The following is a 288,358-nucleotide window of genomic DNA, read 5'->3' on the forward strand; positions in this document are numbered from 1 at the left end:
TACTACTGTTTATCTCTTCTCATATTCCCTCCTCTACCTTATCCTCACAACTCTCACCTCATTTAACCCTTCCTATTCCATTATCCACTCCTTTTTTCTCTTTTACAGGGCCTCACCTTCTTTATTTTCTGGACTTCCCTTGGGTACTTTAGTTATAAGCAAGTATTGGCACAGGAGAGAGAACTCACGACATTTGTATTTCTCAGTTTGCGTTACCTCACTCAGAATGGCTATTTTCAACTCCATCAATGGACCTATGACTTTCATAATTTTATTTTTCTTTACAACTGAATAGTACACCACCGTGTGTGTGTGTCTGTGTGTGTGTGTGAGTGTGTGTGTGTGTCTGTGTGTGTGTGTGTGTGTACCAAATCTTCATTATCCACTCCTCAGTAGATAGGAATATATGATGTTTCCATTTCCTAGCTATTGTGGACTGAGTAGCAATGAACATATAGAGCAGGTATCTCTATAGCAAAACAGACAAGTCCTCTGGGTTTATGCCCCATCGTATGACTGGACCAGTAGTAGGTCTATGTCTAGAGTTTTGTAGAACCTTCACACTGATTTCCAGACTGGTTTCACTGGCTTGTATTCCTACCAGGAGCAAATAAGTTGTTTTGTTTTGTTTCCCTTTTTTTTTTTTTTTTTTTTTTTTTTTGTTTTAATTTTACATCTGAGCCATTGTGACTGGGATAAGACAAAATATCAAAGTGGTTTTATTTTGCATTTTCCTTATGAATAAGGATGTTGGTCAGCTTCAAAAATATTTCTCAGTCACTTGTATTTCTTCTTTGAGAACTCTGTTTAGTTCCATGACCCAATTTTGAGTTTTTTTGGGTTTTGTTTTTTGTTTATTTGTTTGTTTTATTTTGTTTTCTTCTTTACCTTTTTTTGCATTATTTATATTTATTTATTCATTTCATTTTTTTTCAAGACATGGTTTCTCTGTGTAGCTCTGTAGACCAGACAGACTGCAAACTCCCAGAGATCTACTTCCTCTACCTCCTGAGTGCTGGGATTAAAGACATGAGCCCCCATATACTCCAGATTCAAATCTTCTTTTACAAGTATAAGGAAATGTTCCCATTCTTGAAGGCTACTTCATCGCTTAAATGATGGTGTCTTTTGCCTTACTTAGGTTTTTGGTTTGGTTTTTTTTTTTGTTGTTGTTGTTGTTTGTTTGTTTGTTTTTTGTGGGGCCTTCATGTGTCTATTGTCAGTCTTAATGCCCATGCTACTGTGGGTGCACATAAAGATGGCTGCACTCCATCTTTGCACAAGGACAGAGAGTTCAAAGCTGCCATCATCAAGTCATAAGACCTAAAGGTCAAAAGTGTGGCTACAGTAGGATGTTTGGCTGTCTTAATCCAAATAACAACAGACGAGAATCTGAGTGTGGCTACTCCTGACTCTCAAGGCTAGAGTAACTAGAAGTAGGAGCTAAGGTGTGGTTACTGAACCCTTAGAATAAGTGAGGAAGAGAAGTCTGTTTGTTCCGTATACACGATACTGTGTTCCCCCTTTTTGGATAAGTATATATGAGTGGTGAAAAATAAACTCGTGGCATTTCAGTATTGACTGATCTGCCCTCCTGACCTTTATCCTGTCTCTCTGTCTTTTCTTTATCATCTATAGCTAGCCTTCCCCTTATCCATACTCCCCGACAAAGACGGCCCCACAAAGACGGCCCTGACATGCTACTGGGGTCCTTTTCAGAGTGTTTTTTCTTATGCATGTAAGTTGAAGTGTATTCCATACTTTCTCCTGATCCATGGTATCAGGTCTCATGTTGATGCCCTTCACCTACTTTGTGTTAAGTTGTATGCAGAGTGAAAGATAAGGGTCTAGTTCAATCTTCTGTATGTCGGTATCCAGTTTGACAAGCATTATTTGTCAAAGATAGGGTCTTTGCTCCAATGTGTTTCCATTGGACTCTGAAAAACTTGGTGACTATATGAACATGTGCTTACATCTGGGTCCTTGGTTCTGTCACATTCATCAATATGTATTTTTTTTGACAGTAAAATGCTATTTTATTATTTTTGTTCTGTAATATAAGTAGAAAGCAGGAATGGTGACAGCTTCAGCAATGATTTTATTAGTCCGGACTTTTTAGTTATTCTTTATCTTTTGTGTTTCCATTGAATTTTTTTCTATTTCTGTGAAGAATTTCATTGGAATTTTGTTGGGAATTACATTGAGCATTGGGTATCTTTTGGAAGTATGGATATTTTCACATTATGAATCCTACGTAACAATTAGCAAGGGATGGCTTCCCATCTTCTGGTAACTTCTTCAGTTTCTCTTTTCAGTGTATTGTAGTTTTCATGGTAGATGCCTGCATGGTTATATTTATTCCAAGCTATTTGTGAGGCTATTGTGAATGGTTTTGTTTCTCATTTCTTTCTCAAGATAGGCGTTGCTGTTATATAGAAAGGATACTTGTTTTACGTGTTGATTTTGAATTCTAGTACTTTGCTGAAGGGGTTTATTCATCCTAAGTGATTTATGGTAGTGTTTAGAATCTTTTATGTGTGGAATCATACCATTGCAAAAAAAGATACTTCACCTAATTCCTTGCCGATTTATATCCTCTTTATCGCCTTCTCTTGTCTTTCCTCTAGCTAAACTTTAAGCATAATATTGTATTAAGGAAATGAAAATTTTGTCCTTTAAAGAGATTAACAAGATTTTAAATCTTCTAGCTAAAATAACTAAAAGAAAGTGACTAGAGAGCCAAATTAATAAAATCAGGGATGGAAAAAGTGAGGCATCGCAACAGTCACTGAGGAAACTGGAATCCAATAGGACATCCATTTCAATGTTATGTCCCACCAAATTGGAAATATAAAAGAAATGGATGCATTTCCAGATGTATATAAGTGTCAAAGTAAAGTCAAGATGAAACAAATAATTTAAAAGGACCCAAAGCCACCAACATAGAAGTAACTATCTAAAATGCCCTGACTATAAAATCCCAGGAGCAGGTAGAGTTCATGTGCAATCTATCAGTCCTCCAAAGGAGGACTAACACCACCTCTTCTCAAATTAGTTCATAAAATAGAAAAGGAAAGGAAATTTCCATATGATTTTTATGAAGCCAATAGTATCCCAATACCAACAACATCAGACTAAGAATAAAGAAAATGGTAGATTTGTGTGATAAAATTTCTGATCTATGTAAATGTATTAATGCTCAATAAAATCCTAACCAATTGAATCCTAGAATACATGAAGTCATGTTCATTTCAGAGATGCAGAGCTGGTACATATGCCTAAATCAATAACTGTACTCAACCACACAGACTCAAAGACAGAAACCATACTATATCATTCCACTAAATGCAGGAAAGGCCTTTAACAAAATCCCACAGGGCTTCCCGATAAAAGTCCTGGAGTATCTAAGGATATAGGAGATACAGATCAACATTATAAAGTTAATGTGCAACAAGCCCACAGCCAACACCACTGTAAATGAATGAAAGCTTGAAACATGTTCACAGAAATAAAAAAAAAAAAAAAAAATCCACGTTTAGGTCTTAGAAGCTCTCTGTAAACCGTGGGTGTTGTCATTACAGTGCCAGCCTTAGTCTGTTTAGGAGTGCGGTTTCCACGAACCTCTTCTTGCTGCTTCGAACACAGGAAGTATGAAATCCGTTCCACAAATAGTGACATGGCAACCAGGAATGGCTGGTCAAGAGCAGACATGAGTTACCAAATGTTTATACTTAATAATTTAAAATGAATTACTGTTTGCACTCAGTAGTTGGAAACAGAGACCGGCGATCATCATCCTACAGAGAGTGAACACAGAAATTTCAGGGTAAGCTTATAATCTCAAATATATGTAGTTTTTTTTTTTTAAAAAAAAAAAAAGGTGAAAGAAAAAGTGTAGTTAGACTTCCCTTGAACCACCAGCTCCCCCCCCCCAAAAAAAATGATACAGAGACTTCTTATTAGGTATGAAAGCTTGGCCTTAGCCTAAGCTTGTTCCCAACTGGCTCTCAACACTTAAATTAACCCATAAATAAATAAATGTTAATCTGGGTTCTGACATGTGGCCTCTCTCCCATACCGTACATCCGACTTACTCTGCATCCCACAGTCCTGTGTGAGGTCATTATTTGTACCAGGTGCTGAACCTCTGTCTGCCTTCTCAGAACCTGTCAGTTAAATTAACACTGTGGCTTGGTTTTTAAACGGGGTTAATGTAATCAAACTAACACAATGTGTTCTCTCTACTAAATGGAAGTTGTGCTCTTCTTCCCGATGAGGCAAAGAACTGCATGAAGGGTTACACCGCGGTGCTCACAGACTGCAACAACCACTGTGAGGTCCTTACACTGTGTGAGCTGCCTGACAGTGTGTCAGGTGTGGTCTTCTCGGGGCTGCAGTCGGAGCCAGCCGAGCGGCCCCAAGTCCTTACCTGAGTGGGGGTGTGTGTGGATGAGGGAAAGGCTAGCTATAGACAATAAAGACAGACAGACAGAATAAAGGTCAGGAGGGCAGATCAGTCAATACTGAAATGCCACGAGTTTATTTTTCACCACTGTTATATACCTTATCCTAAAAGGAGGAACAGGGTATCAAGTATACAGAACAAACAGACTTTTCTTCCTCACTTATTCTAAGGGTTCAGTAACCACACCTTAGCTCCGACTTATTGTTCCCTAGCCTTGAGGATGCAGGTCTGTTGTTTTGAACTCTCTGCCCTTGTGCCAAGATGGAGTGCAGCCATCTTTATGGGCACCCACAGTAGCGACAGGAAGTGAACTGGGAAATGCATGAACTGGGAGGGCCTTTGCCTTCACAGCAACCAGCTTGTGCTGTGTGGGTTACAACACCTGATGCTTTGAAGATCCAAACTCAGGTGTGAATTCCAGGACATTTTTCACCTAAGTAAATATTAATCAACTGCTATCAGCATTTTTGTACCAATGAATCCCTGTTGGAAGGTTTTGGTTTTTGCTAACTGTGGAGGCTGTAGTCTCCTATGGCCTGGCAGCTTATCTGAATAGATACAGAACCTCCCTACCTCCCCAGAAGAGCTTCTTCCCTCTACCTGCCCTTATCTGGAGAATGTCTCTGGGCCTGCAGGACTGACCTTATCTGAAAGCAGTTTCTAAACCACATGCCTGATTCATCTTTAGCTTGACCCTTAGCATAGATCCCTGCTAAGAATACTTGCACTGCTATAGGACCCTACGGTCACATACAAAGCCTTGTGATAGGAGTGTGCCACTCAATATAAATCAGGGTTTGTCCCCAGGCTCCCCAATCATTATACTCCTTATACTGGAATAAAGTTGAGATGTTTCACTAAAAGCTGTCTCCCAGATGACTGTCTCCATTCCTGCTCATGGGCTCCATACAAAGCTTTGTGTTGCCATTCCTGCCCATGTGATGGCCAACCAACCAAAGAGGGGAAAGGGGACCCTCACAAATCACCTAACAATCCCAAACTTCCATTTTTTTTTAAAGTACAGAATTAGATCTCCATAGTTAGATCACACCTTGTTCTATTTCATTGCATTGTCTCTGAGCTACGAGTCCTGGTATTTTGAGCCCATCAGCATTGTTCACACACTGTACTGTAATCACGGCAAAGTCACGTAAATGATCAAGTCTGTGGCCATAGGGCAGCAGTAACACCTGGACAACTCATTGCCATCCTCTCATGCAAGAGCAGTGACACACACCATGCTGCAACAGGCTGCTGCTAAATCATTTCCATATTATTTACTGGTAGTTATCCTCTAGCACTCCAAATGAATACGCTAAACTTATCATAGGTATATAGGTAAGGAAAAAATAGGTCTAGTTCTCCTTCAGACCTCTCAGGCCTCGGTGTCAGGGTACAGAGGAGAAGGGAGTCATTGACAGCCAGGCAGGGTGGGCTGACTTGGCTAGGGTTGTGCAGGGCCTTGTGAAGAAAGCATGTGAGGGCTGACAGTCCCGCACAAGTTCTAAAGCAAGTGCTTAAAGCTCTCCAACAAGTGAGTGCTTGCCTTCCATGCCCAACTTAATAATGGCCTGGAAGATCTGGCATACAATTCTGCACCCCTGGGTGTTGGAAGCTGTGTTCTCTTTCACCTGATCTACACCCAGTCTTATGAAATCCTTGATCTTGTACGTGTCCCAACCACACCCATAGACCCGGGGTAAACATACCAAAGCGATTTCGAGGTCTGAACAAAAAGTAATAAGCAGTGACTCCATCTCACTAACCTCCTACGGGCATTCACGAACTCCACCTGACCAGACATAAGAAAATGGCCTTGGACAACGTTCTGGCAGGGCTCGTCTTAAGGTTGTCTGGTAGATTTTTGTTATACAGAGAGCATGGTTGCACTCTATGCTGTTCTCCACGAGAATAACACCCATCCACCTTCTAGAACTGCATCCTTAGTTTGTGCTAGAGAACCCAAGTCCATACTTTTGGCTTAGTGAAATCTGCTTTCCTTAAAAGAGGCTGCTGGTCCCTCCCATCCTGCCTCTCCATCTGGCAACCACACCTAATATTCTAACATTTAAGGAAAGATTTCAGAGACCCCAGTAGACAAGTGAGACACATACAGTGTTGTCTAGACTCTCCAGAGTCCTCAGACACAAGAAGGGGTGGGGTGGGCGTCTTGCAAAATGACGCTAGATTTCCTTAGAAGTGAGAAAGATCATGCCTTGCTTTTTCTTGTCTGTGAAAATGATGGTGTCCTTGACAAATCCCCATGAGAAATTATCCTCCTGATTTATACTCCGCAAACCACAGATTAAATGGCCCCTCTCAACCAGGACTGTCAACTCATGATGAAAATGAGGTGGCTGCATCAGGAAGGCCCTAGGCACAGTGGCAGGAGGGAGAAGCATGTGGCCCCTGGGCCTCTTCTGCTCTTTCTTTGGTCTGGAATCCTTCCCCACCTGCTGTCTATTGAAAAGCGAGAATATATGTCCAGTTGTGCAATCACCAAGCATCGATATCATAGAGGCTGAGCCGGTTTCTTGGATCAAATATTATTTCAGAAATACCATTTGAGTAGAGAAGTCACTGAGAAGATGCCCACAAGTGCCTTCATCCTCTATAGCAATAATTTATGAACCTGATTGTATTACATCTTAGATAAACAATCCAGAATTCTCTAAAGGGTAATATACGAAACCATGCTTCCTTTCCTTGGCTACCTCAGCATTTTGTAATATACCTATTGTGTAAGTCTATAGATAAGAACATACCATCAACCAATAAAAATTCCTTGACTGGAATACTACAAACTTTTGAGAGGAAGATATTTACACTTGAATGTTTCACCCTGCAAATGCTGGAGCACGAGGCATGAGGTTAGTAATATGGGAGGTGTTCACAGGTAGTCACTAAATGCAGTTCCTGTGGTTCCTGGGGAGTTGGGAAGCCAGTGACATTGCTATGAAGTATAGGTGTCAGAAATGGGATGGAGTCTGAAAGGTGCTGGAATGAGGATCCCGTTCATTTATATTCCTCCATTAACTAAAACTCTACACTTTTATTTAGCTACAAAAGTCTAGCTATGGCTGCTAGAGTTTCGCTTGTAGTTAGGAAACCTGGGAACTTTGCTTCAGATCCAGAACAGAAGATTACACTGACAGTGTTGGCCTCAGACTAGGTTGCTGATTACGTGTTTCCCAGAGGGCAAACTGGAAGTGTTTTGGAGGTGAACTTGCAACCACAGCCACCACCAAGTAATCCAGGAACAGGGACACACCCTACAGCCTCAGCAGCAAAGCTCTTCTGCTCATCAACCTTGCCTACTGGCAGTGCCTAAACTGTGCTGTAAGTCAGCTCCAGTCCAAGACGTGGTCCTGGTTTAATTCTGTTCAGACATCCACAGACTAATGCAGTCTCAGGGCCGGCCCAGAGAGATAGCCATCCAAAGGAGACCAATGCAATCTTGGGCCTGCCCAGGCTGACAACCAAAGGAGACTCGTGCACATCTCAATGACTGGGATCTACTAATCCATCCAATCCTCTTTGAAGGTCTCACCAATCTCTATCCCATGGCAGATCCAGAAGGAATGCAGCCTTGGCTCCATCCTTTTTCAGTTAGAGAACTTTGCCACACACGCAGGAATTATTTGGTAGATGTGCATCCATCTGGTTCAATAAGTTCAACTCTCCAACTTCAGTTGGACCCACTCAGCTGGGGGCATTTCTGAGAGATGTGTCTGTATTGTCACCAGAAAGGACATCATGACTCATGTCATGGCTGGAACACCCACACAAGTCAGCACCTCCTTAGGTGCTATTACCATCCAGAAAGGGGCTCCCCTCTGATCATAGAACCATAGCAAAACTCTGGTGTTTGCATAGACTGCAATGGCTACAGTGGCCACAGCTTAGAGAACAAAATAGTCCATTATCTTATAATGTCTGGAAATTCAAGTGGATAAATTGAGCTCATACACACACTAATTAGTTAATCGTTTAAATTCCTTCACTACACTATGAAGTCTGGAAGAAGCACCCAGTTGTTCCCTACACAAACAGTGCTGCTTGTGTACAGACAGCAAGCGCATTCATCCCCTGAGCTATGACCTCATCAATCAGAGTGAATACAGTGCTAGTTATGAATCCTGAAGCATTGGTGATATGTGACTTCTCAGACTGAGTGAATAGAAGGTGTCTTAAAGAAAACATAGAGAAAAAAACAAAAAAAAAAAATACAAGGAAAACTTGGATATGGAACTAAAAATAAATTGTAAAACAAGCTTGTTTCAAATTTAAATTATAAAAAAAAAGAAAAAAAGAAAAGCTCAAGAGATCATTATTCACTAAAAAGCATGTATATGTCAGTCAGAATATTCAATATAGGGTCATACTGTATAGAATATATACTTACAAATTAAGACTGGAGAAATAGCTCATCAGGCAAACTACTTGCTACATGAACGTGAGACTTTGAGTTCGGGTCCCTAGTCCCCATATCAAATATCAAGATTTATCTGTAATCCCAGTGTAGAAGAACCCTGGGGCTTGCTAGCATGCCAGTCTTGCCAAACCAGTGACTTCTGGGTTCAGTGATAGATCCAGTCTCTCCAAAATCTTTGGATAAATATTTGGAAAATACTTCAAACAAACCCTAACAAACCACAGATGACGTCCCAGACTACTATACCCACCAAAACTTTCAATCACAATAGGTGGAGAAAAACAATTCCACTATAAAACCAAACTCAAGTAGTATCTATCTACAAATCTAGCCTACAGAAGATGCTAAAAAGAAAAAAAATTGACCTGAAGAGATTACCCACACCCAAGAAAACACAAGGAATAATAAATAATCCCAGACTGGCAAAAACACATCTCATTGATGACTTTCAACATCACTTGTAGACGGAAGTGTTGTCCCATCTGGTCCCACAGAAGTTTAGCCCCAAATAAACACACAGAGATTTATTTTAAATTATAAACTGTTTGGCCAGTGGCTCAGGCTTCTTGTTGGCTAGCTCTCTCTCAGTTATTAACCTATAACTATTAAACTGTGTGTTTCTACATGGCCTTATCTTACCAGAGAATGTCCAGACCTGTTACTCCTTTAGCAGCCACATTGCATCTCCTCTCCCCAGTGTTCTCCTTGACTGATAGCCCTGCCTATACTTCCTGCCTGGCTACTGGACGATCGGTGTTTTATTCATCAACCAATAAGAGAAGTATATATACAGAAGGACGTCCTCCATCATTCTCCTTTTTTTCTGTCTCAATAAAAAGAAGTGTTTTATCTTTAACATAGTAAAATTATAAGTAACAAAAATGAACAAGTATGAACTATAGTTAAGGATATTTAGTCCATTAACATCTGACAAAATTTAAAGAAAATATCCTATCATCTATCCTATCTTTGTGAGTCTAAAGTTTTATGTGTGAATTATTTTTTATTATTACTATGGAAAACCATAACTATAACTGTCTTCAACTCTATCAAAGACCTCAGAAGGATAATATGTAAACTCTAGAACTGGCAGAGACATATTACTGCCTGGACAGTCACCCAAAGTTTCCTTGTAATGTTGGGGCATCCATCTTCAGCCTTTGGGCCTAGACTGTCTAGCAGACTTCTCAGCAAAGCAGGGAATTTGAAACTGTCCACCTATATTGGCAGTTTGTCAGTCATTTTCCTCTGTGTTCTGCAGAATGTCTGGCAGACTCTTCCGTGAAGCAGGAACACTGCAGGACTTGTCCCATCTTGTTTTCACAAGTTCAGCATATTCTGTAGGTCTTTGAAAGGTTTGAGACTTTCTATACATTTGAAATATATATCTGTGTATCTAGAAAATCTAACTAACATAACTGTAAGTTTTGGCTATTATGGTTGACTATAATCTGTATTTAATTATATATTATATTTTAGAATAGCTACATATACACAATATCTAAACAGGAATAAAAATATACTTATAACAAACTTGACCTCAAATTTGTATCAGTAAACCAAAATCCATATGAATGCAGAGTATTCATTTCTATTTATATTCCTTTCTTTGTCTTTAGAAAGAAATTGACTGTGATCACTAACCTTTTATAACCATCCATGTTTAAATGAAAACAAACATTTATAAACAATATTTGGGAATTTGGGCATTGTTCTCTCCAAATTGCTTCCTGTTATTTGGAGTGTTGTCGATACCATGGAATCCTGAGAAAACCCAGAAACCTGACCAAATCCTGGCTGTAGTAGTTGAGGCTGCATCAGTTCAGCTGTTTTGGATGATGGATCACCTGGGCAACTGCTTCAGGAGGTCCTACTTGATCAAACCATATTAGTCTAGAAGGAACCCATAGCTTTTCATCTTCTGTGGAAACAAAGGCAGAACCTCTTTTCCAAAGTAACATGTCCCTAGACATAAATTTTGAAGTCAAAGCATTTTCAAAATATATATGTTGGATTAATTCAGCATTTATACACAAATGTCTGTTAGCAGCTGTTGCTCCTTTCTCGGCAGTTAAAGAATTCAAAGACAACACAGAAACATACAGTGTCCATACTCTCTATGTATTTTCCATATTTACATGACTTCTTAAAATTATTACTCTATTTCTTTTATTTTTATTTCTTTTGATTTTTGAGATAGAGTTTCTCTGTGTATTTTTAACTGCCCTGGAATTCACTCCATAGACCAGGCTGGCCTTGAAATCACAGAGATCCTCTGCCTCTTGAGTGCTGGGATTAAAGGTGTGTACCACCACACCTAGCTACTCTTATTTATTTTGTTTTTTTTTTTAAGGACTACTTCTACTTTTTTTCTTTTCTCTCCCAAGCCTATGTATATTTTTAAACAAACTGTAAATCCTTTAGAGGTTTTCCTCCATCTGAATCAGTCGTTACAGACCACATGAGTCATATCTGCTAAACAGCATAGCTAAAATTAAAGTGGTAGCTGGACCCAATCAGATGTAATGACAGTATCAGCCTCCTGCTGCATCCAGGATTAATATCAAGGATAGTTATCACCTAAAGGTAAAAAGATTAAAAAAAATATTTTTAGCAAATGTGCCTAAAAATCAAGCCAGTGCAGCCATTTTAACACCTGACAAAATAGACTTCAAACAAACACTAGTAAAAGTGTTATAGAAGAACACTAAATACTCATCAAAGGAAAAAAATCCACCAAGAGTACATTGCAATTGTTAACATCTATACATCAAACACAAGGGTACTCAAGTCAGGAAAAAAAAAATCAACTACTACAGCTTAAATCATATGTTGACCCTATTGCCCTGCATATATTAATAGTGGTTGACTTCAATACCCAACCCTTGTCGATAGAGACGTCATCCACACAAAACTTAACAAAGAAATTCTGGAATTAACTAACTTCATAAACAAATGGAGCAGATATTTACAGCACGTGTCACCCAAACACAAAAGAATACACTTTTTCTCAACATCTCATGAAACTTTCTCCAAAGTTTACCACATACTCAGACACAAAGCAAGTCCCAAAAAAATGCAAGTAAATTGAAATTTAAAAAACTGAAAAAAAAACTGAAAACACAATATGCCCAAGCATATGGGACAGGAAGGTGTTTCTAAGAGATCAGTTCATAGAATTAGTGCCTATTAAAAAAAAATTGAAGACATCTCATACTAGTAAACTAATAGCACAATTGAAGGCTCCAGATCAAAAATAATAAATAATGCTCTAAAGGAGTAGATAGCAAGAAATAATCAAACTTAGGGCTAAAATCCACAAAATTAAAAACAACAAAAAATAGCACAGAGAGTCAATGAAGCAGAGAATTGGCTCTTTGAGAAAAATCAGTGAGTTTGGTAAACTCTTATTCAAATTAACCAAACAGTCAAGGAATAAGATCCAAGTTTGCAACATTAGAGATGAAAAGTGGGTACATGACAACAGACACTGGGGAAATCCAGGGAATCATAATTTAAAAAAACATGTACTCAACCAAATTGTAAAATCTAAAAGAAATGGATAATTTTCTTAATATATACCACCTACCAAAGCTAAATGAACATCAGATTAGCAATTTAAACAGACATATAACTCCAATGAAGGTCTGAAGATATCGTTAAGATATGGTTAAGACGATATGGTTAAGATATGGCTGCTGCTCTACCAGAGAATCCAAGTTGTATTCCCAGACCCACAACCATCCAGTCCCAGGGAACCTGATGCCCTCTTCAAGCCTCTGCAGGCACACATTATTCAAACAGACACACTCAAACAGACCAATCCATTTTATGAGGCCACTGTAGCAATTATATCTGAACTAAATAAAGACCCAACAAAGAACGAGAATTACAGAATAGTTTCTCTTTTGGACATAGGTGCAAAAAAATTCCCAGTAAAGTACTTGCAAATCAAATCCAAGAACACACAAAATGAATTATACCCCATTATCAATATCAACATAAATGAAGAGAAACTCAAAACTCAAAACAATTCCAGAACAGGAACAGTACAAGGTTGTCCACTCTGAACGTCTTAGCTAAAACAATAAGACAACTGAAGAAGACCAAAAGGATACAAATTGGAAAGTAAGAGGTCAAGGTATCTTTGCAGACAATATGATAGTATACATAAGTGACCAAAGAAACTCCTACATCAGGCAGGTAGTGGTGACACATGTCTTTAATTCTCAGGAGGCAGAGGCCAGTGGATCTCTACAAGTTCAAGCCCAACCTGGTATATAGAGCAAGTTTCAGGACAGTTAGGGCTATTACACAGAGAAACCCTGCCTTTAAATAAACAGAGAGAGAGAGAGAGAGAGAGAGAGGGGAATATACTTACACGTGGTAAACAGGTTCAGTAAAAGTATCTTGATGTGAAATCAGTAATCCTCCTATCCAGAAATGAAAAAATGTCTGAGAAAGATAGGAGGGAGACAACACCTTTCACAATAGTCTCAAATATTATAAAGTATCTTGAGATAACTCTAACCAAGCAAGTGAAATACTTGTATGATTAAAAAATTCCAGTCTTTGAAGAAAGAAATTGAAGAAAATATTAGAAGATGGAAATATCTCTCATGCACATGGATTGGTTAGCATAGTAAAAATGGCCATCTTACCAAAATCAATCTGCAGGTACAATATAATCCCCACCCCCCCAAAAAATACAGGATAGCTAAAAAATTATCCTGAATAATAAAATAACTACTGGAGGTATTACCAATTACCATTCCCAACTTCAAATTGAACTGCAAAAACTGTAATAATGAAAAACTTTTTGGTATTGGCACAAAAACACATTAATCAGTAGAACAGACTTAAAGCACCAGATATGAATTTATATACCTATGAACAAATAACTTTTTTTAAAGAAGCCAGAAGTACATATTGTAAATAAAAACAGAATCTTCAACGAATAGTGTGGGTCAAACTGGATGTAAAAGAATCCAAATAGATCCATACTTATCACATTAAACAAAGGCCAACAAAATTTAACTCCAAATGGATCAAAGATCTCAACACAGATTCAGATACAATGAACCTGATAGAAGAGAGAGTGGAGAATAGTCTTGAACTCATTTGTACAGGGGGAAAAAACTTTCTGAACACCATTATTGCAGACGCTAAGATCAACAATTAATATATGGGACTGAGAAGCTGCTGTATGGAAAAGGACACTGTCATTCAGGCAAAGCAACAGCTTACAGAATGAAAAATAATATTTAATAAATACATCTGATGCATGGCTAATATCCAAAATATATAAAGAACTCAAAATACATATATCAAGGAAACAAACAACCCAATTAAAAATTATCTAAACTCAAATAGGTGAGAAACACTTTAAGAAATGACAAATATCCTTCAGGGAAATGCAAGTCAAAACTGAGATTTCATCTTACATCTGCCAGAATGGCTGAGATCAACAAAATGAGAGACAAGCTGTTCCTGGAAAGGATGTGAAGTAAGAGGAACATTCATAAATTGCTTGTGGGAGTGCAAACTTGTATATCCACTATGGAAATGAATGTGGCAGTTCCTCAGAAAAGTGGGAATATACCTCAACATGCAGCTATTCCACTCTTGGGCATAAATCCCAAGGATGCCTCATCCTACCACACAGACTTACTCAACGCTCAACCATGTTCACTGTTACTCTATTCATAATAGCCAGAAGTTAAAAACAACATAGATGTTCCTCAACTGATGAGTAGATAAAGAAAATGTGGTGCATTTACACAGTGCAGTATTCTTCAGATGTTTTGTTTTGTTTTTAAAAGACATAATGAAATTTGTTGACAAATGGACAGAACTAGAAAAAAAAAATCATCCTGAGTGAAGTATTCAAGACACAAAACGTATGCATGTGCTTATGTGTGGATGTTAGCTGTTAGGTCAATGACAAACAACCTACAATCCATAGAACCACAGAAAGTAAGTATAGAGTAACTAGAAGGAAAATAAATTGAAAAAAAGGTATCAGAAGATGGGAAGATCTCACCTGCTCATGGACTGGTAAGAGTAGCATAGCAAAAATGGCCATCTTGTCAAAAGCAATCTACAGAGTCAATGCAATCCCCATCAAAATTCCAACACAATTCCTCATGAATATTAGAAGGTCAATGTTCAGCTTTGTATAGAAACAAAAACAAACAAGCAAGCAAAAACATGATAGCTAAAACAATCCTGCATTGTATTACAAGTCTCCTAGTTAGGAAAGGAAAATAGAATAAATATTTGTGGGTGGATGGGAGTGTCTGAAATGCGAGACTCAAATGGAGAGGGAGAGAGGGTATAGGGAGAGACAGCTAAAATTAAGGGCCACTTGAAGAGTAGTATAGAAATTTAATGTGGTAGAAACCTCCTATATGAAGGCAATCTATATGAAATCGACAAATAAGGAGGGAGACAGAGTTCCAAATGAAAATCATGTGTCTCTGAATGAAGCATCCAGTACCAGGATTGAGTTACATCTCATTGAGTTGTTGTCCAAAGGGGCCCCACGGGAATCCCCACATGACCCAGGAGGTTGCCAAGGCTATAGGTTGCTCTCCACAGACTGACAGTAAGGCCTCGTTGCTGAAAACAACACCTACACAAATCACTGAACATGGAGAGGTCAAGTTGGCGACCGAATTGAGCCTTCACCTCTGTGTTCTGGAATCCGTGATAGAGAAAGGTACTCCGCATGCTGTCAAAAGAGAAACAAAAACACTAACCTAGTCACAGGCACTTTATCTACAATGGTATACTACATGCAAGATGTCCTATGGTATTGGTAGCACAACGTGTGTGGGAATAACCAACCAATAACTGGTCCAACTTAAGGCCCATTCCATAAGAAGGAACCTTTATCCAATACTGCTTGGGTGACTAAGAACTTGAGACTAAATATCTCAGGGACTTAGGGCAAAACCAAGTAATACTGGTCAAAAGAACGGGAAAAGATATCACCAACTGATCCGGAACCTGCCCTCCTCTCAGCCCTGGCCCTCCGGTGCCCTCTGCTTGAGGCGAGTGTTTGGCCAGCTCGGGCCCAGCACCCCCACCCTCTCCTTGGAGCTTACTGGGCTGGCTCTGCACACGATGGTCCATCCTGCCACACAGGACCATCCAGAGCCTGCCTTCACTTCATTCTTGAGCACCCTAAGCCCTCTGCTTGGGTGGTCCCACCCTGGCACATTGGACCATCGGAGCCTGCCCTCCTCTGAGCCCTGGCCCTTCTGTGCACTGTACTTGAGGTGAGTGTTTGGTCAGATCAGGTCCAAAACTCTCCACCCTCTCCATGGGTGGGGTCAGTTCTACGCATAGTGAACCCACACTGCCACAGGGAACTATCCAGAGCCTGCCCTCACCTCAACCTTGACACCTCTATGCCCTCTGCTTGAGGTGAGTCTGGGGCCAGCTCAGGCCCAACTCTCCCAATCCTTTCCTTGGAACTTCCTGGGTTGTCTCTGCATCTTGCCCCCCTCCCCTCCAGGCCCTCTGCTTGAGTGGTTCCACCCTGGCAAGCCAGACCATCTGGAGCCTGCACTACACCCTCTTCTTGAGACCTCCAGGAGAGCTTGGACCATCCAGAGTTACTGACATTGAAGTCCTGACCCACCTACACCCACCAGGAGAGGAGAGTAGAGAGACAGACCCTACCTGCATGCAATGGAAGAAGGAATGAGAAGACAGCAGTACAAGAACATATTCAGCAATAAAAAGACCAATATGACACCACCAGAATCTAGGGGCTCTATGCCAACAAGACCTGAACACACCAAAGCAGATGAAGCAGAAGAGAATGACCTTAAAAACAACTTCATGAAAATGATAGAGGCCCTCAAAGAGGATATGAGAAAATCCCTTAAAGAAATGAAAGGAAAAACAAAAATTGGAAGAGACAGAGGAAAAGAAGAACCAAAAAAAAAAAAAAAAAAATGCAAGAAATCAACAAATCTCTTAAAGAAATCAAGGAAAGCCAATTTAAAAAAAAAAAAAACAATCAAACTGATGATGGAAACAATTCAAACAGTTCAAGACCTAAAAACTGAAATAGAGACAATAAAGAAAATACAAACTAAGGTAATGCTGGAAATAGAAAAGCTGGGTATATGATCAGGAACTATGTATGCAAGCATAATGAACAGAATACAAGAGATGGAAAAGAGAATCTCAGGCTCTGAAGATAAACTAGGGGAAATAGATTCATTGACCAAAGAAAATCTTAAGTCCGACAAATTCTTAACACAAACTATCCAGGAAATTTGAGACACTGTGAAAAGACCAAACCTAAGAATAATAGGTATAGAAGAAGGGGAAGAAGTCCAGCTTAAAGGTACAGAAAACATATTTAACAAAATCATAGAAAAAAACTTTCCCAACCTGAAGACAGATATGCCAATGAAAGTACAAGCTTACTGAACACCAAATAGACTGAACACAAAAAAGAAGTTCCTTTGTCATATAACAATCAAAACACCAAACATATATAATAAAGAAAGAATATTAAGAGCAGCAAAGGAAAAGGAAAAGTAACATATAAAGACAGACCTATCAGAATTATACCTGACTTCTCCATGGAAACTCTGAAAGCCAGAAGGTCCGAGACCATGGATGTCAGCCCAGACTACTATATCCAGCAAAACACTCAATCACTATAGTTGGAGAAAACAAGATATCCCATGACAAAACCAGATTTATACAATACATATCCACAAATCCAGTCAGACAGAAAGTTCAGGAAGGAAAGCTCCAACCCAAGAAAGTCAACTATAAGCACAAAAACACAGGCAGTAGATAAACCCACTTTACCAACAACCAAAAGAAAAAGGCAGGGTAAATCTATTCACAAAACCAACAATAACAACAAATCCAAAACAAACAAAAACTAACCATCAATGGTCATTAATTTCCCTCAATATCAATGGTCTTAACTCACCAATATAAAGACACTGGTTAACAGAATGGATATGAAGACAAAACCCATCCTTCTGCTGCATACAGAAAACACACCTCAGCTTCAAAGACAGACATTACCTCAGGGTAAAAGGGTTGGGAAAAAAATTTCCAATCAAATGGACCCAAGAAATAAGCAGGTATAACTATCCTAATATCTAACAAATTAGACTTCAAACTAAAATCAATCAAAAGAGATGAAGAGGGTCATTTCATATTCATCACAGAAAAAAAATCATCAAAGATGAAGTCTCAGTTCTGAACATCTATGTCCCAAATACAAAGACACACACATTTGTAAACAAAACATTACTAAAACTCAAATCTCACATAAAACTTCACACACTTATAGTGGAGATTTCAACCCCCCACTCTCAACACTAGACAGAAACTCAGAAACTTAACAAAGAAATAAAAGAATTGACAGAAGTTTTGTGCCAATTGTGTTTAACAGACATCTATAGAACATTCCACCCAAGCACAAAAGACTATTCCTTCTTCTCAGCTCCACATGGAACCTTCTCTAAAATCGAGCACATACTCACCAACATAGCAAATTTTAACATATACAAAAAAAATTGGAATACCCCCTATATCTTATCATACCACCATGCTTAAAAGTTAGAAATTCAACAGCAACACAAATTACAAAAACCCTACAAACTCATAGAAACTGAACAACGTGCAATTGCACCATTCCCGAGTCAAGGAAGAAATCAAAAAGAAATTAAAGACTTCCTAGAATTCAACAAGATTAAAGATATAACATACCTCAAATTATGGGACACTCTGAATGCAGTACTAAGAAGAAAGTTCATAACACCAAGTGCCCACATGAAGAAAATAGAGAATAGTCACATTAGAGAATTAATAGCACAACTGAAAGCTCTAAAACAAAAAGAAGCAAACTCACTCCAGAGGAGCAGACACCAGGAAATAAAAAAATGGAGGGCTGAAATCAGTAAAGTAGAAACAAAACAATACAACGAATCATTATATCAAAGAGTTGGTACTTCCAGAAAATCAACAAGATAGACAAACCTTTATCCAAAAAGTCAGAGAGAGAACATGCAAATTAGCAAAATCAGAAATGAAAAAGGGGTGCATAACATGGACACTGAGGAAATCCACAGACTCTTCAGGTCATGCTTTGAAAACCTGTACTCTGCAAAATTCAAAAATTCAAAGGAAATGGACAAATTCCTGGATAGATGTTGCCGGGCATAGATGGCACATGCCTTTATTCCCAGCCCTCAGGAGGCAGAGGCAGGCAGATCTCTATGAGTTCAAAGCCAACCTGGTCTACAGAGCTAGTTCCAGGACAGACTCCAAAACAATACATACCAAAATTAAATCAAGAACAGATAAGAGACCTATAACCACTAATGAAATAGAAGCAGTCATCAAAAGTCTCCCAACTGAAAAAAGGCCAGGGCAAGATGGCTTCAGTGCAGAATTCTACCAGAAATTCAGAGAAGAGCTAATGCCAATACTCCTCAAATTGTTCTACACAATAGAAACAGAAGGTTTATTGCCAAACTTTTTTTTTTAACCAGGCTACAATTATCTTGGTACCCAAGCCACAAAAAGACACAGCTAAGAAAGAAAACTACAGAACAATAACCTTCATGAACATTGATGGAAAATACTCAACAAAATCCTGGCAAATCAGAGATATAATCCACCATGACCAAGTAGGCTTCATGCCAGGGATACAGGAATGGTTCAACATACAAAAAAAAAAAAAAAAATCTGTCAATGTAATCCACCATATAAACACACTGAAAAAGAAAAACCACATGATCATCTCACTAGATTCTGAAAAAGCCTTTGAAAAAAATCCAACACCCCTTCATGATAAAGGTTTTGGAGAGATCAGGGATAACAGGAACATACCTAAACATAATAAAAGCAATATACAGTAAACCAACAGCCAACATCAAACTGAATGGAAAGAAATTCAATGTGATTTCTCTAAAATCAGAAATAAGACAAGGAAGGCTGCCCACTCTCTCCATACCTCTTCAATATTGTACTTGCCATTCTAGCTAGAGCAATAAGACAACAAAAGGAGATCAAGGGGATACAAATTGAAAAGTAAGAAGTCAAACTCTCGCTATTTGCAGATAATAAGATAGTTTACATAAGTGACTCAAAAAACTCTATGAGGGAATTCCTACAGCTGATAAAAACCTTCAGCAAAGTGGCAGGATACAAGATTAAATTTTAAAAAATCAGTATCCCTGCTATATATAGATGATAAATGGGCTGAGAAAGAAATCAGAATAACATCACCCTTTACAATAGCCACAAACAACATAAAATATCTTGGAGTAACACTAATCAAACAAGTGAAAGATCTATGTAATATGAACTTTGAGTCTTTAAAGAAAGAAATTAATACCAGAAAATGGAAAGATCTCCTTTACAAATAGATAGGCAGGATCAACATAGTAAAAATGTCAATCTTCCCAAAAGCAATCTACAAATTCAATGCAATCCCCATCAAAATCCCCACACAATTCTTCCCAGAGCTTGAAAGGAAAACACTCAATTTTATTAAAAAAAAAATAAGACCCAGGGTAGCCAAAACAACCCTGTACAATAAAGGAACTCCTGGGGGCATCATTATCCCTGACTTCAAACTCTATTATAGTGCTATAGTCCTGAAAACATCTTAGTATTGGCACAAAAATAGATAGGTAGACCAGTGAAATCAAATTGAAAACCCTGATATTAACCCACACACCTATGAACATCTGATTTTTGACAAACAGCTAAAATTATACATTGGAAAAAAGAAAGCATCTTGAACAAATGGCACTGGCATAACTGGATGCTGACCTGTAGAAGACTGCAGATAGATCCATATCTATCACCATGAACAAAACTCAAGTCCAAATGGATCAAAGACCTCAACATAAATTCAGCCACACTGAACCTCTTAGAAGAGAAAGTGGGAGGTACTCTTGAAAGAATTGGTTTCAGGAGACCACTTCCTGAACATAACACCAGTAGCACAGACACTGAAATCAACATTTAATAAATGGGACCACCTGAAACTGAGAAGCTTCTGTAAGGCAAACGACACAGTCAACAAGACAAAATGGCAGACCACAGAGTGGGAAAAGATTTTCACCAAGCCCACATCTGACAGATGGTTGATCTCCAAAATAAAAAGAACTCAAGAAGCTAGTCACCAAAACACTAAATAATCCAATTAAAAAGTGGGGTACAGAACTAAATAGAGAATTCTCAATAGAGGGATCTAAAATGGCTGAAAGACACTTAAGAAAGTACTCAACATCCTTAGCCATCAGGGAAATGCAAATCAAAACAACTTACTCCTGTCAGAACGGCTAAAAATCAAGAACACCAATGACGGTTTATACTGGACAGATTGTGAAGAAAGGGGAACACTCTTTCTCTGCTGGTGGGAGTGCAAACTTGTACAGCCACTTGGGAAATCAGTATGGTGGTTTCTCAGGAAAATGAGAATCAGTCTACCACAAGATCCAGCAATTCCACTCTTAGGCATATACCCAAAATGTGCACATTCATGCAACAAAAACATCTGTTCAACTACATTCATAGCAGCATTATTTGTAATAGCCAGAACCTAGAATCAACCTAAATGCCCCTCACCTGAAGAATGGATAAAGAAAATGTGGTACAGGTGATCCTACATTCAAAACAGCTGGACAAAGCAGCCTTGCAGACCACAGCCAGGATTTCTGCATCTTCTTAGAATCCCGCATGACAGCGCTCCTTACCAGCAGGAAGTAGTTTGGAAAGAACGACGCCCAAATTCCCAAATATTGTCTATAAATGTTTGTTTTCATTTAAATGGACTTGGTTATATAAAATAAATAAATAAATGTGGCACATTTACACAATGGAATACTACTCAGTGAAGGGGGGGGGGACCAATGGAATCTTGAAATTCTCAGCAAATGGATGGAACTTGAAGAAACCATCCTGAGTGAGGTAACCCAGTCACAAACGATGATCATGGTATGTACTCACTCATATACAGTTTTCAGATATAGAGTAAAGGATTATCAGCCTACAATACACACCAACAAAAAAGCTAGGAAACAAGGAGGACCCTAAGAGAGACACAAAAGGGGAAAGGGACAAGATCTCCTAAGTGAATGGAGAGGGAGTTAGGAGAAAGAGAAGGGGAGAAGAGGAGGGGAGAGGAGAACATGAGGGAGCAGGAAGATTGAGTCAAGGGAAGAATAGAAAAGAACAAGAAAAGAGATACATTAATTAGAGGGAGACATTATATGTTTAAAGAGAAATCTCACACTAGGGAAATGTTCAGAGACCTACAAAAATGACCCCAACTATCAATCTGAGCAACAGTGGAGAGGCTACCTTAAATGCCCTTCCCTGATAATGAGATTGATGACTACTTGTATGCCAACCTAGAGCCTTCATCCAGTAGGTGATGGAAGCAGAAGCAGACACCCACAGCTAAACACTGAGTCAAACTCCTGGAATCCAGTTGCAGAGAAGGAGAAGTGATGAGCAAAGGGGTCAAGACCAAGCTGGAGAGACCCACAGAGACAGCTGACCTGAACAAGGGGGAGGCAATGGACCCCAGACTGATAGCTGGGAAACCAGAATAAGACCAACCCAGACCCCCTGAATGTGGGTTTCAGTTAGGAGGCCTGGGCAGTCGATGGGACGTCTCACAATGGAACCAAGAAGTATCCCTAGTGCAGGAACAGATGTCAGGAGCACATTCCCCATGGAGGGATACTCCCTTAGCCTAGAGACTCGGGGGAGGGCCTAGGCCCTAATCCAAATTATTTGACAGACATTGATTATCCCTGTTGGAAGGCCTTACCCTCCCTGGGGAGTGAATGGGAGATGGGATGGGGGAATTTGTGGGGGGCATGGGAGGATGGGAGGGAACTGGGATCGATATGTAAAATAAGAAAAAAGATATTAAAGAAAAAAATATTATCACCACCAACATATCTGACAGGAGGCTAATATCCAAATTTTATTAGGAACTCAAAACCTAACATTAAGGAAACAAATAACCTAAAGAGAAATCTCAGTAAAGGGAACTCAAATGGCTGAGAAACACTTTTTCTGACTGCTCCAGAAGATCTGGGTTCAATTCCCAGCACCCACATGGCCACTGAAGACACTAGAACCACTTAGCCTTCGTGTCCTCACGGGCTTAGTTTCTAAGGACCAGAGCAGAACCACCAGCAGCTTTTCCAAACAATAGCACAATTGGCTGGGGGATGGAGAGATGGCTCAGCGGTTAAGAGCACTGGCTTCCCTTCCAAAGATCCCTAGTTCGATTCCCAGCAGCCACATGGTGGCTGACAACCATGTATAATGGGATATTTTTACCCAATTCCCTCTTTTTCCTTCCCTTCCTTCTTCCTTTCCTCCCTCCCTCCCTTCCACTCTCTCTCCCTCCCTTTCTCATACCCTCTCTCCCTCCCATCCATCCCCCCCACACACACACTCCTCAGGAAGGGTCAACAAAATCTGTGAAGTCATTTGGAGTAGGGACTATGCCCTCCCTCCTGTCTCTAGGTTAAGGGAGAATCCCTCCATGGGGAATGTGCTCCCAAAGGCCTTTCATGCACCAGGGATACATCCTGGTTCCACTGTCTGAGGTCCCTTAGACTGCCCAGGCCTTCTAACTGAGACCCGTGTTCAGGGGGGCCTGAGTCAGTCCCATGCTGGATTCCCAGCTATCAGTCTGGGGGCTCATTAGCTCCTCCTTGTTCAGGTCAGCTGTCTCTATGTGTTTCTGCAACCTGGTCTTGTCCTCCTTCTCTGTATGTGGATTCCAGTTCAGCTCAGTGTGTAGCTGTGGGTGTCTGCTTCTTTTTCCATCAGCTGCTAGATGATGGGATTTGATGCCCTCTTCTGTCATGCAGGCATTTATGCAAGTGGAGAACTCACATACGTAAGATACACAAACAATCTTTAAGAAAGAAAGGAAGAAATGTCTGAAGCACAACTCTGCATCAGGCGAGACCCTAGAGCTGAAAGAATGGACACAAGCCCCCCAACCCTGGCCCAGAAGCTATCTCCAATGATGACCACTCACAAGTGAATACTTAGATTTCTCAAGGGAAGTCTCACTGGGCAACACACTGCATGCCCAGCAGAAGATGAACTCGACAGCATCTCTGGGGGCTCCTTGTCTCATAATGTCACGGCAGGGCTTTCCCTTTTAATTATATCTTTTTCAAATTATTATATATTTTTATTTTGAGACTTTTTCTGTGTAAGCCTAGCTATCCTGGGACTCACTTTGTGGAGCAGGCTAGGATCAAAGGTGTGTAATACCACCATCTGGCTATTTGTTTCAATATTTTAAAATTTTATTTTATTATTGATTGATTGATTACCCCATGGGTCCTTTGCGTATATATGATAGCTCCTAGTTTTGTGTTTTTATAGGATGCCTGAGTGTGTGAATGAGAGAGTCTCTGCATCTATATATGTTTCTTGTACCTTTTCTTGAGCATATTTCCTTCTGTTTATTTTTTCCTACTCCATTGTGTTTGTTTTAACACAATATATATTATGTGTTAGATGCCTGTTTGTTTTCTAATGAGAGACAGAAAAGGGGTGGATCTGGTTGGGAGGGACTTGGAGGAGTAGGGGGAGGGGAAACTGAAATCTGAATGTATTATATGAAAAAAATATATTTTCAATAAAAGAAAAAACATGGAAACACAAAAAGTTAATGTATCGACCAAGAAAATTGCAGCTGTATCATAATATACACAACCCCTGATCCAAAGTGTATTCAGCTCTATCTCATACAAGATAAAAAATATGTATTTATGAAGCAAAAATTAAATTATATCAAAACACAGATTAATGTCTGCCTTGTTCCTTTCTTCTGTGTGCATATGTCAGGTCCAGATCCTTTCGATGTTGTAAGTTTGTCCTGTTGTTTATATCCATTCTTTTGATGGTCCTGCTCGATTCCTTACACTGAAGATTGGGTTGACTCTGATGGATATTTGATGATGGCAGCATGTGAATTTTGTTATTGTGAGTCTCTCTTTTTGTTTCATTTTCAGTTTTGAGAGTGTTCTTGATATTTTTTAGGAGAATTACATTGAGTCTGTAGATCCTTTAGATACTATATTTTAATAATATTAATTCTTCCAGACCATGGGCATAGTCTATCTGTCCAGTGTTTGTGTTTTATGTTGCTTCATCAATGTTTTTTCATTTTCTTGCTTTACTATTCATGGTCTCCTAGAGAAAGAAAACAGAGAGCAGAGAGAATGAATATATACATTCATTATATATATATATATTCATTTTATATATATGTATATAATATATATATGTATACATACATACATACATATTAGATTGGCTTACATGATCGTCTGGGGAGTCCATCAATAGCTGTCTCATACCAGAAGGCTGAGAATCCAGTGATCGCTCAGCCCATTAGGCTGACATCTCAGTAGTTCCAATCCGGCACCGAAAGCCTGGAGCATTTCTAGAGACCTGCCAATCTTCAGTCTGTGCTGTAAGTCCCACAAAAGACTGGTTCCAACACCAGCTAAGCCATGCAGCCACAACGGGACCGAGGGATTTGCCAGCAAGAACTAAAGCAAGCAAGGGAACTAAAAGTCAAGTTTCCTTCTCTCTTCCTTTCACCTCTGTTGCCACTGTGAGGCGCTGTGTCCCTGGGACTTGGTGTCCCTGGGAATCTGCAGCAGCTCCCATTCAGATGACTCCAGATCGTCACACTGACGGTCATAATTAGCTATCATGCTTACTTAAATTGTCTTGCTTGTTTTTGCTTTCCATTTGTGTGAATGTTTCCTAGCCCTTCACTTCCAGTCTTTACAGCTGTTTTCATGTGTGAGGCGAGTTCCTGTTTTTTGAGTCCTATTAATTATTCCTTTGCACACTCAATATCTTTGGACTGCTCATTTTAATTCTCTTACACTGGTAGGTAATATTTATTCCTGCTGTGCTATTGTTCTCCAAACACTTTGTGTACTTTTTGCCTCTTCTTTTTACCTTATTTGGAGTAAAACTATATAGCAACTAGTCTGCTTTGTTACTGCCATCAATTTTCATTGCATGTTATTGCATATGGTACCATGTGCATGCATTAAAGACATTCACTATGAACACTCCTACCCCAGGCCTCTCTTCCCTCTTCTCCTCGTCCACTTTCTTACCTAAGATAACTTCATTCACTTTCATGGAACATATGCATACACAACTTCGTGTATCTGTTTAAAACTGGGGAAGAATAAATTAAAGAAACAAAGCTATATTATCTTTCTGACACTACAGTTCATAAAAGCTAGCGTCAGAATGACAATCACCATTCAGTTGTATCGATTTTCCTACAGATAATGACTTCATTTTTATTGCTAAAAGAATCCCTTCGTGCATATACCCTGCATTGTCTTTATCTGGTAATGGACAACTCCTGTGGATCCATAATTTAGCTACTGATAACAGCACTGCCATGAAGACTGGTGTGAAAATTTCTCTGCGATGCTGCCTTGAATCCTTCGTAGTTTAGTTACGTCCATACTAACTTCTATAATAACCGAACTAGTTTCTAGTGCTATCCATAGTAATTTGTGCACACTGTCAGGAGAATTTGTTATGTCTACCAGATTTGTGCCTGTTTTTGTTTTTATTTTGAGCCTGGTAGAATCACCATTTGGCACACGCCTAAAGGCAATGATGACTGTGTCTCCCCCAAAACTCACCATGTGCCAGGAATTCAGCAATGAGTAGTAGACCCCCATGACTCCATCCTGGCTGTTGATGGCTTCTGTCTTATGCAGGCCCCGTGCAGGCAGCCACGGCTGCTGTGAGGTCACATTTGCCATGGTGGTGTCATGCCCTAGAGGCATTTCACACCTCTTCTCCTTCAGTGCTAGCATTCTTTCTGATCCCTTTTTTTTACAGGGTTCTATGAGCCTCAGAGGAAAGTCAAAGGATTATCATAGGGTGTGACCACGTGTGGAATTGAACTCCATATAGCCATAAAAAAGCGTGAGGGATGAGCTTGATGAAGCAACCACACATCACAGAGATTACAGCTAATAACATGTTGTGTAGGAGAGAGTTGGTAAGAGAACAGAATGTGCACGTACGAGTACCAGAAGCTAACTAGTCAGATGGTGCTTGTGCAAATCATCTAATTTAGTTGCTTGACGATGCGCACACACAGACACCATGAGTGTATGCAAATTGTAACTGCAAAGACTTGTAATTGTAACAGGAGCTATAGGTACTTATGTAAAATGCAATAAAAAACATTTTATATTACTGAGCAAAGAATAAACGTTACATAGAGCATCATTTGGTACCAATGGACAAAAGGAATTAAGGGTCAGGGAGATTCACGCTTTCTTCCCTCAGACAGAAGGAACATGTACAGAAGACTGACGACCACCTTGGGGAGTGATGGGGTCCCGAGTGACTTCTTTGCTGTTCCAGATGACATTTGGCATTCAGCATCATTTCACCTAAGGTAAGAACACAGTCATCTTCCCTCCTTCAGAAATACTGAGAAGAGAGACCGGGAGAAAATGCTGTTTGCCATTCTGTCAGGTTCTTAGTCAGACATCGGCACACACTGTGCCCTGGACTCCACCCATCCCAGGCTGTGTCCATCACCACCATTAGGGCGGTGTCTGTTTCTTGAGGGCTTGCCCATTCCAGTGCTGAGGCTTTCAGGCACAGGTAGGATTTAGGACTCTGAAGAAAAAGAACAGAGGTCAGGAGGATGGCCCTAGCTTCCCACACTGGCAAGGTGACTGCATCCTGGACCCTGCACATGCTGCTCTAGTTGGCTTACCTCATGTACATGACAATGAGACTGTGGAGCCCAAGTCCATTCCATGATTATCACAAGGAGGATCTGCCCAACACATGGTAGCCAGTAACTGTCAGGTACCATGAGAGGCATTTCCTCACTCAGTTAATGCACCAGGGTAGATTCCAGTGGCCGGGGGTGGGGGGACGACTTGTGCTCTGGAAAACCAAAGCTCATTTCCCTTAGAGAAAACAATCTTTTCAGGACCCCACAAACGCCTGAGAGGACTCCACAATTCCCATAGCACAACAGCCAGGAGAGGTCACCCCTGGAAACAGCATCCATCCTGAACTAGGGCCTCCCCTGAGACAAGGGGTCCACATCCCAACCCCACAGGTCCTCTTCACACAACACTCATTTGCCCTTTATTAAAAGATAGTTTATCAAATCCTCATTGCTTTCCCTCGTCCTCCTACACAACCTCCTCCTCTGCCGCCTCGTCTCCCTCCTCCTCCTCAATTCTTTCTATTCTACAATCCTGAGTCCCCAGGACCAGTATCTGAGGGACTTTCCCAGACCCTCCACCTTCCATTAACAACTCTCCACTTTGCACATCCGAGGTCAGTTTTTAGATTCCACACATAGGTGTGATTGTATGGTGTTTATCTTTCCATACCTTAACGTAGTAGTGTTCTCCTGGCCTGTTGATGATACTGGTGATGACCAGGTTTATTCTTTTAAAGAAAAAAAATTGTATTTCATGGTGTAGATATAACACATTTTCTTTAATTGACAGATAGGTAGATGCAGTCTGTGTTTTCAGCACTGTAAAGAATGCTGCAGTGAACTGGAGAGGGCAGATACTTCATAACTGCGTAGTTTTCACTGAGTTCTTAAGCTTTCCAGAACACAGCTGCACCCCTGTCTCCCAGGTTAGATGTTGAATATTTTATGTTTACCCTTTTCTTTTAAATTTGCAGGTGAAACTGTATGCATCTTCCATGAAAAGGGTGATAGTCTGCAATGTTTTTCAAGATGGAATAATAAATCAAGATAATTATTGCACACAAGATCAACTGCTCTTTTGTTTTGTTTTGTATTTTGAGACTGGGTTTCTCTGTGTAGCTTTGGAGGCTGTCCTAGAACTTGCTATGTAGAACAAGGCTGGCCTCAAACTCACAGAGAGCCACCTGCCTCTGCCTCTTGAGTGCTGGGATTAAAGGCGTGTGCCACCACTGCCTGGCCTCAATCACTCGTTTTTAATTAGCACTGCATTCTTGTACAAAGGGATTTCATTATGGCATTGCTGTGCATGCTTAGAATGGCCATGTCCGCCTCTTTTGTTTCCTCTTTCTTACACTTCTTCTTCCAAATATATAGTAATCCTCCTCCTACTCTTGATTCTTCCACACCCGAGTTCTATATCAGAAAGAATACATGTGACCTCCGTCTTTATGGCTGGGCACACCAGGGTGTGCGTGTAGCACACTTTCTGATCATTTTTCCTGTTCCTGGCACCTGTGACTGATTCTGCAGTAGGCTATTGTGAGTCACACCATAACAAACCATTAACACTACTGCAGGCTGACTTAAACTCTTTTGGGTCCACACTAAAAAATGATATAGGTAGGATATATGATAGTTACTTTTCCTTTTTTTAAGGGCCGTAACACTGACTTCCATGGTGCCCACACTGTTTGTAATCCCAAAAACAACAGAAGAGGGACCCTTTCTTTCTGGACCTCTGATAGCAATTGTTATAGTTATTTGTATACGTGCATGTGTGTCTGTATGTGGTGTGTGTGCACGCATGTGTGTCTCTATATGTGTTTGTATGTATGTATATATGTATATATGGTGTATATGTCTGTATGTGTGTATGTGTTTGTATACATGGTGTGTGTGAGTGTGTGCGTGTGTGTGAGAGACCCTGAAACTAGGCAGACTCACAATAAAATGGAAGACTTTCTGATTCTGAGCATCTCCAGTTGCAGGGAACAACGGCTCTACTGAGCAGGTAAGATGCTTCTTGCCAAGGGCTTTGGTTGTGCTACAGTGAACAAGCAGTAAGCTTGGGTATTGCACCTCATGGTGAAACTACTCAACGATTTGCAGTATAGGGGTGGAGGCCACTGGATGAGCACCATCCTCCAAGTGAGGGTACAAAGGAACAGCGTGGCGATGACTGAAGACTGATTTAAGGGTCCCCTGATAACCTTGGGCTAAGTGTATTTTGGAGGTGTTGACTCAGCAGGATGGGGCCAGTCAAACCAGGCTTCCTTTTGTCTTAACTGTCTTCCTTACGAGCTCAGGGTTGCCCTCTCAGTGTGCCAGAATCTTGGATCATAGGGTCATTCATAATAGAAAACATCCCATGGATAATTCCAAACTGCCAGCCACCCTATGCCAACAACTCATATGAACTTCTCTACGGTGGCTGCAGGTGCCCTGTGTCTACATGACCTGTATTTCTGCATGGCCCACAATTCTCTTGGGATGGGAGTAAGTGGTAGATATTTGGGGCAAGAAAATCGGTCTTTGGGTTAGGAAGATAACAAGACTAAAGGCTGACTCCAGCCACTGTGGAAGACTGGATTCAGCGAGGAGACAAAGAGAAGTGGGAACCCTCTGTGAGTCTGTTGGCACAAGTTCGGGTATGCTCACACTTGCGTGCATGCATGCTTGTAGGGTGTGTGTCTGTGCGCGTGCACGTATAAGTGTGTGCATGTTCATGCCTGTGCAACCTGTACGTGTAGGCTGAAGTTCGAGAGGTTGGGTCTCCTCCTCAGTTGCTCTCTGTTTTCTGAAGTAGTGTGCCTCACTGGACCTACAGCTGGCTACCTCAGCTAGTACAGCTGGCCAGAAGGTGCAAGTAATTCATTCCCTGTCTCTCCTCTGATTCCTAGATCCATTGTTACGGGCCTGTGACACCACACCAGATGCTGTGAATACAGTGACTGGAGATCAGGTCCTCATGCCTGAACCACAAGCAACTTATGGCATGATCATGCTGCCTAGAAAATGCACACATTCCAGGGGGGAGAAAGGGTATCGCAGGGAGAGTTGACTGTACTGGGTTGGAGGATGGGACCTTAAATCTGGAGAATTGGTATAAGGGTAGGTAGTTATTCTTTCACTACAGTGACTTAAAATGGATTCTTTTTTACTTCTTATTTATATCAGAATGCAGGTTAGAAGCTCAGATGTGGGTGGGATGCTCAGTGGTTAAAAGCACTGGCTGCTCTTCCAGAGGATCCTGGGTCAACTCCCAGTAACCACATGGCAGCTCATAAACTTTTGTAACTCCAGTTCTAGGGTATCTAGTGTTCTCACACAGACATACATGCAGGTAAAACACCAACACATAGACATTTTTTAAAATAAATCTTTTTTATTTTTATTTTTTGTTACTATTATTTTTTCTTAATTTTACATATCGATTCCTGTTCACTCTCCCTCCCTCCCATGCCCCCTGACCACCCTCCCATCCCATCCCTTTCCCCCCGACTTCACGGGGAGGGTGATACCTTCCAGGAGGGGTCAACAATATCTGTCAACTCATTTGGAGTAGGCACTAGGCCCTCCCTCCTGTCTCTAGGCTAAGGGAGTATCCCTCAATGGGAAATGTGTTCCCAAAGTCCTTTTGTGCACCAGAGATGTATCCTGGTTCCACTGTCAGAGGTCCCTTAGACTGCCCAGGCCTTCTAACTGAGACTCGAGTTCAGGGAGTCTGAGTTGGTCCAATGCTGGTTTCCAGCTATCAGTCTGGGGTCCATTAGCTCCCCCTTGTTTAGGTCAGCTGCCTCTGTGGGTTTCTGCAGCCTGGTCTTGTCCTCCCTCTCTGCATCTGGATTCCAGTTCTGCTCAGTGTGTAGATGTGGGTGTCTGCTTCTGTTTCCATCAGATACTACATAGGGCTCTAGATGGTGGATGAGTTAGTCATCAATCTCATTATCAGGGAAGGGCATTTAAGGTAACCTTTCCACCATTGCTCAAATTGTTAGTTGGGGTCAGTCTTGTAGGTCTCTGGACATTTCTCTAGAGTCAGTATTCTCTTCAAATCTATAATGGCCCCCTCTTTTATGGTCTCTCTCTCTCTCTCTCTCTCTCTCTCTCTCTCTCTCTCTTTCTCCTTTCTCTCGTCTATTCCTCCCCTAACTCAATCTTCCTAGTCCCGCGTGCTTTCCTCTCCTCCCCTTCTCTTTCTCCTAGCTCTCTCTCCACTCACTGCCCCCCCACTCCCCATGTGCTCAGGAGATCTTGTCCCTTCCCCCTTCTGTGAGGGACCTTGTATGAATCTCTTAGGTTTCTCCTTGTATCCTAGTTTCTCTGGCGGTGTGAATTGTAGGCTGGTGATCCTTTGCTCTATGTCTAAAATCCATATATGAGTACATACCATGTTCCTCTTTTTGTGACTGGGTTACCTCATTCAGGATGGTTTCTTCACGTTCCATCCATTTGCCTGTGAATTCCAAAATTCCATTGTTTGTTTGTTTGTTTTTTCATTATAAAAATTAGCTCAGATGCTATCTTCTTTTTACTATGATGCTAAGCTGGACACAGGTCCACCCCCTCAAAAATGTACAACAGAAGTTTAGGCTGTAAGTTCCTGTTTGCTTGCTTATTTTATATATTTTAATTTTTTTTCTTTTTTAATTTTGAGACAGAGTCTCACTATGTAGCCCTGGCAGGCCTAGAACTCATTATATTACCCAGTTTGGAAGTCACAGAGATGCTCCAGCATCTGCTCCCCGGGGGCTGATATTAAATGTCCACATCTCACCATACCCTACTGGTTTTATATTTATCTCGGATTTCGTTGTTTTGGGTTTTTTTGTTTGTTTGCTTGCTTTTTCCTTTCGTCTCCTTTGCCAATAACATTGGCTCTAGTTGGCCGGCTGATTTTCACTATCTGGTTCAGGCGTCTGATCTACGCTTCATCCTTATTGGCTTTTCTCAATTACATGGCAGCAGTCTGAGTGACGCCCGAACCGAAAGAATCCGCTGTGTCCAAGACATGCAGGGTCCGCCGGCATCACTGGTTTCCCAAGGCCAACTCTTAACAGCCTTTAGGCTCCGACTAAAACAATGACTGACAGCAAGAGTGTTCTCTGTCATGTCAGGTGTCGCGTGTCTTCTCGGCGAAGCAACGGGTCGTGACCACTGTGCTTGAGTTGTCACTGGTCTATGACAGGGACCATTTGGCAAAGTCTCATCTTGGACATTCTCAGTTAGTGTTTGCAATAGCACTGTGCCTAGGATGACACTTGGTACCTGAAGAAGATAAGGAATAAAAAAGAATTTGGCACAGTTCCTCACACCAGCTCAGAGTCTGCACCTGAACACGTAGCAAAACCACCTGCAACTCCAGGACACACTGGGACACGGTGGAAACATTTCGTTGTCACAATGGGGCTTCTTTGTAGGTGATAAAAAAAAAAAAAAGACCCAAACAGAAACACTTCCCAGTGCCCCCCTCTATGCCTGTCATCAGACGCCAAAATTAAGGGGCTTATTTGGACACATAACCAAATTTTCAGAAACTTCTTATACGGCCATTGGCCAGATACTAGCCATGCTTAGAACTTAGGGAATTACCATAGTGTAGAAAAGATTCCACATATTGGAAGATTTTGGAAATCTGAATGTCCCAGGAAGGAATTCTAGAACAAACACACTGCAGGAATTATCTTAGAGAGGTGATTTTGTGATGGGTTTTAGTTAATGTGCCTAGAGATCACAAATGGAAATTGAAGTCAAATCAAGGCCATTTTCTCCCACGGCCACCATCCTGCATCCACACTGCCCCTTGCCCGTTGGAACCTCCTTCTTCCTATCATTTCTCACAAGAGAAAGGCAGAAGAGAAGGAAGACGTGAATGACGAGATCCTGATGACCACTGATGACAAGCCAGAATGTGGCTGAGGTGCACACACAAGCTTTCTACAGAGCCATCACTGACACCCCAGTGTGCACACAGTTCCTGTGCTGAGTGTCCTGCCTGCCACTGTTTCAAAAGCAACACTGGGTTCCTCCAGAGAACATGCCTCCAGACCAAACTTGTCTTCTCAAGGCATCTTGGCATCTTCCCAACATGCAGGCACAAAAGTCACCATACAAAAAACCCACCAAACTCTGGGAAACTACATAGTGCCTTCACTCATTGTTGAGGATTTCATACAGCAGGACTGTTTCTACATATTTCCAATCCTCTCTCTTCCCCTTCAATACCTCTCATGACCTCCCTGTTCGGGGATTGCCTTCACCTAAATATTTTTAGTAACCCAGGTGCCATCCTCCCTGACTCTGGGAAAATGATCCCAGAGTCTTTAAGAACCAGGAGACCCTCCTTAGAAACACCACTGGCTAGACTATAACTAAATGCTCATGGACACCACTGACAAGGATTTTATCAAAATCTCTACTGCTAATAGAAGATAGGATTTGTTGGAAATCCACACACAGAGCCCAGCCTGCTGTGAGAGAGAACACTTCTTCAGCAATTGTCACTAGATTCACACTCTAATTTCCTGAAGCATGGACCCATGGCTCCTTTCCCAGGAAGCCCACACCCAATGCCCCAGGACAGGGTGGACATCAGTATCAGTAAGTGCCTATAGTTCCACAGCCTGGAGGTCCAGTTCCATGGCCACCTGGTCATGCAGGGAGTGGTAACTGGGCAGGAACTCTGTCCTGGAGCCACAGATGTGGGTTTAAAGCCTGGATCCACATGCAGCTGAGACAGAGCCTGGGATCTCAACAGCCTCTGAAGACCTGAGACTGGGAAGAACACCTGCCCAGCTGTGGACATCGCAGGTGAGACCCTGAGCTCTGCCCAGACAGACTGGGAACTGTCCTGGAGGAGGGCATTGGAGAGACGCCTGCAGCACCAGGCAGCCCCCTCAGGAAACAGTGTTGGTATGCAGAGTAGGGTGAATGGTGTTCCCAATTGTCAACCAAACGTTTCAGTGGCTTGTGTTGTTCTGTGTCCAAGTCAGTTGGAATTCTAGGTCAGAGCACAGTTAGTACCTTCTTGTCTCCTAACTCTGGCTGGCATGGGCATAACTCAAGTGGCAACAGAGAACATCAATAGGCATATTATAGCCAAGACAAACCCAATGGTCTACTATGGCAGATTGAGAGGCGAGCATATGGCGTGTCTTTTATCAGTTGAACTATCTCACCTGTTTCATCAAAAACTTGTAAGAACTGAGCCTTCAGTCTAATATAAACAAAGGGCTGGGCTGACCAATGACTTAGTCTTGTGACCAGTCCTCATTGAGACGATGAGATGGGATTCTAAAGGTGCATCCCAGTTATGAGGAACACATATTCCTACCTCTTGTCCTTCTAAGATGTCCCAGAGACTACATGACAGAAAAATTTAAGAGGGGGAGAAGCCAAGGCATGGTGGCTCTGTATATGTTCACTGATCAAGAGAAATGGGGTCTGGTACCCTCAAACCTGCACATCTCTGTGTATGTGCTATGGATCACACTGTGAATCGGTCTTGTTTAATTTACCTGGGCTCAATGAAAAATGGCACAAAACCTGAGGCAAATATGTTGTAAAAAACTAACCATTCCTTTAAACTTATTGAAGCAGTAGGTGTGTTTCCATTGGTGAGCTAAGTGTACAGGACACACACACACACACACTCCTGGAGCTCTGAGGAATTGCTCATTTTTTTGTAATTTTTACTGATGAAATCCTTCTATGTCTGCGCTCGGAAACAAATGCATGCTTGGTCTTTTCACCAATATTAGGGTAAATCGTGGATAGAAGGGTTTAAGGAGTTGCATTCCATGGGGCAACCTGAGTTTCTGAGGTGGAAATGGGGTTTATATTGAGGAACTAATGTCATCAGAATCTCCTTTTTTCTCCATCTCTAGGTTCTGGAAACATGATTCCTACTTTATTCCTGGCCACTCTATGCTTGGGGGTGGTCTCAGCTGCTCCATTGCATGATTCCAGTTTGGATGATGAATGGCATGAATGGAAGACAAGACATGGGAAAACATACATGATGGTTGGTGCCATGGAAACTACCCAGCGGCAGCACAGAGGCAATGGCCCATGCTGTGGAAAATTTATATAGAGCTCACATTATGGAATCCAGTTCCTCCCTTGCTTGATCACCATACATGGGCACTGATGGGAAATGGCCCTGCTGACATGGGGTCTGGGTTGTGGCTTCCGGGGGTTACAGACTCACTGGCTTCTCACCAGCAGGTTCACTAAGGGAGTGAGGGTGGGGCTTTAAGTGGAGAAAGAGCACACACTGTGTTTGTTCCAGAACGAAGAAGGGCAGAAGAGGGCGGTGTGGGAGAACAACAGGAAGATGATCGAGCTGCACAACGAGGACTATGCTAAGGGGAAGCATGGCTTCAGCTTGGAGATGAACGCTTTTGGTGACTTGGTGAGTGTGACAGGGATGACAGGGAAGGATTCTCAGATCTCTGTGAGTGGTCTCTCCCTCTGCAAACATTGGGTTACTTTTTCTTGAAGACAAATACAGAATTCAAGGAAGTGATGACTGGCTTTCGAGGCATGAGCACCACTGAGATGAGCCTATTCCAGGAGCCTCTGCTGGGGGATGTCCCCAAGTCCGTGGATTGGAGAAAGCATGGCTATGTGACGCCTGTGAAACACCAGGTAAGACACTTCACACACTCAGGTGTCACTGTCCACTAGGAAACTTGGAAGGAAATGCCATCCGTGTCTTACTAACTGTGGCTTGGCACAAACTTCTAAGTATAATTATTATATCATGAAAATTGCTATCAAATGTCTCTTGTAATTTTGTAGATGACAGCTCTTTGTTTCTTTTTTAGGGTAAATGTGGTGCTTGTTGGGCATTTAGTGCCGTTGGTTCCTTAGTAGGACAAATGTTCCGGAAAACAGGGAAGCTGGTCCCTCTGAGTGAACAGAACTTAGTGGACTGCTCCTGGTCATATGGAAACAAAGGCTGTGATGGGGGCTGGATGGATGCTGCCTTCCAGTATGTGAAGGACAATGGAGGTTTGGACACCAGTGAGTCCTATCCTTATGAAGCACGGGTAAGTAGGAATCCTTAGTTGTCACTCCAGCTCAGATCGTAAGAAACAGAACAATTGTACAGACAATACCCTGTTGTCAGAATTAATCTTTCCATGATAGACTCCATCCTATTAAATCCTCACTGATGCCAATAAAGCGTCAGCCTCTGCATGCCGGTCTGATTCCATGGTTTCCGTGAAGCTGACCTTGCTTGTGTTCACTTGGAATATATGCAAACTATTCCACAAATAGCACAGGTTTCTCCACTGTGAAAAATTATTATCAGTAAGAATATCCATGGGGTATCATGGAAAATACATTAGATAATTTCTACCAGCTTGCCAGGACTTGTGAAATTTTATGAACACATGCACTTGGAGATCCTCAGCAAAGATGCTATGTCGCCTATGGTTCTTACTCATGGTCCTCAGGACGTAGATGGCAACAAGCATGATATTTGTTTTACCTTTGTCTTCCTAGAATACAACCTGCAGGTACAATCCTAAGTATTCTGCAGCTAATGTCACGGGCTTTGTGAGAATTCCACCAAGCGAGCATTTGCTAATGAAGGCCGTGGCTACCGTGGGGCCAATCTCTGTTGCAATTGATTCTAAGCACCCTTCCTTCCAGTTCTACAGGGGTGGTAAGTGAGCTTCTTCTCAGTAATCTCAAGAAAGGTGGGGCCTCCACTCCGCCTCACCCACTTCATGATTAATTTTGAGGTTAACATCTTGAGTTGTAAATATTAATTCAACAGGAACAATACTGATCTCTTTTGTTTGTGCTTGACATCCATTAAGAACAATCCCATGAACTTGTGTCTAGCATTGTTTCTTTCATTAGCAAGCTCAAGTTTTATGTCACTTAATGTTACTGGATTTTTTTTTTTACAGTTCCTTAATCTTTAGGGTTCTAAGTAGATATTCCCCTTCTGTAGGTCAGTCTAGGGGGTGCTACTCAATTCCTATATTTTGTATTTCATGTGGTTTCCATGAACTAGCACATTTAGCCAGAAATCAAGGTTCTTTATATCGATGCTAACCTTTTTTGTGATTATTCTCCATATATGCTTATGTCCCAAGCCTTGCTAACACACAATCACTCCTGTCTGTCTGTCCTTGCACCAAAATTAGAAATGTTTGCATTATTGCTGGAGACAGCAGTCACTGTGGGGTCACTGCAGCCTCTCATTCGGCTTTGATTTCATCCACCAGGCATGTATTACGAGGCAAACTGTAGCAACGACTTAATTTTCCTGGATCACGCTGTCCTGCTGGTTGGCTATGGTGAAGAATCAGATGGCAAAAAGTACTGGCTGGTCAAGAACAGGTAAAACTAACCCCAAACATTCACATTTGAAACACTCAATGAGAAGTAACATTTGCAGACAGTATTAGGGTTCAGTTCTCAGCAATTAACCCCACAAACTGTGAGTGAAGAAGTTTTACAGTGATTATAATGATTAGACTGCCATGGTTTGGAGAGTGATAAGATGGAATAAGAACCACTGAGTTTCTAGGTATCAGCCATTGTAGGTGGGAGACACCCTATCCTTTCTCTGCTGAGATTCACAGTGGTGTATCATGCAACAGCTGGTATCCAAGAGGTGATTTCTGTCATCTCTCACGTTGTCAATTATGTCTGACTTCTGTGTCTGTGTCTCAATGGGGGTGTTGATGTAATGAAGCCTTCTACTCGGTGTTCTTCCTACTGATGGTGAATACACTCTTCTTCCAGCTGGGGTGAAAACTGGGGAGTGAATGGCTACATAAAAATGGCTCGAGACCAGAACAACAACTGTGGAATTGCTACATATGCGCTCTACCCTACTGTGTGAGCCCATGGACAGCAACAAGAAGAGGGAACGGTGTCCACAGAGAAGGGCTTCCCTCTTCACGGACCAGCTGAGTCACTGAAGGTCTATGCTATGCTATGAAACTCTGGGACATTTTACTGAGTCCAAACTTACTGCCACTCTGCTGCTATGTATTAATGACTTCTGATTTTTCAGTTTTTGTAAGATGTACATGATTTTATAAAAGTAGAAAAGACTGTATAAAAATTTGTAAAAGACGGACGGTGCTTCCTTGTGATTTGTTGACAGTGGCTTCTCTTAGTCACACGTGCAAGGGAGTGTGAAGACATAGTGAAGGTGGCTACCATGTTAGTGGAAGGGAAAGGGGACTCTGTCATCGGGTCAACATTGCAGCCATAATCATATTTTGAGGTTCTCATCATCCACAAGGGTCTGAAAACATGTGAAACTTAAACTTTTATTTCACACATTTCTAAATTTTAAATTATATGCCATTCTGTGTAGTGGGATGACACTTTGGGCTGTTCCACTGAGCTGGGTTGGGCCTTAATCTCCTTTGGAGACATCAGTCCCGTGTTCTGACTGCCCTGTCACCCAGCAGAAGCCGCTGGTAGCCAGGTCCACAGTCACTGGAGGCTGGCATGCTCAATGGACACTTTCATAACCCTACAGGGCCGCGTAACGCAGAAGCATGCACACACCTGTTCTTTCAGTTTCTACATGCTCACCATTGCTATCTCTGAGCATGTGTAACAGATATGCGTGGGCTCAGACATCTCTGAATTGGAGAAGAAACCAAGTTTATCCTGTCCCCAGGCATTTGAGGGTTGCAAATGGAAAAAAAAATGCATGCAGATTTAAAAAAAACCCAGCTTATCTAAGGGGTACAGAAACATCCTCATTCTGCCCTTAAAGAACACTTCTCCAACTTTCCCATCATTAGCTACTAAACAAAAAGCTTTGAAGTTCATAATATCTCTTCTCTCTTGAGCTCTGGTGAATGAGTGACTGTGTCCTGTGCCCTAACCACCATGTGACTAAAGTTGGGACAGAACCTCTCTGATATTAAACATATCCTGCTGATTTTGGTCATATAAACCTTATTTTGTTTATTCCTAAAAACATAATCCTTTCCCATTCTTATGTAAGGTCAATATGGAGCATAGCTGGATAGGATCAAACATCTGGGCTCTTCACAGAAAGGACTGCTCCCCGTGCTGTGCACGCTCTACCCTGCCTTCAGTAGTGTAGTGTGAGATTCAGTTTCAGATGTGACATGTTACCTTCCCACTGGTGAAGAGTCACCTGGGTGGAGATATAGGATCTGTTACCCAAAGGTCAGGAAGCATCCAGTCATCAGAAGGGAAGAGCAGGCTCAATGGGTCCCAGGAAGTGACTGCTAACCTCCTCAATGGGACAGAAATACAGAATGGTGACTGTACCCAGTCCCAGTGCTTGGGGACAGAGGTACAGGTGGTGAGGGCATCAGGGTGTCCTGGGAGACCTTAGCTCACAGGTGATGGAGTGGGGAGTTTATGTTGACCCAGGCCTATGAGGCAGGTAGGTGTGAAGGCAGACTGCCTAGGGTCAGAACTCCCTCTGACTCTCCAGATTCAGTGTCATGGTTCTGGGGAAGCTAGAGCATCACTTGCAGGAGTCACTGACAATGAGGCCAGATGTGCAGATGCTTTCCGGGGGTCCTGCCTCTCTCACCCCGGCCTTCGGGCTCTAACTGTAACATACATGAGAGAGATAGGAGGAAGGATATCATTGCCCCAGGAGTTTCTCAGGTTCTGGTGAGGTTAATGCTGTGCAAACACTCTACTTCAGGCTCTTCAAGCTCACGGCTCCTCTGCTTGTGGCCAACCATCAACACAATTATCTCAGACACTTTGAGTTAGATTTTCACAGCACCTATGGTGGGGATGACACTGCATGTGGTGATTCATTCTTTACGCTTTCTTAAAGCTCCTGGAGATCAAAGTAGCAAAGCAGCCCCTCCTAGTTAGCCATCGAAGCCAGGTACACACCGTTACTGCCAGCACTAGAGAGAAATAAAATACAGGAGCAGGGTCTCCAGCAGTCAGTCTCGGGCGTCTCCAGCCTTGCTGAGGGGAGCACAGCAGTGTGAGTGATTCTGAGGAGCAGTGGATTCAGGCGGAGAATAAAGATCACACCTTTGGTCTGAGCTGAGGTAGAAGAAGAGCTAGCAGGTGGCTGCTTTGCTTCTCTGACCTTCAGCTTGAAGCTTGGACCTAACGTCAGTCCCTGTGTCTTTATTGATTGCGTAACAGCTGCAGTGGTGCTTGACAAGAGATAAAAGAGAAACACAACCCATGATAAAGTGCTGTGTTGTAGTCTGTACCGAGCAAGGCACATCTGGGTTGGCATAAGTCACACATTGTACAGTAAATTCATTGTCACTAACAGTGAAGATTCCAAACTGGTAAAACGAAGGCCCAAAAAGAATACCTCTCATCAGAGACCATATTTAAAAGGCTTATATGCATGCAACCTAATTATGATGCCTCTGATACATAAGGCCTGGGAAAGGGTTGCTGAATGTGGTATTCTAGCATGTTCCCTAAAAGGCACATGGTGGTGACTGGGAACTTCATAACACAAGTGTTTCCATTGCAGATGTGTAGTCTGAGTGAAGCAGTCTGCAGCTCTGAGTGTTACACCAGTGGAAGTCCAGAGGACAAATGGGGTTACACCTTCCAATAAGGGGAAAAGATTTTCCAGTGTTCAGACCAGCAGAGATGAGAAAAACAACCAAGCTATTGAGTCTTCTCCTGGGTTTCTCCTCCCAGCCTTGATCTCTTGTTTTGCAGGTTCAGCTCTGGAAGCCTGAGGACACCAGGAGATGTGGGATCTAGATACCAAGGCCCTAGGAGATAAATAACCAGGGCTCCCAAAATCTTTGCCTCATGTGATGAGGGTGCCCTGTCTTATGATAAAACACCAGAATAAAAAAAAAGTGTGAGTGTGTGTGTGTGTGTGTGTGTGTGTGTGTGTAAGACAGAGAAAGAGAGAGAGAGTTAGAGATACATAGAGAGAGAGAGTTGAGACAGAGACAGGCAGAGAGAGAAAGAGAGATTGTGGAACAATGATAATATAAAAGAAATTAAAATGAATCATAAATTTGAAATGAGGTAGAAAGCAGAGATGTTTGAGGAGGGAGGGGAGGACTTGATGTGAATTCAGAATAGAAAACTAAATGTGAACTTTAACTAAATGGGTGAATAAATGACAGGCGGGGTACAGTGCTCATGGCACTCCACAGCACAGCATGGAAGACTCCATCATGGTCCATGACTACATCATGGTCCATGACTACACTCCCAGCTGCCACAGTGATGAGGCCCAAAGCGAGGGACCATCTGAGGCCACACCCCAGCAGAAGGGAAGATGGCCTTGTACCAAGGAGCCCAGGAGAACTCAGCAGTGAAAATACCAGGGAGAGGTCTCAGAAGTGAGGGTGAGCTGCTGAGCACACCAGCAGAATGTCCCTGCACACAGGCCAGCATGCGAGGATGCTGTCTGGGGCACCTGTTCAGAGGGGAGTGTGGCCAGACAGGGCTGGGGAGGCGAGTCCTGCTGCAGTGGCATTCTGTCATGACCAAAGCTGGATGGGACAAGGAAGTGCACGGTGACACAGCTTGAGCCTCGAATCTGATGTGACTTGGGACCAGCATCATTTCAGAAAGTGTGTGTGGACACTTGTTTTGAATGACTGATTGGAACGATCATACCTTCAGCTCTCTTGCTGAAATTCCCTTCCCTACTTCTCCAAACTTAGTTTCCTGGTATAATTTTAACCTCGGGCGCCTTTGGGCATGCTGCAGGCAGGTGTCATAGCTTTCTCCTCTGGTGTAGGGTCACTGTTGACACTGACTTGGGTTATAATGTTGTTTGGTAAGATTTTTGTTGCTTTAGCTTCTGATGCTATGAGACGAAACAATCCCACAGCAAAGCCCTGGTCACTGGCTCTTACCATGTTCATCCTCCCTTTCCCACATGCTCCCTGGGTCTTAGGTGCATGTATCTACTGGGACCTCACCCCACAAATCCACGTTTTGATTGGTTTTGGTTTTCTGGAATATATGTATATAGGCAAAGGCATAAATGCCTATAAAAACAATTTATGATAAAAGAGTCCACAGAGTGGAAGAACAGGGAGGGGGTATATGTAAGGGTTTGAAGGAGGGGGGAAATGTAACTAAATTACAATCTCAAAAATAAAAGTAAGAGGAAAGAAAAAAGAAGGAAGGGATGAAGGAAAAAGGAAGGGGGAAGGAAGGAAGGAAGGAAGCAAGAAAAGAATGAAGAGAGGAAGAAGGAAAGAAAGGGAGACTAAACTATGAAAGGCACAATACTTCTCTTTGTTTAGGCAAATTTGCATGCTGTGTGGAACTTCAGGATGCAAATGTCCAGGGAACCCTAGGCCAGGCCCGAGCTTAGCTTCAAGGATTAATCCAGGGCTGTGCTGCAATGTGACTTCCCTAAAGCTTCTCATTCCACTGGGAAATTTCAGCAAGATGTGTCAGTTCAGTTCTCCTGGTGGCTCTGCAGGATTCCTCCTTCCAGTGAAGGTCCCTGTGCTGCTCCCTGACAGCCTAGCTCACAGAAGCCCTGCAGAGGGGGCCCAGGCAACAAATGCTGGAGCCCAGAAGAATCAGGATAGCAAAAGAAATATGAATTTGAAACTCCTAAAACTGACCAAAGCTACAAAATAAATGAACTAGACTGCCCCGTGAGGAAGACACCCGTGATCACTGACACAATTAAAAGATTCTGCACAGCACTGATCTTGGGAAACGTGGCTCACAACAACTTCACGCTGTGGGGGGAAGACAACTTCAGAAAGGGAAACCGAGGCCACACCTGTGTCTGACATCAGCTCCCTTGTTCATGGCTACAGGTAACGTCCAGGGGTGCCTGCTCTGGGGCGACAAGGAGGAAACCCAGCAGCTGCAATCTCAATGTGCACCCAGAAGGATCATCAGGAGATGCTGGAGATACATTTGTCACCTATGGGAACAGCAGTGTTACTAGCCAGAAGCAGATGTAGAGGCAGCCAAAGGTCTATCAAGGGCTGGGCAGATAAACAAAGAGTGAGATCTTCATATGGAGGAGCAACCTCAGAACCATGAGACTGACACACGTGTGCTCATGTTGGAGGGCTCTCATGCCTTTACACAGTTAGATTAGTGATTTACTTTCAACATGGCTGGTGTTAGATGGGGTACAAACTTCATCACATAGCAGTCCTCAGACTCGCACACAAAACTGAGGGGTGGATTCAGGGCTTGTGAGAGGAGAGACACTTTCAGAGAACAGAATTTCAGGTTAGGAATACAGAATAATAAACTCTGCAGACCTGTGGTGATAACAGTTGCCGGACAATGTGTGTGCCCCTAATTCCCCCGATGCGCTGCTGAAAGGTCACATTTCCTGTTAGCCTATGGTGGCAATGAAGACAGTACAGGTCTGAGATTGTCTGTAAACGGATTATACCGCCTCAAATAGAGAAACAAAGTATTCAAAAGAATGTCGTATGACTCCATGTTTTCTTCAAGAACTTAGAACATGCTTAATCAACATTGTTCAAAATAGGTGACAGCAATACTCAGTAAACATTATTTTCTACGTTGTACTCCAGGAGAGTGATGAGGGTTGACATAGTTATGGTTTGTTTTCCTTAACTGGTCAAAGGCAGGAGCTTCTACCTACACATTGTAGATTTACAGTTGTCTCCTTGCTTAAAAGCTGTCCAAACTCCAGCTCCCTTCCAGCATTAAGTTCCCTGACAGTAAATCCCGTAAATTCAATCTCGGGCAGAGACTGAGGGAACACAATCAGAGGTGTCAATCAAAGCAGACTCCAAAATACTGGTCAGTTCCATGTTGTTCACCTGTGTTTGTACCAAGACCTTTTAGCGTAGCTGCAGATGTGAGACTAGAAAGTCAGCCGAGAGAGCTGATGAAGGAGATGAATACAAGTGCTCTGAGTCCCAGGAAACCCCTGCCCTCACTGCACTCCATTCTCTTGTTGGCTGGGAACATCTCCTCCCTGTTTGGGGATTGCCTTCTCCTAAAGATGCTCACTAATCCAGTTTCCATCCTTCCTGACACTGGAAGAAAGATCCCAGTGTCTGTAAGCACCAGGAGACCCACCTTAGCTGTGGAGTAAAGAGGAACACTCAGCTACAATATAGGTAACTACTCACAGACACCACTGACAACGGTTTAATCAAAATCTCTACTTGTCATACAAGAGCAGAGTTTGTTGGAAATCCACATACAGTTAGCTAGAACCTTCTTCCCTGAGTCAAGTGCCTAGCTATCTGTGAGAAAGAACACTTTCTCAGCAATTGTCACTAGATTGACACTCTAATTTCCTGAAGCATGGACCCAAGGCTCCTTTCCCCACTGTCCACCAGGAAGCCCACACCCAATGCCCCAGGACAGGGTGGACACCAGTGTCAGTATCAGTAAGTGCCTATAGTTCCACAGCCTGGAGGTCCAGTTCCATGGCCACCTGGTCATGCAGGGAGGGGTAACTGGGCAGGAACTCTGTCCTGGAGCCACAGATTTGGGTTTAAAGCCTGGATCCACATGCAGCTGGGACAGAGCCTGGGATCTCAACAGCCTCTGAAGACCTGAGACTGGGAAGAACACCTGCCCAGCTGTGGACATCGCAGGTGAGCTCCTGAGCTCTGCCCAGGCAGACTGGGAACTGTCCTGGAGGAGGGCATTGGAGAGACGCCTGCAGCACCAGGCAGACTCCTCAGGAATGATCGTATCAGCCCTAGATTTAGTAGACCTTGTGTGAGGATGCAAAGGAAGTCTGTTAGAGATTCCAGGAGGCCACCAGAATTCTCAAGATGCCAATATTAGTCAGTGTCCAAAAAGTTATTTTTAAGTCTAGGAACAGACAATATGTGTTTGTGCCTTAAACTCAAGTTGTCATAGGCATAACTCAGTGACAACAGGAAGCAGTATTATGCTCTCAACTGACTTGTGAAATCCATTGGTCTGCCCAGGCAGGTGCAAATGGTGTATCATGTGGCAAGCCTCCTGTAAAATGCACTGAGTATTGCACCAAAACCTTAGACTTGAGCCTGGAATTGTGGGCTAGTCTGTCCTTCAATCCCACATATATAAGTGACTGTCTTTGTGACCCATTCTCATTGAGTCAGTGAGGTGGGGTTGGGAAGGCACATCCCAGTTATGGGCAGACAGATTCCTAACTGTTATTAGGAGTATAATCTTCCAAGATATTCTAAAGAGACAGTCACAGGAAGTTTTCAGAAGGGAAGGCATCAAGGTATATTCACTCCCCTGGTGTATACACCGTTCAATGAAAATAGTATCTGGTCAATCCTATTCTTGCCAAATTTTTGTATGTATCACACTGTGTACAAGTCATGTTTACTTTGGGTGAGCTCAATACCAAAAGGCACGAAACCTGAGCCAGCTACCTCTTCATAAATTAGTTACTTCTTTAAACTTCTTATACACAGAGTGCACCAGAGCCTGTAGTGGGCTAAGTATACAGTGCACACACGCTCCAATACCTGGAAACCTGGGCAGTTGTTTATTGTTTTGGTAGACTGTCCGAATGCTTCCATGTGTCTATAGCAAGTCAAGCCTATCCTTATCCCTTTCCACACTGCTTGGGAAAGAACTGAAACAATGATTCAGATAATTCATACCACAACAGTGGCCTGGATTTCTGAAGTAGAAATGTGGTTTTCATTGAAGCCTGATGTCATCAGAATCTCATTTCTTTTCCATCCCTAGGTCTGGAAGCATGATTCCTATTTTCTTCCTGGCTACAGTTTTCTTCGGGGTGGTATCAGCTGCTCCAACACATGATCCCAGTTTGAATGCAGAATGGCAGAGATGGAAGACAAAATACAGAAAAACGTACATCAATGTGGGTACCATGGAAAATCTCAAGGGACCCCAGTGAGCAGGCTCTTTCATAGAGGGATCTTGGGCCTGAACTTACACTGTGGAAGCTTAAATTTCCTCCATTTTACCTGATGGCATGCATTAGAAGCACTGATGGCAAAGCATTCTGCTGCAGCTGCTTCTAGATAATCATTTCCAAGGGTGTCCAGCCTCCCTTGCTTCCCTTCTTCTACAACAATACATGCACTGAGGGGAACTAGGGCTGGGCTTAGGAGAAGGACTGTGCACTGTATTTATTTCCAGAATGAAGAAGTAGAGAGGAGAGCCTTGTGGGAGGAGAACATGAAAATAATTCAGCTGCACAATAAGGACTACTATCAGGGGAAGCACACCTTCACTATGGCAATGAATGTCTTCGGTGACTTGGTGAGTGTGGCGTGGATTGGATGGCATGGTGTTTCCCTGCTCTTCAACCCTTTCTAAGTCATCTCTCCCTTTGCAATGAATTGTTTACTCTTTCTTTAAGAGACCAACAGAATTGGCCCAAACACTGACTGCCTTCCAAAGCCAGGAGGCCAAGGAGACAAACATATTCCAGGAACCTCTGCTAGGTGATGTCCCCAAGTATGTGGATTGGCGAAAGCATGGCTATGTGACTTCTGTGAAAGATCAGGTAGGACACATCACACTCTCAGGTGTCACTGTCCACCGACATGTCGCTGGCTGCAGCATCACACAGGGCACTGCTTGTGCAATAGTGTGTGATTACGTGAATTTCTGCCAAACACCTTTATCAATTTTGTGGATGACAGCTTTTTCTTCACGCTAGGGTAATTGTGGTGCTTCTTGGGCATTTAGTGCCGTTGGTTCCCTAGAAGGACAAATGTTCCGGAAAACAGGGAAGCTGGTTCCTCTGAGTGAACAGAACCTCATGGACTGCTCCAGGTCTCAGCACAACAATGGCTGCCATGGTGGCTTGTTTACCAGTGCCTTCCAGTACATAAAGGACAATGGAGGCTTGGATACCAGTGAGTCCTATCCTTATGAAGCAAAAGTAAGTGGGAATCCTCTGTTGGCATTCCTCTGTCGGGTTTTACAAAGTAGAACGAGAGTGCAGTTGATGCTCTGTCCTGACAACTCTTTTCGTGATAAAAAATTCCTAACCACCATCAGTGCAGCCATTAAGGTGTCAGCCTTTGCATGCTGGTCTGATTTCATGGTTCCCATGTAGCTGCCCCTGCTTCTGCTCACCTGGATATTTTGCAAAACATTCCACAGATAGTGCAGATTTCTCCATGGTGGCCATTATTAATAGGAATACCTATGGGCGTGTCATTGAAGACATGAGAGCTAGCTTCTACCAGCCATTGAAATCTACCAGCTTGTCAGGTCATGTGACATTTCATAAACACACACACACACACACACACACACACACACACACACACACACACACACACACAGGGAAAGATCAGCAGGGGCAAATATCAAGCCACTGTGTGGATGACAAATCAGTTGATTGCACTCCTGACTCACCTTCCCCAGCAGGTGAATGGAAACAACCATGATATTTTGTTTGTTCCTTCCCCTTTTTCTTTCAAAGAATGGACCATGCAGGTATGATCCTAAGTTCTCTGCTGCTAATGTCACCAGCTTTGTGGTAGTCCCGTCTAACGAGGATGCCCTTATGAAGGCTGTAGCCACCGTGGGGCCCATCTCCATTGGAATTAGTAGTCGGCTTCGTTCCCTCCTATTCTATAAGAGTGGTAAGAGCATTTCAATCCAATAATTGATGAGGAAAATTTCTACCTCCACCAACAGCAGTCAATTATGTGATTTCTTTTGGATATAAGGTTTGATGTAAATATTTGGAGTTCTAGAATTTTCATACAGTGGAATAACATATTTAATATATTATTCCTACTTTGCATTAATTAAATCCCATGAACATGCATCCACATTCATTTTTAAAATTGGCAACACTATGCATTCGCTTATTTAATTTACTTGAACTGTTCCAGTAGTAGTAGCTTCAAGATTTTAAATAGCTTTTCACTTCTGTAGCTAGATCCTCTTGGAACCTCTTCATCTGGATAATGTTGCCTTTTGTGTGGTTTTCTTGGACTGAATCTCTGTAAACAGATACGATCTCTCACATTCATTCAAGCAAGCATTTCACTGAAGGATTGATGATAAACTTTATTCCTGCTATGTTGGTATGAGATCTTAGCTACCTAGCCTTGCTGACAGAAATTCTACTGTTAAGGCTTATCACTGGAGTTTGTCACTGCACTGAAATGGGAAATGTTTCTGTTACTGTTTATGACAGTCCTTGCTAGGAGTTGGTTGAAGCCTCTTACCTGACTTTGTTCTTACTACCCAGGCTTGTATTATGATCCAGATTGTTATAATCATTTCCCAAACCACTCTGTCCTGTTGGTTGGCTATGGTGAAGAATCAAATGGTCAGAAATACTGGCTGGTCAAAAGCAGGTATGAAGAGTCCAAGTATTTACATTTGAAATTCAAAAAGGTACTACTGTCTGCGGGCAGTGTTTGGATGCAGGTGCAAGCAATTTATCTCACAGATTTGAGCACCAAAATTTCAGAATGTGATTATCACTCTGAATGTGAGAATATGTCACAGTTTTGGGGTGTTAAGATGGAATTTTCACCACTGGGTGTCTATTTCTGAGCCATGTGAGGGTGGGAAGGTATAATATCCTCTACCTGATGTGATTTCCATAGTTCTATGTTAAGTACTACTAGTATTCAGGAGTTTGATCCTCTGTCTTAAATGAATCTATCAGTTAAGGGTGGCCTTGGTATTTAAATTGGGTTACTGTAATAAAACTACTATGCTGTGTTCTTTCTACTAAATGGTGAACCTGCTCTCCTTCTAGCTGGGGTGAAGAATGGGGCATGGATGGCTACATAAAGATGGCCAAAGATAGGAACAACCACTGTTCAATCGCTACAATAGCCGCTTACCCTATTGTGTGAGCTTCTGGACAGCAAGAAGGATGGAGCAGACTGGGGACGGCATGGCCAAAGGACAGCACATGACTGAAGCTCACACTCAAGCTTTCTACAGAGCCGTCACTGACACCCCAGTATGCACACAGCTCCTGTGCTGAGTGCTCTGCCTGCCACTGTTTCAAAAGCAACACTGGGTTCCTCCAGAGACCATGCCCCAAGACGAAGCTTTACATTTATTTCCTTCCTTCTTTCCTTCCTTCCTTTCTTCTCTTTCATTCATTCATTCTTTCTTTCTTTCTTTCTCTCTTTCTTTCTTTCTTCCTTCTAGCCAGAATTTTACTACATAGATGTAGCTGAACTGAAAACACATTGCATACAACCAAGCAGTCCTTGAGTCTAGATTGCCTCTGTCACCTAAGTGCTGAGATTGAATGGCTGCATGCCAAGGTGATTGCATTTTTCTTTTCAGCTGAATAAAATTTCATTATAAATATGTATTGCATTTTGAATATCCAATAAGAAATTTTGGGTGTTTAAATTCTTTCACTTTGCTATTTATCACGTAAAGAGCATGTCAGAGTATGTGTGTACAGTTGAGGACGTGGTTTCCTTCAGGCTTATGCCAAGAAGTGTACCTAGATTGTGTAGTAGATTATTCTTCACCATTTTAAGAATTCTCCACTCTGGCTTCCACAGTGACCTCACCAGTTTGTGCTCCTATAGGCAGTAAATGAGTCTTTCCTTTTCCCAACATCCACACCAAATTTATTTTCATTTTATTTCTTTTTTTTTTTTCAATTATTTTTTGTAATCAGTCATACAAGATGAGTTAGGAGAAAATCTAAAAGCAGCTTAATTTGAATTTCCTTAAATGATCTTGATATTAACAGTTTTTAAGTACTTTGAAAACATGTTTATTTCTTCTTTTTTTAGGACTCTCTAATCACATTGACTGATCCCTCCCCCACCCCCTTTTTCTCCTTCTGACCCTTGGCTTCCTGAAGTCTGTTGGAGTTCTTGGGATATCTGGATAGAAAGCCTAATGGAGCCTCTGAGTGTGGCCAAGATTGTTCTTCCCTTGGGGGCTTCTCTTTCGATCCTTTGATTGTTCCCAATGCAGCACCCAAGTTTTGTAGATTAGCTAACTCACCTTTTTCAGTTGCTGGATTCACAGCCTGCGATGATGGAGCCCCTTTCAGAAAGTCTATACCTGCACCTTCAGGGGAAGTTGCTGTCTGTGATTCCTTCCAGAGTCTCAGCTCTGCTACCCCTCTGAGCACTTGGAAGTGATTTTGTACATCATGAGAGATGTGTTTTAATGTGAGCACCAAGATTCACCAGACCCTGTACAGATGAAGTGAAGTTTATTCGGGGAGAATGCACTTGGACAGGAAAAAGGTGACTGCAGCCCATTCCTGCTCCAAGGAGGCCAACTCCGTCACCGGGATACTCTCTGCAACCTGAGTAGGAAGCAAGAGAGAGAGAGAGAGCTCCTAGCCTCAAACCTAATCCTTATCACCTGTCATGTCCACACTTGTGACCACTCCCAAAAGGGTGTGGTCAGTGCTACAGGTGTGGAGGTGAATATCACTACAATTCCCCTTGTAGTCTAAAGAAGATTTAGGCTTGATACAAAACTATACACTGTAGGGAGTAGGCTTTTCCGCCCACTGCTGATCTTGTCCAACCCCACACCAACCCCAAATAACACACCGAGAGACTCTGTGTTGGATATAATTCTGTTGGCCAGTTACTTGTTTCTTATCGGCTAGCTCTGTCTTAATTATTAACCCATTTCTATTAATCTCCATGCGGTCTTATCTTACCGGAGAGAGAGGCCACCAGCGTTCTACTTTCTCTCTCTTCCATCTTGACTTCTCCTTACTTTTCCTCTTTTCTCCTTGTTTCCTAGTCCCTCCTATCTTCCCTTCCTATTGGCCAACAGTGCTTTATTCATTAACCAGTATGAGAAACATATATACAGAATGGCATTCCCATCAATACACAATGATAGCAAATATCAAGTATGCTTTAGGAGAAGAAAGGGTAAAAACATGAACAATTTGAGACCCACTACCAGTGCAGCAACATCGAGCAATTGGCATGAACTACAGACATGGGTCTAATTTCTTTCCCTTGTGTGGACACCAAGGACTCCCACATCTTTGTGGCATTCTACAGCTATGTGTGCACAGACACAGCTCCTTGAATACTGAGACAAGGGCAGAGGTACCAGTGATAGAGCCAAGTGTCAGATTGTGAGAACTTGGCTTGTGCAGAAACCTTGCAACCAACATGGCATGTGCCCCAACCATGAGGAAAGCCAAGGGGGACCCTTAGTTGAATATCTTAGGAAACAAAAATGAGAAAAACAAGAACATTTACCTAATGACATTCACGATGTTGTTTCTTTTTGCTGATGAAACCTGGAAGGACAGACTAAACTTCATTTATGGAGAATCTGTCTACTGTTAACATGGTAAGACTACACAGAGAGACTTCATTGTCCAAGGACTCTGAAAGGAGGGAAATAGCATTCTTACAGACCCATGGAGAAGTCAGGAATTACAAAGCCTACCTTTAATTCCATGGGATGACAATGCCCCCATATCTCAGTTTGACTGTGGGTCCCTTTAGTACAAGGACTGCACAGGAGTTTAGACTGTGTTGATTCTTGTTCACGGAGTATGGCAGGAAAGAAAGTCAAGAAGAGAACAGGGAAAAATTACAGGAGCCTTCATTTCCTCCATGAAGCTGCAGCAGTTTCTCTCCCGTTAGACCCCTCCCATCACAAGCCACTGTTTTTCCTTTTCCTAGGCAAGGTTTCACTATGTAGCCTTCATGCTCCTGGAAATGGCTATTTTGGCTACAGGGCCAAGCTGGCCTCAAATGCATAGAAATCCCCCTAAGTGCTAAGGTTAAAATGTGCACAGCTACGCTGGGCCCAACCACTGAGCCAAACCATTTCCTTAGGAGTATTTTAGAGAAACACCACACAGGAAATGGTGGCAAGTCTGTCCCAGAGACTGGCCCCAAGAGTTGAAGGAAAAGTTGAAGATTCACTATTGGTGCCACTATGGACTCAGGCCTGTTCCCTTAGCTGGCAGATTTTACAATTTCTCACCCTTTGGGGGGGAACCTCAAGTTCATTCATAGAGTCAAAGTAACTCCTCAGATCGAAGAGCTTCCTGGACACAGGTGCCAATGTAAGGAAGATTACAGAGCTCCTGCTGGTGAGGGGGACAAACTCTAACAAACAGTTCATGGTTACTGAGAGTGGTCCACGAGTTCACAAGTCAGGGCAAGTTCAACACACTCTAGTGTCGTACAATGGGATTACACACATGTACCGATGGCCAAAGCTCCAACCATGTACAGGGAAGTTTCCCAGAGTAACTCATGGTCAGTGAGGTTGGCCTTTGGACACCATTCAATTATCAAGACAGAAAATTCTGGATACGACTGCCTATATCAAAATGTAATATTCAATTTTTCTCTAAATTTCCTTTTATATTTTGATTCATTATTTGATGTGGATGAATGTTTTGACTACATGTATGTCTGTGTACTATGTGCATACTCAATCTTATACAGTTGGTGCAGTTGCTATAACTTTCAGAGAATAAAACTGAGGGCTATTCATATCTGCCATTCAGCCTTTGTGTCTCCTCAAGCTTGGGATGGAGTTGTCAAGGCTCGAGAGCTGCTGCAGGTGATGAGTAAGCAACACATGGGGTATCCTGAGACCATTCCTGCACATGGCTCCTCATTCATGCTTTACCCTTTCTTTTCAATACAGACATTGCTGGCATAATGTTTCAGAAGGGAGCTATGTTGTTCTGCATAATTAAAGTTATCAAGATTCAGGAATTTCAGGAAAATATTTTTATTTATGAAGTCCATACACCTGCTTTTGCAGAGAGCAAAGTGTAGATGGAAAGGTCATACAAAACTAGAGCTCCTCTAGAGGGTGTCTTGATGTCTCCCATCATGCTGCTGAGGGTTTGTCCTCAAAAAGATGAGCATATATCTATACTCTAATATTTTTGCCCAAGAGGAAAGGCAATGTGTGTTCAAAGAAAATCTTGTGCACAGATGTACTAGGACAATTATATTATTCAAAAATTACAGGAAGAGACAAATACTCCTTCACGGGAATGGATTAACAAAGACAGTATTATATAAAGGATCGTTTTTGGTCATGAATCCATAGGAAGTACTGACACACGTCACAGTGTGGATGGATGATGAAATCTTCATCTTGAATAACCCAGACACAATAGATGGCATAAAGATGAATACTTTTTAGACATAGAGAAAGGGGGTGATTTATGTAAATGTAGAGAAGGGGAATTTCAGACTGAATATGATCAATACACGTGGCACGATTTTTAAGGTGGTGAAAGTGTGCTGTATCCAGACGACAGTGATGGATACATAACATAGTGAAACCATTGATTCACAGCATATTCATATTGAGAAGGTAAATTCTATGATATGTGCAGTATCCCACAAAGTAATGACGTACATTGTATGTAATATTTTATACATAGCACATACATAGGCAAGATTAATCCCTGTGCCATCACAGCCCATGGAGAGGAGAGTAAAGCTCCTCTGAAGAGACAGCCAGGTGCACACATCCCTAAGCTGGGTGTTCCAGGGGAGGACAGCCCCACCTCTGAGGACCAGTTACTCCTGGCAGGGAACACTCTGCTAGAGGAGATGCTGCTGTGGTGGTGCTGATGCAGACGATGTCACCACTGAGCAATGCTGAGGCTCCAGGCACAGCCTGAGCTCCTCACACCTGCCCCACATGTCATTCTCACAGATCCACTGGGAGAGTGCTTCATGGATGGAATCACATGGAAGGCCCAGGAGCAAAGAGATTACTGATCTTATGATGCCTCTGATACACAAAGCCTGGGAAAGGGTTGCTGAATGTTGTGTTCTAGCACATTCCCTAAAATGCACACTGTGGTCACTAGATTCACACTCTAATTTTCTGAAGCATGGACCCAAGGCTCCTTTCCCCACTGTCCACCAGGAAGCCCACACCCAATGCCCCAGGACAGGGTGGACACCAGTGTCAGTATCAGTAAGTGCCTATAGTTCCACAGCCTGGAGGTCCAGTTCCATGGCCACCTGGTCATGCAGGGAGTGGTAACTGGGCAGGAACTCTGTCCTGGAGACACAGATGTGGGTTTAAAGCCTGGATCCACATGCAGCTGGGACAGAGCCTGGGATCTCAACAGCCTCTGAAGACCTGAGACTGGGAAGAACACCTGCCCAGCTGTGGACATCGCAGGTGAGCTCCTGAGCACTGCCCAGGCAGACTGGGAACTGTCCTGGAGGAGGGCATTGGAGAGACGCCTGCAGCACCAGGAAGACCCCTCAGGAATGATCGTATCAGCCCTAGCTTTAGTAGACCTTGTGTGAGGATGCAAAGGAAGTCTGTTAGACATCCCAGGAGGTCACCAGACTTTTCAGGAGACCAGGTGTGGGCAAAGTCTCCAAAGTGTCAAGTCAGGCAATGCTTCCTCTGTAATTTAGCAGAGTCTATTTGATTGCTGCTCGTTACATGGGTACATGAATTATCAGTGTTCCTGTGTACAAGCTGCCATCTCCGTCACTCCATATGCCAATTCTCATATAAACGTGAAGGTTGAGGACAATCCTCTGGTCATATGTGGCATGTGCCCAAGGAGTAGCATGTTGGTCCTGCCCTTTCAGGAGTACCCCATGCAAAACCTTGTAAAGCCTAAATCTGGCATTAGCTTAACCTCCCCTTCTCCCTCCCTGCCCCCAAATTGGAGGCTATGGTACAGTTAGGAAGAATTCTGAGTCCTCCTCCCAGAATGGGACAGACAGATTCCTACCCGCTGTCCTTTCAAGATACTCTAGAGAAGAAATTCCATCAAGATTTCAAAAATGAAATGGCCAAGAGGTCGTCTGTCTCCTGTGCACACTGGCCAAGAAAAGATGGCCTGTGATCCCACCCAAGTCTTGCAAATCTCCTTGTATGTAATGGGGGGTCCCATTGTACTTCAGTTACCATTAGCTTGGGAGACTTTGGTTTCACTGGAATAAAACCTGGGCCAACTATGTCCTAAGAGGTTAGTTGCTTTGACCCTCAGTTGCATCCAGCTTCTGAGTTGATCTAAATGCACAGTACACACACTCCAAAACCTGGAGCCCTGGGCAGCTGCGCTCATTTTGTTTGACTCATGAAAATGTTTCGCTTATGTGGGCTTACAGCCTTCTTCATTCTTATCTGTGTCAATAATCACTGAAATGTGGTTAAAATAGTGTTATTTCACCATAGTGGCCTTAACATCTTATGTAGAAATAACAATTCGTTGAAGAATTTCTACGATGATAGTCTCAATTCTTCACCATATCCAGGTTCTGGAAACATGATTCCTACTTTATTCCTGGCCACTCTATGCTTGGGGGTGGTCTCAGCTGCTCCATTGCATGATTCCAGTTTGGATGCTGAATGGCATGAATGGAAGACAAGACATGGGAAAACATACATGATGGTTGGTGCCATGGAAACTACCCAGCGGCAGCACAGAGGCAATGGCCCATGCTGTGGAAAATTTATATAGAGCTCACATTATGGAATCCAGTTCCTCCCTTGCTTGATCACCATACATGGGCACTGATGGGAAATGGCCCTGCTGACATGGGGTCTGGGTTGTGGCTTCCGGGGGTTACAGACTCACTGGCTTCTCACCAGCAGGTTCACTGAGGGAGTGAGGGTGGGGCTTTAAGTGGAGAAAGAGCACACACTGTGTTTGTTCCAGAACGAAGAAGGGCAGAAGAGGGCGGTGTGGGAGAACAACAGGAAGATGATCGAGCTGCACAACGAGGACTATGCTAAGGGGAAGCATGGCTTCAGCTTGGAGATGAACGCTTTCGGTGACTTGGTGAGTGTGACAGGGATGACAGGGAAGGATTCTCAGATCTCTGTGAGTGGTCTCTCCCTCTGCAAACATTGGGTTACTTTTTCTCGAAGACAAATACAGAATTCAAGGAAGTGATGACTGGCTTTCGAGGCATGAGCACCACTGAGATGAGCCTATTCCAGGAGCCTCTGCTGGGGGATGTCCCCAAGTCCGTGGATTGGAGAAAGCATGGCTATGTGACGCCTGTGAAACACCAGGTAAGACACTTCACACACTCAGGTGTCACTGTCCACTAGGAAACTTGGAAGGAAATGACATCCATGTCTTACTAACTGTGGCTTGGCACAAACTTCCAAGTGTAATTATTAAATCTGAAATTTGCTATCAAATGTCTCTTGTAATTTTGTAGATGACAGCTCTTTGTTTCTTTTTAGGGTAAATGTGGTGCTTGTTGGGCATTTAGTGCCGTTGGTTCCTTAGTAGGACAAATGTTCCGGAAAACAGGGAAGCTGGTCCCTCTGAGTGAACAGAACTTAGTGGACTGCTCCTGGTCATATGGAAACAAAGGCTGTGATGGGGGCTGGATGGATGCTGCCTTCCAGTATGTGAAGGACAATGGAGGTTTGGACACCAGTGAGTCCTATCCTTATGAAGCACGGGTAAGTAGGAATCCTTAGTTGTCACTCCAGCTCAGATCGTAAGAAACAGAACAATTGTACAGACAATACCCTGTTGTCAGAATTAATCTTTCCATGATAGACTCCATCCTATTAAATCCTCACTGATGCCAATAAAGCGTCAGCCTCTGCATGCCGGTCTGATTCCATGGTTTCCGTGAAGCTGACCTTGCTTGTGTTCACTTGGAATATATGCAAACTATTCCACAAATAGCACAGGTTTCTCCACTGTGAAAAATTATTATCAGTAAGAATATCCATGGGGTATCATGGAAAATACATTAGATAATTTCTACCAGCTTGCCAGGACTTGTGAAATTTTATGAACACATGCACTTGGAGATCCTCAGCAAAGATGCTATGTCGCCTATGGTTCTTACTCATGGTCCTCAGGACGTAGATGGCAACAAGCATGATATTTGTTTTACCTTTGTCTTCCTAGAATACAACCTGCAGGTACAATCCTAAGTATTCTGCAGCTAATGTCACGGGCTTTGTGAGAATTCCACCAAGCGAGCATTTGCTAATGAAGGCCGTGGCTACCGTGGGGCCAATCTCTGTTGCAATTGATTCTAAGCACCCTTCCTTCCAGTTCTACAGGGGTGGTAAGTGAGCTTCTTCTCAGTAATCTCAAGAAAGGTGGGGCCTCCACTCCGCCTCACCCACTTCATGATTAATTTTGAGGTTAACATCTTGAGTTGTAAATATTAATTCAACAGGAACAATACTGATCTCTTTTGTTTGTGCTTGACATCCATTAAGAACAATCCCATGAACTTGTGTCTAGCATTGTTTCTTTCATTAGCAAGCTCAAGTTTTATGTCACTTAATGTTACTGGATTTTTTTTTTTACAGTTCCTTAATCTTTAGGGTTCTAAGTAGATATTCCCCTTCTGTAGGTCAGTCTAGGGGGTGCTACTCAATTCCTATATTTTGTATTTCATGTGGTTTCCATGAACTAGCACATTTAGCCAGAAATCAAGGTTCTTTATATCGATGCTAACCTTTTTTTGTGATTATTCTCCATATATGCTTATGTCCCAAGCCTTGCTAACACACAATCACTCCTGTCTGTCTGTCCGTGCACCAAAATTAGAAATGTTTGCATTATTGCTGGAGACAGCAGTCACTGTGGGGTCACTGCAGCCTCTCATTCGGCTTTGATTTCATCCACCAGGCATGTATTACGAGGCAAACTGTAGCAACGACTTAATTTTCCTGGATCACGCTGTCCTGCTGGTTGGCTATGGTGAAGAATCAGATGGCAAAAAGTACTGGCTGGTCAAGAACAGGTAAAACTAACCCCAAACATTCACATTTGAAACACTCAATGAGAAGTAACATTTGCAGACAGTATTAGGGTTCAGTTCTCAGCAATTAACCCCACAAACTGTGAGTGAAGAAGTTTTACAGTGATTATAATGATTAGACTGCCATGGTTTGGAGAGTGATAAGATGGAATAAGAACCACTGAGTTTCTAGGTATCAGCCATTGTAGGTGGGAGACGCCCTGTCCTTTCTCTGCTGAGATTCACAGTGGTGTATCATGCAACAGCTGGTATCCAAGAGGTGATTTCTGCCATCTCTCACGCTGTCAATTACGTGTGACCTCTGTGTCTGTGTCTCAATGGGGGTGTTGATGTAATGAAGCTTCTACTCAGTGTTCTTCCTACTGATGGTGAATACATTCTTCTTCCAGCTGGGGTGAAAACTGGGGAGTGAATGGCTACATAAAGATGGCTCGAGACCAGAACAACAACTGTGGAATTGCTACATATGCGCTCTACCCTACTGTGTGAGCCCATGGACAGCAACAAGAAGAGGGAACGGTGTCCACCGAGAAGGGCTTCCCTCTTCACGGACCAGCTGAGTCACTGAATGTCTATGCTATGCTATGAAACTCTGGGACATTTTACTGAGTCCAAACTTACTGCCACTCTGCTGCTATGTATTAATGACTTCTGATTTTTCAGTTTTTGTAAGATGTACATGATTTTATAAAAGTAGAAAAGACTGTATAAAAATTTGTAAAAGACGGACGGTGCTTCCTTGTGATTTGTTGACAGTGGCTTCTCTTAGTCACATGTGCAAGGGAGTGTGAAGACACAGTGAGGTGGCTAAGGTGTTTAAAGGGGAAGGGAAAGGCGACTGTGTCATCAGGTCAATTTTCCAGCCATCATCAGGGTTCTATCCAGACTTTTATATACTCTTCATGAACCAGGGAGCAAGGAATAATCAAAAAATCTAAATGAAATTTCTTGAAATTTTAATTTTTAATCCCACGCAAATTTCGAAAGTTTAAATCGTTTGCCATTTCGTGTAGTGAGATGGCACCGTGGGCAGTTGCACCGAATTGTGCCTGAACCTTAGCCCCGTTTTGAGAACATCAGAACAAAACCATTGCTTCCCTTCATTCAGTGATTTCATCTACACTTTTATTGTTTGAAAATTTTTACCATATATATTTCTTCACCTCTCGAATTGGGGGAAGTGTTGGGCCTGAAGGGGAGGATACTACAGTCCCAGAGAGGTTATTTGTCTCCTGCCTCAGAGAGGGAAATGGAATGTTAAACCGGATAAAAAGCGTGGTGTTGCCTTACAGAGCACAAGAGTGTCTCTCTGTATACAGTCCCTTTCCAAATACACGTGTACAAGGAGATGCCTTCATTAATTCACTTAACTCTGGGGAGGTGGTGGGAGGAAGTTGGCAGTGCGCTGGTCTGGTGTCTGAGATGGAAGTCGATTTTCCTGCCACTGCCCCTGTCCTGTCAAAGTGTTGGACTAGATGGCTTTGTTCATCATTTGTTTTGTTACTGCAGCAATTTTTTCACTAGAACACTTCAAATAACACCGAACAACAAAAATGACATAATAGTAAACGCTAGCATCTCCAACCCAGCGTCCGCATCCTCCAACTGCCAGTGTCACCCTTAATAATTCCCCCATACATTCTCCTTTTTTATTCTTCAAGACAAAGGTTTCTCTGTGTAACAGCTTTGGCCCTCCCGGAACTCACTTTATTGACAAGGCTGCCCTCAAACTCACACAGATCCACCTGCCTCTGCTTTCTGGGTTCTGGGATTAAAGGCGTGTGCACCACCACCTCTTTCAACCTTCCTTGTTTTCCTTATGAATTAACACACAGCTGATGGGGGATGTCATTCTGTAAATACCTTTCTCTTATTGGTTAATGAATAAAGCACTGTTGGCCAATAGGAAAGTAAGATAGACTAGGAGATGAGGAGGATTTTGGGAGAGGTAGTGGGAGATTCAAGTTGTAAGGTCTCCGGTAAGCCAAGACTTAATATTTGAGACAGAGCTAGCCAATAAGAATTTTGTTTAATTTAAATTTTGTTTATGTGACACATATTGTTCTGGGATTTCACTTTTGTACTCAGTGGTCAGTGCTGGACCCCTTCGGAGTCTGTAAACTTAGAGCAACATTTAATATCGACAGATACACACACCCATAAGATTGGGGTGCAACCATGAGGTTACATATACATGTTACATGAGATTGCACACGACAATGCAGGTATAGGGGACACAGCAAGCTGCTTTAGCACAAGTGAACTTTAGCACAAGTTTCCAGGGTCCATGTCCCGCAGGCCTTGCCTAAACAAGATTAAGCTCCATAAGAGCCATAGGCCAAGAAATTATAACTAATATTAAGCCTCTAAACAATTAGCTTATAAGTGGCTGAGGGTGCTAGTGGGCAGGAGAGAAACAGGCCCAGTGGGAGGGACCTGAGGAGACAAAGAAAAGCTCCTGGCTACAGTCCCCATTTATACGGGATGAAGTCAAGCCTTGAAGTCAGCGAATCATATGCCTCAAAGCTATGCCTAGCAGATGTGGACCTGAGCTGCCTGCATTCCAAACCCAGAATAAGGAGTAACGAGTTGAGTCAAGGCATACTGACATCAATCAGTACATGTTTTATGTGTCACATTGCCAGTCATTCTTCTGATGCGTATGTATAAGTGGAAATATTTCTAGACAGGAGCTTTAGAATAGTCTGTGTTTAAGGTGTGAGTTTAGTATCCGTAGGACCAATTTGTATTTATTAAGTCTATAACTTTCCTCAGTCAAAGAACTAATAAGAAAGAAACAGGTGATTGTTCATTAGTATCCAAAGCGGAAATCTAACCCGTGGGTAGAAATGAAGACTCAGAAAACCCGCAGTCTTGTTTATTAAAAGTGTAAGGGAAGGGGCTGGGGATGCTCGGTACTTAGGAACACTGCCTGTTCTTACAGAAGACCTGGCTTGGTTCCCAGCACACACACGACTGCTCTTCTCAAGGACCCCACATCCTCTCCTGGCTCTGTGGGAACCGTACACACATGGCAAACCGGCATACGCACCAGAAAGACACACATGAATGGAGAATGCAGATAAATGTTTGTAAGAAGGGAAGTCTCACAGCCACTATGGGACAGCCTGGGAAATGTCAGAATGGTATGTCTCCCACCCATGCACTGCATAAGAGACATAGAGATGGACACTATGCCAAAACAGTGTGCAACTCAGAGCCACTCCAAGGGTAAGCAGTCCACCGTCCACCCGCTGGAGGGTGGATAAAGAAAATGCAGCGTATTTGTAGAACAACAACAAAAATAGGTTCTGATAAGTGCCACACCCGGATTAGTATTGAAAGCATTCTGCTAAGTTCTAAAAGGCAACAAAGAGGACTTGTGTGTCTTACGGTCCTTTATATGGAATATACAAAAATGTCCACTCTGCATGCTGGATGTCTGTGGAATGATGTCACACATGCAGAGGAAGGGGCCCCTGCCGCGGTGCTCCACAAGAATAGGGAATTACTCCAGAGAAGGGGCCTTTCAGTGTGGGCCCAGCGGCCCTTTCTAATGAAGCGGAACACCCAGCTCCAGGCACTGTTGTGAACATTTGCACGTGCTTCTCCATCAACGCCTTAGGGTCTCAGATTCCAGCCTCCATCAAAACGGTTCAAAGAAGGTGGGGCATGATGGGGCACACCTTCAATCCCAGCGCAGAGGAGGCAAAGAGGCAGCAGATAGACCTCTGTGAGTTCAAGGGCAGCCTGGGCTACACAGTGAGACCTTCATTCAAAAACGAAAACAAACATCCTGTCTGCATGGCTCAGGAAAGTATATTGTTATCTCTGGAGGCTACATCAGGCACAGTTCCTAAGGGACAGGTGTCTGCACTGGTGCCCACGGTATAGATACATGAGTGTGACCACATCAGTGAAGGGTGCAGAATTACACAAGAGTGGCCTCAGTAGCCCTGTAAAGGGAAGATGTAACCAAGACGACCCAGCCTTTCAGTAAGCAGCACTCAGCTGAGCTCGGGGTCCTGGCTTTCACCCTTCCCTTGTACTCATCCCCCATTGCCCGCATCAATTTGATTTCCTAAAAGGAATCTCAGACTGAGAGTATTTGGAGAAGTGGAACAAACTTCAGCCCAGTGATCATCAGAAATTGAAAGTCCAAGGATTCCCCAGAGCCCTTATCTCTGCTTGCATTCCAGGTCATGCGCTGTCACGACAGAATCATGGAGAACAGAATAAGGGCTACTAAGGACAAGAGTTACCAATGGCCTTCAACCATAATGAGATATCTCAAGGATCAGTAAGACAGGCAGAGCACCATTGTAGGGGGGGGGGGGGGTTGGCTGGGGAAGAAGATAGGCTTAACTCAGAATACAGCACAGTCATGGCTGTGCCCTACAGAGCAGGAACGGAGTGCAACATCAGCAGGATTCTGGCCAGGCAGCCCTAACAGGATTCTTGCTGCAAGCAGACCAGATCCAGCAGCTGTCAAACCGGAACATGGTAGGGACAGGGCAGGAACCTGATCAAGTATGAAGTACAAACAGGTATTCAGAATACCGGTTTTGCTTAACTGACTTCAAAGAACTCTTTGCTAAGTGTGGTGCACAGGTGAAGCCAATAGAAACCTTTGGAGCCTGGTCCAGCTGACCCAAATGGAACCTTTGAAGGCAGCCTGGCTGGGCAGGGCTGGGGTCCCACATCTACCCGGCACCACCAGCATCTGAGACAGCATGTGTCCCTACACCTCATGGGAGTGTCCTCCATTGACCATTTAGAGCAAACAAAAGTCTGTCCCTTCCCAGGATCTATGCATTGTGAGGCTTTTAAGCCCAGACATAAAAACCCTTAATTGAAACAGTGGAGTTCATTTGTCCATCAACTTCCCCCACGTGCCCTGACCCTCTTCCCACCTGCTCAAATCATAGGCTTCTGCTTCCTGCTCTTGATAGAACTGTCCCTAAATCAGACCTGGAGCGCGGGTTCCAGGCGCCTCAACTCTATAGGGTCCCAGGAGAAAGAAACCAGTACCTACTGCATAGAACTAACACGCGGAAGCTGGCTGTCCTTCCAGCCCATTGCTCAACTGCCCAAAGCACCTACAAGTTCAGGGTGGGTTACACAGGCCCTAGACAAGGAGGGGACAGCCACTTCTCCAAGTGTGCTTTACACACACATGGCATCTCTGCTGGTATGATGTCCTCTTCTGTAGGAGAAGTCAGAGGGTGGCAAGAGGCACAGAGAAAGAGAAACCTTGAGACCTGGAAGAGGGTTTGGGGGCTACTAACCTCAGAATTAACCCCCACACATTGGCTCCTTTCCATTGCCTGAACCAGGATGCTGAGCAATAATCTGACTTAAACGTTTGTTTCATTATCTATGTCCCCGGCAATGAAAGTGGATTAGTGTGGTTGTCTATGGCCCAACGTGGAATAACCGAGGTTCAAAGAAAGGTAAACATGGGTGGGTTTAAAAGAAATATTCATGCCACATCTGCTGATAATTAGCAGCCATCAAAGCCATTTTTCTGCAAGACAGTTATAGAAGAGCAAGGAAGGCCAAACAAGCACCATGGCCTTTCCAGGGTACATCAGTGCATTTTGTGTCTGCAGATGTTTGGATGGCCTGGCACAAGCGTGTCTTCTACTCTCACTGAAATCGTCTCCTCCTTCTTCCTCCTACATTTAGACATTTCTTTGTCAAGATTCACCCAGTAGAAAAGAGTTGATGGATTCTCCAATGCATTTTCATCCCTTTCCAACAATGAGACCTCTGTTCAGTGTAGCAACTTCCACACAGACTCTGCCTGGTTCAGGGGGTGGTTCTAAGCCAGTAACAAAGCTCCCACCATTTAGGAAGCTGAAGCCAAGCGCAAAGCCAAAACTTGTGTTGATGAATGGTTTACACGAAACTCTGCTGCCTTTCCAGAGACATGCAGGACCATTTGGAAACCCCTGAGATCCAGGCACTGGATGTGGGGGGAGAAGTTTCTTTACCTTCAGTATCTTAAGGCCATGTTTATATAAACTGTTTTTTAAAAGTCTTCTGGTTGCACGGATGTGAATCCTTTGGGTATATGCCTAAGAGGGGGATTGCCGGGTCCTGTGGTAAACTAATTCCCATTTTCCTGAGGAACTGACATACTGATCTCCAAAATGGCTGTATGAGTTTGCACTCCTACCAGCAGAGGAGGAGTGTTCCCATTTCTCCACATCATCTCCAACATGAGTCATCGTTGGTGTTTCTAATTTTAGCCATTCTGGCAGGAGTAAGATGGTATCTCAAAGTTGTTTTGATTTGCACTTCCCTGATAGCTAAGGATGTGGAGCATTTTCTTAAGTGTCTTTCAGCCTTTTTGATCTCCTCTATTGAGAATTCTTTCTTCAGTTCTGTACCCCATTTTTTAATAGGGTTATTTGGTGTTTTGTTGACTAGTTCTTGAGTATTTTGGAGATCAACCCTTTGTCGGATATAGGATTGGTGAAAATCATTTCCCAGTCTGTGGGCTGCTGTTTGGTCTTGTCCACAGTGTCATTTGCCTTACAGAAGCTTCTAAGTTTGAAGAGGTCCCATTTATTAATTGTTTCTCTCAGTGTCTGTGCCCCTGGAGTTATGTTCAGGAAGCGGTCTCCTATACCAATTTGTTCAAGGGTACCTCCTACTTTCTCTTCTAAGAGGTTCAATGTGGCTGGATTGATGTTCAACTATGTTCATAGCATCACTATTTGTACTAGCAAGATCCTGGAAGCACCCTAGATGCCCCTCAATTGAAGAATGGTTAATGAAGATGTGGCACATCTACACAATGGAATACTACTCTGCAGAAAAAAAAAATAATGGTATCTTGAAATTCGCAAGGCAAGTGGATGGCACTTGAAGAAACCATCCTGAATGAGGTAACCCAGTCAAAAAAAGAGGAACACAGCATGTACTCACTCATGTATGGATTTTAGACCTAGATCAAAGGATCACCAGCCTATAATTCACACCACCAGAGGAACTAGGATACAAGGTGTATTCTAAGAGATTCATATGAAGTCCCTCACAGAACCAGGGAGGGACAAGTCCCCCAGAGCTCAGGGGAAGTGGGGGGGCAGCGAATGGAGAGAGAAGTAGGAGAAAATGAGGGGGAGGAAAGGAAAACATGTGCAACCAGGAAGATTGAGCCTGGTTAGGAATAGAAGACAGGAAAGAGAGAGAGAGAGAAAAAGGGAGAGAGAGAGAACATAAAAGAGGGAGCCAATATTGGTTTGAAGATAAAATTGAACACAAAGAAAGGTCTAGAGAACTACAAGACTGCTGCCAACTAACAATTTGAGCTTCCGTGGAAAGGCTACCATAAATGCCCTTCCCGGAGAGTGAGATCAACAACTAACTTATCCATGGAGCCCTCAACTAATGCCTGTTAGAAACAGGAGCAAACACCCATACATAAACACTGAGTCGAAGTAGAACCCAGATGCAGATGGAGAGGACAAGACCAAGCGGCAGAAACACATAGAGACAGCTTACCTTAACAAGGAGGAGCTAACGGGCCCCCAGACTGACAGCTGGGAATCCAGCATGGGACTGACTCAGGCCCCCCTGAATATGGGTCTCAGCCAGAAGGACTGAGCAGTCCTAAGGGACCTCAGACAGTGGAACCAGGATGTATCCCTGGTGCACAAAAGGACCTTGCAAACACATCCCCCATGGAGGGATAACTGCCTTAACCTAGAGACAGGAGAGAAGCCCTAGTCCCTATTTCACATGACCTGTCACATCTACATGACTCCAACTGGATGGCATTCCCCTACATATGGAATTGGGGTGGGGGGATGGGATGGGAGGATGGTTAGAGTGCAGGTGAGAGGGCAGAGAAGGAGGGAGGGATGGAGGGAAGAAGGGAGGGAGGGAGGGAGGGAAAGGGAACTGGGATCCACATGTAAAATAATAAATTAAATTAAAAAAATGCTTTGACTCCAAAATTTAAGTTCAAGGACAAGTTACTGGGGAAAAGGATTTCTATTTTTATTTCCACAGAAAATGAAAAGATGTGGATTCCTTCCAGACTAATGTGGTTTGATTAAGCCAGACCACCTGAAACAGAGTACTAGGTGATCCTACATTCAAAACAGCTGGACAAAGCAGCCTTACACACTAGAGCCAGGATTTCTGCATCTTCTTCGAATCCCCCATGACAGCGCCCCTTACTAGCAGGAAGTAGTTTGGAAAGAACGACGCCCCAATTCCCAAATATTGTCTATAAATGTTTGCTTTCATTTAAAGGGACTTGGTTATATAAAATAAATAAATAAAAAATAAATAAATTTTTAAAAAAAGTCTTCCAGTGTTAACAAGGTTATTTCCTGGGGAAAGTACATTGTTGCCACCAATGGAACCAGGAAATCCATTTTTCCACAAGTAAGGAATGGAGTTCACCACTGGCTGATGATGTATACTGATTTTATTTTAATGGTCCAACACCTATACCTAAGAGATAGAACTGTACTGGGGGGGGGGCGCGTTAACACTCCTTTCATCCTAGCGAGGCTGAAACAGGAGGATCTCTGTGAGTTCATGGCTAGCCTGGTCTACAGAGCGAGTTCCAGGACAGGTGCCAAAGCTACACAGAGAAGCCCTGTCGTGGGGAGAGAGAGAGAGAGAGAGAGAGCCACAATGGGCTGGAGTGAGTCAGCTAGGTGGATAATCACCTACCTGAATGAAAACACTTTGGGACAAACTGGGACCAAGAAACACCACACCCAGAGCTCACAGGCCACACCCATCAGCTGTGAGAGCAAATTGGAGTACAGGAGACAGGGAGGGATAGGCTGACCAGCAAATCTGTGATTTTAAAGCCGGAGGCGAAGAAACAGAGTCAGAGGATTTCAAGATTGCAATCTTTGAAGAGCTGAATTTGAGACGTGTACCTGTGCAGCTGTATCACCAGGGTAAGTTTTTTCCGATGGTGTCATTTTTGTATATATCTACCACATTCCAGGGCAAGCCCCGGGCCCAGGTGTAGCTGGCCAATACAGAATGAACTGAATGGACTGCTGTGAACATTTTATTTTGATTTAGTTTGCTCTGACTTTTTTTTTTCCTTACTGGTCTTCTTCCTATCGGTTTTTGTGGGGGAGGGGTGGGGAGGGGAGGGTTTCTTCTTGCTTTGGTTTTGTTTATTATTTCTTTTTTAAGAGGGGAGAGCAAAGAGAACAAACTTGGGTGGGATAAGTTCTGGCTTTTGTGGGGTTTTTTTTTTTTTTTTTTTGTTGCTGCTGCTGCTGGAGTTGTTTTCTTCTGAGACTAAAGGCTTTTATATTTTTTCTTTTATTTTTGAGATGATATAATTAGTCATTTGTTCTTTCCATTTTCTCCCCCCAAACCCTCCCATATATAACTCTCCTTTCTCCCTTTCAAATTCAGGGTCTCTTTCTTCATTGCTGTTACATACATATATATGTATGTGAATGTTTACATGTATATGTATGAATGTGTGTATATGTACACGCACACACACACATATATATGTATATATATACATATATACCAAAATACAACAGGCTTAGTCTGTATAATGTTACTTGTATATTTCTTTTCAGGGTATGAAATAGTCAACGGGTGTGATCTTCCCTAGGAATGACTACTCCCCCCACTCTCCATGTTCCCCTGTTGCCTGTAGTTCTTCATGTATGGTTGAGACCTCATGAACGTTCCCATCCTCATTAGCATAGCCCCGATGTCTTGGCTAGGTATAAAATATTTATTAGAAGCGTTGGCCTGGTCAGGCCCTCACTCCTCTCCCGTCTACAGATTGTTAAGACATGGGTCCTGCTCTCCGCTTGACTATCCTCTGCTTGGGTGTGGCCTCAGCTGCTCCAATATTTGACTCCAGTTTTGATGCTCAATGGCACAAGTGGAAGATGAAACACGGAAGTACAGTCCGGTTGGTGACATGGAAACCGTCCAGAGGGACCCGAGTGAAAAGCCTCCTTGCTGTGGGGAGCTCATGGCCACAGTACAGGTTCCCAGTTCTGGATCTTTCCAAGGCATAGCCTAATTGAGCATAGTGTATACACACACACACATCCCTATTGCTTCTAGTCTTCAGAATGGCTTCCAAAAGTATATAGCCATCCCTGGCCATGAGTCTTCTTTATCCATGGCAACAGGACCACTTGGTGAAATTAGCCTGGGTTTTAAGGGGAGATCATCCCTGCTGGTTTTATGATTCTAGAGTGAAGAAGAACAGGGGAGAGCCATTTGGGAGATGAATATGAAAACGATCCATCTGCACAGCGGGGAACTCCTTGAGGGGAAGCATGGCTTCACCATGGAGATGAACACCTCTGGAGACATGGCGAGTGTGATGTGGATGCCTCAATGCTGTCCTTTCTCCTTAGCTTTCTTTATACAAAATAAATACTCCCTTAATGACTTTTCTTTTCTTTTCCTTGAAGAACACTGAAGAATTAAGTGTGCTGAAGAATGGATTTCAAAAACAGGGATGAGTATTCCAGGAACATCAACAGAAAGAGGTCCCCAGATCTGTAGGTGGGTGAGAGAACGGCTATGGGACCCCCGGGAAAGACTGGGTATGATTGTCACATTCCCACTCTCAGTCACCCACGGGGATGCCAAGAGGGAGCTTTGTGTCATCCCTGCTTTGTGGAGGGACACACGGCTTCCTGCGTTCCTTTAATGAACTCAGACACTGACCTGCTTGCTGCTGACGTGTTGCTGTTAGTTCTCTGGACCTTGCTACTCCTTCTTCGGGGTCTGTGTAATGCTTGTTGGGATATTAGAGCTGCTGGGACCCTAGAAGGACAGATGTCTGGGAAAGCTGGTTTCACTGAGTGAGCAGAGCCTAGTCTTGTCTACCTCAACACAATGAGGGGTGTGCAACGGGCACGCCTTCCAGTGTTGAAGAGAGTTGGCTGCTAGAACACAGAGAGCTCCTACCTGTACAAAGCGAGGGTAAATGCCATTGCTGTCCCTGCTCTGGTCTTAGAAATGGGGGTGGACACTATAGAGACAACACATCTGTCTGTCTCAGAACTGACACTTCAGATGTTAGAAGCTGTGTCTGCAAACTGTCAGTTCTGTGGTTAGGAAGGACTATCTGTAATGGAAGCTCAGCAGAGGCGTGGCCCTATTGTTACTTTCCAGGGGTCAAATACACACTGTTCCACAGCTAACACGTTCTGCCACAGTAAAAGGTTTTCTTGTGATAGAAAGTGTCATTGAAGATGAAAGCTGATTTTTCAGCTTAGATCAATTGGTAACACTGAATATCCTGGGATGAGCTGTGAGCCCTCAGACTACAGATGATCAGCTGCAAGGTGTGGAGAACTGTGGTTCTGGCTTGATATATGGATAAATAAAAGACTCAGAGACTGATATTGTGGTTCAAACTTCAAGCTTAGTATCAGAAAAGCAAAGCAGCTGGCCACTAGCTCTCACCTCTAGCTCAGGCTGAAAGGGCTGATCCACACATGAGCCTCTTCACCAAGTCTCAACCTGCTGACTCTCCTCAGCATGGCTGGAGAATGAGACCTTGCTTCTGTCTTATGTATTTCCCTAATGTTGGGATTAAAGGTGTAAGCTATAATTCTCTTATAGACTGCTTCACTCATGTGTAGATCTGGGTGGCCCTGGACTCACAGAGATCTGTCTACTTCTTAATCCTGAGTCCTGAGATTAAAGGTGTGTACCACCACCTTCTAGCTTCTGGCTGCTGGAATTAAAGGTATGTACCTGGCTTCTATGGCTTGTAGCTGACGTTGCCTTCTGGATCTTCAGGCAGGCTGTAATAAATCATACATAATATATTACTACATGGACTCTTACTCCATAGAAGGTGGCTGGAAGTAACTGAGTCTCTTCCCCCTCTACCTTTAAAAGGAGGGGCCCAGCATGATGCACGGCCATTGGTGTTCTCTGCTGCCAATTGCACGGGGTATGTGCTCATCCCAGGGAATGAGGATGCTTCTAAGAGAGCTGTGTGGCAATGGAGGGGCTCATCTCTGATGCTTTTGATGGACTACGGGGTTCCTGCTGGTTCCATAAGAGAGGTGAGCAGGCCTTGGGTGAAAGAAAGCTCAGGCAGGAAGGCTGTAAAATGTTGCAGGACTTTCCATCATGAATGGTCCTTTGATAAGCAAGAGTGAATGAAAGCAGCTTGGTCCATGGGTTCCATACAGCTGTTTCTTCTGGGAACAACCAGTTTCACATGGTGCTCCCACTTTTAAGCACACCCCATTTCACAAGTCCTTAAATAACTTCGCTCTTAAATATACAGCTTCATTATTTATGTTGTTAATTTGTCCCCAAAGAGATTTTTACCTTACTTTTAAATCTTTTGATCAACAAATGTTGTGTTCTGTGCTATCCTCCAAAAAAATGAACACATATAAGTAGAATTACAGGGTATCAGAGAGTATTCTTGAAGTTGGGCATGGCTCAACTCCAAACTTGACCCAGGAGTCTATACCCATCCTGGGTAGAACAGTGGAACCTATCTGTGCCAATAGACAAGCGCTCAAGCATCGCCATCTATGGCTCTCACCAAGCCCTTTGCTATTGATGGTTTCAAATGAGAGCCAAAATCTTGAGCTTTCGTTTTTTTAACAAATGGATTTTACTCTTAGGTCTCTTATGGTACTGATGTCATTTCCCTGATTTAGAGATGGGTGGCACAGTGTGTCGCTGCCAAGCACAGGGATCCATGTGGCTGAACTTTGGCTTTAATTTTCAGGCAATTATTATGATCCAAATTGCAACAAAACCCTGACTCACACTGTTCTTGTGATCAGCCATGGCTGTGAAGGAACAGAATCTGACAAGAAGAAATACTGGCTGGTCAAGAACAGGTGGAAACTGCCAAGCATATCTACAACTGAACATCAAAATCGATTTCCTGCTTGCAGGTCTCCAAAGGCTGTATGCTCTTACACTGAACAGAGAACCATTCACACGAGGCCATATTACGATGATGTCACAGGTCTCCCAGGGGTATTCATGCCGCGTTGGTATTTTTACAACTAGATTCCAAAGTTTTTTCTTAATTCTGAAACACACCTGCCCACTTCTCCAGCACAGTGCCTACACACACTAGTGAAGACAGTGTGCTTTCGTCATCACATAAAGCACAAACTTGCTGAGCTTTCATCTTGGGTACAACACGGAGCATGGACGGCCATGGAAAGATCGCCAGAGACCTGAATAGCAACTGTGGGATTGCATCAGTGGCCATGGATTCCTTGGTATGAGATGTTACGCTGTGACAAAGGAGGGCTGGATTAAGGACATGCCCGCATGAGGGACTTCACCTTCGCTCTAACTGGCCACTGGTGTGTGGGATACAGCACAGGAATCACTGAAGATACAAGCTGTGCCGACATTTCTTTTGACACAAGTGACATGCATTGAGTCACCTAAACAACGTATTTAATTATGAATAAAGTTTATAGATTTTGAAAAGCTGAGAAACACTTCGTTTTAACATAGTGACTTTATGTATCACCAAACATGTCATTACTGTCCAAAGGCAAAGCAGGATGTGCCAGGGGTACACTAGAAGAAGACTGGGTAACCTCAGAGTCTTCTATAAGCGGATCTGTGTCATCTGCCCTGGGGCCATATTTGATCCAATCCACAGGTGAAGCAACCATAAGGACAAAGGATGAGGAAGACCTCCCTCCTTAGATGAGCAGACATGGAAGCACATGGAGGAGAGTTCTCATTTCCCCCAAGGTAGGTATAACATAGTGAAGGTGGGGTGAGGTTCACACCAGCCTCACCAGCAGCCTTGCTTTGGAAGACCCCATGGTCAGTTTGTAACCGAGTGAGGACGGACGGGATCCCAAGGCTTGACTGCCCTGGGATCCACAAAGATTAGGGTACAAACCCCTAGGTTTGAGGCTAAGTTTTGAAAAGATGCCAGGCCTCAGATGTGGAAGACAGGTGTGCATCCAGATGGAGGTACCCTGCTGCATCAGCTCTCCAACGTGAAGGACGTATAAAGACGTACATGTTTGGCTCATGGTTTCAGAAATCGCAGTTCACGGTAGTTGGCTAAATACCTTTGAGCCCAGGAGGAAGCCACATGACATGGACTGGACGTGTGATACAACAAAGCTGCTCACCTCACAGCAGCCAGAAGGCACCTGAGTCTGACGGAAAGGTTGTGATTTCAGTACCTGCTTCCATGGCTTGTGTCCAGTGAACTCCCATCCTTCCCCTGGACCCACTTTCCCAGTATCATGGCAGTCTGGGGACCCAGCCTCCCACACACGGACCGAGAGAACACTTTAGCTCTAAGCTACATCACAAGTTCTTGATTAATAAAAACCTTTCTGTATGCCCATGTACAAGATAATACCCGTGTACACAACCTTATGAGCCCACACAGGAAACTCTAAAGAAATGCACGTTCTTAGTGATTAGAATTCTGCCCTCTTGGGAAAGGTAGGAGGAAGACACGCCGGGGTGCCTGCCCACAGAGCTTCCAATGGTTGCTGTGTGAGCCCATCCATACCAGACCACTTGCGATGCTAGACTGCCTTCTGGCTTTCCCTTGTAGTTTCTAACATTTTTATTTTTGATTAAGCATGATGTGTGTTTCATCTGGACTGAAGAAATTCTTCAGTGTTAGTGTAGGCAGTGTTAGTGTAGGATGTTTGAGAGCCCCAAGCCATGTCCCCCACCCCCACCCCTTACATAATCCTGCAGAGTGTTGCCACTGCACCTTTGAACAGCAACCTTTCTGCCTCTTAGAGGAGTGGCTCTCAACCTGGGGATCACAACCCATTTGTGGGTGCAGCAGCCTTTCCACAGGGGTCACCTAAGTGCATCGAAAAACACAGATATTTACAATAGGATTCGTAACAGTAGCAGAACTACAGTTATGGAGTAGCAACGAAAATAATTTTATGGTTGGGGGTCACTGCAAAATGAGGAACTGTATTAAAGGGTCACAGCATCAGGAAAACTGAGAACCTTTGGCTTAGAGAATGAATGATACACAGGAGAAACCCTGGGCTCTTTGTGTCTTAGCCTGGGATTTTCAGAATTGGAAGGACGAGGTGCTTGTGTGTGAGCAGGGCGGACAGGTCTGATTTCCAGGAATTGACTTATGCCTGGCCAAGTCCCAATCTGTGGTTGGGCTGACAGAGCAGTTACACCACAGAAAGATAAGGCATGCTCAAAGGCTGTCAGTAAAAACTGGACATGATAGAACTTGCATGTAGTTCCAGCCCTGGAGGGTAAGATAGTTGCAAATTCAAGAAGAGCCTGGGCCAAACCATGTCTCAGAATTCAAAACAATAGCAGACTCAGAGCTCTGACAACCAGAGAAAGCAGAGCTCATGAAGTCTGTCTGCTGAAGTCTTACTCTCACGGGAAGGACTCCATCCTTCATTTCATTCTTGCTTTTGACTGAAGAGTAAGTAAGGCTCACCTGTGTAATGAGAGGCGATCCAGGGTGTACAAAGTGCACTTACTTACCTGTCGATTTCATCTAGAAACCCTGTAACAGAAATACCCCAGCATTTGACCACAGCTGTGCTCTAAGGCCTGGTAAAGATGATTTGCAAGTTTCCCCACCATCTCAAGTGCCCTGTGCATCCTGTATGCATTCTCCTAGGTTTGTTGTGGTTTCTGGCAGAACAGGACATGCATGCCTTTTGGAAGTCTCTGATGGACTGTCTGTATTGAAGATGAACCCATAGGGAAATTGTCAAACTTAGTTTGAGTATTCAAGAATTCAAGACACTAACACCAGTCAACATGCCCCTTCTTAAATATTGTCTCATTTAAGAACGATGGTGATCACTGACCATTAAAAATAGCATACAATGCTATCCAACCAACTATCCATTTGCAACATGACTTTCTACCTTTCAATGTTAGACAGCCATCTCCATGCCTAACAATTAATACTCATATGCAATCACTTAAATAATTTAGGACCAGCAGCAAGATGTCTCCAGAGATAGAGGTGCTGTGCAAGCTTGAAAATCTGAGTTTGACCCCCAGAAGGTGAAGGGAGACAACTGACATCACAGGGACGCTCTCTGACATCCACTTTCACACGCACACACGCACATGCACACGCACACATATACACAGGCACGCGCACACACACACACACGCACATATACACACACACAAACACACGCGCACACACGTGCACACACACGCACACACATGCACGCACACACACACATGCACGCACATGCACACGCACACACACGTGTGTGCCCCCCCACATATGCCCCCACATGCCACATATATATGCCAAGTAAATAATGTCTGCCTAAATAATACATGGACCATGACAACACCAGCTGGCATCCCAATGTGAATGGAGAAATCCCACTATGTTTCACCCCTAAATGAAGAGGTACAGGCAGATAATGGCTTCTGAGAGAGGGAGAATCTGTCTTCTTCAGGCCCCTGATAAGTTATCCAGTCCCAAATGGCAGCAACTTAGCAAGCTGTACTTATAAATGTACTGTGTGTGTGTGTGTGTGTAAGGAACAAGAGACCATGAGTTTGAGGAGGAGTGTGGGTGTACAGGAGAAATTACAGAGAGGAGGATGATGGGAGAAATAATGTACATACAGTACTCATCAAACATAAATAAAGTCAGTCACTGGACAAGCGAAATTGAAATGTCAGCAGATACAGTTTATATATGAGAAAAAAGCCCAAAACTTTAGTAGTCCCCTAAAATTCCACGTAGCATCATAAATAAGTGAGTCTTGAAGGTAGAAGCTCTTCGAGCCACAGAAGCTGAGGATTGACTGGCTTAAGTCTCCGTGACAGTGGGGACACCGAATTTCCTTTCTCATCTTGCTAAGGGGTAATACCACAAAATCCATTATAGCAAAAAGGGGTTAGTCAAAGAGAATTATAAAGTGTTAGCTGTGAAGCACTGATAAAACAAGGTTTTGCTTGGGGAAGCAGAGTATAATACACTTTTATTGTTGTTGATGATTGGCAGAAATACTTCCTCTCCTTAGATCTTAATTATTATGTGTCAGAAGGCAAAACAAAAACCATATGTATGTTAAAATATGTTAAAGGACTGAGGGTGTTGGGCAGGTGAGCACTTGTTAGTATACACAAGGCCTAGATTTCACCTCTAGAACCACAAAAGAAAAAAAAAGCATGGAAAATAAAAATGTACCTAAAGACGATTGTGGAAGCTGTGTTCATAACGGTAGGGAATGCCCTCATGTTTCACAGCAGGTGTCATGTAAGTGATGGTGTGATACACAAAAATACTCTGCAGCCATCAGAACTAATGTTTCTAAAAAGCTCCTAATGCCACTGAAACCAGCTATGCCACGACAATAGGTTTTAAAACATCTGTATTAAAATCACATAAAAATATGACAAAAAGTGAAAAAAAAAAAAAAAAAAACCGGCTGAGAAACAGCAGCAACTTGTCATTGCACGAGATGCCCTGGCAGACAGCCATAGGGCCCACCCCTGTCCACTCCAGGCAGGCCTAGCACTGGGCTCGCTGTCTGCCTCTGGTGCTGCCTCAGGCACAGGGCTGCAGCTGCACCGCCCACCACCCCCATCCTCACCCCCAGGCCAGCTCTTATCTTTCTTCTGCCTAGTGGGCATTGATCACAAAACTATTCAATTTAGAGAGAAGCATCCTTTATGGCTCCAGGGTGGCTCCTCTCATGGGAGACAGCGATGTCATTGGTTGACAATGCTCTGACAAAGCCCCAGGGCTCAGCAGAAGCCCTGGGGCTCTCGCTGGGGCCAGAGCCTCAAAGCCAACAGGGGAAAGTTCTCTTCACTCACAGTGAGATGTAGGCATGCACAGCTGAATCAGCCAGATTCCTGGGTCATGACCTGAGCACATCTTCAGGATCTGAGAATTCTTTTCTACATGCGTGTGCACAAATGCAACCACAAACACATGTACACATAGACATACACATACACCCACCCACATGTAAAACTTAGCACACACAGGTGGTTACATGCATATGCATATGACTTAGAGGCATGTTTTTGAACATATATGCAAACGTATAAATGGGCACACTTAACATGTGTGAACACATTTAAAGGATTGACGTGAAAATAGAATAGACTTTAGGGATGCACTGGGTACAGGCGAGACAAGACCAGGCAGGGAGGGGGAAGGGAATCGGGGAGAGACAGCTGCAATTAAGGGGTATCTGAGGGATGACATGGAAACCCAGTGTGCATCGGAAACTTCCTAAAATATTTGAGGGTTATCCTAGTGAGGTCTCCTAATAATGGGGAAAACAGGTACCAACTGGCCATCTCTTGTCACTAAACAAGTCTTTCAGTACCAGAATTTGGTTGCATTCAATTGAGTTGTTGGCCAAGGGGATCCTGTGGAAATCCCAAAAGCCCAAGTTGTTGCCGAGACAAAGTGTTGCCCTCTATAAACGACAACATTCTCATAACTCACCGAACATGGAAAAGTTAACCTTCACCCTTACGTTGTTGTGTCTTTGGAAAGGGAAGGCGCTCTGAAGGCTACCAAAAGAGAAACAGAAACACCAATCCAGCCACAGAACTTTTGACCTACGTTTTTTTCCTGCTTACAAACTGTGCAAGGGCAATGGTGGAACAGAACTTGTGGATGTAGCCAACCGTGAGATGGAAGGTATTTGACACTGCTTTGGAAGCCAAAAGCCAGAGACTAGATAGCCCAGAGATCTAGGATAAAAACAAACACTACTCATCTTTAAAAAAAAAAAAAGTATTAATAAAATGACTCCTAATGATATTCTGCTATACTTATAATATTATACATATGTATATATACATTCATACACACACACACACACACACACACATATATATATATATATATATATATATATATATATATATAATAAAATATCATGAAGTATGCACTATGCCTTATTCAGTCATCACCAGAAAAGCTTCTTCCAGCAGCCATCAGGAAATGATGTAGAGATTCACAGCCAAACATTACATGGAGAAAAAGCCTAAATGCCATGTATGCACCAAATCCCCCCCCCCAGCTCAAGGAGCCCCACAGAGGAGGAGAGGGAAAGAGCTTAAGGGCCGAAGCAGATGGAGGACACCAGGAGAACAAGGCACTCTGGATCAACCGAGCAAGGTGAATATGAGCTCACAGAGACTGATGCCACCATGGGCCAACACAGGGCTGTACCATGTAGCTTTTAGCGTAGTATCTTTTGGGACTCCTGTGTGTATAAACTAGTGTGTCTCTGATTCTTGTATCTGCTTTTGGGACTCTTTTCCTGCTGTTGGATTGTCTCGTCCAACCTTTGGTATGAAAGATTCTCCTTTATCCTATTATATTAGTCACACTTGGTTGTTATCTCTTAGAAGCCTGTTATTTTTTAATGAGATAGAGTGGAATTGGAAGGGAGAGGAGGTGGGGAGGAACTGGGAGGGGAAACTATAATCAGGATATATTATATAAGAAAAGAGTCTATTTTCAATAAAAGGAAAAAAATGATAAAAACAATATGAAGTATCACTGAGAGGCAGAGCCATGTAAAACACCACCTGTGGTAGTATGACCTGACCTAAGTCAAAGTCAAGATCGACTCTAGTGTGCTGCTTTGTCTAATTCTCCCCATGACTCCCAGACCCTGAAGAGTGTGTCGGAAATAGTTCATCTCTAAGTTGACTTGACTTGTAAATTCTGTGGTTTCCATGGAACAAGATGGCCTCTTCTGAAAAGACAGCCTGGGTTCCCACCCTGTACTCCTTATGACAGGACTGTGGTCTGCCACTGAAACCTGAGTGCCTGGCAGAGTCCCCTCACCCTGGGTCAACACTTGAGAGGGACTGGGCAGGGTGGGCCAGGGCCCAAGCTGCACTGTGTTTATGTGGTTTCGCTCCTGTCCTCTCCACACCCATGCGTGGTCTCACTCCCCACTGATGGAGAATTGGGGGCACAGGGTCACCAGCAAGCAACCATTGGGACAAATGGGGGTGGGGGATGGCTAAGTCCTTTACTAGGGGTATTCCTGGAGTTTCCCGGGACCCCTCCTGCTTGTGAAGGTGTGTCAGAGAGTTTTCTGTTACCATAACAAATAACAAAGGTTTATTTGGGGGGTCCAGAAGTTTGTGTTCATGGGGGGTTGGCTCCAGTGCTTTGGACTTACACTAAGAAGGAGGATGATAATGGGTACATGTAGAGGACACTCGTCTCTGACCCCCAGTGCCGGGGTTAGCTTTTGAAGAGGGTGACTAGAGATTCTCACTCTGGTCTTCACGCTTGTGGGACAAGCTCTTACTCACTCGACTATCTCCCTAGGCCCTCCTCCGACTTGTTTGAGGAAGGATCTCGTGTTGCCCAAGTTGGCATGAAACTCATTATGTATCCAGGGTAACCTTGAACTTCTTTTTTTTTTAAGCCAATCAGAATTCTTTATTAGCCAGACACCACACTGGTTGCTTGGGATCCCAGTATAGCCAAGCCTTTCTCAGGCTGAGGGTTTAAGCATAAAACCCATGTTGTGGGCTGACATAATTCAGTGAACGGTTAGCTAGAAGCAGAACTACAGAAGCTAAAAAGCAAAGTTAGCACATTTAGAGACTTTCCCAGAACTAAGGACTTTGCTGGATCAGGCCTTTGTTTTAGTTTTTGCAGGTGGTGCTGTCTGTGTGCTGAGTTTTACAGCCTGAATGGTACTTCCACCACGGAGTCGGTTGTGCTAAGGTCTGGTGCCAGAAGCCTACTAAGATTTAGGCCTGTTACAGGCAGACCATGAAAAGTCCACCTTTTAAAATGTGATTTCTTACAGGAAGTACATCAAAAGTCTACCCTTTTGCAGAATTAGCATATTCTGGCTTAGTCTGTTCCTGGACATAGAGAAAAGTATTACCCAACAGGAACCGTGAACACTGTAATTTTAGCCTAGCTTCTAAAAATATCCTTGAGAGAAAAGTGAGTGGCATTCTTTGTTTTTAGTTTTCTCTAATCTGAAAACTGCAGTTAGGGCCTACTTTGCAAGATCCAGAAACAAGTATACCAGCTTCATTCTTGGGACAGTCAAAAACCCACAGAAAGTAAACAGTTCAAAAGGAACCAAGCAAGACTCCCTCTTCTACTTTTGGCTTACAGAAGCACACAAATATGGTGTGTGTTAGGCTTATAACTAAAGCATGTTGTTACATTTTTCTTTCTTTTTTTTTTAACTTTTTAAAAATTTTTATTTATTTATTTATTATTTTACATGTCGATCCCAGTTCCCTCTCCATCCCTCCCTCTTACCCTCTGCCCCGTCACATGCACCCTGACCACCCTCCCCTCCCATCCCCCCACCCCAATTTCACATATAGGGCAATGCCATCCAGGAGGGGTCATCTAAATCTATCAAGTCATTTGAAGTAGGGACTGGGACTTCTCTCCTGTCTCTAGGTTAAGGCAGTTATCCCTTCATGGGGGATGTGCCCGCAAGGCCCTTTTGTGCACCAGGGATACATCCTGGTTCCACTGTCTGAGGTCCCTAGACTGCTCAAGCCTTCTAGCTGAGACCCATATTCAGGGGGTCTGAGTCAGTCCCATGCTGAATTCTCAGCTATCAGTCTGGGGGCCCGTTAGCTCCTCCTTGTTCAGGTCAGCTGTCTCTATGTGTTTCTGCAACCTAGAAACACCAATGACAACTTATGCTGGAGAGGATGTGGAGAAAGGGGAACACTCCTCCACTGCTGGTGGGAGTGCAAACTCGTACAGCCATTTTGGAGATCAGTATGGCGTTTCCTCAGGAAAATGGGAATTAGTTTATCACAGGACCCGGCAATCCCCCTTAGGCATATACCCAAATAATCCACATCCATGCAACAAAGACATCTGCTCAACTATGTTCATAGCAGCATTATTTGTAATAGCAAGAACCTGAAAGCAACCTAGATGCCCCTCAACTGAAGAATGGATAAAGAAAATGTGGCACATCTACACAATGGAATGCAGAAAAAAAAATGGAATCTTGAAATTTGCAGACAAGTGGATGGAACTTGAAGAAACCATCCTGAATGAGGTAACCCAGTCACAAAAAGAGGAACACAGTATGTACTCACTCATATATGGATTTTAGTCCTAGATCAAAGGATCACCAGCCTATAATTCATACCACCAGAGGAACTTGGATACAAGGTGTATTCTAAGAGATTCATATAAAGTCTCTCACAGAAGGGGAAAGGGACAAGTCCCCCAGAGTGGGGGGGCAGCAAATGGAGAGAGAAGTAGGAGAAAGAGAAGGGGAGGAGAGGAAAACATGTGTGAGTCAGGGTAGGAATAGAAGACAGAACAGAGAGAGAGAGAGAGTGTGTGTGTGTGTGTGTGTGTGTGTGTGAGAGAGAGAGAGAGAGAGAGTGAGTGAGTGAGAGAGAGAACAAACATAAAAGATGGAGCCATTATTGGTTTGAAGAGAAAACTGAATCTAAAGGAAGGTCTAGAGACCTACAAGACTGCCGTCAACTAACAATTTGAGCAACCGTGGAAAGGCTACCATAAATGCCCTTCCTGGATAGTGAGATCAACAACTAATTTATCCACCATCATGGAGCTCTCATCTAGTGCCTGTTGGAAACAGAAGCAAACACCCATAACTAAACACTGAGTTGAACTAGAATCTAGATGCAGAGGAAGAGGACAAGACCTTGAACTTCTGACCTTCCTTAATTCTGTACCCCTTAATTGGTAAGCATGAACTTACACATGTGGTTAGGCATAGTATAAAGGCTCTGTTGTCTTCCAATACTACCACAATGGACCTCTGGGGAAACATGTCAGATGCCAACTACTGAAAAGGGTGAGGATTTCTCTGTAACATCCATTTTCAGGGCATCTTTCTGGTTCCGTCTCTGGCCAGAGGATTCACTGAAGACAAGGACCTCCTTCCTAATTGGGAGCCATGCCATGTAATTTTATGAGTAAAGAAGCACCTAGACAAAGAGTAGTGCTTTTCCAGTGCTGGAAATCAGCTTAAAGATTATCCGGATTCTAGACTGGCTAATATTGTGACGCATAACAGAGAGAACAACTTTCGAATCAAGGACTAACCAATCAAATGCAATACGCAACAGTTTATTTATAAAATGAAAGAAAAAAAAAACAAACTTAATTCTTTTACGACGTCTTATAGATTAAGTAAAAATACCAGTATTAATATATATGTATGTACATAGTGCATATATATATGTACAGATGACACAGTAACACATTACATGCTTCTCAGGACAGAATTAAAACATGTCCCCTCATGTCGATTCAAAATTCCATCACAATCTCAATCACCCCAAGAAAACTCTGTTTTCCTCTGTTTTCTCTCTTTCAGACTTCAAGTACAGGAAGTGACCAAACCAGGATCTAAACGGAGAATCCATCTGTTATGCACCGACGACAATGGACTACCACAGGTTATGAGTTGGGGGGAGTCTTCAGAATTCTTTACACGGGTCTCCATGACCCTACACTGCGTCAACCTTCTACCTGAGATGGAGGGCGTGATGAGGCATGACAGTCTGTGGGTTTCATGTACGTGTTCACACGGATGCTTTGACAAAAGCAACTAAGGGAAAATGTCTTCGTACAGCAACACTGGCCATGAACACTCTGGGGGGAAGGGCTCTTCCTCTTTCCTTGCCAAACGGAACACAGAGCCCCCGCCCTGGAAGAAGAAAAAAAATACCAAAGCCAAACCAACAACTCAGAGTGAAGCACCTCTGGCGATGATCAGCACACAGCAAGGGACAGAGAGGTAGCGTTTCCGTGGTAACAGCTCCGGGCTGACTCAGATGATTTCAACACACCCTCTTCTGCAAAAGGCACTCACATATTGCCTGTTTATAAATCATACAGTGGGGTCCAAGCATGGGAGTCTCTCCTACAAATATAAAAGAGATAAGCTAAGGAGCTGGTTCCGCAGAGAAAGAGTAACAAATACACATTATGGATAAATGTGTGTTCCTTTCCTCTTTTTTTTTTTTTTTTTAAGGATAATCAATAAGGGACTTTAATTTTTTTTTTTTTTTCATTGAAGTTTGGGATTCCAATAAAATTACCAGTAAGAAGCAAGGTGTTAAGTGGGATGGAGTCCAACATACTGACGGGAGGGGCACTAGCCTCCCAAGTGGTCCAGGGGCTGGGACAGAGGGAGGGAAATGGAGGCTGGGAAGCAAGGGACAGGATGCAGGACGATGTCTTCGGGAGCAGAAGGAATGCATGGGGATCTGCACTCAGAAGGATGGGCTGCCCCCTCCCCACTGCCCTTGACTCTCAGTCCATAACGACCCTGCCCAAGCCAAGGCTGCCCTCACCGGGACACCACTGAGCTAATGGAATTGTAGGATGTGCCACTGTTACAGCTTGAGGCATAGGCCTCCTGGCCATTGCCATCAAGGTTGATCTTGAACACGGAGGAGGCCTTCAGTAAGAAGTCCGCGGCATCACGGCGCCCCAGCTCCCGGAGTTTGGCTATGAGGATGCCCACGGTACTCTCGGGATAGGAGGTCCACTCCTGCAGCAAGGCATGCACTGGGCTGGGGAGGACATCCCTAGCAGCCCTGGTGCTGATGTTATGCTTGGCCACCATGTCTGGGAGGCCCAAGTTCATGGCCAGAAGGCACCAGTCCTTCCCCATGGGGTCGGGTGGGTCAAGCAGGCGGCTCAGTTTCCTCCGGGTCAGTAGACTCAGGTCCGACGCGTGGATGTCCATGCCGAGACTGGCCTGTGAGTAGACGTCGTGACACCCAAAGCACGTGATGCTACTGAAACTCTCCTTGTAGCCTCCCATGGTGTTGGTCAGGGAGCTCTCCTTCAGGGCCTGAGCACGGAAGAAGTCCCGGGGCTGGTAGACCATGACTGGCTCATGGTGTTCCCGCAGCTGCTGGGGGCTCAGGTAGTGTTTCACCGTCAACAACCCCGGCAAGGTGGTAGCCATGACATTTTCGATGGTGCTGCACACCGAGTCCAGCAGCAGGCAGCACTTAATCTTCTCTGTCTCCAGCCCACGCACCTGAACTTCGATGCCCTGGCCATGATTGACTAGCAGCACCAGCAACTCCGCCCCGCGGTTGGCGATGCGGCAGCCGCTCACCCACAGGCGGATGTCTGCGTCACCCTCCGCACTCTGCTGGTGGACCCACCGGCACAGGTTAACCTGAACTTTGTGAAAGATGCCGCAGGGGAAGGGAGTGACGTGCTCCACGGGGACGATGCGCACTCCGCCGTACACCATCACCTCATCCTCCTCGTCGGCCCAGGAGCGCTGCAGACTGTCTGTTTTGATCAGAGCAGGGACGTCCACCATAGTCCCACTACTCAGGTCCCGGGCGCAGATGTCCATGGCATCCAGAATCTGGAGCAGCTCCTCCACATCACTGTCAGGGACCAGGCGTTGGATGTCTTCCACGGTGTAGCGACCCCGATAATGGTGGAGGGCCCGCGGCGTCTCCACGGAGAGCAGCTTGCCCAGGACGTTGGTGCAGAGCCACCGAGGGTCCAGCAGGAGCACATCCTGAACCGTCTCACTCTGCATGACGTTGATCTGCCAGAGACGACAGCTCAATGACCAGAGGGGAAGGACACCCATGTTTGTCCCTATGACAACTCTTCAGCTGATAGAGGGGTCAAGAATGAAACCAGTTGTTGACCAGTGTGCCTATTTCTTTAAAAACCCAAATGCTGGAGAGAAAAAAAATGTGGGGTGGGGGGAGAAAAAAAAAAAAACCCAAGCTGGAAATCACCTTTTCCTTCTGGGCCCTTTAAAGGATAGTCTATGAAAATAGCCTTTCGCTGCAGGAGCCTCTAGCTCCACCTGCTGGCCATGGGACCCCACTGCCCTACTGGAGCTTCACCTTGAGCCGGATGTCAGCAGGGCGTGGAGAAGACCCCCACTCCGCTGCCATTTCATTCTAACTAACTATTGATATGTCCCTAGGGTGGAGAAAATAAAGCTTGGCCCGTGGAGGAGGAAGCTAAGGAGCTAACAGTTCGTATCCACTTAAGAACTGGCCATGCCCCTGAGCTTCCTTTCCTTTACCCTCTGTCTCATTCCCTAAAATCTCAAGCTCAGGGGAGAGGGGATGCGATATGAAACTAAGGGCATCCTACACCATGACTTAGAAAACTTCTGGTCAAACAGTAGGAAGTAAGCGAATCCTGTCAAAGGAGAAAGTTCATTTTTATGGGGGGGGGAAATGCCGTTTATTTCTAAATAACTTTGCTGTCTCCTTCCTTGCATTTAGTTACTTTACAGTATGGCAAATCAGCCAGCCAATCATCTGGCAGTTTACTGGGCGTTCAAAGGCTGACATTACTGTCTGAGGGCCTTCTGGGCAACTAGCTCCAGATTCAGTATTATTAGTTTCAAAAGTACACAACTCAGACAAACGCAAGTCGTGACGAGGCACACAAAACCAATGAATGAAGAAGCTATGTCTTCAATGTTCTCAGATGTTTCTAATTGATAATAATCACAGTGTTGTTCTTGACCCAGCCTGGCACATGTGGCCACCCCATTTCATAGGAGGGAGGAGGTAAAGGCTATGCCATGCTCTGGAGACAGACATACGGGACTCAGAGCAGCTTCCATACTGAGTTAAGTGTCACACAGTCAAGAGTTGATTTCTGTCCTTTCTGGTGGGCGCCGCTTGCTGGGGGGGGGGGGATTGAAGGGTCTTTAAGTGTGGTCCTGACTTGGGGACACTGCACACCAGAGTGTCTTCTTGTTCACAGACACTCACGGGCTTTTCTCAGTATCTGTCACCCCAGGACCATTTCCAGAGACAGAGCTTCTCAGTTCCCTCAGAGCAACCAGCCTATGGCTGCCAGGAAGAGCAGGGAAAGAGTAACTAGCTGATGGGTACTAGAAGGCATTAGCAACCCTGAAAACACACCAGCTGTTGATAGTGGGGGGGGGGGAATAGTTGCTTCCACCTGATATGACCTTTGAACACACCTGGCTTCTAATAATGCAACTGTGATCCTGAGACTCTTTCCTGAAGCCCTATGCTCACACATCATACTCCCAACAATGCACCTAGCAGCCTGTTAACATCCTAGGACCCCAATCTCCATGAAGCTACACACACGCATGCACGCACGCACGCCACACTGAACAATGGAGTAAGTTTCTCCTTTTAACAACCAGCATTTAACACAGGTTATTCAATCTAGTCATGCCAGTGTATATCAGTAGGAGAGCCACATCCAGCCTGAACTGGTCTTGGTGCAGCTATAATAAGGAAAATAAATGTGCTCCGCAAATAAACTTTCGGGGGGGGGGGAAACTTGTTTATCATGTTATGCCTATGCATAACTGGACCTGCGTATGACAAAAATCAATGCATCATGGGAAGGGACATTCACATTGAGCAAATGCTTACATAACCCTATCCTGTCAATTAAAACAGAGAACCTCCCAAACTCTGCCCCTCATAACTAAACTTAGCCTCTTTTAGGCCTCGTAAAGCAATCCCAGGCTCTTGAACGCCCTCGCCTATGTGACTCGTATCTGTCTGTCACTCTGGACAGTGTATTTCTCTCTGATCTGCATTTTTGCTTCGCTTTGAAAAAAAAAATAGTATGCTTGCAATTTGTGTAAGCCAGGCTAGCCTTTAGTTCAAGTCCTTCTATAAGAGGCTCAAACCCCAGAAACAACCAGGCCCAGACCCCAACCCCTGGTAACAGTAAGGTAAAGGATAAGCAGAGAGCAGAAATCCTGTGTAGCTTCATGGTGTGGTGAGATGTTACAAGGTATCAGCGTCACAGCTCCTCTACCAGCTGGAGCTCACTGAGCAGCAGCCCTCACCTCGCCTGTGCTGTGCAGCTGCTGTGCAATGCGCCTGAGGTCTTCCTCAGAGGCCAGGGGGTTCAGCTGGTCCTGCACATCATACACGAACTGCTGCAGAGACATCAGCTGGTTGGGCCCGTTGAGTTTCCGCCAGGAGGGCAGCGTCGAGATGATCTTCTCACACAGGTGGGTCATGGGAGGGCAGCCCTAGACCGGCAGGTGGGACAGGTTAGACACTACACCCATCAGCACTTTTACCAGCTCGGTAACGGGGCCCGTTACTAACCTAGTGTTGTCTTTAGGCTTAACCTAATAATCAAACACAACGGGTTTGATAGTACCTTTGCGTGTAAGAGATGATGAGTCCTTACAATCATATTTTAGGAACTATGAGCTCAACTACTGTTCACCAGAGCCTAAGGGTTCACGCACACCTACCCCTGCCCGTAGCTTCTAGCTCTACCCTCTACCTCGCTCGCTAGTTAGGTAGCCATCTCAGGCAGAATCCTTAAGGCTAGACACAGAGTGGGACAGAAAATGAGAATTGTATCAGCATCAGAGTGGATTCACGGGGTCTGCTAATGGGACACCATTAGACCAATAGTTAGCAATTGGCTTGAAATTGTTTTGTTTTCCTACCAGGGAGATAAAGCAAACCAAGCTATCTGCTTCACAATCATAGAATCCCACGACATCCTAATTGGAAGCCACACACATCAAAGGTGTTATATTATTAGTTACATAAGATCACATCTAATGTCATCTAAATTCTACTCCTTCATTAAAAAAGCGAAACTGGGGGCTGGAGAGGGGTTCAGAGCATTTGCTGCTCTTGCAGAGAGCCAGGATCCATTCCTAGCATCAACACGGTAACTCACAACCATCCACAACTCCAGTTCCAGGGGACCTGACATCTTCTTCTGACCTTTGTGAACACAAACATGCACACAGGCAAAACATTCATGCACATAAAATAGGGGGGAAATGAAAACAATTTAAAAAGGAGAAAAAAAAAAAAAAAAAACAAAAAGCAAATCCGGCAAGGATGGAGACTGTTCATTTACGGTATCACCCGTCTGACCTCTTAGATGGGGGTTGGTCTGCAGAGTCGCTGGCGATGCCACAGTCAAGCCCAGAGAATTCAAAGACTCCCTGTCACATGAGGGAGGACAGGCACCTTGATCCAGATGTGGGAGGAGACCCTGGCTTCTTCACTGAGTATTTGTCCCCAGATCACAACTTGCTGACCTGTGGGACCAGGTCCGCTAGACCACCCCCGTATGGCAACTGAGACATACAGCCACCACCAGCCAGCAAGGGTCTGTGTGGCACAGGGCTGGCGTGCTTGCTAGGCGAGGGTCTCCTGGGGATCGTGAAAGCACACCGGGAATGAGAGCCGGGTGGCGGAGGCGGGAGTGGTGGAAAAGGACACAGGGCACAGGGCGGCCCCCTGGGACACTGAGAGCAAAGGGCGTCTCCCTGAGGGTAATCAGCCTTTTCCATCACGGTGCTCTTAACCGCTTTAGCAGTCTTTCTCTGGGGAATCCTCCATCTGTCACAGGCACTGACATCTGCCCTCATCTCCGTCACTTTCTACCGCAACACATTTTTCTCATGAGGAAAAAAATACTTGTTTTCAAATGGGTATGGTCCCTTCGAAAACTTTTAGGAGGAATCCTCAGTCCTGAGTTATTTCAAACGCTCATCCTCCAATGTTCCCACCCATGATACTCACTGTTCTACATCTGTGCACTAAGAAGCTTGGATTCATCCACTGTGGGGCTATGCCCTGAGTTGGTCCAATTTATTTCATTCCAAGGAAATACCCAGTTGTGCTAGTTTCTTAAGTAATCGCTCTCCATATTAAGCTGAAATAACACCTTTCCTCCCTCCCTCCTTTTCTTGATAGGTTTATGTGTTTTTGTGTGTGTGTGCACGCAATGCATGTGCACATGTGTGTGCCTACATGCAGAAGTCAAAGGTCCATGCCTACTGTTCTCCTCCATCGATCTCCACCTTATTTTTGACACAGGGTTTCTCACCGAACCTGGGACTCACTGATTGATTGTCCAGCAAACTTTTTAGATCCTCCTGTCTCTACCCTGCTCCCACCCACCCCCCCAAAGCTGGGACTACAGTGTGCCCCTACACGCTTAGCGTTTGTGAGAGTGCTAGGGATCCAGACTCAGGCCTTCGAGTCGTGTTTGTGCATGGAGCACTGACAGACTCAGGTATCTCTTCAGTCCAGCTTCTTCGTTTGCTAGTGAACGTGGACACTGATCTCTGGCGATGGCCTCTGAGCTGCTCTTAAATGATTTAATTATAAAACCTGTGAAACATGTTTTCTTCATCCATTCCCATTTCAAGATGAAAATCCCAGTGCCCTTCATCCCATGCAGACTCTGGGTAGGACTGTATTACATTCATGTTTTACCTGCAATGCGAACAGTTTCATCTCATACCGTCTCATCTCTTAGCATACATCCTTCGGCTAATTTTATTGGTGGCTATTTTTCTTTTCTGAATTTGTTACACATGCTAAAATAAAGCCGATTAGAATTGCTGGTGCAATTCATTCATAGGAAGAAACGTTATGTCAAAAGAAGCCAGGAAACACTGTAAGAATTTGATACACTCTGAGGTGGCACGCTCTTGCCCATTACAACTCTCCACCTCTGACCTTGTTTGTTTCTATCTTCCTGCCTCCCTCGGAGTAACAGGGAAGCATCGCTAGCAAACAGACCTTAGTCCTGGATCATACTGTCAACTTATGCTCTAGAAACCAAACCAGAGCAAGGCCAGCACAGTGGGGTCAGCTCCTTGGTCAACGCTGGCATCTTCATGGGGTCCCTCCATCTGTACTCACCGAGACAATCTGACTCCGTATTTCTTGCAGGTGATTCCGAAGAACCTTAATGTCCTTAGACCCAGACGCCCCTGCATCCAGCACAAACAGCTTATTTGAGACATGAAGGTCATTCCCGAACCTATGGCAAAAGCAGGAGCCACTTCAGCTCTGGTTCAACCTTAGGTTTTCCCATACAGGGGCATAGTTCCTACTAGCCCCAGAGGCTGACCAGAGGAAAGGGAGAGAGGATCCTAGTGACCCTGAAGAAACTCTCTGTCTCTGCTGCTGGGTGCTGGCCCCTCTGGATGCAGTGTGTGGGAAGTCAGTGCACTCTTCAGATCATATAAGCAGGAGTGTGGGATTTTAGCACAGGTAGAGGGAACAAATCTAGAAGAGCTGCAAGTGTCCTTAACTGCTGAGCCACCTCACCAGCCCCCGAATGCAAACCTGTCGATGTGGAGCCTTGGAACAGGCTAGAGTTCAGACGAGGTCTGTCCTCCAGGGGTTCCTTGTTGTAGAGGCTCTGTCCCCAGAGAGGTGATGTGTGTGTATGGGGTCTTTAAGAAGTTTGGCTTAACTGAAGGTTGCAAGTCTCAGAGGTGCGGCCTTGCCAAGAGATTATTTATTGTAGCTTCCATGGGGTCTGTGCAGTCTCAAGAGAGTCTAATCCCAAATCCCTCCCTGAATCAACCCCATCCTTTCATGCTCTCCACCACGATGCCACCCACCATGAAGTGATGAGCGGCGAAGGGAAGGGGACCACGCAAGGAATGATGAAAAGCGTCTAGACTTCCGGACTCCTAAGCCCTTAGCAAAGTGCATCATTGTATTAGCCACCCAACTTCAAGTATACCATAGCAGCGATGGACATCGCTGACAGATTCTACGTCAGAAGTTACATTTACCTCCAGTCCTCTATAAGAGAAACAAAGGTCTTATATGATAATTCTAGACAGAAAAGCACTCATCTGATCTTTTCTATTCTGCTCTGTTCCATTCCATCCCACTCTAACCCATTATGGACCTGCATGTTAATCTGAGTAATTTTATAACCCAGCGGGCGTCTGCTATTTATACGTTGGGAAATACTGATCGGTGTGCTAACCGTGTAGATCCCAAAGCCTGAGAACAGAGGCCACCTCCATGTGGAGATGCACGGTGAGAAGGCGAGAGTCGACAGCAGGCTCTCGCTGTGTTCTCTTGGTGTCTAGCAAGGTGTGTTGCACGTGTGCTCGTTTACGGTGGCATCTTGCCTTGTCAGTGAATGTGTAGTAGTGGTCACACCTGTAAGGAGTACGGTTTTTCCGCCTGCCGCCTCTGGTCTTGTCCCGCCGCCGCGCCAGCCCCAAATAATGCACAGAGACTCTGTATTTGATATTATACTGTTGGCCAGTTACTACTTTCTTATTGGCTAGCTCTGTCTTAAGTATTAACCCATTTGTGTTAATCTATGTATTTCCACATGGTCTTCTTACCCGGAGCCGGCTACAGCGTACTGCTCTCTCCAGACTCTCCATCTTGGCTCCTCCTTACTACTTCCTATTTCCTCCTTGTCTCCTAGTCCCTCCTATCCTCCTTTCCTATTGGCCAACAGTGCTTTATTTATTAACCAGTATGAGAAACATATTTACAGAATGACATCTCCCATCACACACCCTTTGGGCTTTCCCTGTTCTCTTACTTTTGTAAATCTTACTCTTATTCTATGGATTATTGTGTGGTTGTGTGGCTATGTAGCTGTGTGGCCGGGTGGCGGGCCACCTCCTCCTCTCCTTGTTGCTTATTTGCTAGCTTGTCAGTAATAGTAACACTCATTGCTTTGACGAACATGAACAATTCAACAAAGGATCTATCAAAGATGAAAGTTCCTTCGTCCACTCCACCCTACTCATCCCCAGCATGCCACACATCCTCTGCTGAATCCGCTCACCTGACCCGGTTCCCCAGTCCAGTCCACACACTCACCCCATCCCACCAGTGGGCCGCCCTCACCTGTTCCTGATCTCCTTCAGCAAGGCTATATCCTTATTGTATCCAAACTCGCCTCCAGCAGGCCGAGGGATGTTCATGATGTCAGCATGTGTGGCCACCAGGACAACTCGGAGCGGGTTCTTCAGCTTGCCTCCAAACGCTGAGGGAGAAAGTGTACCCTTTGAGAGTCTGATCTCCCTGGCTGATTCTCCTGCCCCGGAGGGAATGTGCTGGCCTCAAGGCTAGACCGCCTGTGCAGGTGACGTGCACCCTGCCATAGACCCAATGTGAGTGGTGCTATCCTGACCCTCCACTGGTTCTCAGCAGACACCAGGACAGACTGCAACACAGGAAGCAGCTCTTGGAGGCTCCCTTAAAGATGTGACACATGAGAGGGACATCTACAACCAGGGACGGCTCTCGCGGGAAACAAAGAAAGCCTTTTGAATGCAACCATACACAGGAGAAAGCCCAAAGACAAACAGTCTCCAACTCACACAGGCAGGGCCTCTCCCCATAGGAGTGTTATTCCGCACCATCTCCTCTAGCCAATGTGCTAAGGCATGCTACCTGGGCCTTCCCACCAGGGCTGTGTGGAGCTGCAGAAGCAAAGACAACCCCTTCTGCTGATGAATGCCCCAGTACTTTCCAGAAGGGAACACGAGCCATAGCCAGAGGACCTCACTGTGAGCTCAGCAATGGCGACCTTGGTGATGAAGTGCGTCAGGGTTGAGAAGTGGCTATCAGGGATGGCTCAGGACTGGGAGTCCCACTCTGTAGGGTCTTAGTGTGGCCAGCATGAGGACTCCAACAGACATATCTATCACAGGAGCAAAGAAGGAAGGGCCTTGCTCACCTATGGGCTCTTCAACTGGGACCAGAGACTTCAAGAAACTGAGCCAGAAAATCACTTGGTTCAACTGGATCTCATAGGGTTCTTCTAGACTGAACACGATGACATGGATGGACGTGGGATCGTTGGCAGCGAAGTAGTCATAGCAACAAAAGTACACAGGGTTTCCGGAGAACTCCCATACACTGAAATCACCAACTCCTTCAGAAAGAAAACAATGGCTACAATCAGGAAACAGTAGCTCCGGCTGCCGTTGGCACTCTAGGGACTCTGCACAGGGCGTGTGTCTGCTGGGGTGGCATGTGTCTGTGTGGGTGCACAATGACTCATGCACAGGTCTGTGTCCAGAGCTCTATGCCCATCTCTCTCCCATCTGTGTCTACATGATGCTCTCCTAAAGGCTTCTGTTAAGACAGCCTTGGCTAGATCTATAGCGTGTTTGCTCTAAACTCCCCACAGATATATCTGTGTGTTACGGGTGTGTGGGACCAGATGCCGATGTGGAAGTTGTTTGCGTATACAGGCAAACTTTGATATTTCCCCCTTTCATATATTATTATATAAGGAGGAAGAGATCCAATCCGGAAAGGAAGAGATTGGTCCCATCAGATTCCAGAGAATGTGTCAAACACCCAGTGTCACATGATTTTAGACACACACACACACACACACACACACACACAGACACACACACACACACCCTATAATTGGAGGCTCAACATAGTGCAGAAAGTTCCCAGGACAGAAACAGGAGGACTTGCAGTACCAGACACCTGGGTTGCGGTGGTGATTTCTAGAGCGAGCCCCAAATACAAGCTCTTCCTTTCTGTATGTCTGTCCTGGGAAGCTGGGAAGAAACACAGCTTGAAATGGAGGAAGTAGACATGAGATTAAATCCTGATTATTGGGACCAGGGTCTCTCAAACCTGGTCCCCTCTGGGGAAGTCCTGGGGGACCCAGTAGTCTATGCCGTTATAGGACCTCCCAGCTAATTCCTAAGCAGGCTGGTGTTAAAAAAGAAATCACCACTTCAGGTGATGTGGTGTTTGTCCCTAGGTACAGGATAATCACCGGGCCTCACCAGTGTGTCTAACTCATGGCCTGTGGGCCGCATTCAAGCTTGGAATGTGGTTCAACACACCTACATTAAATGATGGCTGTTGTCACATCACAGCATTAAATGGTTGGGCACACCTGGACATGACATGGTGATCCTGCCATCTCCTGTAAGTCTCCCATGGCAGACAGGACGGTAGCTCTTCAACGCACATCCCTCCCGATGCCCTCTGGGCATTCCCATCACTGCATCATTGCATCATTGTCTATGCGGAGGATTTGTGATCTACTTTCCACAAAGGGGCCCTCACCAGAGACGGAGCTGACGGGACCACCTGATGTTGGCCTTTCAGCTTGCCTCTTTCCTTCGTAAAGTGCTCACCATCAACTATTCGAATGACAGGAGCAGAAAATGAAGTGGTAGGGTATTGACACCCAGAAGGGAGCTCACTATCGTAACCATACCTGAAAACAGAGTCGGCTTTGGAACTGGGGAATGGACAGAACTGGAGAGAGTTTTGAGCCATAGGCTGCCCACCCGCCACCTCCATCACAGGCCCAGGGACTCAGGAGGGCGGGCTCATTTGACAGAATGGAACTCCTGAGCTCACTGCCCAGCCACCTCAGGATTCTGATTCCTGCTTCATGTTGAGATACTGTGGGTATCCAGTCATGGCACAGGAGAACTCAGACTGGGAGCAGATACATACGTATCCAAATGGTTCTGATTCTGCTCAAGGGCTATGGGTCATGGCAGCAATCACTAAAATCTCAAAGAAAAGCCTGGGAAACCAGGCAGGGGCTGCCACAATGCTCACCTGTGGAACTCTACTATAATGCCTAGTGAGTTCATGACGTGGGCTGCAGCTGGGGTTAAGGGGAGGCAGAGCTGCTAACACCATGCACTAATGGTTGGGAAAGCTTCGGGCATGTGCTGCTGGACTCGGAGACTAAGGTTTGATGTCTGCTTTGATGGAGTTACTTCCACCTTGGGCCAGCTAGCCTTTCTTCTTCCTTTTGGACCCAGAAAGTTGGTCTTACCCCACCCCCCAAACCACCACCATAACACACACACACACACACACACACACACACACAAACACACACACACCACTGTGGCTTGGGAAAGCAGTCTACTCGTTTATGGACTCACGTAAGTTCTTAGCTGCAAGGAGGTGATGTCTGAGCTGAGGCCTGGATGGAATTTTTTCTTGTGTTTCTGAGACAGGGCATCACTCTCTAGCTCAGGCTGGCTTTGACCCTGTGGTGATCTTACCCCCTCATCGTGGGTGCTGGGGGTATCGGCATGTGCTGCAATGCCTGGTTTGGACTTGGGCTCTGAGGTAGGATTTGGGGAGTTAAATGAACAGAATAACTGCACTACGGGGGCAGGAACCTCAGTGGCCAGAAGAGCATACTGGAGCCTGGGTGGGTCATGCAGGAGAGCCCTGCTCTACGATGTGGGGTGGTAGGAGGTGGGGTGGGCTTGCTGAAATGTGGCGCTAGAGGAAGGGTAGTCAAGTCACTGGGGCGCCACACCAAAACACACCTAGGTTCCATGAAAGTCCTTGTCTCATAAGCAAACAAACAACAACAAAACATCCAGAGAATCCCTGTGTCTGCACCACAGCATCAGGCATGACTGTCAGCGTGTTAAACATCACCTTTCTGAACTTGCTTCATCAAACTATGATGGTCTGTATGCGTCATTAGATCCCAACCTAAATAGGCATTCAGTTCTACTTTTTAAAAGGCACTAATCACCCAGTCAGTCACTTATTAAGCACCTACTGGGAGCTAGATGTTTTTGCTGGGTGCTGATAGCTCCCTACAATGTAGTTTTGCTTCTGGTATGTGAGCCAGCCAGCCGCGGCTCAGGACCGAGGCAGCCCCATCTTTAGTCTGCCATGGCTTTCTTTGGATGTAGCAGGTACTGCTTAGATAAAGCTGCCTTTGGGTAATGACCTGAAGAAAAACCCGAGTTCCTTCCTGCAGGGTAGGTGGGCGTACCATTCAGATAGGCGTTCTGGATGTCAATGGCCTTGGTGGACTGGTCATCGGCTGAGCAGTGTAGGTGGGGGGATGGGGCCACAAATACTTCCAGCATCCCCTTGGTGAGGCCCGGCTCGAACATCATGCTGCGGCTTCTCACGCTCACGTTCTCACAGCCCGGGTACAGGTTGTTGATGCTCACTGAAACTGGAGGCAGAAGGCTTGGGACTCGGGACACAGCGTGGGAATCCCAAAGCGACGGGGCGGAGAAAGGTGGGTGAAGGGTAGGGGGTGCTGGGATTAGATGCATGTGTGTTCCAGTGTGTCTTTCCATAGACCCCAAGCCTCACAGAGTACTGGAGATCCCCAGGAATGTCTCATGCCCAGCATCCGTATCCGGGGTAACCCCGAGAGGAGTGAACATGCTTAGCTGGCCATGGACACAAGCCGGCAGAAGAGGCAGGTGAGGTGGGCAGGAGACCCTTCCTTCCTACACCTCAGTGCTAAGTGTGTTCATGTCATGGATAAAGGGCCGGGGCAGGCTTGTTTATAGCAGGATATAAGTAACAGTTTATGAAATCACAGGAAAAAAAATGCTGACTACTGCCCTCTAGAGGCGACGACAGGAGGCAGATTTAAAGGTAGAGGCTAATTTGGTCTGAGGGTCATTAGCAACTTCTTAACTAGGCAGGCTGTCGAGAGTTCTTCCTGCCAGACTGAAGGTCTCTGCTATTCTGCACAGACACAGCAGAACAGCTGCATCCCCTGACGGAGGCCACGAAACAGTGAGGCACGTGGCAGCCAGTGACAAGTGTGTGTAAGTTTCCTTGGAAGGTCAAGGCCCCACCAGCCTGAGTCACCCCAGTGTGTGAACTCAGCAGCTCCTCCCCACAATGCTCCTTAGTCTCACTTCAGGAGCATTTCCCAAATGGCAGCGGAGGACTGGAAACATTTGGGCTGGGCTGGGAGGGCAGCCTTTGCCTCCTCGTCCCTAGAGAATGCAACACCCAGCAACTTCAGGAGGTATGGCTACCCCTGGAGCTCATACCTGTTGGTTTAGTGGCCAGCGGTGATGGCGGGAAGCGGGTGGAGTTGGTGGAGGAGAGCCTGGGCCTGCGCCTTCTGAAGAAACTCCTTAACAGCCCACACTTTAGAGACTCCACCAGCGTGGATTTCCCAGATCCCGAGTGACCGAACAGCTTGAGCTTGATTCTTGGCTGGAGATTCTGCGTGGGTCGGAGTTGCTGGATGAAGAGTCCTCTGTGTGCATCCTGATAGGGGAATGACAACCACCCCCCAACCTTAGTCAGGGGAAGATCTGAACAGCCTGCACACCATGGGCCTTGGGCTTTTGGGTCCTGGGTCTGTCTGCATGCACTTCCTACATTGGGGATACATTTCTTTGCTGTTTCCACAGAAATGGTTTTAAAGTCAGGAAAACACACGGCATGTTCTGAAGTGTGTTACCATCTCTGTCCCCTTTTTCATTCCTTTCCCAGGAGTCCCAGCCCCTTAGCAGTCACTACCCTAGCCATCTGTTCAGCCCCTGGCAGCCCTCTGCCCTCTGTCTCTGGATCTGCCTGTTTCCATGGGCATCTGAACCCTAACAAACTGGGTGGACAAAACCTGTGAAGCAGCATCAACTTAGACATGAAATAAGATGACCCCATCTTACAAGCTAGGGGCCTGTGCCTCGGTGTGGAGGGTCTGAGGTATTGGTGGTATTGTCAAGGCATAAGAAGGTAGAGCCTGGCCCTCTCTGGGCTGTGAGGTGGCCACTGTCACGGTACGTGACATCGTGTGAACATTCTTTCACATGAGAGTCCGAGCCTGCTCTGGTGTATCTGAAAGGTGTGGTTCCTTCACGGCCACACCAGCAGAGCCTGGGGAGGCCACGTGTTGTGTGAAGGACAGCAGAGCGCTCTTGCTCTACCTGAGGGAGAAGTGTGAGTCTCCCCAGCAGGGAACAATTCTCACTCACTCACTCACTCATCCATAAACATGGTGGTCTCCAGGTGTTAAGCTCAGTGCTGAGAACTAGGGAATTCGGGCCCTCGGGTCCGCAGACTTGGAGAGATAAAGCCATATGCACAAACTGACCTCGGGTGTGCCATCCTGTCCTGGATGGGATGTTCTTGGCACATCATCCTGAGGGAACGTCATCTCAAGTCTGTGTCCCCAGTCTTCACGCTACAGGTCTCATTCTGCCCTCAACACCTGCCTCCCTCTTATCGTCTCCTGCTGTTTCCCTAATAAGGACCTGTGTGAAGCTGTCGCATGCAGTTACCGCCTGCCTCCTCCATCAGACCCAGGAGTTTCCCCTGCATTGTAGCCCAACCACAAAATTCATTTTGCCTTTCATCTCCCCCTGCAACCTCCATTTCCAGCAGGCTTGACCCATGTGTGGCTTCTCCGTTGTGACCCCAACAGAATGAGTTCTAGCCTCTAGACCAGGAGCCAAGTGAAAGGCAGAGCTGGCATCCCAGCCCTGGCACACATCAAATGATTGACAGCCGGTACAGAAGACACCCACAACAGGGCATCTCACCGAGACACACACCTAGCTGGGTTCTAAGTTCTGCGATGCTCATTCCTCTGCTGACCTCTCCCCTCTGAGTTACCACTGCTTTCCCTGCTAAACAGCTTGTGGTTTACAAGGGCATACAACTCCTGGAAACACTGGAACCAGCCCTTTCTCTGCAGTGGTGACACTGCCCCCTAGCGGCCAGTATAGGGAGACAGATGGATTTTAGAGATGTGCCTCTCTTTATCTCCTACAGTGAGGAATATTCTGGGTCCCAGGGACTTCTGAGTTTACACATGAGAGTAATCTCTCAGCTTAGGACTTAAGCAGAATTTTGCACATAACCTGGGGATGGGGATAGGGTATTGGATCACAGAGTTTTCCAAGACTAGTATCTTATAAATCGGTGGCTGGCTCACACAGTGTTTGTTCATTTATTTATTTATCTTGTGCGCAGGCTGGGGGGCATGTGCAGAAGTCAGAGGGCAGCCTGTAAGGGACGTATCTCTCCCCGCACCATGTGGGTCCTCAGTCTTGATGGCATACACCCTTATTTCCTAAGCCATCTTCCTGGACCTAGCTAAATTTCCGTTTGCCTTTATGCATGGACGCTGTTGGGTACCTTGCTCAACCCTGAGCAAGTCTGAGTTGCCATGCCAACAGTCCAATGGGCACCTGTGGTGAATGTTCTCAGTAACTCCCGGGCAGTGGCAGGCTCTCCCTAGATCACTGTCATGGGCTCGGTGTGCCAGCATGTTCACGCTGAGACATATCATTTCTTCCTAGTCCGTCAACTTCCTGTTGGTGAGATGCTACTGAGAAGTATCTGCGTAGATGCTCTTTGGTAGGATGGCATTCCAAGAGGAGTGCTGTGAACTCTCGGGTGACCACCACAGAAGCTGTCCCCAAACTGCTGCCCAGGGGCATGGAATAAAGCAGAATCTACCACCAGACCCTCCGCCCTTCCTGAAGTGTGGAAGGGAGGTGAACAGAGGGGGGAAGCAGACCACGACGCACATGTGGAACACGATCTGGGTGTGAGCTGCAGGCTCAAACACAGATGACGGCACAAGCCCATCTCACTGAAGACACAGCCCCACTGGGTCACAGTCTCAAACACACAGTAGCTGTGGGGGCTTCCAGACATTAGCAAGAGTTATAAAACATCACTAGAAACGTGTGCAAAAGAAAGAGAAAGGGCCCTCCCTACTTACATTTCCACAGGGTGTGCCATGTCATTTTTGCACCTCGTTGCGGTTTTGTTTCAGAGGCAAAGCCATTCACCGCTGGCGGCAGTGGAGCCTGGTCACCTGCCTCTCAAGAGATGTCACTCATCTCTGAATCACATGTCAACCAGCTAATTAACAACTGACTTCAACATATCCCGTTTTATAGAAGAAGACAGTGCTTTGCTAAGCCTACACCTTGACTTTTATGAGGCTCTGAACTCTGGGGTAACCAAGCAAGCAAACACATGTTTCCACCTTTAAAGTGAGAGCCCAGGGACATCAGAGAGGAGTGGATTTCCACGGAAGGAACCCAACATCACCCCCTCCTGCCGATGCTCAGGTCCCTTTCATGGCTTTCTTTCTGTCCACTGAGAGGTGGCAACCTTGGGCTCCAGAAGCAGTGGTCCTCAACTTCCTAAGCCTGGCCTTTAACACAGTTCTTCATGTGTCGTGACCCCCCAAACATAAAATTACTTTCATTGTAACTTCGTAACGAACTATAGAAATGATCCCTGAAAGTATAGTCTTCTTCATTGCTACTTTGTAACTGTGATTTTGCTTCTGTTATGAATCATAATGCAAACATCTATGTTTTTCAATGGTCTTACACGACCCCTCTGAAAGGGTCATTTGACGCCCCCCCCCCCAGGTTGAGAACCGCTGTTCTGTTAGACCGTAAGCCAGAAATACTTTCTCACGGAGGTGAGCGGAGTACAGCACAGTCTTGAAAAGCAAGAAAAAGCAAAGAATCCTCACACTCTCATGTCTGAGGGACTCTAACCTCATCCTGCAGGATGATCCCTCTTGCTCCTCACTTCCAACCCTGGAGGATCTAAACCCAAGGATTGACACAACTCCCCCTTGACAGAAGTCCCTATAGCTCTCCATAGGCGGTCGGAGCACTTTCACTTCTGGCCACTAGATGGCGCAGCAGGGACAAGCTGAGGAGACCCAAGGGGTCTCCCTGGAAGGCAATTTTCAACAACCCAGTGAACTGTTTTCCTACCCTAAGGAATAGCTCCAGACCAGTTCTAGAAAGTGCTACGTATGCTAATTGGTTTGGAGGGAAGCATGATCCTAGGCCATCACAGTGAATACTTAACTGAAGCTCTGAGTCTAGACCTGGCCTCAAACCCAGCCTGGCCAGGCCCTTGGTAGCTGGGCCAGGAAGAAGTTCATTCACCCAGCACTCACGGGGAGTAATCAAGCTGGGGTAGAGTGATGCTCCATTCTTTCTCAGGTCCTATGATGCTCTCCAGTGTGTGTCCCTGGGATCTGTGGGTGTGACTGGGTCAGGGTTTGGGCTAGTTCTCCCTGTGCAGGCTGGACACCATTTGGTAAGAGAACACACCTTCCAACACTAGGGAATGCGGGTTTATGACCTGAACCCCTCCAAGTGGTTATGAAGGGAGGTTTGTAAGACGGGTTACACTCGCCACTCATGGATGACCTCCCATCGCTTGCTCTGACCAAGTACTTGCTTGGGTAGTTATTCATTTGTTTTCTTACCCAACGCTCACAGAGCAGCTGGCCTGCACAGCCCCAGCCAAGCCCAGCAACACATTGGCTGTCAATGGTTTCCACCAGCAGAGTTCCAGATTCTGGCAGGCCTGGGGGCTTGTGGTTTTCTTTCTGCGGCACTTATTCCCTGGCAAATTGGTTTTCACTTCCCCACCAGGAAAGGAGACTGAACAAACCCACAGGCTGAAAAGGAAGCAACCAGCAATCTGGAGAAGCCGGATAAGAGCCCAGAGAAGAGCAGAGGCTTCGAACACACCGGGAAGTGATGAGGCCCAAATGGAAGGAGTCGGAACCCTGACTACGCCAGTGTCCTTCACTCCTGGTGAGCTTGAATTCTGGGCAACTCCCTACAGTGTCCATTTTCCAGAACATTCCCCAGCACTTCTGCATAAAAGCCAGCATTTTTAATATCAGTTTATGGGAAATCTGACGGATGTGACAACCAAGTAAGGTCCCCAAATCCCTGATAAACATGGAGCTTTGCAGGGACAAAGGTGACGGACGGACGGACGTGCACTTCAAGGCCAAGTCGAGAGCAGCCCACTCCCTGTGGCCATATCAACCACCCCCTTCCTTGAATCTTGATGAGGAGACTAGGTCCGGCTAGGCAGCACAGTGCAGGTAGGTGTGTGGGTGGAGGGACTACTGAGCTGTTTCCTGGCAGGAATCTGTGTGTGTGGTAGAAGGGACACCTTCCCCCTGTTAGTTCCTCTGGCAAGGAGCAGCCAGCGGGCAGCTGTAGGGCTTCCAGAGCCCACCAAACCACAATGTGCTGGGAACTAGCTCCACACATGTATTCACCCGAGAGACCGCGGGTCCTTATGGCGTAAGCATAACAGTCACGTCACGGAGCTGGGAGGACACAGGCATGGCTGGCTGGCTCTCAGAGATAGAACCGAATGTTCCACACCCTCCACACTGAACTGGACCAGTGCATCCACACAGCTTGATCCTACCTTGTCATGCTCTTACTTATAGTGTAATGCTGTCCTTGACCCGCGTCCCTAGTGGTCCCAGCCAGTCCAGGAGGGATGTTCCTGAGGCCCCCTGAATGCAAGGCTCCCTGGTCCTGTGTCAACCCCCCTCTCTGCTCAGTGATGAGCGTGGGCTCTCATGTTGGCTGCCACTGGTGGCGGTGGCTTCAGCTCCATCTATTTCCACAGGCCAATCTCCTTATCCCATTCAAAACTATACTCCTAGGAGGTGAACACATGCGGGGGGGGGGGGGCGCACAGCCTTGGGTAACTGCAGAGAACACAAGGAATGTCCCCAAGTGAGGAAGGCCAAGGCCCACTTCTCCCTTGAGTGCCTCTAAGACAGGCAGGGACACAGCATGGTGTGTAGAGGTTAACTTTTGCTTTTCACAAAGTAAGAGAGAAAAAAGGCCCCTGTAACAGGAGCCTGGAAGCCAGGTACAAAAACACTCTGCAAAGACAGGCCTTCGCAGCCACCTGTAATGCCAGGTGACAGCCCCTGGGGAATATGTCAGAGAAGGCAGGGGAGCACTGTGCACGCTCTGTGGCCTCCCCCTTCCCCCCATGCACTCTTTCGAACAGTCTCTCCTCCTGGTGACCCAAATAAGAATTCCAAATAAATGTAGCACACTGACATTTTCCTGCAGGGACTGGCTTCTGCAGCAAGCCGCTGCCCTCGCCCCTCTGTCCCTTATGCTGTGGGGAACTCATTCAGCCAATAGTTACCTGAGACACCTTCCCCCCCCCACGTTGGGCACCAAGTGAAGGTGGATTAAGGAAGCACACAAACACCCAAGTAAAAGAATAACAAATATTTATTTGGGGAGCACTCATTTATCTGGGGAGCACTCACACAAATGAAAGTAAAGAGCCACCAAGATCTTCTGCCCTTGGGCACTGGAAGCTGCTATCTGCATCTTCCAACAGAGCCAGCTTGCTCCCATCTACATGCAGTGCCTGAGACACTGCCAAGAAGGAGCTGGTACCTCAAAGACTATTGGCTGAATGAGTTCCCACAATATCCCTAAGGCTGATGCTTTGACTTCTGAACCCAAACCTCCTAATCGGGTGTTTCCAAGTGCTGATGAGTTGTTTAGTTCAGGACTCTGAATGGATTAGCAGGGCCCTGCCTCACACTGGGAGGCTGAAGTCTAGAGACAAGGGCAGTGAAGGCAAGTGTAGCTCTATGGAACATCTAGTAGCTGTTGGAAACAGAAGGAAACACCCACAGCTACACACTGAGCTGAATTGGAATCCAGATGCAGAGAGAGGACAAGACCAGGCTACAGAAACCCAGAGACGGCTAAACTGAACAAGGAGGAGCTAACGCCCCCCCCCCCAGACTGACAGCTGGGAATCCAGCATGGGATTGACTAAGACCCCCAGAACATGGGTCTCAGCTAGAAGGCCTGGGCAGTCTAAGGGACCTCAGACAGTGGAACCAGGATGTGTCCCTGATGCACGAAAGGACTTTGGGAGCACATTCCCCATGGAGGGATACTCCCTCAACCTAGAGGCAGGAGGGAGGGCATAATCCCTACTTCAAATGACTTGATAGATTTTGTTGACCCCTCCTGGAAGGCATTACCCTCCCTGTGGAACGAGGGGGGGGTGTGGGTTGGGAGGGTGGTTGGGGGGCATGGGAGGGAGAGAGAAATGGGATTGATATGTAAAACAAGAAAAAAAAAAAAAGAATTTTGTAAAACCTCACCTGATGGTCAGAAACCTCAGCTCATGACACTGGGGAGTACTCTGGCCTGCTCCAAGGCAGGGTGACTCAGTACAGACTCACTGCAATGCCCCCATACTCACTGGGAATACACACTGCATGCGCCCTGTGCCCACAGAGAGACCACTGCGCAAGAAGGAACTCGGCTTTGCGCTAACCCCTCTCGATCTCCCTGAGGCCAGGTTTGCCGCAGGAACCCCAGGGTTGTAAAACGACAGTGCCAGCCACAGGACTGGCATCCCAGGATGCCTTTATCTCACCTCTGGGCCCTCATTACCATCCTCTGAGGTGGCCTCTCTTCCAAGGGGTCAAATGCAGATGCTGAGGCACAAACTTGGCGAGCAATGGGCTGGTTCATCCAGCAAGAGCTTCCTTCATGGGCCTGCGTCTGGAATCCAGGCCACTTGTGCTAGTTAGAGTCCCTCCAGCCCCCAAATTCGTCTTTTACAGCCAACTGTGGAGTAAAACCTACAGGTGCTTTTGCATGGGTGCTAACCGACGGGGCAAGGTGAGATGGTCTTCCTAAACCTAAGTCCAATGCTTCCTCCTAAATGTTCACAAGGGAAACACCAAGAGCGCCCCACGAAGAATGAAGTGGGGAACTTCGGATGACGGCTCACCTTGCGCAGTCTTGCCAGGAGCCCCGCTACATGCTCATGCTGTTCCGACCTGGCGAGGTCCTCAGCCGTCTTGCCGTCCTATGGGAGACAGATGATGAGCGCTTTCCCCCTGCAGAACAGAGCTGCATGTGACCCCAACACGCTAGCTCGAGGAAGAAACAGGCACAGCGGGGTTAGAAGAAAGACAGGTAAACGATCACATCCTGGCATGCTTCCCCGGTGGGGGAACCCAGGAAAGAGAGATGTCTGAGCAGGGAAGGCAGAAGTGTCCTGTGCTAACAACAGAAGGGTGCTCAGCCCGCAGCTTCAGCGCACACTTATCCTCCGGCTGATTGTTTCCTTCCCTGGGGCCCGTCTCTACCCCAGAAGTCAAGAGTGTCTGCTTCGGTGTAAGTCCTTGTCTTTTGGTTCTAAAGCATACAAACCTGGCCCTCAGACAATGCCGTGGCTGGTAACCACTGTGCCTTGCAAAGAACACTTAGTCTGGCACAGTTTGGTTTAAGGCTGCCGACAAACACTGAGCAGAGAGCTAAGGGCCCACCGCGCTTTGACACTCGCTGTTTAATAAGAGACTTTTCAGGAAGCCATGGTTTCATATGAAGGGGTTTATTCTATACCGTGGGCACAAAAATCTTATGAGTACTTTCTGGTTCACAGTGAAGCACACGAGTGACCTCACAGTCCCCCAAGGGGACAGGAGCTGTGGCTGCACCCGATCCACGCCAAGGGAGATGGACACAGCTGTTCAATTGAGTTTTATTCAGCCCTAAAAAAGCAATTTTCAAATAAATGAAGACACCTTTTCAGTAGAAGCAAAATAAGTTTATGGCTTCATTATCAGCATTTTCAGGCTTGGGACACCTGAAGTCTGTCTACCTGACAACCTACCAGCTCTTCAGTTCAAGATGCTCTTGAGATACACATGGGTTCTCTCTAGACCAATGATTCTTAATCTCAGCTCTACTGGACTGTGTAATTCTCTGCTGTGAACAGCCATGCTCTGCCTTATACGGTGGTTAATAACAGTCTTCAATCTAACAAGGTGCCAATAACAATCCTCCACCTCTCGCCTGAAAAGCAACCGTGTCTCCAGATAATTCCAGGTGTCCCCTGGGGACAAAACTGCCAGCCTGAGAATGAATGTTCGCCGCAGGCTGAAGGAACAGCTCAGGTGTGTATTGCACAGACGGGTGCTGCAAAGTCAGTCACCTCGTTCTTACTGTGTCCCTAACATCCTGAGATGGATCCAACAGGCAGGCCAGGCCTTCTCCTCTGTTCTGAGCTGAACTGGACTCCTTATTGGACACTGCACCTCCAACCAGGAGTCCCCATCAAACTGTCTATTTGCATGGGATGCCTTTATAAGGATAAGCATCTGAGGAAGAGGAGCAGGGTGTGGGCTGCCTTGCACTTTCCAGGGTGACATCCGGAGGCTGAGATCTGAGGACATGCAGGTCCACAGACATGGGGTGGGCCTGGGTGTTCAAGTGAAGTTGCAGGCCTGGGTCCCAGAGAGAGGACAAGAGAGGCTGGGCAGCTGGTGTCCAGCAAGGGACGGCAGAAAGAGATACAGGCGGGCGGAGGCGGAGAAGTCAGTGCAGGGAGGCAGAGGCATATCGGGACTAAGAAGCAGGATTAACAGGAGCCACTGGTACTTGCTGAGCTGGAGGAGAAGGCAGTGTGAGGAAGAAACCCAGTCAGAGGGGGTTACATCCAGAGAGAGAAGAGGCATATGGAGTCAACCAACTAGCTCCGGGGGTGGATCTACAAAAGTCCTATAAATGACTAACCACACTTTAATCATTTTGATCACACACTGTTTCATTTCACTTTTGAGACAGGGTGTTACTACATAGATCGATCTGGCTGGCCTGGAACTTTCTATGAAGATTAGGCTGGCTTTGGATGCAAAGATTTGCCTTCCTCTACTTCCCAAGTCCTGGTATCAACGATGGGCACCATCAAACCCGGTAACTTCTTTTGTAATCCCCAGTGAGGACTGGGATCTCTGTTGAGTCAGTGGCCGAGGAAGACAAGCGAGTGGTAAGTGGGAGGCAGGAAGTATAGAGATCATTCCCGGTCCAGATCAGACTAGGAAATAAAAGTGACACTAGAAGTTGCTGTGGAGTCAAGTGTTCCTTGTACAGCCAGGAAAAAAGTTACAGCTTTGGCTGTCCCACGGAGCAGCAGCCCCAGCCCCAGGTCAGAAATGTGGCTCAGACCAAAAAAAAAAAAAAAAGGCAAATAACTTATGTCAGCGCAGAACACATAAGGCACTAAAATCTTGATACAGGTGAGAGAATATGAAAGATATTAATAATCTCAAAAGCCTCCCGTTGAAATGATACTTTGCATTTTTACTACTGAAATTTGGTGCATCTGTCTCTTTAACGTAGCTGCTTGAAAATCTGAAGTGATAGACGACGTAGTCTGGGCTTTGCCTTTTGGCGATGTTCTCAGCACATGGTCAAGCCACCCTTCTCAGAGAGCCGTCACTGCTCTAAGAGACCTGCCTTTCCCTGGCTAGAGTGCCAGGTGCCATGGGGGGGTGGTTCTCCAGTATGGTCCCTGGGATTCTTACTGGGGCAGGTGGCCACCACGCTCAAGCCTCTGTATTTGGTGCTTTTCCTAAGCCTCTGATGACTTCTGGACAACTCAGTGTCCATACTCCATGTACAAGCTTCTGCAGAGAAAGATCCACCACTCTCCCAGGACTCGATTCTCACCCATCATCACCCAGTGAATCCAGATGGACTATTAAGACTCTTTTATCAGCACCCCTCTCTCATTTTCTAGAAGTTTCCCTGCATCTGATATGTCTAAGTAAATGGTGAGGGTAAGTAAGGAGCTATACGATGTGGACAGAAAACCCTGAAGAGCCCTTCTAGAAGCTGGAAGAGGCAGAGATGAGACAGAGAAATAAATTTCCTCTCAAAAATGCATGTGATTCTTTACTCCGGGAAAGCTGCCCTGTGGGTAAAGACTCGGTAAGTAGGTGGGCGAGGGAACCTCGGCCTAGCAGGTCCTTGTACCCTGAGACGTGTAGCCATTCCATGCTGAGCACTGTTAACATCTGTGCCTGCAGAGAGCCCAGCGCTGCACAGAACAGACTGTTACGCCTTGAGAGCTGGATGCCACCAAAAGGACCTACACACAGACCAGCCCACAGGCCCTCTGGGGATTGATCGTGCCAGGTGTCTGGGATTCTGTAGCATGTACAGCCAGGGACAACAGGTAAGTGTAGGCGAGTGGCCGTGCCACAGGGAAACTTCATTTACAAAAGCAAGCAGCAGGCTGGGTTTGGCTCTGTGGGTTAAGACCTTGAAGATCTCCTAGAACCAAAGCTGTACTTCCTGCTTCAGAGCCTGGGGTTGGTGGGCTGCCCCATCAAATGCCACATGATCACCTTCACAACTGACTCTCCTGACCCCTCCCCCCCCCACACACACACAAGCAATCAACCCACGGTTGGGCCAGCAACAACTCAAGCAATATTTCATGGCCACAACGGAACTGCAACCTCATCTTGTTGGCCAAACTCTTATCTCTGGTTATTTTATAAAATGTGAAGCAAAGGGCCTCTTCTGCTGTTGGGGTACTAAGCCTCGGTGAGAGGAATGGATTGCATCTTACTTAAAAGTAATTTTCAGGCCCAGCAAGAAAGGCAGATGCTAAGCAATAGACACCAGCCCTTTCATGACCCCCCCCCCCTCCCTACACAGCCACATGGTGTGTGTGTGTGTGGGGGGGGATCAGCTCCTCCCACAGGGCACTGGGCGGCCTGAGCCCTGGGGCCAACGGGAAACACTTATGAAAGAGAAATCGGTACGTGGAACACAGAGCTAAGCGGCACTGTTGTGTAACACGGTAAACAAAAGGCCAGTGCGAACTGGCGGGTCACAGGAGGAGCGAGGTAAAACAAGGGTGAAACATTAACTAGATATTAAACTGGCTGGGTCTGTGTGGGCAAATGTTTATGTGACTGCAGAGGAGGGTTAAAGCTTAAGCAGCCCTGTCTGCTTCAGAATGCAGTTGCCAGGCAATACCTCTCTCCCCGTGCCCTTGAGGCATGAGAAGTTTCCATGGTTCTCCGCAGCCAAACACCAGCACCTGCCCGGTACTCACCGAGGTCAGGGCCTCCACACTGGCGCCCATCAGACAGAGGTAGCGGACCACATCCAGGATCCCGTTGTTGGCTGCAAGGTGGAGCGGAGTACGTCCATACTGGGAAGAGAGAAAAAAAATACCAAAGGTGTTCTCATAGCTGTTCTGTAAAAGTTCACGGTTCACAGCCACTGTTGCTGGAGGGGGGGGGGGGGGGAGACAGCATTATGTAAGGGGCCTGTGTTCACCAGAACTAAAGAGGAGGTTCTGGCTCCCCCTGAGACAAGCTTGCCAGGCAGAACTTTGAAGTTGAAAGACTAGCTTCAAATACACCTTCAAAAGATGAACGAGGAGGCCAGCCACAGGATACTCAAGTGTCCTGCTGTGCTGACAGAGAGCAAGGCAAGAGGCAGGAACATGAATGCCCAGACACCCATGTGTACCTGCACCCACGTAGTTCCGATTCAGAGGGCTGTGGAGGGCACGCGGCTTTGAGGCCATGCCTACTATGGTTTTTATGCCTGTGGTCCTCAAACTGTGTGTCACGCACCTTGGGGTACTGCAGTGAAGCCCCAGGGATAATGAAGGCTATCTTAAGGTTTGAAGGATATAGGGTGACTATCTCCCCAAGTAGCTCAGAGTCAGGGTCTCAGATGGTCCAGCTTTCTCCTCAGTGACTTGTCCTTGCAGGTCTCTCTCCTCTTAGGAGTTGGTGGCCTCTACACTAAGAAGCAAAGGTCTTGAAAATAGGGACTGTACTGATGGCTCTGCAGTTAAGTGAACTAACTAGCTACTCTTCCAGAGGATCTAGCACCCACATGGCGGCTCACAACCATCCATATCAGGGGTTCCCACACCCTCTCTGACCCCCGCTGACATCAGGCACACGTGTGATCCACAATAATACATGCAGACAAAATACCATACGCATAAAGTGATGCTATTTTACTGTTTAAATTTTGAAAATAATCTTATGAAACTGGGGGGGGGTACACCCAACCCTACTCCGTGGTCGGAGAAGCCGCGCAGGAGTCAGCAACCACACACACTGGTGACTGTCCTCATGTAAGGAGGAAGAGCAGGAGATTCCTCTGCAAGGCTGTTTTGTCTTTCTAGAGGCGGCTAAGTTTAGGGGCTAAGATACTCTATAAACACAACAGTGAAATTACAAAATCATTTGTTCTGCAGGAGCCATGAGTAAAAATGCAGAGGATGTAGACAGTCCCGTCTTGGGAATATTTGCTTGCACGGTGCTTATTTTCACATAGGCCAACACATTGTCATTTTAAGTGTTTAATGTAGAAGGAGTGTGGTAGAAACTTAAACCCTCAATACCACCCTACCTCTTCCCCATGCCCCCTGCTTTCTATTAACACACTGGAGCATTTCCCCTCCCAGTTCACGTCTACGAATCTTCGGTAAGAGGCAAGGAACTGAACTGGCGAACACATGATCATATTCCTCGTCCCATTACCAGCTGGTTCACAGGACATGGGTGTCTCTGTATCTGTAACCAAATCTATGGCATGCTTTTGGAAGCCTGAATGGTATTCGACCCATGGTGACTCCCGTCGCCAGCCGGCAGGGAACAGAGCTGGAGGGAGGTAGTGTTCCACTAGAATCCTACTGCAAACAGTGCTGTGACATGCCTCTTGTTTAGTCACCTTCCTTACAGGTTCTGGGGAAGAGTTTTTACCTCTCAAAACTGCAAGAGTTGGTGTGAGAAAGGAGAGAGCTTTGAAGATGTGGGTGACATGCCTGGAAGGTGACATGTAAGGAAGGTAACCCTGATGCACAGCTTCACACAGGGGAAGACAGGCTAGCAAGGAAAGCAACAGGGAAATGGACCCTTTCTAAGAACCTCAGAAAGAAATTTTAGGACAGGGCCTTATGTAGCCTGGGCTGGCCTCGAACTTCTAAGCCTTCTGCCTCTACTTCCCTCCAGTGTGTAGCACTGGACGTGACAAACTTCAAATTCCTTAGTGTGACATTCCAGGCATTTCACATCTGGACCCCAGGGCTCCTCCCTCCCGGCTTCATTTTCTTCCTTTTCCCATCACCTCTGCCCTGAGGACCTGCGGCCCCCCCCCACCCCCCGTATGTGAACCTCGGCATTCAGGAGCCATGCACGCAGGCTCAGCTGTTGCCTCTCCTGGCCTCTTCATGGAGCTGGATCCTAACTGCTCTGTCACCAGTGCAATGCTTTCAGATTCAGATGCCTTCCTCTTTCAGAAGCACCCTGTGCCTGCTCCAGCAGAGATCAGAAGTGAGTTTGCTACTTTGTATCTGTATTTATTGTGTGCTGGTTTTCTAAAGGCAGCCGGAAGGGAGAACTGCTCATCACCGAATCCTCACCTCCTCAAGACCCTGGGTTGGATCAACTGATCCTACATTCCAAACAGCTGGACAAAACAGCTCTACAGACTACAGCTAGGATATCTGAATCTTCTTCGAATCCCCCAAGACAGCGCCCCTTACCAGCAGAAAGTAGTTTGGAAAGAACGACGCCCAAATTCTCAAATATTGTGTATAAATGTTTGTTTTCATTTAATTGGACTTTGTTATATAAAATTAAATAAAAAAAAAAGACCCTGGGTTGTACAAGAAGGAACCTATCACACCTAGTGCCCTTGCTCAACACAGGTGTGAGTGGAGTGTGTGTATGTGTGGTGTGTGTATGTGTCTGTCTGTCTGGGGGGGTGCCTTAGTGACACATGGTGCCATCCCTTTCGTATGTTTGCTGACTCAGCTAGGTTAAAATGCAACCACCCCAATCTTTCAATAAAGCATGAAGAAATGTCACCACAGAGTGGCAAGTCCCTGCCCTCCTAGTGTGAGAGGAGCAGGAATTGAAGGGTCAAGTTCTGGTTTACCTCTGGAAGAATCTAATCTATGGGGAAAGGCAGCCTGCCTGAGTGACACGATGCCTCTGTTTGACATCCACTCTGACAAATGGCTACCCAAGTAAAGGCAGACTGGACAGACTGTGTGGGAAGCTGTTGCTGGAACTCACTTTCCTGCACATGACTTAATATCTCTACTTCCTCACCAGAGGGAAGAGAGAAAGATATGGGGAGAGGGTCAGGATGGGAGGAGGAGGGGAAGTGGGCAGAGGAACAGAAAGAGGGGAAGGAGCAGGAGAGGAGGGACAGGCAGGGTCTGAATATCATTTGTCATTTAAGGTTCACAGGATAGAGACTTGGCTCACAATACAATGATGGGGGAGGTCACAGAACTTCAGGAGAGGTAAAGCCTGGGGGCATGGGAGTGGGCCACTGGGGTTTTACCTCTCAGGGGTAGGTCAGGCTTTGAAGGATGGAGTAGGTTCAAACGTGGCTTTTACAAAGCAGAGCCAGCTTCCTCCCATGTCCATCTCCAGCATGAGACCATTCAGCATGCATGCACACAGCCAGAAGGCTGCCTTATGACAGCTGGCAGGTTCCTGCTCCACACAAGTCTAACCCTGCTGCAGATCACAAGCTGACATTCACACCCCCAGAACTATTCCCCAGTCCGTGCTGTCCCAGCCTGCTGTGTGATCAAACACCCACTGTGAATCCCTGTGCTTCATTTGTCCACTTTTGCGATGCTACGAATAGCACCACGAGCCTCACACATGCAGTTGAAGATTCCCAGGACACATCTTAACCTGTATTGGTTGCTTTTAAACATAGAAACTTAGGCTTGTCTTGGTGGTTTTTTTTTTTTTGTGTGTGTTAGAGAAAGGCTCTTAGCATGTAGCAAAGGCTTGCCTCGAACTCACAATCCTGCCCATGTATCAGAGGGGTTGGGAGTACAGGTGTGTGCCACCATACCCAACAGAGCTGGACTTTTTACTGAACATATTTGCCTCAAGCTAAAGCATGTTTTGCTTTGTTTTCTGGATAGGGGGAACTGAGCTCCAGGCCTGCCCTGTCCATGCTAAGAAAGTAGCTGGTGTGGTCCAGATGCTGTGCACAGGTTATCTGTCCCCTGTGCGGCCTGTAGTGAAGGCTGACGGTAGTTTAATGAGCACACGTCCACTGAGGCCACTTGAACTCAGTGAGGGGATCCTGAAGGAATGCCTTTTCACTTCCCTCCTAAGCCTCTTACATACCTATCTTGGCAGGATCAGGGAAGGATAATTGGGAGAGCAAGAAGCAGCTAAAGCAAAGACCCCGGATATCACCTCCCAGATTATAAGGATTGCCAGCTTCAGTGTCCACCACAACTAATCTTGTAATATTCAAGAGGGACAGCAAGACAGTTCTCCAGCTCTTTCACATATTAACTAGTTTGCCTCAGACAAACCATCATAAAACCAGCAATTAAAATTAATCCCTCTCAACTTCCTTTTTAACAAGACCTTAAGAAAACAGTGTGCCTGCCTTTCACATAGTACATGCTGAAAACACGCAACTATTTAGCTGTTCTTATTTTGTATTGAAAATCTATCTGGGATTCAGGGAAATGACAGATGACAACTATAGTCCAGAATCTGCAATTGTGGCTTTTTGTGGACTATTAAAATGCAATTTATTTTCATTCCTTTATTACTTATAAGGTGACAGATTTCCCACGCGTACATGAATACACAGCCGTGTTTGGAACTTTTGTCCACAGAGACCAGACACCCAGTGCTCTCACTTTGGTCACAGACACAGCTAGAAAAGTATTTACTGAAGCTTACATTTGTACCATGACCCCTGACTCCTTTTGGAAGCATAAGCACATGCAAAGATGAGGCCCTCCCCTACACACACACACACACACACACACACACATAGGCACATTCACTCATATTATAAGCACAACAGTGAGAAGACAGAATATGTAGGAAGTGTGTGTTAATGTCCCCACCTTCTGTTGGTCTAGGAAACGACTCAACAGTCACCCAGTTCAAAACGACACTGTCCCCTAGAAAGCAAGTACATGTGAGCGACAGTCGTCCTCAGCTATGACAAGATAATAATAAAGACATGGCAAGAACACAGAAGCCGGTGGGAATCTGGGGATCCCACCCTTTACAAGTACCTTGTTTGAGATGTCCAGACTACAGTTGGCTTCACAGAGGGCCACCACGATAGGTGCACTTCCGTCTTTGCAGGCGACATGCAGGGGTGTGTTGCCATGCCTGTCTTGGAAATCCACAAGACACCCATGGCCAAGGAGGGTCTTGATGACCTCTATCTGGCAACGCCTCACAGCAAGATGAAGGGCAATGTGTCCATCCTGGAACCAAACCCAAGCCCGTGAGTGTTCTACGTGGGACCCTCGGCACAATCTCTCCCCTCTGAGGCTTAGCTGGGAACAGGATGTCTACTTCAAACACCCAAGAACTTCAAAGTCATTGCCTGGACTCCGGAAGGAAGAAGGAAGAAGGATGATAGGCTTTATCCATTTCACTCTGCATGACTGAAGCCTGAGCCGACCAGCCGCCGATTCACTTAGGCTTGGGCAGTAGATGAGACAGGAAGACTACACCTCTGTCTCAAAATTGATAAGTTATTGATTGGTATGCCAGTTGCCCCAAGGAACAGATTTGGAAAACACCGCTAAGTTACTAAGCAGAGACACTACTACTGTAGTTTGCATCAGAGAGGAGAGAGAGAGAGAGATAGAGAGACAGAGAGACAGAGGGAGAGAGACAGAGAGAAGAAATAATTTCCTCCAGGGCTGTTGAGTGCTCAGGAAGCAGATGCTAGAACCGGGCCTGGGAATCAGCGGCACCGGGTGCAGGCCCCTGGGGAATACGGGGTGCTGAGTAAACTGCGGGCTAGCAGCGTTTTGGCTCCATCTCTTTTGTGTCTCCATGAGTTTCTCCACTCAGCACTCTTGGCATTGGGACTTCTGGGTGTCTAGGGGAAGCACTAGCTCCACCTACTAGGTGCCAGTAGGAAATACCCAGCCCAACCTCAGAACCAAAATAAGCCTCCAGATGTTACCAGAAAGTCTCCTGGGGACACTGTTGCTGCATCATTCCGAGGCAACACTCCACAAAGGGCTACATGGGCTACGGGACCCCCAGCAACTGCACACGGCAGGCACTATTCCTGTGTCCCTTTAAAGTAGTTCACATAGATTGCGGGGAATTTGCTTAGATAAAGGGAAACAGCTGGCCTACAAGTGAAATTGTAAAACAAACAAGGGTGGTTGATTGCCTTTTTACAGGAGAGCGGGTGGCAAAATAAACACCCATTCCTATGCATTTCTAAAACCTGACAACATGGTGTCACTGTCCCTGCTCCAAAGTTAAAAAGATCATGACAGTGGCCAAGCTGCCTTGCTCAAGTCATAAACTTAGGTACGTACCAAAAAAAAAAAAAAAGAGACTCTAGAATATTCCAGAAACTTTGGGACCAGAGAAAGGAAATTGCCATACACTGAGTTCAAGTAGATAAGTATCAGCCCCCCCCCCCAGCCCACCAGGTCACTTCAGTGAGTGCCAAGCATCTCCCCCCCAAAAAAGCACCTTGTCGGAGGCATTTAAGTCAGCTCCATGTCCAACCAGGCACTCCACGATGTCGTGATAGCCCCTGGCAGAGGCTGTGAGCAGGGGGGTCTCGCCTTCCCGGTTCTTGACATTCACATTGCAGCCAACTTCGCAGAGGGCTTTGGCCACAGGGTAATAGCCATGCCAGGCAGCACAGTGCAGGGGGGTTTCTTCTTCCTGGTCAAGGGCACGGGTGCAGAGAAGGGATGTGTCAAGGGAGGAGACTGCAGACAATGCAAGGAAAACACCATTCATCTGAAATAACCACACCAGCAGGAGCCACTGCCATTAAGGAGGCAGACTCAGGGCTCTCCCTGGTCAGTCCGTCCCCTCCGCAGGAGGGCTAGGTGAACTTTGCTTCCTCTGCATATTACAGTCTGCACTAGTGGGGGAGGGTTGGCTCAGGCTCCTCAAGAGCAAACCCCTGACGTGGGTGGACTCCGAACATCTTTTGGCAAAGTTGCCTTTCTTTGTCTCTCTGACAGTGGCAGCGAAGCTCTTCTATGAGCGGGATTCTTGTAGCGATGTCTGTGCTTCGATCTCTGCCAGGTATGTAACTCCCAGGATGGTTCAGAAGAGCACACTATGAGGCGGCAATCATGATGGCCTTTCCGTAACCAGTCAAGGACGCACTGGCCTGACAGTTCAGGGAGGGGGTAGGGAAGTTTGCACCTCCATCGGCATTATCAAACAAACACGCATCTGTCTACAAGGTCCCCCCGAGAGAGTAGTGCTTACAAACAGAAACCCCAAACCCAGACTGGATAGGCTTCAATCCCTGGTTCCACCACAGACGGATTGAGCCGGCTGGGGAACATGCTGTGTGTTTGCCCTCATCTGTGAAGCAGCAAGCGTGCTGGTAATGGGCTGTCCAGGGGATTAACGGAGAACCTGAAAGGGAAGCTTGCTTGCAAAGTGCTGTGGACCCGTAGTCTGCAATGGATAAGACACCTAAATGGAGAGGCCTCCCAGAGCCTCCTGGGTCACCTGCCTGCTGCTCACCAAGGCCTGGGGGCAGGCAGGGAATTGAGCACATTTGCCACCAGGAACCTACCTTGTCCTGGAAATCAGGATTGGAGCCAAAGCTGCACAATAACTGAACCACATCGGCATGGCCATACCGGGCTGCCACGTGCAGGGCTGTTTCCCCAGACTGCAAAAGAAATGGACCCATGATCTAAAGACAAGAATTCACAACCACCCAGGAGGCTGGGAGCGCTGGTTCACACCTTCCTTGGGTGGCACTTCACACCCTCCCTGGAGCCATTTGCTCCCCAGAGATTAAGGACAGGACCTGGGGTCTGGCAGCCCCGCCCCTAGGCAGCCAGTATTGCACACTCACACCTGGTTCACCTTGCTACTGACTACAACTCTTGAGGCTACGTTCCCTTTACCATGACGGTCATGTTTTTACATACTTTATGAGTGGCTGTTTCTAGCTGCTGAACTTGAAGCTAACGCTACCCCCCTTCCCGCTGCTCTTGGACACATATGTGCACAAACCCCTTTAGGGTGAGGCTTACCATCCTGCAGTTATCTAACTGTGTAGTTTTATTTATTATCCACTTCCTCCTTTCATTGCCTTATCTGTGCACAGAAACTCATGTCTTACATTCACCGGGATTAGAAAGAACAGCACAATCTGCTTACAGAAGATTTCTGTGAATAACAAACACAATTTGACTGCTCTGCCTGTATCTGCACCTGCCACTGTCAGGCTAAGCTAACCACAGAAAACACATTTTAGGGTCAACTGGCAGGAAAACTACAGTGAGGAGCTTATATGCTGCTGTCCAGACCTTAATCACCCCTCGGTCCCCAGGCCATGAGTGATGGAACTTTAGGAGGTGGGCGCTAATGGAAGCAATAAAGGAGACATTGAGTGATGTGGGATGTCCTTCTGTGTATGTGTTTCTCTTACTGGTTTGGCCAGTAGAGGCAGGAAGATGGGCAGGGCTAGGAGACGAGGAGAATTCTGGGAAAGGTAGGCAGAGGGTGTGTGGGAAGATGCCATGCAGCTGCCAAAGGAGTAACAGGTCTGGGCATTCTTTGGTAAGCCAAAGCCACGTGGAAATACATAGATTTATAGACATGGGTTAATAATTAACCAATAATAAGCCCTAAGCTACAAATAAGCCTGTGTGCTTATTTAGGGCAAGGCAGCTGGGACCTGGAGGAAAAGAAGCTGCACCAACAATTGAGGGTGTCTCTGTCTCTTTGTCTCTGTCTCCCTCCTTCCTGGCTTCCATGAGGTGAACAGCTTTGTTCCACCACACAATCCTGAATCCTTTGCTTCCCCACAAACCCAGCAACGGTTAGAAACACCTGATGTAGAAACTCTGATTGAAATACTGGGCCAATCCACAGCCAGAACAACAAAACCTTCCACTTTAAATCCCCTGCTGGAGGATTTGGTCTTCAATCTTTACCTTGGGTTCTGTTGCACCAGGCAGACCCACGTTCAATGCATCCCTGATGCATGGCCTTACCTTGTCTTTAACATCCAAAGGGCATTTGTTCTCATTGAGAAATTTCAGAGTATCCACGTGGCCATGCCGGGAGGCCCAGTAGATGGCATTGGATCCCCCCTGCAGGGAAACAGTGCATGGTCACGTCTAGAACTCCTGGACCACTGGGCTTCAAGGCTTTCATTATACCAAGGTCGTGTACCACATTAGCTCAGTGCAGAGCTGCAAGAGGTTTTGTGTGTGTTATATTTGCAACTTTTCTTATAAATACATCTAAATGTTTCCATGTAAAAATGAAACTTCTTGTTTTTTTTCTTTTTTGAAGCCTTCATATCAACCTCTAGCTAGAATTCCTAACAATCCCCTCAGTATCTGTAGGGGAATGATTCCAAACCAAGCCTCTAGATAGATAGATAAATAAATAAATAAATAAATAAATAAATAAATAAATATTCATGGGTGCTCAAGACACTTCTCTAAAATTATGTAATTCGCCCAGAGCCCGCATATCCTCCAATGTATCCCTTCTGACCTACTCACAACACCTGAAGCAGCTGAAATACCATGGAAACATTTGCCACACTTCATCATCTAAAGAATAATAAGAAACACATTCTGGATTTTTTTTTAGTCCACATTTGATTGGATCAGAGACTGAACTCGTGAAGTCTCGAGGACAAATTAGAGTTTTTACGGCAGCTGATGACATCAGCATTTACAATGCTGTTCACACCAGGATATTTGTCCCTATTCAAATGCCTGATAAACCTGCAGGCTAATGGATTTCTGATTACATCAACTACACAATGAAAACTTTTCAAAGTATGACTTGTATCACTGTTGAATAAATATGATCTGCAAGGCATAATGCACAAGAAGGAAGCTGAACCCACAGGGGGAAATGCACGCACCTTTCCACAGGGCATGCCAGCCTGCACAAGGCTCTCTATGCAGCCTGCACCTTTCTCCAGAGCATGCCAGCCTGCACAAGGCTCTCTATGCAGCCTGCACCCTTCTCCACTGTATATATGCCTGCCTGCACAAGGCTCTATGCAGCTTGCTTTTATGGGAAGTCACAAAAGTAGACATGCTGCTCCTATGGTTAGGAGGACATCTGGGAATACATGAAGTGAATGTTTTTAATGACACAGAATTATGACCTTATCCTGGACATCGATCCTTGAGCCTCGTTTTATGAGTAACTGCAGCATCTGGATATTCCCACAGCCAGCAGCAATCAGTAACGGAGGTGTCCCATGCTGGAAGACAGGAGGAAGTGATTGTGCTTTTCAGGTTTGATAGCAAAGGGGAAGCCCATACTGTCATGGATATCCTCTCCCTGCTGTATCCATACCCTTCCCCTGTCTGAGGACAGGAAGGAAAAACACTGTGAGAAGGACGAAAAGCACCTCCTCTTTCAGTTTTACACTCAAGGCCGGTGCCAGTGCCACCATTTGTAAAAGACACAGGATTTCAAGGGTGCAGGTGCAACTGGAGTATGAAGAAGGCCCTCAATGCAAAACGTCTTTATTTGCAACCCAAATCACCGTAGACAGAAAGGATTTCCCCCACAGAATGGAGGCTCCATTTGCAAGGTGGGGTTGGAGAAGTAGCTGGGGTCTGCCTCCCCACCCTTGGACCCCTGGGTGCACCCCCCCCCCCCCCGCAGAGGGAGTCAGACCTTGTTGGGCTGGTTAACATCGTAGCTGGACAGCGAGCCCAGAAGGTGCTGCAGGCCTGGGACGTTGTCGTCATTGATGGCGTGGATGATGGCTTTCATCACAAAGGAGTCTTCCTCGTCCTGAGAGAGATGGTGGAGAGGGTGGAAGCAGTTGCACACTGGCCAGGACCCTGACCAACATGGCGAATGAGCCCTGGCTCGCTTGCCGTAGGGGCATTGTAAGGAAAGAATGCTACCTAATCCCCCATCCACAGTTACCAAGGGAGCTGGGAGGTGAACGTCTGCCTTTTCCTGCTGCCAACTATTTCCACCTTCTACTCAAGCGAGCCTGGCACCTGATGGCACCTGCATTGTAACCGAGAGCAAACTGTTTTTAAGGTTCAGATTCTGAACAAGGGTGCCGAGTATGGCCCTCTGTTTATCTTAGGACTCTGTCAAAATGGAGTTACCAGAAAGCACTGTGTAGAGGTTTCTCTGTGACATGAGCTCTCCCGCTGGAGGGTGAAGAAGAAAAACCACAGAACCAAGGGAACCCAAGGGTTGTTCAAAGAAGACAGTCTCACTTGCTAAGTTTTCCAATTACAGAACTATCTTTTCCTTCTTTCTCTCCTTTTTTGCCATTTGAATGTCTTCTTTGTCTATGTCTAAAATGGGAAGGTAAAATCCTCTGAATGCTCAATAAAAGTGAGTATGTGAGTGTGTGTGTGTGCTCATATGTGGGCATATGTAGATGTGTGCATATGTACATGTGTGCATGTGTGTGTGATGTGTGTGTGCCCACATGCATGCATACAGCCTATAGCCCCCCAGACATCAGAAGACAGCTTATAATACCTCACAGTCACCATAAGACAGCCTACAGTCCCCCAGTCAGAAGACAGCCTACCACCCATAGTCAGAAGACAGCCTACAGCACCCATAGTCAGAAGACAGCCTACAACACCCAGTCAGAAGACAGCCTACAACACCCAGTCAGAAGACAGCCTACAACACCCAGTCAGAAGACAGCCTACAGTCCCCCAGTCAGAAGACAGCCTACAGTCCCCCAGTCAGAAGACAGCCTACCACCCATAGTCAGAAGACAGCCTACAGTCCCCCAGTCAGAAGACAGCCTACCACCCATAGTCAGAAGACAGCCTACAGCACCCACAATCAGAAGACAGCCTACCACCCATAGTCAGAAGACAGCCTACAGCACCCACAATCAGAAGACAGCCTACAACACCCAGTCAGAAGACAGCCTACAGCACCCATAGTCAGAAGACAGCCTACAGCACCCAGTCAGAAGACAGCCTACAATACCCACTCAGAAGACAGCCTACAGCACCCACAATCAGAAGACAGCCTACAGCCCCCAGAGTCAGAAGACAGCCTACAACACCCAGTCAGAAGACAGCCTACAGCCCCCAGAGTCAGAAGACAGCCTACAGCACCCAGAGTCAGAAGACAGCCTACAGCCCCCAGAGTCAGAAGACAGCCTACAGCCCCCAGAGTCAGAAGACAGCCTACAGCCCCCGGAGTCAGAAGACAGCCTACAGCACCCAGAGTCAGAAGAAGACAGCCTACAGCACCCAGTCAGAAGACAGCCTACAGCACCCACAGTCAGAAGACAGCCTACAGCACCCACAGTCAGAAGACAGCCTACAGCACCCACAATCAGCAGAAACAGAGTGGGTAGAGATCTCTCCTGGAGCTCCTATCATAGCTTTCACTGTGACACAGGACTTTCAAATGCTGATTCATGAGCTTCAGTCATCCCCACAGTCAGTCCCACACTGCCATTTTTCCCTTGGCTTCGCTAACACACATCCTTCCAAAGTGGACTTCCTTCCCCACCTTAATAACTTCCTTCTCTCTCTCTCATGTGTGCATGTGTGTGCGCACGTGCACATACATGCCTTCTTCTCCTTTTACTCTATAGCTGTAGACTAGACCTGAAGCATTAGTGCAGAGAGTACCACGAGGAGAAAAGAAGAGCTAGTGTCAGCTGCCATGTGATCACTGCCCTAGGAGTCCCTAGCTCTGTCCAGGAAACACCACCTATTGGATTACAGGCCAGGGTGGTTCCCACAGAACCACTGTGTCTGCTTTTCCTGGAGTCCCCTTCACCTTCAGTGAAAAAAAAGCCCCATTGTTTGCCCGGCTGGAGAAAGTCTCAAAGTGAGAGGTATCTAGTCTGTATCTGAAGAGCTCATCAGTGATTAGGTTTCAGTTTGGACATAGGGAAAATTGTGATGCCATTCTCAAGGGCTTTGTACAGTCAGGACAATATCAGTAAACCAAGTGTATATGGCCTTCTGGTCTACCATGACACAGTCACTGTTCTCCCATTGGTGTCGATGGAGGAAGGAAGTGAGGGCTGTCTGTCTTTATGTGTCACTATGACTCTGCATTCTCCTATTGATGGTAGTCAGAGTTTTTGTTTTCATTCATGAGAATTAGCATAAGCTCTTTCTTCTTCTACTTGTTATCCTCTTCCGTGTGTGTGCGTGCGTGTGTGTGCACGCACACTTGCACACTCAAGATCAGTCACACATGTGTGCTTGCTTGTGTATCAGTATGTGTGTGTGTGTGTGTGTGTGTGTGTGTGTGTATGCTGTGTGTCTGTGTATGTAATTGCTTACAGTAGGAGTAATGTTGGAAATAGTAGGGACAATGTCAAATAAATCAAAACAAAGAGGAAAGGCAGGACAGGGCACAGAGTCAGCCCACCTCAGGCGTAAGTGCGAGTCTGATATTTCTGTGATGTGGGTTTTTCTGCACTGATGGACACACAGAACAATGTAAACAATCTAAACACCATGCCAAAAGAAGCTGGCCAAGGCAAACAGGATTGCTTACCAGGGTATCATCGCTTCTGGCAACGCTCATGTTACTTCTGGACAAAAACGACCTGGATAATCTTTGGCACAGTGATATCAAGCGAACAGATTGCTGAAAATAAAATAAACATAAAGAGTCAAGGGGTGGAGGAAAAAGAGCTTAGGAGGAAAACAGTGAGAGCATGTTCACCGCCAACAAGCCTCAGGCCTCTGGGGGGGGGGGCACTCCATGGCAGGCTGGGCTATTTGCTTAGGGAAGTATTCTAAAGGTCATGAGCCCAGACAGCAAGACAGAGAAGCTCTTGTACATTCACCATGACCTGTCAAAATGGTTGCCTTACACCCATGTCTTTCTCTGTGTCTTGGTCTCTAAACCTCAACAACACCCTTGCAGGGGCTTCCTGGGTCAGGAACCGGATGCAAGGGCCTTGCTTTGAGCTCCCTTGGCCCAAAGTCAGCTAAAGGGATGCATGTGACTCTCAATAGGCTCAGGTGGAAGACACACACATCAGTCTGAAGTACAATCTCCTCCATATTCTCAAAGGCTGAAGCCACAGGAAATGAAGAGACAGGAGGGAGGGAACGAAGACGGAAGGGGGAGGGAGAGAGGAAGAGAGACTGAGACATAAGTTCCAAGCCTGTTGACAGTCTAGCCATAGCTTAATAGGTATAAAACTGAGATACACTACTGGACCAGCTGGAGAGAGGGGCAAGGCCTTGTTGCCTCTGGGTTTGGCCTAATCTTGGGCACCGGAAGCCATGCCATCATCTTCTGATGCTTAAACTGAAACAGCATCCCACCAAGGCTATAGGGAAGCCGCCACAGTACAGAGGAGAAGCCATACTGCCAGGGCTCGCCCCCACCCTGGGTCCGCCTGCAAGCCCACAGGAAGATACAAGCTCCAGGCCTTGCTGCTCACCAGGAAGAACAGGCTTATTTCGAATGTTGTTTGTTGTAGTTGGAAAAGTGATCCCTGTATCTTTATTGTATTGATTTAAAAAGTTGCCTTGGGGGATGATGTGAGAAAAGAGCAAGCAAAATTTCATTTCAAGGAATAAGTTAAATAGCCTGAAATACAGCTTATGCTTGTCTTTGAAAGTAAGTAATAACAGCACTAGAGATTACAGTGAACTTTGTCAAATGAATGCGTTTACCGATTTCCAATATGAGAAGACATGAGCCCTGCCCAGACCAGACAAGAAAAAAACAAAAATAGAATTCAATGCCTCCGCATCAAAGAGTCTTACTTTCCATTTTTTCCGAGCTGCAAACTTCTTGAATTTCTCCATGTTTACTGCTGAGGCTTTGCGACTAAGTGCTTGTTGTGTATCTTTAGGCTAAAACAAAAATTCAAGAAAAAATAATGAAAGTTAATTACAGAAATGGGTTAAATGGCAATGCCCTAAGACCCCCTCATTACTCTACAAGGCCTACACACTCACTATCCTAAAATAGCATAAGGAGTGGAGAATGACATTCAGGATCCAGGAGCTAGGCTAGTACGTAACTCAGCAGGTGGAGAGCTTTCCTAACATTCGAGAAGCTCAGGGCTTCATCCACCCCCAACACCCCATAAACCAGGCAGGGTGGAGCACTCAGAGGTGGAAGCAGAAGGTCAGAAATTCAAGGTCATTCTTGGCTATATCCAAGACTGAAGCTAGCCTGGCATGCTTGAGACCCTCTCCAAAAAACAAAAGCATCTAGGAAGAACTAGACTTGGCCAGCTAAGTCTTAATGTGTGAGTATTTTGTATAATACATAGAAAATGCATCGGGAAAAGAAGGTGGGCTTGTAACCAACTCAGTTAGCCTTCCACAGTCTCGGAATGCCAAGATTTGTGGGGAGGCCATTTTGTGGCAGGTTTGAACTTAAGCCTTCCTTACTAAGTGATTGCAAGTTTGGAGGGACCCTAGGGGTCTGCACGTTTGGCCCATCCTAGCATCACTCAGACAAGTGGGAGAGGGAGAGACGAGCCTTCTGCAATGCCCACTGGTGGGGCCCGTGGGTTTGTTTCCAACTGTTAGATACATTTATTATTGATCAGATCTTAACTACTCCTGATCCCTCTTATTCTAAAGGCTTAGGGGCCAGCTTGTGCAACTAGCTGGGCAGGGGAGAAACTGCAGGGGTGGAGGTCAGTGGAAAGAAGGTAAGTCCTTGTAGGAACATACCAGAACCATTGCCCCTTCATCCCCCATCCTGCCTGGCCACCCTGCAATCAGCTGCTCTGTTCTCTCTGCCCTGAGAACCCTGTAACTGACCCAAACCATCCTTTCCTTCTCCGAAAGCGTTCTCCCAGGCATTCTCCCACAATGATGGAGAGAAAATTCAGTTTTGCTTGCCCATGTGACAGACAATAGGGTAACAGTGTAAAATTGTCACATGTTAGGGTCAAGGCTCCAAAAAAATAAAGGGGGTGGGGGTGGGGTAGCTTTCCCTACAGCTGTATGGAAGCAGGGCATGGTGTCTACAGACCTTCAGATTGTTCAAAAGATTCTGAGATTTGAAATATCTGTGACGGGAGATGTCATTCTGTAAACACGTTTCTTGTATTGGTTAATGAATAAAACGCTGTTGGCCAATAGGAAAGCAAGATAGGCGGGACTAGGAGACAAGGAGGAGAGAGGAAGGAGTTGGGAGGATCCAAGATGGAAGACGGAGAGAGCAGAATGCCAGCCCCTCTCTCCAGTAAGATGAGACCACGTGGAAGTACTTAGATTAATAGAAATGGGTTAATATTTAAGACAGAGCTAGCCAATAAGAAACTAGTAACAGGCCAACAGAATTACATCTAATACAGCGTCTCTGTGTATTATTTGGGGCTGGCGCGGCTGTGGCTCCAGGCTGCCGGAAAAAAACCCTATTCATAACATATCTGTATGATAGAAAACTATACAATCTTTAAAAGGCTGCTTCACTGTAACCCCATAGGTTATAACAAAGCTGTCTGCTCAACAGTCCTGACTTCTTCCTGCTCTTATCATTAGGATATAGTGTGGCCTACCTACCACTCTGTCTTAAAAATCTACAGCACCAGTGGCCAGCTAACACTCCAGCGTGACCCTTAGGTGTTGACCCTTAGGTGTTCTCAGCAATCACTGAGAAATGGCTAGAACTCCAACGTAAGAAGCAACTCACCTTGATCCAGGGGTGCTGCAAACTGTCCTGGATTGTCATCCTCTTCCTTTGGGGGACAGAGAGAGAAAGAAAAAATTCCCATGACATTGAGACAGCACTAAGGTTATTTCCAGGCTGACTCAGCCTACCATGCAGACACTCCAGACAAAGCAGTTTGGGGCTCACATTTAAAATAACACCTGAGAGCAACCCTGCAGGCCAGCACCAGACCCTTCCTCTGTGCAGGGACTGGGTGAGCAAGCAGACAGACCCTGAATGCATTCCTTCTGGGGCATTCTTCCTTTGGCAGGTGGGCCAGTGAGTGAGGGGCTGACAAAAGGTGACACACACTCAGAACAGCTGATGGTCTCCAGTCTCGACCAATGAGGTTTCCTCGCCACACAGGAAGAGGGGACACTCACTTTGGATCCTTGACCAGCAGTCTCCTGATGAAATCTTTGGCAAGGACACTGGTATTACGGAAGAATTCCTCCTCAAACTCATAGTTGACAGCAGAGACGTTCGCTAACGTTTCTTGCTTTGTGTCTCCGAGAAACGGGGAGGCCCCACTTAGGCTGTTAATAGATAAAGAGGGGCTTTACCAGAACACCAGCAAACGCGTGTGGATGCACTGCTTCTCCTGTGTCTCATGTGGGAAACACCCAACAGGACCTGGTGTGGAATTAGTCCCTTCAGAACCAATCACACTTCATGGAACACTGAACGGTTAGGAACGCAAGTATCAACTTCACGCAAGGGACCTCCTACTAAAGGTTCATTTCAGGCTGAGGAGATGGCTCGGCTGCACAAGAATGAGAAGCTGAATTTGAACCTCCAGAATCCACGTAAAAAGCCAGGCACCGTGGCATGTGACTGTAACCCTACCAGTGGGTAACAGAGAGGAGTAGATCCCTGAAGCTCACTAGCCAGCCCATGCAACCAAATCAATGAGCTTGAGGGTCACAAAGAACCCCTATCTCAAAAACTAACAATAAAAGAGGAGTGTAGATCTGTACCCGTGTACACAGACACTAAGAAGTACAAACACACCATGCACACACATAGCAACAAGTGCTCATACAAACACACCATTGCACATGGCCTTTTGAACCAGCACGTAGTTTACAATAAAAATCTTCCTCCTATTTTCTCAGCAATGGACTCTGGTGATACATTGTTTATGATCTAATAAAGCCACTGGGAACTAAAATGCAAAGATAGCCACAGCCATAGAGCCAGGCAGTAGTGACACACACCTTTATTCCCAGCAGCCAAGCTAGCTAGCCATAGAGGCCAGGCGATGGTGGCATACACCTTTAATCCCAGGACTCAGGAGACAGGCAGATACATCTCTCTGAGTTCAAGAGCACCCAGGGCTACAAGAGAAAGACTCAGTCTAAAAGATTAAAAGAGCTCACGCCTTTAATCCCAGCACTAGGGAGACATATAAGGAAGAAGCAAAGGCCCCATGTGGCAATTAGTCTCCAGCCACATCGAGGAGAGGCAGCAGTCTAGGATTCTGTGGCTTGGTGGAGAGCAGTGCAATGTGGAGATGCAATCAGAGGACACAATCACCGCTTGGGTCTGAGCACTGGTAGAGGTTGCTTTGCTTCTCTGACATTTCAGTTTGCATCCAAATATCTGTCTCTGGGTTTACAGTATTCATGTTACAATGGACAGCTAAAATCTCTCATCATGATTATGCTACAATGTCTGGCAATTCATTTTGATTGAAGACGAATAGCTCTAATTAGCATAAATTAAACAGGATTTTTTTTAGGGTTCAGGATGAAGATGCTTAATGGAGAGCATGCACAAGCTGTAGGGGCCTACATGTTCTATCTTGCTGGCATATGACACCCATGGTCTCTGAGACAAGGAAAGTGTACAGAAGTTGGAGACTTGATACTTACAGAATATAGGTTATTACCCCGATGCTCCTGTACACAAAAATAAAAACAAACCCATGTTAGGAGGACAGCCAAATAGACCAGAAAGATAGACCAAATAGACCAAAGACATTCTCCTTACCACATGTCTGCCTCGAGGCCAAGGGGCTCATAGTTGACTATCTCTGGAGCTAAAGGAAAATAAAGACGCATTAGCTTAGGATGGCACCAGACCAACAGAGTCTATCTTCATATAACAACCAGAAACATGGTCAGGACATGATCCTAAAGCAAGGGAGATTCTGCCAGCTGGATATGGATGAGATGTAAGTGAGCCCAAGAGCAAAGAAAATTTACCCACAAACTCTGGTGTCCCAAATATATTTTTGAATTCATTTCCAAAGTCGATTTTATGGGCCAAGCCAAAGTCGATGATCTTGATCCGAGGTTTGGGCACATTTCTATCCAGAAGCATTATGTTTTCCGGCTTAAAGAGAGAGAGAGAAAGAAAGAGATAGGTAAAAGGGTGACAAAATAGTTTTTCTTCACTCCTTTTATTTAAAATCGCAATGAAGATGTAAATAAAAAGAGAGCCTGGGAAACAGGCTTTGGGCTCAGGATCTCCAGGAGGCAGATCTGAGATGAGGCTGTGAGGCCAGGAGGTGGGTCTAAGGTGTCTGTTCTCTTAAGGTAGGACAACCAGAACACAGCTTGAGGAGAAAGGGCAGAATTCAGAGTCATTCTCACAGAAGCTGAGCCTGCGTCTGTGGTCTCCTACCTTCTGGTCCTGACAGCTGCCCAAGGGACATTTACATATGGACACTGCCGGCTCCTCGGAAACAAGGCATCAAGCAGATGGACACGGCGGAAAGACACCTTACGGTGTGTGCTGGTGAACGGTGGGGGACACAGACAGGGACTTGATGGCCTTATTGTATATAGTGAAAACTACAGGACACTTGGACCCTCTGCAGTCTTGTTCTAGTTCAGTGGGCTACACAGTCCCTGTGTTGTCTTCCTTTCCCAAAAAGAGCATGCCTCCGTAACAGGCAGAAATAGAGCTCACACATTTTCAATCTTCCATACAGCCTTGCCTCCAGCCAGGCAAAGACCCCACCCACACCCAGCTAAGGCCGGAGTTGGGTTTGCTCAATGTCGAAGGGAAGGGTCAGGCCCCAGGCTTTTATCAAGAGAAAAAAACACTCAAGATACCGTCCACCAAATGTCCAGCCCCAGGAGGATGAAAGTTGTGCCATCCTCCAGCCAAGCCAGCCAAAAGCAGCCCAGTGAGCAGCCATTGCAGAAGCACCTGATTGCTAAGCCCCCTTGACCACTTCCCAAGGACTCCTGACGGTGACCACTGATCCTAAGCCTCTGCCCCACAAAACGGAGGCTAGACACCCCAGCCATAGGAAGGCACTATAACGACTTGCACCAACAATTCCATTCGTTAAACCCACCCCACGTGGGGGAAATGTCTTCCCTAGGGTGCCTCCGTTCCTCTCGGCCAACAAGCCACAAAGGCCATGACGGGCAGAGGATTCCATCCGGCTCCCGCTCACAGCGTTACCTTCAGGTCAAAGTGGGCGATCTGAAGCGAGTGCAGGTAGTAAACCCCACTGAGGATCTGCTTGAGAAACTCCGTGGCTTCCTCTTCAGTCAGGGATTCCTTCTCGGCCAGGAAGTCAAACAGCTCGCCTCCTGCAACACTGAGAGGCAGGGGCCAGGGTTAACGGAGAACCCCTCTTCCAAGTCTTCTCTTCATGCTGTCGTGGGTGATGGGCATCTCAACAGACACGATTACGCGAAGCTGTGCTACGGGTACCTTACCAATGTGTCACATTCACAAAGGAGGGGACAGAGCAAAGAGAGGTTGTGTGGAATCAAAGAGGAACAGGAGCATCTTTAAACTGTGTGTGTGCTCATCACACAGGTGCAGGCCTACGCTGATGCCAGAAGGGCTATCTTCCTCAGTCTGTGTTCACCTTACTTTTTAAGACACAGCCTCTCTCTGGGCTCACAACTCCCGGTTTTGGTAAGAGTGGCTGAGCCCCAGGGATCTGCCTGTCCCTACCCCACAGCACAGGCTTACAGAAGCCAGTGGCCACACACAGCTTTTACATGGATGCCAGGGACATGAACTCGGGTCTTCACGCTTGCTCAGCAAGCATTTACCCACTGAGCCATCAGTCCAGCATCTAATGTTTCTTTACGATATTTCAATTACATTTCAAACTTAGAAATTTTAACACTCTGTCAGGGATGGGGAGCTACACACCAAATTTGAATAGGACTCATAAAATAATGCATCCTATGTGTTAGAATAACTAGAAGATTCCTAACCTGTATTTCAAATTGTTTTAAATTGATTCTATCGTGGTATCATAAGGATTTTCTTTGTTCTAGTATTTGTTTATAAGCAAATATGTACACATTTATAAATGTAATTTAGAAAAAACAGCACATTTACTAATGACTTTAAGGAATATTTTTATTGTTAAGAATGAACTTATGCAACACAGCAAGGTACGTGGCTGGTGGAGGATTTATCAAGTCTGTCCCGACCTCCGGACAATAAATCCACTGAGGGCAGCAGGCAGGGCCCCGAGCTGTTGGTGACTCTTGTACACTGCCCTACCCCCAGCACGGTGCCAGGCTCACGGTAACAATTCAAAACTTTTCTATCCAAGGAAGAGAAGAGCAAATTCCTCCAAAATTCCACAGTGGTGATTAACAGAAAACAACAGGGAGCATTTAATAAGAGTTCTCCTAAAGTAATCTTTATCAATTCACAACATTATAATTAAATGTGATTGTGCACATAACTGCTATATTCTGTGTTGTTCAGCAAGACCGGGACCCATGAACATCATACCTAATGAATCCGCACCCATTCGGCATAAACAAGCTAGTGCTCCCAGGCCTCATCTTAAAGGGTAGCTTCTCGCCCCGCCCCCTCTGCCTCCAAGTCACAAGCTGTCTACTCAGACAGCTCAGGCTCCCCTGACCAGGGAACTACAGGCGCCTTGGTAACACAGGGTGGGCTTTCCACTCTGCTGCATGGTGGTTTCTACGAATTCAGGCCAGAAAAGTGGGCACTTTTAGCAAGCGTTGAAAACGCGGGAAGCCACTTATTCAGGAGTTCATCCCGTGCTCCCGTTAGCAAGCCGCACTCAATCACTGGAGGACTGGTGGCCCAGCCGGGGACTCCAGAGGACAGCAGGAGTCAACCCTCACTCTAGGCTCTGCAATGTCCTCCACCACACTCCCAAACCCCTCCCTATTCAAAACACAATGCCCATAGTGTTGTTGGGATCAAAACAACAACAGAAGGAATCGTTCAAGCATAGGGAAGAGGAAACGGCAGGAAAAAGAAGAAACCACAAAGGACATAGAGAGCGAGATGGGCCAGCCTGTCTGCTCCTCCAGCCTTTTCTGTGCTCTCTGGGCTGGGAACGGCTCTACCCCTGTCCATCCAGACAGAGGGCATGCACACTGTGTACACCCCGACTCAGGACAGCCAGGTTAGGTTGTTTTCCTATAAATAAACGTTAAGATTTATCTTTTGTATTCTTTGTGTATTCTTGTGCGTGCCTGCACGCACTTCTATGCACCCCATGCATGTCTGGTGCTCATGGACGCCAGGAGAGGGTATGGAATGCCCTGGAACTGGACATACAGATGCTGTGAGCAGCCATGTGGGTGCTAGCACTAAGCCCTGAGTCTGTGGAAGAGCAGCCGGTACATAACCACTGAGCCATCTCTCCAACACACGCACACGCGCACACACACACACACACCAAGTTCGAATCTTAATTCCCTCTCAGGTAAACCTGCATCCTGAAGTTATCTCTTCTCTCTGAGCTTCATTCTCCCAGCAGTCAGAAGCCAGATAACAATCCTTTGAGGGTTTCGGGTTAAAGATGTTGGATGAACGTTACACACTGCCCACTTCTGGCACAAGGCAGAGCCCTGAACAATACAGGAAGAAGGCTGCTCCCCCATAGCCCAGGACAGGGGATATCTGACAGGCTCTGACCTTCAGCTGTTCTTCAGCTGGGCTATGCTGGGGCCAGGGTGCTGAGCTTCCCAGGGTGAAGAAGGGAGAAGAGGGGAGCAAACAGAGCAAAGGCCTTTCTCTCGTGAGCAGCCTGGTACTGTTCCCGCCTCCTCTCGGCCTTTCTTCGGGCCTTCCCTCCTCCACCTGACACTGGCTGTGGTCTGGCTGTTCCTGTTGGTGTCTGTCTTACTGCACCTACAGGGCTGGGTACAGCACCTAGGCGGTGACTGTTCCAACCCTTCTTCTTCCCGGGCTGCCATCCTTGTGCTCTGGGCTTTGGGCTCTGTCTTTTTCAGTGGCTGGCACCACCCCCTAGCAAACCTTCAGGAGGCAGGATGACAAACCGGAGGTGATCCTAACTCAGACACTGCAGGGTCACTCAGGCTCATGGAGACTCTGGTCCTCTCCCTATAAAATGAGGGGTCCAACCACACTTCATAGAGTTGCCCCAAGGTCCCCAGGCACATCTAGGCCCTCTGTGGTTAGCAAATACCGATTTCTTTCTTCCTGCTCTGCCTCTAACTAAGACTCCTCCCACAGAGGCAGCGGAGTGCTGGAGTATTTAGCAACAGATCTCTGTAATTAGGGTGGGACAAAAGCTGTTCCCGATTTGTTCTGTCCCCGTGTGCCTACTGCAAGCCACCCACACGGTGTCAGGAACTGTGGGGTTGGAAAGGATACATAGAGCAAACCCCTGTCCCATGGGCGGCTGGCTCTCACATGACGCTAGCCAATGTTGCCCTCTAAGGATGGCTAGACAGGATCTCAGACCTTGCCCCTCAGCACCTGGGCCCTGTCCTCATTCCACAAGAGATGTCATCTACGGCAGCGCTACGTGTCGAGTGCAGGCGGGCCCCATGGCTGCTTTGGCTACAGGGACAACACAGAAATGACTGTGTGCCAGCTCTAGGGTGGTCCTCAAAGGCAAGGGGGTTTATCTCACCTGAATCTCTTATGTTACAAGGCACATGTGGCTATTCACAAGACACGTGGGAATGCTACGAAAGAGAGCCTCGGAGGAAACCAAAGAACTCTGTAATGGCTTGAATGGAAATAACTCCCATAAGCCCACAGGGAGGGGCACTATTCGCTAGTGTGGCCTTGTTGGAGGAGGTGTGTCGTTGGGGGACGGACTTTGAGGTTTTAGAAACTCAAGCCAAGTGCCACTCTCTCCCTGTGGATCCAGATGTAGGACTTTCAGTTTCTCTCCAGGACCATGTCTGCCAGCACATCCCCATCCTTCCCACCATGACGATAAAGGATGGAACCTCTGAAACTGTACACTGACCCATCCCAACTAAACGTTCTTCTTTACAAGGGTTGCCGTCCATGGTCATGATGTGTCTTCACAGCAACACAATGCACAGTGGTGCCGCTTAAGCCACAGCTGGTGAGCAGCAGGGCCCCAGCTGCTCTTCTAATGAGCTCTGTCTAATTAGCTCTGTCACCCAGAACACTGCTTCAATCTCATGTCACACATAATATGGGCCATGCTGTGGCTTGTCTAGGAAGCCAAATGTCCCCCCCCTGGAAAACAGACCCACCACCGGTGTGGTCAGCGTCCTGCGTTTACCATGCTTCTTCCTACGTATGTGTCACCCTTCACCTCATCCCTCCTTCAGGCCTACATGCATGCTCATCTTCGCTCACCCCACTCAACCGCACCCCACTCACATACGCACCCCGGCTTCAGCGAAGGTCTGGGCGCACGGTGCGGTTTAGGATGTACTTGTCCCTACTACCTCAGTGACCGAGTGTTTGCTTGCTCGATTTTCTTCTCATGCGGTCCCTTCCACACACATGCTCAGGATCGGACCCTCCAAGGAAGGCTAAGAAGGGAATGGGGCAATCCTCTGTGCTTGAACATTTCGTTCCAAGTTTTATGTTTTGCTTACAAAAGACGGAAGGATTGATGAGCAATGTGCGGAGTGGATTCTGAGAGCAAACTGGGCCTCCTTCATCAGGCTGCTGAGTCAGAGAGCTTTAAATTCCAAAACTCACACACACACACACACACACACACACACACACACACACACACACACACCGCAAGCTCAAGGCACTCGCTGTCTCCAACAGGAGGGGTTGGAGGAGTTCTCTCTCATCAGCAAGGCCTCCTGAAATGATTCCTTACAGTACAGTTTTAAAAGCACCGTGGGCTCTTGGGTAGATACACGGTCAGTGGGTTGGAGGAAAATGCATTGTAAAACTCCTCCCAACGATTACTTTGTAAGATTCCCAGTCTCTAAGTTAAAAGCACCAGAAGTCCTTGACTCCTTCCTGTTAGAAACCTCCCTGAAAGCAATAGGTTTCAATTCTGGGTTGGCTCTGGTCGGCCTACAATGCACAGAACTCTCAACTGCGAGCCACCTACCAGATTTTGCCCCTTTCAGGGCAGCTGCTGGATTCCCTGGGATTGAGGAACATGCCCTCATTTGGTACCAGGTCCATGTGACAGCTGGGAACAACATACTCTCTACTGTGCACAGGCTCCAGGGGACATGCCTGGGAGCGGCCTGCCAGGAGCTTGAATGGACCTTAGCACCAGTTGTTGGATGTGGATGACTGAACCCTAATTTTACTATCTATAAAATGAGGGGGCTGAGCAATTCAGTTCAGCCATTCTCTTAACCTAATAATTAGAGACTTTTTCTTTTTAATGTAATTTCCTCACACCTGCTTGACTAGTCCCAGAAGCTGCACTTAGCATGGTCTCTAAAATGATCTTGCAGCACACTGACCCCATAAGACGAAGACCTCTCAGCTGTCCAGCTCCGACACTTTAAGATGCTATGAGCTTATGTGAGCACACACGTATGCATACATGTGAGCATGGTGAAGGTATAGATCTCTTGAGTCCGGGCCCCCTTCTAGCCAGGAGTATGGCAGAGAGCGATGAGTGCTGTTCCGCTTCAATCACGGCCCTAAAGCATCCCACACGAGACTTCACCCACATCCTTTTGATGTCCTAGAATAGAAGGTCTCCATGAGGGCCTAAGAGATGGCTCACTGATAAAGGCGTTGCTGCCAAACCTCACAACCTGCCTTCAGTCCCTGAAAGCCACGTGGTAGAAGGGAACTAACTCTCAGAAGTTGTCCTCTGAACTCTTCAAGCATGCCATGGTATATGTATGTACATACTTGCTCACACATGCATCCACACTTTCACACACACACACACACACGCACACACGCACGCACGCACGCACACACGCACACGTGTGTGTGAATAAATAAATCTGATTTTTTAAAAAAAGAATCCTGTCTTCTACAGTCCAGATGAAGAATCGGTGATCTAGCATTAAAACATGGGCAATGTGGGAAACGGACGTTTTCCAGCGATGATTTTCAAGGATGAATGAAAAGGCATAATCAGGACTTTCTTTCAGAGTTGAAGATGTGGTGCCAGAAAAGCATCAGGGCTCAGCAGCAGCTGTAGGCACCACCAATGCAGGCCAGACCACATCACTGAGCTGCTCCGAGGATAAGCAGTTGCAGACGGCACACAAGCCACAGCCACATCACTGAGCTGCTTGGAGGATGTAGCAGTTGCAAACGGCACACAAGCCACAGCCTCGCTTCCCACCAGCTCCCAGTAAACCTCACCAAGCCATAACTGAGTTGACTGCACACTCAAGCCCAAGGCCAAGCAATCAAAGCAGTTTGCTGAGGTAGATTCTCAAACAGGAGACCACAGTTCTTAGCTAGATGAGATACAAAACAAACAAACAAACAAACAAAAAAATTTTTTTAACTTGAGGAAGGGTGGTGTGTGTAATATAATGAGACATTTATAAAACAAGGCAACAAACCCAAATCCATTCTATTTCTCTCTTCCTCTTTCGGGGAACAGACCACTACACTCAACCTTGAAAACGTGCCTCAGGTTCACAGACAAGTTGTAAGGACACCTTTGGAGGAGACTTTCTTAGCTCCTGGAGATAGCACACAGGCCTGCTGCATGCTGCTCAGACTGCTGCTCATACTCAGGTAGGTGGTTGTCACACCTACAATGGATTGGCATAAACCAAAGAAAGCCCTTCCGCCCCCAGCTCAGAACACTGGCTGGCTCGTCTCCTGATTCTCCACTTGCGTTTTTCATGTCTTCCCAGAAGAAAGGGAAACAGAGATGGATACAGGAACTGGCGTGAAAATATTCCAAACAGACGAAGCCAGGATTTGTTTAAAGTTCCCGGACAAGATAATGAAAGCCCATCAGATCAGCTAGGAAAAAACTTCAAGGAGGAAAACGTACAGTTCTGCACACAATGACCCGATGCGATACTCAAGATGTTCCACAGAACCGGACGATGCCCCCGAGAGAGGGGCAACAGGAAAGGGCCCTTAGGGCATTACTGTGATATGAGGGGAACCTCAGGTTTCTGGTCACAGCCATTAGGAGCTTTGGACTCATTTGCAGTGAGGTAGGAAAGAGACAGACCTGCATCCCAAGTGTGTCAGGCAAGCCAGAAAGGAAGTCTGGTGTGGGGATGCCTTGCATGTACAAATAAAGCTTGTCTGAAGAGCAGAGGATGGAGCTTGCCACTAACTAACCATAGAGGCCTGGAGGACCAAAGAGGCCTGGAGGTCTGTACAGACAGGCAGGAAGTGAGACAGGCTGGGTGGACGGATGATGTAAGTGGGAAGAAACTGGAACTAGCTCTTTTTTTCTACTGGGAAGCTAATGAGGTGAAGGTGGCTTTGGCTGGCTCCTTCTTCTCTCTGACCTTTCAGCGTTTTCCTCTATTTGACTCTGGGTTTTATTATTTAGACCAATTAAGAACTCTGTTTGCATTCTGGGGTGGAAATGAATGCTTAGGTGCTTGGCCGAAGAGTAGAATGTAAATTAATAGTCAAAGCATGAGGCTGGACCACCCCGTCCATCAAACCCGAAGACTACAGATGGTCTTAGGCAGCACATTTTAGGAAAGATGTAGAGTTGGAAAACATTCAGAAACTGTCACATTGGGAGTGTGGCTCAGAAGCAGGGTTTGGGTGTTCCGGGCCCTGTGTATTGCTCTCCAGCACAGACAAGGAGAGGAGAAAGATGCACACAACACAGTAGGCAATGAAGACTTGCCTCTCTTGAGAAATTTAGATGCAGACATTCATACTACAGGTGGCCTCAGGAAAGCGGGAACTGAGCAGCGGGGTGTCAGACAGGAAGCCCATAAGAAACACATGTCCCCCTGGGCACCACATCTGACGAGTTCAGTGGCTGTGTCACTATGGGCGGGCTGCAGGTGTGCAGAGAGAGACTCACACCACTCAGATTGCCAGCGTGAGGCCTTTGTACTGTATCACTTTCCCTGGGGAGACATGAGCAAACATCTGTTGACCCACTAAGGTGATCAAAGTCAAGACTCCACCCACATCCAACTTAGTGAACAAATACATCTATCGGGCTTGTTTACCGGAGCAAGGGTGACAGGAAATACGACATTGCCACCTACTCCTCACCTCATCGTGACAATGACGTCACAGATGCTACTTCGTGGAGGCTATGTTTAGTTACTCACTCCAGCATCTCCCAATATCACTAGGGCTGGAACTGGGGTGAGGGTAGAGGCTGGGCGCCCACGTGAGGGACGCCTCAGACGGCGGTGGGTTTATGTTACGCTGAAAGGAGAAAGCCATACACAATACTACACGGAGCCATAGCTTGACCCTGAGGACGGTCATCTCCAGGCAGAGAGAGCCTCATCCGTTTAGCCCAGTGACCTAAATCAGGGCCGCATTCAGAGCACCAGCAGGAACGTTCAGGAGCAGCCTTGCTGGAGGCAGCATGTGGAGGAGGTGGATGGGAAGGAAGGGGCTGGGAGACAGGATGGTACCCTGCCCTTGGGCCACGTACTCATTCCAGGGGAAATGACAAACCCAACAGCCAGGAAGCCCTGAAGCATACGCCAAGCCTCTTTTTACTTTAGTGGCTTCAGCCCAAGCTTTGGAAACCCACAGAAAGAATTAGGCCAATCAAAGTGGGGCGAGAGGGAAAGCTGGGGCCTCTCCTCAGTGTGGGTAATTATAACCCATATTAGAACAAAAGGCCAGTGGGACTTAAACCAAGCTGGGACAGCCGTAGATGGAGGGTGATTCCAAAACCAATTCATCTTGTCTAGCTGAAAACAAGGTAAAGCCATTACCTGGGGGCTGTGTGACTTCAGCCCCCTCCTTCCTGGCTGGATTGAACTCCCCAGTGACCGAGCTACAGTGACAGGTGCTGATTGTTGTTAACGATCTGGAAGCCCAAGCCAAAGGACCGCCAACCAGCCTGTGAGAGAGCATGCACAGCCAATGCAAAGGACCATGCTGCCCCAAGATACGGATGTGGAGAGCTGAGCTTCTAAGGTGCACAGGGCAGGAGGCCTTTGTCCTCGGTTTGAGGGTGTGCGTTAAGAGGAAGAAAAGCTGCAGGAAAAGAACGGTCTTAGACCTGAAACTCACTTGCGGAAATGAAAGGGAAGAGGCAGCCCTGCTCTGCTAGGAGATGGAGCCCAGAGTGGAGAGGCACACCCACCAGAGCCGCTCAAAGATGCAGATGGGAGCTAGATGTCCCTGTCAGCAACACAGCTCAGGTCCATCAAAGGAGAACTTTGATCCCAGGAAAGACCCTTTTGTCTGCCCGTCTGTCTGTCGCTACCTACCGCTTAAGAGAAGGAGAATCATCTTCTCCAGGGATAAGCTCCCCCAACGGGTTACCCAATGGCAAGCGGTCAGCTCTAAACATGCACCCATACAAGTGGACGCACTATGAAGAGAGGGAGCTACAGCAGCAGCCCCAGGGTAGGGCAGCCTGTGACCGGGACAGACAAGTTAACTAGAGAAGCTGGAAGAGTCAGCAAGAAGCAGTGGGGTCAAGTAAGCCAGAGTTCCATGGCGCTCCCTTCATCCAGATGTGCAGCTTGCAAGAGAAGCTAACCAAGACAGTGTGGGTGTCTAAGAGGAAGTGTGAAGAGGTCACAGACACTACACAGTGGGCAGAGCCTGCGGCTCCCAGAAAGGAGACAGCTACGTGCACCCCAAGTTTCCCAAACCTTAGAGGCCGTACCTGTCTTAGATATAAGCAAAGGGTCCTCATAACCAAAGTCAACGGCTCATGTGCGTCCCACCTCACACCGGAAAGCGGAACAGGAGACAATGATGGAACCTTCAAACTACACACCCAAGAGCTCACACACACGTAGTCATCCGAGGATCAAGCCATCCACACAAGGGAGCAAAGGAACACTTTTCAACCGGCCTGGCAAGAGGAAAGAACGCATAAGAAACACAGGTGCAGGGTTTTATTTCTCAAGAGCACACCGAAGTGGGAATCCACTGTATGCGATTCGATCCGTTGTGAAAGGCTGAGGCTGCTGCCAAATGCTCTTGACTTCTCTGCTCTTGGCTAACAGCACATATCTAAAGGGCAGGGTCCCAGAAGAGCTCTCTTAATTGCCTTGGCAAACAAAAGCAAAAGTTCAAAAAGTCGTAAGATCTCAGTCTCAGGGAGGAACAAACCTGCGTGCCAGCAGGAGACCGTGGGAGAAGCCGCCCGCATCCTGCTTGACCAGCTCCTGCCCAGTTTGCCACTTTGCCTACAGGCATAGATTTAGTCTCAGCCTTTGTCTCTTGAAACACGCTCCCAGTTCTGGGCCAGCCAGACAGTTGTCTGTGCACCACACCAGTGTGTGACAACGGGACTCACAGTTTCTGTCCTGGAGATTTCACCTCTGGACTTGGCTGAGGAGTAAAGGGCTGGCTAAGCAATGACCTTATGGAAGGTGCCCAACACATGCTGTTTGAATACAGCTTCATCCCAGAATTCACTACTTGACCAGACCCAGGGAGGGCCAAAAAGAATTGCTGTTTACAAGGGAGGAGTTTCAGGATCTCAAAAAGATCCATCTGAAGACCCAGGCACAACAGTGTGCATGTGTTTAATACCACTGTACAACATGTATACACATGGTTAGCACAATAAATCTTAAACTGGGTGCTTTCCTTTTTTTTTTTTTTTTTTTTTTTTTTTTTTTTTACCATGATTAAAGGAAGCCATTGAGAAAGACACCTATACCAAACTCTGGTGTTACACACATGCCGTCAGCCACACAAACAGGAACACACACATGCACAGCACATACATAAAACTTTTAAAATATAGCAAATAAAATGTGACATTATCTTCATGACCTGCACTTGGAGCGGAACCACATACTCATACATACACAGATAGGGGCACACACACTCAGGCACACATGCACACGCATGTGCACGCGGTGGGGGCTAAACACAACTTGCCATCTCATGTGTCTAGAGGCCCCGAGTCCCAAATCCGCACTTGTGGCCACTGTCCCCTTGCTTTGGAGGAGTTCCAAGCACCCCTTGGCTTGTGAACGCTTCTCTCCCATGTCCTATCTGCTGCCATAGTCCCTGCGTCTCAGTCTGCCCAGGATCCTCTTACAATGCCGTCAGCCACATTGAATTACGTACTGCCCTGCTCTGTGTCAGTGAGACCTCCTAAGAACTAACCACACCGGAAACCACCTTTCCCCCCCAATAAAGTCGTCTCATTCCGACAAAGGGTCTGTTAAGAATTACAATATATCTGGATGTGGGGCAATAATCCATCCTTTAACAGCTCCTCAGAAGACAGAGCCCAGGACAGTCATGGCATCAACATCAGAATGTGTTAAAAGCCTAGAGATGTAACTCAGTGGGTCAAGCCCTGGCTTACAGCATGCACGGAGCCCTAAGATGGATACCTAGCACAACACAAAGCCAGACGTAGTGGTGCAGGCCTGTGATCCCAACATGCGAGCATTTTAATTCATTGTCTCCACATAGCAACTCAAAGCTGGCCTGGGAGAAATGACACCATGTCTCAAAGATGATTAATTACTAATTTTTTCTTTCTTTCAGAATGTCCCTATGTGGCCTTCGCTGTCCTGGAACTCACTATGTAGACCAGGCTGGCCGCAAAATCAACTAGATCTGCCTGCCTCTGTTTCTCAGGTGCTGGCATTAAAGGCGTGTGCACATGCCCCGCTAATTAATTAATTAATTCCTGAGCCCTATGAAGGAACTCCAGAAAAGTCTGTCTTCTGTAACCCTTTCAGGAGACTCTGATGGACACTAATACTTGGGAACTGTTTCCAGTCGCCGTCCAATGTTTCACACAGTTTCCTAGCAATAACCCAGTGTCTTTTCTTTCCGGGAGCTTTCGGGGCTTCCCTTCTTCACGTTTATCTAAGGTAGCTTTTTCTGTTGCAGAGAGTCCCTGATGCTATTGCTGACATGAAACATTCTCGGGTCTGGGGTCTGTAAAGGCCACACGTGGCTTCTGAATGTTGTTTAATCTGCTTATGAATAATATAATCTGACTCCACTGCCCACATTAAAAATCCTAGATGAGACTTTTTAAAAAAAGAAAGATATGGCCAACCTGGATCCTAAATTCCAATACAAACAATCAACCTTTGGTGTTTGTCCCCTTAAACTACCGTAGAAAGACCGCATTGATGGCCTCAGCCACAGTCTCCACCATTTCCTGTAGTCTCTTTAACACTGAGGTGACATGGTAGCGATGATACTTATTTCCGTTGTCAGCTGGACCCTGAGGACATCTGAGTCAACCTGAGTGGTCCCTCAAGAGGGACCAGTAGCCAGGGAGGAAGTGTAGTCGGGGTTACGAGAGGAAGAAATAAGGAGAGAGAGGGAAGCTGCTGAGGGCTTCCGGGAAGATAGGATGGGCCAGGTGTTCTCTGGTAAGATAAGGTCATGTAGAGATACATAGATTAGTAGTTATGGGATAATAATTAAAAGAGAGCTAGCCAGTAAGAAGCCCTATCCATTGGCCAACAGTTCATAAATTAATATAAGTCTCTGTGTGTTTATTTGGGGCTAATCAGCTGCGGCAACAGGCTAAAAATAATTACCCACAGACCAAATTGTTTAGCATTTCACTGCTCGATGTCAGTGTCTCTGATGGACACCGCCATGGCATTTGCACTTGGCATTAGAGTGTCTACCAGAACCTCTTGTGTTCCCTATGGTGCTACAGGCAGGTGGTTGAGCCTTTAGAAGGTGGTGATTAGTGGAGGAAGTGAGGTCACAGGAGGATACCTTTCACGGGTACTAGAGCACACACCCCCAGCTCTCTCTGTCCACTTAATGGCCACCATGAAGGGAACAGGTCTGCTCCAACACACTAGCCACCATGACATGCTGCCTATACCTACTCAGGCCGCCACATGACAAGGCCAAGCAGCCACAGACTAAAGAGTCTGAAACTGTGCATCAAAATGTAACTTCCTCTCCTTTCAAGTTGATCTTAGGCATTTTGTCACAGCCATGGAAAGCTGAGTTACACAGTCACTGGCGAGTTCTCTTAAGTTTGGCTTCACCGCCCAAGGAGTAGCAAAGTGAGTTACAAAATGATTCAAGCGCCTCTCAAAGTTTAGTGGTGGCTTCGCTGTGGGTGGGCAAGAACACGGCAACAGAAGAGATCTTTGTCTCGGCTTCATGACTTCATTAGGGAACAATGGTGTGTGGAGGATGTGAAGTCGTGATTGTGGGATGACACCTGTGCCTCCTTCTGTGTTTATTCCTCACTCAGCTGCAACAGAAGCTCTTCTACCAAGTGGCAGGAGGGGGAGTCATTATCTCCAAGTTACTTTGCAGGGCTGCAAAGAATGTAAGGGCAGAGCCTGGCCTAAGGTCTGTGTGCACGCACACACACACACACACACACACACACACACGCGCGCGCGCGTGCGCGCGCGTGCGCACGCGCACACGCACACACACCAATAATATCTGCTCTGAGGTCAGCAGAGGTACCTTCTCAGATCCATGCAAGGTGGTTCCAGAAGTATCTCTTACTCAAGGAAGAACTGGTCATCTACCCCCCCCCCTTCAATTGATTGGATTACTGACTGCTTCACTCAGTCTAGCCAATTCACACGTTGGTCTCATGCAAAACCACCCAGAGCTTTTAACCGAATGTCTGAGCAGCCGTAGGGCTCCTGACCCTGTGAGGAAAGAACCAGTCTTTAGAAGCTTCTGCCCACGTCCAACCTCCTGCTGCTCCTGCTGAACTTTCTAGTGTTGTATTCAAGGTCACAGTGCAGTCAGCAACATAAAGCTGCATGCTGCCACACACCTAACCACATGGCTGCGATTAACATAAACACTGCTGCTGTTGGAGCTGGTAGGGCAACTGAAGTTCTACCTGCTGCTAGAGAGGGGCTCAAAAGTGACACTTTACACTTGGGAAACAAACCTTCAAATTGCCTGTGGGATTCCCACAGGCCTCAGCAACCCCACTGCTAAGTGCTCACCCAGGAAGTGTGGAGACTGTGTTCACACGGGTATGTAAGTGCCGGGGACAGCGTTACTCCTGGCTGTGAAATCGCAGAGACAGCCCTTGTGTCCACTGGATTGTGGAAACATAAACAAGCACTCCATCCAGGCGATGAAGTACTGCTAGGCAGCTTTAAAAGGAACAGAGTATGTGCAAGTCTTACACTGAGTTAGGGGAGCTGGCCTCAAAGTTTACACATTGTATCATTCTATTATTATTCTACCCGCACAACATTTGGGGGCTAGGACACAGAGATGGCTATGACTGCAAAACAGCCCAAGGGATGCTAGAGTTTCCAGGAATGTGGGGATGGCTGTGTGGCTTTCCTGAATCACATCTGGGAGTCGTCACCTGATCTGGGAGTGGTCACCTGACTGTGCTTGTTAACGTTACCATAGTCGTGCAACCTTCCTTCAGCATCATTCACTGTAGAACAATAACTTTAGAAGAATCAGAAGGCTAAAGTAGTTGTATAGCATGTGGACGTCGAACAGTGGATGGGCACATCAGAACCCAGGAACTTCCCAGGGAATGGACTGGACTTGTCACCCAGGATCAGCTGCCAGGCATGAAATGAGCTCGACCCATCCCTCTTCCCTCAGATGGACACCCAAATGCCTGTAGAGAGACTCTCCAAGGATTCTGGCTGGCTTCTTCCTCTATCCTGACAGAATGGGAGGCTGGACTTGGTCACAGTGGGTCCCCACACTGCACACACAGGCAGGGATCCAGGAAAAGGAAGGATAGGAGGTGTAACCAGAAACAGCTCAGAGCAATGCTTGTCAATCAGCTGCCCACCGTGACACTGATGGGCGAGATGGGAAATCAGCAGCAGCGTGCCTGCAGAGCCCTGCAGTCTCATCTCCCAGCTCAGCCTCAACTTCACCCATTCCTGTAATTAGCTCTGGCAGTTCCACAGTTAAAAGCAGGGTGTGCATGAAAGAGTAAGAGGGAGGAAAGAGAAAGGAGAGGAGAACGGAGGGAAAGAGGCAGAAAAACAGGGAAGACAGTCGGGGGGGGGGTGCATGAAGCTTATGGAGAAACCCCCCAAGAAATGTACTTATGGCAAACAGAGCTGAACCTCAGAAAAGAGATGAGCCCCAAGGGCTGCGGACTCTCTTGCAAGTCGAGTGTCACTTCCTTAAGGGAGGCGACTCTTCAGAACGTATTCCAGGCAACCGTCTGTAACTAAGGCTCAGGCAGGCGGCTCAGGGCTGCTCTCAACAATGGTCCAGTTGGGCTAACTGCCGCCTATGCAAGCCCAAGCCCGTGTCCGTCCATCCTCCTCCCACACCACACCACACCACACCACACCACACCACACCACACCACACCACCACAGTCTCTTCCAGACACCACAGGACACTCACAGCTCCAGGATCAGAATGACATCAGTCTTGTTCTCGTAGACCTCGTGCAGGGTGATGACGTTTGGGTGCCGGATCTCCTTCAGGATGCTGACCTCCCGCTCGATGTCCTCTCGGCTCACACCCCGGCGGCTGGACTTGGTCCTCCTTTTCTTGATAAACTTAGCCGCATACTGAAGTCCGGTGCTTTTCTCACGGCATTTCTTGACCACCGCGAACTGTCCGCTGGCAGAGGAAGATGGGACAGTGTTTAGGGTTCACCAGAGGCAGGATCTGAGCAAGGGCATGGCTAGCGTGGCAGAGGGTATATGGCAAAACCATGACTGGGGAAGTTCAAAAGGTTGACAATCAACAAAAGACTCAGGCATACTTTCTTACTGTGCATAGCAGCTTTACTGAGCCTGTTCCTTCTGAATGGCAGTATAAGGAATAAACTATATTTGACGGAACGGGTAGTTGGACAGCCTGTCTATACTCTTCTCCTCCCAACTCAGGACTCACATCTGACCTGTTCCAGCCTTGTTCAGCATGTCTAGACACAGGACCAGGAAGGGGTGGGCGGGCGGAGAGCATGCATCCCCAGGAAAGGGTGTGGGGGCGATGGAGAGCATGCATCCTCATTGGTATAGGACACGATTTCTAGCATCGAAATTAAACACTGAAGTACCCAGAGGAGAAAGGCCCACAACACTCAGAAACGAAGGACCAAAGAGCTGTCCCTTCTCTGGTCCTCCTCCTCCACACCTAATATCCCTTTCCAGGGATCTCTGTGGTTCTGGGCTGCTGACTCCATCCTCAAACACTGGATTATGTGGTGTAGACTGAGTCAACCAATGCAGTGTATCCTCCTGGCTCCGGGGATAGACTTGACCTTCCAGACAGCAGGGAAGACGTCTTTGTAAGGTTCTTTTCATGAACACTGAACTATATATAACCCCAGAGTGAGAGCATTAGGGGAGCAGCTTATGGTTTAAGGGCAACCACTGCAAAGGGGTCCCTGGAGGGAAGGGAACCAGGTCTGTGGGAACACTGCAGGGTGGCTGAATTACCCGCAGCCCAGGACTATGCGACTGGCTACCTAAGCCTTTTACAAAAAGGCAGGGTGATCTGAGCTGCGTTTTCTTCCAGAAGGGAGCATGGTCAGTGCCACAGAACACGCAACCAGAAGGAGTTCCCACACATGGAAGCGTTCAGAAAGGGTAACCCAAAGTGACAGTAACGCGTGTCAGAGCGAAAGTGAGCCTCCAGGAGTTCGATGACGAGCAGTCCCCTGGGAGGAAGTGAAACACAGGAAGACCCTCTGGATCAATCCCCACCCTCTCCCTTCTTCCCCGTTGAAAAAGGAAGGGCCCATCACAGGCTCCATACATTTCTGGGTGCCTGCTGAAGAGCGGCTATGTAAGGAAGAATCATTGGTAACTGTGACTGCTTTACTCTCTCACATGGAGACAAAATTAGGGGAGGGGGCAGATGAGGGATAATATCCTGACATCCACAAGTGGACACTTCACCACACATACATTTGCTTTAGCAGCAGAAGGCACTTAGGAAACACCACACACACACACACACACACACACACACACACACACACACACACACACACGAGCGCACACCATTTTTGTAGCAACGTATGCATAGTTGGTTAATTCCCACTTCCCCCTCCTGCAGAACAGAGGGACGGGCACAGCAGAAAGGCAGGGTTGGCTGCCGTGAGCTGGCTTGCAGTCAGGGCATGGAATGTGACTATGTCAATCACTGCAGTTTTCCTGGGAATCCGACGCTGCTCTCTGCTGCCTGTTGGAGGAGGGAAGAGAGGAGCCTCCACAGCCTGAATAAGGAGCAGGCCTACATCAGCTTTGGAAGAAGTGCCAAGTTGCCCTCACCTCACAAAGACAGCATCTGGCAGACAACAAGCATACCAGAGGACTCAGGATGGAGAGCTTCAGCTGGGACAAGCAGGGACTTTGCCAGATCGCTAGAGGCTGGGCTGTGTGCACCTCGTACATAGGCTCAGCAACTTTAACACAGCGAGTAAAGACATTAAAACCAACAGAAGCAGAGAACTTCCAGCAAAGGAGCCACAGGACCCAAATGGAAAGTTAGGCTCAGAAAGTTTCCTGAGTGTGGTGTCACTACTTGCTGTCCCCGTGTGAACAGCCCGTGCATTCCTGCTAGAGCCGGAGGGTGTGAGCATGGCCAGCAGAACCATGAGCAGAATGTACCGAGCTCATCGTCTCAAATGAAAACGATGGCAGCACCCAACAGAGTGGGGGGAAAAGGGCTGGTGGTTTGGAAAGGCTTGGCCTGCAGGGTCAAGCCAGGGGTCCAGAAGGTTCCTAAGAAACACCGACACCCACACCTAAGCCACTCTCTGAAGACACCTCTCCTTTTTCTCTGTCTCCCTGGGCAGTCCACACCTTCCTGTGTCTCCTGGAGTCCTGACCATTGCACATCCCTGGTGTGGAACTCGTTGTTTCTGGCGGCTTCTTCCTATGCTACCTTCCCAATGCTGTGGATTGCCTGAGGACCATGGGCTCCAGGCTCCCCTGTCTATCAACCCACACACACTGCAGACTGCCCCCAGGGATGGTGCACAGCACTGGTTTGCAATGCTGGCATCCTGAGCACCAGAGCATCAGATGGAGGACGCCATTACAAGCCAATGGAACTGTGCAGCAGCTACAAACACAGATCGCCCACAAGCTGTTAACACAGACCTCCAATGACACCAAGTGGCTATAATAACCACACTGTCAAGAAGGGTTGTTGAAGTAGACGGATGTGTTAACCTGCTTTCCATTGCTATAACAAAACACCTGACGTAAGTTACGCAGAGAAAAGGTTTGTCTCATAATTTCAGAGGTCCTAGTCTGTTACCAACTGGCCTCACTGCTTTGAAGCCCGCTGTGGGGGACTCCGTCATGGTGGGAGTAGACAGTAGACCAAAACCTTTCACCTTGGGGCCAGGAAGGAAAGTGAGTGAGGAGGAGGCCAGGGTCTCATAACCACATTCCCGAGCATGCACCCAATGGCCTGAACACCCACCCTGAGGCCCCACCTCTTAGAGCTCCAGCCAGGGGCACACCTCTCACACATGGACAGCTCAAACTGGAGCACGGGTAAGTTGCTTAAATGAAGTTCTAGTTGGAATTGCCCTAACAACAGCGCAGGAAGTCTTCAGTGACAGCCATTACTAATCTGCAAAGGCTGAAGTTATTTTCATCACACTGTCTGCTTTTACATCAACGTGAAGGGATATTACATTAAAAATATCACTTGTCATTGATGTCCCCCTTGAGAGATGATAGTGGCGGAGCAAATAGGACTAAAAGAAAGAAGGAAATGCCCACAAGCCAAGACGGCTGTACAGATGGATGTGACTGCTGGCTCCCACCTTCGCTCATATCTTTTCTCCCTGCCCCGCCCAGGGTGTGTTGCTGCTGACTGTAAACCATAGACTGCAGCCTTGGAAGTTCAGGGTCCCAAGCTGTACACAGTCCTGGCAGCTGTGCACCCTGGGTCACACCCATGGCCCTGGTCATCTCCTCAGGCAAGCAGCCAGCACACACAGCCAGGGATCCCTGGGTGAAAGAATTCCCCTGTATTAGTTACCTTACGGTTGCTATGATAAAACACCAACTCGGTTGGGATGCACGGCAGCTGCCGCAGGAAGGTAAGAGGCACACCTTCAACCACAAGCACAAAGCAGATTCGGCAGTCTGTAAGTCGTGTGAAGCTGTGAGCACCAGAGCCTGCCCCCCCCCCCCCCGAGACATACTTCCTCCAGCAGGGGCTCCTAAACCTCCTGAAACAACTCCACCATCAGGTAGCCACGAGTCCAAATGCCTGAGGCTGCGCAGCATTCTCTTATAGACAACATATCCCAGCTCATCACAGGCAGCTGCTGCAGAGAGTTAATGCAACACTGGGCTACTGGATAATTGCTGCTAGGATCCTTTTCTTCCTTGGCAACCAGAGCTGGGCCATGGTTTCCCTATCATCTGCTTTCTACCCTGGACTTGACTTTGAAGACCATTTAAGTGTCCCTTCGGTTCTGCCACCGACGCCCTGAGGCTGGTCAGAAATTAATCCCAACATGGAGGGCTGCACTGCAATGAACTGTTAGTCCAGCAAAAGCTTGGGTGTGAAGGAGTCTAGTCTGTGGAAGGAAGCAGCCTGTACCTGATACTGAATTTTCATGAGATAGTGTAAAACATCCTACCACTTACAGATATTGTACTTAGGAAGTCTTCTGCTAAAATATACTTGCAACTGCCCTGACAACCTGTGTGATACCTTTTAAAGAAAGATTTGTTTTACTTACTTTATGTGTATGGGTGTTTGCCTGCCTGTATGTGCCCCACATGCATGGAGTTCCCATGGAGATCAGAGCAGGGGTCAGACCCTGGAACTGGAGTTACAGAGAGTTGTGAGTCACCACGTAGGTGCTAGGAACCAAATCTGGATCTTCTGCAAGAGCAGTGAGTGCTCTTAACTGCTGAGCCACCTTTCTAGCCTGCCTGTGGCACTTCTGCAGATGCTTACAAGTACATGTGAGCACATGCACACAAAAGCACACAAGTACACACACACACACACACACAGACACACACACACACACACACACACACACACACAAAGAGTTGAGTTGCATACAAGCACATCCTAGCTAAAAACCCTCAGAGTGATGATGGTTCTTTCCTTCTTAATCCCGCTCTCACAGTGGCAGCCAGCTGCCACTTTGTACTCTGCTTGATACCAGGATTTTTGTTTTATTTTACTTGGTTTTGTTGGAGGGTTAATTGCACTTTTTAGCTTTTGTGGTATTTCACTATTTTGATCCCACATGCTGTTTATTAAGCCAGGAAGACTCATAGAGAAAACAGGCTTATCAGTGAAGCATCATTCAGGGTGAGGAGCCATTGGCCTACGATCAATGTCAGTGAAGCGATAGCACATATTAAATAAGGCCTCTATAGATGGGCATACACATAAAGAGGGTTACACAGCAGCGTGTTTGTAGAAATGTTGCAAACAGGGTCATAGGAACCTAAAGCTGCATTTGCCCAACAGTTCACTGCCTGCCACTGATTAACAGATTTCCCTGAAAATGAAATGCACCGCATGCCACTCTATCAGCATACCAACACCCTCTTGCAAGACAGCCTGCTGCACTGGAGATGAACAACCATTCAGTTTAACACAAAACCTTTCAAGTAAATGTAAATTAACTGTCTGATGGACAGACACATTACTGAGATGTATCCCTACCTTAAAGAGTTGCACAAATTTTTTTAAAAATTGACTCAAACTACAGTAAAAAATGGGCCGTTGACATGACTTGTTGACAGGGCACCTGCCTGACATGGACAGGATCTGAGGATTGATTCCCAGAGTGTAGGGCACTGACAGACTTACAGAGCTAAGGAATAGCAGGCTTGCTGTGCAAGCGTGAGGACCTGAGTTCACATCCCAGCACCCGTTTTAAAAACAAAGCATTAAATGAGATGGCCTCCAATCCTGGGGGAAAGAGGTAGAGCTCACTGAGGGCCCATTTAGCCAGGCAGCAAGTCCCAGACTCACAGAGAGAACATGTCTCAAACAATAAGGTAGAAAATAAACTGAGGAAAACACCCATGTTGCTCTAGCCTATACATGCAAACATATGCACACGTTCATACACACACTGCATGCATGCACATACAAGCACGAGCGCATGCACACACACGCACATATACACAAACAGACATAAAAACATTTGTTTTAAAGCCACAAATCTTATTAAAAAGAGGAAGACCTTTGCTTATAAGAATAAGCTGCCATCAAGCTTCCCTGTCCAGCTTATTAATATATTCCGTTTGACCATGATCCTGATTGTTACTGTACGGGGACTCTGCAATGCCCATGACAGCTTCGTGAGCAGCCACAAAGCTCGGACACACACAACTGCCATCTCTTTGCTGGTGAGCAACCATACTCTGGAAACTATCGTACAGTGGGCAGAGCTCCATACATGGCTGTCAATCAGCCCAAGACCCAAAGCCCTATTCACCAAGCCCAGTGGCTGGTCTAACTTGTGCACACCCAGCCATGTCCCACACCCCACTGAGGGACAAATCTTTCCAGAGAAGATGTCTAAGAAGAGATTGCAAGCTGGAGGCTTTGCGGATAACTCAGGTCACTTAATGCCATCTCTTCCTCTCTGAACACTAGGTGTCTTGGGTAATTAAAATTGAAGTTTGGAGATGCTCTGAAGGCCCCTGCAACAAAACTGCCTGTGTAAGCATCCTAGAGTCCGAAAGAAGATGACAACACTCTGGGCGAAGAATGCACCGCCAGCGTTTAAAACTACAGACAGCACGAGTGGCGGAGCCTCAGCATCCGGCCACGCATGCTGCATCTATTTGTGAAACGCTGGTGTTTTTGTAGGTCTTACCCAAATGGTTCACTGAACTCTGAAAAGTGAACCCCTAGAATTTCGGTTAACCCAGACAGGTCCAATTTTCAAACTTAGTCATTTGCGGAAGACTCTGCACACGGGAATGAAGGGTGAGTTAGGAACCTCTGCCAAAAGGTACTGTAGGGGCTGTGTACGTGGCTGGGCGGTCAAGAGTCTGCTTGTGGCACCAGGGTAAGGCAGTGGGTGGAAGGTTGTGAGAGAAGGGGAAGGAAGAAGGAAGGAAGTGCAGGGGAGGAAAGGGACGAGGGAGGAGTAGACAGGAGAAGAAAAGGGAAAGAAGGAAATGGGAAAACAACGTATGACATTAAGCATGGGAAAGGCGCACTATGATAAGATATGACGGAGCTCATATCTAACGGAGCTCAGGTCTAACAATGCCACACTTCTCCAGAGCCATTCCCCAAGAAGATGCTCCAACCTGCACATGGAGTACAAAAGGAGAGCTTTGATTTTAAAGCACCCCCCCCATGAATGGGTGTGTCCTCCTCTCAAATAACCTTTAGCAGAAGAAGCAGGATCTCTCCTTCTGTCCTAACCTCACCAGCTCCACAGATCTTGGCAGAAGACAAGGTATCCTGAGTGGAAACTCATTAATGCTGGCCCCAAGTGGTACACATTCCCTTGGAACACCTTCTTGACGTAGTCTGCCCTGGGAAACGCTCTCTGCCTCCCCAAGCTGCATGTTAGGAAAACGAAGAGTTTGTGAGCTTTAAACCCCTTATTAAGAAGAAAACGATTGTTTGGGCTGCTATGGAGCTCAGGAAAATGACCTGGAGAGCAAGAGCCCCCTCATGAGCAAGCAGCTCGGGTTGCCAAGACAGACACAGGGAGAAACCGCCTCCCAAGTGGATAAACAACATCCTGTTGCCCAGGGAACCCTAGCACCCAAGATGCAAGAGGAGCAAAGTGGCCTGGGGGTCATGCAATTGACAAAATGAGTGGGGGGGAGTAGGTCAGATGCCCGTTCCTGGGAGCAGGAGCAGCCTGAGGACAAGATCCCACAACAGAGCACAAGAAGGCAGAAGAGCCAGGGCCCAAGGCCAGTAGTGGTAAATGCTCCAGGGTGGCGGCCCAAGCACCTTCCTCAGAACTGCGGCCTTGTGGAAACAGCCCCTCAGGGGGGGTTAGTTAGAGCTGGCCCTTGTCACAGTTCTATCGTCTGAAGCTGGTGTCATGCATAAAACCCTTACAAACTTATTCATGGATTTTGGACTGGGAGCATTTTAAAGCCCAGCATTCTGGAGGCATGCTGGGTCCTTTCCCTCCGGGATACTGTCAGCTTCTTTGGAGTAGGACTGGACTGTATCCACTGCAGGCTTTAGTGCTCAACACATAACAGCATCTGAGGCTATTCCTAATGGGTGGTGCTTGTGGCTGAGTCCCTCCATGGATGGACAGAGCTGAACATGAAGGTGGAGGTAGGAGATACAAGGACCAGAGTAGATACTTCTCAGCTGAGTTGTGTCTGGCAGGGAGAGATCACTGCCTCCTTCAGGCTGCTGGGGACAGGGCTGCCTGGGGGACAGAGAAATCCATGATAGTGTCAGCTAACAGCTCTTACCATAACCCTGTGTCTGAAGTAGTTTTCTTCCTTCAGTCACCGTGCTGGGTATTTCTGGTGGCAGCTGAGAACAGAAGGTGAAGAGACTTGCAAACCAGACCATGTTGGATGCTGGCCAGCTGTTACCGACCAATTCTTTTGGTTTTGAGGGAGGAGTTTTTTGGCAGTAACTGTGGATTCCCACTATTGAGTTACAAAGTAGCCTTTTTGGTTTTTATTCCTGTTTTGGTACAGGGTCTTTCCAAATTGGCCAGGCTGGTCTTAAACTTGTGAGCCTTCTGTCTCCGCCTCCCAAACAGCTGAGATTAAAGGCTTGTGACAACAGGTCCAACCAGGCCAACTCTGCAGTCCTGGAGTTCCAGTGGGATGGTCATGAAGGAAAAGCGTGCTGGTGACAGGGAGAACTGTGGGTCCCGGGGCCTCCTGGGAGCACGGGTCTGAATGTCCTCTCCACGAATCAGATGGGAGCTGAAGGATGTATTGCTATTTTTTTTTTTCTTATTGTTGTTGTTTGGTGATTTGGTTTTCTTTCCAATTCAATTTTTTTTTTCAAAGAAGACCCCACTGTGTAGCCCAGGCAGACCCTGCACTCACATCCTCTCCTCCCAAGTCCTAGGAAAACAAGTATGGGCCACCCTATCTGACTACATTGCGTATTTGCTCCTCTCTAGGCTCTGCTGCCTATTGGTACTCACTGCCTACATAGACAAGACTGACCCAGACAAGGTCCTGATGGTTCAGGAGTTTACATCCCACAAATATGCACAGACAGTGGGTCTCTGAGGCAGCTGCAAGCTGTGGTGGGATCCTCACCGGCAGTGCCCACCCAGCACCGCCACTGAGACCTAACGAGGCAGTGCAGGCCGGGAGCTGCATCCGCTCATTGTTGCCTTTTTCATGGAAGCCAAAAGAGAAAGATTGTGTCATTCAACACAATCGGGACAGGGTCTCCATGGACCAGACAAGCAAGTGACACTCAAACACCTTCTCCAAACACACTAAGCACCACCTTAGAGTTACGCTGGGCTCTGACTCCAGAATTATGAAAAACAAAGCATCCTGTAAGGACCGTGAATCTGCAGACTACTGCCACGCAGCTGCCAATCCATGCACACTGCCATCAGGTGCAGATCACTGCCATGCAATGGGCGCTACCACCAGATGGACAGACACTGGGACGTCCTGCCTCAAAAGCACAGTCCAGCCACACGGGTCTGGAGGTCCTGCTGAGCCTCAGACCCTGTTTGTCTATTCTGACTTCACCTGACCTCACCGTGTTAATCCCTGGAGCCCTTCCCTACTATCTGATCACGCTGACTCTATCGTGTACTCTCCTTTCAGCTACTGGGACAAAGTTAACCAGGCCAGAAGGTATAATCTGCCCTGAACTCAGCTGGGTGTTCTCAGGGGAACCGTCTGAAAAGGGAGCAGGGTTCGTGTGTCTGCATGAAGAGAGAGGAAGCATGCCAGGAGCTCAGCTAAAGTTCCTTATCCCAATGGAAGGAGAAAAAAGTCAGATTTGTTCAAGATGAAGAACAGTCACTCAGCTGGAGGAAAGAGTCCGCTGTGCACAGCTCATTACTAACTGGAAGCTCTAAATAAAGGAAGGAGCCAGATTCAGGTGCAGCTTGGGGAGTTGAGGGGGTAAACTCCTGGAGGGTAGGAGCACCACTGTGCAAACATGAGCGGAGTAACAGCATAGCTGCGGGCGCCTGTAACCCCAGTGGCTGTACGGGCAGGTGGGGGGTTGTCCACAGGTGCTTTCTTGGCGGCTAGCCTTTTGGAAAAACAGCGAGTTCCAGATTCAGTCAGAGATGCTGTCTCAAGGGACTAAGGCAGAGAGGACTAAGACACAGGGCATGTGACATTCTCCTCTGATGTGCACGTGTGTGCGAGCACGTGTGCACACACACACACATAGACACAGACACACACACACAGACAGACACACACAGACACACACACAGACAGACACACACACAGACACTCATACACACACACAGACACAGACAGACACACAGACAGACACACACAGACACACATACACACACACAGACACACACACAGACACTCATACACACACACAGACACAGACACACACACAGACAGACACACACAGACACACATACACACACACAGACAGACACACACAGACAGACACACATACACACACACAGACAGACACACACAGACACTCATACACACACACAGACACAGACAGACACACAGACACACACACACACAGACACACACAGACACAGACACACACACAGACACAGACACACACACAGAAACACACACACACACACACACCAGGGTGGAGCTTACAGAAGTCTTGAGAGCCCCTAGTGTGTACTCTGCTCTGTTGCAGAACACACAAGCGGGCCTAACCAAGGCATCCACTTCTACTGCTCCCTCTGTTTAGGCAGAAAAGAGTTTGCCTGAGTGAGCTCTTACAGAACAATTAGCTTCATCACCCTGAAAAGATCAGGTGCACAGTGAGGGAAGTGAGGAACATCCAGGCTCCCGTGGCCTTCGGCACAGCCACACGGCTGATGGATGTCAGCCGAGCTCTGCTCGGGTGAGTCTAACTGCAGACTCAAGGCAACCAAGAGTAAAAGCTTGGGCTGTGCCGTCCTTCTCTAGGCATGGGAGCCACAGGCTCAGGCCAGCAGGAGGCAGAAGGGCTGCCTGCGAGGCTAAGACAAATCCTTTCCCTAGAGCTCCTGGCCAAGCTTTACCTGCCCTGTCTACAGATCCATCAGCCTGGCTCTGAGTCAGGTGGGACTCACCTCCCAGAGGAAGGCTAGGGGTAGGTAGTAAGAGACCTGAGCAGGTCACTTGAGGCCAGGTGAGGCTAGGCTGGCACACAGCTTCCCTGCTGGAGTTACTGAAGTGAGAGCCACTCTGATAAAAGAAAGGAGATCACTGGTGAAGGAGAAACCGGAGCTCCCAGAAGCCTGGGCTTTCGTTCCATGCAAGCACCTTCTGGAAGCCTGCCAGAAGGGCTGACCTCACCCCAGAGATGTGATCCCTGCACGCAGGAGGCTAATGGGGAGAGCCGGGAGGTGACTGTAAATTCCACAGCCAGGAGAGCAGACTCTGACAATATTACTTCTCTCTGCAAGGACGTGGGTGTCCCAGAGCATAAATATCTTAAGCCAAACAGTAAAGAACAACAAGAGATAACCAGTGTATATTGTTTACAGGGGACAACTACCAAAAGGGGGTGGGGGAGGGGGAGGCAACGACCTTCCTAGAGTGATGCTTCCTAAGGAAAGGCATCCTTTCTGGGAGTCTTGGGGGTGAACAACTGTGGAGGGGGTCCGACTTGATGAATGCTGTATGTAAAGAATCCACCCAGGCTCCCAAGAAACATAAGCAGGCCCTGTTTTAGTCACCTTCCTGTGGCTATGATAAAATACCACGACCGAAAGCTATTTACAGAGAGCTTGCTTGGGTTTACAGTTCCAGAGGGACAGCCAATATCAACAGGAAAGGCACGGGGCAGCAGGCAGCCGGAGCAGGAAGCTGAGAGATCACATCTTCAAAGCAAACAGGGAGCATGAGACTACAAACTCCCAAAGGCCGCTCCCAGGGATGCTTTCTCCAGCAAGGCTGCACCTCCTGAAGATTCACAACATCCCCAAGCAAAGCCACCCACTGAGAGCTGCAGCAGACCCAGTCAAATGGTGGGAGCAGGGAGCGGGCAACCTAACAGGCAGGGGAGGGGGGCATGTTTAAGTGAGTGCAAGCATGAGACACCTATTAACCTGCTTTCTGTCCCTGTGACTAACTGTAACAGACAAGGGGAATACCTTTCCCCTGGGGTCCTGAGAAGGAGCCAAACACTCTCAAAATCTATGGAGATCATTTTAAGTTATTCATGATAATTCGGTTATTACTGTAAATACCCCGATGTCCATTTCCTTGTAAATAAACAACAATGTTGGGGCAGTGAGTCAACCTGACGCCCTATGTGGTAGCTGCCGACCGACCGTGCCGACGTCTCCCTGGATGCCCGAGCTGACTCAAACAAAATAAAACAGGTAGACTGCCTTACGCCAGCACAACGCTAGCCACTGTGAGCCTTCTGCAACACCTGGGGAAAACAGCATGAAAATTGCAACTAATTATTCCACCATCTCGGGAAGGCACCAGCTCAGCCAGGCCTATTTCGATTTGTATCACACATTTTGCTAACACAGGCCTAGATGAACTCTGGGTGACCCTGCAGCTATTTCCACTTAGACCAGAGAGGGAGCACTTCCCCTCAAATCCTAGCAGAGGCTAGAGGCAAGGCTGATTGGTGGAAACAAGAGCCTTCATTTGCATGTGAGGTGGGTGTGCTCTGATTGGCCTGAGTAGCTTCTCCAGCTTCTTTGGTGAGTGGGCTGCCTCCCTGGTGTTGCAGCCTTCAGCTCAATAAAAGATTGATCTTGAGGATGTCATGCTGGAAGCTCCACCCCAGCCCCTGGCATCCATAGACCCAAAGAGTCTGGGATGTTATGGTGGAGGTCCAACCCAGACCCCTCCCTATCTCTCTCCAAACCCTGCTGCATCTCAGAAAGCCCGCCAAGGGATGGTCCCTCCCCAAGAGATGCTCAAAACCACTCCCACGGGGTATTTAAACTGCCTCCCAAAAAGCAGACTTGTGGTTTTCCAGTCTCCTTTCCTGTCTCCTCTATGGGGGACTGGAAGGCCATCATCCATCCATTAAACGTGAGCTTTTTCTAATTCAGTGTGACTGATTTGGATTGCGGCATCGGCGGAGAGGCTTATGGGGTGCAGGAACTTCTCAGAGCACTCCTTCTTCTGCCTGTGCAGGGTAGTGTTAGCTGATCTGATTAAATAAAGGACAGCAGAGCAGTAACGTCAGCAGGGATGGGGGAGCAAGCCGCAGTGGCGGCAGGTGAATGGCTGGCAGACCGAGCTGCAACGTGGGAAGGAAAGTCGGCATCTGCCTGACGGCTGATGACAAAGTGGTTAGAGGACATAAGCAAAGGGACAGAGAGCTGAAGTTGGAAACATCGGTAAGGTAACGAGCTAATGGTCTTCCTGCTGGTAACATCCCAGAGAACTTGAGGATCAAGACCCTGTGCCCAGAGCTGTAACAGTGGCCGCTGCTAAGGGCCGGGGACTCCTGATAACCTAAGCCGCATCACCAGCTAGCTATTGGCAGTAGCCAAAAGTTCCAGCTTCCTGGGTCTACACAAAAGCTGTAACACTTCTAGAGCCAAAGGCCTGAGTGTCCTAAATCTATCCAAGGTAGTGAGCCTGGTAAAGGCTGGGGGGGGGGGGGGGGGGGGACTGACTCTGCCTACAAGATGACCTTGTAAGCACTAGACAGCTCAGAGCAGCTTCACTTCTCAAGCATGGTCATGACATCACCCTGCTGTGAGGTAATCACTTGTTGTGAGGTAATCTCCCTGCAGTGAGGAAATCATTCAGGAAACATTCAAGTACTGTTGTCCTGAGAATCGCTGGGAGTCAGGAAACCAGGCATCCTTAAATCAAGTCAAAGAGACTGAGGAGGGCATGGCTTTGCTTACCATTCTTGTTAATGTGAGCAGGAAATGCTTCAGGCTGCAGTCAGAGAAGCCTTCCTGCCTGGGAGCTGGTGTCCCAGCCACTACACTGAAGGGCGACTTGCAGAGCCATGAGCAGTACAAGCTCCTTCTGATCTGTGTAGGAGAGGATCTCCAGCTGTACCAAGGATGCCAAACATGAAACACAGAAACATGGACCCCTTCCTTCCACCTCAGTAAACTCTGGTGTTGACAGAGTGGGCGAATCGATCTCAGTCCTTGGAATCCTAAACTCTTGGTGTTAATATTTGAATGACTGGCCCAGTCACTAAAGAGAGCAGTAACCTTGTGGGATCATCGTCGTCATCATCATCATCATTGTTATGCCTTAGAATATGATAAGGAAACACACAGAAACAGCAGAAGCCAGTGTCTCGGGGGCATTGGAATCCTAGTTAGAATGGTGGGTGTGAGGGCTGGGTTGAAGCTCAATGTGCAGAGTGCTTGCCTGGTATTTTATTCACTAAGCCAGAGCGCCACACAAACGGAGAGCCACTGTGGAAACCTGCCATCTCAGTGCCTCAGACTGTAGGTGTGAGGGTCAGAAGTTCAGGATAACCCTGGGCCAAACGTGACCCTGTCTCAGACTGATAGATATATAGATGGATGGACAGATGGGCAGACAGGCAGATGGATGTAGTCACTATCACACTGGCTCACAATAGTCACTGTTAGTGACTCTGGGTAAAATGGAATTGAACTTTGCACCGGTTCAAGTTCTGATTCCTGCAAACACATGCAATTAAATTTCACCCAAGAGAAACTCTGGAAACTTCACTCTGGCTGTGGTAAAGTTAATTCAGCATACACATCAATCTGTCTAAGTTCCCGGTAGTGATAATTATCTGTTTAGAGAACTTGCCTAACAATATTTTGTTGTAGGAAATGAAGGAGAACTATGCATTCTTCATCACTGATACACAGTGGCGTAAGTTTTTAGTAACAAACTTATATAGATACAAAGACTTCAGGACTCAGGACTGATCTGCCCGACAGAAATGCAAGACAAGTAACAAATACAGATGGTCTGTACAATTTAAAACTCTGAAGCCCTGCCTTAGTCGAATAAAAAGGGCAGGCCAAACTAACTTCAATAACATATTTTATCCCAGATCCCAGTACTTCAAAATACCATAATTCATATATATATAGATATTTAGACTACAAAATCATGACATTTCTCTTTTTATTTAGTTTTATTTTTCTACTCAGGGTCTCACTATGTAGATCAGGCTGTCCTTGAACTCACAGAGACCCACCTGCCTCTGCCTCATGCACCATCTTGTCCGGCATATTCCCCCTTTGCTATTGTTTGAGTCCAGTGTGCACTTTGCCTTCTTAGCATGGCTCTGCTCAGATCAGCCACACTTCAAGCGCTCAGTGGCTGTTGTGTCCGACAGCACAGCCTGAAGCTAATTTTATAGCCATAACACAAAACTGGGCCACAGCCCAAGTATTTATAGATGGGAAGTAAATAAGATCCCCGTGAGGTAGTAGCGATGTAAACCACATTAATTCAGATGAGAAGGTCTAGGAGAGCCAGGCTGTGCACCCAGGACCGTGTTCTTTAAAATACATGAATAGACAAAGGAGACAGAATTAAGATACAGCCTACAGAATGGGAGAAAACCTTCACCAGTTATAAAACTGACAGGGGATGTCGAGAATTTACAGAGAACTCAGAAATTAAAAATCGAAAAATTAAACAGCAGATTGAGCAATCAATAAATGGGCAAATAAGCTAAACAGTTCCCAAAACTATAAATACTTAATGACGGGTAAACCCTTAAGAATGTGTTCAACGTCCTTGGCTGTCACATTTTAAAACTATATTAACATTCCATCTCATCCCAGTCAGAATGGCCATCACCAAGAACAAATGGCCTCAAAAGCTGGTGAAGATGGGGGTTAAGCGGACCTCGATTCGATTCACTGCTGGTGGGAGTGTAAGCCTATGCAGCTACAGCAAAAATCAGGAAAACTACTCTGCCTAGCCAGAAAGAGGGCCCGGGCAGCAAAAGTGCTCAGTGCAAATCCTGGAGACCTGAGTTTAGTTCGCAGGACCCATGGGAAGGAAGGAGACAACCCCTGCAGCTGTCCTCTGACTTCCGCACATGTCATGACACACGTGTGCACACACACGTGCACTCACGCAAACCAATAAAACATAATCTTTAAGAACTGCTATGCCACCCCTGAGGCCATCCCTCAGGGAATCTTAGTCACTGTACTACAGAGACACCTTCACACCTGTGTTAGTCACAGCAGCCAAGTCATGGAACAATCTAGGCGACCATCAGCACGTAAGTGGAAAAATAGATTGTGGTGCATGCATACGGTGGAGTTTTACTCAGCCATAAATAAGACAGAAATTATGTCATTAGTGTGAAAGCAAATGGATATTAGAACTCAGCTAATTTTGAAAGTTTGATCCCTGATGGTAAGTGGAGTTTCCATATAGTGCTATTTCAATTGCCACCACACCCACCTCTTACCCCAGACTGAGGAAGACTGAGGGGAAACAAGACAGTGGGAAGTGAGAAAAGGTATCTGGAAAAGGGGATGTGGGGGGATTTCTGTTGTGGTCAAGGAAGCAGGAAGCAGGCACTGTGACATCAGAGAGGTGAAGAGTTACAGGTGGGTTAAGGAGGAGATTAGAAGAGCCACTCTTACTGTGCAGGGGAGTCTGTCTCCATGTGTCATATTTTGTATGTATATGTCTGTTCCTATTCATGTGGGTACACATGAATGCAAGTGTGTGTGTGTGTGTGTACGTGAGAGAGAGAGAGAGAGCCACATTCTAGCAGGACACCAAACAAGCCTTTGTTTAAAATGTCAGGTTGATCCCTTTAAGTGGCATAGCTTTAAAGCCCTGGTGGGTTTTCTGTTGTTGCTTTGAAGTTTAGTGTGTTGTTTTAGTGTCTGCTTCTCTATGCAAGGTCCCATTCAGTTAAAAACTCTACTCTTTTTAAGGCCAATTATCTCAAGAGAAATAAAATGAGAACGAATAGTGTTTAAAGCTACACAAGGCCTTGGAGCAGTCACGTGGTCTCCACCAGGTGCCAGGCTCAAGATGAATGGCTGACTTTGTTCTATGGCAAGTTGGTGAAGGTTCCCTACATTTCCAAGCCAGTTTAGTCAGGTAAGTTCCACAGCTAACTGTTGTGTGGGCTGGTCACGTGAGCGCCTCACTTTTGACCCAGAACAGCTTATCTTTCACAGGACCCACAGGGAATTGGGGAGAGACAGGAGAAAGAATCAAATTCCAACCTGGTGGGAACTACACAAGAGCACTTGATTTCCAGGCTTAAAAGAGGCCTCAAGTCTGCCAAGCCCACAGACAGCCTCTGGGACCACTGTTCTGTCATGTGTCATGAAAACATACCGTTTTCAACACATTTTGATTTCTAGATGTTGTCCTATATACAATTAACTGAGTTTTTGTTTTTTTCAGCTTCTCTCTGGAAGGATCCAAACACAGCAGCTGCCACTCCAGGTGCCAGGGGTTTCTGGAGGCCACACCAAACGGTGGAGGGACACAGCCTGAGTTTGAGAAGATTACATGAAAGTAATTAGGGAAACTACAGGGAAGCAACTCAAGATGGGTTAAGTTCCCGGGCTGTTACCTAACTTGGTCACGAATTCAATTCCTCCTGCTGCCTGGATTTAGGGGTCCACAAGGGTCTGTCTAATCTGCTTTTGCAGTTGAGTCAACACCGAGCTTAGCAGGGGGCACATAAGTAAATGTCACAAATTCACATCCAGTGTCTCAAGGAGTTTCCAGAACTACCCCCCAGTACTGCTTCCCCCTCAAACTTGAGAGAATCTCTTTGGAAGCTTAGCTTCTGACCCGATTCTGGGTACATGTTCTCCTTTAATGAGAAGCCTCATGGCACACACCAAATGATGGACCAAGAGCATGGGGATGGGTGAAAGACCTCAGCGTCACTGTTTAGGGAGCGTGGAGTTTTTAGACAGGGTTTCTCTGTGCAGCCTGGATCCCCTGGAACTCACCGTGTAGACCCGCTAACCCTGAGCTATAGAGTCAGTGATGTCTACAGGAATCTCATTGAGAGATAAGGAGACTAAAGACTAAAGTGGAGTTCCATTTCCCAACTGAGGCGAAGGGTCCAAAAAGGGCAAAATTACCCTCATGAGGGCAGAACACTGCACGAAGTTCCACCTTTCGCCTGTGTAATCACCCCCGGTCACGCTGTGAAGTCCCTTTACCGTCCACATAAAGCCTTCTAGTCACAGATTCCAGAGATTTAGAGGAAAACAATGTTGGGGCCATCACCCTGCTTACCACATCCCCAGAATAAGCCGACCAGGCCACCGCCCTCCTCGGTTCCCTATTTTCAAAACTAGGAACTAAAAGGGTCCGTCTGGAACATCAGCTTGGGACGCTCACCAGCCGTGGGCCACGGGGAAAGGGTTACTGTGCTCAGCTTTCAACAACTTCATCTCCCATACCCACCAGCTTTGAAGAGGTGTGCCTCACTGCTGCCAGATCCTCTGTATGGCTTCCATTATATCTAGTTTTGACAAAAATAAAAAAACAAAAATAAAAATGCTTCTGTTGAAGTCACCCCCGGCTCTCACTACAGTGGACACCATTGCCATTCTTTACAAGCCAAAACCTTCCAGCAGTTATTTGCAGAAGTAGGCAGGGTAGGGTCTGGAGAATGGTTTAGTGGTTAAAGGAGTAGCCTGGGTGATACTACATAAAACACTTTTTTACTGGAATGTGGGTGGTCGTCTGGGTGAATGGATGCATGGAGGGAAGGATGGATAAACGGGTAGACGATCATGTGGACGGATGGAGCAGACTACACCTAGGAGACTTTGAGATGAGCATATGTTCATTCCTGCGATATCGTTGTTAATTTCTGGGGTTGAACAGGTAGTCACTTACTGTGCACAGAACAAGAAGAAAATGTGTAAATCTGTGGCCTTGGTCCTAGAGAAGAAACATTAAATTAGCCCTCCTACCCTCACCCCTCCCCAAATTTTCCTACCTCCCACTTCTCTGGGGGAATCTGTGTCCAGAGGTTCTGTCTACCATAGAGAAGATATTGGGGGTGAGGCTCCATCAGCACTGAACAGGTAGTGAATGAGGCTTCGTATCAATATTCCCTAAACAACTTGGTGCAGCAATTATTTACACTGGATTAGCTATCAGCCACAGGCGAACTCAAGTATGCAGGAGGATGTGAATGGACCATTTTGCACATACTACCAAGGGATTTGACTGAGCACTGGGCTCGTTTTAGCTTCGCACAGGAGAATCACTTCCGGGAAGGAACCTCCCACTGCATCCATCATTCTTGGAATTCGCCAACAGAGGCTCTACTCTCCTCCCTGAACCTCAGACATTGCAAGCTTCAGTATGGATTCCAGCTAGCAGGAAGCTGTTCAGTATGGATTCCAGCTAGCAGGAAGCTGTCTATGCAATCAACAATAGAATGGTCAGGACACGAAGGTCCCGTTCTGCTGACAGGTGCAAAATGGTCCATTCACATCCTCCTGCATACAGGTGTCCCTAAGAAGGTACCCAGCCTAGCTATTGACCTATATGACACTGTGACCAGCTGGGGCAGCCTGAAGATGTTGAAGGTAACAGCGGGAATATATCTCTCTACGGAATCTTGAATGACTTCAACTCACTCAGGCCTTCAGTCGCATGGCACTTGCCAAGAAAATGGATCCCCTGATGTCTCAGTAGTCCGAGACCCAATGGAGAATTCCTGCGAGTCTGGGAGGGAGGGAGGCGTGTGCAGAGTGGCCTCCTTGTCGACAGGACACATAGGCGGGCCTCAGTTATCTGGGATAGTGTGCATGTGTGCTACAGTATCCCAGAGAACTGTCCGCTCGTGTACTGAGCGTGAGGGGATTAAAACGCACAGTGGAGGTCAGGATAGCCGGGTCTATGTTGAAAGACCCTGTCCCAAAACAAACAACAACAATTAAAAAAAAAAAAAAACAAGCAAATAACAACAAAATCACAATAGCAGTACAGATGAGACCCAGATACCATGAAGAGAGCAAAGCCAAGAATTCCAGGTGGGGGGGGGTCTCAAACCTCAAAATTAAATGAAACCTGAGCCACAGTGTCTGACTCAGGGATATAAACCATGGATAAATGGAAGATAGAGCTGTTGCATGCAGAGCTCTGCAGTCACATCCACAAAGAAGGGGTTGGGGGACAAGGACTGAAAGGTCTCCCTAGCAAACTGACCTGTGGGTTTTTAGACAAGGTAACAGTTTGGGTCTGGGCTTTGTTTTTTCAGAAGACATGTCTGGCAACGCACAAACCACGACGCACTCTCTCAACCAGGGAGTAAGAATGAACTGGCAAGACCCTTCTGGAAACAGCTTTAATTCTATTTACACGAGCCTTTAAATGTAACGTTTGGCTCCGTGAGTCAACTTCTAGGAATCTATCTCAAGGAAAACAATCAGAGGCGCTCACGTCTCTCTACAAGGACACTTGCACTTAGCAGAAAACAGAAATGGCATTAGAAGAGGCAAATGGCTGATCTAATCACAACAAACCCACACAGTGCAATCTGATGCCAGCTTCCAAACCGGAATCGTCATAATATAATTTTTGTTTAAAAAAAAAAAAAAAAAGGCATGCACTAGAAGGCTAGATGATTTTCATTTATGTCACGGGGCATAAGACTGGCAGCTAACACAGCAAACACTGGGCCAGAGTGGGATCTTTGGGAGTTCAGGGTGATGACAAATGCCTACTACTTCTCTTTCCTACTTCCTCTCTCCAAGTTTCTTTTTTTTTTTTTTTTTTAACTTTTGGCATGGCATAGTTTACATTTAAAGTCAGAAGGAGGCTGCCATCCCATCAGCGACATCAGATCAGTGCAGGAAATGAGGTGATGTGATGCCACTTTTCTGTGGGAAACATCTCAGCTGGTCCTCTGGGCACCTCGTACAGAAGAATTCTTCCTTCAATTCCCATTGCTGTTCCAGAGAGTGGATGAAAGGAAGGAGAAACAGAGGAGAGAAAACAGAAAGTCCCCAAAGTGGAACGGGTCTTGGTCGGTGAGGGGAGGTCTCTGTGAGGTACACACATATAGCGTGGCAGCCAGAGGTAAACCTTGGAATCATGCCTCAGACACTATTCACCTTGTTTCTTAAGGCAGGCTCTCCCAAGGGACTGGAGTTTGTAGATTAGGCTAGGTGGACCCACCAACAGGCTCCGGGGGTCTACCAGTTGGTCCCAGGGATCACCAGTTTCCTCCTGGGCTCTACAAACACAAGCAACTTGTCTGAACGGGTTTTCAGGTTTACACAGACAACTCTTTACCTGCTGAGCTATCCTTTCTCCCCAGCTACAAGCAGTGGGAGCTTCTTAGGAGAAAAGTTTCCACCTGAGCCGACAGGAAAAGGACTACATGGTCTGAGAGCAATCCCAGTCATCCTGACCGTCTACTCACCTGGTAGGACACTGACCTGATGGCTGGGCCTCCCGTTCTGTGGCTCTGAGATAGGCCCGGAGAATCTGTGTTGCCATCAAACGCTAAGGATGAAATGCATACAGAGACACAGAAATAGCTCCTCAGAATCACCCTGTTAGCTACAAGTTCCACACAAGTCTGCCAACTGATGCAGACCATTTTTCTATCTCCTTACTCCTAAACACTGACTGGCATGACAAGTCACAGAGAGAGAGACAGAGAGAGAGACAGAGACAAAATGTGTGTCACTGGGATGGATTCTGGCTGGATCTGTCCCCTGCAGACTCTGAACCACACACCACCCTCCTGAGAACCACACACGGAAGGCATCTCTATACTCAACCCTGAGCTCCAGAGGAATGTGGCGATACGTCAAGACTAAGCTAAGGAGAGGTGGAGGCCAAGAAGTAACCAGGGCTCCTCAATATCCCCAAGCCCCAGCTTCCCACCTGCCAAGAACAGACACATACAAACGACAAAATCCATGCAGCATAAAGGGATAGGATTTTGAAAATCTGGGGAAATCATTAGAGCAAAACCAGCCAGTTGAACCTTAGAATTGTTTTGGCTTTAGTTCATTTGCTTATTGTGTACGTGTGTGTGTGTGTGTGTGTGTGTGTGTGTGTGTGTGTGTGCGCGCGCGCGCGCGCACACACTCACGCAAGTGTGGTCTCTTACTGCTGTCATTAAGGCTGCTTTGCAGGCCTCCGTTTCTGCCTATTCATTCTCCCATCTCTGCCCTGCATCTCACTCAAGGAGTGCTGTGGTATGTGGTTTCTGGGATAGAACTCAGGCAGTCAGGCTTGCATGGTAAACACTCTGACCCAGCTGAGCCATCTGCAGACCTTTAGTTCTTATCAGTGTGGGTGAAGGTGCAATGCATTCAGTACAGGTAGACACTTGCTCTCAGCATGCCTCTAACACAGACTCGACCTACCATATTTTCATAAACTCTGGAACATGCAAAATGCTAACATTAAGAGATGGCACTAAAAATGACACCCAATCACTGCACACAGCTGTGTCAGAAAAAGCAAAATAAGGAATGACCAAAATCGCTTACAAAGCCTGAGGGGTGTGATTGCTTTGAATTCAAGACTGAAGGTGTCCTGGAGCACAGCTGGATCTGTGCAGCCCCCACCTGCTCAGTCAAACGGTTGAGCTGTGCCTCTGATTTGCCCTGAATTGTGCATGCTAAGCAACTCCTCGGTGCTGGAAGCTGTCAGCGTTGTTCTGTTTCGAGTTTGGCACCATCGGTTGAAGAAAATTATTTTTACTTCTCTCAGGGTACACTGCCTTCTAAAGGGAAACATTGTGTTTGCTGTTGGGAAAGAGAGAAGGCAGGAGAAGAGGGGGAGGGAGGGGGTGGGTGGAGTGTTAACTGTCAGCTCACTTAGGAATGCGCACCTTCACAGACACTCACCAGGGTCTAAGTGTCTTCTAGGCAGTGCATGAAACACTGACGGTTAGGACTCTAAAATGTATCTGAATCTTAATGTTGAAATGATAGTGTCACCTGACCTCAATCTGTAGAGTGGTTGGGAACCCTCCACTTGAATGTCTGGGCCAGATCCAAACATAAGAAGCACACCAGGCTGATCCAAGGCAGGAAGTGTGCTGGTTCCCCAGGGAAGCCAGGTGGGGTCAGCTGTGCAGATTCCAGGAAAAAAGAAAGATCCAAACTCAGATGCACCCTTCAGTGCATGATGCCACTCAGTGTCACACAGGAGGCTGACAACCATCTACGGTGCGATCTGATGCCTTCTCTGGCGTGTAACGTATGTGCAGACAAAGCATCCATACACATAAAATGCACAAACAAATAAACCTTTGCAGGGTGTGGTAGCACATGTCCTTAATCCCTGCAGGCAGAGGCAGGAAGATCCCTGAGTTTAGAGGCCAACCTGATTTGCAAAACAAGTTCCAGCACAGCTAGAGCTACAGAGAAACCCTGCCTCAATAAACAACAAACAAAAAACACTCCTTGTGAGGATTAAAGGTGACAATGGGCACATGGAAACATGGAAGGCCAACAGATGCCAGAGGATTCTTCCTAATACTGACCTCACCAGCTGCTACAGTCACTGGGCAGATCAACTAACCAGCAGGTGAACCAAGGGGGAGGTTAAACCCCACACCGCCCTCCCCGGCCAACAGAGAACACTGGAAATCTTGGTCATGAATGACACCCACAAAAGCAGAAGAAACTAAGTGTCCCCAAATGAAAATGATGGGAGGTCTTTTTAGAGGAGCCCACAAATAGTTGGATCACTCTGAGAGAAGCTTCTGTACCTCAAGACCAAACAGTGGCATCACATAACCTCAGTGAGAGAAAAGATAAAGGTGGTAGATGTCCACTCAAACACTGTGGGCCCCAAATTTTGGCACGAGCACCCACCCACACACTCCCTGCAGATGGCTGCAATTATACAACAGTGTGAGGCTTTCAAATCCATTCACCCAAACTGAAGTACTGCCAGGCAGAGGGGCAGCCACATGATGCGACCCTCAGTTTGCGTCTCTGGAACTTCCATAAAGAGGCAGCCTGGACAAGAAAACAACATCTCTGTTCCCCTTCGAACCTCCTTCAGGCTATTGCGTGCATGCGTGCGTGCATTCGTGCGGGGAGTGAGGAATAGTTAAGAACTAGACTCTGTGTGTCTTCAGAGTTGGTCCACCCAAAGCCAGATTTATCTTTCTTTGATTTTAGTTATTTTTACTTATTTTTGGAATTGAACTCAGGGCCTCCCACATGCTAGGAGAATGCTCTAACACACACACTTTATGCTCTGGGAAAAACCATTCCATGGATCAGAATTTCACATGCAAACACCAGCAACAGTTGAGATGTGTGCTCCACTGTTCCAAGCCTCTGACTTTGCAGAAAGAAAAGTCTAAGTTGCCCCATCTTGACCCCAGGTAGCGGCTTTTGTTCCCAATGCACAATTAAGTCACTGTTGGCTTTGGGTGCGTGTGTACCGAATGCACAATGCCTTCTATTCTGGGGCCTAAAGAAAACAGGCATTGGCATGAGGCGTTGCATCTTCCTTCATGCACTGGACAGTCCAACCTGAAATTCAAGTGCTAAACTTTCAACAGCAAACAGAAGGCTCGTGTTCCACAGTGGCTCGATGAAACCCAGAGGAACCCTGGGAGTGTAGACTTACTTACTCTTCCCTTACCAGCACGTTTAGGGGTCAGTTCCCCGTGTAAGCAACAAAAGCAGACTGAGCATGTGACACTTTGGATGGAGGAAATAAGACCACGCGGACCCTTGTTCTACGCTGTATGCGTCCTGAGTGGCTACTGTCCCTTCCTCTCTCCTGGCCCCTGAGTCTAGGTCTCAGGACCTATTATACATGTGCACAGGTAACTCAACACATTTGCAGTCAGTAGCCTACATGTCAGCCATAACATGCCAACTCCCCCCCCCATCAGGAAGTCCATGGAATCACATGTCTGTGGGAAGCAAGCGGGTGTCTCTCTCCCCAAGCAAAGTGGGTCTGTCTGCTCGCGAGTCATATAAACTACAGTCTGAGCGTGGACACCTGTACTACTTTCGCCATGTGTGATGAGCTGTTTTGGGCACAGGAAATGAGGAGAAAAATGAAAAAGGACAATGACACAATGGGAATGTGGCACACACTGTCAACTTGTACCAAAGCTGCTGGAGATGTGATAAACTCAGTGCCTAAACATGGCTTCTCTACCCACGGCTGCCAGGCATTGTGTGTGGTCTCTCCATGTGCGTTAATAATTAGACAGGCTGGAATCAGAAGCAGAGTTTGGACCAGGCAGAGAAGCCTGCCTGAGTCAAGAGTGACGTGTGTGCCTCTCGCCAGGACTGGAGGGAAAACGAGGTCGCGTCCTTAGGGCCTGGTGCTATTTGATCAGCAGGGTTTGTGCTTTCTCCCCTAAAACTGACAAAGATTCTTTCCTTATCGCGGGCTACAAAGAAAATATTAACGGGTGACTCAGTCGTGCAAAGAATAACAGCAGAGGCGCAGCACGGCGGTCCAGATAAGCGGTAAAACTCAGCTGGGAGAAAAGCAAACTCGAGGGCGGTCTCTAAGCTATCTGAATTAATGAAGGGCCAGAAATGTAAACATTATGTTGCCAGAAATAAAATGTGGAAGTAGACCTTAGAGTGGGTTCTCTAATCAAAAAAAAAAAAAAAAAAAAAAAAAAAATCATCTACTGTATTTCTAATGCATTTACTATATTCTTGAAAGTCGTTTGTTTTCTGGACTCTTGTTGGGAGGGGGAGAGAAAGAGAGAGAGCACGCCAAGGGAAAATAGTCCTCAGTTTCACGGGGCCATTTCCAGAGAGCCCATTCCAGGCAGGAAGAGGGGACACAAGGTCAGAGGCCTGGAAGGGGGTCCTGGAGCAGGTCAGGCTTCAGGAGAAAGCTAAGGAAGTGTGTAGAATGAGACACAGGACCCCACAGCAATCCCCTCAGCCCCACGGCCTGCAAATCACAGCCTAGGACCCGTGCCCCAGCTGACATGGGTGATGACAAGCTCTGAGCCCAATAATCACTTGTTTCTGAAGCTACTTCCTCCTCAAGCATTTATCCAACATGGGCTTCTAAGTCTGAATCACAGCACTCAAGAGACAGAAGCCAAATTGCCACAAGCTCTAAACTAGCCTGACTTAATGTACTGTCCTTGGACTAACCCTGCTACAGTGGGACCCTGCCTCAAACCCCACACACACTTCCAAAAGAGTGTGTGTGTGTGTGTGTGTGTGTGTGTGTGTGTGTGTGTGTGTGAGCATGTCTGTTTATGTGTGTGCACTCATGTGGGGTGCAAGCACATGTTATAAACGTGTGAAAGGCCTGAGACAACCTGGAATGTCATTCCTCGGGCTATGTTCACCATTTCTTATGAAACAGTCTCTCACAGGCCTAAAGCGAGCCAGCTAGGCTGGGTTGCTTGGCCAGAGCAAGCTCCAGCGCTCTGTCCATCATGACTTCCCAGTGCTGATTACAAGGGCACTTCACCATGCCTGCCTTTGTTTACAGGGTTCTGGGGTTTGAACACATGTTCTGCTAACACTCTATTCAGCGAGCTACCTCCCCAACCCAAGTGTTTCTATTTATTACTTGCAAATACTATATCTCTGTGTGTGTAGATTTAGGTACCTGAGCTGAGGCAGATAAGCCAATCATGAACTGAGTTTAGCTGGAGGAAGGGCTTTTAAGAATACTGGTTCCAGGGCCCTTAGGTTCTGACTCAGCTCCCAGGGCTAGTAATCTTCAGTTTAATAAGCTCCCTAGGTAGGCCTGACTCACTGTGAAGTTTAAATCAGGCACCTGAGCTGGGTGTGGTGGCTCACTCCTGTGATCCCCAGGACTTAGCAGCAGAGGCAGAAGAATCAGCTCTTCAAGGCAAGTCTGAGTTACGTGAGACTCTGTCTCAAAAAGCAAAAATTGAAAAGAAAGTGAGGGGGTTGGAGAGAGCTCAGTAATTAAGAGTATTCTCTGTTGTTCCGGAGGATCTGGGTTTAGTTCTCAGCACCCACGTGGTGGCTCCAGTTCCAAGGCATCCAACACCCTCTTCTGGCTCAACAGAAACCAGACATACACATGGGTGCACAGACATACACACATGAGCACAAAAGTGTGTTTGTGTGTGTGTGTGTGTCTGTATGTATGTGTCTGTGTGTGTCTGTGTCTGTATGTGTGTGTATGTTGTGTGTGCATGTGTGTGAGTGTGCGTGTGAGTGTGTGTCTGTGTCTGTATGTGTGTGTGTGTGCATGTGTGTGTGAGTGTGTGTATGAATGTTGTGTGTATATGTGTGTGAGTGTGTGTTTTTGTGTGAGTGTGTGTGTGTGTGTGTGAGAGAAGATGGTTTTGTGGGTAACGTGTTTGCTATGCAAGCGTGGGGACTTGAGTTTACAATCTTAGCATCCACATAAGAGCTGGGCCTGGCAATCCTTAGACCTCATTGGCCAATCAGTCAAGCAGAAATGACTCAAAAGTAAATTTAGTGATTACCATACACACCACACCCACACAAATGCACCCAAACACGCATATTCACATGTACCACATATACAGAAATGCACAAGCACACATGCATACATACATGCATGCATACATACATACATACACCATTAAGCCTAAAGTCGTCAGACTTCACCTAATCGAGCTAAATCTGAGGCTAGGCCCACTAGCAAAGACTTGCGGCGTTTATAAAGAGTTCTGCAGAGAGCCTGGCTGAGACGGTGGGGAAAGTAAGAGCAAATGCTACTTATTCAAACCCCATAGCGGGCTCCCTACCCTGAGAACGAGGCAAGTCGACGGCCCCCTTCTATAACCAATCCTCCATGCCTCAGAAATCCTCTCTCACAGTCTGCTCATTCTGAGAGTTCCACATGCATAGCAGGCAAGAGTGAGGTTGCTGCCATGGAGACTCCCCTCCGCACTCGGGGATTCACAACCACAATCTAAAAGGGGGCCTTTTACCCACAGTGTGTGGGCAAGATGGCTCCGTGGGTAGAGGGGCTTGCTGCATACATCTACAGACAAGAGTTTAATCCAAGGGCTCCACATGAATGGTGGGGAGGGAGAGTAGGAAAACACAGATTCACAAGGTTTTCCTCTCACTTCCAACACAGAGACGCTAGTAATCCAGAAACTCAGACAGCCCTCACACACTTTTGAAAAAATTTCCAGAAAACGTCACTTCTAATGACATTGGTATATAACACAACATGTGTCTATAGAGTCTTCTCCTCTAGGGTCGCTTCCAGTCTGAGGTGCTCAGACCCCACCCTGCACAGACAGGGAAGAGTACAGTTGACCTGCAGAAGTAGTCCAAGGCTCGCAAAGCAGCCAAACTTCCCAATCTCGTGAGCCAACGTGCCTGGGAGCTGGGGACACAGGACAGACCAGAGAAGGCACCTTACATAATAATCCAACTCTCCAGGGTCTACACTAATTCGAAACTGGATTGCTACAACAGTCTTCTAAATGCAAATGCCCTCAAAGGAAATTAAGCCCCAATTATAAATGAAGTGTCACACTTCCATCCACTGGATACAACCGGGAGGCTCGAGGGGCTGTCTGAGCCGCAGCCCTGAACCACTACGTTTCTGAAAAACTGAGTCCAAATTCAGTATCTTACTCTGAATCCTAGCATTGCCCAAAAGACTCAGGAGAGCTGGCAGCACTGGCCATGTTACCGTGGGCAGCAAGGACCAAGAGAAACACACACAGGTGACTCTGGATGGCCCTGTGCTCTCTAGCTGGGCACAGGATACCTGGGTCTCCTGGTCAGCTTCACGCAGCACTGTCCTCTGCTGAGCCAGTTTGTCACAGGACAAGGAGGTGGATTTGTAAACATGTTCTGATCTCCTTGCTCATTGGCCATAAGACCTACTATAGACACGGTCCCCTCCATGCATGGGGGCTCGCTGCAGTGGTGCTGGCTGACAGTGAACAATACCAGCGTCTTGGGGTGTCCACGTGCACTAACAGGAATGTGAACAAGCAGCACCCTGAGCATCTGAGAAACGGTGACTATCCCAGGAGACTCCTGAGCAGCGCTCGCTCTGAGCTCTTGAGGCACACTCCCAGGTAGGATGTCATAGACAACCAAAACCAAACAGAGGAGCTTCACCCATAGAGACCCTGGGGGGAGAGGGGGCTCAGATCAATCATGCCGGTGGAGACAACGGTTGATTCTAAAGGGGACTCAAAAGGCATTCCAACCGAGGCACATCCCTACATGACTTCCAGCATCTCCGGTTTGGCCCAGGTTCTCCTGACCCACAGCTGGTCCGTCTTTCTCTAGCTGGGAGGAACACACAGGTAAGGCCTGGAGGAGATGAGGAAGGTACAGGGCCACCACCCTCTCCATCACTGTTCCCCAACCCCCTCTTCTCTGCTATCAGCCTAGTAGACTGTTTGCATTCTGGCAGGATTTTCCTTTGCCAGCACTGGAGGCTGAGGGAGACAGCAGATGGCTTGCTCACAGCTAATTTGAGTACACATTCAAGGCAATAATCAGCTACAGATTGGCTTGGCACCCGCCGCTGTGGGAGAGGAGAGAGCATTGATGAAGTCCACCCTGTCCCCGTGACTTTGTCCACGATTGCTTTACCAAGACACAGCGTTCTAATGTCACAATCGCCTGTTTCGAAAGAAACTCTGCATTTCATAAGCAGTCTTCGGGGAACTACTCAGGAGAATCCTGAAACATTTCGCAGTGAACTGCAAACCTTCATCACTTGCTGTTTTCCCCACCAACCCAGGCACCCAAATGTGTAGGAATCAGCTCAGCTTCTTTCCATACCGACCCCCGGAAGATGCTAACAGCCTATGGAAGTCCCCTGTTTGACACAACTCAGGCCTGCTCTGTATCAGACAAGGGAGTGGTGGTCTCGTACAGTGACTGGAGTCCCGGGGTTCACTGCTCTGGACACGGCAAACCATTAGGAGTGCAAAGGGTACATCATTAGCCCTTTCTGCCTTCGTCTAGTGGCAGAATCTTCCATGACTCTTCACATCTCCCACAACAGTGACTCCTTGGTTTTGCGTGGTGACGAAGTGACGCCAACTCCTCACTTGAGCTGAGATGAAGGTCAAGCTCCTAGGAAGGCCCTGGATTGAGCTCTCTGTCTTCAAATAGAGTGGAAACATCACTGTGCCCAGACCTGCACATACCAATCTTGAGATACCCCACTGTGAACACCTATCTAGTCTGTTTTCCCTGAAATAAGAGGCAGCCACTGTAACCATATCCTGATACCTGTGTGATCACACTTAGGTCTGGACCTTACCCTGTATTCTGTGACCTCAGGCAAGTCAAGGTCTGTTTCTGTGATTTCTTTACATCTAGAGCCACAGAGGACCCATGACAGTGTCAATGATCACACTAGTCATCCTTAGTGGAGGTGTGGAGGTTAGGAGCACCTTAGAGAAACAAACAAAACTCCAGAGCCCTCTCCAGATATAATAAATTAAAACTTATGTTTTCACCAGCTGCCGGGGTTTCCCCGTGTGAACTCAGGGCAGCTATGGAAACTAAATCAAAAGCCTCTCACCCTCTTGCAGGCCCCTCCCCTAGCCACACACAATCCTTTAGCTCCCCCCCTTTCTCCCTCAGAACTGTAAGCACGGTCACTGATAATGTGAAAAGCTTCTGGTGTGATTGTAGTTACTTCCGGGGTGAGTCAGAAGTAGGGGCACTCAAGACACAAAATAATTTGTTGGGACACCCTCACTAGAGTCTTACTCCTTAAAGATGAGTCTACACCAGACAATAGGAAGCCAGCTGGGTTCAGTCCCAGAAGCCAGCCAGGATGCTGCTCCCAAGCTCTCAAGAGCCTTGCAACAGACAACAAGGCTCAAGACCCAGCTCTGACATTAACTAACGCTCTGCTCCCTCTGGCAAGACGCTTAACTTCTCTGAGTCTCAGGGTCATTGCTGGCAACATCAAGAAAAGAACTGGTAATTCCCAGAAGTCTCCAGAGAGTGAATGAGCCTGTGCACAGACAGGACTAGGCAAAATGCCTGGTACGCGGTGAAAATCAGCATTTTTACATGCAACTAGGAGCTAAGAGAAAAATATACATCACTGTAGGAGCCAAGAAAACGAAATAATTGAGAACAACAACAAAAACAAAAACCAGTAAGTTTCAAATAGTTCTGCAAGCAGATAAGAGTCTTAAACTGAGGCACACACCCCTAAATTCAAAAGCATTCAAGCACTTTACAAAGTCCTAGTTACACTTGTACACAGCTTGCACTGCTCCTATACAGTAGGAGTTTAATAACCGTGTGCCAGGCGTGATATACAATATCACAAATTCATACCCAGCACTAAGGGATGTCCTTGTAAAGATTGTGTCGACACAGGCTCCCTTGACCAGTCACTGTGCGCTTAGTGACCGCTCACTTCCACGATAATGTTCTTTCTCCAGGGCTGCTAGACCTGTGACACTGCTGTGGTAACTTTTAAGAAGTCTTGTGTTATTAAAAAAGAAGAAGGGAGAGAGAGGAAGGCAGGGAGGGAGGGAAGAAGGAGGGAGGGAGAGAGGGAGGGAGGAAGGAGGGAGGGGGAGGGAGACAGGGAGGGAGGGAGGGGGAGGAGGGAGGGAGGAGGGAGGCAGGGAGGAAGGGAGAAAGGAGGGAGAGAGGGAGGAAGGAAGGAGGGAGGAGGGAAGGAATGAGAGAGGGAGGGAGGGAGGAGGGAAGGAAGGAGGGAGGGGGGAGGAGGGAGGGAGGGAGGGAGGAGGGAGGATATAGTGGTACAAGCCTGTAATCCCAGTACTCAAGAAGCAGAGGTGCAGATCTGTGAGTTCCAGCCGAGGCTACAGAGTGAGATCCTTCTTTGCTGACCCATGGGAGGCCTGTTCCTTTCTGAACAGAAACAGAGGAGTGGGTTGGTGGGGATGCGGAGTGGGAGGAGGGGGAGGGAGGAGGGGGAGAGGAGAGGGAGGGGAAACTGCAATCAGGATGTAAAATAAATGAGATAAATTAATCGATTAATAAAAATATTTAAGGCAAGACAATCAAAGCACAGCGACTCATAAAGAGGATCCTCTGCCCTGGAATCCACAGCTTCCATCTCCGAAGGCTGCTGGTGGCCTTCCATTCTCTAACCTTCGCTTCACCCTCCATCTGGAAGGGAGCAGAAGAGTTTGCTGAGGTCAGCACTCAGCTTAGGTTCCAACAGAAAGCAAAGCACATTGCCATGCCAGAGAACCACCCTCGTTAAACCATCCTTCAAGCTTAGGAGGCAGCAAACTGCCTTTATTTTGCAATAGCGGCTGTCTTCCAAATGGGAATGGCTGACATGCCATTATTGTATGAGCTATGCTTAGCAGGATCTGTTAATTTCCTTATGGGTATTGCCTGAGATGCAGTAAAAGGGCAAGCTCACCTCCTCCAGGTTACAGGGCAAGCTCAAGTCATGGGTGTGATTATGTGACTTCTTATTGCATACACGTACATTCATATTCACATTCATATTCCTCTGTAAAGGGGTGTGAGGTGGTGTGTGTGTGTGTGTGTGTGTGTGTGTGTGTGTGTGTGGTGTGTATGTATGTGCTGGTTCCAGACAAATCCTCAAAAGCCAGTCCTGATTTTGCTGCATCTTCCTTGCTGAACAACAGGACTTCCAATGGCTTTGGTCCTAGACTTGGGACTTAGACACAAGGGCTATTTGTTACAGTGGCATGATTCTGCCAGTCCTAAAAATATAACTACAATGAGCAGAAACCTAATGCTTCAGCTTCTGTGCTAACAAGCAGGAGAGCTCCTTTAACAGAAGATGGCACTTGGCTCTAGGTCCTTCTAAGTGGTAGTAAGCACACATACTCCCCCCCCCCTACTTCTTAGTCCTTCTTTCTTGCATGCCTTAGGTTCAGGAAATCAAGTGTCCTTATGTCGCTGGAAACTCCCAGAAGGTACTGGGGTGTAAACTAGTCCGAGACACACCAAGTTCTTCACCCGTCACAGGATGGTTGCACTGACTCCTCTGATCAGCATTGACGGTCTGACTCCTCTGATCAGCATTGACGGTCTGCAATCCTAAGATAGAGGCATTTCTCAGGTATTGGTGGAAACATCTTACCACACTGTCTCCCAGAGGGAATTGCCTGAAGACCATGGCAAAGCAGGTAGAAGTCATAGGCTCCTTTCCCAGGCTCGTTCCTGGCCCAAGGCCCACTGCCCTCAATGTCAAACCACCTTGCTCTCTTCTCTGGAATGGGAAGACACACTGACTCTGTGAGTCCATCTGAAGTCTCAGGGCCTGATCTCCATGGCACTATGGCTAGTCACACATCCCCAGAGGCCTCCAGAGTCGATGACCTCATCTGAGATGGAGCAGCTCAGAAACCTACACTGGCCTCTCCTGTTGCTCCTGCCCCAGCTTCTTAGGCAATATCAACCCCCACACCCCCCAAACCCCTTCCCCTCACAGACAGTGAGGAAAGAGAAGAATACAGCCTTGGGGACCATCAGAGCCATCTGTGATGGTGTAGGTAGATGAAGTTTTGTCTGGGAAGAATTTATAAGTTGGATGCTTGGTCCACAGAGAAGGCTGGCAGGCTGGGGCCATAAAGGGGTAGAGCTCCATCGGGGCTATGAGGTCCTGTGGCACCTGTCCTGAGAGGGACAGATGCGAAAATTAGCCTTGTAGAAACTTGAGTTAGCTCTTCTGAGTCATTACCAATGAATGTAAATACTCTCTGGGTAGCAGTGAGGACGCCGTGTAACCTAACCTGGCTGGTAGGAGACAGCAGACCTACTGGTGAGTTCAGATGGCCAATGGGACAGGCATGTGCCTTTTGCCCAATAAGATTCCATCTCTCAGAGCCTGAGCACACTGCTCTAGGGAAATAAACAGGACACAAAAGGTGACACTGTACAGTTACAGACGAGGATCCTTTGGTCACAATGCCAGAAACAGAAAGCAGAATGGCAGCTGTCACAGGCTAGGAGGGGAATTCTGCTTACTGGATTTCCTTTTTTTGAGGGGTGGGTTTCAAGATAGGGTTTCTCTGTGTAACCTGGAACCCACTCTGTAGACCAGGCTGGCCCTGAAATCACAGAGATCCACCTGCCTCTGCCTCCCCAGTGCTGGGATTAAAAGTGTGCACCACCACTCCTGGCTTAGTGGAGTGTCTAAATTAGTATTTTAATAGTTTCTGTAAGATGAGGAATGTTCTGAGTTGTGTGTACATGAATATATCCCTCTGAAGTGAATACTCAGAATATTTAAGATGGTGAAATTTAAGTTCACTTCCTGTTTCCTTCGGATCAAGATGTAGGATTCTCGGCCCCTTCTCCAGCACCGCGTCTGCTACCATGTCCCACCATGAGCTGTGGTGTTGTCTGCATGCTGTTTCATAACCTGAGCGATACTTCCATCGTGGAGTCTGTTGTGCAAAGGTATGTGGACCTACTAAGGTCTGAGAGCATGTTACAGTATGCTTAAATATTAAATACTGAATGTAAAAACAACAACAAAAAAATGGCGAGATTTAAAGCTATGCAATATGATGCCACAATTAAACACAAACACAGAGTTGGGTATGTAATTGAATGGAAGAATGCTTGCCTACTATGAGCAAGGTCCTAGGTTCGTTCCTAGCACTGGGACACACACCCACACCCACCCACACACACACACATTTAACTCTGCAAGGGAAAGGGTTGAAGAGTGAATGGCCTCTCCAGCTGAGCAGGGCAGAGAAATAGCAAGCCTGATAGATAGGAAGGACAGGCGTTGCTCTGGGGCAGCAGGTATTTGAGTCAAGTCACACAGAGTCTCTTTGTGGGACTTCCGGGCTCATGCCAGGGCCTTTCAAACTTCCAGCAGAACCATTGCAGATATCTGACTGGCTACTGGTCGAGACTCGCAGGCGTAGAGAGGTGCCGTGCGGCTCCTGTGGACACTGCCGTACCGTTTGCACCACCAGGATGGCAATGCTCAACAAACCTTTTCAGCCAGGCTGACCAAGTGCAAGGCTTTCAGCACTGGCGGTCACCTACACAGGGTTCTGGAGAGTAGGGGGGGAGAGGCCACAACACAATCCCGCCAGTAGGGCTACTCCAACTGAACCTCAAAGAGTGAGAACAAAACTCGCTTCTTGGGTGCACTGGTCACATTTCCTGTGCTGCACCACCACAGGGCTTAGGGGCAGAAGGGACCAATTCAGTAACATTGGAGCGGTCTTCATACAGTAACAGCGCCACATGCATCCAGTCTGAGGTGTTCACATCCCACCTCACCCCAGCTCCATCTTCCTCTTCATGGAAGACGCCTGACTGGGTAACATAGGGACTGTCTGTGGATTGCCGTCTTCACTGGAAATGCAAAGGTAGTGGAGGCCACACTCCACTTACCAGGGTCCAACTTGGGACTTTCCAACACACTAGGTGGTGGAACCCTCATTTTGGCTGGGTGTGGTAACACACGCCTGTAATCTCAGCACTCGTGGGGCTAAGGCAGGAGGATTGCTTTGCTTTGGGCTTGTGACCAGTTTGGATAAATAGCGAGATCCTGGTTCAAAAACATAAAAAATGGGGGTGGGGGTGGGAATGGAGGACAGTACAGACCTGACGGCAAATTTCAATTTTGGTGTTTTAGCCTTTGCCTGGGCTATCAATACGACGCCGCACAGCACCCGAAAGCCAGCAGCCAGCAGCCTGGCCATGAGCAGACACTGCCGTGTGTGGGCTACATCCGAAGCCCAGTGAGTTAGACGCCGCCACTGTCACTTGGGACTTTGCAAGGTGTAACCCCGTAAGCTAAAGCGCATCTCTGCCACCACCTAGGTCAGAGTGAATGAATAAAACGGATAGCAACAGCTGACAGACTGGTTCCCTGACCTGAGTGCCAGCTCCTATTTGGAAGGAGAGGAGAAGACGGGGTCTGTTGAGTGGTGTGTGTATACACTCACACACACACACACCACACCTGGACTCTTTGAAGCAAGGACCCTGTACCACCCTGAGTTCCCCAAGCATGAGCAGTTCTCATCAAACAACCGAAATGGGGGAGAACCCAGGCCCCTCCCCACCAGGCAGAGGTGCTGTGTCCTGGCTCTAAGCAGCTTGGTTTAGCCCTGTCTTCCTGCCAATCAGGAGTCCATTCATGGGCAGTGTGGGACTGGGAACCGCAGGAGCGGTGTAGCCCACAGGGAAGGCTGAGTCTCCACACAGCTTTCGCAGGTCCCTCAATGAGGCGTGAAAGTATGTCCATGAAGGAACCTACTGCCCTGTCAAGAAAGACCTTCAGTCACAGCCCTTCTCTGTAATTACCTTGAGGTAGCACACAAGGCAAAACCAGGGGCCCACTCGTAATTGTCCATTTCTACATAAATAAATGTTTACATGCGAGGTCCTCTCACGGCTCAGGCATCTGTACACAGCCACAGAGGTGTGTGTCTACACATGTGTGTGAAGCACGTTACCAAGCATCCATTCTCTTCAAGGTTTGCCTGTTGATTCACAGCTTTTTCCTTGGCTTTTGCAAGGTCTGATTGTGCCAAAAGAATTTACTCTGTTATGTCTAGTGTCTTCCCATGATGCCCCAGGGAGAGCAAGTGACAGGCCAAGACAAATGGCCACCATGCAGAAAAGACAGCAGTCACTTCCAGGTTCTGCAGGCAAAGCCAGTCAGTCAGTCTGCCTTCTTCACTAAGCCCTCAAAGACCAGGGAGAGTTGACAGGACTTGCCAGGAGCAACCAGGCAGCACACACACAGGGCTATTTCTCACAACCCTGATAACCAAAACTAAAATGAAAGGCTTGTTGTGGCCAAGTACACAAGAGGGAAAACACTTGGAGCAACACTGGTTACTCAACACAACAAACAACATGCGTGGCTACCAAAATGAGGGACTTCAAACATCCAATACACGTCTACCAGATCATTCTCAATGAGCAAGGCTTCAAATGAGAGGATGGGGCTTCTGATGCAGAGAGAAAGAAACTACTCAAAGACCTTGCCAAAGGACAAAGTTACAACAGTGTAGTTTAATGGTCTTAACCGGCTTCCAGAATCAGGCAGTGTCGAATAGACTATTCTGAGGGACCCAGCAGGAGAGGAAAGCCACAAGAAAGCAGGATGATCGGGGTGGGGAAGGGAGGGGGGTGCCTCACAAAAGCAGAGGGATCCTTGCAAAAAAAAAAAAAAAAAAAAAAAAAAAAAAAACACGACAGAAAATAAGCCATTTCTTAGAATTCAGCTTTGCAGGTAATTTAGGAGGGGCGAGCATATGAGGGGCTGCACATGTGTGTAGGGGCCAGACAACACCTCACACGCCATTGCTCTAGCATCATTCACCTTTTGGGGGGTGGGTAGCAGTGTCTCTTGCTGGCCTGGAGCTCCATAGGGAGGCTGGCCAGTGGCCGCCTGTCTCTGATCCCCCAGAACTGAGATGGCACAGCCTCTTTTAGGTGGGTCCCAGAGAATTAACTCAGGCCCTCATGTTTACAAAGCAATCACTTCCCTTCCAGCCCCTGTGGTTACTTCTTCTGTGTACAGTTAGGCAAAAGGCACTTATTTCACTATAATGATGATAGGCACTAGTGTGTTTGGGCATTCCCTAGCCCTCCCTCTCGCCAATCCTGCTTTGGCCAAAGGTCAGACAAACAGCCTCCATCAGAATTAAGTGGGTGACCATCGGCGTAAAATGACTGATCCATTAAGGACCCCGTACAGACTCTCAGTCCGTTAGAAATGATGGCCTGTAAGTGCTATGCAACAGGCTCAGAGACTAGACTTTCTGAAAGTGATTCAGTGTCATCTTGAGGTTATAATGTCTTAATCCACACAACTTAGAAGAAGACTGTTCAGCCTTATTTGGAAGAAGGCAGAGGACAGAAGGAACACAGGAAAAAGCAGACAGACAGAAGCGAGAGGCACAGGCTGTCCTCAGTCATGGAATACGTCTAAGCCTCCAGACTTCTAAAATGAGTCTTGCACATCCTTGGACAGGCGTAAGGTCACCAGGCGAACATCGTTTTGAGCAGCAGCTCTGAGACCAGAGCTTGATAAACACGGAACAAAACCCCTGAGTTTCAGTCACCTTCCAGCCGGCCTCCTGAAGGCCAGAAGTGAGGGGAGACTTCCTCTTCCATGTGCTCCAGAAGATAAACACCCCTGAAGGCCAGGTGGAAAGCTGCACCCACCCTGACCTCAGTACTTCAATAATGCGTGCCAGATGCCCTACTCACGCCATAGGACCCACGCCCCGCAGGACACCACTCCAGCTCACCCCGCAGGACACCACCCCAGCTCAACTCAGGAGGCCAAGACCCAAGAAAGGGCTCTCTCCAAGCTCGGATTTCCAAGCTGTTCACTTACTGAGAACAAGGCAAGGAACACCACCCCATCATCTCTGCAAGTTCAACTCAGGTCCCCCAAGACTTGGGTGCCTGCCACCCAAGTGTAAGCATCCCACAAGATGTGGGATGCCCTCCTGTACCACTGGTTACTAAAGAAGCTGATTTGGCTAATGGTCAGTTAGAACAGAGCCAGGTAGGAAGTCCAAGCAAAGATACAGGGAAAAAGAAGTCGGAGTCTAGGAGATGTCAGCAGTGAGACGTGATATAATAAGCCACGAGCCTCGGGGCTAAACAATAAACTAATAGAAATGAGTTAATTTAAGTTGTAAGGGCTAGTTAATAAAAAGCCTGAGCCATCGGCCAAATGTTTATAATTAATATAAGCCTCTGAGTGGTTATTTGGGAGTAGGTGAACAGGAGAGAAACTTCTAGCTATACCCACATAGGAAGCAATCCCAGCACCAGGGGACAGAGATAGGAGGGGACCTAGGACTTGCTGGCTGGCCAGGCTAGACAAATGTGCTAAGTTTGAGTTCAGTGAGAGACCCTGCCTCAAAGGAACATGGAGAACAACAGAGGAAGACAATGCTGACTTACACACACACCACACACACACACACACACACACACCACACATCACACACACCACACACACACCACACACACACACCACATACACACACACCACACACACACCACACATACAACACACCACACACACACACACCACACACATCACACACACCACACACACACACACCACACACACACACACCACACACACACCACACACCACACATACAACACACACAACACACACACCACACACATCACACATACACACCACATACACACACACCACACACACACACACCACACACCACACATACAACACACACAACACACACACCATACACACCACACACATACCACACACACATACACCACACACACACACCACACACACACACACCACACACACACACCACACATACCACACACATACAACACACACCACACACACACACACCACACACACACAACACACACATACAACACACACACAACACACACACACACAACACACACACACACCACATACCACACACACAACACACACACAACACACACAGACAGATGCACACACACCACACAGACACATACACAACACACACACACAAACACACAGACACACACACAACACACACACATAGACACACACAGACACACAATACACACACAGACACACACTCACAGACACACACACAAACACACACACATTCAAAAACAAAGCCAGCTGGAAGGCACACTGCTAGGGACAGAAATACGAACTTGAGGCCAGGCTGGGTCACACAGCAAGTTCAAGACCAGCTTGAGCTACATATTGTGACTCTGTTTGTATGAGAAAAAGGAAAAAAGAAAGAAATGGAGAGGTAGAGGGGGAAAGAGAAGGCACAGAGGAAGAAAGGGGGGAGAGGATCAAGCAGGCAGCTCTTCACCAAAGGAGACCAGCTAAGCAGCCTCCATGCATCCTTCCCATCATGCCATGCTTCCTCATTAGCTGCTTCAAGGCCTAGGGAGACCAAGACCCCACCCCTCTGTGAAACAGCAGTAGAGGCTACTCCACACCATTCCAGCCTAGGAACCTGCCCCGCCCCCATGCCCTGTCAATCATCTGCACCTTGAGGTGAGATTGCCTTGCCTACTGCTGTGTATCAGGGACCTAGACAGCAAACTGAAGCCCTGTGTCCACCACGAGGCAGATGAGTGGCAAGCACGCGCTCACAGGCCAGCCCTTCAGCCAGCCCTGTGGTCTTTGATTATAGGGAAGCTTGCACCGTTCTCCACAGATTTCCCCCGACTTGCCGGATCAATAAAAATCAGTGTGTCTGTGCTGATCGCATGGGGAGAAGCATGAGATGAGAACACCTGGGTTCCCTGTCCCTCATGCGCTCAGGCGCTGTCCGCCCAGAAGCCATCTATGAGGAGCAGTCCGGCAGAGGGAGCCGGGGATGCCAACAATGCTCCCTCGGCTCCCGAGAGGTAATCGGGACTGTCCTTGCTGATGCTTTCATATGTCTCATTTCCCTGCTTGTCCTTTGAGAGCAAAACAACCTCGCGTTGACACGAACTCATGACTACCTCCGCTGCTTTAAGTAATAATCTCCCCAGACACTGCTGGATCATATTGATATGGGACTCGCCCACCTTTTAGCTAGCCAGTGATTGTTAACCGTGTGCATTCACAGGGTGCCTATTTCATTTAACAGTAGATTATGTTAAGAAACAGCTAGTGCTTTGTGGGCTTTTAAAAATGGGATGTGATTTTTTAATTATTTGAGACTTCAAATGTTCTCTCTCCCTCTGCCCCCACCCCAGACTCAACTAGAAAGCCCAGGCTGACCCTCTCTAACCACAGCTGATTCTGGGGCAGGATTTCTGATAGGGTGAGGAGTGTTGGCTCTAGCCTCTACTAAGACATGAATTATATGCCTGGGAACATTTTTCTGGGGTGGATATGGCTTTCAACTATACTCAAAGGAACCTCCCAACTATTAATCTAGAGTTTGCTTAATCTCTAGTGAAGTTTCCCAACCGGGTTCCTTCTTTTCATTCCAATGAACACATGAAAACCCAGTCAGGACTCGTCTGGTGGGGGTTTTCTCCCATGTCCCTTCCTACCTATGAGTGACACGCCACAGCCTTTCTTTTCCTCTTTCTCCCATTTCTCTGATCTGTGGAAAGTTAAAAAGAAGTGTGTGTGTGTGTGTGTGTGTGTGTGTGTGTGTGCATGCATGCGCAAGTGTGTGTGTGCGCGCCTGCATGTGCATCATGAGCAAAGAGCTGAGACTGTATCAAACAGGACAGAGAAGGTCTACATTCTATGGGACTCATTACATTCTTTGGGGAAATCACATAGACTGATCGTCGGTGGCAATATCATTAGATCCATTGTATTTTAATATAATCAATAGTTATATGATAGCAGTTAAAACGCACAGACTTTTAACTAAGACTATGCAGACCAAAAGCATTTCCAACCATTTGTCTCAATGCTATGACATGCAAAAGACAAAACTAAGGAATACTCCACAAAAGATGGGGAAGTGACCTAATGTTAAGGACCTGAGAACAAGTCCCCAGAAACCATATTCGGCTCAGTCACACACATCTGTAATCTCAGTTCCCCTGAAGCAAAAGGGAAGACCGACATAGGAAGCACGCAGGCTGGCTAACCTGGAGTGCTCAGTGGAAATCAACAAGAGCCTGTGTCAAGTGAGGCCAAAGGCAAAGACTAACAAGCAAAGTTATCCTCTGATCTCCACACTGTGACATGCATGCACCCCTAGTTACGCCCAGGAACATGTCTCTGCACACATGCACACACCGAAAAAGAAAAAGGAAGGAAACACTCTACAGAGTCTGACGACTAGGGTTTTGTTGGTCTCTTAGCTAGTTGCCCATTGAGACCCTAAACATCAATAATATCCAGGACTAGATTCCATCTTTCCAAACCAGCTTTAAATTCAGACTGAGAACATGGCATGGTATCAGTCACAGGCTTACAACAGTAGCGCTCAGTGCCAAGTTTCATTTTAGGAGGATGATAAGGTTCTATAAACGGAGGGTGGTAACAGCAACACAACATGCACAGCAAAGCGCTTGGTTCAAAGACCATGACCAAAAGCAACCGTAGGGAGGAAAGAACTCGCTTCGGCTTTCAGGTCACATCCATCACTGAGGGAAGCCAAGACGGGAACTCAAAATTGATGTGGAGACTGTGGAAGGGTGCTGCTTACTGGCTTGCTCCTCGTGGCCTGCCCATCCAGCTCTCTTGCAGAACCCAGCACCACTCACACAGTGGTATCGCAGCTCACATCAATCATTAAACAAGAAGATGCCTACAGGCCAACCTGGTGGGGGGCATTTTCTCAACTGAGGCTCCCTCTTCCCAGATAACTCTAGTTTGTGTCAAGTTCACAAAAAAAGCTGATCGGTGTATCACTTGATTCCAACACCTGAGGGAGGGAGGAGGGACTGGTTTTGGCTCAAGGTTTGAGGGAACACAGTGAATCATGTCAACAGGGGCAGACAGCTATGACTTCTCAGCTGCCCACGTCTCCAGCGCAACAGGAAGCAGAGACTGACCAGGAAGTGAAGAGAGGCTACAAACCACACAGCCCAGTTGTGATCCACTTCCCGAAAGGCTGCACTTCCCAAGGTTCAGCGAACGCCCCAACTAGCACCTCCTAGGGACCCAAATATTCAAACGCATGAGCTTGTGAGGAAATGACACTAAGCTATGTACTTTAAAATGGTTAAAATGATACATTTCATTGCAGAAAGACAATTGTAGGTTTCTCTTCCTGCACTAGGCAAAGAGATATCACCATGCTGGTGTCTGCCAGATGCTCCAGGAAGAGTCTACATCCTGTATCACCCACCCTGTTTTTTTAAAGCTGTTTCTCTGTCATGGATAGGGCTGGAACATTCCCTCTTCCTGTAAAACTCCTCCCTGCTTCTTTGTGGGATACTTGGCAAGGTTCAGAAGGAAGGAAATCCTAGGTCCAGAGAGTCATGGGAGCTGTGGTGTACTGAACAACAGGAGTTGAAAGGGTTGAAAACCCACACTCAATGGAGGGATCCATGTATGGCAACATCACCTTCCTGTTGGCTGTCCTGGTCAGGCTCCAGGCTCCCTGCCTGGCTTCAGAGAACGTGGGACCACAGTTAAGGTCAGGCATGCTCTGCACAGTATCACATCTCCCAGACTAGCAGGCTGAAAGCTGAGCTGGCCAGGCAAGCCGCCTTCATGCTATCCCAGAATTTGATCTTGGGTATCACAGGACCTCCTCACCCTGAAGGCCCATAGCTTACTGCTAGCAGAGATTATCCCAGAGTGTAGTTGCTCATCAAGATCCCAGCTGAGATGGCCCAGAGTCATCTGAGACTTGCATTTGAGGCAGGCTAGACTCTCCATCTAGCAGCCAGGCTCACCTCTTAGAGAAGACAGAAGACGGCAATGGTTATCTTCAGAATGCCCTCCTCTTGGCTCTGCACAGATATTCTGGTTTGATTACAGCTTCTCCATGTCACTGTGACAGGACCTACTCTACCCTGAAGGAGGTCATGGTGCTTACTGCTTTCTGATGCTTGAATGCTGAGCCCCAGGCTCGGCCAAGGGACTCAGTTGGGGCTTCCAGGCTCCTCTTTGCATTTTATCTGCAGTTCTGGGAGTTTTTGCTCCTGTCCAGTCATTTCTCACCAACGGCCTGGGAATGAAGGACAGACTCCACCTTTCCTTGCTATCCCCAGGAACAGGCAAACCATAAAATCTAAATTAACACGATGAGGTGTCTTAATTCGTTTCCTGCTATGATAACAGAACACCCATGACTAGGTAATTTATGAAGAAAAGAGAATGATGATTTGGCTTCGTGGTTCTGGAGGCTGATGGTGCTAGCATCTGCCTGAGGACTAAGTGTTGCTGCAGACATAGAAGAAACGTATTAAGGTAAGCAGGCATGCATGAAGAGGAGCAATGAAGGCCTAACATACTCTTGTGAGGAAACCACTGAGTCATTCAAGAGTTTTAATGAGGTCACACCATACCAATGATGGCATCAGTTTGAAGAAATAAGACCCAGGGTTTATTAGCACTGCTTCCTGGTCCAACAGGAGTGACAGAGAGGAAGGGCTGCCAAGGCATCTGAGGGTTCAACACCCACCCCTGGATTATCCAGCCTCCCACCATCGGTGTTAGGGTGTTAGGCATATACAAAAGAAACAAACAAACAAACAAACAAAAAAAAAACCACCACTCTGGGTAGACCAGGCAGAATGAATCATGGGAAATGCCTGTTCAAAAGGAGAAGAGGGAAATGGTGGTATTTATTAACTAACTAGTTAATTAAATACCTCAAACCAACCATCAGCACAATAAGAAAATTCACACAGGCATATTCTTCACAGCATCCCATGGAGCCTCAATGTTGTGGGCAGCTCCCCCAAAACAGGTTTGGATAGAGTTTGAAACATACATAGGTGATCTAGGCTGGGAAATCCTAGCAGACCTGCACACAAAACCTTCACCACATGACTACCAAGAATGAAGTCTACACGCTGCCCCTCAAGAGGGCAGCCAAGGATGAGGACGATGAGGAGGCCTCACTCAGAGGATAGCTGGACCCAGTAACAACACCGTCCTTCTGGTCTCCAGAGCCAGGCGGTAACCCAGAGTCTGTGTGAGTGCACTGTGCACGTATGCACATGCTCTCGAGGATGCTCTTGTGAATGGAGACCAGAGAACAACAACCTTGGGTTTCTTTCTTTGGGTACCATCTACCTTTTCTCCCTTCTTGAGACAGTGCCTGTCCCTGACTGACTGGGAACTTGCCAAGTGCGCTGTGCTAGATTCCCCAATAAACCCCCCCAAAACTCATGTCTCTACCATGCTGGAATTACAAGGCCACTGGCCCCAGGTTGTTTTAATGCCCAGATTCTCACTTTACATCCTGAACTATTTCCGCTTTACCCTGGGCTATCTTCCTAACATTCTGAATACTCTTTTTAAGATTAGTTCCTGTTGGAGAATCAAAGAAGTGATTTTAGTGTTTGGTTATGAACTTGAAAAAAAAAACTGTATATCAATTCCACTTTTCAATCACCAAATGTCTTCTATTGATCATGTTACTGAGCTTATATTTTGTAGAGCAGACATAATAAGAAAAATGTAGCCCACGGAATGATGGACAGGAAGCAGAGAGATGATGAAGGAAGAGAGGGGACAGGGTTACCTCTCTTCACTCTCCTCATCTGAAACCAAACATGCTCTGTGTCTATTAACCGTGTGTGTGTGTGTGTGTGTGTGTGTGTGTGTGCGTGTGCGCACGCGCGTGTGGCTTCATGTCAGAAACTTTGATTTCGAGCCTGGTCTATGCTCAGAGACAGATAGACAGCCATTGCCCCATCTGCCAATATAGCTTGCACACACACACACACACACACACACACACACACACACACACACACGAGGGCCCTGCACACTCATCCCATCTCCTGTAGCTGACCCTCACGCTCCAGGCCCACTGCCCCTGCCCACTCACCCTAGGGTAAAGTGCCCCTCAGTTCCAGCCCACTGAAATCACACAGCCTATCATAAGCCTGCTTTGCTTCCTGGTCTCTTCCTTGCTATAGAAACCACAACAGAGGCTGCTGTCCATGCGTCACCTGGCTCACACTGCCTCCTGATCCACCCTGTGTGACACAGGGGGTCCTGCTTTGTAGGCAGCTGTGAGCACTCTGTCCTCTGGTAGCGAGATCTCTTGAACTGCTGGCCTCACTGCACCTGAATTAATAACAAAAAGCTACAAGATGGCAGCTTGCCTTCAGCACATCCAGTCTCTCAGACTGCTTACCAAACCACTGCATCTTACAACTTACAAACATCTGCTACCTGTGTGCCGCAGGAGCTGCATCACCCCAAGCAGCTGTGTGCTGGGGGGGGGGGGGGATGCATTCCTCCCAAGTGGCTGCCAGAGGAGATTATTAACAGCAGTTTGGTGGTCTGCTTCATACCATTTCTAGAGTTCGTTGTGAACTTCACACCTCCTGAGAAAGCTTGGTTTTTCAGAGAGAAACACCAGGCTTCTGGAAGCCTGGGAATTTCTGATAAAAGGGGCTAAATGGCTAGATGTCATAGCACAGGCCTTTAATCCCAGCAGTGTGGAGCAGAAGCAGGTAGAATTTCTTTTGAGTTAGAGGCCAGCCTAGGCTACACAGTAAGATTCTGCCCCACCCCCACCCCACCCTCAGTGGGGCAAGGGGTGTTAAGTGTGTTTTAAAAGCCTCAGCTGGTCTGACTGCTCCATATCTGTATCAAAATTATAGGGGAGCCGAGAGCCTCTTGAAGGTAGGAAGGTAAATGTCCAAAGTAGCCAATCCCGAGGAGAGGCACCACCCACCGTGCTGGGGGTGGATGGGTTCCTTCTCAAGCCTGACAAGATGTGTGCAGTGCTTACCTGCCAGGGCAAAGCTAAGAACGCAGAGATTTTTAAATCCTCCATTCTTAATCTTCCCAGCTTGCAAAACGCCTTTCCTGCATTTTGGAGCACAGGAGGAAACTAACATTGTGTCACTATTAAACACTCACCTAAAAATTAGCACTATCTATTTTTCCCACATTTCCAGTTTGAAGTCATCTCTCTCCAAGGAGGGGCTGGGGAAGAGCGCTCGCTGCCTGTGGGGACCACCAGGACCTTACTATTGAACACAGTGTGGCATGGTGAATCACACCTCTAATGTCAACACAGGAGGGTCACAATGAGTATGATGTCATCCGGGGCTACATAGTGAGATCCTGTCTCAAAAATAAATTAAAAGAATAATGTTATAGTCATTAGCACTGCAAAATTACTTCCTTTCAAAAATGAAAGGAATGCTAGATACATTTTCTGGAAGGTATGTATAAACTTACTATGCACACAAATAAACCATATATTACTATGCATGCATGCACAAAAGTGTGCATGGAAATACACACACAGAGACACACACATACACACGCACGCGCACACGCGCGATCACATATTTTCAGGTACTACATATTACTTATTTATTTACTCACTTATGAATTTGAGTTTTTCAAGACAGGGTTTCATGTAGCCCAGCAACTCAAGGCTAGCCTTCAAGTTTTGATTACTCTGCCTTTGCCTCCCCAGGGTTGGGACATAGGCATATGCTGCCATGAAATCCATATGTTCTTTGTATATGTGCCTTATGAAGCTTCCTCTGTCCATGCAAGTCATAGTTAAAGATGGAGATCTAAGAACTTCACTGGTTTATCTTTGTGTCAAAAACCGATGATGAAACAAAAACCCGACTGAAGTTTCACTGAAACAGTGACCTAGGTGATCTTTTTTTTCACTCGATTTTCTAAAACTTGAGAGGCTGGAGAAGCAGCTCTGTGGTTAAGAGCTCTGGCTGCTCTTGCAAAGGACCCTGGCTCTAACCGCAGCACCCATGTGGCAGTTAACAACTTTCTGTAACTCAAGTTCCAGGGGATCCAATGTCCTCTTCTGGCCTCTGTGGACATGCGGTACATACATGATTGATATCAAGTGAAGTACATACATGATATCAAGGCATATATGTAGACCAAACACTCAGACATATAAAAACATTTAATGTTTAAGCTTGAATCACAGACTGTGTTGATCTTACCGTTTAAGCTAATCTACCACATGCTCATATATGCATGATCCTCTTTGGAGACTATACATGAGATCATTTGGTAGCAAGACCCACTGGGCACCCTATATTTTCAACCTGTGCCTTTATTATCTCAACAGGAGCTCCCTGTTAAATAACAGAAACCATTAATTAAGGTCACACGATGTCTTCCGAGTCCTTCGTTCTTAAAACCTCTGGCACGATGTTATAATAAGCAGGATCCAAGCTCACACGGTTATGATGCATTAATTCTGGGCATTTAAAGGGGGAATCTTTTATATTTCTTCCTGAGTTTGTATCACCTTACACAGGTGTTCTGTAGAATCCCTCAGATAAGGACAAGGGGCATCACAGGAAGCATGTTGGGATGAAAAGACAGTCCAGAGAACCACTGTTGGCTGCCTTGTTCCTATTGACTATGTCAGAACGCACTTCTGTCTTCACAAAACACTGCTCAACGCTTTTAAAGAAACTGGGTTGAGGGCTGGGGACGTATGCGACTCAGTTGGTAAGTACTTGCCTCACATGCAAGACGCCCTGGCTTCTGAGCCCGGCACCACATAAACTGGGTATGATGAAGCATGCCTCTAACTGCAGCACTGGAAGCCTGGAGTAAGGAGGTCACCCACAACTGCAGAGTTCCAGGCCAAACTGGACAGCAAGAGACCCCATCTTGAATGGGGGTGGGGGTGGGGGTGGGGGACAACCAATAGCCATTGATTGTAGCTAAGTGTGGAGAAAGGAAACAATGTGTCCACTAAGCTGCCGCTTTTGTCTCCCACCTCCCCCCGCCACCCTTTCCTGTGATAAAGCCCTTCCTGCTTGGATCCTTGGTTCTGCAGAGCCTGAGCTGACCCATCTGAACCACAGCAAAGCACTGTGTTGCATATGATGAAACTAAGTAGTGGTTTTCAAGGTCTTTTACGTTGTGTCTCAAACTTGCTCCATATGCCATATCCTAACCGTTTAAAAAATACAATTCCCAAAGAATGTCTATAGGATTCACCGCGCAAGCCATGAAAACAACTCATCTTCTCCTGCCACCACACAGTCTCATTACAGTATTCAGTTATAGAAAGGCATGCTAAAACTAGCCAGGCTACACGAGAATCCCTATTTGTAATTATGACATCATTTCACGCATGGCCACAGGCTCTGCCATGGCGAGGGTGAGGAAAGTATGTCACGTGAGGCTTAGTGGTGGCTCTGCATTCATCCATACTTAAATGCAGGACTCTAAATTTGAAGCTGGGATCCGTACAAGAGAGAGGCCACACAGCATCTGTCTTTCTGGCCCTGGGTCGCTACGCTCAGTAATTTCATTTGTACCCATTTCCCTGCAAATTTCACCATTTCTTTCCCTGTTGAGGCTGGGTAGAATTCTACTTTGTGGATACACTACATTTTCATTATTTACTCCTCAGCTGGTGGACATAGAAACTGACTTCATTTCCTAGTTATTGTGAACACAACAGCAAGAACAATGAACATGGACACCTAGATGTCATTGCCATTGGGTCATCTGGGTATAAACCAGGAGTGATGTAGTTGGGTCATACAGTAGCCCTGTTTTAACCCTTTTAAGAAATCTTCACACTGACCTCCACCCCACCCATCTACATTACCACCAACAGTGTTCTCTTCCCTCCCCCCACCCCCAACCCAACCCCATCCCCCTCCCCCCAAACCTCAGCATCTGCTCTCATTTGGTTTTACGGACTGACATGAAATCTCCAAGTGGTTCCACTTTGCACTTCCTTGAAAGCTAATGGTAGACAACATCACTTTTAAAATGAGCAAAGATAATGTCTTACCTGAAGAAAACAACAGCAACAATTGTAATTGCATCAAATTAGGAAGACACTAACTAACATATGCTAAACACACACCATGTAGATTTTAACAACAAAAACAAAATCCTATGGCATTAGCAATAACAACAGCTATGTAAGTCAGAACTGTACGCTGGTATGTATATAAAAAGCAGTTTGTGAAAATACTCCAGAACTCTTTAACTCCATCTGCCTCCCAAGTGCTGGGATTAAAGTCGTGCACCACCAGGCCTGCTAGTGCCTCTTCTAATATACTGTAGTTCCCATTTTCAAAAGACATGACTTAAGATAACATGTAATTCTCCATGTGGCTTATTGGGGCAATGACATACTTCTTAGAATTTAACCATAAGAGCATTCTAATAAGTGAAGAGTCAGTTAATTCCTAAAACAGAATAAAGTCAGTAAACTGTTTATAAAGCTCAGCAATTCCCTGTTGACTTGAGAACTGTTTTATTTTCACTTACGGTACCATTACTGCTTAGTTAACTGGATGGAGGTTGTACATTCATACGCAATGGTTTTTCTCTGCACTATGTAATGACTCAGAAAACCATGAGAACTTCTGAGCAGAAAACTGTTGGCATAAACATTGGGTTTCATTGACTTGGTGTTTTAAAAGAATTTTATTCAAACCTTTGCCCTAACAACACCTTCCAAGACTAGTGAGCTGTTTTGTTGGAAGTTTAGGGAGGTCTGAGGAATTCAGTAGAGGCCTTCAGTGAAGAGATCACAGCAGGGAAGGATGATGGCTTCTGCAGTGATGGGACACAGAAACCAAGCCTGCACACTCAGCTAAGTGGGAAATAATCTGATATGGATGGCCATTCTCTCTGGGTGGTGGCAGAATTACCAGTTCCCTTCCTAATGGCTGCTGTATGCAGGGGGTATATCTGTCATTTCACAATCCATTTCAAAAGAGCAGACCCTAAGCCACTCTCTAGAGCTACTACTTGCCTCAAATATTAGACAGTACTTCTGTGAGGAATTAACATCTTGAATTCCCTTGGCAAAGATGGCCTTGGTGCTCATTTAGATGCTGACCCTGAGACTACAGCTTTGGCTTTAATTAGAATCCTTTTGACCTTAAAGTAAAGCTGGGAAGACATGGAAGTCTTTAAGCCATCAGCAGCTACAGAGCATTTTAACCAGTGAAGCAGCTGGGATTCCCATGGGGTGGGTGTTGAACGCTGCAGCCACTACTTTCAGATGCAGGAACACGCCACAGCTCCCCAACCCCCCCCCCACCAGTTTGCCTGGGGCTTTGCTCTCTGAAGTGTACAGCTCTAGGGACCTGATGTCACCAGGCTGTACCTCCTTAGCCTGAAAGCATTCTAATCCTCACCAAGACTGCCTTCCAACTTTACCAATGCACATTTTATAGCCACATCCGAGGCCTCCTCCATCAAAATCAGGCTTTGGCGGCATCCTTTCTGGATGTCTCCATGGCTCCCCTGAAGGCACACAAGCATACAAGTATGCACACCCTATCCATCATATACATGTAAACACAAGCAAGATGATCCCCAGATATACATGGCAGTTTTACATACACACGTGCACACAGCACATGCACCACATGCTCCACACACAAATGCACTAATGCATATACCACATTAATCCTTTTCTCTCTCTCTCTCTTACACACACACCCATATATATATATATATATATATATATATATATATATATATATACACACATACCTTATTACCACATGCTACACAAGCAACACATACATAAAATCATACACTACACATGCCACACACACAGAAACCACATAACAAAACATAAACATATAGACACAAAGTACTCATTACACAGTATACACTACACACACACACACACACACACACACACTATGACAAGTAGAGGAAGTTACAGGTATGCTACATAGCTGTTGATGTCCATCGGCTACTGGGGCCTTCCAAGTCCAATAAGAATGCATTTCATGGGCTGGAGAGATGGCTCAGCAGTTAAGGCACCTACTGCTCTTCCAGAGGACTGAGTTCAGTTCCCAGCACCTGCATGGCAGCTCACAACTGCCTGTTACTTCACTCCAGGGGGTCGTACCTCCTATTCTAGCCTCTGTTCCCACATACAAATGGCATGCACATAAATAAAATACCTTTTAAAGGGCATTTCTTTCACTTTAAAGTTTTCAAAGTAAAATTTAATTGAAAACAACTATCCATTACTCAGATGATAAAGCTATGCAAATACATAAGCAAAGTATAAAAAGACAGGTTAATCTTGGGAGAGGGACATTTAGTATACTGCCTCGTTTACTTATTGGAAAGAGTATATACTTTATGTAACAATTTTTTCAAGAATTGGTGAACAAATTTTATAAGCTTGTATACCTCTAAGATGTCTCCAGACACTCCTGCAAAACAAAGGCACATGAGACTCTGAGGGAAAATGCATTTCAGTGAACCAGAGACAGAAGAAAATCATACTTACAGGCAGTATTATCACATTAGTGAATGGTACCTGCCAGGATATGAAGTGTCAGCCATTTACAGTAGGAAGTCCCAGCCCTCTGAAGAGCAGTTTCAATTTTATGCCCTTTTAAAAATCACAACCCAGCGGTTGTACAAGTTATGACTCTCAGTCCCTGCAAAACACAGCACTGGGCACTAAAACCAGCCCTGAAGCTCTGTATGTGACATTTGCTGTGTCATGCCGAGACAACAATATTCCAGGGTCACTAGGACAGGGAAAGGAACTAAGAGGGTGTCTTTCCTGGGCCACTATCATTACCATAGGTCAAACCCAGTGGAACCCCACCCCCTACCCCAGCTGAACAATCACAAAAGAAAAGATGTCTGTCCTCATCTGTTTATTCACTCACATCAATCAGGGGCTCCACAAGATAGGTACAGATGGAGGATTTGTTTTTTAATCTCCTGAACAGCATGCCTTCCCAAAGTGCTCAGGAAATGCATCAAACAACGCAATCAGTTATAACAAGTGGATCAAGCAGGGGCACTGCCCAGTTTTCAAATAAGGGTCCAAAGAGAAAGGCATGTAAATCAAAGCCAGTTCACCATCCAAACGTGTCTACTGACAGGGTCACTGAACTCTCTGACACCGGCTAGGGAAAGTGACAAAATTCCAGCAGTATAGGAGGAGGCCAATCCTACTAAAATCTGTTTAAAAGCTGTAAATTTTAGTTAAGGACAGGAGCCTGAGAACTGTTGTGAGAAAACAAGATCACTCGAGGGGAAATTAAAGATGGCCTGCTTTTATGCAAAAGTCACCTCCCCGGACCCTCCCACAGCAATTTGCTAACTTGGCCCTCCATTAGGAGCAGGCTAGCACACTGTCCAGTTTGCCTGGGTGTCTGCAGTCACAAGCTCCCAGAGGTTACTTCTCCTGCCTCAGGGCACTTTTCAGGAGTCAGCCTAAAAGGCTCGGCATAACCACAACCAAACTGTCCAGCATGTCTCTGTGACTCACCCTGAGACCGAAAGGAACACGGAGGCCGTGAAGGCCCATCAGACAAGCCTGCATGACCTGCCTGGGCTCAATCCACACGTTCTCTCCCAATTGCTGCACGCCGCACACGTTCCTGGTTTTTAAGATCATACCTGCCCACTCTGTACCCTGCACATGGCAGCTTCAGCTCCACAATGGCTGCAATACTAGCACTGCCAAAGGCAGTTCTCTCCCAGCAAGTTTTCTTCTTTAATTCTGTAAGATTTATTTCAATTGTGTGTGTGTGTGTGTGTGTGTGTACACGCACGCGTGCGTATACACACACACACACACACACACACACACACACACAATTACTCCGGGAGGCCAGCAGAGCATGTCAGGTCCCCTGGAGCTGCAGTTAGAGGAGGATGTGAGACACCCTACATGGTGCTGGGAGGCCTGGGTTCCGGGAACCACACCGGAAGCAGTGTGTGCTCTTCAGGACTGAGCCATCTCAGCTCTGCCTAGCAGGTTTTCAAAGACTCTGATTATGGGCAGTCGCATTCCTTTACATATACTTTGTATCCATCCCATTCCTTTACAAATACTTTGTATCCATCCCATTCCTTTATATATACTTCATATACAGGTCCACCAACTTCTTAGTATATCTGAATTTCTTTCACAACAGAGTGCAGGATAAGAGAGAGAGAGAGAGAAGAGGGTTGCCCTTAGGTATGGAAAGGCTTTGTAGACACACCTGTATAGGTTGAAGTTTACACTCTCTCAGTCTAACATTTTCAGATACTTTTTATGGAGGGGAACGTGTCACCAGTGTTAAAATCTTTATTACACAGAATGAATTGATTTGATACGTCTTAGATCTCAAAATTCAAACCAAGCAACATGGGACGACTGATAGGGAATGTCCTGATGTATTTATGTTTCTTGGTGAATAAAACACTGTTTGGCCAATAGAGGCAGAAAGATGGAGATGAGAATTCTGGGAAAGGTAGGCAGGGAGGCAGGCACCTCGAAGAGACACTATGTAGAGACCAGGAGGATAGGACACACCAGGCGTTCTCTGGTAAGATAAGGCCTTGTAGAAATACATAGATTAATAGGAATGGGTTAATAATTAAGGCAGAGCTAGCTAATAAGAAGCCGTAGCCATCGGCCAACCGATTTATAATTAATATAGTGTCTGTGTGTTTATTTGGGGCAAAGCAGCTGTGGGACCAGGCAGGACAAGAAACTTCAGCTACAGACAACAGCATGTATGTACCCAGCAGAAATTGGCAAACTTTTTCTGGAGAGGCCTAGATCTACAATCAAAAGTCTCACCCACGAGTCCAGCATGGACTCTCACTGCCCTGAAGCTCTGCCATTACAAAACAAAGGCAGCGGCAGAGATAGTTACAACTGTGTCCAAATACAGTCTTATTTTTTGTTTGTATGCTGAAACAAACAGATTCTCATATAATTCTGTATAGCAAAATAGTCTTTATATTTTTCCGACTTAAAAATATAAAAGATCACTCAGCACACTGGCTTTCCAAACAACAGTAGCCAGATTTGGACTTGGGAATCACCGGCTGTTGGTAAAAACCAGGGGACATCGGTCACATTGAGTTTACCACAACAGCCTTAGTAAGATGAAGGCAGCAGAGCACATCCCCAGTCCCAACCTGGACAGAAGGAACTCAGGCCTTAGCAAGCCCCAATTAATTCCTGTGTGGAGGGGAGACCATGCCTCGGGTCTGTATCCTCTCAGCATTGTTTGTAACAGACTGAAAGCAAAATGCCAACCTATAGGCACCTAGTCAAGACTCTAAGATGGGCAGCTATTGCAGGCGAGGCATTGCGGGGCAGTGAGAACTTCAGGGAGGTGGAGCCTGGCCGAATGAAGTCAAGTCACTGGGATATGGCCTTCCAGGAGACACTGAGACCCACCCCCACCCCCACCTCACCCTACCCCCCACCCCGTCTCTTCCTCTCTCTTTACCTCCTGACCTCCACAGGTGAGCAGTTTCCTCTGCCACACGCTTCTTACCATGACATGCTGCATCAACCAGGACCAAAATCATTTGAAAAGCAAGCCAAGATCAATCTTGCCCTCTTTTGGTTTGATTTGTTATTGTGTCTGTTTGTTTTTGTTTATTTCTTTGTTTCTTTATGAGGTGGAGTCTTGCTGTATAGCCCAGAGTGGCCAGGAACTCATAAACCGTACCTACCTCAGCCTAGAAAATCCTGAAGTCACATGTATGAGCTACCAGGTCTCTCCCTCCCTCTCTCTGTCTCTCTGTCTCCTCTCTGTCTCTTTGTCTCCCTCTCTCTCTCTCCCTCCCTCCCTCCTTTTCAGGTATTCCTCTCAGGGATTTTTTTCCCAGAAGCTAGAAGCTGGGTGATGCCTTGGGGGTTCCTCTGAGCTGATCTCATCTATGGAATCAGGTCTATTTCGCATCTCAACATTTGCAGCATCCTATGAACTTTCATTTATGCTTATTGCAGTCATCAGGAGATTGCTCTAGCATAGTCAGAGTTCTTGCAGAGGCATGTACCAGCTGCAATGCCACTAAAAGCTTTTCATCCTGATTGTCCTCTATCTAACACGTGCATGCAGGTGTACACACACACACACACACACACACACACACACACACACACACACAGCTCCTATAGAGAGCTTCCATCTTAACCATTCTTACTTTCTATTCCGTTTCCCCCAATCATGAACTAGTATGTGTGCAATAGGCACACACAAGAAAAGCTCAAAGGAAAAATTCAGGCTACTTTTCAAATACCGTATCTACTTTGAAAGACAAGGCTAGTGGCTGTTGGCTACATAACCCCAGCCTGCCATTGGAAAGTAGAAGGCTAGTGCCCCCACCGCCACATGCACACACACACACACACACACACACACACACCCTTGGAAGGGACCCAAAGAACACACCAGCCCCAATCCACACAGCACAGCAGTAGACATGACAGCACTAAGCCATTAGACCCTTGTTGTTTGTTTGTTTGTTTGTTTTGTTTTTTCCAGACAGGGTTTCCTGGATGTCCTGGAACTCACTCTGTAGGCCAGGCTGGACTCAGACTGAAACACAGAGATGCACCTGCCTTTGCCTCCCAAGTGCTGAGATTAAAGGCGAGAGAGAGCCACTACCACCTGGCCCTTTGTTTTTTCTTAGCAACAATTTAGACAAAGCTGCCTCTTCCTCTTCCCCTTCTCCTCCCTCTCTTTTTCCTCCTCTTTCTCCTCTCCCTCCTTCCTCCCCTTCTTCCTGCCTTCTCCTCCTTCTCCCAAGAGGGTTGGGTAGATACTTTAAGATCTATCCATGCTTCCAGCTGACTGTTCAGAGGGTAAATGTTTCTGAAATGCATCAACCTCTATTTTTAAAAGGCCTGATGTTAATGTTTGGCTCACAGCTGCTCCATCCCCTGGGGAGAGAAATTACTTAAAAACCTCCTTTGAAAGGGAGCCTTCCTTGAATATGAAGAGGTCACCAGTCTGGCCCTGGTGACTACCTTTGTTCCAGAGAGGTTGACCTCCAAAAGCACCCTGTAGGAGCTTCCCAGGAGGCCACAGGAAGGTTGCCCCTGCACATCCTCTTCAGAAGGCCCCCATCCCTGGAACTCCACTAACAAAACATAGTCTCATTCAATTTGTCCCTAAATGCCACAGCATTGCTATGGTGCAAGTCACCATGAAAGTGGTGACAGTGACAGGCAGAGTCATTCATGTCTTGTTGGGGCAAAGAGGCCAGCACCAGCAGGCTGCCTAGCCAGTCCCAGCAGCTGAGAGGAAAGCTTCCATCGCTGTGATAATAACAGGGCTGCTGTGGGCGCAGCCTCTGCTCAGCCTGCAGATCTCCAAGGCTGTTCCCCAGATTGGGCTCAGTAGGGGAGAAATCCTGCCCTAACAGCTGGGGAACCATTATACCTTCCACACCACACATTTTCCTGACACTTAAAGTGCAAAGAGAAGCCATGTTGTGGAGAAGAAAGCACATGGAGAGTGTAGGCTGGAGCTGGGCAGGACGAGGGGCAGCATTCACTCCGTGGCTCTCTCCAGGACTCAAGGTGGCTCCTCTGCTCCGGGTAGCCTCACTGCAATCCTTGTAGGTAAAAGATGCCATCTGTAGCCAGGGATACAAGGCTCTGTCTCTCCTTCAGCTTTGGGGACACTAACTGGTAACCCAGACACTATTCCACACATCTTTCATTGACACAAGCATTTACACTATGCCTAAGGTTAGGAGCTGACGTCTGGATTTTGCCATCTTTGCAAAAAGAGAAGTATTTATGATGGAGCAATCAGTCCTGGTGTCACTGAGTAAGAGGCAGCTGAACAAACTTGAAAGAAGATCAGTGCCAAGTATGTGGTTCTTGAGGGGAAGAACATTCCAGAAAGACAGACTACATGATACACAGTAACATGGACTCCTAATGGAAAAAAAAAAAAAAAAAAAGATGTGTTTAGCATAACAGAGGTCTCTTCTCTCAGGCCAAATAGAGACAAATTGTCAGTAAACTGGCTTTATCCTGTACCCTATTTAGTGTTTTTAGTTAAGCTTGCTGCATAGAATTCTCACCATCCATGCACAGCTGTCTGAAATACGTGGGACGGGATGCATGTGTGCAATGGGAACATTTCTGAAACTCACATTTCCATTTCCAGGTCGGCAGACTGAACCCTGAAAGGAGAATCAGCTATTTCTGCATCCTGCTGCAGGCAAGCTCTCTTCCCAGCCTAGGATTTTCTCTAGGCTATGTGCTTCATAGTAAGTGCTGAAGATTTCACTTGTAAGAAAAGAGGGCTGAGAAGAATCACGGGGACACCCTAATAATCCAGCCAGCTCAAAAAGCAACTCTGTCCTTGGAAAGTCTCCAAGAAAAATACAAGGCGGCTGCTTCAAGACACTTGTTAATGGAAGTCGATACTAAATGTGCATCCACTCAAGTGTCTTTTAAAGGCTTTGGGGATCTTTCCCCAAATTACCCTCCTTAGAGACCTGGGTTCAGACAATATCAAATTCCAGGAAGGGAGTCTACCTCAGCTGGAGCTCTGTTTTGTGCTTGCTAGGGCTTAGCTGTTGCAGACTGTACCTGTGCAGAACAGGAATGGCCTTTTCCACCAGCCCATAGAGCAATGACGATGAACCCGTGTGCTGCTTTCTGAGGGAGCAGATTCAGCATCTTGGTTCTCTCTAGTCTGCTTTCCATCACTAATACAAAATGCCTGAGGCTAGCTGCTGATAGATTTATTCAGGCCGGGAGGTGGTGGCGCAGGTCTTTCGTCCCAGCACTCCAGAGGCAGAGGCAGGTGGATCTCTGAGAGTTTGAAGCCAGCCTGGTCTACATGAGCTAGTTCCAGGACAGGCTCCAAAGCCGTAAAGAAACCCTATCTTGAAAAACCAAGGGAAAAAAAGTGTATTCAGCTCAGAATTTTGAATAATAGAAATGCCAAAGCTGGCTGGCCCTCCTCTGCTCCACCGCAGTGAAGAACTTCTAGCTACTTCTAGCTACATCTCAACATGGTGGGTGGCACCTTGCCAGGAACCCAGCAAGTGGGGGGGGGGATCACAGGGGCAGACAGGAAGGGAGAGGCCAGGGAAGGGCCAGATAACCCACTCTCTGGAACTAGTCCCTTCCCCTGAGACCTGACTACTCCCACACAACTGTATTGATCCATTCATGAAGATGGAGTCCCCGTGGTCTTATTACATTCCACTTACCTGGTTCTAACACCAAAATACCACCATGCTAAAGTCTGACCTTACAAGACATAAACCTTTTGGGGGCCATACCCCACCTCATCTGCCCCAGACACACATTCTCAGAAAATACAAACCTTGTTCAAATAGTGACAACCTTCTACACTCCTCTGGGCTTGTGCAGGTCACTAGGACACCAATATCATGTTCCCTAAAAGACATATCCTGCTCAGGAAGCCAACAGACACTTTCCTCCCTGAAGTGCCAAGCTGCACACCTGGCTTAGATTTTGGAGAAGGTGAATAGGATTTATTTTCACAATCAGACAACTAACAACACCATGTACCCTGCTTCGTCAGTGTCTAGACTCCTATCTGAGGTGCACACGTAGTGGTCTCCTGCCCTGCTCTGCCTCCCCAGCTAGCAGTGCTAGTCTTGCTGTTCCCCATAAGGAGATGGTTCCATATGGATTCTGCATTTTCAGGGAAATATTCATGCAACATTTATAAAAAAAAAAAAAAGTTTGTCACACTTGAGAGAGTGTGGTGGATATCAATTAAGTATCATGTAATGGTGAGATGTCACCTGAACGGTATAACATGAGTGACAGTGGCTCCATCACCATCATCACAAACGGCACACGGTACATAATTTCAAGGACTGCATGATACACAAAATCTTTGTCTTCAAAAGAGATACCAAGCACATTTGTTAATATTAATTATCTAGCAGGCATGCCAGTTGCTAGTAGTAGGAAACCAAATACTAGCACAGTGATCCCTGCTTACCCATAGAGGACAAGATGCAGACCCCCCCCAGTAGACGCCTGGGGCCAAGGCAGACCCCCCCAGTGGATTCCCAGGGCAATGCAGACCCCCCCAGTGCATGCCTGCAGCCAAGGCAGGCATGGAACAAACAGAATTGATTCTGCGCATATTACAGTCTCCTTTGTCATATCTAAGATAATCCTAAAAACCAAGCACAGTATACGACTTTTAGATAACTAAAAAGGAAATAGAATGATTATAACCCCACAATAAGTCTTTAAATACTGATATTTGCTGGGCTTGGTCATAGATAACTGACACTTCGACATGCCACAGAAGCCCACATGTCCCACAGCTGTAAATGGATAAGCTGTGCAAATACAGTATGGTTCGGCAATAGAAGGGGGCGAACTATGAATACAAGCAACTATACACATTACGCCAGCCAAACCGCAGAAGCACACATGCTGCGATTCTATTCCCGGAAGATGACAGAATACCAGAGCAGAAAACAGAGAGTTACCTGCAAGGGGAAGGGGGTGGGACACTCTGCACGTGGAGATGAGGGGAAAGGAGGCACGTCACCTGATTCTATGGATTTATTAAAACTCAGAACTGTGTAGTAGAAGTCACGAATGCCGCTGTGTATAAGCTACACCTCGGGGCTGCAAAGACGGCTCTCAGCAGTTACAAACAGCACTGGTCAGCTCCCAGCACCCACACAGCAGCTCACAACCACGTGTAACTCCAGTTCCAGGGGACCCAATGCCCTGTGATGCCTTCATGGATACCAGGCATGGTGAACAGACTTACCTGAGGGCAAAATGCATAAAATAAAATAATTGTTTTTAAAGTTAAAGGGTAGGAAATCGAACAGTAATCAGCCAATGAGTGAAGGCCAACAGATAATTTAAATGCCTACTGCTTCAGGTAGATTGCATTTTTAACATCTTAAAAACAAACTCACAGCGGCTCTCTGTATTACCTCAGTAACAGGGCACTCACCCATGGAGAGGGCTGAGCTCCCCTGGCCTAGTGCGACCCCCCCCCCCCCCATGCAGACTCACTAAGAGGAACAGTCCGGGCCAGACCTGGTGAGTTCACAGCTGGGACAGCTTTAACAGCACATACAGGAAGTAGGCAGGAAGACCCACACACCCCCAGTCTAGAGCCACCTCAGGTTATACTGGAATGACTTCTGTCATTCATTTACTCAACTCACTTTAGTTGTGCACTGTGCTGGACAAAGTGGAAGACAGACACAGAAAGTTCTGGAATCCACCCACTTGCTTGTACACAGAAGGATGAGTTCTTCCACTTTAATGACTTCTCTGCACTATAGCATGTGGACTTTGGGGTGTACCATTCAGACAGTATGACATTGGAATGCGTATTGCCAGCTGACCACCGTGTCCCCCAGAAATGTGTGTATCCCCTGGAGGCTGTCATGAGGTTGCACTGGAAGGGAATCCACCCCAGGTCCTTCAGGTCCGACAATCTTGGAATTTCACGGTTTTGTGTGTGTCCCTAGCTCAAAGCCCTGGGCCGACCCAAGTGTCCTGAAGGAAAGGGATGACAGAGAGAGCCCTGGACTGGAGAAGGTTGTCCAATGTGCCACTTGGTCTTGGATCTGGAGATTAGGCAGGCCTGACATCAGGCCACTACCAGCCAATTAGCAGGAAGCCCACAGCACCCACAGCCCTCCAGGCCCGGCCCAGCCTCCACCTGGGTAAGTGCACAGAGTGTTTATCCCCGGAGTACACTCTGTCCCAGGGACTTATTTCATCCTATTTCACCCACCCCCTCAGTGGACGCGCCATACACCACCAGCAGAATTTCACACAGCAACAGAAAGCAAACTAGAACATTGTGTGGTTAAAACAAGGAAACGTTTATTCATGAGTTTCCTGACTTACATATGCACAGAGTAAATTTGGAATGATCCCCGGGAAGAGGTAGCTATCAGAGAGCAGAAGGATATTCTCTGTGGTTAAAACTACCTGACTGTATCACCTACTTAAGTGCAGGGACCTTATCAGAGAACAGGTGCACAAATCCCACGTCCTGGCAAACGGCCATTCCATTTCAGTATGGATGACAAGCATAAAACGCCAAGCTGCTGTGCAGGAGGCCTTCCCTTTCCTCAAAGATGAGGGTACACAAATGACAGACGAAGAAATGAAGCTAGAGGAAACGGACACTGCGGAAATGGTCTGGCCTTCTCTGTGTGACATGGTCCTCCAAGAGCTACACCCCTCAGGTGGCAAAGCCCTGGCCAGATCAGTCCTGGATCATTCCAGTCCCTGGGGCCCTTTTCCTGTCATCCGCTACTGCCCACTGAGCACTGTTCTTTTGGGGCAGGAAGCAGAGTCCCCTCCATCAGCTCTGGGTTTCTGCGTGGGAGTGTAGCTCCTCCATCGCACCTTTACCCACTGGCTCTGGCCTCCTCAGGTCCAGGAGTTAAGTATGATAAGCCCTGGTGATGTCCTGCGGCCTGCTGGGGCTGGAATGAGCCAACAGGTTACTTTTCAGGGGTTGGCTGCTCAGTCCGGACACAGTGGACAAGACAGAGTCAGTCATGAGAGGACAATGGCAGCCTAAAGGACGCCAGAGGCACCGTGGTGCTGAAGCCACCATGAACGAGGCTCCGTGTAATGGACCTGCCCTGTACGAGGCGTGGTCCAACCCTGGTCAGATCTCAGATGGGACAGCAGGAATGGTCAAAGAAAGAGCTAGCAGGATCTGTTCAAACAGTGGTCAGCCGTGGGCTGGCCACTGAAAAAAAGGCGTAACCATTGTGTGTATATTAATATCACTAGTGTATATCATATACACTGCTTGAGTATATGTATGTATCTATATGAACAGCTATATAGACATGTACAAACCTACATAAACATGCTTGCCCACACAGGTGGGATGGATATTTATTCCTAACCAGAAATGCTTACGAGTATTAAGGGCTTCAAGTTGCTGGTTTGGGGTTGGATTTTGAAATATTTACATGAATTTTACTTGTTAAACAAGTTAACTGAGATCATAGAAAATTTGGGATTTTTTTTTTTTAATTTCCTGACGTGGAACCTTTTAATTTACCATTAAATTAACTCTACCCCCTCAGTCCTAACTTCTTTAACTTCTGTTTCCCTGATATATAAAAAACGCAAAATTGCCACCAGCAGCAGGAGTTCAAAAACAAATTAAAAGCCCACAATCATTACCAGTACCAGAGTTCATCCCTCCCCCAACATGCACCACAGAGTTGTCTGTAAACACTTTCTTCCAGCCAACTTTGCCTTCAGGCAGATGTGTCCTCCAGTCTTCCACGCAGCAATGAGAAGAGCTGAACACAGCTGGAATCCGCTATGTCCCCTGCAGCAATGAGAAGAGCTGAACACAGCTGGAATCTGCCATGTCCCCTGCTGTCCCTATCCGTCCTCCAGGATCCTTCCTCAGCCTCACAGCTGACACTTCTTCCCTCCTCCCTGTGTGCCTTTGAAGCTAATTCACACCTTGTCAGGCTCACAAGACTCCCAAACAGATCTTCCCATTCCACCAGCTCCAGCCAGGATCCTGCTGCAGGGCTCTTAACCCTGGGCACATCTTGGAGCATGTCCCAGAGAACACCTCAGTCCACAATTACATCCTGTGCTTCCAGAATCCACCGCACGTCTTTCCACGAGTACCAGAATCAATTAAAACTCACCAGTAAGAAACCAGCTCCGTACTAAAATCCTCCTTTTTGACACCTCAGCGTCAAGCATCATTAAAAATAGTGTGACTTGACAGGGATGTGGGGCTGGATAATAGCTCCGAGATCTCAGAGCACACAGGCCTTCTTTCCAGCACCGCGCTCCTTGTTACATCTTTGAGCCTGAAGATTCCCAGCAGGCAGCTACACTGACACAAACAGTATGGCCACATCTACATCAGAACAAGAAGCCCCTTCCCCTTCTGCAGTAAAAAAGCAAGACTGAACACATTGTATTCTGATCAGGCTTGCCTCCTTTGTAGGATTTGGAATTTAAGAATGTTACACGAGTCATATGAAGAGAAAAGCCAGTGTGTTTAGGGGATCCTCGGAGAGAATCCATCAACTTACTGTACTGCCTTCTAGCCTTGTCAGAGGAGAGCGAGCACCTCACAGGTGCTCTGAGCATGGACACATGTACAAACACATGATAGTTTCATAGTTTGCTTTCAGAAATGATTTCATTACACAGTCTAGGCTGGCTTTAACATGAGATCAGTAGGCTGAGCTACCACGTTCATTCTCTGGAACTTTGTGTGATTACAGTCAACCCCCCTAGATGCAGCCAACCAACCTCGGGTCATACGTGTGCCATGTAATCAATAGCCACATCTACACCAAACATGTACAGACTTGTTTTATGTCACGGTTTCCTAGAGAATGCCATATAAGACAACTTTACATAACATTTGCTTTGCATTAACGATTAGCAGTAGCCTGGAAATGATTTCAAGTACACGGAAGATATGTCTGCCCACGGTGTCTGTAATTTTTTTTTTTTTTTTTTGTAGGGGATCCTGGAACCAAGCCTCATGAAAAGTTTGGGTCAGACATCTACATGGAGCACATTTTATCTGTGCATACTCACAGATGATAGGTCCGTCCCGTGACGTGACTTCAGCTATGTGGACATTACAGTGCACAGGGAGATAGATACAGATACGCCTGCCACCACACTGATCTTACTCCCAGTGAATGCTCACAACCAGACTGACAAGAGCTGGTCTACTCTTCAGACTCCTAGAAATCATCCCAGCACTGATGATCCTAAAACAGGAGATCAGATGTTCCAGGTCATCCTGGGCTGGATACACAGTGTAATGGGTCTCAAAAACAAAACAAACAACCAACATAAAGAACTATGGCCTCGGTCTATAGGTTCAAAATGTCCTAATTATATCAATTAACAGAGCTGACTGCCAGTCTGGTATTTCTGAAGTACCTTCTCCTTGCAAGAGGCTGGAAACAAATGGTCTATGACTCCTACCATGGGTACTGTCACCATCCCCACAGCAATGGGGACATTCTAAAGAGACACTTGCATCCTCATTGGCTGTCAGACTATTGACACAATGGACCCCAAGAACTGGAACCTTATGTGGGTAAAGCCTGTGGGGATCAACCATCTCCCTCAACAGTATTTGCCACTTGACAGACTACCTTGAAGGAGGCTGATGATAGGCTAAGAGACCATACCTTGAGCCAGTCTAGTTTTCTGTTTAAACCTAAACTTCACGTCAGCCCTCCCCAGAACAAGACAGACTTGGGGGTGAGGGTTGGGGGAGGGGGAAGGGACACAGGATCTCCTTGTTCCTCTTCCCAGTATCACCACGTTGATCAGATCTCCGTTCTCTGCTATTCACCATCACTAGCTTGTTCAGTTGGCTTACTGAGGTTGGGCCGGCAGAGCTCATATTCTGGCCCTAGTGAGCCCAGTAATGTTACCATACGCATGCGTGTGTAAACACAAGAGAATGGGGAGTATGAGTTGGAGCAGCATGGCATCACACGCTCAGAAATGACTTTGTGCAGGACATGAAGTATAAACACACTATGCCAGAACCCATGAGTTCAGGGCATTGACAGCACAGACACCCAACACCTGCACCAGGAGAGGGAAGGATAGTAAAGCAGGCTGGCCATTCATTTCCCTGCTGTCACTGGTGACCGCCCTTTCCTGGCCATTCTCCTTTCTGCCTGCACAAGGGTACCACCCTGTCCCCTGCCCGGCTTCCTGTTATGTTAAGCTGGTGGTAGGCATAGAAGGGAGTGTGGGGGGTCAGGACTGAGACAGATGATGGCATTTCTTCCACAAAGCGGCATGTGCTGGCGACTCTAGCCCACCACAGACGTGACAACTGTGTTGCCAGAGGCACTTCACCACTGCAAACTCTGGAACCACAGTTTGGTTTCCCACAGCACCCCCTTCCCTTTAACAGAGCCTTCCACACTAGCTAGCCCCAGTCCTTATGGCCGCTACCATTTCCCAAGTGTCTCCACTCCGGAGTCTTCTCAGCAAGTCTGAAACAAGTGCCCGACCCCAGGGGTCAGCTGTCAGTAAACACACTTCACCTCTTCCTGCTGGAGGCCCTCAGAGTTACCTTTAAAAGTTCCCGAGTGTGGAGCCATCCATGGTTACCCCATTCCATTAGCTGGAAAGGCAGAAAGCAAGCAGCTCTCTAGATTTCACTGAAAGCAGACAATCAGCCTGAACAACAGGCAGGTTAAAAGGGGTCATGAAAATCAGAGCAATAAACCCAGCTTCGGGAAATCACAAGTTGGACCAAGGAGAGCCAGGGAGAAACAGAAACGGGCCAGCCATGATGAGGGGCTCAGACTCCAGAAAAGTCCAACCTATGCCCTTTCCTGAAGACAACTCGTGTTACTCAATGAGGGATGGCCGCAGTCAAGCTCTGGCTGGAACCCAGTGGAGATACACAACAGAGTGAGCCCAGAGACCCCCAACTCCCACAAGCAAAATAGCAGAATCTGGAGCCAGTTCTGATTGTTAGAAATTTCGCTAATATCCAGTACCAAGAGTCTGGTTCATCCACATCCCTTCCCATGCAAGGAGACTGTAAGAAAGATTCACAGCTGCCCCAGGTAGGGCTTCGTGCTGTCCTTGGGGGTTCAGCTGAGGGAGAGCTGAATGCCTGGGGCCATGGAGAACCTCAGGTAGAGCAGGGACCCCAGGGGGTGTAGTCCCTGGGGGAGGGGGGAACTGAACAGGTAAGGCAGCAAGAAGGAACGATGGGCCAGCAGGGTGGGCCCTGAGACGGAGAAGCAAACACACAGGCCTTAGCTCTGAGTCTGAGCTCAGACCCTTATCCTTTCTGACAAAGTGAGTGATGTCACAGCTTATAGTCCTGGTTCAGTGTCCTGGTTCAGTGTGTCAGTAAACCAGAGAGCAAGCTGGCTAATTATGGTACACAGGCTGAAATCTCTGCCTGTTTTCAACCAGCAAACACCCACAGGTGTCCAGACACAGGTTCTCTGTGAACCTTCCGAACGCAAACCAGATCCGAAACAGAAGCCACCTGGCCCCGGGCCCTTAAAATATTTACCTTCACAGAAAAAGTTTTCCAAGCCCGAAACAGAAGATTTCCCCAACAGGCATTGATCTGCAGGATTCAACTTAACCTTGCAAAAAGTTGGGCCTGGTAGGTGCCCTGATAGCCAAATAAAACACAATGGTACTCTGACTTTTTTGCCTTGTCACCCAGAGGAGAACATCATCTTGTCCCACATACAGAGTGCCCAGGGCCTCCCTTACATGGCTGTTATATTTCTGCAGTGCAGTCAAAGCTGTTTTCCCTAAAGCCCAACCCTGATTCCCCCAGACGTTGTGATTACCAAAGCACTGCGACTCTCGCCCAGTGACGTGCCAGGCTTCCGCGGCCACTGAACGGGGCAGTTGCAGTTTTCCTATAATTAATTCCCCAGCTTCTTGTTTGTGTCTGCCCCACTTAATCATGTGGGGTGTGGCTCACCCAGTACTTGCCATGAACCCTGCATTCCTTCAAATCACTCAGACCCTGAGTGAGACCGATTCCAGGCCAGTTCATGGGCTGACCCGAGAGCAGGAAAGGAGACAGGGGCCTGAATCACAGAAGTAAGTGCCAGGCTTAAAGAAGACACTTCCAAGTTCCCACGCAGAGATATAATTGATTTTTACTCTGTTTACAACCTCAAAGCTTTTGGGTTTTGTTTTTCCTTTTAATGTTGATGTGTTCTTAGTAATGTTTGCAGAATCTGCTTGGAAACTGAGATTTGCTTTATCCTTTTACTAAATAAGACATTTAAATCTTGTGCTGTGTTTTGCTAAATGCCAAATAAATGTCTGAAATATGGGGGGGAAATCAGTAACAAAGAATTGTTTCTACTTGATACATTCTGAGTAAATTATACAGGGATCGTAAAACTTTGATGGACAAATGCTTAAATCTATATAAATCTGGCCTATAATACAAAATTTCATTATGCCTACGGTCTGCAGTCCTCTATATTGGTAGACATGGAAACATTTGTCACTGACTGTGGGTTCCCCACAATAAACTCCTGGGGAGCAAAGACAAACAGAGGACTTCACTGATTCAGAGACCCCCTCCAGCCTAAAGAAAGGGCTTTATTCTTCCATTTCTTAAAACCTGCCATGTTTGAAGAAGCCTGAAGTTTTTCTCAGTATATACCTAAATAACAGAAGTGATGTTCTGGATTTGGTACAAGTAAAGATGATTTCATGCCCTTACTTTAATCAAATATTTTATACAGCTGTTTATTTACCCAGACCCCTGCCGTGTTTAAGGCAAGTTTCCACAATGGTTTGGAGTAGGAGTCCCCCTGCTCTTGCAGAGGACCCAGGTTTGGTTTCCATTGAGCATCTTGTAGCCTCCTGTAACTCCAGCCACAGAGGATGGGCACCTACCCAAACACAGGCGCACACATACACGTAGTTAAACATAATTAAAATAAACCGTAAAATAAAAATTAAAGGTTCAAATGTTTCTTTGAGGTGTTTCATTGTCTTTGTAAGAGAATTTCCTTATTCAGTATCACTTGGATGAAAGAGATGGAATTCTAAATTAACACACACACACATGCATACACACACACACACACTCACACACACACACACACACACACACATCTCCATTTGGGGTCACTGGCAATTTAAATCCATAGACAAGTCCCTTTTTAATGGGCATGCTTACCCAGCTCACCCAGAACACTGTCCAGCTTGCTACTTGAACCCTATTTGGTCCTCCTCATGGGAAATACAAATGCCAGCCTCTGGCCTAGAGACCACAACCCCCATCTTCATCCCTCTCAAACTTAGAAGCTTAGGCCAACTAAGTCAACATCAACAAACCCTGGGTCTCTTCCTCTACCTCCTTTTCTGGTAAAAACCATTCCTGACTCTTTTCTAATATCAACAAAAGACTGGAAGAATGTAGAACCCAAACCCAGCTGCAGCACAGGCGGAACACCTGCAGAAGCTCTGAGAGCAGGCACCCTATGGAGACATTGTCTGCAGGTCTCCAACTAGCAGGGCCTCCTGGGACCAAGCTCTCTCACCTGGGGAGTGAGTTCACCTCAGAGGGGTTCTGAGGGCCCCGCATCCTGCTCCCCACCCTCATTCCTGCCTTGAGCCTGGGAATCCAGCTGGGCTTAGGCCCCTGCTGTGAAACCACACACACACACACACACACACACACACACACACCCTCAGAAAGGTGTGAGAAAAGAGCATCATTTCTGCCTTGACATCATTTCTGCCCTGACAGCCCGGACTTCCTCTCTTCTGAGCCCCAGCCACACTGTCTGCCTCAGTGCTGGAGTTTGAACTCTCCTCATAGACACTTTCACGTTACCGGTCTGTCAAAGCTCTTCTAATGAATTCCATATCCTGCAACAATGTGTCCCAGGGGCTCCCTCCTTGAACTCCTCATCCAAGGCCTTCCAGAAACGATTCCATAGATAACATATTTAATCACAGCGGTGATGAGCAGGAGGAAAGAAAAGTAATCTGATCTTTGCCACCCCAGCATGGGGAGTCAAGCTGGCAGGGTCTCCAGGCCTTACTCTTAGTCCCAGGTGAGCTATGATGAAGGAGACAGCCAAAACAAGCCAGGGGAAACTGTCCCAGACCTTGAGTGTCTATGCCCCAACCCTAGAGCTCCAAGTTCAAATCCTTGTTTTAGCTCAGTCCACTGGAATTTTTTTGACACTCTTGATGCCTGTTGGGCACAGGCTCTCCTTGCCTTCAACCTCTGTACCTGTCAGTCAAGACTCATGTGTCTTGAGTGATTTCCCACTGGATAGAGAAGAGGTTCTGCTCCCACAGCAGACTTGGCCATGGCAGCAGGCATTTCTTTGCGTCATAAGTAGGAGTGGGGTTGCTCAATGGTCTACACTAGGTAGAGGCATGCCCAGTGCACAGGGGGCTATGCAGACCACACTGAGGTCAGAGGAAGAGAATTCTGGACATGGGAGAAACGAGGAGCTGACCCCATCACTCCTATCAACACTGACCCACGGCTGACGACTCTGATGATGAGATGCACCCCACAACTTCAAAGAACTAGGGACCTATTGCTGCCCCTGCCACTTCAAACAGCAGTCTCCAGGATAGATCGTCTCTGTTTTGTTTCTATGTTTTATTCTGCTGTTTGGTTTTGCAGTGCTGAGAGACTGAACGCTAAATAAAGGTTTTACTGATGAGCTAGCTACTTAATCCAGCCTGGATGGTCTTGAGACACCCAGTGAAATATTGATTTCTGCCAAGAGGTAGTGACACACACCTTTAATCCCAGCACTTGGGAGGCAGACGTAGTTGGATCTCTGAGAGTTCAAGGCCAGCTTGGGCCACACAGAGAAACTCTCAGAAAGAAAAAGAAAAAGAAAGAAAGTAGAAAAGCAGAGTTGACTTCTAGTCTTTTCTTTCTTTCTTTTCTTTTTTTCTTTTCTTTTCTTTTCTTTCTTTCTTTTTTTTTTTTTTTTTTTTTTTTTTTTTTTGTTGTTGTTGTTGTTGTTGTTGCAAAGACAGGGTTTCTCTGTTTAGCCAGCCCTGGCTGTCCAGGAACTCACTCTATAGACCAGGCTGGCCTTGAACTCACAGAAAACAGCCGCTGCCTCCTGAGTGCTGGGATACAAGGCATACACCACCACCTCCTGACAAACATTGACTTCTAATCTACCTCCAACTGCTGGTCTAGTAGAGGTCTAGTAAATCTCGGGCTCCTTGTGCCCTTCCTTCACACCTTAACTTCAGTTTCTTGCAGGGGATATGTGGACAGAGACACACTGTATACGCTCCTGAACTCGGCAGTTTACACGTGTCTAACTCTCACAGGGAGCTGAATGGGCAAATAGAAAGAAAAAATGAGGAAATAATTCAAATCAGAATGGTTTCATCAGATTCTAAAGACATTCTCACCTTTACCTCACTTTTGAAGAGGTTATTCACGTTGTATGTGTCAAAACGTTCTGTCTGCATATATGTCTGTGTACCAGGTGCGCGTCTGATGCCCTCAGAAGCCAGAAGAGGGTGTCAGATGCCCTGGAACTGGAGTTACAGACGGCTCTGAGTCACTATGTGGGTGCTGGAAACTGAACCCAGGTCCTCTGCAAGAGCAGCCAGTGCTTTTAGCCACCCGTGCTCCGCATACCACTGTCGGTATAAACCAAAGATACCCAACAGTGGGCCCCCAGATAAAGAAGAATCCTTTAGAGCAGTCTGCCCTTCTACAGCTATGTTCCCTGAATGAGCCATATGCCACTTCAGGCCACTTACAGGGGCGGCCACTCAGCAGCATCAGTGGCCATTGCCCCAGCAGCTGGCATAGTCTGGCTATTAGCAAATCCGAACAATTCAGCCTTTCAACAACCAACCTAATGGACTTTTCTTGGCAAAGGCAGATCTGACTCGGCCCAGCACCCATTTTCACAACTCAGAACAGTACGTGTCCGGAATGAATAGAACCTCCGGTCTGCCCCGTCTTACTTTCTATAGCAGGGTCGTCTGATCAAGGACTTGGGATTCATCTCGGACTCCCCTCCGCATAAAGAGCCATAACACAAATCAATCCAGTTTCTCATCATCAAATCCCTACTGTTGCATCTCGCCTCTTCAACTGGTTTTTAAAATTAAAACGTAAGCCAGGAAAAGATGCTTTCTGCTTTAGAGAAGTTAGGAGTACCATATTAAGTCAAGCAGTAGCGGTGCATCCTTTAATCCCAGCACTCGGGAGGCAGAGGTGGGTGGATCTCTATGAATTCAAGTACAGCTTGGGCTACAGAGTGAGTTCCAGGACAGCCAGAGCTACACAGAGAAACCTGGTCTCAAAAAACTGAACAACAACAACAACAGAAAGCCACAATAAAACATGAGTTTACATGCTAACACGCAGTCTCAGGGTGACCACCCTTCAAAGTATGTACGTCCAGGAAGCCTTCCAACGAAGCAGCTGGCTTCCTCCCCCTCTCCCTCCCCTCCTCCTTCCCCTTTGCCCCTCCTCCCCCTCTCCCTCCCCTCCTCTCTCCCTCCTTCCCTCCTCCTCCTTCCCCCTCCCCCTTTGCCCCTCCTCTCCCCTCCTTCCCCTGTTCCCTCTCTCTCTCTCCCCTCCTCTCAGCTCCCTCTCACATGGTTTCCTTTTGTAACCCTCCCCTTCTTAGCAGAGCCCTAAAGTGACTCCGGTCATTTCCTCCTGTGGCCTGGGTGGGCTGATGACCCTCCTCCAGAGGTCAGCTTTCAATGCCCAGCCAGCTGCCTGAGCTATACTCCAAGATCCAGCAGCACATCACAACAGCGCCAGCCCAGAGGAGAGGAAGACAGCCCAGGGCAGGCAGACCCATCCATGCAGGAAAAGGCTCAGAACCCACCCAGCCGGCTAAGCCAAAGTGGCAGAGGAGACAGGAGTAACCAAAGATGAAGAGAGGGACCCTGGCCACATCCATAAGGAGCTGAGACCAGAGCCTGAAAGAAGCGGACCCATAAATACCAACAGACCCAAAACCGAGTTACAGTTAGTCAATCCCCCTCCTCCCTCGCTGAGACACGGGGCTCTCATGGGCAGCAAGAAGCAGATCTGGGAGGAAGGGACTCCTCCACAAGCTGGAGAAGAGAGGAAATCATCCCACTGATTATCTGAAAACACAAGAACCGCAGAGCTATGAGTGTTCAACACCTCTGACAGCAGCACACAACTAATCGTAGACATTAAGAGAAGCAATACTTTATAAAGAGTGTGTGTGCGTGTGTGAGTGCGCACAATGCTTGCACACGAAATGTATACGTGTTTGTGTGCATGTCTACAGGTGTACCTGCGTGTGGAGGTCTGAGATCGGAGATGGACACCGGGAATATCCCTTAACTGCTCTCTCCATATTTTTTTGAGACAGGGTCACACTAAACCTGAGGCTCACTGGTTCTGCTAGATCCCCAGAGATCTTACCATTTCCAACTCCCCGGTGCTGGGATTATAGGCACACACCTGCTGTCTCACCCAGTTTCTACCTGGGTGTTGGGGATATGAACTCAGGTCCCCGTGCTCACACAGCAAACAATTCACCAACTCACTCACCTCTCTATCCCAAACAACTCCTACATCCTATCCCAGATGTACAGAGAGCAATCTTCTGGCAAGATGCTCTCCATCTGGTACATGGAGCAATAAAAAATTACAAGTTGAGTGTCCCTTATCCGTGACACCTGGGGCTGGAAGTATACCAGATGTCATAGCTTTGTTAGACTTTGGAATATTTGATGAACTCACCAATTAAGCTTTCCTCGTGTGAAAAATCCAAAATAACATTTTGAGAGTCATATCCATCGTCAAATAGCTGGGATTCATGAGCACCCCAGATCTCACATTTTCAGACCAGGGAAGTCCAGTCCCACTCGGTACCTGCTGGCTCACCAGATTTCTAGGGCAGCCTCTGTGTGCACCACACATGAGTTCATCTCTAACTTTATCCTTCATCTGTTGAGTCTGTCTTCTGCAGGACGCACACACCTTCTGCCCCTACAGCGCTCCTGTAAAGCAGCTGCTTTAACTTCATCCCTTTCCCAGAAACAAACCACAGAAGAGGAGAGGGAAGAGCCGCACTGGGGTGGGGGGAGGTGTATGTAGATGGGGGAGGAATGAGATGTACATGGGGAGATGAGCCAGACAGGGGGAGGGGAGAGATGGGCATGGGGGAACAAGCTGTAAATGGGGGGAAGAGCTGGACATAGCAGGAGAGAGCTGGACATGGGGGGGAGAGCTGGGTATGGGGGAGAGGAGAGCTGGACATGGGGGAGGGGAGAGCTGGACATGGGGGAGAGCTGGACATGGGGGAGAGCTGGACATGGGGGAGGGGAGAGCTGGACGAGGGGGAGGGATGAGGATGCAGCAGAGACCCTCTCAAAGGAGGACAGCATCTGAGCTGAGCCAAGGCCAACAATGACCTCCCGTCTACCCACCAGAGCTTGCTACTTATTTTTTTCTTTCATTGCTTACAGGGTTCAAACCCTGCCTCCTGTGCAGCTGGGCCACAGACCTTGGAGTTGCTAAGCAGACAGATAGGAAGCTTGGAGAAAAACCCAACCCTCCTCAGGATGGGACAAAAGAACAGCCTGACTATTCATTCTCTTTCAACTTTTTCAACTGGAAAATCGTGCCCTGCAGGCCAGGCAGAGAGGGCTGTCATAACGTCTAAAATAGTCTGGACAATTTTATACTAAAGAGCAAAAGACATGGCTAGGTTTGCGGTGTACACCTTTAACCCTAGCACCCAGCAGGCAGAGGCAGGCAGTTAATGTTCATCCTGGACTACAGAGTGAGTTGCAGTCCAGCCAGGGATACGGGGTGAGACCCTGTCTTAAGTTTAAAATAAAAAGTAAAGGTTTGGGGAGACGGCTCACCACAGAAGCACAAGGATTTGAGTTTAGTCCCAAGTACCCAGCCCAGCATGGTAGTAGGCACTTATGCAACTGGATCTGGGGAGGTAGGGACATGTGGATGGATCCCAAGCCAGCTTAGTCAATATAAACCATCTCATCTGCTCTAGGTCCCTGTGACAGGTCCTATCTCAAAACACAAGGCGGATAGTTACTGAAGGATGACCTGTGACTTCCACAAGAAGCACACACACATGCGCCTACATCCACACAAACATGCACATGTGTGCACACACATAAACCAAAAAGTAAAAGCTAAAGTTGGGTTGTACGTGTGGCTTGGTGGTACAGCATGAGGATCCAGTACTGCACAAAAGGAAAAACAAAAACCACACACACACACCAAAACACAGTTTAAATGTAGGAAAATAAACTACTGACAAATATTCCAAAGTGGAAATCTGTTCATTCTTGCAAGTGACAATATAGAAAGTTTGAATGTCCCTTTTCCAAAATGACTAGGACCCTAAGTGTTTAGGATATCTTTATTCTGATTCTTCTTCTCAGATTTTAAAAGAGTTACATATACAAAGAGTTAGCTCAATGAAAAAAGCCAAGTCTAAACATAAAATTCATTTGTTTCTTTCACACCGTACACAAACAGCCTAAGGTAATGGAGAGGGTGTGCATGATGTATGCACAAGTGTGTGTGTGTGTGCTTGCTTGAGCTTCCACGGCAGCCAGAGAAGGACACGAGGTGTCTGTCTGCTCCCTCTGTGTACCATATTACCAAAGACCCTGCCTCCCTCGACCCAGCACTGGGGTTACAGGAGGGAGTCATACCTTTTGTTTGCCCTAAGGAAGGGATGCAAATCAGGGAAGGTTGTTATTTATATTATTATTTCAACCATTTTAGTAGGGCAGAAAATCAAATGCTAACTTTCTCTCCTCTACCCTATCTTAACAGTGTACTTAAAGGCCACTTAGAACGTCAAGAAAGGGACCTGAAGACTTGCTATGGCCAGGGAACCTCCTTGGAGGCCAAGAGGAGCTAGCTGCACTTCGCTCTGATGAGTTATCCCAGAAAACCAAAGCAAGTCAAATGAATTCGACCTTCCCCGGGAAAACCGCAAATGACCACGCACCAAGCCTGCGCTAGAATGACCACGAGTGTTCCGCATTCGGTGCTGAGGAGTTAAACACAACATGTAAACCATTAACATTGGGACTTGGCTAAGCATCCCGCCGTGTGCTGTAGCTAACTGTAGGGCCCGAGCCACAGAGGGGAAGTGAGATGGTGGGAGCACCCCCTAAGACCTGAGGGAGCACTCACACCCAGAAGGGCCGCAGCTGCCGGCCGCGGTAGGTTTCTATGAAACCCTTCTGTGAAGTGGATGCTGTGATAGTTTGAGGCTCAGGAACTTTTGGGAGGTAGGGACCTAACTGAAGGAAGTAGGTCGCCAAAGGTGGGGCTTCAAGGCTACATACAGCCTGACCTCTAGCTGCAGCCCAGCCCTCTGCTTCCTGGCCCACCGCTATCTGACAGGGCTGACATTCTATGCCATGCCTTCCCTGCCATGGTGGGCTGGGACTTGTGAAACCATGAGACCCTTGGGTGTTTCTGTCAAGTATTCTGTCCCAGGAAGGCTAAGATAACCCATGCGCTATTATCAACTATCCTCTGCATCATGTCTGCCAGGGTGCACGGGCATACGGAGATGTCCAACCTGAATACCAACTTGATTTGGCTCTGGAGAAGGAGGATTAGACACAGCCTAAACATTATACACAATAGCTCAGTCTGGGCCGTGGTCTATGACTAAACACTGGACAGTAGAGAGGATGCTAGCCACCCAGGCTCCCTCCAGGCTATAGTCCCTGAGGCTTCAGGTTGCCTAGAGCCATGAGAAGCCACCTCCCTCCTGTCGGGACATGGTCTCCTGTGCCTTGTGATCAGAAATGCATCTCTACTGACATCATGTTTAGGTTGGGTATACACAGCAGCTGGCTCAGAATTAAGGGCCCATTTCCCTGACAATGTAGCCTTGGCTTTGTCATCCTGAACCCCAGACCCCCGACACCATCCAAGGAGGTATCCTGCAGTAGATACTATGTCTCTCCACCCACTCACCCAGCTCTCCCCACCTAACCTGGAGGGAAATGGTCCTGCCTTCCTTCCTGAATGAATGCGAGCACCTCTGGGCATTCACAGCTTTCTTGGTTTTCCTGAGGCATGTCAACACCACTGACCCTTCAGGTTCTTAGAGGTAAGATAAGAAGGAAAAGGCATGCATGCAGGCCCCAAGAAGTCAGCTGCAAACCCCTCTGCTGCTGGCCACGCCAACCCTGAGTTCAGGCCCAGGACCAGAACACAAACCTCCCACCAAACTTCCTTCCCTAACACCACCTGACTTCTACAGCCTTCCTGCTACTTCTTATTTCCAATTAAAATGCCTATGGATTTTATGCCAAATGGGGAAGGTAATAAATCTGAATTATAAGCCTCTAAACACCATCCAAGCCAATGTGAAATGCTTAATGCTCCACTCCATTTGTTCTGCTTAAAACTGATCTCACTCTCGGAAATGTGGGCAGCCATGCTCCCCGGTGTTGGGTGGCGGAGAATGCAAATGTGAAAGCTTCATTCCCATGAGCTGCAGCTTTGACATCTCTGGTGTCTGTCTTCATCACAGTCAATACTTTCTCAAGGCCCATATCTGAACTTCTCCCAAAGACCCATTCAGTCAATCACCACACGTTTGCTGAGCAACTCAACAAATACTGCCCATCTAACTCGGCACTAAAAACATATGAGAACGTCCAAGGTCTCTGCTCCCTGGGAGATCAAGCAGACTATTATTACTGTGCAGGGTGATGCTTGCTACCATAGAAAACAACAAAGGTTATTAAATGAATATTAGGCAGTGATTATGTGTGAGAAATCCAGGGCCATAATGGTCTCTAATTCACCTACGACCCTATAAGTGAAAGTGTCCTAAGTGGTGTACCAACGCAGGTCCACTTGGTATTAACAGCAACACCTGCATCCAGCAGCTGCTCTGCGATTGCTCTGGTAGCTTGGCATCCATTCATTTGTGGATACACTAGCCTTGAGCCTTCAGCATACAACACACCCTGTAGAGACAGGACCACAGTGACACTGGACCACAATGCACACCTAGAAAGAACCACCAAACACGCAGCAAGAATCGAGATGAGCAGTGTTGTAAATCCCAGGGGACCTGGCTCCTGTAACCATGGAGAGTGGCTGCAGCAGGCTTAGGAGTGCTTGCTATAATCCAAGGGACCAGGAGCTGAAATCTCAGAACTCACACAACAAGCCAGGCATCCTACACACTCCTGCCACTCCAGCTCCGAAGAGAAAAGTGGAGGAAGAAAATAGCTGAGGCTTGCTGGCTGCTAGCTTACCTAAGAAAATGTGAGCCTGGGTTCAGGGAAGAAGCCTGCTTTACAACAGATAGACAGACCATGACAAAGGAAGGACCTGATGCTCTCTTCTGGACTCCACACATGGGCACAGGTGAGCGCACCTGCACACACACACCTGCGTGCATGCACATACACACACAAACTAATAATAGTAACTCTCTTTAAAGTTATCATAAAAGACTTACTAAGGAAGGGGCCTCAGTCAGACCAAGTAAGATCAGACCATGAGACACAAGTCACAGCTAACGCCTCAGCAAAGCAGTGGACAAGGAGGTACCCAGGAAACTCACAGGTCAAGCTCGGCGATTGCCAAATGTGTGACTAGGGTCAGTGGTGGGCAAGCCAGCAAGCAGCTGCCCGGCTGAAAAAAGAGGCCAGGGTACGCTATTAAAACAACCTAGCATAACTGAAAAGGTACTCTTGGCACAACTCCTCTTGGGGAGCACTGCACACCATGGGAGGAGCACTCTCTTCTCTCATCATAATTCCTCTTGGGGAGCACCACACAGCATGGAAGGAGCTGTGTTCATCCACCCAGGAAAGGGGAGGAAATGTTGGACTGCCTTCTCAAGATAATACTGGAGGGCACCAAAATCTCCTAAAGACAATGATCTCCTGTGCTTCTGCTTGGAGGACAGAGCTCCAGCCTACAGCTGCATTAGTCTAAATCAAAGAGGCCAACGATGGTCAACTGTAGCAATGGTCTCCACCAGGACCCTTTTCACACGGTGGCCCCTTCTCTTCCCAAGTGATCCACCAAGCTATCAGCCTGTCTCAGACATCTATCTGTCACGGTCGGTCCTACAGATAATCTGTTCTTCTTTAAGCCTTATAAAACTGTCCCCACACCTTAAGTGACTTGATTTTCACAATGTCTATGAAATAAGCAGTTAGGGCCTGGGAATCATTAAGCTATCAAGTTGCAAAGCTGGGTTTTGGTCTAGGCTATCTGTCCATTGGTTGGCCTCATCTGTCACTAAACTCCTGCAAAAAAAAAAAAAAAAAAGGTAGTTTTAAAGTTCTTAGCAGTCAACAGTAAGTTAGTTCTATATCCTTGGTTAATACACGGAAGATACATACACTCACATTCAGAAGTCACGCTTTCTCAGTTTCCCCAAGAAAATTAACAATGGTGTGTTCTGCTTCTCTAAAACTCATCCTTTCTCTTCTAGATGCGGATTTTCTCAGGGCACTTATTAGACAAACAGTTATATTTAATGATTACTATAGAAACCTAAGTGGGGCTAGAGAGGGGCTCAGTGGTTGAATGCCTGCTGTTCTTCTAGAGGACGTGAGTCAGCACCCACATCAGATGGTTCCTAACGGCCTGCAACTCCAGCTCCAGAGGATCCAGCGCCCTCCTCAGGCCTCCGTGATCACCTGCGCTTATGTGGCAGATGCACAGGCCCATAGATAAACTACGGAAAGTTTTAAACTCTGGAAGTTGGTCTACGTGGACTCTTTTAGAGGCTCACAGCTCAGGACTCAGCATCACCCTCCACTCAGGCCATGCACCTATCTGTTTCCATTTCTCTGCCCTTGAGCCCCTCCCTCAACTTCCAATCTTCCAGAGACTTCTCTACCTGCGTGTACCACACATCAAAGCTTCTTTGGCAGAAGTGATGACGTCCAAGACAGACACAAAACCAGAGGGCCCAGAAGATTCTTAGACAAAGCCAACCGTTTGCTTCATCTTTTGGCAACAACAAGAGCAGCTATCACAACGGCTGTGTATGCACACTTTCTTTCTTAAAATCCCCCAACTCGCAACCTCTCCAGGGTACTTCTTCAAAGCTCCCAGGTCACATAAATTATTTAATAAACACCTTATCAATTAGTCTCACATGCAGAAGGGAACACATACACAGAAATGTAGACAGAGCAAAAATCAAAGAGAAACTGGTGACAAATGAGCAGAGCTCCCTTGTCATCACACCCACGCAACAAAGACACGGGATCCGTTTTTCTAACCACTGTCCCTCCCCCCCCCCACACTCTTCACTTAACACGTAACTCCATAAAAAGACCTTAAGGGAAACAAAGTCAATCAATATATTCTATTCATAAAACAATCATCTCAACTCACTTTAACCATCTCGTTTTGCAAGATAATTTATAGAACCTGGCACCCTCACAGAAATGGAATGAATTTTCTTTTCACCCTTTTTATTTTCTGACCCCCTGGGAAAATCCCACACACTCCTCTTACTATGAACCATAGGAGGAAAAGTGGCTGAAGCTAAGGTATGTCAACTGCAGGCTCTCAACCCCAATTTAAACCATGCCCATGAAATACGATCTTTCAGAGGCTTGCCTTTCCATCAAGTCATTAGGATTTAAGATAACAGTATTCTCTCCCTAGGCACGGGCTTCATAGATGCCTCAAGTCTGGTCTTTTTCATTCCTGGGCTATCTGAATTATTTTAAAGTTTTACTTAGGTGTCTTCCAAAATCCTATTAAGAAACAGAGGGTGTGGATTTTTCTTTTTTAACTTCCTTTCCATGAAGAAAAAAAGCTTGATATGAGGTCATTTGGGTATATATGGAAAACTATGAATTTCAACACACACACACACACACACACACACACACACACACACTGCGTGAGTAACTGCAACTATGTTTGTTTATAAACGCTTTTGCCTGCTGTAGTCACGATGCCAACACACAAATGCCACATGCCAAATTTTAAACATAGTATGAACACTGGGCTATTTGCTCACATAAAGCAAGGATGAATAAAGTCGGCGCATTGATAGAAAGGGTCACCCAGTAGTCATGAAACGCTGCCAGAGAAATCTTTGTGCACCTAGACACTAACACACTCTGTTCGACATCACAGCTCCCACAGCCTGTTGGGAGGCTCTGAATATAGACAGCCGCCATAAATGACACCAAAGACACCACTACCAATCTGGTAATCAAATCCCTGGTTGGAATAAGTTTCAAAATCCAAGGCCGACATCTGGCAAGTTCCACACCTACCTAGCAATCCTGGCTGAAAATTCAGCGCAAGGGGTGAGTGTTAAAATTTTAAAAGCCCGTTAATTAACTTGTACTCTGCTGAAATCACACAGAGGCGGTCCCTCCAGTTGCAGTTAGAGTCTCAGCCTCTGCCTCATTGTCTCAGAAGGGAGAGGCTGACAGGAGTGTCCCTGCTCACAGTGAAGTGCTCTGACCACGCTCCCGTACGCAGAAAGCGCACTGAGGACTGCCTCTCCACACCTCGAATCAGGCAGTTTATTCCAGGTCCCTGGCCTTTGCGGGTTAGGCACTGCTTCCTCCACCATCCGCACATCCCAGAGCAGGGCCAGAGGCACGCCTGGCTTACCCAGAACCTGTTTACCGCGCACTGCCCCCCCCACACACACACACACCGCGCGCTTCTGCCCCCCGCTCCTGGTACCTGCCCAGTTCCTCGCCGGTGTCGTAGTAGTCGTCCACGTTTTCCTGCCTGAACACAGTCATGATAGACTGTCACGCCTCACCAGAGCCCAGGCCACTCCGGCTCCGCGGCCCGAACCATCCCCACCGCCGCCGCGCCGCTGCGGGTCCCTCATGCACCAAGCCGCAGACCTCTGGAAGAAATGGGGCGAAGAATGAAACGGCAAGCCTCGGAAATCGGGGTCCGGGGGCTCGGCCCCGCTCTCCAGGCCTCCCGCGGGCTGGGGCCACGCGCCCTTTGTTAAGCCCGGGCTGGGGGACCCCCGCGCCCCACACTGCCGCGCCCCAGCCCGGTGCCTGCGGTTGCCGGGCTCCTGCCTCCGCCTCAGGACGACGCGGGGACAGCGGAGGGAAGAAACACAAAGCGCTCGGCCGGGCCACCTGTTCCCCCGCGCCGGGGCCGCCCTGCCGCTCTTGCCGCTGCCTGTGGCGGCCACTCACCCGGCTCCGCAGCTCTCGTCCGTGCGCCCTGCGCCCGGTGCAGGGACCCAGTCCGGGACAGCTCCGAGCGGCCTCCGCTCCTTGCCTCGGGACGCAGCCGCCACCTCCTCCCCGTCCTCTTCCTCCGCTGAGCTCCCGGCTCCTCCCGGCTCCGCGCTCCCGCCCCGCCGCGCGCACCCCGCACACACCCACTCGCCCGCACCGAGCGCGCGCCCCACCTGTGACTTTAGCGCCCGGCTGCCCTCTGCCGCCCGCTTCGAAGAAAATCGGAGGATTTCGTTCCCGAAGTGTGAACCCAACGACCCGCGTGGGCCAGGCGGTGGGTGTGCTCCGTGCAGGAAAACATACACACACACACACACACACACACACACAGAGCAGGTTTAAAAAAAAAATAAATCAATAAAGTCCTGCCCCAGAGACGTCCACACCCTGATGGAAACGATAGAAAATAAATAGCTTCTAAATGAGGTTGCTCTGTTCTTCTGTGTTGACAACAAAACCGACAGAGAGCACAGGGCCCTCATCAGAGTGGGCGTCTCCATGACAGGTGTTCTGAGCCAGAATGAAGGCAAGGCACACGCGATCCACGAAGGAAAAGGGTGAGATATCAGAAATCCGACGAAGCTAGAGAGTCCTTTCAGTAGTCAGCCGTCACTCCATGGAAATAGCAAGGCCTGCTTGAGCTATGTTAAGCGAATAATGCACACCAGAGTCTAAGACAGTATGAAAATATGAATGAAAAACGCCGTAGACATCTTTTTGTATTAGGTACAAGTCCGACCGATGGGACTTTGGCTGTATCAGTTTAAATAAAACTTTTTAAAAAGCCAATTACACTGTCGTTATTTTTTTTTTAACTGTCACAACAGTACCCATATGTCTTTGCACTGGATTGCTGAGCAAGATACTCCAGGTCCACCAGTGAAATCGGTGTCCATTCACCCATTTTCCGGGAAGTCTCTACCAGTGATCCCAGCTGAGCAGAGTTCCAAACGGAGATTCTGTGCCACTTCTAGATTTGCCAAAACTCCTCCTTGAACCAGCTGAGACTGTGGAGGCTTGGGCCCAAACGAACAAAGCAAAGCAAAAGAATGTTCCTCAGGCCATGTATCAGATCCAAATCTTAAATATTTCCTCAGCTAGGAGTGGTAGCACACACCTGTAATTCCAGCACTTGGGTGTTGGAGGCAGGAAAATCGGAAGCCTGAGGCCAGCCTCAGGTACATAGCAAGTTGGAGGATAGCCTGGAGTACTTGTCTCAAAAACAAGAGCGAAGATATTCTTAATAGCCCTCATGAAGAGGCCGGCAGGGATGACAGAACAATGAGGAGGTGGTACTGACCTAAGCCGTAGATCTGAGAGTTGATTACAAAAAAAAAAAAAAAGGATCTTGAGAAATGCAATAAAAATAATGACCATAACAACAAAAGGAGGATGATTCATTTTGGAAACATGAAAATGAATACATCTGTTGGAAAAATGAAAAACTTGGGTGCTTGGAAGAAACTTGGAAATTGTTTACGGATGGCTGATTTTCTACAAAAACAAATTTATTTTCCAAGGACACCAAAAGGATTGGATCTACTTGGGGTCATTAGGGCTGATCATGAGACATTTTTCTGGTGTCATGAAAAAGCAGGGTGGAATTTTGCTTTATGGGTTTTCATCTAATATTTGTGAGGCGGTCTACCAGCTGCACACGCTTAGATGAAGCCACTTGCCTGGACCTGAGTTAATTCAGGCAAATGTTTCAGAAAGGGGACTCTAGTAGCTTGAAACAATGTAAAGTCTTTGGTTTTCCTCCAATCAAAATGTAGAGTTTAATGCTGCTTCCCTTGAAGACAGGCCTGGTCCCTCTCCCTGATTCTTTCTAAGAAAATCTGGGGATAGCTACACTGAATGGTTTCTTCCCAACATTAGCATCTCATCCATCCCCTCCCTCCCTTCTCTCTCCCTCCCTCCTTTTCTCTCCCTCCCTCCCTCTCTCTCTCTCTCTCTCTCTCTCTCTCTCTCTCTCTCTCTCTCTCTTCATTCTATGGCCCTTCACTGAGTTTCCTCTGGAACTGCTATTTGAAGACATAAAAGCAGAGAAAGCAAAGGAGTCTCCCCAGCCATTCGGCTCCACCCACCTCGCCACTGAACAGCTAACTGCTTCTAACTCAAGTCCCTTGAGGGGTTATTTTAGGATGATTTATTGTGCAACACTAGATCACCAGATAAGAAAATCAGGAAAAGCTAAAGGAACTAGAAAAAGCTAAAGGAAATATAACCTTGAGCACACCAGGGTCAAGGGTGGAGAAATTACTCTCTCACTGAATCTTTTTACACAATTATGTAAATTGAGTTTTCCAGTTTATAGTTAATTTTCTTAGTCTGTCTATCATCTATAAAATGGGGACAAGTTGAGTTTGATCCTCAAAACCCACAGCAAAAGGACAGATGTGACTGCAGGAAGCTGTCCTCTGAACTATACACAGATTCTCTCTCTCTCTCTCTCTCTCTCTAATAGTGAACAAAGTAAAGAAAACAATGTACGTGGGGACAGTAATACACTTGCATCCTCCAGAGAATCTAAAAAGAACCTGTAAACCAGAGCTGTGTGTATTACACAGATCAGAATATTTGGCATTGATTTTATAAAATATTCTAAGCAAAACAACTCTAAGGGACACATCTTGTTCACAGAAGACAACAACCCTCAAGTTATGAGATTCTAGCTGCGAAGGACATCCACACAAATGACTGGTGACTATACATACTAAGGCCTATGAAAATCATGGAGGTGGAATTTAAACCACACTATAGATTACAGGCTAATATTTCCTAGCTACATTAGTCTGAGTAAAACAATTTGCTGTAAAAACCTAACCTCAGAGATCTATCACAATAAAGGTTCATTTCTTGCTTCCAGGGAGTTGGAAGAGCACTGACTGTTATCCACTCAAGGACCTAGATATGTGCCATCTCCATGATGGCATGCAAGGACCCAGGTAGGCACAGTTTGGTGGACTCATTGCATCCAGTGTAGGTTGTTTGTTTTTTTCCTATGAAAACAGACAATGTGAAGATAGATGCTCTGGAGGTTTGTTAGGTTTGAAGTCAAGGTTTAAACTTACGTTTTTCTTTTCTCCCATTTTTTTTTTTAATTAGCAAGATAGTATCAGATCAAAGAAAGACCCTTTCAAATTAGTTTTTATTATTATTATTTGTTTGTTTGTTTGTTTTTGGTTTTTCAAGACAGGGTTTCTCTGTATTGCTTTGTAGCCTGTCCTGAAACTCGCTCTTTAGACCAGGCTAGCCTAGAACTCACAGAGATCTCAAATTAGTTTTTAATAATGTAACTTTGGTCTTATCAAGAATGGACATTTTTGCCTGGCAGTGGTGTCTCACACCTTTAGTCCCAGCACTTGGGAGGCAGAAGCAGGTGGATCTATGTGAGTTCAAGGCCAGCCTGATCTACAGAGCTAGTTCCAGGACAGCCAGGGTTACATAGAGAAACCCTATCTCAAAAACACCACCACCCACCAAAAAAAGAATGGACATTTTTTAAAGATATATTTATTTTTATTTTGTGCATATGAGTGTTTTACATACAAGTATTTATATGCACCATGTGTATTCCTGGTGCCTGTAGAAGCCAGAAGGAGGCATCGGATTCCCTGCAACTGGAGTTACAGGTGTTTGTGAGTCACAATGAAGATGCTGGGAACTGAACCCCGGTCCTCTGTAAGAGCAATCAGAGCTCTTAACCACTGAGCCATCGCTCCATCACCAAAAGCAGATATTTTTATTTGTTTGTTTACTTTTTTTGAGACAGGGTTTCTCCATAGCTTTGCAGCCTGTCCTGGAACTCACTTTGTAGACCAAACTGGCATGCATAGAAGCTGGTCTGCCTCTGCCTCCCGAGTGCTGGATTAAAGGCATGCGTGCGCCACCACCACCCAGCTAAGAATAGATTTTGCCTTTGCTTTTATTATTATTATTATTATTAATTTATCTTTTACATTCCAATCCAAGTTTCCCTTTCTTCCTCTCCTCCTCCTGTTCCTCCCCACTCTGTCCCACCTCCCATCTGCTCCTTGGAGAGGGTAAGGCCTCCCGTAGGAAGTCTACTAAGTCTGTCCCATCATCTCCGTGAGACAGGACCAAGGCACCTCTCCACCCCACACACCCCTGTGTCTAGACTGGGCAAGGTATCTCTCCATATAGAACGGGCTCCACTAAGTCAGTTTGTGCATTAGTTAGATCTTGGAGCCACTGCCAGTGGCCTCAGATATTGTCCCAGTCACACCATTGTCACCTATATTAAGGGAGTCTAGTTCAGTCTTATACAGGTTCCCCATTTGTCAGACCTGAGTCAGTGATCTCTCACTAGCTCGGGTCAGCAGATTCTGTGAGTTTCCCCATCATGGTCTTGATTCCTTTGTTCATATGATCACTCCTTCCTTACTTCAATTGTACTACAGGAGCTTGGCCCATTGGATAGTTATGGATTTCTACATCTGCTTCCATTTGTTTCTGGAAGAGGGTTCTAGCTTCTCTGGGGTTGTGGATTGTAGGCTGGGTATCTTTTGCTTTATGTCTGGTATCCACTTATGAGTGACTACGACGTAATATACACCAACCCACACACCTATGGAAATCTAATATTTTACAAAGAAGCTAAACATATAAAATGGAAAAAAGAAAACATATTCAACCAATGGTGCTGGTATAAATGGCTGTCAACATGAAAAAGAATGCAAATATATCCATATCTATCACCATGCACAAAACTCAAGTCAAAATGGATCAAAGACCTCAATATTTGCTCAACTGTGTTCGTAGAAACTTTATTCGCAATAGACAGATCTTGAGAACAAACTAGATGCCTTTCAACTGAAGAATGGATGAAGAAAATGTCGTACATTTACACAATGGAGTACTACTAAGTGGTAAGAAACAATGACATCCTACAATTCGCAGGCAAATGGACAGAACTAGAAAAACCATCCTGAGTGAGGTAACCCAGAACCAGAAAGAACAGATACTTTTAGATGATACCATGCAGAATATGCCTGCCCCTCGGTTTGCTGTTAAAGGTGCTTTCCTTGGAACTGGAGAGATGACTCAGCAGTTATGAGTGCTTGCTGCTCTTCCAGAACAGTATAACAAGTGCTGTAACTGGATTCCCAGCACCCACAGCAGGCACCTCACACCCACCTGTAACTGCAGTTCCGGAGCATCCAATGCCCCTCTGTGGCCTCCAGGGTGGTGGTCCAGAGAGCTGCAGAGATGGTTCAGAAGTTAAGAGAACCAGCTGATTCTCCAGAGGATCTGGGTTCAGTTCCTAGACACCACATGGCGGGCAGCTCACAAGAATCTGTAACTCCAGTTCCGGGGAATTTGATGCACACCAGGCATACTCATGGGGTACAAACGTGCATGCATACAGGCAAACACCTAGACACATAGAACAAAAAGAAAGAAATCTTTCTTAAAAATTACTGAGGTTGCCTGGTGGCAGTGGGGTATGCCTTTAATCCCAGAATTCAGGAAGCAGAGGCAGGCAGAGCTCTGTGATTTCAAGGCCAGCCTGGTCTACAGTCTACAGAGTAAGTTCCAGGATGACCAGGACTGTTTCACAGGGAAACCCTGTCTCAAAAAATAAATAAATAAATAAATAAATAATAAAAAAAAAAACAATTACTGAGTGTGTGCTGCCCATAGTTTAACCCTGGGTTCTGGAAAGCATGTGGCAATTTTACCAGCACAATCCTCGAGAGAGCATGAGTTACCATCTTCACTGACTGGATCTACAGTCTTGAGACTCTACTGTGTTCCATGCGGGGGATGCATGCAGGCATCAGAGCTCCCACACTCTGCCCGGTCACTCAGACTGTCTGGAGGCAGATGAGAACAGACCCACATGCTGCTGGCTAAATACAAGCCCCCACCTTGCACAGCAATTCTAGCTTTCTCCACCCTCACAGCTGAGCTGCAAGACTGTTTTTACCTTATCCTTGGGCTGGTACCAAATCTAGCCAAAGGGAAACCTTGGCCTGAAGTCAAAGAGGGGACATGAAATGAGCACAGGAAAGTTATATCCCAGACCCACGGGCTGCCTCAGCCAGGGGCACAGAGCAAATCCTCACCTCTTCCCCATGGTTTTGGGTTTTCTCGCCCTCTGGTCTCTCTTCACACCTGAAGGTCTTGGCAGGCCCCTCTGTCCCTGGCTCAAGCTCTGCCCTAAGTGTCACTCCTCCCCTTCAAACTTCCCAATTTGAGCATCTCATCTTGCTCCTCCAGAACCTTGATGGTTAACATAACAAGAAAAGCATTTCAGAGGGCTGTGGAGACAGGATGTGAGGCCTTAAACCTACACTAACTTAACTGAGGCACCTATTTAATACATCAAAGCAGACCTAGCTGCCAGGTTCTCCCAGCATCCCTCAGCCCCTACCTGTTACAGGGTCCTTCTGGCTGGATACCCTGCCCCTTACTCAGCACTATCCTGCCCCTCCCCCAGCTGCTTTTCCCTATATAATCCAGCCATTTTGGTTACCTGGTCCTTTTTTAATCCTCTGCCCTCTTGGCCTCCTAGTCTCCCCCTCCCCTCCCAGCTCTCCTCATATGCCCCAGCTCAGGGTCGTGTTCTCTCTGGACTCTCCCGGATGCCTCTGCCTCTGGCTATGATCTCCCTCATATCCATAACAAACCTTCTTGTCTACCATACCTGGGAGCAGTCATGTCCTCCTTCTTATTTCTTTTTTTCATTCAGCAGGGAAGATTCAGAGGTGGGAGGAGTCCAGGGCTCTGAGGCCAGCATTTAGTGAGATCTTTGAAAGGTGAGAATGAGCACAGTTGAATGCCATGGCAGAGATGCGAGGTTGCAGGGCAGAAGGTCACTAGAACGCCGGGTCTAGATAACAAGAAAAGAAACAAGGTTAGGATTGTGACCTTCAGGCTTCCGTACACAGCCAGAACCTAGGCAGTGAGGACATGGTTAACATGAAGAGGCGATGGATCTTTCCCAACACCTCCAGAATTTGCAGAGGGTTAGTGGAGAAAGGGGCACTTGGGATGACTTGAAGTCTGGCTAGGTGATTAGCTATTACCACCAGGTCCTGCCACTCTTGAGCCCCAAATAAACACACAAAGATTTATATTAATTATAAAACTGTTGGCCCATGGCTAGGGCTTCCTATTGGCTAGCTCTGTCTTAACTATTACCCCATAACTACTAATCTATGTATTTCTACATGGTCTCTGCTTACCGGGGAATGCCCGGACCTGTTCCTCCTTTACTGTCTACACGGTGACTGGCTTTGGTGGGCTCTCTCTGCCTACCTTTCCCAGAATTCTCCTTGTCCTAGCCCCGCCTATCTTCCTGCCTCATTGGCCAAACAGCGTTTTATTCATCAACCAATAAGAGAAACACACATACAGAAGGACGTCCTGCATCATAGACTGAAAAACAGTTCAGGAAGAGAAGAAAGGTCTGTCTTAGAGAAATGGAGATGAGTGCACTGGGCACACTAAACACTAAAGACGGCCAAGGAGAAGAGCGCACTCAGGCCACGTTCAGGAAGGGGCTCCAGACCTGGGAGGGCCAGGATGTTTGAATAAAAAGAAGAGAGCCACAGGCAGTGCTAACTGAAGCGACCATTAAGATACAAGGATGCCTGGCCGGCAGCTACAGCCTGCCAACAGATCTGGTGAGATGTGGCTGTCTTGTTTATTGGTTTCTTGGGCAGAGAACAGGTGGGGTCAATGTGCAATGCATTAAGACTTTATGAAGATCAAGTGTCTGGAGCCCGGGGTTGTTTCTCTTCTTCCCTAACAGCTATGAACTTCCTCGCCTAATTTAAAGCCACTTGCGGGAGCCACCTCCCAGTCTATCGTTTCCATTTTCTAGAGTTGAATTGGATATTTACAAATCAAATGGCAAGCACATTATGCACCTCCCACTGAACCTTGAGCTATTCCCATCCCCTCTCAGTTGCCTCCCCCCAGCGCTGACCCAGCCTCCCATTACTCTTGAACAGGATTCGTAGAGGCAAATGATGAAAGGCTTTCGAAAGACAGACGAGGGCCCTTTATTACCTGGAGAACGGGGTACTCGGGATGACTTCAGTTTGCCTGAATGACTGAATATCACAGATGAGCATTTCCGCACTTCCTGCCTGGCATTCTGTGACCCCAGTGTCAAGGCCTTATGGGCCTTTGCCTGCTGCATTCCTGTGCCCCTATCTCCTTCTCACTCAGTTTCTAGTTTTCATTTGCTGTTGAACGGAATCCAGAAACAAGCAGCCAGCCTTAGGCACTCATTAGAACTGGGTGTGCCGATCCTACATGTAAAGTGCAAACTCATAGCCCCGGTGACTTAGTGAAGAGAGTTACTTTGTTTCCTCCTTTGATTCTACATTTTCTCCTCTGTGGTGACTAATGGGCCCCTTTAGAGCCATCAGGCCTGACACCATCAATTCCTATTTATTTTCCTGTCAGCAGAAATTATAGTTAAAATATTTTCAGCCCACATCAAAGTCTCTCCTTTTTGTATGAATGGGTATTAAACGCTGCAAGAGATTCAATCTCAACGGACACCTCTGGGCAGCACGGTAGAGTTCAGGGAATGAAAAGTGCTTACTCAAGCCAATGATGTGATCTACAGTCTCATTCATGGCACTTCACAGGATTTATAGAAACATAGCTTTAAAAAAAAAAAAAAAAAAAAAAAGACAAACTGGCCATGCATTTTCTGGAACGTTCTTGTCAGTTTGAAGATTTGCAAGGAGAGCAAAACCCATTGATATCATTGATGGGTTCATTACAGTGTTCTCAGACCAGGGGCTCCGCTCCCACACCCGTGAAGCTGCTACATTCTGCTCATAGGGACGAAGTGCAAACACACACACATGTATGTAATACATGGTGTTATTTCCCTTATTTCTAAATAAAAATAAAAACTTAATGAACGGTTGTGAAGACATTTCCCTTCAGCACATTACCTCAGGAAGTTAGCTCTGACCACTCCTGACAGTGGCTACTCATCTACCATTTGCTGTGTCACGTCCAGCAGTTAATCTCTGTGAAGCCTAATGAGGAAGTACAACCACATGCTTTATCATGGCACGTCTGTAGGTGCGATGTCACACACAAGGTGACTTCACTGTATCCAAAGTTCTAGTTAATCCCGGGTATCGGTGTCTCACACCTTCAATCCCAGCCCTAGGGAGGCAGATGCAGGTAGATAAATATCTGAGTTCCAAGCCAGCCTGGTCTTCAGAGTGAGTTCTAGGACAGCCAGGGATACAAAGACAAACCTGGTCTTGAAAAATCAAGAGAGAGAGACGAAGCCTGCTTATACACACCTAGAATCAGTATACACAGAAGGCTGAGGCAGGAGGATACTGAGTTGGGATCTATTTTTTGCTACCTAGTGATTCAAGGTCAGCATGGGACACATAATGAGACATTGTCTCAAAAACATGAGTAACTAAGTAAATATGAAAATAGAACAGTGTGCTTATAAAACATACATTAGCCATTATTTAGTAGCTGGGCTGGCTTTAAGAGTGTGGAAGCTGCCATCCAGATTTTGGAAGAGTTTGGAAGTTCTTGGCATGAGCCACTTACTGAATATCTGTCCAGGAAAGTGTGACCTAATTTGCCTTTCTTTCTTAGGAAAGTTATCCAAAGCAGTGTCCTTCAGATTCCTCAGTACAGCCCAGGAGGGCTTGCACAAATGTCTGCTGTTCACACCAATGCTTGTTGCATGGGGATGTACTCTTTTGACCGAAACTTAAATAAAAACACCTCAGTTCCTTCTACTGCTCCTCCCTCTATTTTATTACAGGTTCTTGTTATTAACTATAATAAAGATTCCATTGGGCTGGAGTCTCAGTGGTTAAAAGCACTGGCTGCCCTTCTAGATGACCTGACTTTTGTTCCCAGCACCTAGATGACAACTGTAATGCCAGTTAAGGGATCTGATGCCCTGTGCCCTCCATGGACACCAGGCACACACATGGTGTACATACATATGTGTAGGTAAACATTCACACACATAAAAAAAAAAAAAAAACAAAAATGCAAAGGTCCCCACCCAAAAGAGAGAGAGAGAGAGAGGGAGGGAGGAAGGAAGGAAGGAAGAATGGCCTCTCCCAGGTCATCTGAAAACCCCACTTTAATTGTCTAATGCAATTTCAATAATGAGGGCTATAACAAAACTCTGAGGAAAAAAAAATGAGTAGTTCTGATAAAAAAAATGAGCCTGTGGGATAACAGGTGTTGAATCTGGAACTGTGGTGAACAAGACACACTAACCCTCCAGCTGTGAGCAACAAGAAACGCCAGGACATGTAACAAACACTGTCACAGCCCTGGGCCCATTTGGGTTTGTGATGCTCGGGAGTCCCAGAGCCTGAGATTGTTGGCACAAGGGAATAAGAGATGTCCCAAAACACAAAAGCTTCAGTAAGAGACGCTGATGAAAATTCACCCACACCAGTGACTACTCTGCCATAATATGCACCAAAGTTTGTTCTCAGGCTTCCTTCCGTCACAGAATTGAGTAGTAAAAGTTTGCTTAATACTTGGACTGGAATCGTCTGAATCAGGAACTTGTCTAGCTGGGTTGTAACTGTGTTGTAGAGTGTTTTGTATTAGCTACTTTTTTGTTTCATGGTGAAACACGGTGAAACACCGTAGCCAGAAGTAATTTATCAAAGGAAGCATTGTTTGTCTGACAGCTCTAGAGAGACCAGCCTCCATCATTGCAGGGAATCACACAGCAGGCAGGGGAAAGCAGGTCAGAGTGCTTCTTCAGTCCATAAACAGGAAGTCAGGAGGGCAAACAGGAAGTAAAGAGAGGAGTGAACTGGAAGTGGAGGGGAGGATTTTATCATCAAAGCTTTCACCCAGTCCCGCTTCCTCCCACAGGGCCATACCTCCTGAACCTCCACCAGCCAGCAGCTGGGGACTCAGCAGAGGCTATGGGGGGGGGGGGGAGGGGAGACATCCTCATGCAGAGCGCCACAGCATGCTTGATTATCACATGTGAGGCCCTGAGTTTAATCTGCAGCATTGCATCCATCGGGTATGGTGCTGCATGCCCACAGTCCCAGCGTTTCAGAAGCTGAGGCGGGAAAACACGTCCAAGGAATACATGGTCATCTTGGCTTTTTAGTAAGTTTGGGCTACGTGAGACCTTGTCTCAAGGGAAAGAAACTGTCCTATCCTGTTCCTCTGCTCTGAAGGGACCTTCCCTTAGAGGTACCAAGGAGGGTAATGATCCCCACTGAAGGTAAACTCATACTGGGAAACTTCAATGCTCCTGAGGAGCCATTGCAGCATAGCTGTCAGCAAATATGATGCGTAAAGGCTGTCTTAGGGTTTCCACTGCTGCGAATGGACACCCTGACCATGGCAACTCTTATAAAGGAACACATTTAATTGAGGTGATATCTTACTGTTTCAGAGATTAGATTTATTGTGGTGGTTTGAAAGAGAACGGCCCCCCAAAGGGAGTGACACTATTAGGAGATGTGGCCTTGGAGGAAGTGTGTCACTGTGGAGGTGGGCTCTGAGGTCTCATATATGCTCAAGACACCACCCAGTGTCTCAGTTCTCTTTCTGTTGTCTGCAGATCAAGACGTAGGACCCTCAGCTCCAGCGTCGTGTCTGCCTGCACGCCACCATGTCCCACCACCATAATGATGGACTGAACCTCTAAAACTCTAAGCCACCCCATTAAGTGATTTGCTTTATAGGAATTGCTGTTGTCATGGTGTCTCTTCACAGCAATAAAAACCCAAACTAAGATATCCGTTGACACAGGGCTCCCTGGCTGTAACACTGGTTGTCCTGGAACTCACTACATAGGTGAAGCTGACCTGGAGATTGCAGAGATCTGTCTGCTTCTGCTTCCCAAGTGCTGGGATCACAGATGTGCCTCACCAGTTTATGTCTGACATACATTACTTTTTTGAGCAATCTGAACTTTCCAGAAACACCGAGCATGAGTTAAAAAGTTTCCTTTTTATGATACTGGCCTGGAACATGTGTGGAGTCCCCCCCCCCCCACCCTCGGCATCTCCTGCAGGAATGGAAACCGACCCTGACACTTCATCACCAAGCGTTCATAGGTTGCTGTGTACAATAAACACAGGTACTGTTGGTGTTAGGAACTAGCAGCCAGCTGACCCCCGCCCCGACGATGGGCGGGACACTCATGGCCGTGTCATGGCTGCATCAGCCTTACCTGGCTGCCAGAGGACTCAGTTAAGCATGCGCAAGCCCCTTTTTTAAAGCAAGCGCTAGCTTCGCTCTCTCTGGTCCCTCTGTTTCCTCTCTCTGCTCTCTCTCTGGTCCCTCTCTGTTTCCTCTCTCTCTCTGGTCTCTCTCTGGTTTCTCTCTCTGGTCCCTCTCTGTTTCCTCTCTCTGCGCTCTCTCTCCTGCTTTCGGTTGGCCACCAGCTACCCCCTCTTTCTCTCCCTTCTCTCAATAAACTCCACGTGAGCGCTGAGTCACGTGTTTGTGTTTTATAGGCATTAGTTACATCAAAAGAACAACAGTTGGATCTCCACCCTGGGGGAGACCCCCACTCGAATCCCGGATGCAACGATCGACGTGCAAACCATGGAAATTGACATTTGATGTAAAACAGCAACAGGCTTTTTATTTGGATTCCAGCCGGCTGGGGCTCAACTCCTACCTCACAAAGGAGGAGGGGAGGAGAGCCCAGAGCCCAATTTTACATGAATGTATAAAGATGAAAACCGCAAGTGGGGGAGGGGCTCTGGGGTTAGGGGTTAGCAAGCTCCTGATTGGTTGGGCCCAGGTGGCCAGTTGTTGGCCGGGCTCATGCTCCTTATCTGGCAACTGCACCTGTGTTTCTAGGAAATGTTTCGCAAGCCCATCCCCGGGGTCCTTCCTGGTCAGGAGTGATTGTTCTCAGGCTATTCTGGGACCTAGGACAACTGAAAAATTTCCATCTTAACAGTACAGATTCATATCTTGAACTCACCATGGCTGTACACAGAGTAGCTTCACAAATGTCCCAAATCCTCTGTAGCTGCCTGCTCATCCCTCCTGCTTCCCCAGCCTCTGGAACCTTTGATCTTATGACACAGCTTTGCTATTATACAATATCATAATGTGGAAATCAATGAATAGATAATTTTCTTAGCTTAGTAATGTGTTCTGAAACTGCCTTCCTCTTTCTTCAAGGCTTGATAGCTATTTTCTATGCTGAGTAATATTCCATTCTCTGGCCAAACTTGCTTCTCGGTTGATTTACCTATGACATCTTGATTGCTTCTAAGTTTGGCAACCATGAATACAACTGCTAAAAGTATCCATGTGCTGACATGAATTGTGGATCAGGTAAATAACAAAGAGCAGGTGGCTGGGTCACATAGCAACAGTACATTCAATTCTGTAAGAAAGTATCCAAGTAAGCCATACTGTGTTCCATCAGAAGGGACCTAGACTTCCATACCCTTGCAAGCTTTTGGGATTGTCCAAGTTTGGTACTGGCTGTTCTAATTGACATGAGGTGCTCCCTGGTTATTTAGTTGGTGTTCCCTGATGGATTATGGTGGGAACATCTTTTCATACTTCTGTTCACTACCTGTGCATATTCCTTGGTGAGGTGTCTGTCTTTTAGACTTTGGCCCTTTAAAAATCTCCTAAACTGGATGAAGTTCTCAGGCTGAAGGAGTGTTCTGTGAGAAAATGTGTTCAGCAATGTTACTGGTCACTTTTCTGTTGTTGCCATAAAATACCATGACCAACAGCAAGTTTAAGAAAAGCATCTTCTGGTTTAAGAGTTCGAAGGGCTAGCTGTCCCCGAAGGCAGGGAAGGCATGGCAATCCGGGAAGAACGGAGAGAGATCACATAGCAACCTCACACAGGAAGCCGAGAGAACAAAACGGAAGGGGAACCAGGCGCTGAACTCTCAAAAGTGGCCCCCTGACATCTTCCTCCAGCAAGGCTTCATACCATAAAAGCTCCGTAACCTCCCCAAACAGCGCCACCTACTAGGGGCCAAGTTTTCAAATACATGCACCTAATGGGGGACATTTCTCATTCAAGCCTGTACACATGATCTAAATAAGCTTGAGGAATTCTAAAATAAGTAGCTTGGGTATGGAAGGATGGTTCAGCGGCAAGATCATCGGCTTCCAGAGGATCTGAGCTCCATTCCACAATGGGCAACTCACAACCACCTGTACCTCTGACTCCAGGAGCATCTGGCATCTCTGGTGTACATTCACAGGCTTTCTTCCCTGCCCTCATTCCCTAAGCAGTAGGTACAGCATGACTGATACACCACATTCTTGTTGCATAAGTAGGAGAATCAATGTAGAAATAGAGAGCATGAAGGTCTATGGGTTCTACACAAGCTACAGGGACCTGGCTGTCCACAGGAGGCCCTGGATTCAAGGGATCAGTGAAGCTTCAGCTGTTTCTTTCTGCTTCCTCCCTTCTTCCTGTCTCCTTCCTTGTGCTTCCGTGTAAATATATGTTAATTGAAAATGTAATAGTTCTATTTCCAGAGTGGGATCTCAGTAGCACTAAATTAGATCTACTGGCTTTGAAATCATACAGCAAGCTGTTTAAGAAGCTAATGCAAGTGTACACAGTTCACGGACACTTTAAATTATGAACTGCAGCAATCTTTCCTGATGACCAATAGGTTGTACAGCTGCCAAGTGGCAGAGGCAAATTTATTAAATGTGTTGTTTTGCTAGTGAAATATACCATTTTGATCTCTGATTTGCAACAGACTCAACAGCAAATTCTTGGCCACTGGTACCCTGCTGGAAGGGAACACAATATAATGGTAAATAGTTTAGCAGGGTATGATTTTTAGTAGTCTCAATACGGGGTGGAGGCAACCAAATGTTGTTAAAATCTGCCTGGGGGTGGGGGGAGCAGGCCTCTCAACCAGAGTTCTAGCAAGAAAGCACTGGGCATTCTGTACAAAAGTGTAACCTAAAAACGGCAGCAACCACACACCTGGATTGAAGGGATACACAGGCCTGAGAGAAGTTGCTGCCTTCTTACACGGAATAATCAGCTTTCAAAGAAGATGCAAATTGTACTGAACATCGCTGACTGTTTTCAAGAAAACCTTGAAAAGACACAGGTGCTCTTCAGAGTGGTATTCTGAGTGTTCTTGAAACTTTGAAACTGCTCAGCACCACAGAGCACCATGCCTTCTGCTTAAATGAAGAAGCCTTCAAAAGCTTCTGGATTTAAAAAAAAAAATATCCCAGCTCTGACTGAGAGTCCTTAGAAAAATGGAAGAACTAATATCCCCTCAATATGTGCAACAGATTTATTTGAAATAGCTGCCCACAATTTATGCTGAAGGACAATGTCAAGTACAAAGACACATACACAAAAACACTCCATTGAAGTATGATTGTGTTGAAACGAAAGCTGTCCTCACTGACGTGGCTATTTTGAGGACTTTGGGAACAAGAATGCACCCATCAAACTCTTACCACCACCAAGGCCACAGCATACATTTTTTAAAAGCCCTTCATGATTTTATTTAATGGAATGTGTTTATCTTGAAGCAAGGCCATTAATGAAGTACCTGAAAACAATCTCCTTCAAATAGCAAGGACACTTGCTCATTGGTGAACACGCAAACAGCAGACGGAAGCAGCTGTTAATGGGCACTGGGTGGGGGTGGGGGTGAGGATTGTGGGGTGTTGCTTGCCCTATCAAAACCATAGCCTGGAGCTTAAGGAATCACAGGAGAAACTGCTGGAAATGTAAACATTGGAGCAATCCTGGAGGCTGCTGATGCCATGTTCCACAGTCCCATCTTCCTGCGAGGCTTTCAAACCAGTGCCCTCAGCCACTGGAGGCTCCCTCAATCTGTGTGTTTGTATGAGAGAGCCTCATTTTGTAATCTAGGCCAGCCTCAAAGACATGGTCCTCCTGCCTCAGCTTTGGGTGCTAGAATTATAGAACACACCAGAACGCGTGATTTTAGCGTCCAATTATAGGAGCCTTGTTTATGCTTTGTGTTCTGTGACATGGAGACCCGGTGACCGGATAAACATCCAATCTCTGTTTCTAACTTCACCTAGTGCACTATCACGTTTTATTAATGGTCATGACTTCTGGGGACTTAGCTTTCTCCACATATACTCTCTCTAGAAAGATACTTGCTTCAGTACAGTAGGCAAGTGCTGGGAGATGTCATTCTGTAAATATGTTTCTCTTATTGGTTGATGAATAAAGCTCTGTTGGCCAACAGGGAAGCAAGATAGATGGGTCTAGGAGATGAGGAGGATTCTGGGAAACGTAGGCACAGAGAGACTCGATGTAGACTACAATGGAGTAAGAGGCCCGGACCCTCTCTCTGGTAAGATAAGACCATGTGGAGACACTTAGATTTATAGAAATGAGTTAATAATTAGGACAGAGCTAGCCGATAAGAAGCCGTAGTCAAAGGCCAACAGCTTTATAATTAATACAGTGTCTCATGTGTTATTTGAGGATTGAAGTGGCAGCAGGATCCAGGCACCTGGTGGGAAAGAGCACACATAACAGACAAGACCCAAGAGAGAGTGTCTCTGAGCCACACAGGCTGTGGCTTGTTTGGTTGAGCATCAGTTGCCCAGCTATTGATCAAAGTGGTGGCAATACCTGGTGTCATATGGCCAGATCCCAAATTTCCACAAGTGTCTAAAAATAAGTGGTCAAAGCGAGAAGAGGGTTACTCTGACGCATCCTTCTAGTCCATGAATGGAGACTTGGACAACTAAGTCCTCAGTCTCAGTTCTCATGACAAGTACACTGGTGATACACACACAGGTAAGGTGCTATCCTCACAGGTGGGTGAGGATAAGATATCCTGGCATCAGACGTGTTATAGACGTGTACACACACACACACACACACACACACACACACACACACACACACATATATATATATACAGTATGTACCGTATGTTCTTGCACATATTTTGTATATTTGGTGGGGGGGGGTTGCACATACTATGCGTGCATGTGGGAGTATCAGCCCTGACTTCTATCTTGTTTTCCACAGGTCCCTTGTTGTTTGCTTCTATGTATGCATAACAGAAGAGCTGGCCTGTCCACTTCTAGGAATTCTCCATCTGCAATAGGAACAGCAGGACTGCAGATACGTGCCACTGTACCCAGCGGAATGTAGGTTCTAAGCTTCAGACTCTGGATTTCACTTTTGCAGGGCAAGCCCTTTACCCACCGAGCCTTTGCCCTAGCCCTACAGGTAGCATCATTCCCGAACTAGGGGAATGGAACCCATACTCGGTCTTGTAAAATTACAAACCCATTGTCTCAGCAAGCTTTACAGCTCGTGTCTCTCCCTACCCTGGTATCTTCCTCTGCTGTCTTTGATTCAAGAGGGTAGACCTGGGGTATTTGTTGCACAAAACAATAAAAGACACAGAGACTGGTATTTGGGTTCAAACTTCAAGCTGAAGATAAGAACAGCAAAGCAGGTGGTCACTGGCTCTCACTCCACCTCAGACTGAAAGGTGACCCTGGCTCCACCAAACCTCAGACTGAAACCTCTCCTCAGCGTGTCTGGAGACCCCCGAGACCTCATGTCTTCCTGTCCTCCATGTGACTGCAGAATGATTTTTTTTTCTGAATCCTCAGGCAAGCTTTAATAAATCCAAGTAACATATCACCACAAGTATCATTGCTCCTATACCTCCCGAGCTCTAGGCTGTTTTTCTTATACTGTGTGTCAGTGGTCTGGACCATCCTGCTCCATCAGAGGAAAGGGCAGCAGGGCTGGGGTCCCTGTTCTACCCCAGACAGCCACCATCTTCTCTTTTCCTTTGCTTTAATTTTTTTCTTCTGACAAGGTCTCATGTAGCCCACACTGGCCTTGAACTCACCGTGTATCGAGGACTAACCTGACATAATCTTCCTGCCTCCAGTAGCATTATAAGCATGTGCCACCATGAGTGATTCTATGTAATGCTAAGTGTGAAAGCCATGGCTTTCTGCACAATAGGGATAGGCCAGCCCTCTACAAACGGATCTACATACCCAGCCCATCTTATCCTTTCTTCAATGATCCAGAAGGTCCCTTAAGACCTCAACCAAGTGTAAGCATCTTTTATGGAAGTTGCCAGAGATTTGGGGCAGCATGAATACCACGGACACCTGCCTTAATTTTGCAGAGTGGCCACCAAATACATTCTAGTGTTCACTTCTAGCAGTTGCATAGATATTTTAAAGCCCCACCCACACTTTTGTGCGTGTGCGCACACACACCCACACCCTATTTTCACGTCCTCTGGGTGGCTAACTGCTTAACTGGTTGTAGCTGCTCTGGGCAAGCTGTATTTTCATCTTACCCTTTTGCTGCTACTTTGATGGAAAGAGGCCGTGGCTCAGTGTCTCACCTCTGCCTATAATTTTACATAAAGCTTGCCACATCCAATAAATCCTGTCAGTGTTCTCATGGGGCTTATAAATGGCTGCCCAAGCCTCACCTTCTGTGTTACAGCTAGCTTTCTGGAGGGGATTCTCGGCTTCCATTTTGACCGGCGCCTGTCCTGAGACATTTAAGGGGTTGATCTCAGGGCCACCCACTTTTTCCCAGAATTCCCCTTTGGAGTCCCTTCTTTATTCCATCATTCATGCTCTGAACTTTCAAGAACCTACAAGAAAGTGAAATGAGGAAACAAAACCTGATCACAGTTTTGAGGGAGTTGCACAAATCCTCAGGACCTAGGCTGTCTGTGCAGGAAACACAGAGTCTTAGCTCTCATCCCTGTCCTGTGCAAACAGGGGCGAGTTACTCCAGTTACACAAACTGTATCTCATCCTTGGGAAAACAGGACTGATGTTGACATCTGCCTCCCAGGCTGTTGCTGTAGCAAGCTTAATGTCTGTGGTGTGATGACTGATTATGTTAACTGTTTGGTTTTCATGCTCACTAAAACTATGAGGAGTGGTTATATGGAGATATGATTAGGGTAAAAATGACACTTGAAAGTGCAAAGTATCACTCTGTGTGTGTGTGTGTGTGTGTGTGTGTGTGTGTGTGTGTGTAGTGAGATATCCACCCTGCCCACACCTGTTGCATTGACCACACCCATTGGCAAGGGAGGACAGGTATGTATGTATCTATCTATCTATCTATCTACCTACCTACCTATCTATCTCATCTATTTACATATCAATCATCTACCTACTACCTATTTTGTAGGGAGGGTTATGAGAGCATGAATGATGAATGTGGAGGTCACAGAGATAGCTTGCAAAGATCGATTCTCTTCCACCATGTGGTTCCAGGAATCAAACTCAGGTCACCAGGCTCTGTCACAAGCATTTTTATCTCCTGAGACATTTTGCTGGCCCCACATTTTTTTTTTTTTTTGTTTGTTTGTTTTTTTTTGTTTTTTTTTTTTTTTTTTTTTTTTTGTTTTTCCTCAGACGAGGTCTCTACCTGGAACTTGGTGACTCACTAGACTGGCCAGCAAACTTCAAAAGTCAGTGTCGACCTAAGTGTGTCCCCCTCCCAACACTGGGGGGAGGGGCTTACAGGCTCAGCCCCTCCTTGCTTGCATTTTAAGTGGCTTCTGGGTCCCTGAACTTGCACATTGCTGACTGAGTTCCTTTCCAGCCCCCAGTGTCGAACCACATCGTCTTTGGCCTCCAGTTATTGTGACCACTGGAGGAAGGCTCGGCACAGACCACTACGTGAAGGTATAGAGCAACAGATAGAGAACAATTTATGAGTTCAGATCCAGCCCTTAATGAAAACAGAACAGTAGAGATTTGTCACTTACTCTGTGTTCTGAGAGGAAACGCTAACTTTGAAAGGGCGAAACATCCTAGGAGTGCTTCGAAATGACCCGGAGAAGGGAAGCCTGGGATTGCTCCTTTGAAGTGAGATTGGAATTAGTCAATTTCCTACCAAGAACTGAAGGCACGCTTCACAGTGTATATTTAATTATTGTTAAAAATATGAAGCTAAGAGAGCGCCAAGGAAATACTTTCATTTAAGGAACGCCAACTCTGATGTTGTCTTCTGTGTGGGAAGAAAGCTCTGTGTTTTCATTCTCGTCAATCAATAACCCAAAACCCAGTCTCAACACCCTTACTTCCCGGTTCAGTGATTAGGTCTCCTGTGTTTTAGGGAGGTTAACGTCCCTTCCCAGTCTCTCTCCCAGCCTCCTTCCTGTTTTTCTTTCTGTTGGGCATTAGACACAGGGCCTTGCTCAGCACACGCACACTACTACAGAACTGCCCCCCACCCACCCAGCACAAGATGAATAACATGGCCAAGGTCCTCAGATTTTTTTCCCCCTCCATAGCCAATGTGTTTGTTCATTTCCCTGATGGATGACTGGGAACTTGCTCTCACTGGCCTACCAACCGTTCTTACACCTCCATTTTAAGACCCACCCCTCTTAGTTGGATTTGAGCATAAACTAGACCCCTGAACTAGACAGCCTTCTCCCCATGCGTTAGCAGCTGAGGTAGGGGGCAGGGTATGCTATACGAAAGGCTCACCTGAACACAAATTTGGAATCAGATAAACCAGGTTCCCACCCAGTGTGGTCCTCTGGGATCCCAAGCCTCAGTCTCCTCATCTGTAAAATGGGATTTAATGACGATGCCTGTCTGTGGTGGTTTGAATGAGAATGCCTCCCATTGGCTCATGTATGTAGTGCTCAGTTGAGGAACTGTTTGAAAGGGTTGGGAGATGTGGCTATGCTGGAGAAGGTGTTGAAGGGGATGTGTTGTGGGGGGTGGGCTGTAAGATTTCAAAACCACAGCCAAGTTCAACTGTTCTCTCTCTCTCTCTCTCTCTCTCTCTCTCTCTCTCTCTCTCTCTCTCCCACTCTCTCTGCCTGCTGCCTGCGGATCAGGACATGAAGCTCTCAGCTACCTCTTCATCACCATGTCTGCCTCATGATCTCATGATCTCAGCCGTGATGATAACAGACCAACCTCCGAAACTGTAAGCAAGCCCCCAATTAAATGCTTCCTTTTTATAGGTGTTGCCTTGGTCATGATGTCTCTTCACAGCAATAGAGTGGTGACTGAGACACTACCTCAGAGTTTTTGTGAAATTCTGAGGTTGTGTATGGATTATAAATTCATCCGGGGTGGGGGGGTGAGGGGAAGGCATAGAACTTTCAGACTGCCTAAATGGAGTCTTGGCTCCATCAACAAGTGCAAGGACTCACTTAGTCACCCCTGTGGTCTTGGAGGGTGGGGAGGAGAGGGAGCAGGGCCAAGCTCGAGGTTGAAGGAGGATCCCTGAAGGTGACAACAGCAGGGAAGAGACAGAGGACAGCTCATTCATTAGGAGAGGGCAGGGGATAGCTACATCACAGAAAGGGTGCCACTTAGATCCATGTGGTCTGTTGTTGGTTTTGGCGAGTATGTCGAGGGTGCTTCATCTGCATACTTAAGAGCAGTGGGGGGCCGAGGTGAGGAACCTTATAAAGTCATGTAGAAAAGAAAGAAAGTGCACCCTGGGGTGTTTCCGTGGTCAGATAAATAGCAACTAGTCCTGGTAGCCTTGGAGATGCCTGAGCTTATGGGTTGCTGCATGCACCTTGCACTAGAGCATGCCCACTCTGGGGAAGCCTATCTGTACGGGTCTGTTGGTGCCCGAGCGAGCAAGACAGGGGAGCAGCCAAACCCCTGCCCCTCTTAGCGTGAGAAAATCTGGGGTTCTGGGCATGCTTCCACCCCTTCTTAGTACCGGGCCAGCCCCACAATTGTGTAATATTGGAAATACATATTTTTAAATTATTTATTTTACTTTTATGTGTAGGAGTGTTTGCTTGCATGTATGTCTGGAACTACATGCATACATAGTGCCTTGCAGAAGTCAGAAGAAGGCGCTGGATCCCCTGGAACTGGAGTTGTGGAGAATTGTGGGCTACCACGTTGGTGCTGGGAATTGAACCCAGATCCTCTTAACCGCAGAGCCATCTCTCCAGCTCTGCTACTGGGAATATTATGGCCAGCATCTCCACCTACAAAATAAGGATTCAAACAGTTTCTGACCTGTTACGTTAGTGGAGATGACTGAAAGGAATACCCTAGAGTAACAGCTTGGCTAACACAACTTGGCTTCTGTTGATGAAGATAATTTTCTCCATCTGGTGAGAAATCTATGACTTTCTTAATCTTTTACCACGGGGATGATTTTCACCTTTCAGCTTTCCTTGATTTCTTTGCTTTGGACGCCCATGGAGTTCTCTGCAGCTCGTAAGCATCCTTCCCATTCGGTGTGTCATCTTGGTTGAGCTACAGTACCCTGCTATTCAAGCAAACACTGAGAAGAGAAGGTGCTGTCACGATGGTGTTGTGGAGTGAAGCTAACATCTATAATCAGCTCACTAAGTACAGATTCCCTGGATGATGTGGGTGTGCCACTTCTACCCAAGTGAAGGCAGAAAGAAAAATATTCTGCAGTGAGATGGTAAAGGAGATTTGGTCTCAGAACCACAGCATTGGCTTTCGATCTTCCCAGCCCATTGGCCAGCCTCTGCCATTTCACAATGCAGTTACTTAAAATTAACCGTAAGTGGCATTTTTACTATTGCCTTTCTTTTTTCTTGTATGGAATCTCATTTATTATGTCTACTTTCCCATTTAAAAATTACGGTGTGTATGTGATTATGTATGTTTGTATGTATACATGTGCTGGAGGAGAATAGGGGTCAACCTCAGGTGTCTTCTTAATCACTCTCCACATCATCATTGCTGTCATCACCACCATCACCACCATCACCATTATCATCACCAGCATCATCAATATCATCACCACACCATCATCATCACTGCAATCATCACCTTCACCATCGTCATCACCATCATCACCAACATCATCACCAACATCACCATCATCACCATCATCACCACCATCATCACCATCATCATCACTACAATCACCATCATCACCACCCCCCACCATCATCATCATCACCACAACCATCATCACCATCACCACCATAATCACCACCAATCAATATTATTACAATCACCACCACCAATATCATCACCATCTCCAGCATCACTATCATCATCACTACAATTGCCATCATTACCATCACCACCCCCACCACCATCACCACCACCAATCAATATTACTACAGTCACCACCATCATCACCGTCACCATCATCACTATCATCATCACTAAAATTGCCATCATTATCACCACCATCATCACCAGCATCACCACCATCATCATCACCAACCCCACCACCATCATCACTATCACCACCATCATCACTATCACCATCATCATCACTACAAGGGATAGTGTCTATCACTCTGAACTAGAGATTTTAGTTCACTTAGACTGAACTATCTGGCCAGCAAAATCCGGGGACCCTCCTGTCTCTCCCTCCCCAGGGATGAGATGGCAGTGCCCAGTCATCCTCAGCTGTATGTGGGTGCTGGGGATCTGTATTCAGCTCTCCATGCTTGGGCAGCAAGCGCCTTGCCAAGCTGGCCATCTTCCTAGCCCTACATACTTTCCAATTAGAAGAAAAAAGCTATGTGGAAATTGTAGGCGTCTCTGTCATTTCCTTCTAAGACGAAAGTTGCTGGAAGGCAAAAGGAATCATGTAGACCTTTATGTATGTTCCAGTTAACTCTGGGCTGTGTCTGTTTCATGGTGGAGCCCGAGTCTACATTTTGCCAGTGCAGATAAATTCCCCACAGTTTGTAATATATTTAAATTAATTGCTAACATTGAAAAGATGAATATTTCTCACAACAGTTTTAAAATTGGCTAGATTATATAAGATCAGTTTTGTAGATCTGGAAACATGGGACTCTTTCCAGGAGCTGTTACCCAGCACACTAACATAGCACACAACACACAGTTTCTCAGGGGTATTTGCTACAAGGGAGATCAGACCCAGGGACTTGTGCTTGCTAGAAATTCCCATTATTGGTATGGGAATACTTTTTTTTTTCTTTTCTTCCTTGTTTCCTTTTCCTTTTACATTTTAATTTTTAAGTCTTAGAGTTTATTTATTTGTTTTGTTTTGTTTTCTGACAGGGTTTCTCTGTGTAACAGTCTTAGCTGTCTTGAAACTTATTCTGTAGACCAGGTTGACCTCAAACTCACAGAGATCTGCCTGCCTCTGCCTCTGGAGTGCTGGGATTAAAGGTGTGCACCACCACTACCACCACACATCAGCTTCGTCAGGGTTTTTATTGCTGTGAAGAGACACCATGTCAAATCTTATACAGAAAACATTTATGTGGGTGGTTCAATTACAGTTTCGGAGGCTCAGTTCATTATCCTTATGGGGAGCACGGTGATGTGCACATAAGGATAGCATCCAATTCATAGAGATCTGTCTACTTCTGTCTTGAGCCAGGCCTGAGATTAAAGGTTTGGGAAACCACACCCAACATCCCCTTTACCCTTGCTTTTTTTCCTCCTTCTCTCTTTAAATAATTAAAACTTTGTTATATAAAAAAAGCAAGCACAATGAGATTAGCTAGATCCAATGACCATAAATCTCAAGAACTTCCACACAGTTGTAATAACTATTCTTCCTCATACATGCCTGAGATAATTACTGTTCCTAGGAGGAGGTTTGTTTGTGCCACACACATGCTCTACTACTGAGCTGTGTCTCCAGACCCAGTTTTTTTTTTTTTTTTTTTTTTTTTTTTTTTTTTGGTTGTGGCAGTGCAATTTGAAGGCCCGATTAATATCTACCTGTCCATCTGTGCATCCATGCATCCATTCACCCATCTGTCCATCTATTTACTCATCTTCTTTCTGTATGTACACATAAGCATGTTATATGTATATGTTTAAATAAAACAGTTGAATTACTTGCCACCTGGGTATTTCATTTGCTGTGGTTCAGAATTAATGTCCTGCTAAGGTTCATTTTGACATTAACTTCTTGGTCACCAACCTGGAGGACTTACTGGGACCTCTGAAGCTGAAACCGGAAGGAGAAAATTAGGTCACTGGGGGTGTGTCCTTGAAGTAATGTTGGGACTCCTTGTTTTCATAAGGTGAACACCTTCCTCCATCTGCCTCCCCACCAATGTCAATGTCTGCAGCACAGCCAACTGACAACAGACCAAAACTTCAGAAACAAGCGGACACCACAAAGAAAAGGAATACCTTGTCTCAGTGATGGGAGCTGATTGGCACGCATCCTTAAATTATCTAAAAATTCTGTACTACTTTATTTCCAGAGGGAAGAAGGAAGGTGGTACGTGAACTTAAAGCTCTAGCAATGGGAAGTTCAAATAAAACCAAGGCCTTGCCCCAAAGAGAGGTGTTTTTGTGCAATTAAGCAGCATGCTCTGTGTCCAGTGCTCCAGCAGTCCCTCCCATTCCTTCCCATCCCTCCCCTCCCTTTCCCTTCCCTCCCCTCCCCTTCCCTTCCCTCCCCTCCCCTCCCCTCGTTCCCCTCCCTCCCCTCCCCTCCCCTTCCTTCCTTCCCATTCCTTCCCATTTCTTCCCTCCCCTCCCCTTCCCTCCCCTCCCCTCCCCTCCCCTCGTTCCCCTCCCTCCCCTCCCCTCCCCTCCCCTTCCTTCCTTCCCTTTCCTTCCCTTTCCAATTACTACCTCTGTCTTCCTTGCCTTGTCCCACCAGCCTTAATGCAATCATTCTGGACGTTTTCCTGATTGATTTCAAATTAGAACCAGACTGAATTAACCTGCAGAAATGGGGTTTCTACAGTCTGGTTCCCATTATTATCTACCCGTGCATCGGGAGTAACCCAGAGTCAAGTGTTGGCCCCGCCATTGTGTCTTTATGGTAAAGGAGAAACTATTTCTCTCACCATCCTCCCAAGTCAACATACAGGAAAAATGCAAGGCAGGGGCACACCCAACTCGGCAACACTTTTAAAGAGCATTTTGCCTTGAGTCGGCAAACGGTTGTTGTGCGCATGAGTGTGAGACAGCATGGCTATGCGAGAAATAGAGTTGAGGGGAACTGCCTCTGGTTATTCGCTGCAGGAGAGAGGGAGGCCCCTCTGCCCTCTGAGGGATTCGCAACTGAGTCCATGAAGGAAACAGACAACACGCAAAAAGAGAATAATCACACGAATACAGTCGATGTGTGGAGGCATCACAGAAAAGAGCTAGCTCAAAACTCAGTGAGACTTAGGAACTTTTGTGCCCTTGGGGACATGGGGGGGGGGAGGACAGCCATGTGTCACCTCAGGGAAGCCAGTGGCTTCCAGGAAAGAGGAAAGGGTCCTCAGAAGAGACGCTCCAGGCATGACAGGGCTGCTCCACTCTTGGTCTTGAAGCAGCTATGGTGACCTGCACAAGGTCGTCAAGGGGACAGGCTCATGGGCTCCCACCCCTCCCTGAGGATTTACATGCACTAAGTAGTTGGTGAGGGAGGGAGAGATGTTTTCTTCAGTAGGGGAGTCCCAAGCCCATATTCCCATAAACAAGCTTAATAAAGTCATTGTGCCACAAAGTAAATACAACTATATTAACAGATAGGTAATAGATAGATAGAGATAGATGATAGATAGATAGATAGATAGCTGATAGATGATAAACAGATGATAGATTGATAGATGATAGATAGATAGAGATAGATGATAGGTAGATACATAGATGATAGAGACATAGATGATAGATGATAGACAATAAACAGATAGATGATAGATTGATAGACAGATGATAGATGAGAGATAGGTGATAAATAGATGGATAGATGACAGATAGATGATAAACAGATAGATGATAAATAGATAGCTTGATAGATGATAAATCAATGATAGATGACAGATAGGAGATAGATGGACAGACAGATAGATAGATGACAGATAGATACATAGATGATAGATAGATGATAAATAGATAGATTGATAGATGACAGATAGATGATAGACAGACAGACAGACAGATGGCATGAAAGGGGAAGGACAAGTTGGGAAAAAGGAAAGGAATTGTCAGGAATGGGTGGTGGGACAAGGCAAGAGAAGTTAAAGTGTGTGTATGAACACTGAAATACATTCTGGGCCAGGCATGGCGGTGTATGCCTTTAACCCCGGCACTCAGGAAGCACAGGTGGGTGAATCTCTGTGAGTTCAAGACCACCAGATCTATATAGTGAGTTCCAGGTCAGTCAGGACTACATGGTAAGGCCCTATCTGAAAAATCAAAACTTAAATTTAAAAATAAAAACCAGATATTCAATAAAAAAACTAAAAATCAGACATATATGAAATGTCATGATGAAACCCATTATAGTATGTAGCACAAAAAAATAAAAGATCCAGAGACTGATCTTGGGGTTCAAGCTTCAAGCTGAAGATCAGAAAAGCAAAGCAGCTGGGCACTACCTCTCACTCTACCTCAAAGTGAAAGGTAATCCTTGCTCCACCAAACCTCAGACTGGCTGGAGAATCCTGAAACTTCAGTGTCTTCCTATCCTCAGTGTGGCTGCATCATGAAAATCCCTGATACTGACCTTGTTCCTGTCTTATATTTCTCCTTAATACTGGGATTAAAGGCATGTCACCCCAAGTGTTGAGATCATCTTTGTGTGAGCTGTTTTTCTTAGACTGGATCAATATTGTGTAGCTCAGTGTAATCTGGAACTAACAGAGATCCGTCTCCCTCTTAATCCCGAGTCCTGGGATTAAAGGTGTGTGCCTAGCTTCTATGGCTTGTGGCTGACTTTGCTTTCTGAATCCTCAGGCAGGGCTTAATAAATCATAAATAATATATCACCACAATTGTATGTAATTAATACAGGCTGAACAGATGGTCATTCTGGGAAGTGTGGCTGGGTGAGCTGCTGACTAGCACTCCTCTTGGTCAGCCATGGTTGATGTGTGCCCAAGGAGGGGGCTAATGCCAGCAAGCTCCTTTGAGAGTCTATCTTCACATAGAGCAAGTAAGTCCATGTTTGTTCTTTGCCAAGAAATGTCAGTTCAAAATCACAAATGCAAGGGTGGCTTTTCAGTGCATACCTCCTCATCCCAGTCAAGAGATGCTGAAGGAGGGGACCAAATTCGCATGAGCTGTTTCTATCATTCTACCCTGTGTGGGTCCCAGCAACCGAGCTTGGGTTGCCAGGCTTGGAATTAAGCAACTTTACCCATCGAGCCATCTTGCCTGCCCCTTGAAAGGCAAGATACCAAAGTAAAAGATTAAGTATGTTTTTGTTTTGTTTTTTACTTTATGTCTTAGGGTTTCTATTGCTGTGAAGAGACAACATGACCATGACAACTCTTATAAAGGAAAATATTTAATTAGGACTGGCTTACAGTTTCAGAGGTTTAGTCCATTATCATCATGGCAGGACATGGTGGTATTCAGGCAGAGACTTGGTTCTGGAGAAGCATCTGAGAGTTCTATATCTTGATCCACAGGAAGTAAACTGAGTACCACACTGTGCACAGCTTGAGCATAGGAGACCTCAAAGCCCAGCCCCCACAATGACACACGTCTTCCAACAAATCCATACCTACTCCCCAAAGAGGCCACACAGCTCCTGATAGTGCTACTCCCTATGGGCCAAGCATGCAAACACATGAGTCTATGGGGGCCATGCCAATTCAAGCCACCACACTTTACGTTATTCTCTTTACATCTTTTACATCTAGTTTTCAGCCCATGTCTGCTTTGGGGTCATGTTTTTCTATGTGTTTGACTTGATCTTGTATTGAGTGGTTTTCAGTTGATGTTTACTCATGGATGAACATCCTGGCAACGTCATGGGGATGTGGCAGTCAGGAAGCAGACACAGACAGGGCAGGCTGTTCAGGGGTAGCACACTAATGCCTGGTCTCAGCAGTCTTTGTCCTGGCCTCTGGTCAGGTGAGCCTGATGTCAGGAGCCCAGCACCTCACTGTGAAGTGATGGTTCTCTCTCCCTGGGTTTGGGCTGCCAGTCATGGTGAAGACAAACCTCGCCAGTAGCCCAGAGATAGCACAGGTATTCAGGCAAATGCACCTTTTGCGTTTAAATTACATATTGAACAGGAGTGAGGCACTTAGACCAGTTGTGTTTCTGTGGTGTATTCAAAGTCAAAGAGGATAAATGTTGTATCTTTTTGTAGACAATCCCTTAGGACCAGAGTGGTCTGGATATACTTACATGGGTCCAATGGCTTTTTGTGGAAATGGCCTCAGGACTTAGAGCTGAAGATCAGAGAAGATCTTAGAGAAAGATCAGAGAGGGGGAGCCTGATGGGAGATGTCATTCTGTAAATATGTTTCTCATACTGGTTAATGAATAAAGCACTGTTGGCCAATAGGAAAGGAAGATAGGAGGGACTAGGAGACAATGAGGAAAGAGGAAGTAGTAAGGAGGGTCAGCATGGAGAGTCCGGGGAGACCAGACGCTTACCTCCCTGGTAAGGAGACCACGTGGAAATACATAGAAATGGGTTAATACTTAAGACAGAGCTAACCTATAAGACACAAATAATGGGCCAACAGCATTATATCAAATACAGAGTCTATGTGTGTTATTTGGGGCTGGCGCGGCAGTAGGACAAGACCAGCGGCGGCAGGTGGAAAATCTGTACTCCTTACAGGAGCCTGTTGGTGTACAGAGGTGCACCCTTCAGGAATGTGACCAGAGGTCATGCGTGAGACATTGTAGGAGGCAGTCATAGCTCGCCACATTCTGTCCATTTTCTGTGTTCTGGAACAAATAAGTCAAGAGACTGTGTCACCCCACCTGCCCACTTAGCATGTGGTTGGTGGCTTTCCAGCCGTTGTCACCTGGAGGAATATGCAGCAGCAAATGGATGCTTCCTTAGGTAACCCAACTTGCTTAGGGAGAAGGGGGCTTCACACAGCCTTGTTTGAGTGCATGCTTGTACTGCCTTTTCAAGCAAGGTCTCCACAGCTCAGGTAGGTCTGGGACTCATGCCTTCTTTTCTGAAGTGTGATGCCACCATGTGAGGCTCCAGTGAAGTTTTTGATTCACAGAAAGATTCTTAGAAATGTTGCACAAGAGTGCATAAACAAACTAGAGATTTTTACTTTTGGTTTTCTATCTTTTTTTTTTTTTTCCACGCAGGCAATGTTTTTGGCCAGAAATCTCTAGAAGGAATGTTTTAGACATGTGCATGATCCTCAGAGAGGTGTTGTTTGGGAATACCTTGTAATTAGGTCCAAACCCTCGCCAAGCAGCCACACAGGACTATAATTTCCGTGTCAATGCCATGCATAGTCTGAATCATATTCTAGTCTGTGTTTCCTTCTGTTTTGGTTTTAGGTCTGTCTTGCCTTACAAAAGGCAGAACTTCCATTGGTCGTCAAAAACAGTCACCTGAATTTGCTGGAAGGAAAAGCCAAGGCCAGTTTGTGGGTTAAATAGGGAAATGAAGAGATTTTGTCTGGAGGTTCCCTGGCCTCCCTCAGCCACCTGACTACCCTTTTCCTGTAGAGGAAGAGGTTAAATCCAGGCAAGTCCCTCAACTAGAGGTTGGCAACACATTCTTTGGAAGTTGGGGTGGTGGTTGAAGGGAGGGAGGTTTTTTCCCAGGTGTTGAACTATTTCTCCATTAGTACGGCTTCCTTTCAGCTCTGCCTGCTTTCAAAGCATCTTCCCTAGTCCCACGCCTACAACTTACATTAGGAAAAACAGGTATGTTTTTTAAAACTTGGAAATATCTGAATTGTTTTTCCTGATTTCAGCTTTCTGGTTCCAAACACTCATAAAACACAGAATTTATAAAATAAACGTCACTCAGTAGCCTTATCTCTCAGCAGCAGCGACCGCGGCCTCCTTCTCCTCGTTGTATGAGAGTGTCTAGACCGTTTCTGTGGAAACCCACTCACATTTATTTTTACTTCTGCATCTTCAGAAGTCTTTCATGCCATCATGTTTGCTCCCTCGCAGATTATGTCCATGCTCTTCCGTGTCAATATAAAAATCCATTCTTGTTAAGAAACACAGATTTCCACGATCATTTTCAGTGACCTTCCCACGTTCTTTCAGATGGGTTAGTCATCTATATACTTATTTTCCTGGTGAAGGACGTTGAAGCTGCTTCCATTTATTTGTGTGAGAAGAGAGCTAAAATGACTATCTTTGCATCACCATCTTCGTATTCACATATGTCCTCATTATTATTTTCCCTTTAAGATAAATCCCTGAAAGCGGAAATCCTGTCTCAAGAATTACCCAGGAGGATAGAGAAGTGAGCTCAGAGGTTACAAGCACAAAGTGCCTTTGAGCAGAACCCAGCACCACGGGCGTTTCACAACTGCCTGTAACTCCAGGGAACTGGATAGCCTCTGACCTCTGCGGATGCCTGTACGAACATGTACATCACATATCCGCACAGAGACATGCAGACATACGATAATTTAAAAGCTGCAAAAATCTTATCTCAAAGGAGCACCAGTTCAGGTTCTCACTGAATTATACAGTGGCCGTTTCTCCCAACTCCAGACATGCTGGCTTCAGCCTCCTCTAATTTCTACAGCACCAAAGTTCTTAACGCTGTATGCAGACGGAGTGGCCCGTAGTTCCGTGTGCACGGTATACACACATTGAAAGCCAGCAAAGGGACCCCCCCCCCACCTGCTCAAAAGCAGAGACTGCCAGTCTGGACTGAGGCTCAGCATTCCAGGTGGGCAGGCAGACCAATCACTGGCCCAGGAAACCCCCAGGAAGGCGCAACACCCCGAGGAAGGCGGGCTCACCTTACACCATGCATTCATCCCTTTAATGAGATACTACACGGTTCCTTCCCAGAATTCCTTCTGCCCAACGCCTACGTCTCCAACACTGAGCAGCCCTGGGGCTTGGCTGGGTCCACACACATCCGAGAGAGCAAATACTTCGTTTTCTTTTTTCTGTCTCAGAGGCTGAGCAGACCTAAGCGTGCCTTTCCCGGTACTTTACGCTCCTTGGCCTTTCTCTGAAGCTCCCCTCCCCACCATGATGCAGACCTCCACGCCAGTAACTGGAACAGCACGGCCTTCCCGTCTCTCCATCCTCCTCTCTGCAGCCGTAGAGACTTCAGCCTGCCTGCTCTGAGGGGTTTTCCTTAAAGTAAAATGGAATAAAATTGCTGGAGTTCTATACTAAATTCCTTTGTTAATGAGGCCATGAACCCCAATTTTCCTGGTTTCATATTGATTGTTTTCCCTTATTCGTTTCTTAAACAGTCTTTCTATATTTTTTTTTTCCCAGTTTTTAACCGGAATCTGAGTCAGTCTGTTTTTGTAATACTGTGACAAACCTAAAGAGGAGTTTTACTCAGCTAATTACTCAAAACATCACTGTCCTAGTTAGAGTTACTACCGCAATGATGAAATGCCGTGCTCAAAGAGAATCTGGAGAGGAAAGAATTTATTTGGTTTATACTTCTACATTGTAGTCTATTATTGAAGGACGTGAGGGCAGGAATCCAGACAGAGCAGGAACCTGCAGGCAGGAGCTGATGCAGAGGCCACGGAGGGTGCTGCTTACTGGCTTGCTTCCCATAGCTTGCTCAACCCTTTTCTAATAGAACCCAGGACCACCAGCCCAGGGATGACACCATCTAGGACAGGCTGGGTCCTTCCATATTAATCTCCAAATAAGAAAATGTTCTACAGGTTTGCCTACAGCTTGATCTTATGGAGGAATTTTCTCAATTGAGGTTCCTTCCTCTCAGATGACTGTATCTTGTATCAAATTGACATAAAACTAGCCAGCACAACCATGGAGTGGGATTAAGTTTCCAGCTGACTATCCATCTGCCTGATACCTCACCAGGAACCCTAAATTCCAATACATGAACCCATGGTAGACATATCCAAGTGATAGTTGGATGTTTATCTATCTTTTATTTTTCTTATTGCTTTGTAAAGATTCTTTCTATATTAAGGATATTTTTGAGGTCTAATACAGACTATACCCCTTCATTCTCATATTACTCTCATTTTAAATAAAGACCCAAGTCACCCATCCGCACGTCACTTATAAAGTAGAAGTCTGTGGTTTGTTAGGAAGAATAGATTGCTGTTTGGAGAAGGTAGAGACTTACTTTCTATGATGTTATTGTATTCTCACATCCTATTTTCTCTATGACTTTTACCCACTTTTCATGTGAGTCCATAGCTCCCATATCAGCACCCCAAATGGAGCTGCCAAGGGACTCGGTGACTGGGGGATTTAAAGACTTAGAAAGGGAAGTGGGCGGCAATAGCAAGTTATTGAAACTTGAAGGAGAGCCAGTGTGATACAACTGAAATTTCACATTGGGAGTACATCACTATGGCAACAAAGGACAGATCCGGAGAAACAAGGCATAGCATCATAGAATTACGGAGAGAATTGATCAGGGAGGAGGGTGCCTGGCTGTGTATCTTTTGTTTTGCCCTCATTTTTCAAGACTCCACATCAGCATCTGGGAAACATAGTTCTGCTCTTGGAAGTGAACACATTTTAATTATGTTTACACGGATAAAGCCACACGGAGGAAATCCTTTCGGTAATACTGTTTGTAGTAACGGTGACAGGATCTCTGCAGTCTCTTATTTGAGAAGCAACAGTTTAATTTAAAATACACACATAGCTTTGAATTCTCATCTTCCTAAGTTGATGTTTCCATCCCATATATTTACTCAATGAATATTCGCCGAGACATAAAATAGAAATGAAGTTTGAAACTTGGAGCAAACTCTTTCCTGGTGCATAGCCTCATGCTACAGCCCACAGGAGACAGCTCCCCTGTGATCAAATACCCTTGACCCCTCAACTCAGTGTCGACTTATACACACATTTGCATGTGTGAGCATTTAATAATTCCCCATCGTTGACATTTGCACCAGTTTGGTTTTCCATCGTAATAATGATGAAATAATAACTGACTCTGTAAGACATTGCATGACTCACTGGCTCTGCTAGGGACCCCCAGCTTAGCTTGACTCAAACCTCAGAGAGAGAGAGAGAGAGAGAGAGAGAGAGAGAGAGAGAGAGAGAGAGAGAGAATCACAGCTTTTCAGCCTTGGAAGAGGAAAGAACATCTCATTCTGAAACCCCGTTTCCCTCAATAGGAGAATAGGGCATGACATTTCTCATGCACTGGTGTTTCCCAAAGCTAGTGCTGACTAGACTGTCCCTTTGGAAGTTATAAATAAGCAAAGTTAGTGAAATGTCAGCATTCCATACCACGCAGTGGGAAAATCCTTGGTAGACAAGGGCGTCTCTGATAAGAAAGGAGAAAGATGCTGTATCTATGCCTTAAGGCTGTTGTGTTCCCCAATGGAGCGCATTGTATTTGTCGAAAAGACATTAGAAATACCTGTGCCAAGTTCATATCCTATGGAGTTAATATTCATTGTATTTACAAGAACCAAGTGTCATAAATGTGATTGCACAATTCTTATCACATTTACTTCCCACCCTCCCTGCCATGATGGTCTGCGCCCCTTTCAACCTAAGTCCTAATAAATCCTTCCTTCCATATGCTGTTTCTGTCAGGCATTTGGTTTCAGTGACAAGCAAAGTACGGTACCCTTCCCCTCTCTACACTCTTCATGCCCATCTTCCCATCCCTCCCTTTGTCTGTCCCTTGTCCTCCGCCTCCACCTCCCGAACCTCAGAGCCTATCTCTCCACTTACTGGAGCTGGAGTCCTGCTGCTCCTGAAGTTGCTTCCTCACCCTTGAGCCCCAAATGAGCACACAGACACTATATTCATTATAACACTGTTGGCCCATGGCTAGGGCTTCTTACCGGCCAGCTGTGTCTTAATTATTAAACCCTTTCTAGTAATCAGTGTATTTCCACATAGTGTTGGCTTACTGGAGAACCCCTGATAAATCCTCTCTTCCCCGGCTCACATGGCAATTCCTAAGTGTCTCAGCAGAGAAGAGAGCGAGTTCCTGTTTGTCCCTGCTTATATTTCTGTTTCTGCCTAGCTACAGCACTTCCTGTCTGTCTGTACAGACCTCCAGACATCTATGGTTAGCAAGAGGCAAGCTTCAGCCCAGCTACATCACTTCCTCTCTGGACAATCAGCCAATCAGTATTTTATTCATTAACTAATTAGAGAAACATATATACAAAGGAACAACCCATCGTCTTCTTCCGACTTTTCCTCTTAGTTGTATTAAAGTTTTGTGCTTAGAAGGGGCAGAGCTGGATGAGCTTAGGAGAGTCAGTATCTTTGGGTTTTTTCCTCTAGTCTCCCTTTTCACATTAAATTCAGATGAGTCCCTTGTACTCGTGATCAGCTACACACACACACACACACACACACACACACACAGACACAGATAAACACACACACACAGACACAGATACACACACACATGAAACAGACACACATACACAAAGACACAGATACACACAGACACACACACACCACACACACATGAAACTGACACAGACACACACAGACACACACACAGACACAGATACACACACACACGAAACAGACACACATACACACAGACACACACACACACACACAACTGATAAACACACACACACAGACACAGATACACACACATGAAACAGACACACAGACACACATACACAAAGACACAGATACACACAGACACACACACACACACACACCAGATAAACACACACACACACGAAACAGACACACAGACACAGAGACACAGACACACACAGAGACCCAGACACACACACAACATACACGAAACAGACACACACACAGACACACACACACCACACACACACACACACACACGAAACTCACACACACACACACACACACACACAAGTGCACCACCTACAGCCCATCTCTTTGCCACGTGAGTGGTGCTGCTTGTATTTGCTTCCTAGTTTGTGCTTTGCCCCATTAGCTTCTCTGTTGCTGTGATAAAGCTCTGACTCAAAGGGCTGGTTTTATCTTACATCTTGTGTCCGTCATCCAAGGAAGTCAGGACAGGAACTCAAGGCAGGAATCTGGAGGAAAGAGCTGATGCACAGACCATGGAGGGTGCTGATTTCTCACTTCTCAGACTGATTTCTTAATCAACCCAGGACCACCAGCCCAGGACTGACATTGCCCACAGACCAAAAACAAAAACAAACAAACAAAAAAACCAAAATGCCCACAGACATGCTCCAGGCCAAGCTGATAGAGCATCGGGTCCCATATCAGATATCATGCATATCAGATATTTACACTACAATTCATGACAGTAGCAAAATTACAGTTATGACAATATGTTTATGACAATAATTTTATGATTAGGGGTCACCACAACATGAGGAACTGTATTGAAGCTTTGCAGCATTAGGAAGGTTGAGAGCCACTGTGCTAGAGCCAGCTCCTCAATTACGGCAACTCTTCTCAGGTGGGTTAAGTAACCAACACACATTTCCTTTCTGCCACACCCAACAGAAAAAAGAAAGGGACAATAACATGTTTTCGTGTGTGTGTGTGTGTGTGTGTGTGTGTGTGTGTGTGTGTGTGTGTTTTATTTTTTGAGACAGGATTTCTCTGAGTAGCTTTGGAGCCTGTCCTGGAACTCGCTCTGTAGAGCGAGTGGCTTGAACTCACAGAGATGCACCTGCCTCCGCCTCCAGTGCGCCACCAGCACTGGGCATGTGTTCCTTCCTAAGGGACCTAGTTCTGTTTGTGCTCCCCCAGCCTCAGGACTCACTGACCTCCCACTGTGGTGTTAACATGAGAAGTAAATCCCATGGGTTCCACTGTTTGAACACAGTCCTCAGTGGGTTGTGCTGTTGGGGAAGTTTAGGCTGCGTGGCCTTGCTGGAGGAAGTGTCACTGGGGGCAGGGAGGGGGGAGGGTGGGAGGAGGCTCTGAGAGCTGAAAGCCCTGCACCTTCTTCCAGTTTTCTCTCTCTGCTTTGCACTTGAGCTTTGGAGATGTGGCCTCTCAGCTTCTGGCTCCTGCTACCATGCCCCCTGTCCCCACGATGGACTCTTGCTCTCTGAACTGTGAATCAGAATAATCTTTCTTTATAAGTTGATGGGAGATGTCATTCTGTAAATATGTTTCTCATACTGGTTAATGAATAAAGCACTGTTGGCCAATAGGAAAGGAAGATAGGAGGGACTAGGAGACAAGGAGGAGAGAGGAAGTAGTAAGGAGGAGTCAAGATGGAAGACAGAGAGAGCAGAACGCCAGCAGGCTCTCCGGTAAGATCAAAGCACGTGGAAATACATAGATCAACAGAAATGGGTTAATACTTAAGACAGAGTTAGCCCATAAGAAACAAGTAACTGGCCAACAGCATTATATCAAATACAGAATCTCTGTGTGTTAATTGGGGCTGGCGAGGCGGCGGTACACAAGACCAGTGGCGGGTGGAAAAACCATACTCCTTACAATAAGTTACTTTGGGGTCAAGGTATTTTATCATGGCAATAGAAAAGTAACCAATACAGTTACCGTGAGTGTAACATTTCTGTACCAGTTGATGGTGGGGGCTTACACACTCAGTCTTCAGCAGAACACTCAGATAAGTCAAATACCTCAAGGACATCCAAGCATAGAACACAGCTCTTGGTCATCCCTAGTCCAGCTTGGGCTAAACCCTAAGTGTATCTTTACCTGAACACCAAGGTTGACAGCTTAGTTGCTATTCAGCAAATTTTAGACCAAAATGGCTGCTGTTAGGAAAAGGCTATCTGCTGTTTGGAAAATTTGCTTTTTGAAAGATCTGCACTGTGTGTAGTCAGGACTTGGGTTACAGAGACGGACACGGAGGTTTTCATGTGCACTTGGATCCCTCTTCCTGAGACACAGATGCCACTCTCGGGAACACCAGCTTCTTCTTTCGGGCCTCGGGTATCTTTCTGGCCCATCTCCATTGTGCTTGAGGAAAACAAAGGCAGATGCTGGTCCTAGGGGACAATGTGGCTGACTTCTTCAACACCTAAACACTGGGATATTCACACTACCAACGATTCTGCATCACACATTTGTAAGTGTGGCCTTAGAACTTTTTCTTGTCTATCTTCCTAACTTGCTTGGCTCCTTCTCACTAAATAACCAAGATGAATTCATTTGCTATGACAAGACTTGTTGGCTTTTGCACAACTGTTTGCAAACCAAGAGAAATAACTGACTTCACTTTTCACCTTAGTCCTCCCAGTGTTCACATGAGCCACCAACCCCCTGAACGCCTCTGGCCAATGGCTTCAAGGAAGTAAGCATATCCACAGCACCAAAGGTGACCTCTATTAACAGTGATTGGTATTTGCCTCTACTTTGTTGGTTTTTTAAAACAGGGCTTTGCCCATCAGAGATGGTAAAGGGAAAAGTGTTATTTGTTGGAAGTGTCCCAAATCAACGTTTCGGAGAAAGAGAGAAAAGTAAACAAAAGCACCAGTAATAAATGCAATTATGACTGTTCTGATCCCCACACAAAAAGCTGAATTGGGATTTCCTTTTTCCAAACTGCTTCTAAAGATCACTGGGTCTCCATCAACATCAATGTTGATTGGCTGGGTGTGGTCACCCATGGCTGCAAATTAGGGCATTTGGGAGACTGAGACAGGAGGATCAGGAGTTCATGGTCAGCCTTGGCCACATACGATCCTGTCTCAAAAAACAAAAATCAAGCAAGAGATGAATGCTGATGTAGCAAGGGAAACAGGGTGAGGGTGGGGAGTGGGGGAGGGGTGAATGGGGGAGGGGGTATGACTCCCAGTGTCCACAGGTGTTCAGCTCCTCTATTCAGTGATTGGTTAGGTTTTCACCCTTACACTGCTGACAATAGATGACAGTAAGTCATGCAAGACTGGTATGTGAAACTTAGGGACTCCTGGGCCCTCTCCCTAATGAAACGCAAAGTAGGTTTCAGGATAGACTTAAATTAGACTAATTTAGTCTGAAATAACCATGGGCAGAAGAACAATTATATTCAACGTTATATAAATCTCCATATAAATTGTAGCTCTCAGTCCTGGAATCCCTCGAGATTTGCATATTTTTCCAACCTTAATATAGAACATAAATTTGTTCCTAATTTATATTCTTAAAGACTCTGATTGAAGAATTCCTTATTATTAATGCATGAAAGCCAAGACCACGCATGTATATTAATGAGTAGGCAATTATTAAATTGCTAAATAATTTTCCACCACACGCTTTAATTACACAATTTATTGACAGGTAGCTTCTAGGAAGTGCTTTCTGGAAGCAAGGCTGCACAGGCTGGCTACATTTATCAGTACAAGGAGCCATAGGAGCATGAGCAAAGAATGGCTCAAGGCCCCAGATACAAGATGGGCACGGAACTCAGAGCCCGGGTCAGCCTCTCCTGGTGTTTGGTTCCTCTCTGTTGCCTAGAAACCAGGGCTTCCTCACCTGACTGCATCATCTCTGAAGAGAAAGCTACTTCCTTCCAGGTTAGATGTTTTAAGTGAAAGTCCTCTGAATTACACACACACACACACACACACACACACACAGAGAGAGAGAGAGAGAGAGAGAGAGAGAGAGAGAGAGAGAGAGACCACCCGAGCGTGCGTGTGCGCATGCGTGCTCCCAAAAGCGATCCTACTTTGAGGAGATTCAATTTGAGGAGCTTGAAAACCGAATCCTAAGAATGAACTTACTGTCAGCTTTGTCCTGCAGTCCCCTTAGGCAGTGGTTTAAAATACTTTTTTATTTGTTTGTTTTGTCAGACGACACAGGAACCCTGGCTGTCCTGGAACTCACCCACTCTGTAGACCAGGCTGGCCTTGAACTCACAGAGATCTGCCTGCCTCTGCCTTACGAGTGCTAGGATCAAAGGTGTGGGCCAGCACTGCCTGGCAAAATGTGTTTGTTTTTAAAAGATGACATCAGACAGGAGTGGTGGTGGTGTGCTCCTGGGAGAAACAGGAGCCGAAGAACTTTGGAAAAGAATCGCCGGCGATAATTGTTTATTAAATCCCAGTACTATTTCAGAACTTCACTCTAGGTGTTGGCCTTGGGGCAGACACCCTTAATCGCAGCACTTGGGAGATAGAAGCAGGAGGATCTGAAGTCTAAAGCCATCTCCAGCTCTTAGTGCGGTCTACTTTAGCTTGGGCTGCATGAGACCTTGGGGTAAATCCAAACCTCCCCGTGGTTAGCTTTCCTTTATAAGGTGACATAACTAGGGTGGTTAGGGTTTGGACTGATGGTTTTGCTTGTTCAACATCTAAAGCAGATGGCCCATAACTTTAGGTTTGGAAGGCTGGTGCATCACAGAAGAGCGTGTGGCCTAGCAAACCCAGGGAAAGAGAGCAAGAGGGACAGGCAAGGTCCCACACCCCTTGGAGGGCACCCCACACCCCAGTGATCTGCAGACTTCTCAGAGGACCGTCGACTTCTAAAGGTCTACAGACTCCCCGCAGTTGCTCTGTCTTGGGGCTCAAGCCTTCAATGCACACACCCCTGAAACATACTCATTCCAACCGCGCTGACCTCAGAAGTCGAACCTAGAACACTGGCATCGACTCCCCACATTGAAACACAAGCTCTGGCTCGGTCGAGCGCAGGGGTTATGATCTAGGCCACCACAGAGTCACACACACACACACAGACACGAGAGGGAGAGAGGGAGAGAGAGAGAGACGTAGATGAACCGTAGCATTGAGAATGTCTTCCATCCTAATACCCACTAGTTGGATTAGAATAAAGCATGTCTGGAATTTCCCCACAGATATATCACTCACAAAGCTCAGCAGCAGAGGGACGCCTGCCCCTGTCATGCCAGCTGTCTGCCTCAGTCCTCTAGTAGGGATTCTGCAGTTGGCCAAATCCGACTCCTAGTCACGGGTAGTCATTCTGGGTCGGAGAAGAGACTTGCCCTCTCCCTCTGAGGTCTCTGAATTAACTGGCAAAGATACACAAACAGGAGTAGAGGCTTGTTTCCACGCATGTAGAGGTCTTCCTAGAAAAGATCTACCGGTGCCCCCACAGAGGCAGGAGCCCTGGGGAATGACTCACCACTCGAGAAGGGTGGAGAAGTGAGAGAGAGAGAGAAGTTAGGAGTAGACAGAGCGGTGAGTTGCGGGGATGGAGCGGTGTACCAGCCTAACAGAAGATAAGGGCAAGCATTGTTTATGTAAACTAGTCTTGGTGCCAGACTTTCTGTCTCCAGGGAAAGGGGCAGCTCTGTTCCTCCTGCTGCTGAGGGAGGGCCAGGAAAGGGCATTGGCACAAGAGGAAATTTATGTTCCTATAGCTACTATTTCAAAGTTGTCTAGAGTTCAAAATAACCCTCATGCCAATGTGCTACATCTAGGGTGGGCCCTCTAATTCCCTTTAGAGTCAAAAGCGAAGAGCCTGGTGGCCTCCAGCGGCATGTTTCAGGAATATTTACATGCTTGTCCCAGGGCTCCTCCAGCCACATGTGGGGAAGACAGGAAAATGTCACTGAGTGTTCTGACCCCATGGGGACTGAGGTCACAGGGCCTACTGACCAGCAGCCCAACAGAGCCATGTGAGGCCAGCTAGGACATGGGACACAAAGACAGGGAGATTCCCAGACAGCAATAACAGGCGTCCACCACAATAAACTGTACAGTCAGGGTTACAGGAAATGCCCCTGCTTAGAGTCAGCTCTTGAACCTAAATGGAGCAAATAGTCCCTCTTAGGCTCCAAGGTCCAGGCCTGGGGCCTCAGGGAGGATAGGACACAAGGTGCCACCCAGGGGGTGTTTTGGGAGATCTGTCGCTGTGGCTGGCCAGCTTTTTGGGTATTTATTTGTTTGTTTGTTTGTTGGAGTCTCTCTATGGAGCTCAGATTGGCCTTGAATTCATGATGCTGTCTCCACCTCCCAATCAGTGTGCACTACCACACCTAGATTGGCTATGGTTTGAACAAATTTAAACTTTTTCAAGATCTCATTTATTTATTTTTATTTTATATGTATGAGCATTTGCCTGCATGTATGTATTTCTGTGCACCACAAGCCTGTTTGGCACTTGAGGAGTCCAGGAAGGGGTGTGGGATTTCCCGGAACTGGAGTTACAGAGTCCTGAGCTCCCACATGCACACTGGGAATTCAACCTGAGGCTTCTGAAAGAGCAACCCAGTGCTCTTAACTGCTGAGCCACCTCTCCAGACCCTGAACCAATTTAAAGAGGATAAAGCACATAGGAATAGGAGCTGGAGAGATGGCTCAGCAGTTAAGGGCATTTGCTCTTTTGCAGAGGCCCTGAGTTCTGTTCCTGGCACCCATGTTGGGGTGCCTCACAACCAACTGCCTGTAATTCCAACTCCATGGGACTGAGGTATCTGGCCTCCACATGCATCTTTACACATATGTACAGATACTCCTGCGCGCATAGACAATTAAAAATAGAATTAGAATTAAAAATAGATATAAAAAGAAAAGAGAATCTGTGAACAAATGTGATGTAGAATGGGCTGGTCCCTGTGGTATTTTAAATGTGTCTCAGACTTGGTGCTTTAACCCCAGACAAGCAATAAAACTCAGCATATTCCTGATACTGTGTTTGGAAGGCTTCACAGTGAAGTCAAGACCAATGGTCTACAAACAAAATATATCAGGAGAGGAAACATTTAAGAACACTGTGTATAGCCAGTTGAAGAAATGCCTTGTGCTATTGATAAATCAACACTGTGGGTGTATCCAGACGCATTTGTGATCTGAGGTTTATTTTGTAAAGTCAGTTGTGACCTTAGGTTCATGCGCTTGCCTTTTGTTTGAGGATCTATGGTTGTGTCTCAGCTGCTGGGCTTTACAAAGTTGTATTTTACTGGAGATGCCAGTTGTAGAGTGGGCCTGGGTAGCAAATCAGCTGCGTGCTTCTGAAAGTTTTATGGGTGGATTCCTAAAACCTTGGTCTGGGTGTTGTCTTATCCTATAAGGTTCAGTAAAATATCTAGAATCCAAATTATCAAAGTGGCTCCAGAGACTGATATATATATATATATATATATATATATATATATATATATATGTTTATTTCAACATCTGAAGAGATGAGATGTCTCACTGAAGACTCAGGCTCTGACTAAGTGTCCCAGTCGCTGCACTGGGCTAGGTGGAGTGACTTAAAGGAACCATAAAGATCATGTGACATCTATAAACATTTTGTAGAGCCTTTTCCTGGACAGAGAAGCTACCTCTCCAATGGAGAAGGAAGACGATAGATTCCACCATGCCTGTAGGATCATCTCTTGATGCTCAGGTACCAGGGCCCAAGCTCGAGTACAGAGGGATGGAAACAAAATTCAAGTGAACTGGGAGAAGCTACTAAATACGAAGAAAGATGACATGTAATCATTTCCTTGGGCTTTGATGTTGAGAGTGATGGCTCACATCTGCTTGATGGGTGATGGAAGCAACATTCTATTTTGGGGAGAATTTCAGATTGTGCTGCAAGAAAACATTTGAATAGATTGGCTAATGATGCTGTTTTTTCTGACATATTTCCTAATTTAGCCAGTATCGAACAAAACAAACAAATAATAAAAAAAAAACCTCCTAAAAACAAAGCCTCATTGATCTCATACAATTATGGTAAATAAGATGTTTAATAACATGATAGTTTGCATTTGTGGATCCAAATCTACTGGAAGTTTTGTGATGGGGGGGGGGACCATACCTCTTGTGTATAGCAAGCACCTACTCTAATGTAGCTTTTGTTGCTTGACATTCTTCTGTGTGAAGTTCCGACACTTTGGGACTTTGGGATTGAATAACTTAGATAGCTGTGCTGCCTCCAAGCTGTAGGGATTGTCTTTACTTGCCTGGAATCTGGGAAGTTCAAGGTTTCATGATGCTGCTTCATAGGGCTTAGGGGCAACTGGGAAGCAGGTGCCACTCTGGACTGTAGGTCTTTACAGGCTTGTTCTGGGACGGACTCTTTGAATCGCTAACAACTGCCCGATCTTGGGAGGGATAGACTTGGTAGCCAACGATTTTTACCCATTTCAGTAAGTGGAGAGCACAAGAAATCATTGCCTTCATCTGACGAGATCAGCAGTGCACTGCATTGCCATCCTGCCTCAGAGAACCTTCAACCCTGACTGCCAGGATTGAGTCTACAAAGACCAAATCATAGTTACCGTGTAAACCTTGATGCTTGCCTGCCCGTCCACATTGTGCTCATAGACTCAGAGTACAGAAGGCAGCAGATTTACCAGCTGCTTTGACATGACGTGAATCAAAGATATTTCAAAACATATAGCTGCAAGCGTGGTTGGACAAATGCTGGGTCATTGTATTTTTCCGCAAAAACATCTATTATTGAATACTGTGTCTTTTTTTTTTTTTTCCACCGAGAAAGAGACTTGGTGAGTTTCTTTGGGTATAGAGTATGATGTCTGGACCAATTAAGCAGGTGGCTCTAAATGCTATTAGCTGGTGTAGACCCCAGAGATAGGACTTTCCAGTGGGTGTCATACTATTATTTGAAGTGAGTGGCTTCTCTGAGGGAGGGATCCTGTTTTGTTTGCCATTTTGATATGAATATAAATCATGAGCTGATGCTGTCCAGCACAACCAGCCATGAAGCTGGACCTTTAGTGACCAGCATAGGAAGCTGTAACAGGATTAGCCCTGAGTCAGCCCTGAAGGAAACAGTGTTTATACAACTGCATGGTTCACATTCCAGTTGTGTCTCCCACTGCTGAGCTTTTGCCTTTCTGTCCAACCTACACTTGAAGGTGTGTGGAGGGAGAACTCCTGTAACTGAGGAATTCTTAAAAACTCAAACCTTCTCACAGAAGTTTCTATTCTGCCTGCCACCCTCACCAGAATGGGCAACTGATGGGAGATGTCATTCTGTAAATATGTTTCTCATATTGGTTAATGAATAAAGCACTGTTGGCAAATAGAAAAGCAAGATAGGTGGGACTAGAAGACAAGGAGGTTTCAAGGAGAGGAAGGAGGAGATTCAAAATGTAGGACAGAGAGAGAAGAACGCCGGGCCCTCTCTCCAGTAAGATGAGACCACGTGGAAACACTTAGATTGATAGAAATGGGTTAATATTTAAGACAGAGCTAGCCAATAAGAAATGCTAGTAATAGGCTAACCGCTTTATAAATAATACAGCATCTCTGTGTGTTATTTGGGGCTGGCGCGGCTGTGGGACCAGGCTGGTGGGAAAACCTGCTCATAACAGGCAACCAAAGCATTTCAAAGGGAGAGCCCTGAAGATGGAGAGCCTTCCTAGTGACAGATGAGCAGGATATCTTGGTATTAATTCCCCGAGAGCATCAATTTAAAGATAGTTTTCTTTTGTCTCGCAGTTTTGGATGATTTAGTCAATCATCAGTTAACCCTTTGCTACAAGGTGTATGATAAGGAAAGTTGGTATAGGTCATTTAGCACAGGGCCTTTCGAGGACATTATAGACCCAAACTCCAACATTTGGAGGGTGCTATTTTAGTTCATTGAGGAATTTATAAAGAACACACACTTGCTCGGAAGGCTTTCTAGATGGGCTGAACATGGAGTGAACATAACCTAATTCATCTGGCTTTTACATCAGAACCATTCCTGAGATGTCCCACTAACCCCAAATTCAATCAATACTTGAGTGAATTGATCTATTGATTAGGGCAGATGTAGCACAATAAATAAATGGACCCATGGCTGATATTAAGATACAAGCTTCAAACTGAATATCAGAAAAGCAAATCAGACAGCCACTAGCTCTTACCTCTACCTCAAACTGAAAGGTTTTCCTGGATCCACCAAACTTCAGATATAATCCCAGACTTCTATGTTCTCCTCAGCATGGCTGAAGAATCCTGAGATTTCAATGTCTTCCCCTATCCTCAGTGTGATTGGAAAATTAATGTCAGCTCTGAGACCCTGTTCCTGTCTTAAATCCCTTTCATGAGTCCTGGGATTAAAGGCATGTGATCCCAAGTCTGAGATCATCTTTGTGTGAGCTGTTCCTCTTTAGGACTGGATCAACTTCGTGTAGCTCAGTGTGGCCTTGAATCAACAGAAATTCTTCTACCTCTTAATCCCGCGTCCTGGAATTAAAGGTGTGAGCTAGAATTCTCTTTCAGACTGAATCACTCTTGTGCAGATCTGGGTGGCCTTGAACAATCAAAGATCCCTCTACCTCTTAATCCTGAGTCTTGAGATTAAAGGTGTGCCACTACCTCCTGACCCAAATAGCTTGTGCCTGACTTTGCTTTCTGAATCCTCAGGCAAGCGTTAATAAATCATAAATAATATATCACCACAGGCAGAGACCTTGACTAAAGGGTCACATCATCATCACCCGGCTAGACTTTGGTTTCAATGAGAAAAACAAAACTTTGTATGTTTCAGCTGAAAATCCTTAGGTTTTTGAGGCATCAGAGCAATAGCACACCTCACTGAGAAACCCTCATGATGGCCATGACGGGCAGGTGCCTAGAGAGTGTGGGATGTCTGACTGCTTGCGGTTCCCTCACAAACACTGCTACGCTGGCAGCTTCCCCTACAGTCCTGGTGCTGAGAACATGAGATACTTAAGAGCTTAGTGCAGTGGAAGGTAACGCATCCACAGGGGTGTGGCCTCAGGAATGGATAAATGCTGGTCTCCCAATTCTGTCTTCCAAGATTAGTTCCTATGAGAGTGAGTAGTTAAAAGAGTTAGCCTGGCCCTGCCTTAGCATGGTGAATTCTGTCTTCCTTGTGGACTGTGTTGCCTCTTCCAAATGCTCCTGTCAGAATACCATCTACCACAGAAGGCCTGTGTGAGAGTCCGAATACATGAGGCAGCCTGGTCTTAGACTTCAAGTCTCCAAAGCAGTGAGCTAAATAAACCTGGTCATTATAAACTCTCCATCAATAGATACTGTGTCACAGTCACAGAACACAAAGATTACCATCCAGTCTGCAAATATGAATCAGGTTTTCTTGCTATGCCTGTCATTATTGGGCCCAGGGCAAGAAGAAAATGTTACATTGTTGCCCAGAGGAAAGGGCCAGCAACCGGAATTTCTTAGTGAAGAATGGACTTGTTTGTTTTTCTGTCGTTAGCAGTACAAACAACAAAATGGTAACGAGGATCTTAGGCAGCCGGTTAACTACATCAACATGTTTCTGTAAAGTCTAAAAATTCTTTAGACAGACACTTGGCCTGAGGAATTTGCCAGCAGGCTGAGCTGTGCCTGACCAGCAAGCTTGCTTGCCAGGGACAAACAGGAGCCAACTACACTTCATGTCTGACCTTCCACAACTCTGAAGCTCTTTCTTAGGGTTTGACTGACATGGCATCAACCAGATCCTGTAGGGCTCACAGCTTGTTCTAGTCATCATGTTTAAGAGTGAGAAAACACATGTAAATCTGAACTCCGAGGAACTGCCACACGAGAACTTCACTATAGTGAGCAACATTTTTAGTAGCTGCGGGAAATTTACCGAAGGCTGAGAAGTTACTCGATTATAATCCTGGCTCTGTTGTTAGCTAGACAACCTGGAAGAGTCATTGCTTGCTTTCCTCATTGACACCTGTGCATTGCACCTGTCTCATAGAAAACAATGGCCAGCAGGTTTCCTACATTTGTACTGTTGAAAGCCCTGCAGCTGCTAACTTACTCCAGAGGTGGATCCCAGGGATAACTGTGACTCCCTCAACTTAGTCTGTGCTGTCCAGCCTCCCTCCCCATGGGCTAGGTGTATTCCACTAGTCAGGGGTATGTGCTTAAAACCAGTGATGAAGCTGGGCATGCTGGCCAACATTTAATCCCAGCACCTGGGAGGCAGAAGCATGCTGATCTCTATGAGTTCAAGACCAGCCTGGTCCACATAGTGAGTCCCAGAACAGCCAGTGCTCTGTAGAGATAACCGGTCTCAATAAAAACAAACAAAAACCACAACCCAGTGATGGGAGGTCCCCTGGGATCAGAAGCCCTGCAGGGACAAGCTCTGTGCCTGTGGGAATGTGGGAATGTAAATTCATGCAGACAGAGGTAGAATGTTTTATGCACTTTCCGAAGCTCTCACCCCATTCCCCATGTGTTTGTATTTTACTGGAAATTAGACCCAGGACCTGAAATACCTTAGACAGGTGTCCTACCACTGATTTAATGCCCTGTGATGTCCTCTCTGTTCTTGGGAAGAGGGGAGAGCTTGCTCGTCCATGTAGTGACGTTCCATGTAGTGACGACTGGATTTGAACTCTTTCTGCATCCAAGGATGGCCTTCAACTCTAGGTTCTCCTATTTCTGTCTCCTTGGGTTGTGATTAGAGTTACACACACTATGCTTGGCCATAAGTTATAATTTCTAGATGGGATAGAGGAATCAGGCCACTGGGGTTCTGAACTTTGAGATCTTTGAGATTCTCAGAGGAACTTTCTAGAAGGCTGTAGGACTATCAAAATACAGAGGTAGAGCATGAGGGTAGGTGTGTGCTAGAAGAAATTTAATGTACACATATATGAATCTGCTATAGGGATGGTTGCCTAGCAACACTGTTCCCCTCCCAAACCATAGCATCTTCAGCTTGCTTATTTCCTTCTTGAGACATCTGCACTCCTTCCAGATTTTAATTTAAAAAAAGACTTTAACTTAAAAAAAAAAAAGAACAGATATTTATTCATTTATTTAGTGATACAAAGTTTCCCTATGTTGCTTGAACTCCTGGGAACCCCAGGGCTGGAGAGATGGCTCAGAGGTCAAATCAGTGGTTTTCAACCTGTGGGTTGGGACTCCTTGGAACATCAGATACTTACATCACAATTTGTAAAAGAAGCAAAATTAGAACAAAGAATAATTTTGTGGTTGGGGGTCACCACAACACGAGGAGCTGTTGTTGAGAGATACCTTTAAAACATGAGCTGTTGTTGAGAGATACTGGGTTAAGCTGTTAAAACACTGGGTCAAGTTGTTAGAGGCTTCCTGAGTCTTGTTCCCAGTACAAGTCAGGCAACTCACAACTGCCTGTAAGGTCTGCTCCATGGGATCCAATGCCCTCTTCTGGCCTCCATGGGTGCCTACACTCACACATATAGAAAACACAGGTGTCAGGCATGCGCGCACGCACACATACACAGTTATTCTCCCAACTGTTACCGCCTCCAGAGTATTGGAATCCTAAGTGTACACAGTGGGTCCTGGTTCCTTGATGACTGTTCCATGCTTGTTGTATATTTACATTTCATTCAGCATCACTCTGCTCCAAGTAGTGTGCAGCTTGAAGAGATAGAGAGAAAACTGGTTTACTGGTGTTGGGATGATTTACTCTCTAGATACCTCTTCCAGAAATAAATGAACCACTTATGTCGTGTTACAAAAGTTAACATTTTGGTTGAGAGAAAATGTTTTTATCTGTGCTCTGGAGAGATGGCTCAGTGGTTAAGAGCACTAGCTGTTCTTCCAGAGAACTCTGGTTCAATTCCCAGAATCCACATGGTGGTTCATAGCTGTCTGTAACTCCAGTTCCAGGTAATCTGACACCCTCATATAGACCAGTCAAGACATTAATGCACATAAAATCAAAATAAATAAGTAAATAAATAACGTTTTAAAAAGTGTTTTTGCTTTGTTTTTTGATACTTAAATAAATACTCTGTCTTTTTATCGGTTCTAGGCTACCCTGTCTTGTCACTGTAGTCTTAAGCAAGATGCTTAGTGGTTTAGTGGATGTTTCTCATTGTGTAGAGACCTAGCAATTCTTGCAGGGGAATTTTGCTACCCAAGGGCTGGGAGTCTGACTGGGTGGCCTTGGTGAAGCCCTTGGCCAGCATGCATGAAGGCCTGGTTTGATCATCAGCACTGAAAAAGAAAATTAATGCAGTTTTATTTTGGAAATAATTTATTAACTAGGTATCTAGAATAGGTAAAACCAAAGCCTAATTTACAATATTTGCCAAAACCCATGGTATAAATGTTCTGTTGACAGGCAGTTTTGTGCTGTCCCTGGATAGAGGGTAAGGAATGGATGCACAGACTATTTAGGCCAGCTGCCCCATCACAACATGGAAAGTTCTATCACTCAATGTTCAGAGGAGAATTTCAGTCAATAATCCTGCTAAAGTGCCTGTGAAGATTCAATTGAAAAGGTAAAGAAATTATTACATAATTTCCAGAGAAACACAGGCACCTTTATAAAGTACATAAAACACAAGAACAAAATTACTGCTTTCAAACTCCAGCCATATGTGAATACTGACTCTTATTTGGTTATATTTCTAACTTGATATTCCTCAATTATCTCTCAAAGCCAAGCTTCATGCTAAAAAACTACATTCATTTCAATAAATGTCAAGCTGATTATATATTTAAATAAGTGCTTTAAGAATTAAACAGCTATCATTTTGACCTCTCTAAAGGATATATGTCTCCTGATATGAAACAATGTTCCAAGTCTATGTTAAACATTGTTATTATTGGAGTTATTTTTGAGACAGAGTCTTATTATGTAGCCTAATGGTTCTCTGACTCTTGATCTTCCTGCCTGGCCCCTGAGTACTGAGATCACACAGCTGGGCACCACCATGGCCAAATGTGAACATAATTATTACTATTTATCTTCGCATGATGAGAGGTCCACCGCCACCCTCTAGTAACAGAGTTGGCAAATTGCCAGCACTGTATTTAGAGAAATCACTAGGATTCAGCTCCCAGTATTCTGGGAAGTCTTTAGGAATACTAAACTTAATGTTCCTTTAAAATTCATGCTGCCACCAAATATCTCTTGTCTGGGAACTTAACTACATCTCTTAGATTTTATTAAAACATCTGCCTTGTTGGAGGGACGCATCTGCTTCTGTCGACATCTCAGGAGAGCTGCCCAGCAGCCGGTGTAGAGGACTGCCTGCACCTCCTCCTCTCTGTGGCCTGCACGTCTCTGGGGTCATGGGCTGTGTAGCTGCAGGCAGAGAAGCGTGGCTCAGAAAATGAAGATCTGTGTGCCAGTGAGATCCTGCTCTCTGGACAGGTTCTGGTCAACCTCCTGGCCCTCGGTACTCCCTTGGTCAAACAGGTTAGAGCAGAGTCCTTGCCAATAGCAGTGGTGGTGGGGAGATCAGATTTAGAAACACAAGCTTTCTGCCCCACCCTCCCTTCCCAGCTAATCAATGGCAATTTCCTTTAAATTAGTGATTTTGATGCGTAGTAGAGAAAGCTCTTGTCCCGACCTGTCATAGATGTTTTATGCCTGGGGCTGCCACTTTTTCATTGCTTTAAAGGTTCAAGCACAAATCCAAATCAAAATTGCTTTGCTGAAGGAGAGTGCCTCTAATTACCATCTGTCTTCTGATCACAGGTTATCCGCATTCATCCATGACTAGCAATTCATAATTTATGAAGCCCTACACCGCCACTTGCCTTAATGGACCCCGTTTTGGAAACCTGACATTGCCAAGGGTGCTTAACACAGTGTCTAGTCATGGCGACGAGCCTCTATCAATCACCCCCGAAGTAAGTCTTGCACAGGAAGAAGCAATTTCCCAGTCTGCCTCTGAACATCTTCCTCTAGCCAGCCTCCCTGCTGCAGAAGCACGAGATTGGAAGAAGCAAAGCACACCTGGTTCCAAATCCCACTCTCTGAAAGAGTCTGTTCAACAGGGACTTCCTTCTTGGCACCAGGCACCCAGCCGTCCAGTTTCTCAAGAGCATTTTGGGAATGGCCCCATCGGGAAGATGCGTTCTGGCAAGATTGGAGTCCGTATTTACATCAGGCGACTGGCAGTCATCATGCCTATGAAGACGCTGTTTCTGGACCGGAAGGCAACAGGATGTCTGTAAAATCACAACATGGATACCAGGAGTGCCAAACAGGAGGAGGTGCCTAAGCAAAGTGGGTTGGCTTGGTTGTTAAGAATCCAGGACACAGTCTTGGTGTAGAGGAAGGGAACTATGTTCCATGTGGTGCCAAGGGCTGACAGTCGTGGGTGACCTCGTGGCATGAGGTAAGCCACTTAACTTTTTCATTTGTTTGTTTTGTTTTTCTAGGCAGGGTTTCTCTGTGTAGACTTGGCTGTCCTGGAACTCAATTTGTAGGCCACGCTGGCTTCGTCGAACTCACAGAAATCCACCTGCCTCTGTCTGCAGAGTGCCTCGATTAAAGGTGTTCGTCACCACTGCCCAGCACCATTTAACATTATTTAACATTTTTTTAATGTATTTTCCAAGAAAAGAATTGAGACGAACAAAACCCTTTGTTAGCCGAGCTCTTGAGTTTCAGTTAGGTACTCTCCTTCCTGAGTTCCCTTGTGTTCCTTTCAAATCACATTTGTATGGAGCATGTCTCAAAATTAATGCTGTCCATGAGGCTAAGGGTTTCTAGTGCCTGATTCCTCCCTTCCTTAGACAATTCAGCTACACCTTTTATTTACCTTCAGAGCTTAGATTCACCAGCTGATGTATGGGCCATGTTGTGACCTGCCTTTGCTTGGTTTTAACAGTAGAACTGGATTGCACACTGTGCATAGAAATAATTTAATAATCTTCAGACCAAGATGAACTTAGGTTCAAATTCCGGCTCAACTCCTTACGCTCAATGACCCTAGGGGATTATTCAAGATGCCATCTTGTGTACAATGTAGACAAACACGTCATACTATAAAAAGCTTGCCATATTCACGACTCAAGTCCACTCTGTGAGAGTTCTGCGATCTGGTGGAGGCTTAGATCTCTCCACTTCTTTCATTATTTCCCTTTCTCCTCCTAAGCCACTCGCTGCCATAACAAATCTTGAACTGATTTGCAAGCTCCCACAATTACCTTCTGTACCTAGATGTTTACTTGACCTTTACTTCTGATCCTCCCACCCACCTCTCTCCATCCCAACAATTCTTTATCTTCAGCTAATGCAGTCATTCTTTTTCTAAGATTTATTTTATTGCTTACTTCTGTGTATCTGTGTGCGCATATGCACATGTGCATACCGATAAGCCTAGCATCGAGAAGAAGGCATTGGCTCCTATGGAGATGTCAGTACATGTGTTGGTGGGATACCATGCGTGTGCTGGGAATCAAACTCTGATCCAAGAGCACCTAGTGCCATTAACTGCTGAACCACCTTTCCAGCCCAAGTCATTCTTTGGTCCTAATGACGTTCACCTCCAGGCACTTCATCTCGTCCTTACTTCCCTTTCTTCTCACATTGGAATTGGTAGCCCATCCTTGCAATTATCTCTTGCATATATGAGGACTTTTGTAGACCCGCTTTCTAGGGACTTAGTAAACAAGCATGCAATCACGATAAATTTAAATCTTCACCTCCTAGGTACCTTCCCTTGAGCTCATTAATGACTACTGGATGATGTACACAACTGTATTGATTAGTTCTTGCTTTAATTCACAGACACGGGTGTCAATGGAACGGTCAGTGCCATTCCCTGGAAGATTAGTTTATTTGTCTTCTATGACCAACACATGCCTTCTTGATGTTCCTTGACTTTCTCACACTCCTTTCCTTCTATCAACAAGAACAGTGGCAGCCATTATTATGTGTGAACTCCTTCACTAGCCTCCACTTCTCATCTTTGCCCTGGTCCCCTACAAGGGAAAGCAGCATCTACCACCAATCATCTGTAACCCGCTGCAAAGCCTTCATTCATGAGTTCTTCACTCTTCTTCCTGCTGCAAAGCCTTCATTCATGGGTTCTTCACTCTTCTTCCTCATGCAAAGCCTTCATTCATGGGTTTTTCACTCTTCTTCCTGCTGCAAAGCCTTCATTCATGGGTTCTTCACTCTTCTTCCTCATGCAAAGCCTTCATTCATGGGTTTTTCACCCTTCTTCCTGCTGCAAAGCCTTCATTCATGAGTTCTTCACTCTTCCTGCTTCAAAGCCTTCATTCATGGGTTTTTCACTCTTCTTCCTGCTGCAAAGCCTTCATTCATGGGTTCTTCACTCTTCTTCCTCATGCAAAGCCTTCATTCATGGGTTTTTCACCCTTCTTCCTGCTGCAAAGCCTTCATTCATGAGTTCTTCACTCTTCCTGCTTCAAAGCCTTCATTCATGGGTTTTTCACTCTTCTTCCTCATGCAAAGCCTTCATTCATGAGTTCTTCACTCTTCTTCCTGATGCAAAGCCTTCATTCATGGGTTTTTCACTCTTCTTCATGTGTTACGTCCATGTTGTGGGAAGCTTCCTGGCCAATAAGACATAATTCTTTCCTTGAGGGATTAACTAGAAGACCTGGTAATAGGCAGACACCTTTCTTAAGAGACTGTGTGCAGATGGATGGTTCAAGGATTGTGGGGTGGAAAATGGGGTGCAGAAAACGGTTCTAGTGTTCACTGGGAATTTAACAGCAACACAGCAGATCACTACTGTTTACCTGAAGCTAACTAACTTTCCATTAGTGTTTTGTTTGTTTTTTAAATTACTTATATTTATTTATGCAGGTGTTGTGTGTGTGTGTGTGTGTGTGTGTGTGTGTGTGTGTGTGTGTGTGTACAAGGAAAATTTGTAGGAGTTGGATCTCTTTTTCTTCTATGTGGGTCCTTGGGATTGAACTCTGGTCCTCAGACTTGGCAGCAAGCACCTTTATCTTCCAAGCCATTGCACCAGGCTTTGTTTGTTTGTTTTTTGAGAGAGGTCCTTGCTGTGTTTCTCAGACTAGCCTTGAATTTACAAGCTTGTTACCTCAACCTCCCATTCTGTTGGAGTCTAGGGCCGTGTTGGACTTTCTGTAACACGGAGCCATGCTGTGTGTGCAAGGGCAGCCATTTTGCCTGGTGGAGAGCCATGAGTAAGTCTGTGATAGGTTTCATGTATTCCAAGGATCTCTTGTAATTTGGTGTGCTTGTATTTTATGGTACAGAGCTCTTGTTTTATTTATTTATTTTTTTGTAAAGTTATTGCTATATAATTCTGTGGCTTAAAGAATTTGGGTTATAAGTGTCTTAGGATGTCTATTGCTAAGAAGAGACACCATGACTACAGCAGCTCTTATAAAGAAAAAAACATTTAATCAGGGAGACTGACATTGTCAGAGGTTTAGTTCATTATCCATGGTGGTGGCATACAGGCAGACATGGTGCTGGACTTGCAGGCACCAGGAAGTCGTCTGACTGGGAAGTATCGTGAGCACAGGAGTCCTCAAAGCCCACCCCACAGTGGCACACTTCTTCCAGCAAGACTACAGCTGCTCCAAGAAGGCCACACCTCCTAATAGTGCCACTCCCATTGCCGGGCATTTTCTTTCAAACCACCATAATAAGACTTTCCATCTCGAAACCACACCTCCCCACCCATTCGCTTAACAGTTATCACTGGGATGCCTATGAGAATATACGTGTCATTGTCCCAGGCATTCATGGAAGGCAACCTCCTTCTGTCAGAAAACAGACATTGGCTTAATGATTTCAGGTCGTTAGGAGCACTTTGGGGAATATGGATAGAATCTTACAACTGGTAACACATGGGGTAAGAATGTGAGGGCCACCTGAGAGAGGATGCTAAGAGACCTGAGACCTGAGGGATGAAGAGGGGCCAGCCGTGATTGGGTGTGCAGCTCAGTGGTTGTGCACTCAGCTAGTGGTGCAAGACCCTGGGTTTGTCTTTCCTTTCCTTCCCTTCCCTTCTCTTCCCTTCCTCCCTCCCTCTCTCTCCCTCCCTCTCTCTCTTTCTCTCTCTCTTTCTTCCTCTCTTTTCTTCTTTCCAGGGTTTCTCTGTGTAGCTCTGGCTATCCTGGAACTCACTCTGTAGACCAGTCTGGCCTCAAACTTGGAGATCCACTTGCCACTGCCTCCCAAGTGCTGGGATTAAAGCTGTGTACCACCCCCATGCCTGGCTCGTTTTCTGACAGCAGAGGAGGAGGAATCACCTGACAGCTAAGTTTCATCCCAAAGGAAAATACTTAAGGGTAGGGAAGAGTGAGGGACAGTTGCTGAACATCGGGAAACATGGCTGGTGTGGCAGACATTGTGAGTACAGGGAAGGTTCCACGAGATACTGTAGGGAAAGGGATCAGGACTCCACCATGCACTTCAAGTCCTCGGCTAATACAGGAACAAAGGAAGCCACTGGTAGATTTTAAGTAGAAGAGAACACGGGAGTCTACCTGGGCCCTGACACAAGCCGTGCCGCAGGTGGGACTCTGGGTGTGCTCATCTTAGGACAGCATCTAACAGAGGTGGAGAGATTTCCCAGGAAATTCTTGGTAGAATTCAAAAGCAGACTTTCTATTTCCTCGTGTATTGTTAAGATCAGAATAATGTCATGAGAGTGGGTTACATTATCCCTTTGCTATAAAAGAGACATATTTTTAAGTTAGTAAATACATTAGAGGTTTCTTTTAAAATATATAAATTTATTTAGCTTCATGGAATGTTCTAATTTTAAAATGTTCTTCATATACAATGGACTCAAAAACAAGATTGCTTTTTATTCTTTTAACAAAACATGCAAATGAATATAATTAACACAGTGCTATATGGGAATGTGATTTTGTGAATAGAGAATGGGGTTCATTTGGCGAGTCCTCACCTAGCATGCACAAAGCCCTGGGTTCTATCCCTAGTAGTACCCCATAAAAGTGGGATGGTGATGCATGCCTGTAATACCATCTCCAAGGAGAGGGAGACAGGGCCAGGAGTTTGAGGTCACAGATTCAGCTACATAGTGAGTTGGAAACCAACCTTGACTACAGGAGACTGTCTAAAGAAACAAATAAAAAAACAAGCTAAAAGCCACTAAAACTGCAAGTGGTCCTCCTCAATTAAATGTTTTCATTTACGAGGGACGCCATGGTCATGGTGTCTCTTCACAGTAATAAAAACCCTTACTAGGACAAGAACTGAGAAAAGTCCTGAGCCAGAAGAAGGGCAGGAGGAAGGAAGGAAGGAGGAAAATAGTGGGAGAAGAGCTAGAGAGAAGGGGGAGAGAAACAAAGGCAGAGCAAGAAAGGGAGGGAGGGAGAGAGAGAGAGAGAGAGAGAGAGAGAGAGAGAGAGAGAGAGAGAAGGGAGAGCTGAAAGCCAGTGTCATCTTGGCAAGGAAAAACAATTTCTTTCCTTGAGATGGAAATAAGAGACAGGATGAGACAGCCCGAGTTCAGGGTAAGCCGGAAGGTGACTGGTACCATCACCTCCTCAGCAAGCAGAGGTCAGGGATCCTCTACAGGGACTGCGGGGCTTGGGTAAAGGGTCTGATTTGTGAGCTGACAGTTACTGTTTATTTCGTGGCAAGGCATTGTGTTAAGAACTTTCAATATCTAGTCTCATTTAAATGTTTCACCAGTTTTATGAGACAATTGCCTTTATTCTCTTGAATTAATTCACTTATTCATTTATTGAGTCAGAGTTTCACTGTATAGCCATGGCTGGCCTGGAACTGGCTATGTAGACTAAGCTGGCCTTTATCTCACAGAGATGCTTCTATATCTGCCTGACTGTTGGGTTGGGATTAATCTCTACGTTTATTTTCTGAATTTTTATGGATGGAGAAGCAGGTACCACTGTGAATTAAGGAGGTAAATGGATTCTGTCAGGTACCACAGGACAAGCCCCTAGCTGCGGGCAAAGTTTTTTGTTGGGACCACCAGCTTCTAAATAACCATATGGAGATTTCTTATCAATTATAAATGCTTGGCCAGTAGCTCAGGCTTGTTACTAATTAGCTCTTCCAGCTTAAATTAACCAATCGTTCTTATCTACACTCTACCATGAGGTGGTTGTAACCAGTTCGGTTTTTCCGCCCGCAGCCGAGTCTTGTCCCGCCGCCGCGCCAGCCCCAATTAATACACAGAGACTCTGTATTTGATATAAAGCTGTTGGCCAGGTACTACTTTCTTATCGGCTAGCTCTGTCTTAAGTATTAACCCGTTTGTGTTAATCTATGTATGTCCACGTGTTCTTCTTACCAGGAGCCGGCTGCCGCATACTGCTCTCTCCAGACTCTCCATCTTGGCTCCTCCTTACTACTTCCTATTTCCTCCTTGTCTCTCCTATCTTCCTTTCCTATTGGCCAACAGTGCTTTATTATTACCCAGTATGAGAAACATATAGAATGACATCTCCCATCAGGTGGTGCCTTTTTTCAACATGGCATATACATCTCCTGCTTCCTCTATATCTGGCTGGCAAACCTGTGAGCCCTCCCTTCTTCCCAGTGTCCCCTCAGTTTGTCTCTCTCCTGACTAGCTATTGGCAACCCAGCCCTTTTATTTAACCAATCAGAAGGTGCCTTGGCAAAGACACATCTTCACAGTGTACAAAAAGATTATTCCCTAACACCCAGCATCCCCCCACGCTCTTTGCAGGGTTTTCTCAAGAGCAAGCGTAGTGAGACATTTAAAGAGTGAGTCAGCCTCAGATGAGTCAAAGGGAAGAGGGAAATACAGGACGCCCAGCCTTCTCAATTTCCACTCCCCAGATAAATGCAAAGATCCACTGCCTTTGCCGTTTAAGATGGTTTTTAATAAGCACTAGCCAGATGTATCAAGAAATGCTCAGAGGGAAGATAGAATTTTGCACAGAAAACTGCAATGAGACTTTGGACAACACGAACACACGATGCACATGCAGTTTGGTTTCTTTTCAGGGAAGGTGCAGCCAAGCAGGCAGCTTGTGGGTGGCTTGAATGTGCTACCTTCATTATCACCTCATGCTGTGCATTACAATTAACAAAGGAGGGGCTGGAGAGACACCATGGCTCAGTGGTTCAGAGCATTGACCTTGCCTTGCAGAGGACCCGAGTTTTATCCCCAGCACCCATGTCTGGCTGCTCAGGATCACCTGCAAGCCCAGCTTCACAGCATCTGACACCTCATCCTGTACACCTGCACCTATGTGCCAACACCCCTCTCCCACACACACGTAATTAAAAAGAAAAATTTAAACTATCAGATATGCTACTTGCTGGCTCTTGGGCTGGAAGTAGATTTCTACTCCCGGGAGGAGATAACGTGGATGTGATAATACTGGGGAAGCTTGTTTCTAGGGATGAGGTCTCTGTGATGACTGAAATATGGTAACGTGTCAGGAGGCCTGGGCATTGGCCACAGAGCTCCATTAGTGGAGATAACTCATATTTAAGAAAACATCATGATATAGAGACAAATACAGCAATTTAAAATCAGAAGCAAAAGGAAGCATAAACAACCACAAAAGGGGTGTGTGTGTGTGTGTGTGAGAGAGAGAGAGAGAGAGAGAGAGAGAGAGAGAGACAGAGAGAGAGACAGCTTAGAGGTTAAGAGCTCTCACTGACTACTCTTGCAGGGGACTTGGGTTCAACTTCCAGCACCCATATGGTGGCTCCCAGGGATCTTTGACTCCAGTTCCAAGGAATCTGATTCCACCTTCTGACCTTCAGGGACACCAGGCAAAAACATGGTGTATACACGCACAAGCAGGCAAAAGACCCAGGTGAAATAAATGCATGTAAAAAGATAGGACCGCTGGCAGAGGAGGCAAAAGTAAGTGTGTTATTCCTGCTCCTGCCAGCTGCGTCCTAGCGCAGCTCTGCAGTCTGCACTCCCCCACTGGACACCAACATTGATACATTGATGCAAAGCCCAAACAAACAACTGGACTTTGAAGTGAAAATTCCTGTTCACAAATTAACTAGTCTGTCCATGAGTTAGAAGATCACCCAAGTCCTCAATTATAACATCAAGACTCCAAACTGAACCGCACTGAGAATTTTATGCTGCTTGATCTGGCAACTGCACTTCTGAAAACCCCACTGAGACAATGAGACAGTCTGATTGAAAATCTTATGCAAAGAGTCAAGCATAAAGCTGAGGGAAAGCCGGCATACACCCTCCAGCTGCATCTGCACCTGCTGTTAGCTGCTTCCAAGTCTCCAACTTCAACAGTCCTGTAGCCGGGCACACACCTCATTAGCTTGCTGTAGGTAACGCCTCCAGGTGGGTGACCTCGGCAGTGGAGCTAGCACCAGTTGGCACAAACTGGCAGAAGTCTTCACTTAGACCTCCGTGGAGCAGTCCAGGAGGTTGGTGACCACTATTGCCCCCTCTTCTTACTCCTGGGTGTAGCCTGCTTCTTCTGTACATCAGAGGTACTCCTAAGCCATTCTTGGGGCAGCTGGTTAGAGACAGACCCTGGTTACCATACTTGTCTGCTTGCAAGAAAACTCATCAGCTCAGCATTAGGTGGGAAAAATGGGCCTGGTGTGGTGACATACGCAAGGATGTTTATTATGCTTTTATAAGGGTTGAAACGATGTTAGCCAAGTGTGGCTGTACAGGCATGCTATCCCGCACTAGGGAGGCTGAAGCAAGAAAATGGGAACACTTGAGAAAAAGGATGTTTTGTTGCAGAAGAAAGTAAGACCATTCAAATGATATTTAGTGGTGTGGTATGCACCTGTAACCCCAGCATTTGGGAGGTGAAGGTGGGCACATGAGACCTAAACAAGAATGAAAACAAAGAAAATGACAACCATGTTGAAAATTTTGGGGTCCTGAAAATGATAATAATAGTATATAGAGAAAGAGATAGATTGTCTGCATTTTATGCCCCAGCTTTATAAAATAATGCTCGTCATTGGTAACAGCACTGGGTGTGTGGATAAATAAAAATGTCCAAGGGTATTATGTGTTGAATACTCAGGTGGAAATTCCAGCGATTTTAATTTTTTTTTCTCCCAGTTCCCTGCTGCGATCATGAACTGCTTCTACCAGGGAAAGCCACGGCATTCAGTAAAGCTTTTCCATGATGGGGAATTCACTCCTGCAGTTGGTGGGACTCCAACCTGGGTGGAGCATTAGCCACTTATGCTATCGCTAAAACTGCTCAAAATGAGATGTAGAGGGCAGGCAGGTGGCTCAGTGGATTGCTTCTGCAGAAGGACCTGAGTTCACTGTCTGGAACCATGGAAAAGCTGGGCCAGGTGATCCCAGCCCTACGGAGGATGCCAGCCTGCTTAGCTGCATGGCGAGCTCTTCATTAAAGGTCAGATCTTGAATCAGAACATTGGGTGCAAGGAGATTAAAGAAGACAGCTAACATCGACATCTGGCCTCCGTGCTCACCTACTCAGAAAATACATAAAATATTCCCAAAATAAGGTTCAGATTCCCAGAACATTTAAACTCTGGTTAGGATCATTTGGATGAATGCCAAGACTAGACAGTAAGAAAAGAGTTCTGTAAGGAGTAAGTTTTTTTCCTCCCGCCGCTGGTCATGTCCTGCCGCCTTGCCAGTCCCAATTAACACACTGATACTCTGTATTAGATATAATGCTGTTGGCCAGTTACTAGTTTCTTATGGGCTAGCTCTGTCTTAATTATTAACCCATTTCTATTAATCTCCACATGGCCTTATCTTACAGGAGAGCGAGCCCACCGGCGTTCTGCTCCTCCGTCTTCCATCTTGACTCCTCCTTACTACTTCCTCTTTCCTCCTCATCTCCTAGTCCCGCCTATCTAACTTTCCTATTGGCCAACAGTGCTTTATTCATTAACCAGTATGAGAAACATATTTACAGAATGACATCTCCCATCAGAGTTCAGTGAATGGGTCCCAGGATTTTACAGTCAGCCTGACACTCTGGTGAAACACATTTGAGATTCTGTAGGTCTGGCTGGGGGCTGAGGCTCTGCAATTCTGACAAGCTCTCTGGGGTTTCAGATGCTGTGGCCCATGGACCACACTTAGAGTGAGAGTAACACAAGAATTCCTCTCAGAGCACGTAGTGGGGCTTTCTCCTTTACAGTTTGAGAGACTGAAGGCAAGTGGGGTTAGCTAAACCAGTAATGTGTGTGGTGTCTGGAAGTCCCTCTCTGGGGTTACGATGAGACCACAGAGTCACTAGGAGGTTAATAAATGACATTATGGAGTACTCACACACATATGAGCATAGAATAGATATGCTTTATAAAATGTGTGCATGTTTTTATGAACTTTTTTTTCGTTTAGAGTTTTGTGCTTCCCAGGTTAGCCTGGAACTCACCACACAGCTCAAGATGTCCTTGAACTCCTGGTTTTCCTGGCTGTATTCACTTAGTGCTGTAGCTGCAGGCATGCAACAATATATCTAGTTTATATGGTCCCAGGGTGAAACCTAGGGCTCTGTGTGTGCTAGTCAAGTAGTCCACAAACTAGGCTCCCTCCAGGCTCACCTAGCCCATGCTGTCCAGGAAGCTCCTAAGCGCTGTGGGCATCTTTCTTGCAGCATCTCTCTTGAAGACGCTGTCAGTGATCAAAAGAACAAGCTACAGTTCCTTCGTGTCTCCTTTCTTCTCCCTTTTCACAAAATCTCTGGTCTCTGCATGTGCACTCAGTAATAAGAGAAGCCAGCGCCCCTGTAGGTCCCAGGAAAGGCTTAGTCAAATCAAAAATCAGACAAGAGCCCATTGTCTCGTTCAAAAGCAAATCCCATACACTAACCCAGCAGAAAGCCACCTAGCTTTTAACAAGACTCCTTAGGTTTGTTTGTTTGTTTGTTTTTGTTTTTGTTGTTTTTCATCTTATCCTGTGACAGATAAACTGAATTAAGCAAGAGTCAAAAGAGCAAAAGGACTTTTTTGTTGTTATTGGAAGGGTACATAAATCTTGTGATGTGAACTCATGGATATTACGCAGCCTCAAGAACTCTGAAGAATGAAAATATTTAGCAAGGAGACAAGTGACTGTTGCTATGGAAACAGATGTCACCCACCCAGCGGTGGTCTATTCTAAGTGCTTGACATTCCGCTCTCAAAACCCAAGAAGTGGGTCTGTGAGGTGGCTCATCAGGTGGAGATGCACTGCAGGCCTGGGGACCTGGATTGGATGGACTCCCGTGACCCATGTGAAGGGGAAAATGGGCTTAGCAGAGCTGTGCTCTGACCATGTATGCCGTGGCACACGCACCTGCCTCTATATTGTGCTCACTCTACACACGCAATAATGACAAGTAATGTTAAAAGTGAACAAATAAAAACTAAGAACTGTTGCCCGGGGCTGGAGGAGACTGGGGAAATGCCTGCTGACCTTAGGTTTCCAGGTGAGATGTCCTGAAGTTAGAAAATGGCCACAAATGCATAGCCTAATGTACTAGATGACACTTAATTTACAGCTTAAAATGGAACCACAGCAATCCCCACCTTAGGGGCATGTGCAGTTAGCAAGTTCCATGGTGAGCATGTGGAGAGTCTGGAGAAAGCAGAATGTCGGCCGGCTCCCCGGTAAGAGAAATACATAGATCAGCAGAAAGGGGTTAATACTTAAGACAGAGCTAGCCGATAAGAAACTAGTAATGAGCCAACAGAATTATATCAAATACAGAGTCTCAGTGTGTTAATTGGCGCTGGCTCGGCGGCGGGACAAGACCGGCGACAGGCGGAAAAACCTTACTCTTTACAAGCATGCTGTCAGTATGGCTGACTTCTGTGACGGACGGTAAGAGGAAAATCATGTCAAAAGTAAAGTTGTGACGCCCTTTGCAGGCACAGCTAGGAGTCTTTTACCGAACGGGGCTATGTACAGTGCCAGCTGCTTGCCGGAATATGAACTTGGGTCGACTCTAACCTTTGACTTCAAGAGTCTAGAATCATCCATCTCTTTCTTATGACTTGTGGTTCTCTGTTCCTTTTTAAGTTTCAGTAGTTGCTATTGATGCCCACTTCTGCCTCCCAAACTGCAACTCCTACAGTTGTAGAGTTTGAGTTGACTGGACTTTCTACTCCTCGGTTCTTAGTGTTGAAACTCAGAGAGACACGGAGCACTTGCTGTATGTTAGCTTGTGGGATATGCTTTGGGGCTTTTGTTTCATGACGTGATCATGATCAGCAAAAACACCCAAGAGTAGAACCCAGGAGTTCAGTATTTACTGTTTGCTAATTCAGATATTTGACAACAGGTTGAGCATATTTTTTTTAAAGTTTTATCTTTATTTATGTGTATGTATGCAGGGACTGGAGAAATGACTTAGTGGTTAAGAGTAGGTGAGTGGAGTTTGGTTCCCAGTTCATGGTGAGCACCTCACAACCATCTATAACTCTAGACCGTCTGGTGGCTTCCACAGGCAACCCCCCCCCCACACACACAAGGTATACACACATACACAGAGATATAAACATATATACATGTAAATAAAAATAAATCTTTTTTAAAGATCCTGAATGCAAGTAAGCTTATCATTGCAGATACTCCATCTCTGCTGGTCCATCTCCAGCCTCTTTTATTTTCTCAGCATCCCCAGCCCCCCCCCCCCCACACACACACACTACTGGTGTTCGCTTAGGGTGGTATTTTGAGTCAACATGCCTTCCTTGCTGTGAAAATTGCCTGCACAGAAACAGTGTGCCCTTCATGCAGGGATAGCTCACATAAGAATTTGCAATAGCGACGAACTGTGCTCTCTCTATGTATGACCTTCTAGTGTGGCCTCAGTCTGCTCTCAGCTGAAAACCTGCACTTTTCTGGGAATCTTACGAACAAGATTGAAACTATTTGATTACAGTAAAAGTCTTAACTCTCTCATGACCTATGGGTGCACCTATGATCTCATTTACCACCCCACCCCAATTTCCTTAGCACCCCGAGATATAACTTCAGAAGCCACTAGAAATCATATGCAGGGCTATTGTAAAGACAAACTTGGCTCTTTCCTGAGAAGTGCACACACATACCTGGGTTCTGCTCTTAAAGAAAAAAATTTACACGTATTGGTGTGGGTGTGTGTGTGTGTGCATGCACAGGTTTGATGTGTATGAGTTCAGGTATGTGCATGCTTGTAGCAACCAGAGGACAAGTGGAATCAGGTTTCTCCTCCTGCCATGTGGGTCTGGAATTGAACCCGGGTGGTTTGTCGTGAAGGCCAGTCTCCTCCCTCCCCTTACTCCCTTTTAGGATATGTTTCCCTAATTAAAAAAAAAAAAAAAAAAAAAAAAAAAAAACAAGCCCTCTGTTTGAACCCTGTCCAATGGTGTCTTTTTCTCACATGACACTTTTCTTAAATCGCAACACTACCTTTCACCTCAGAAGCTGCCAAGACCCTGTCCAGACTGTGGACATGCAGGACATGCAGGAGTTGATTTACCCCGCTTTGTCCTCCAGTCCTTCCTCCACAGGAAAGTCTGTCAGAAATTCTGGGCCTGGCCACTGAAGTCTGATGCTGCCTGGGACCTTTGTCTCCAAGGACCTTGGAGGGTCCTGGGGTAGCTGTCCGGTGGCCAGTAAGTGCCT

At 46.3% G+C, this 288,358-nt stretch overlaps 4 protein-coding genes and 1 pseudogene across 4 annotated transcripts; 3 read left to right on the forward strand and 2 right to left on the reverse strand.

Moving 5' to 3' along the window:
• Window positions 1-35,593: 35,593 nt before the first annotated feature.
• Window positions 35,594-38,566, forward strand: LOC127229141 (procathepsin L). Its single transcript, XM_051194151.1, has 7 exons — window positions 35,594-35,719; window positions 35,987-36,109; window positions 36,199-36,345; window positions 36,525-36,749; window positions 37,210-37,372; window positions 37,944-38,058; window positions 38,467-38,566. The coding sequence occupies exons 1-7, from the start codon at window positions 35,594-35,596 to the stop codon at window positions 38,564-38,566; spliced, it is 999 nt and encodes a 332-aa protein (XP_051050108.1).
• Window positions 38,567-47,180: 8,614 nt separating this feature from the next.
• LOC127229405 (procathepsin L-like) lies at window positions 47,181-49,495 on the forward strand. The gene is made up of 5 exons (XM_051194535.1): window positions 47,181-47,224; window positions 47,326-47,521; window positions 48,071-48,233; window positions 48,851-48,959; window positions 49,370-49,495. Exons 1-5 carry the CDS (start codon window positions 47,181-47,183, stop codon window positions 49,467-49,469), a joined length of 612 nt encoding a protein of 203 aa, XP_051050492.1. The 3' UTR covers window positions 49,470-49,495.
• Window positions 49,496-55,853: 6,358 nt separating this feature from the next.
• Window positions 55,854-58,832, forward strand: LOC127229140 (procathepsin L). The gene is made up of 7 exons (XM_051194150.1): window positions 55,854-55,987; window positions 56,255-56,377; window positions 56,467-56,613; window positions 56,791-57,015; window positions 57,476-57,638; window positions 58,211-58,325; window positions 58,733-58,832. The coding sequence occupies exons 1-7, from the start codon at window positions 55,862-55,864 to the stop codon at window positions 58,830-58,832; spliced, it is 999 nt and encodes a 332-aa protein (XP_051050107.1). The 5' UTR covers window positions 55,854-55,861.
• A 22,575-nt stretch (window positions 58,833-81,407) lies between these two features.
• Dapk1 (death associated protein kinase 1) lies at window positions 81,408-223,493 on the reverse strand. The gene is made up of 27 exons (XM_051194145.1): window positions 223,402-223,493; window positions 222,923-223,094; window positions 142,777-142,998; window positions 127,573-127,711; window positions 126,360-126,489; window positions 126,145-126,193; window positions 126,027-126,053; window positions 124,536-124,688; window positions 124,135-124,180; window positions 122,244-122,333; window positions 121,015-121,107; window positions 118,174-118,293; window positions 117,653-117,751; window positions 116,514-116,612; window positions 115,079-115,177; window positions 114,004-114,201; window positions 112,566-112,763; window positions 107,574-107,672; window positions 103,449-103,526; window positions 95,900-96,122; window positions 94,870-95,058; window positions 91,807-92,004; window positions 90,972-91,110; window positions 88,998-89,118; window positions 86,150-86,338; window positions 82,656-83,884; window positions 81,408-82,222 (listed from the first exon to the last, which is right to left on the reverse strand). Exons 2-27 carry the CDS (start codon window positions 222,982-222,984, stop codon window positions 82,183-82,185), a joined length of 4,329 nt encoding a protein of 1,442 aa, XP_051050102.1. The 5' UTR covers window positions 222,985-223,094; window positions 223,402-223,493; the 3' UTR covers window positions 81,408-82,182.
• Window positions 99,035-99,132, reverse strand: LOC127229433 (uncharacterized; annotated as a pseudogene).
• Window positions 223,494-288,358: the final 64,865 nt, after the last annotated feature.

Source organism: Phodopus roborovskii, unplaced genomic scaffold, assembly GCF_943737965.1.
Source record: "Phodopus roborovskii unplaced genomic scaffold, PHOROB, whole genome shotgun sequence".
In the NCBI taxonomy this organism is placed as follows: Eukaryota; Metazoa; Chordata; class Mammalia; order Rodentia; family Cricetidae; genus Phodopus; species Phodopus roborovskii.

What these genes read in the sequence shown, in the direction of transcription:
- LOC127229141 (XM_051194151.1), top strand. Translation starts at nt 35,594, where the DNA reads ATGATTCCTACTTTATTCCTGGCCACTCTATGCTTGGGGGTGGTCTCA. An exon ending in ATGGGAAAACATACATGATG is followed by an intron (nt 35,720 to 35,986) that starts GTTGGTGCCATG and finishes TGTTTGTTCCAG; the next exon opens with AACGAAGAAGGGCAGAAGAG. An exon ending in TGAACGCTTTTGGTGACTTG is followed by an intron (nt 36,110 to 36,198) that starts GTGAGTGTGACA and finishes TTTTTCTTGAAG; the next exon opens with ACAAATACAGAATTCAAGGA.
- LOC127229405 (XM_051194535.1), top strand. Translation starts at nt 47,181, where the DNA reads ATGTCGCTGGCTGCAGCATCACACAGGGCACTGCTTGTGCAATA. An exon ending in AGGGCACTGCTTGTGCAATA is followed by an intron (nt 47,225 to 47,325) that starts GTGTGTGATTAC and finishes TTGGGCATTTAG; the next exon opens with TGCCGTTGGTTCCCTAGAAG. An exon ending in CCTCCTATTCTATAAGAGTG is followed by an intron (nt 48,234 to 48,850) that starts GTAAGAGCATTT and finishes CTTACTACCCAG; the next exon opens with GCTTGTATTATGATCCAGAT.
- LOC127229140 (XM_051194150.1), top strand. Translation starts at nt 55,862, where the DNA reads ATGATTCCTACTTTATTCCTGGCCACTCTATGCTTGGGGGTGGTCTCA. An exon ending in CTTCCAGTTCTACAGGGGTG is followed by an intron (nt 57,639 to 58,210) that starts GTAAGTGAGCTT and finishes TTCATCCACCAG; the next exon opens with GCATGTATTACGAGGCAAAC. An exon ending in TACTGGCTGGTCAAGAACAG is followed by an intron (nt 58,326 to 58,732) that starts GTAAAACTAACC and finishes TTCTTCTTCCAG; the next exon opens with CTGGGGTGAAAACTGGGGAG.
- Dapk1 (XM_051194145.1), bottom strand. Translation starts at nt 222,984, where the DNA reads ATGACTGTGTTCAGGCAGGAAAACGTGGACGACTACTACGACACCGGC. An exon ending in ACCGGCGAGGAACTGGGCAG is followed by an intron (nt 142,999 to 222,922) that starts GTACCAGGAGCG and finishes TTCCTCTGCCAG; the next exon opens with CGGACAGTTCGCGGTGGTCA. An exon ending in CCAGAAGCGATGATACCCTG is followed by an intron (nt 118,294 to 121,014) that starts GTAAGCAATCCT and finishes CATCTCTCTCAG; the next exon opens with GACGAGGAAGACTCCTTTGT.